Consider the following 283,598-nt stretch of genomic DNA (forward strand, 5'->3'; position numbering starts at 1 on the left):
CCATTTAATGGGGAGAGAAGGCAGAGCTGATCCCAGCTGAAGCCACACACCAAAATGCTGACAGACTGTTTGTCGAGACACAAACATTGGCAAATGGCCCCGCTTGCCGTGTACCGAGAGTCACGGCGGGGAGGGAGGCAGCCCCAGAACAGGGATGTCTCTGGCAGGGACCGGCAGCCCTCGAAGTGCAGCTCAGAGTGTGTTTCTGGGAAGAAGAGAGCCACTTTCTGGGGAGATTTGAAGCAGCCTTCTCCCAAAGGGCAGGACTGGGATGTCCAGCTTCTGTAGATGAGGCCGGGGGTGGCGGGGACAGCAGGGTGTGATTGTTGGCAGCAGTTTGGGAGATGGAGCACCAGGACAGGATCTCTTTGGTGCTCTGGCTGGTGTTCAGGGGAACTTATCCAGAGAAAGCCAGACCATCAGCACTTTGGATGTGTTCGTGTCCAGTCCCAGCAGGAATGGAGCGTGCAGGGTGGTGCTGCCTGTGATCCGTGGATTTTGGTAGGGCTGTGCCTTCCCCACCAACACCTGCCATTAGCTCTTCCCCTCTGGATCCTCTCCTCCAAGAAAGGAGGGGTGGGAGCTGTGGGGAAGGTGGCACTGAGATGAGAACACGAGCCAGAGCTGGGCAGCCTGGAGCAGAGCCAGGGGCCAGCGCTGTGCCCAGGGGGTGGCACAGACCTGCCCACCTCGGGGACAGGCTGACACCTTCCCACACTGGTGCCAGGAATTCACAGCAGTGCTGTGAAGGGAGAGCAGCCCCTAGCACACCCCCTGGGGAGCCCGGGCTTGCATCCTGGGAAAGCCAGGTCCCCTCACCTGAGTGTCCAGCCCAGAAATCCCGCCCTGAGAACTCCTGGGTGGCAAAAGGTGGCTGAGGGCAGGGAGCAGGAAGGCTTTACAGCTTCCCATCAAACCAGGGAGAGCAGGAGCTGCTCCTGTGCTGATCCAGCAGCTCCGCTTTGACAGCAGGAGCCTTTTGTCTCAGATGATCCCCCTGATTGGAAGCAACTTTGGAACCCAAGTGTAAACCCAGCTGGGCCTCAGTTCAAGGTGACTTCTCTGGACAAAGACCCTGTGCTTCCAGAAGCTCTGCTCTGCAAAATGCTGAACACTTCCCAGGGCAAGAGGGCGAGGAGCTCCCAGAGAAAGGAAAACATGGCCCATGTGGGTGGGGCACAGCAGGGTAATGAGGGGAGAAGGAGCTGCCCGCTGGGAAGAATTGCAAATAAAACAAGGTTTTGTCATCTACCAGGACACCAGATGGATGTTAAAGGAGTCCATAGTTTTAAATTACCAATAATACAATAGTACATAAAAAATGCCAAAGTTTGGGGTGAAGGTTCAACAAACTCTGGAAGAGCCCCTGAGTTTTGGTGACAGACAGGGGTCCATCCCTTCACCAGCCACCACCACAGTCCTGCCCAGCTCCAGGCTGAAACCAGCCCTGACTGTGGCACCCACTGTCCCAAGGACTGCTTGGGGAGCCCAGTGGGGATGTGAAGGCCTGGGAGAGCCTGCTTGGAGCAGCCATCCCCTAATTTGCTTTGTCAGTGCAGCCCAGGACTTTAAACTGGATGTTTGCACCTGCCTGGGGTGCTCAGCCAGGGAATGCCAAAGGATGCAGAGCAGCACTGTCAGTCTGTCTTGTTTTGTGCTTCCTTCTGCTCTCTCCTGGGGCCTCCTTCGACTGCCAGCATCACAATCTGTGATGTTTCTAAAATCTTAAACCACGTGATACAAAGGGTGGTCACCTAAGAAGCAAAGGAAGGTTTTAACTTGCATGAATTACTGTGAAAAACATTAAAAGGACTTGCATAGAGGTGAAGAAATGCCTGTTGTGGTACCGAGGGGCAGCAACTCTGCAAAATCACAGCATGTGTCAGACAGCGACACCCCACTGCCCCAGCCCAGGCTCTGGGACAGCTTTCCACCTAACTTGCTCCAGGGAAATATCCTAAAAATCTGTCTGCTATACCAACTCTGACCATTTTTCTCCGTGGCTTTCAGACCCCTCATGAATTCCTTGCCATATCAAAAGAGAGGAGATGAAAGGGGCCAAGCGAGTGTTTCTCAGCCCAGTGTGCTGCACTGCGCTGCCCAGCTCCCAGTGCACCCATCCTCGCCCTCGGTGTCCCCCTGCCCTCCCCTCTGCCAGGTGCCCTCTCAGCCTCCCCTCCTGCAGGTGCCAGCTGCTACCAAAGAGCCTCCGTGGCCCCAGGAAGGGGAACGGGCTGCCGACAGAAATACCTCGCTTTCAGAGTGATCTCCCTGACCTGAAACCCTCCGGAGACCTTTCTCCAGATTATCATCATCCTGCTGATGCTGAGCTCTTCCTCCTCCCGGCCTCGACCCTTTTGTCCCCACTGCAGAGGTTTCCCCGAGAGGCGTGGGGCTTTCTCTCTCACGGTGCCCTGCCGCAGCCTTTTGTGCCATCTCCCACGTCGTCCTCCCCTCATCCAGAGGTTCCGTGTGCCGGGCCCGGCGCTGGCACCGCAGCCTCCCGTGGGATCCCGTCTCTTAGCAACGCCAGGGAAGGTGCTGAGCGCACGTCTGGTCCATCGGTCCGTGGAGGCTCCGAGCCGGGCAGAGGGCAGCAGCCGCCCGGAGGGGATGCGGCTCCCCTGCACACGGGGAAGCGGCGGAGGCGCGGGAGGCCGAGCGCTGCCGTGGGGTCACCTCAGCCTGCGACCCCAGCCCCGCTCCCCGGCCCGGCACCGAGCTGCCCGGAGCTCCTCCCCGCACCAGCGGCCTGCAGCCCTCCCACCACCCCTCCCGCCCGCTGCGGCCGCTCCTCCATCGCTAACAATGCCCTCGGGGGGTGCTCGGGCTGCCCCAAAAAAGACCCTCGGGATGGCGGGGGGGGGGAAGGAGGGGGAGCAGCCCCCGCCGGGCGCGGCCGGGCCGCCAGGGGGCAGCACGGGGCGGGCCGTGCTCGGTGCCGCCCCCGCGCGGCCGCCGCCGGCGCTGCAGCCCAGCCGGGGCCGCGGGCCCGGGGCTCCGCCGGCGCTGCCCCACGGCCGCGCCCCGGGGGCCGCAGCCGCGGGCGGGCACGGCGGGGACCGGCGGGGTGAGTGCGAGCCTCCCTCCCGTCCGGGGAGGCGGCTCGGCCTCGGGGGCAGCCGCGGGCTCGGGAGGGAGCTTCAGCTCCCGGCTTCCGCGTCGGAGGGATGGAGGTGCTGCCGGGTTGACGGTGCGCCGGTGACGGAGAGACGGGGAAAACACCCGGGCTGTGTTGTCCGGAGGGACGGGGGTGCCCCCGGGGTTGTGTTATCCCCCGTGCTGCAGGGATTGAGGTGCCTCCGAGCCGCGTTATCCTGATGCCGGAGGCACAGGGGTGCCCCTGGATTGTGTTATCCCTCGTGCCGGAGGGATGGGGGTGCTCCCGAAATTGTGTTATCCCGCTGCCGGAGGGATGGGGGTGCCCCTGGGCTGTGTTATCCCCGTGTTCGTGGGATTGGGGTGATCCCGGGGCTGTGTTATCCCCGTGTTCGAGGGATTGGGGTGATCCCGAGGCTGTGTTATCCCCGTGTTCGAGGGATTGGGGTGATCCCGGGGCTGTGTTATCCCCGTGTTCGAGGGATTGGGGTGATCCCGGGGCTGTGTTACCCAGTGCCGGAGGGATGGGAGTGCTCCTGGGCTGTGTTACCCCGTGTTCGAGGGATTGGGGTGCTCCTGGGCTGTGTTACCCCGTGCTGGAGGGACTGGGGTGATCCCGGGCTGTGTTACCCCGTTCTGGAGGGATTGGGGTGCTCCCGGACTGTGGCCCCCACGTGCTGTAGGGTTATGGGTGTCTCTCTCGTGTTATCCGCTGTGTTATTCTCTGTGCCAGGGGAGATGGAGATGCCCTCGGGCTGTGTTATCCCCCCTGACGTAGAGAAGGGGGTGCTCCCGGAGCTGTGCTATCCTCGTACCGGAGGGATGGGGCTGTCCCCGAGCTGAGTTGTCCCCGTTCCAGAGAGAACAGGGTGCTCCTGGACTGTGTTATCCCGTTCTGGAGGGATTGGGGTGCTCCCGGGCTGTGTTACCCCGTGCTGGAGGGATTGGGGTGCTCCTGGACTGTGTTATCCCGTGCTGGAGGGATTGGGCTGCTCCTGGGCTGTGTTACTCCATGCTGGAGGGATTGGGGTGCTCCTGGGCTCTGTTACCCCGTGCTGGAGGGATTGGGGTGCTCCTGGGCTGTGTTATCCCGTGCTGGAGGTATGGGGGTGCTCCTGGGTTGTGTTATCCTGTGCTGGAGGGATTGGGGTGCTCCTGGGCTGTGTTACTCCATGCTGGAGGGATTGGGGTGCTCCTGGGTTGTGTTACCCAGTGCTGGAGGTATGGGGGTGCTCCTGGGCTGTGTTATCCTGTGCTAGAGGGATTGGGGTGCTCCCGGGGCTGTGTTACCCCGTGCTAGAGGGATTGGGGTGCTCCTGGGCTGTGTTATCCCGTGCTGGAGGTATGGGGGTGCTCCTGGGTTGTGTTATCCTGTGCTGGAGGGATGGGGGTGCTCCTGGGCTGTGTTATCCCGTGCTGGAGGGACGGGGGTGCTCCTGGGCTGTGTTACCCCGTGCTGGAGGGATTGGGGTGCTCCCGGGGCTGTGTTACTCCATGCTGGAGGTATGGGGGTGCTCCTGGGCTGTGTTACCCCGTACTGGAGGGATTGGGGTGCTCCTGGGCTGTGTTATCCCATGCTGGAGGGATTGGGGTGCTCCTGGGCTGTGTTATCCCGTGCTGGAGGGATTGGGGTGCTCCCGGGGCTGTGTTACCCCGTGCTGGAGGGATTGGGGTGCTCCTGGGCTGTGTTACCCCGTGCTGGAGGTATGGGGGTGCTCCTGGGTTGTGTTATCCTGTGCTAGAGATATGGGGGTGCTCCTGGGCTGTGTTATCCCGTGCTGGAGGGATGAGGGTGCTCCTGGGCTGTGTTATCCCGTGCTGGAGGTATGGGGGTGCTCCTGGGCTGTGTTACCCCGTGCTGGAGGGATTGGGGTGCTCCTGGGCTGTGTTATCCCGTGCTGGAGGTATGGGGGTGCTCCTGGGCTGTGTTACCCCGTGCTGGAGGGATTGGGGTGCTCCTGGGCTGTGTTACCCCGTGCTGGAGGGATGGGGGTGCTCCTGGGCTGTGTTATCCCGTTCTGGAGGTATGGGGGTGCTCCTGGGCTGTGTTACCCCGTGCTGGAGGGATGGGGGTGCTCCTGGGCTGTGTTACCCCGTGCTGGAGGGATTGGGGTGCTCCTGGAATGTGTTATCCCGTGCTGGAGGGATTGGGGTGCTCCGGGGCTGTGTTACTCCATGCTGGAGGGATTGGGGTGCTCCGGGGCTGTGTTACTCCATGCCGGAGGGATTGGGGTGCTCCTGGGCTGTGTTACCCCGTGCCGGAGGAATTGGGGTGCTCCTGGGCTGTGTTACCCCATGCTGGAGGGATTGGGGTGCTCCTGGGCTGTGTTACCCCATGCTGGAGGGATTGGGGTGCTCCCGGGCTGTGTTATCCCGTGCTGGAGGAATTGGGGTGCTCCCGGGGCTGTGTTACCCCGTGCTGGAGGGATTGGGGTGCTCCTGGGCTGTGTTACCCTGTGCTGGAGGGATTGGGGTGCTCCCGGGGCTGTGTTACCCCGTGCCGGAGGGATTGGGGTGCTCCTGGAATGTGTTACCCCGTGCTGGAGGTATGGGGGTGCTCCTGGGCTGTGTTACCCCGTGCTGGAGGGATTGGGGTGCTCCTGGAATGTGTTACCCCGTGCTGGAGGTATGGGGGTGCTCCTGGAATGTGTTACCCCGTGCTGGAGGGATTGGGGTGCTCCTGGGCTATGTTACCCCGTGCTGTAGGGATTGGGGTGCTCCTGGGCTGTGTTACCCCGTGCTGGAGGGATTGGGGTGCTCCCGGGGCTGTGTTACTCCATGCTGGAGGGATTGGGGTGCTCCTGGGCTGTGTTATCCCGTGCTGGAGGAACTGGGGTGCTCCTGGGCTGTGTTACCCCGTGCTGGAGGTATGGGGGTGCTCCTGGGCTGTGCCATCCCGTGCTGGAGGTATGGGGGTGCTCCTGGGCTGTGCCATCCCCCGGATCAGCAGCAGGGTGCAGGACAGGCTGCTCAGGGCACTGCTTGCCCACCTCTGTGCAAGCCCAGCAGTGCCTGAGGCTGGAGCGAGCACCTCTGGGGACAGCATCCTCTTACAAGTGGCGCCGGGAGAAGCGGCAGGAGCTGAGCTGGAAGGCGGCTCTTCTTCCCTGAGAGCTTCCAGGATGGAGTACCGCGGGATTAAGCTCGCGCTCAAGTGGTCTCACGCTATCTCAAAGCTGCAGTTCTGCTCAGGCTGCTCGGGGAAGGACTTGGTGCTGGGGTTTTGCAGGATTCGAGGCCTGACAGAGAATTTGCTGCAGGGATTTTTCTGCATTCAGGTTCCTGGCCAGCTGCTTCCTTGTGCAGTGTGTCTCCAGCTTTCCTCTGTGTGGAAGCCATGAGGCAGAGGAGCAGCATCCCTGTCATGCCCATTCCTTTGCTCAGACACGGGTTTGCTGCAGCTCCCTGGTGTAGAGGGAAGGCAGAAACAGAAAGCTGTGATGTGGACAAGCCCACTGGAGCTGACTTGCAGGTCCTCTTGGTCTGATGGACAGCAACTGCCCTGGGAGGGTGTCAGGCCTTTCTAGGCAAGCAAAGTTAGCAGCACCTTGGCAGATTTGCAGTCAGAGGATGCTGTGTCTGTGGGATGGAGAGCTCTGGCTGTGAGGAGCAGCCTTCTGGTGCCACGAGGTGTCTTCAGCCTCAAGGCCACTGTCAGTTTGATCAGAGTGGAGCTCCTCTGCTCCCACCTTTGCAGGTATACTTTGGGGGAGACAGAGGGCAGGCTGGGAACTGGAATGTTTGATAAATGAGGTTGCTTTCCTGAAATGCCTTTTTTTAAATTAAAAGAAAATGTTGGTCATATCTTCAGAATTAATTTATTCTCTGTGGGTTTGAGATGACTCCCAAGTCAAAATGCCTTTGCATGGGATGAAAGACAATCTGAGTTAAAAAATCATTGTCCCAGAGTGAATACTTTTACTTCTTTCTTCCTGGCAGCAGTTGGCAGCAGTGTGGCAGGAAAGCCTTTGCTGGATTAAGTGTGAGGGAGGTGATGGCTCTGGGTTGCTCCCTGGGCTGGCTGAGGTGGTGAGTGGCTGTGAACAGCCGGGTTGTGCCCCTGCAGAGAGCTCAGAGCCAGCTGTGCCTGCACCCTGCTGCTGGCAAACTGAATGTCACTGCTGGGAGCCCAAAGGCATCACCCCGTCCCCATCCCCATCCCTGACCCCGCAGATGGGAGCCAGGCAGCCCTGGGCTGCAGGTTGTGATCTCTTCTGTTTGTCCCTGTGCTTTCTGTCACCCCTGGGCTTCATCCCGCACCATCACTCCCTGTCCCACACCGCTCTCTCTTCCTGGGGAAGGACTGTGACCTCTGCTCCAGCACAGGGCAAGGCAGACCATCCTCCTGCTTCACTGCTGCCTGACCCCGCTCTGCCTGATCCCTCCTTCTACCCCAAAAGCCTTCTCTTCTCTGAAAGCCGCTGTAACAGCCCTAGCAAAGGCTAGAGGAACCTTTCTTCACCTCTCAGCTTTGTTCCAGCCTGGTGTGCAGACTCCCCTGGCTCAGAGTGAGGGGCTGAACTCCTGAACTCAGGGCAGGGCAGGCAAAAGATCATTGTGGGTGACAGATTAGAAGGGATCAGCCATGGGGATACTGGCAAAGTGATCTCTCTGGCTTTTCCCAGGGTGGGTTCAGGCATCAGGTTAGTCCAGAAACACCCACCTCAACTGAGGGGGTGCTGTGGGTCACTCCTCACCTCAAAAGGCTGCCTCAGCCTGCTTTTGGCAAGTCTGAGTTTACCACACCTGGCAGGGAGACCTTCCTCTGGAGGGCCTTAAAGCTTTCTGGAAAGGGACCTGGATGGTTTCCTACTGCCTCCTTTGAGAGCAGGAACAAGGAGCAGGGCTTTGAATGGTGGCCTGAGACCTGATGCTCCAAGCTTCCGTTCCAGCACGGGGTCCTAAGCCAAGAAAACTGCCTGTCCTGCCAAGGCCGGGTAGGAAACTGGGTCCTGGAGCAGCGACGTGGTGTTAACTCCTCTCTGCAAGGAGCACTGAGGCTCCTTTGATGAGCTCATTATCTGCAGCACTCACTTTCTTGTTTCCTTGCAAATGACCCATCCCTGGCTAATCTGTGGAGCTGGTGGAGATGCTAATACAAGCTGGGTGATGAACGTTAATCACCTCATAGCCATGTCATTTCTGAGCTGTGCTGTGCTGGGGAGCTGTCAGCCTGGCTGGGGGGGGCACTGGGGGTCAGGGTCTCCAGCAGAGGGAAGTGGGCTGGAGCCAGGGCAGGGATGGCCTGGGAGCAGGGAGCGTCAAACGTGTTTTGGCATGTCAGTGGTCTGGCACATGGGGAAGCTCCTTCTGTTTTGTTTTTTTTGGTGATTTCTTGCAAAGCCCCGTGTTTAGCAAGTCAGGTAGAAGGGATCAGCTGTTAGTTTGGGCACACATCCCACAGGCTCCTGGGGCTGGGATTCTGCTCCGGGTAGGACAGGCAGACTGACTGCCAGCAGCAAGTCTGGAAGCCACCTCAGAGAGACTGAGAGCTGCTCTGCTTTGGTGGAGGCCTGCACATCGCAGCTGAGCGCAGCACACATCTGCACTTGGGCTGCCTCCATCAGGCGAGACGTGTGCGTGGACAAGCTGCCTGCTCTGCGTTCGCTCCTCCTGCTGCGGTGACCAGATGTCCTACTCTTCAGCGATGTTGTCCTACTTTCAAGTAGGTTATTCTATTTTTGCCTGGCCCTGTCCTTTCTGTGACTTTGCCTCCCTCCGTGTCCCGTGCCCGGCTTTCCCCTGGCAGAGCAGAAGCTCTGCAGGTTGAGGTCCCAAGCAGCACGAGCCATTTCTCTTTGCTGTGTTTCCTGGGGACCTTGCAGGCCCCCAGCCTGGCACACAGGGCGTGAGCTCAGGGACCCAGTGCCTCCCTGAAGATCATCTGAAGGTGCTCAGGGGAAGGGTCAGGCTTCCAGCCTGCTCTAAGGGTCTGGGTGCCTGGCAGTCAGTGTGGAGATGTTTGTTCTTGTTTGTACATCTTATCTTCTGCCAGGGTCTGGAAGGGAGGTTTGAGCAGAGCAGGAAAGGGCTGAGCTCATTCTCAGGTTGAGAGTGAGCTGGGGAATGGGAATGGAGCCTTGTCCTGTAGCTGCAAACAGGCAGTCTGGGTACTGCCAGCTCACAAGGCTTTCTTGGAAAACACCTTGAGCTGCCAGTTCCTGCTAGCCCTGATCTCTGGCTCTTCCCAACCTCTTCTTCGCTTACCCTTTGACTTCAGTTTGAAAACTGCAGCTTCTTGTTGAGGCCAGCCATGACACACTGAGGTCAGCACGCCAGAGGGCTCTCAGCTACCCCAGGTGGGCTCCAGGTGTCCTGGCATGGCTGTGAGGCCATGGAAAAGGGCAGGGGAGCAGGAGTGCCCCGTTGGAGAGGCTGTGCTGCAGCAGGGCCGGGAGGGAGCACGCGGGGTGGAAGCTGAAGGCTGACCAGCTTTGGACAAGTGCTGCAGTTTATTTATGGCCTGCTTGGCAATCTCAGGCAGGCAGTGTGGGTTAAGGCATCTCCTGTCCTGGATTGACAGTTCAGATCCAATTAGCCATGAAAGCCTCTAATTATTTGTCCTGAATTGCTCCGGTGGTAACCAAGGCTCTGCTATCTCCTCTTTTTGTCTGTGTCCCAGCTGGAAATGCCCCAGTGTCCTTGCATCTAGAGCAGCAAGTGTGATGTGCAAGCAGAGTCAGCACAATCTAATCAAGGGAGACAGGCCCTGTGAGTTAATGAGGGGATGGACCTGCTTCGTTTACTTTGGAGAGTTCTCTGAGCCCCGTCCTGAGAGACAAAGGGCTGAGGTTGCGTGTGGCAGAAATAAGGCTCGCACGTGAGCTGCAGTAGGAGAGGGGCTGCAGGCCACAGGGAGGGAAGGGGGTGGCTGTCAGACAGGGCTTGACAGCAGAGAGTCCCTTGTGTCTCATAGGAGGGAAACAGCTCCCGCATGAGGAAAGGCTGAGAGAACTGGGGTTGTTCAGCCTGGAAAAGAAAAGGCTTCAGCGTGACCTTGTGGTGGCCTTCCAGTACCTGTGGTGGCTCCCAGAGAGCTGGAGAGGGACTTTGGACAAGGGCCCGGAGTGACAGGACAGGGGGGAATGGCTTCAAATTGACTCAGTAGGTTTAGATTAGATATTAGGAAGAAATTCTTCCCTGTGAGGGTGGTGAGGCCCTGGCACAGGGTGCCCAGAGAAGGTGTGGCTACTTCATCCCTGGAAGTGTCCAAGGCCAGGTAGGATGGGTCTTGGAGCAGCCTGGGCTAGTGGAAGGTGTCCCTGCCCATGGAATGGGGTAGAACAAGATGAGCTTTAAGGTCCTTTCCAACCCAAACCCTTCTGTGATCCCTCGATTCTGGTTCTGCAGCTTGGCCAGCTGAGGTTGGCAGCTGGAAGTGCCGGCTGCAGGGAGCACGGGCACGAGGTGGGGTTACACAGGCAGGGCCCGAGGATTTCCCCTTTGCAGACACTCAGGCTAAGTCACAGCTGTGCATTCTCAGCTGCAAAACTATTTCAAGGGGAACAAAGTTTTGCAGGCCACTTATTGCATCCTTCTGCTTCTTCTGGGTCCTCGTTGTGCAGAAGAGGGGCCTTGGCTGTCTGCGACAGAAAATGTGTCATTAACGTTCTTAGCAACCTTAACTCTGACCAGACATGACAGCAAATAGCTCTCAGACGAGACAGGGCAGCCAGCCTTGGCTTGAAAGCAACATTTTGCACAAATATTATTCAGCTCCTGTATGAGGGGCCAGCTGAGTGCTTCCACCATTGTTTCCAGGTCACAGGGTCCCCCAAAGGTGGGGTTTATGTCATTGGCTTGAGACGCTGCCTGAAGGCAAGCCACGGCTTCGCTCACCAAGTGCACATTTTCCTTGTGTGTGGATGGATGAGCAGCAGACCTGCGCAGAGAGGAGAGAAGCATCAGCAAGGATGCCCCACCTGGGGGAAGCTGGGAGCTGTTCCCAGGCATCCTGGTGCAGAACAGGCGGCTGGAGCACCAAACGTGTCTCTCTGACCCCATCCAAGGGACCTTCAGACAGGACCCGTCTCTGCCAGGACCGGTGCTGGCCCTCGGGGTCAGCTGACACCTCCTTCAGGTCTCTTGGTGTCCTTCCCATGCAGTCCAGAGCCTGCCAGGTTCCAGCCAGAGAGCTTCCCCCAGACAAACGGGGACGAGGGGGGCGGGCTGTGACCGTACAAAAACTGTTTCTTTCCTGCCCACTTGGAAAGGGGAGCGATGGAATTTTAAGCAGCAAAGACAAAACTCTGCTGAAGAGGCCTCCTCTGTGCTTGCCTGTTGAAATCTCTGATGGCAGCGGTGGGGGGGTCCAGGGACATGCCAGGCTTGCCCTTATTAATGGCCCTGTTGTTGTCTGCTCCAGTTTGTTGGTCTTTGCTCTGGGAGACGGTTTGCCGAAGCGGCAACTATTTTCCCTGGAGCAGCTTCCATGGGGGCTGTCCCCATGGTGGGAGCTGTCCCCATGGTGGGAGCTGTCCCCATGGTGGGGGCTGTCCCCATGGTGGGAGCTGTCCCCATGGTGGGGGCTGTCCCCATGGTGGGAGCTGTTCTCGTGGTGGGGGCTGTCCCCGTGGTGGGAGCTGTCCCCATGGTGGGAGCTGTTCTCGTGGTGGGGGCTGTCCCCGTGGTGGGAGCTTTCCCCATGGTGGGAGCTGTCCATAGTGGGGGCTGTCCCCATGGTGGGGGCTGTCCCCATGGTGGGGGCTGTTCTCGTGGTGGGAGCTGTCCCCATGGTGGAGGCTGTCCCTGTGGTAGGAGCTGTCCCCATTTTGGGGGCTGTCCCCATGGTGGGAGCTGTCCCCATGGTGGGAGCTGTCCCCATGGTGGGAGCTGTTCTCGTGGTGGGAGCTGTCCCCATGGTGGGGGCTGTCCCCATGGTGGGAGCTGTCCCCATGGTGGGAGCTGTTCTCGTGGTGGGAGCTGTCCCCATGGTGGGAGCTGTCCCCATGGTGGGGGCTGTCCCCATGGTGGGAGCTGTCCCCGTGGTGGGAGCTGTCCCCATGGTGGGAGCTGTTCTCATGGTGGGGGCTGTCCCCATGGTGGGAGCTGTCCCCATGGTGGGAGCTGTCCCCGTGGTGGGAGCTGTTCTCGTGGTGGGGGCTGTCCCCATGGTGGGAGCTGTCCCTGTGCGTCCCAGGCTGCACAATGCCAGTTCTCAGACCTGGCCTGCAGGGCTGAGCCAGAGTGTTCTTGAACTTGCAGGTGGAGGAGGGACCGGTGAGAAGAGGCAGAGGATCTTTGTTCCATCTGGGACTTTTCCCTTCTGGATTTTAAGGGTGTTCAGCCCCTACAAGTAGGGACACCAGCTTCTCCCCCCGTGGTCTCTGCTCTCTCCTGCAGCACCAGTTTGGCTGGGCTGGGGATGCAGTGACAGCCTGACCGGTGCTTTTCATGCATCCCTTTCTCCATCCAGCAAAGCGGCTGTGCAGCTGCTCTGCCCTGCACACCTCCTGTTTCCCACCCCGAGCTCAGAGCGTCGGGCCCTCTTACCTGCGGTTTTCTCCTTGAACCACTTAGTTTTAAATAGAGCAATTATCTTCCTTCAGAAAGGAGCTTACTCGCTCCAATCTAGGGCAGTTTGAGAGTGCAGCAGCCTGCACAGCTCTCCCTGGGTTGTGTTCCCAGCATGGATGCTCCAAGGGCTGGAGCCTCTCTGCTGCTCTGGAGCCAGGCTGGGAGGGCTGGGGGTGTTCACCTGGAGAGGAGAAGGCTCCATGGAGAGCTCAGAGCCCATTCCAGGGCTTTAAGGGCTTCCAGGAGAGCTACAGAGGGACTTTGGACAAGGGATGGGGGGATAAAACAACAGGGGAATGGCCTCCGTCTGCCAGAGATCAGTGTTAGATGGGATATTGGGAAGAAATTCTTCCCTGTGAGGGTGGGCAGGCCCTGGCACAGGGTGCCCAGAGCAGCTGTGGCTGCCCCTGGATCCCTGGAAGTTCCCAAGGCCAGGTTGGACATTGGGGCTTGGAGCACCCTGGGATAGTGGAAGGTATCCCTGCCCATGGCAGGGGTTGGACTGGCTGATCTTTAAGGTCCCTTCCAACATAAAGCCTTCTGTAACTCTGTGATTCCTGTCTGTGACTTAGGATGGTGGTTGACCATTGGTTTGGGGTCTGAGGTGGGCCCAGTTTGGTCCCAGTCTTTTCTCTGTAAGCACTCATGGCTTGGCTTGGCTCCTTGGGAGCAAGGCCAAGACGTTCTGCCAAGGTTCACAGCCCTCCCTCCATCGCCAAGGCCTGAGGGACCTCTGCATGGGGAAATCTGATCCTGAGTCTGTGTGGTAAGAAAATAGAGACCTTCAGACTTCTACCTCCACGACTATCAACAAGTGACAGACCTGCAGGGGGCTGGCAGGAACTTTCAGAGGTGGCCTAGTCTGTGGTTATGCCTGAAGATGGGACCAGTTCTTTTGTAGGTCACTGCCAGCAGAGGCTTCTCCAGCCTGCTCCTAAAATGCCTGCCCGTGACCCCTGTCTGTTCTACAGGATGGAGTATTGGCTGTAAGTCAGAGAATGTAATTGCTTCTGGGTTTAAATACTCAAAATATAAGGTAGCCTTTGCAGAAGCTTGTTGCAGTGAAGAGTTTGGTGACAGAGCAGATTCTGCCAGGCTCAGCTGCCACACTCTCTGTGGTAGGAAGGGTTTACATCCTCACATGTGCAGATCACCTAATCTCCTCTGTCTTGGGATCCCTCTGCTGTCTCACAAGTCCACACCCAGCTGTTGTTTAATTGAAAAATAAACAGACAGGTATTCTCTGGGAAAATTAAACTGTTTTGTTCTATATGTGTCCTCGATGCTCTCCTGGCATCTTATCTGGGGACAACAGCTCTAAGCCTTGAATTTGCATTTATTTTTGTCTTGCGAAGCCGACTGTTTTGATAGGGAGCAAACCCACGGAACAGTGAATGTGCCATGCCACGCAGACTGGCCAGGGTGTCAGACAGGAATGGTGCCTGGTCTCCCCTCTCCCCTGCCTGATGGGCTTCAGGGGATGTGGCTGCAGTTCCTCTCCAGTTCCGTGTCGGGGGTGACTGCTGAGGGCATTTGGCTTCTTCAGCCTGGAGCAGAGGAGGCTGAGGGGAGGCCTCAAGGCAGTCTCCAGTTTCCTGATGAGGGGAAGCAGAGGGGCAGCACCAATGACAGGGACAGGACCCAAGGGAATGGCTGGAGCTGCACTGGAAGTTCAGGTTGGATATCAGGGACAGGTTCTTCCCCCAGAGTGTGCTGGGCACTGCCCAGGCTCCCCAGAGAATGGGCTGCCAGAGCTCCAGGAGCATTTGGACACCACTCCCAGGCACAGGGTGGGATTGCTGAGGTGTCTGTGCAGGGCCAGGAGTTGGACTGGATGATCCTTGTGGGTCCCTTCCAATTCAGCACATTCTGTGATCTCATGGCACAGCTTTGTGTAGCTGTGCTGAGCCAGCCTCAACACCAAACACAGCCCTTGTTGTGCCATGAAATACGGTCAGGAGGGTCAGGAGAACCCGAGGAAGACTCGTGTAGGGCACCCAAGGTCACATGGAAAGGCAACATGATGATTCCCAGTGTAGTAGGGGAGAGCCAGCTGACCAGAAGCTAAAGGGTGGGAGTAAACCCTTCGTGACAGAGGGTGTTTGTCCACGGACACAGAGAGCATGGGTTGACCTTTGGCTGAGCTTTGTGTGCTTTCGGTGAAGATGGAGCTATAATTCACACCCTAGAAGCTGGGGAGCTACAGGTGTGAGCTCTCAGTGTATTTGTCAGGGCCTGACAAACCCGGGGATGCTGAACAGGGGAGCAGGCTGGAGCTGTCTCCAAATTCCCTGAGTCAGCAGAGCTTCTCCATCTGGTGGCTTTAGGTAAGACAAAGACGAGTAAAGTTAAAAGGCTGCTTTTCAAAGGGTGGAAGAGTTGAATCTCCTCGATTAGGGCACTGTAAAACGCTGTGATCATCAAGCCCACCCTAGGAGTTTGTCTTGAGCCAAGCCCAGGAGCTCTTTTGAGTGGGACCTGAGGCTGCTGGGTACGTGAAGCCCAAGCTTCCGTGGACATCCTCCCAGTGGATCAGCTGGGGCAGAGTTTAGAGATGATCCAGCTGAAGAAGGGTTTCCTCCAGGGACAGACAAACCAGGACAGGACTTGTTTTCTTCAAACTTCTCCTGCAGGTGTGCCAAGCTTTTACCCCAGATCACAGATCCCCCAAACACCCTCAGGGTCCAGTCCCCAGCTGTGTACCCTGAATCACTCCACTCCTCCAGAGCAAATGCAGTGGAGCAGATCCAGCCATGGCTCTGCCGATACCTGGAGACACATCAGTGTCACTTTTCCTTGGCATCTGCCTCCTATCGCACCTCTGACCAGGGCAGTGCTCATGGCTTGAGCCCCACTGCACTCCTACAGCAACGCTGAGCAGTTTTCACACTGGAAATTGGGATTTGCAGAGATGAAGTGAGTTGATGAAGGAAGTCAGAGCTGTGGGGAGGGGAGAGAAAAAGAACCCAGGAAAGCTGTTAATCTGCCATTTTAATTTGCTGCGTCGTACCCTGAGAACATCATCGTTGCTGAGCTACCACCCAGGTGCTCATCCAATGGGAACTGCTGGAGATTTGCAAGTTGAAGAGCTTTAAACAAGAGACAACGTGGATTAAGCCTGACACCCCATCAGATTCTCCTTCTCTGGGCCCCTGATCTTCCAAGAGGCACCTTTCCCACTTTGCATATAATGTGAACTATTGTATAAATATTTAGTCACTCTGTTGGGAACATTAATTATAAATGGAGACACAGCTTTTGAAAGCTGCCTGTAGGTCTGGGCACCCAATTTCCATTAATTTTAATGAGAATCAGACATCCAAATCCCATTCGGTGGCTTTGAGCATCTCAGGCAGGAAGCTTCATGTGACACCCCCCGCCTCCATTCTCCCCACTCTGCAATTTCAGAGTGAGATTTGCAAATACCTCACAAATCCTGCAGATGCCTGAGCTGCCCTTGTGCCGTGCCATTGTTGTCTGCTGAGGACGGTTGGGTGGTAGCTTCAGAAGTATTTCTAATAAGTTCATTTAATCCATCCTGTTAGTTCTTTCCCTTTGCACCCCCCTCAGCACTTTGAAGCGGCGATGCCTGAATGAGCCCCCAGCCTGCGTGGTTTTTTTGACAGAGAAGCTTTGATGCTTGCAAATGACAACTGTGCAGAGCAGGTCTGAAATGAATGATTGAATTATCTGACTGATTAAAAACGTGCCGTGGCTTGGAAGATCTGACAGCGAGTATTCACTTAGCTCCCATGAAAGAGAGCACACAGGCACGTAGGGTGTGTGTTTGTGTGTGTGTTGGGAAAAACAGCCGGTGAGATGGGACAGACACAGACAGCAGCTTCTTAAGCTCAGCATCCTTTCCAAAGCTCCAAATCTGCCGTGAGATGCTCAGCAAAGCTAAAACTCAGCGTGGTTGTGGAGATAATGATTATTTAGACAGACGTCAGCAGTGGTTTAGGAAATGGGAATTGAGCTAAAAAGTAGTGCAGGCTGGGGAACTGCTTAACTGCATCTCAGCCCCTCCTGGCCTGTGGCTGAGGAGGGCTGAACTCTGCTGCTGGAAGCAAGCACGGTTCCATCCTCTGTGCTGCAGACACGTGCCATGGTGAGGAGCAGCCCAGGGGCACCAGCTCCATGGGAACCTATCCCGTCATCCCCAGGCTGCAAAAACTTGAGCCCTGGTGAAATTAGCTATAAATGGCTGGAAGGATGGAGAAAGGAAGCTTGGTTACGGCTGTGCCCTTGAGGCCATCAGTGATGGTGACAGCAAATGTGCCCAGGCAGCCTTTCTGGACCTACCTCAGCTTCCTTCCCAGTCCCCATGTAGTAAATTCTCCCTTCCTTCAGAGAAATTCAGCTCAACTAGAAAGGAAGAAAAATATCTGGAAGTGAAATGAATGGAAAAAAAAAATTTAAAAGTGGTGTTTTTTGCAAATGAAACATATTTTGTTGGCTCAAGAAGTTCACAGGTTCCTGCTGGAGTTCCATACAGAGAAAAAAAAAAAAATCATGTCATAAAAGTTGCAGTTGTAGTTCTTCATTGTGAATGGTCTTCTGATAGTTCGCTGAAATTGATTTTTTCCTAAATTGTCAAACTGCTTTTCATCTCCCTGCTTACAGAAGATCACTGTCTGGCCCTGACCCCCAGCTCAAAAGAGGTGAAACACTGGGCTAGAACTAATTGCTTTGTCTGAAATAGTTTTGGTTCGTTCTCCCAGCCCAGCCACTGAATAATTTGCTCTTTGCCCCTTCCAGTGCCATTAGTGCTGTTGGGTGTCTGTAACAGCTTCAGCCCGGCCCGTCGTGCTCCTGTCCCAGTTCCAGTGGTCGTTTCCACAAGACTAAATGCTGCAAAAGTCCTAAGGGCACACAGAGCTAATGGGAACTCGTTGGCATCTGTGTCATCTCTCCATCAACATCCCAAAACGTCCCCCGCATTGAACCCATTCTGGCAACTCAGGAACACTCAGAGCAGAGAAGGTGCTGGGATTCTGCTCATGTGAAACCTCATCGTTGCTAATTGTCCCCCTGCAGCCCAGGTGTGGGGGCCCCGGGGTCTCTGTGTTTCTGTCCCACATTTCTCCCAGGCAGGACCTGACTTGCTGAGCTTAAATGAAACATCAGATCATTTGAATTCCCTTTCCCAACATCTGAAAATGTCTGTTTATTGACATTTTTTTAAAAAAATATTTTATTTTGTAGAGAATAGACAAGTTGTTGACGCTCCATCCCTGGAAGTGTCCAAGGCCAGGTTGGACAGAGCTCTGAGCAGCCTGGTCTGGTGGAAGGTCTGGTCTGGAGCAAGAAAAGCTCTAAGATCCCTACCAACCCAAACCATCCTGTGTTTCTATGAATATAACCGAAATCAGGTATATACCCTCAGAAATTGTTTCTAATCCCCTTTCCCTATCCCAAGCCTTTCAAAAATCAGAGCCAGAGGCCCTGGCCTCTAGGCTGGATTCAGACTGACAAAGAGCCTTAAAGGTGAGCGTAGATGGACCAACACCTCCAGTCAGAGCCTGTGCTCCCCACTGCATGGACAGTGTGGGTTACCTTGGCCTGAGTTTTCTTCTGCCCTTGGTCACTGTGCCTAACCCTGCAGGTTGAGCAGTCCTTGGCCTGGAAGGTCCAGGGCTTCTCTTCCCACAGCTGAAGTGTCCTCGCTTTCTCTGTCTTGGATTGTCTCAGGTGACAGCAAATTTTCCTTCCTTTGCTCTCTGCCCCTTCACATCAGTGCTCCAGAACCTGCTCACAGCCAGCAAAATTAGTCCTCACACCCTCTAAAATCTCTCTCCAGCTCTCCTGGAGATGCTTCAGGGGCTGGAAGGCCACAATGAGGTCATCCCAAAACCTTCTCCAGGCTGAACAAACCCAACTCTCTCAACCTTTCCTCACAGCAGAGGTGCTCCATCCCTTTGATCATCTTGGTGCCTCCTCTGGACTTGCTCCAGCAGCTCCTTCCTGTGCTGGGACCCCGGAGCTGGAGACAGAACACATCCCAATATTCCACCAAAGGCTGCTCTTCACTCAGGCTGGAGCAGATCAACCCCGGCACAGATGGATCCCTGCAGACTGCCGGATCGAACCGGGGGATGGACAAATAGCTTCCCTAAACAGCTTCATAACAAAGTGAAAGAAAATCCATGTTCCCAGAACAGCTTTTCAGCCTCAGGGATAGATGCTGAAGGACTCGTGCTGCTGCCAATGCGCAGCCCCACAGTTTCTAAAAATGACAGATGATAATTTTCTCTTACAGAAAGTATTGCAGTGAATTTGGTGTGATTCTGGATCAGGCCTCAGTTGCACAGATAAAGGTGAATTGATTACTGAACTCAGAATTAATGGTTGCTTAAATGCCCTAATTGCATTTGTTCTGAGCAGAATGCGATCCTAAATTGATAATATGTATGCAAGGCACTTGAAAGTGGTCAATTTTCCTAAGCTGGGAACACTTACAAACAAGGAACGATTGGAGGAAAAAATGAGAAAAAATAATGTGTGTTCTAAATGAGGGTTGCTTAAGAACGCTTTGATAGATGCTGTCTCCTCCACAGCATGCACACAGTTCTGCAGTCATTGAAGATATTCTTAGCTAAGAATCTATCATTGTTAAGGAAGAGAAAATCAGAAATAATAACAATAATAAAAACCCAAACAGGAAAAGAAGGGATTTGGTAACAAAAGCAATGAATTAAGTGTTACCTAATGCAGAGACCTGGAAGGCTAATCTGGGAGAGTGGTCATGAAAATGATGTTTGGTGGGATTAAGGACTATTAGGGAGCGTGCATGTGTGTGTATCTATATGCATTATGTCAGGAAGAAAATAAATGCTGCGTGTTGATTTAGATGAAGCTGGTAAAGGCTCTGCTCTGATGCTGCAAAAAAAAAAAAGTGTCCAGTCAAAGATTCCTAGCTTTGGAGAAAAGCAGCCTGAGGGGTCCATATCCTGCTGAGGGGATGGAGAGATGCTTGCTCCAGCAGTAACCAGGCAGCACATTAAATGGCAACTGGAAAATTGAAATGTTTGTACATGTGTTTCTAAGACTGGGAAAACTACATTGAGTGTTTTCATGTAGGGGTGTTGGGGAAGGGTGTGTCCAAGAGAAGCTGTGACTGCCCCATCCTTGGAAGAGTCCAAGGCCAGGTTGGACACTTGGAGCAACTTGGGATAGTGGAAGCTGTCCCTGCCCATGGCAGGGAGTGGAACTGGATGGGCTTTAAGGTCCTTTCCAACCCAGGCCATCCTATGATTCTGTGAAGTTAGTCCAACAAAATAGGATGACATTTGTTTAGGTGAGATGATGGATGGCAGAGATGGGGACACTCCTAGCACTGGGGTGCGATAAAAGATGGAAGAGATGTTGCAGACCCCTTGTAGCCAGAGGAACACCAGACTCCCAGTGGGACCTCCAAGAACCTGCTCACTCACATCAGTTGCTGAGGATACAGTTTTCATACACTAAATGTTACTGAAATTAGGACAAGTCGATGCTGTGAGTGGTCAGGTCTGCTTGGGGAGCTGATTTTGTGTCAGCAGTGGGCTCTCAGGAAGACAAGTGCAAATTCATACACTCAGAAACCCCCGTGGGCAGAGGAAAGATGATGTTGTGGAGGACAGTGACTCATTTGAAAGTTCCCATGAAGGAAGATGGAGACTGAGCAGAGTGCTCCTCCAGCACCATCAGTCTTGCTTTCTGCCAAAACCTGAAATGCCAGGAATGATGACTCCCATATTCCAGACTGGGATTTCCCAGGCAGAAGTGCCTACACTGGGCAGGGAATCAAAAACCTCCATGGCACATGGAGATCTCTTTAGTGTGAGCAAGAGAGGTGACTAATCCCTGCACAGGAGATTAGTGCACAGTGTCCTCTTGGGACTTCCAGAGGGCTCTGGTGCCTGTGCTGGCCAGGCTGGTGCTCAGCTCGGACTCCTGGCCCAGCAGCCAGAAGGTTATTGAGGAGCTCAGAGAACGAGCTGTGGTGTAGAAAACCAGACCCCTATGGAGCCCTAAACAAGACTCACTCATATGTGTACCCAGGAGGAGGCTGCAAGGGAAACTGGTCACAGCCTGGGGGGAAAGAAAAACTCTCAAGGGAACATTCTTGAAGTGACTGGAAAGAAGAGCCAAGGGTTGCAGGGTGACCCCAGACACAGCATTAAGGTGCAGGCCCTGGGACTGGAGTTGTTTCACCTGTGAGCTAATTTGCTGTTTGTTAATTTGGACAGTTTGTATCAGGGTGAGGTGGTTGGTGTAGCTCTCTGCCTTCTGCCTACACCTGTGACAGCCCAGCTGGATGCAGAAATTCCAGGTGTGCGCTTTCTGACCACACCTTACCTCCAAGGACAGACATCACCCAGGACAAAGAACTGATCTTAAGTGTAAGAGAAACGCAGACAAAGGCTTTCAAGGACTGGCCCTTACTCTTCAGAAGCGCCCTTATCCCCCTCCACATCCCCCTGTCCACCCACCTGAGGCAGCAAGGCCCTTATACAGAGTTCTCCTAATTATGGCTTCCATCAAAGTGGCTTGTACAGAAAGTGAATCCCAGCTGGGAAATCCAAGGGATTTCCTGAGAAGAAACAGCTGTGTGAGCACATGGAAGCGTGCTCGTCCCTGGGTGCAAAAGAACTCATAGTGATGTTTTCATAACAAAAACTGAGAAGGCTGAGCAGCACCCAGAGGTGTCCCTGTGTGTCACACCAAGCATCAGGAGCAGGGCATGGCTGGAAAACTCTTTGTAACGGGGATGCAGCACTTCAAGCAAAGGCATTAAGCTGCAGTTAAGGCACTCTGTTAAATTCTGAGGGAAGTCAGTATAAATCCTGTGGGGCTGCAGGGTGAGTGGTCCTGTCTTCTCCGCTCAGAGCAGAGGGGGAGCAGAGTCAGTGGAGCTGCCAGCCTTGGAGCTGAGGTTTGGTGGATCCCATGGGGCTTCAGGAACGTGGACCCTCTCAGGACCACATGCTCCTATCTTGTTTCCAGGTGTCCCCCTCTGTCCTCAGCCTAGCTGGAGCATTCCCATGGTCTGTTTGGTGCCGGTGCTTGCAGAGTTTACTTGTGATGCGTGCAGTTCCCTGCTGCTGGCAGCTCACAGGGGGTGCTTTCACTTGTTTGGGAGCTTGAGGGGTGGCTCCCCTGATGCTGGTGTGGGGGGAAGGTGTCCTTGCCTCAGGATGCTCCCTCTTCCTCAGAGAGCTCGTGCCACAGGTGGCAAAAAATCCAGACAGTTCAGCAGCACACACAGAATCGCTGTAGTTTAGGAGTTTTCTTAACTGGAAGAAAATATTATGACATATTTGAGGCACCTGACAGAGATGTACCAGGAGAAATCTCTGTACGCTGTTGCTGTTAGGAATGCCCGATCAATGACAGGGACAGGCTCACTACCCTGCCAAAGGGAGGAGAGGAGGTTTCTCCCTGAATCCAGCTGTTGATACGCTCATTCCCAGGAGCACAATGATTGATAACACAGTTATTTGGAACCCACTAGTGGTTATATTCTTAGAAACTAGAACCTCGTTTTCTCATGCTGCAAAATGTCATTTCCTAGGACTGGCTGCGCAGAAATTGGATTTTGTTCCTTGCATTCAGAACTGAACAGCACAACAGACTGATAAATATTGATCGTGCTTTTATATTTTAATTATTTTTTTGTTAAAGCGCCCTAACCTGATAATTGTTTGATTACAAATACATTAGAGTTGATCAGAAGGACCAGCAGGACAGACTTCTATGATGGTGTTAATCGAATTTCTTTGATGAAGGGACCCTGTGGGAGGTTAAAAGCCCCACACCTGGATTTGCCCAGCTTCTTGACTGTGGCCACAAGATCCATTTTTGTGTCTCTCCAGCACGGTAACCTTCATTCACACTTGCATTTGTTGGAAAAGTCCTGAGTGTAGCTGCAGGGTGGCTCATTACGTGGCTCATTACCGATGCTATCCCTGGCAAACAACCCTGTGTGCTGTGCTGGGGGTGTCCCTGCTGGAGGGAGCTCTGGCCGTGTTCTGCTGAGCTGCTCCAGGACATTATTTCACCTGATGGCTGTGCTGCAGTGTTGGGATGGATGGCTGTATGTTGTAATGATGGTTTTTATTTGGGATGTTGGGGATTAGTCTGCTCATTCAGCGTGGTGTGTCCCCTGGAACAAGTTTTCCAGGAAACAGAGGTCTAGGGAGGGCTTTTCTCCTTGGAGTCAGGGACATGCATCTAGGGCAGACACCAAACCCTTCCTCCCCACCCAGAGGTTTGATGGGGTTTGGAGCAACCTGGTCTAGTGGGAGGTGGCCCTGCCCAAGGCCTGGGTTGGAACAAGGTGATCTTTCAGGTGCCTTCCAACCCTTCTGTGATTCTGTGACCCCACATCCCTGTGCAGCACCCAGGGTGCACCTCCCGGCTCCTGCGTGTCACCAGGACATGGGTGATGCCTGTACAGAGGTGTGCCAGCTCTGGGTGAAGGATCCTTGTAGCTGGCCGCTATCCCAGCTGGCCCAGGCTAAGGGACCCCTGGCTTGTGCCCCAGCTGGGCAACCTGACCCAGAGAGCACCCACCACCCTTCACCTGTGCACCCTCAGAACCCCCCATTGTATTACAGCCACCAGAAGGGACAGCTGGCCCTAAACCACTGCTCTGTCAGTCTAAAAAAGGGCCCTAAAGCAGGAAAAGCCCTGTGTCCCTGTGCCTCTGTACCCCACACTGCATCCCCAGCCCTCTTGGTGAGCCAGGAGCTGTCAGGATGGGGAGGTGTCGGTGGTGGTGAGCAGGCAGCAGGTCCAGCCCACGGTGGTGGGGGAGGCTCTGGAGCCAGCTTGGCAGGAACATGGGCAGCGCTGCTGCTGGAGCCAGGGGGCTCGATGGGATGGGATGGGATGGGATGGGATGGGATGGGATGGGATGGGATGGGATGGGATGGGATGGGATGGGATGGGATGGGGTGGGATGGGGTGGGATGGGGTGGGATGGGATGGGATGGGATGGGATGGGATGGGGTGGGATGGGATGGGATGGGATGGGATGGGATGGGATGGGGTGGGATGGGGTGGGATGGGGTGGGATGGGGTGGGATGGGATGGGATGGGATGGGATGGGATGGGATGGGATGGGATGGGATGGGATGGGATGGGATGGGATGGGATGGGATGGGATGGGATGGGATGGGATGGGAGGGAGCTGCAGCAGGTGGGAGAGTCCAGAGGCACGGAGCAACCCAACCTGCAGTGCTGGGGTCTGCACCAAGGTGGGTCCTTGAGGCATTCCCAGTGCTGCACGTCTGCCTTTGGAAGCGCGTCGGTTGTTAAAGACACTGACAGCATTTTGGCAGGATTTCAAGCCAAAACTTCAAGCCAGTGTCAGTTCTCAGGGTGACGATTTGCTGGCAGGAAGCAGAGCGATCCCTGGGCGCTCTGCAGGTGCCCGTGGGGGGACAAGCCCCGGCACTCCGGGGACATCCCCGGCAGCTCCTGCTCCCGCTGCCAGCGGCGGGTCTGCTCCTGCCGGGGGCTCTGCCGGGGGCTTCGCCAGCCGGAGCTTTATTCCATCCTTTCCCGGGTCCATTCACCATGCCTCCTGCCTCCTCCCCCTCTCCCGTCCCTCCCACCCTGGCTGCTGGATCCCCAGCAGTCTCTTGACACCTTGGGGGAAAGCTGGGAGGTGTAACCATCGCCGGCGAGCGAGGGAGAGCAGGGGAGAAGGGAGAGGGAAGCCAATAACAGGGAGGTCTAGGAAGGTGGCGGAGGGGGAGGGACGGGGCCACTCCTCCATCGGTGGGACTGCAGATTATTTTGCATGGATTGTTGAAGAGAAAAGGGAGCTGCATTTGTGAAGGGACCAAAAAACAAACAGCTCATTGCTCGGGTAAGTGCCGACGCGAGCTCCCCGGCTCTCATTGTCATGCCGTACATCGCCCCCCCTCCTCCCGTTTTGCTTAGTTATAGCGGATTTGATTCTTATTGGGATTATTTGATGCATCGGCTGTGTGCTTCGGTGGCTGGAGGCTGAGGCTCCCCGGTACGTGTGTGTGTGAGCGTGTGCATGTGGGAAGATGCCCATTCTCTGGATGTACATGGACACGTTTTTCCAGCTCCCTGTGTGGTGTCTCGGTCCCAGCGTTACCCCAAAGCGTGCCGTACACGCACACGCAAATGGTGTTTGCTGCCCCTGCCTTTAAAATCCACTCGCACGCGCAATTATTGGAGCTGAAAATTAAAGGGGGGGCTCTTAAATGACAGTCTTCAGTGGTCGGGAGCTACTCCTCTTTATCCTGAACCTGACACGTTCGGTATCATGTTTTATAGCAAAGCTACATTTAAAGATCAATTCGGCAGTGGTTATTGCATCCAAATTACATGGTTGTCATGGAGATGGTACAGAGAAGCTGAAGTGATATGACTGCATCTGGACTGGAGTGGGGCTTCACTGCCGAGTGAGATCCTGCCTTGCCTCCTGTGTCTTTTTGTCTCTGCTGGGTTACAATTTCTTTTAATCTTGAATGAAGCGGCGCCGTGTTAGGGGATTTAGAGGTCGAGCTGCTGGGAAGGGTGTGTGTTACCCCCACTCAGCGCTGAGTTATTACCATAATTGTTCTATTAACGTCTGCGTCTCCCTGAATTTCTTCCACAAGTCTGGGAAGGAGGAAGGTGTGAGAAGGACACAGAGTTTTCTGAACACAGCTAGGGCTGGGAGTACTTTCCAAAAGGATACCTGCCATGCCCACACCTCCCTGCTGGCTCCCACACCTTGGGGGACAAAGGGGGAAGGATGCTCTGAATTTGGCCATGTTTATCTTCCATTTTGCTGCCTCAACTTTGAGGATTCAAGGAGCCAGTCACCTGCTCATCACTGTGTCAGGGGAATGGCTTTTTTTTTTTTTTTTTTTTTTTTTTTTTTTTTTTTTTCATTTTATTTTTGTTATTATATTTGTTTGCTTTGCAACTGGTAATATGGATGTGCTGGCAGTTGGGAAAGAAAATCCATAATTTATGAGAATGAAATTCTGCCTAAGGCTAGCTAGAATACAAAGAGTATATCTGTGGGAAGGGCATGTTATATGTTACAGATGTGTATTTCTCTAGCGGCTGGGAGTAAATCACACTATTGTGCTCGTCTTCATTATTTTGGGTGTTAGGCTGGCTTTAGTCAATATTTAATCTAAGCTCATTGTGCGCTCACACAATAAACGTGCAATTTGGAGCCTAACTTTACATCTCTGAAATGCTTTGGGAATGCATGTGGCATTGTCTCCATAAATGCAATTTCACCCTTTTCTGTGAGACCGAGCCTATTGTGGGCATGTAAATATAGTAAAAGGCACTGGTGGAAGCTAGCCCATCAGAATGGCAGTGTTTCTCTAATTGTATCACTAAACATAAGACAGAATTAATTACTAGGATAAACAGAGCTTTGTAGCTCTTGGATCAGGATAATATTTGCATGGAGTTCCAGGCCTGCATTATAGTAGCTGGCATTATGGCTTAAATTCCCCCCATGCCAGTAGATAATGTTTTTAGCCAGGAGTGGAGCATATTATCATTAGATATTTTTGCATTAAAAACATGTTAAATCCCCATGTCCTTGTCAAATTGACCATTGCAACTGTTCTGAAGTCTGTGGTTCAACCAGGATTTTCCTTAATGTGATTTTTCCTGTGCAAGTCCAAGCAAACAATGGATAAAGTCTGAAAGTGGGCGGCCGAGTCCAGAGGGGAAGTCGGAGAGATGGCTGATTCACAAAATGGATGGTTCTCATTTTGTGCCTCTTGTTCCCCTAAAAGTTAGGCACAAGTGGAGTTGAAGTGGGTAGTTTTCCCTGGAGATCCTCTTGGGTGCGTGAGGCTGGAAGCCAAGTACTTCTGCATTAATACCGAGTTCCCTCCTGTCTCAGCGCTCTTCCGCCCACCCTAGGACGTGGCTGGATTGTTCTCTGGGGAAACTGAGGCTTGGCGTGGTTAAGTGACTTTGCCAAGGTGACAGTGGCAGCGTTGGGCAGGGGACACAGGAGCTCTGCCAGGAAGAACCTCTGTGTGACCACCAGGCCTGTTTGGTGTCCTGCCTGCACTGGGGAGGTGGTGATGGGAAGCAGCAGCTCCAGTTCATGGAGATCAGGTGGATGGGGTGAGGGTGTGTTTGCTGAGACCACTCGTGAGAGCTCCACAGAAGGTGCCAAGAGGGGGTCAAGCAGTTTCGGACCAGTTTCTGAGGTGCTCAAGACGAGGACTTGCTTTTGTGACCTCAGCGCATCCTCCTTGCGTGGCCCATCACGTGGCTCTTCACGTGAAGCACTCACAGGGGTCTTTCTGCTCTCCTCACTGGCGCTGCTCACCTCCCATCTCCCTGCTGAAGTACCCTGAATTGCTCTTCTTGACTCCAACCCACAGTACCATGACTTCTCTGCTCTCCATCCCATCACCCAACACCTTTTTGTCCTCTTCCTCTGTGGGTTTTCCCACCAATGAAGTTCCCTCCATCCAGCAGTGCCACAAGCTTCCATGCCAGGGGTTTGTGTGTTCTGTGCCTGTCCTGAGGCACACCCTGCTGGGGATGTCAGGCCACCATGTCAAAGTGACCTAAGTCTCCTTTCAGTCTCCTTTGAAATCTGAAGTTGCCCCATGTGGTGTCCGTGGTTCTGCACAAAGCTGGAGGTGGTTCTTGTTGCCAGAAGGAAGTGGAATTCCCTGTCCTGGTCACACACAGGCAGCTGCCAGCAAGGTGCTGGCTATGGGCAGAGCGATTGCTGCTGAGGGAAAAGCTTCCTCAGAGGTTATGTGTGAGCAGTCCCTGGAGTGGGTGATCTCCTGGTGGAGATGGCCACATCCCTTGTGGGTGCTGCTTGCTCTCCTACCTGACAGTCTCTGCTGTGGACACACCTCTTTGCCAGATTTGCTGGGGCTGAAAACATCCTCCTCACCCTTTTGGCATGAAAATGAATTCCCAGGGATGTGCTGGGACAGGATCCATGGCAGGCTCAGTGCATCCAGGCTCTCGGTGGCTGGATGGAGCCACAGGAGTGGTACAGGGGTAGATTCTGTGCAGGAGGCTCGTGGTACTTCCCTGTGGGTTTATGGTGTGAGAGGGACAGGGTCAGCTCTGGCTCCCTCCCTGTTTCCTGTGGCCCTGGGGAGGTGACTGGCAGGCTGGGCTCACGGGGGAGAGGCACCTGTCCAAGCTGGACAGCACCCACCTCTCCCTTGGCCCTCCCTGCTGTCCCTTTGTGTTCCTGCAGGAGCTCCAGGAGCAGCTGAGGTGCTCAGGGAGATCCTCCCTGCAGTCCACAGCCCAGCCCTCCTGCCCCTGGGCAGCTCCCGGCTCTGCTCAGCTCCCAGGTGGGGACGCTGCTGATTCCTTTAGAGCAAACACTTCCCATCACCGGGTCAGGCCCAGTGCTCCCTCGCTTGCACCAGGCAGGGCCAGAGTAAGGAGCTGCAGGCAGCCTCAGCTGAGATTCTGCAGCTGAGCCCAGGCCCCTTCTTGTGCTCTCCATGCTTTTTCTGGGCTCTGGGCCTCAGCCTGGCACTGGGCACATGGTTTGTCACCTACCTCTTCACCACCACTGCTTACGTTTCCTCCACGCCTTCCTCTGCCTTCTCATCACCTCACGTTCTCCCCTCATGGTTTCTCAGCTCTGTGGATTTGAAGGGCCTGGCTGTGGCTGTGGAAGAGGCAGGGCTGGCAGGTGGCTCAGGCTGTCTGCTGTCAGGTTGTCTGAAGGAACTGTTCCCGTGTTCCCATGTCCCCATGTCCTGGACAGGAGCAGTGCTCACACTGGGTCCCAAAAGAGGAGACCACACCTGAAGGGATCTTCCCAGCATCACTCTGAGGGGTGCCATGGGAGCTGCTCAGAGTGTCACCTCTGTGGTGCCACCAGCCTTACCTCATCTTCTGCTGTGTCCTCTTCTTCTGTGAGACATCCTGGATGGCTCCCAGCCAAGGTGATGCTGGGGATGCCCTGACGTTGGTGGCTGCTGTGACACCTCATCAGGGCAGGGAAGGGGCAAGGCTTCCTCCCAAGCAGGATGAGCCCAGGATTCATCCCAGGATTTTCTGCCTTCCTGTACAGCATGGGACATGGTCGGGTTCCAAGGATAATCTCCCAAAGCCCCAGCCTGGCAAAATCTTTGTGTGCTGGTTTTGTGTCTCCCCTCTCCAGCTCCGACACCTCCAGCTTTCCGTGTCTTGTGATGGTGGCAGGGACCACGCTGGGGCCAGGGCTGCTCTGTGACCTTCTGGATGAAGTGTTTTCTGGGCTGGGGGCTCGCAGCTGGATTTGGTGTCTTGTGCGGTCACTGCCCATCCTTGTCTCCCTCCAGGCTGTACAGCTGAGCTCTCCGTGCCTCTGTGGCCTTTCTGTGGCTCTGGGATGGAGAACTGAATTCCCCCTCAAAAGACAAAACCTAGAAGAGCAAATCCCAGTGATGTCCCCTTTCTGGGGGTTAGAGCATATCCCTCCGAGCTCTCCTGCTCAGCATCAAGCAGGAGAACTGACATCAGACCCCAGTGACTGATACGCTTACGGTTCACCAACCGTACTGAAAAGCCCAGGGAAAAGGATGAGAGCTCAGCCTCCTCTCTGGCTTCTCCTCCCTCCCCCATGTGCAGTTGTCTCTCCATTATTTTCTTTATATGGAAAAACAAATGTGACCCAAATATATATTTTTTTCCTTTTAAATCCTTAAAAAATGGTAAGATAGTAGGGAAATGCTGTGATACCAAAAGAAATTGAAGGGTTGCATTTCTTTGTTTTCTCTATTTGCTTACATGCTCTAAAGTCAAGGCATAAAGCTCAGGTTTTGCAATTTTTTTTTTTTTTTTTAATCCAGCTCTTCAGTGGTTTCAGCACAAGTGCATCACAACTCTAGGTAAGGATTAGCTGACCTATAATCACAATTTTCAGCAAGTGAACAATTTTTCCAAAAAATTTCACACGGTTCTGGGCAAAAGCCTCATCGAGGTGGAGAGAGAGTTCCCTGTGGTGCCTTCCAGCTTTCCTCCAGCACCTGAACCAGAACTGGGTGGTCTGAGGGTGGCTCAGGGAAACATCCAGGTGCTGCCATACACAGAGCAGGACATGCTGACTGCATCCTCCTCCACAGCAGGGCTTGGGCACCCACAGAGATCTCTGCCCACGCTGTGCACGGCCACTCGCTGTTGGCTGCTGCTGGACAGGAGGAGAGGATGGCCCTGGTCTAGTGGAAGATGACCCTGCCCGTGGCAGGGCTTTGGAATGAGGTGATCTTTAAGGTCCTTTCCAATCAAACCATTTGGGGATCCTGTGGCACCTTCTCCGGTTCACCCACAGCCTCCCCCCGTTGCATGTCCTAAAGCAGCACCTCCTCACCACACGTCCTGGCACTTCAAGGGGTGTTTGGACAAAACTCTCAGGCACAGGGTGGGATTGCTGGGCTGTCCTGTGCCAGGGCCAGGAGTGGACTGGATGGTCCGTGTGAGTTCCTTCCAGCTCAGGGTATTCCATGGAAGACGGAGCTGGCAGACTTGGATGAGTCCTGCCCTCAGTGTGGCACGAGGCACCGCTCCCAGCGCTGAGCTCAGCTTGTGTGGGGCTCTGCTCCTTCCCAAATTCCGCATATCTGCTCCTCAAGCAGGCACTGGTACCTAGGCTGTGGCTGTGGATGGAGGTGAACTGGGACCCTGGAGCTTTGGCACTTCCCAGGAATGAAAGCAGGCAGGCTGTGGATGCAGCCTGCCCAAGCAGGACACAGGCACGGGGAGAACAGAAGGGGTTTCTGGCCAGAAGGGAATACACGATGCAGGGAGATTCTGCTAAATTAAAAATATATATTTGTCTTTACTGGTACAACAGAAGCTAGGGGAGCAGGCAAGAGGAAAGTGAGAAAGCTTTATTTAATTAGATTATAAGGCCCCAAAGGCTTCAGGCTCATAAAAAAAAATGAATTGATTTTTGTAATTGAGGATGGGGTTTCTGCCAAGTGCTGCCTTAATGAGTATTTAGGTTTTGCCTCCTAAGTTAGCAGCACCAGGCAAGGGCAGCTATTCAAGCCACTCCTCACCAGAGTCCTGAGCTTGGAAACAGGAGCTGCCTGCCTGCAGTTGGGAGTGTTAACCTGCCTTCCCAGGAAAAGACATCATGTGTCCTTCCAAGGCAGTTTATCTTGTCTCTTGGTATTCTCTCAACATGAAATCCCTCCCTCTTCCCCAGAACCCAGGAGGCAGCTTTCTCCATGCCTGAGGGTGGAAACTGAGGCAGCAGATAATCACAGGGTTGTGTTTCCTCACAGAAGGAGAATTAACTTGCTGCAGCAGCTGAGGCAGTTTCCTTTGGTGGCTCCTTCCCAGGGGCTGGTGGGACAAGTGTGTGGCACTGGAGCCCATCCTGTGCCTCTCCTGCAGGTGATCCTTGAAGCACAGCGCCTGAGCACGGTGAAAGGGTGTTTGGTGTGTCAGGCCTGGGACCTGCCTCTGCAGGAGCCACAGGACACCACGGAGGGCTTTATCCCTCATCCCAAACCATAAGACTGGAAAGAGCAAGAGATTTTTATCCCAGCCTTTTGGCCCTGCCTCCTTTCACCCCTTCAGGCTTCCTCCAGAATGGGGAGAGTTCAGTGTGCAGAGGTGGCTCAGGATTTCCTGTGTGCCCCCGCTGTGAGGGCTGGGATGAGTCCAAGAGGAGGCAATTCCAAAATGCCTGGCAGCAGTGTTGATCCAGAGCTGCTGGGGACCAGGAGCAGAGTAACGAGGCCAGGTGGAAGGCAGGAGGTTTGGCTGTGCAGGATCACAGCAAGATCACAGCTTGATAGCAACACCTAAGCTGCAGATGTGTTACTATTACTGCCACCAGAGCAGGGGAGCAGAAAAGTGGCCACAAAATTCCAGCAGCTCCTGGTAGATGTAGGGAATGGTCCTGTAGCAGAAGCCTGTGCTTTATGAGCTGGATATTTTCTGAAAGCAGAAGAGCAGCAAACCCACTGCTCTCCAGATAACAGCAAACTGCAAGGAGTGCACCTCGGGTCCTCGGGGACCTTGGGGACACTGTCCCTTTAATCCTGCACAGCGTAGCAATGAGAGATTCCCAGTGCCAGGCCCACGAGTGCAGTTTGCACACTTGTCTGGGGCCGCGTCCCCCGCAGCGAACCCGGCTGCCACTCCTCGTGTGCCACTGTGTCATTGGGTCACCGCCTGAGCCAGGCTGAGCAGCGCTCATCTCCTGAGCTCTTCCATCTTTACAGCACACTGATTCCTGGCAGGCCCCTCTGGCCTCTCTGTGCTTCAGTAAAGCCTCAGTCCAGCGCGTAATTCATCAGTTCCCGAAGTCACTGTCTGATGCCCAAATGTAATGATGTCTAAGGAGCAGGAGAAAAGCCCTGAGAACACCTAAAAAGGTCTGCTGAGAGGCAGAATGACCCTGCTGCAGGCTGATGTAGCAGCTCTGCTCTATCCTTGCCACAAAATCTAGCGCAGGGCATCTTGGAGGTCGGGAGAGCCTTTTGGTCCCAGAGCAGCTGTGGTTAAAACAGCCCTGGTGCAATTACATCATCCTGATGTGCTTTTTGCTCTTTTTGTCATGCCCCTGAGGAGAAGCAGCATCCTTGTCCCTATAAAGCAGCTTTACATCACTTTAGGAGCGTGCCTGTTCTGGTCCTTCCTCAGGGAAATCCCGCTCCTCTCACGGTGGTTATCCAGCACATCCATTAAGGGCAGATCCAGCCTCTGCACAGGAACTGCAAAATGGCTCCACCAGGGCTTCACTTGCACTTTCTGGGCAACTTGCTCTGTCTTCAAAACAAGTCAGCTTCAGCATTTCGGGCTGCTCAGAGGCAGCTGTGCCCAGGGAGGGCAGATGTGGCCATGTCACAGCAGATGCTCCAGTGGAAGCGTTTGCAGCCTCAATGTGTTTGGCAGGGCTGGGCAGGAGCCCCGTGTTTTTCATGTGGGTGTTTGCAGAGAAGCGTCAGAGCTGGGGTTGCTGTCCCAGGCTGGGGGACAGAGAGCAGCAGAGTGGATTCTTCAGCCTGTAACACAAACTCCTGATGCAGATCAGGCACAGCTCTTCTGCTGACTCTGAACCCTGGGGGCTCGGCTCAGCTGGAGATGCCTACATTTGGGTCTACTTTGAGTCTCACTCAAAGTGCTTTTCCATGTATTCAAGCAAGTTCTGATATATCCAAGTTCTGAGCAGCATCTCCTGTGCCATCTTAAAGATAATGATAACACATCCTAACAGAGCAGCAAAATCCTGCTTTTCCTTTAGTGATTCCACGCCGGTCTGTAAGTTCTGAGAATAAAAATGCAGTTATATTTTCTGCCATTTCTACGCCCTGCTGACTGTAGCTTGGGAGACTGAGCAGACAGCGCATCACTACACAGGTGTGATGGACCCACCAAAAATGTAGGTGTGCCCTGGACCATTTTTCCTTGAGTGAAAGATGCTGGAGAAAGGAGAGAGTGGCCATGCTACCTGCAAAACAGACACCCTTTCCAGAGAACAGAGTGAGTGTCACTCCTCCGGCATGGAAGAATGATGAACTGTTGGTGCCTCCTTGGTTTTCTACAGCCAGCAGGCAGTTTTCAGAAGGTCAGTGATCATCTGTTTGCCTTTGAAAGATTTACTTAGCCCACACTTCTTTTATAGGAATGTTTTCTACAGCTTTGAAAGCAAAAGTGGAAATTTTGGCCCAAACCACATTAAAGATGGCCTGCTGAAGTGAGCTTATAGGCAGAGTATTCAGTAGAAAAAGGGCTGATGTTCACACCCTAGTCTCAGAGGGGGTGATTTTCCTGCAGCACTGTCCTGTCTGTCCCCCTGTGGTGGCTTCCTCTCTCCACCTTGCCTCTCGAATGTCTTGATTTGATCCTGGTGACGTATTAAAGTCCCTTCATATTAGAGCTCACATTCTCAAGCTCTTCCTTGCAGGTCCTCTGGGCAGACAGCTTTCTGCCCAAGTGGAGCTGCTGACTTCAGTGGAATTGCCACGTTTCTTGCCCTAACACCCTCTAATTTCAGGCAAGGAGGTTTCAGCCCTGTTGGCTGTCAGCAAATCTTGGCTGAGTCTGTGTTTTCAAGCCAAATAAGTGCATCTCTATCTGATTAGGGTGAGGGAAGCTGTTCTTTTTTCCTTCACTGAGATGAAAATAGAAAGGCCCCACTGGTGTGACAGTTATCCAGCTGTTCCCCTCACAGATGGATGACTCGCCTTAGGTCTGAAGTGGACACTGGTTGAGCCCACATTATGCTTCACTTGCTGGAATCAGTCAGAGCAGTCAGTCCTGTCTGGACTCTCCAACAGCCTTTTCTGGACTCAAACATCTTCAGCAGCCAAGGTCTCTGCTACCTCTCCATGGGAGCCCTGCAGCAATGCCCTGGTTTGGGGGCCAGCTGGAATTGCAGGGCTGACATGGTGACACTCAGGAGAACCCAAGAGCCTTGCAGCAGGTGTTTCTCTCGAGTTTTGAGGATGTGGGGACCATCGTGATGTGCACAGAGCTGTGCTGGCAAGCAGAAATTATGCTTAACTGATGGGTGGGGAGAGCCCTTTGGAGAGCAGGGCTGAGCCTCTGCTGGGCAAAGCGAGGACCATTCCTCCCTGCCAGGGGAGCCTGGTCACCTCCTCACAGAGCCTGAAGTTATTCCTTTTTACCTGGAGATGGCTCAGGGCAGAAATGCAGACCTTTTGAGATGTCTGTAGGTGTATATGGTGACATCCACAATGCTTGCTGTTCTCTTTCTCAAAGCAGGATCCCCTCCTTCATCCTCCAGCTTCCAGAGCGGCTGTCTCATTCACACCAATGCCAGCAGGTTGCTCCTGCTGTGGATCCCTGTGGATGAAGGAGGGCTGTGTGGAGAGAATGGGAGGTTTCACACTCCCACTGATGAGTGAGGAGTTATCTGGTGTTGCAGGTTGCTGCATGTCAGCTTTGGATACCATCAGCTGGCTCCAAGCCAGCTTTCTCCGCTGTCAGCACCACAAGAGTCTGTTTGCTGTCATCCTCCTCTCCTGACAGGTTTGGGAGATGCTCAGGAAGACCTTGCTCCCTGCTCTCTGGGTTGCACTGAGCTCCCAAGGAGCCCAAAGCCAGTGCCCAGGCATCTCTGCACATTCTGGGCATCTGCACTCACAGCGCTGCTGGTCCCCACACCCCTTGGGCTGGAGGCCATCTGTCTGCACTCACTGTCTACCAGCTTCTGTGGTCAGAGCATCCCCACAAAAGCCTGATGTATTACTGGGCCTCATCTCCAATGTTTATGGGTGTGTTGGAGTGTGAAGGAAGTTTGCCTCCCTTCCAGAACTCCATTTCATTCTGCAGTAGTGGTCTCCATCCCTCTGGATGTCTGTCCCAGGGGACAAGCAGGATGGGCTCGCCTGCTGCCTCCTGAAATCTTGCAGCGAGGCGTTGCATGGGTTTAGTGCAGACAGACAACATGGCAGGAATTTCCTTTTCTGGGCTCTGAGTCAGCTGCCAGCCCTGTTTTATTATTTTGGGTACTGGGAGAATGTGGGGAAGGAGGATCAAGCAAAGGGAGGGAAAGAGAGGGGAAGAAGCTGTTTCCATTTATGGGTTATGAGAAGCAGTTGCAACTCTTGTGGATTTTTATGGAAGGTAACCCTGGCTGTGGGGAAAGCTGGGTTTTCATGAATTCAATTACAATGCTGCGCAGGGCTCAGTGGAAAGGCCCCATAAACAGCCTGGTTTTATATAAAAAACCCTAACCCTATAGGCAAACATATAAACTCTCCCTCCAGAGAAGGTGAGCACCAGAGCAGACAGGCACAGGTGAGGATGGAGCCAGCTCTGAGCTGAGCCTAAAACCCCTGAAAACTCCTGTCTTGAGCTGGACTCAACCCGGCATGGACTGATTACAAGCTGTTTGTTCTGCACTGAGGCAAGGCTGGAGCCACTGGCACTCACCTGTCACCCAGAGCAGGCATCCTTCTCTCAAGCTCTTCTCTGAGCTCTGGGAGCTGCCCGAAGGTGCCAGGGCACAAGAGGCCTCTGCCCCTTTTCTCCACCTTTTCTCCCATGCCAGGAAAGAGCTGGCTGGGTTCCTTTGGTGTCCCTGTGATCCTTTTACAGCTGCAAGCTTGAGATCTGTGCTGTGAGCTCATGGCCTTGGGCTCCTGCAGCAAACAACCACCTTGGCCAGACCCAAGGGGAGGTCTGTGTTGGGGAGGCAGGAACAACATCCCTTGGGAGCTGCCCTTCTCCCCCTTCCCCCAGGATGCAGTGCAAATTTCCCTTTGTTTGCTGTTCCCTCTCTGGAGGCTCCTGGCTCTCTCTGAGCCACGGGAGGATTCCTGTGAATTGCAGTGGGTTTCTGCAGGAGAAATCCACAGGGAGCCCTGCAAGGTCTCCGAGGGGGTCAGCGTTTGCCTCTGCAGGAGGGAGGATGTAAGGATCAGACAGACCCACTGAGTGCAGCAGGATCTTTGTCCTCCCACAGTCAAGCTGCATGGGGTTTGAAAAGGGCCTGTTCCAGGAGGATTACAGACCTGGCATGCTGTCTGGAACACAAGGACATTCAGGTCCATGTTCAAGAACATCCTGGGCCTTCTGCCTCAAGCTCACACTTCTCCTGGGAGACCCATAGGCTCATTGTGCCTGTGCTTTGGCCCATTCTTTGTGGAGGCTTAAGTGACTCCTACCACATCACCGGGGTGTAGTGAGGGTGCAGTCACAGAAACAGAGAACCACAGAACCCCAGAACCACAGAACCACAGAACTCCAGAACTATAGAACCAGAGAACCACAGAACCACAGAACCACAGAACCCCAGAACTATAGAACCAGAGAACCACAGAACCCCAGAGCCACAGAACCACAGAACCCCAGAACTATAGAACCACAGAACCCCAGAACCACAGAACTACAGAACCACAGAACCCCAGAACCCCATGGTGGGTAAGGTTGGAAGGGCCCACAACAGCTCATCTGGTCCAACCTTCCTGCTCCAGCAGGGCCATCCCAGAGCTCAGGGTGCAGGAATGTGTGCACACAGCTTTGGAATTTCCCCACAGAGGGACACTCCACAGCCTCTCTGGTCTCTGCTCAGGGCTGGGCACTGCCAGGGCAGAAGCTGTGCCTCCTGTGCAGGGCAGTTCCTGGGCTCAGTCCCTGCCCGGGGCTCTGGTGCCATTGCAGAGCCTGGGCCTGCTCTGCCCTCCCTGTACACAGGGACAGATGGGGACACCCAGGGACACTCAGGGACACCCAGGGCTGAGGGCCCCTCTCAGCTGGGGCTCCTCTCCAGCCCCAGGTCCCTCAGCCTCTCCTGGGCACGGAGATGCTCCAGGCCCTTCCCCAGCTGCACAGCCTCCACTGGATCTGCCCCAGGAGCTCCAGGTCCCTCCTGTGCTGAGAATCCCAGAGCTGGACACAGTGCAGGCTTTCACCCCTTTTCACAGGCTTGAGATGATGGTTCTGTTTCCTTTGTGAAGGGAACAGTCAGGTTTGCATGCTGCACACCCAGGGCTGGAGGAAAGCTCAGTGCCCAAAGTGCTGCCCAGCCAAGGTGTCAGTACGATGAAAGGAAAATGCAAAAAATACTAAATGTATTGTTTTATTTTTCCCTGTTTTAATAACTGCAAAAGAGCGCCAACAGGAAAGCTGTTAAGGATTTTAAGACTCAGCTTTATTGTTTTCTATAAGCAAAAATCTGCTGTTGTTTCCCCAGGATGAAGTTTAGCAGGAGTCATTTGGATCTCAATGTGTCCTGATTGCTCTGGGGACTCTAATAAAAATTCAAAATAAGGAGCTGTAGGATTTGGTTTCAAGAAAAAGCATGTTCCATGCACAGTGATTTCTGATTACCCAAAGGCTCTTTTTTTAGCACGTAGCTGGTTTATTTTAGTCTGTGGGATATGTTTTATCCACGGCCTCTTTTCCGCACTGGAAGTGAAGGAGGCAGGACCTGCAGTTCGCACTGGCAGAGGTGGATGGAAACCACTGGCACAGCGTATTGCCCATGAGCAATCACCATCAGTACTCCAGGGGCTCTGCAAAGAGTAATTCTGGCATCAATGTGTGGCTGAGGGCCCAGCCCTGCCCTGCTCCTCACTGCCTGGTCTGCAGCAGAAACGCTGCAGGTGACTTAGAACCTGTTGTCATCAGGGAGGAGCTCCTGTACAGAGCAGGGGGTGATGTGCAGAGCAGCTTGGTGCTGCACAAATCTCTGGTGTGCCCACATCTTGAGCTCATTACGCAGGGCTGCTTTCCCTGTGTTCAGACTGTAACAGAGCGATTGAAGTAAAAGAATTAGAGAAAATCCAGGAAAAAGTTAGCCAAAATACTCGAGGGGGTGGAGAAGCGGTCTTCTGAGAGCAGGCTAAGAAGGCAGGGTTTACAATCTGGAGAGGAGAGGCTGAGAATTATATGATTGAGGTCTCCAAAATCATATAAAAACCAAGCCCATGGGAGAAATAAATGAGGATTTTCACAACGAAAATGGTAGAAGGGTTTTTCTTCAGCCAGGTTGAAAGGGCAGAGGTCAAAGCAGAGACAAGAAGGAAGAAATGTGCTTCAAAAAGGAGAACCATGGCTGTGATCTCTCCATGTCTCTACAGGATTGTCTCCTCAAAGAGCCCTGACCGTGCCCACATGCAGGGTAACGTGTGACACCTGCCTGTTATAAATTCACTGCTAAGTCAGGTCATAAAAGCACATCCATCCCTGTCCTGCAGCCACGCTGTGGATGGGATCTACGGCCTGGACATCAAATGGATGGGATCTACAGCCTGGACATCAAATGGCTGCTGGGCACATTCCATCCTGCTCACAGGGGCCAGGAACTGGGAGCACATGGTCTATCACAGCAAAGGATGTCACTACAGGCATTTTAGCCCAAGAAGTTCAGCACCTCTTCCAACCCAAACCACTCCATGATTCTGTCCTCACTAAGCTGGAGGGAACGGGATGCAGAGCAGCAAGGAAAAGCAAGGCTGCTGCAGGAAGCAGCCCAGCTCAGCATGAACTTGAGGAAAAGCGCATGCTTGACTAAGCAGCAGGATTCTTCTCCAAGCCTTCCTGTGTCCCAGCAGCCAAGTGGTTACACAAAACTGAAGTGGGAGCCTTTCCAGTTCCTAACGCAGGGAAGAAAATTAAAAATAAATCATTTCCCACCAGCCATTCAGCTTCAACAAAAGCTGGGACACTTCCAGAGCCAGTCCCTGAAAGAGCTGCTGTGTGGTTTCCAACCCCTCAGAAAATCAGGGCAAACTTTGCTGCATCTCTGCCCGGCCTCTTCGGGGCCAGTGCTTCCCTGCGGTGGGTGCCAGCTCAGCTTTGCTGGCCCCACTGTGAACCCAGCATCATCCCAAAGGAGGTGATGGGGTATTCCTGCTCTCCTTCCCTCCCAACCAGCCCTGCCTGTCTCCTCCTGGTCCAGGGGCTGTGCAGGACCTGGGGCAGAGCAGGGCTGGAGCAGGGAGTGAGTGAGTGGCTGTCCTGAATTGCTATCCCGTGGCACTGGAAACTCACAGTGACGAGCTGATGCTGCTGGAATGCTGATAAATAAGGTAATAGCTGTTGGCTTGCTGAATCTGGCCTGAATCTCAGTCCCTTCAGCCTCTGTCCCACCTCTCCCACCAGGCCCCAGCTCTGGGAAGGAGATGGAAAGACCACGGTTAGCCATGGATCATGGGTGCCTTGGCTTTCCTTAGCCTCTCCTACAGCAATAATGTGCTTTTTCTGGCATGAATCCGTGTTCTTCTACTTACGTGGGCCTTACAGATCTGGTCTGCTCCAAATCGTGGAGCTGCTGCTTAACAACTGTCTACAACTCAGCAGGGCCACATCATCTGCTGTTGTGACCAGTCCTGGCTGGGACACGTGCCAGGTCATCCCCTTTTCTTGCCAGACCCTTTTTGAATGCTAACCCCAGTTACATTTGCAGGAAGCTGGGAACACTGGACGTGCAAGGGGTGCCCACCCTCTTCCCAGGACCTAGGGAGGAGCAGTCACTTGAGAGGGTGCCTGAGCCTGCAGAAGGGGCAAAACTTGTGAAAATCCACTGATGGGAACCCACGTGCCGCTTTTCAGCCCTTACCTGCTTCAGAGAGCTCTTTGCAAAGCGGGAACAGAAGGAAATGAGGAGGGACTTGGGGAATGTCAGCCTGCAGTCCAAGGCAGCCAGGCTGTGCAGCTCTGGGACAGTCAGAGGAGCCCCAGAGGGACCTCTGAACACCCCCGTGTCCCTTGCCCCGGTGCTGCAGTGTGTCCTCTCCCCACAGTCTGGTTGAAGCTGTGGCAGCTTCAGAGGCTGAGCTGCACTTTGGTGCTTTCCAGAGCAAACAGAGCGGTGTTGAGAGTCTGGATTTGGGCTTTGTCCAGAGCTGCTGACCTCTCAGCTGTCTGCTGGAGACAGATGCGGACAGTTGCAACCAGCTGTTCCACCATCGTTTGTCTTCCAGGTTTTCCAAGCTGTGGCATCACAGCCTGTCTGCTCCTCGCTTTGCTCACTCCCTTCCCCACACAGGTGGGGAGGCAGCAGGTCACGGATGAGCTGTGGGGTGGGAGAGATCCTCTGCAGCTGATGTGGGATCAGCTGGAGTGCGGCAGGAGCTGGCTGCATGACTCCAGTCCAAGGCATCACCATGAAGAGCTGTGACCAGAGCCACGGACTGTCACAATCCAATCCTGCAGTTCCTCTGGAGATTCTGGGAAGACTCAGCCACTCATAACCTGTGTGTGCTTCAAGGAACAGTCACTGCCAGCAAAAATCGAGTAGCTGGTGACTTGTTGGGAGTTTGTCATGGGTTGCTACACCCTCAGCTTGTCTGCAGACTTGGGGCGCACACAGCAGCAGGTGTGTGCAATGAAGCAGGGACCCAATGGGAGACACACAAACCTCAAGGGTCAGGAGGCTGCAGGAGGGCTGGATTTCTCCTCCTGGCTGTGCTCAGCTCCCAGTTTTGTCCCACTGGAAGCTGATGGTCTTCCCAACTGAGCAACAGTCTGTGCACACATCCTGCCAGGGCTTCCCTGGTGCCTCTTCTGCAGCAGCAACTCAGGCCAAGGAGGAACATGACTAAGGCTTTAACTATTGATTCCTCAGCACTCCTTCCAGACCACAAACATTCCAGCAAGACTTCAACGAGGGTGAAACAGTAGTATAATGCTTAACAACTGTAGTAGTTTATATGTAATAAAAATGGTGGTGGTTTATTTTTTTTTTCTTTTAATATAAATAATGTAAGTTACTTAAAATTAGGAGGGATGGCTGGAACACCACACTTACTAAGGCATGCCAACATTTCTTACTCAGGCTCATCTCTAACTGCTTTTAGTTTCCTGTTTTCTGGTTGCATACAGCTGTACCAAGCTTGAACTATTGGACTGGAGTTCAGCTTGGGTGGTTCCTATTGGAGTTTTTGGATGGATGGCAAGGAGATGGAGAATTTCAGCTCAAAGCCTTTTGGCTGTTTTGTAAAAAAATTCACTCAAAATCCCCACAATATTCATCTCATGTTAAGAAAAAGGCCTGCTGGAAAGTTTTGCTTGAAAGATTCCTCCAAAGATTTGAGCAGTGGCATGTCTGTATTACACCTTCAATTTGAGAAAATCCAAATTTGGCCCAGGTTAGGCTTTCAGTATTTTTGGGGATCATAGTGTGGTTATGCTCAGGAGAGTGTTGGTAGTCTCCCAAGTCAGTTCCTTGAAGATGCTGCATTGGCTTGGCCCTGCTGTCAGTGCATGGGAACACCAAGTGCCTGGAATTGATTTTCCCTGCTGGATTTGGTGGGAAAGAGATTTACAGTTTTTCCCCTCTTAATTTGGGATGCAGATGAACGGGCTAGAGGAGACCTAGCCCACATGTGTGAACCTGAGGACTGTCCCAAGGGCTTGTTTTGCCCTCCCTTGCTCAGCTCCTGCAGGTGGGATTCTGGACTGCAGGGGGCTGATGTGCTGGTGACACAGGAAGTCTAGGCCGGCCTTTCTCTTGTCAGGCTAACGGAGAGTGAAGCTGAAGGCCTGCAAGAGCAAGCCCAAGCAGTAATAAGCAGATCCCTCTGCAGGGACTTGACACAGATATCTGCTGCCAAGCTGCTCCATGGGCTCTTTCCAGCCACTGGAAAGCAGGTGGCACATCTGGACCCTGATCCCCCCATCACCTCTAGCAGCACACAGGCAGGGGTGTCCTGGCTTTCTGTCTCCATCAACACTCTGCAAGTCTGGCCTGTGAGCTCAGGCAGCTGTCTGTAGGGGACACACCGTCTGTGGTGACCTGACGTGCTCCCCCAGCCTGGGGTCACCTCAGGGGGACGCATCACTGTCCATCCCTGAGTTGTGCAAAACACTCTGCAGGAGAAATGTTGCTGCATCCATCACTTCGATAGCTCAAAGACCTTTAACATGGCTCTTTGCAGATGAGGCTGAGGATGGGATGGGGGAATCAGTCCAAAACTCAGGTATCTCACTCTATGGATCTGACGGGTGCAATTGGACATTCTGTGGGCTCTCACACTGACAATTTTCTCCTGAAACCTGCAGCCACAGAGTCCCTTTGCTCCACTTTAGCTGGTTGTGGGGGCTTTGTAAGGAAAGATGTCAGAAGCCCTGTGTAAGGAGTACTCTTGCACTGCCGTGTCTGAAAACCCCAGAGAACCAGAGCATGCTGAGGAAAAAGCACTTGCAGTGCTCTGCTGAGGAGTCATGGGATGGGTCTGGGAAACAGCCTGAGGGGGAGCAGCAGCAGGGTGGCAGGAAACCAGCAGGATTCTCCTCTCTGGCCTGGGTCTCACTTTCTCTGATGCCTTGTTGCAGGCGGGGGCCGTGCAGGGATCGGGAGCGCCCGGCTGCGATAGGTGCGGCGGTGCCGCGCGCCGTGACAGCGAGGGATGCGCACGGATGCTCGTGGAGAAGAGGTAACGCTGCCAGCACTGCCTCCAGGAGGGACTCGTCCCATCTCGGGACTGTGGCACGTGCGGTGCTCAGGGAGTGCTTCACCCCATGCAGGGCTCTGGACCCCCCAGCCCATCACACCTCCCAGCTGTGGAGAGCGGGATGCGGAGAGCACGCTGGATCTGCGGCCCAGGATCGCCTGGGCTGTGGGATGGCAGCAAAGGCAGGCAGGAATTGGGGTTCCCCTTGGGATCTGTCCTGCTCAGCAGCAGCTCAGCACGTACCTGTGTGGATCTGCCCTCACGCAGGCCACAGAGGGGTGTTTGGGTTTAAATCCCTCCCGTCCCTTCTCAGGTGCAGAGGAAGCAGCAGCAGGGAGGGGCTGCTGGCATCTCCACAGGGATAAGAGCAGAGGCAGCTGCAGTTCTGCACCCCTCGTTAACAACAACTGGTAGAGCCCTGACCTGGCCAAGCAGTTTGTGATTTTACTGTTGATGAAGGCTTCAGCTCAGCAAGTGAGAGCACCCAGGGTCTGTTGCTGAACCTGGGCACCCTCCTGGCTGCTCAAGGGTGATGGTTCACCGAGAGGGAAATTGAGGCAGAGAATTTGAATGATCTGCTTCAGATGTGAGTTAGGAACCGAGTTAGGGGGAGAACCCTCGAATCCTGTCTGCCTGCTGGCACTGATTAGCCAGGCTTCCTGTGCAGTGGAATCAGAGTCACATCACCAACTGGTTTGGGTTGGAAGGGACCTCAGAGATTATCCTCCAACATCCTGCCATGGGCAGGGACACCTTCCGCTATCCCAGGGTGCTCCAAGCCCCATCCAAGCTGGCCTTGGACACTTCTAGGGATGCCACAGCTTCTCTGGGCACTCTGTGCCAGGGCCTCACCACCCTCACAGGGAAGAATTTCTTCCTAATCTCTGATGCAGCTCTGCCCTCTGTCAGTGTGAAGCCATTTGCCCTTGTCCTGTCACTTCATGCCCTTATCAAAGTCCCTCTCCAGCTCTCTTGGAGTCCCTTTAGGTTCTGGAATGGGCTCTAAGGTCTCCCTGGAGCTTTGTCTTCTTCAGGCTGAACAGCCCTATGAAGACAGATAATATTTTAAAAATATATGTGAAGACACATATTGCTTAAAACCAAAATCAGCTGTTACAACGGCTCAGCCTGGGTGCCATGCAGAATACTCCTGCTTCTAGAAGAGATCATTTCTACTGGCACTTGACTGCAGCTGTGGGAGGGCCATGATGGAGTGAAGCTTGCACAGCACTGTGGGGCTGAGGATGGTGCTTGTAAGACGTTGCAGACTTTCATCAATGGGTCTGTTTGCCAATAAAGTGCCTTTTGGTCAAAAAAAGACTTATATTAGTGCAAACCAGTGTCCTTCCCTTGCCCTACAGAGAGGGAATCCCAGGGAATATTCAATCAGGACACTTCTGCCAGAGTTTTAGCTGGCAGCTTGTGGCACCCTTCAGCAGTACTTGCGTTTTGGGAAAAGAGAAGTGGTGCTCTGGCAGGCAAGATGCTCTGCAGGAATGCTAAGTCAGCAGGGAGAATCACACAGGCTGGCACAGCACAGCTGCTTAGAACAGTTAGAAAAGAATAAATCACGCTTATTGCCTGTTTCACCTATTTCTCCTATTTCTGGAGGGCAGGGAATCCCGGGGAATAGCATCCCAGCAGCCATGCCACGTTCCTGTCCCCAGCCCCGGGCACTAACAGCCCCCGTGGGACACATCCCCTGTTCTGAGGCCCCCTGGGGTTATGGGAGCAGCAGGAAAGGTGGCTGCCTGGGCCCCAGTGGCTCAGCACCACAGCAGCAGCTTTTCCTCTCCCATCCCACTGCCCTGAGTAAAGGGCGCTGGGCCTTCAAAAGCACCAAACCCCAGAAGAGCCCTTCCCTACCTTTGCGCTGAGGCTGCGAGCTGGGGCGGGGGCTTCACCCTGCCTTCGTGACCGCCCTTCCCGGTGCCCACGCCGCGGTTTCTTTTCCCTTGTAGGTAGTCCCGAGCCTGAGCTGAGCGCTGGGACAAGGAGCGGACCATGAGCGAGCACAGCCCCGTGCCACGGCCCGCCGCGGGCGAGGGCGAGCCGCGCTCCCCGGGCTCGCAGCCGTCCCCGCCGGCCCGCGGCGATGGGGACGAGCAGCCTGCGGAGCCTGCCAGCGGGAGAGCCGGCCCCCGGCGCGACGCTCAGCCCTCCCGAGCGGAGGGGGAGCAGCGGGACGAACATCTGGAAGCGGTGACAGAGCCGGGCGAGAGGCTCGGCGAGCGGGGACGAGGGACGGGCGCTGCCAGCGAGGGCGGCCGTGCGGACGGGGCAGCGCTGGCCAACGGCGTGGACGCCGCGCTGGCCGCGGGCCCGGAGCGGCCGCGGGACGGGGACACGCCCGAGCTGGGGGACGGGGGCTCCCCCAGCCTGCAGAGAGCGAGCGGGGCCCTCAGCAAGCGGCGGTGGCACAGCGTCCTGGGGTCCTCGGAAGCTCTGAGCGCTGACGAGGCGGAGGAGCAGTTCGGGTGAGTGCCCTGAGGTGGGCTTGGTCCCGGGTTGTGTGTGTTGTTTTCGAGGCTCCTCGGTTCGAGTTACTCTGCTCCGTGTGTAACTCATCAGTTTAAGGAGCTGCAGCTGCTCTCCTGGTGGCTGGCTGTGGCTTTCCACTCCTGTTTCTCTTTGGGCTTCTCGCACATTTTTTCCCCTATTTGTAACTTTTTACTCTTTTTCCTGTCTGGGCTTCTCACACAGCTTTTTTTTTCCGTTACAAATGCAGAAAGCCGTGATTAGAGCCAGTGTCTGCTCAGGGAGTCGCTAAAGTGAAAGGGAAGCTTTTGGGACCTGGAGAGGAGCTGGGTGTGCTCACTTTGGGGGTGTCTCACTTGGAGATTCAACTGCAGCCCTTAGGGCAGAGTTACCTGAGGTAACTTAGGGCAAGTTCATCACCTGGGGATGCTGGAGAGCCAGGCTTGTTTGGGGGGCTGGTGTGCCCGGGCTAGCGGGTGGCAGCTGTGTGTCTGACAGCGGGCACGGCGCTGAGCTTTGCTCTCCACTGCACCTGTGGCAGGTGTTACCAGCGCCTGGTGACAGGGACAGCAGTGTGAGACAAAAGGTACAACTGTCATCCAATTCTCCAGTGCCTGAGACAAACCTGCACGTGTGCGATGTTCCTCAGTCCTCTCTTCTGGCAGGCTGGCTCACTGGAGAGCTCTCCAGGCTGGGGGACACTCACACTGGCATGGTGTCCACTGCTGATTTTATGCCTCTGCAGGTTTCTAGACCTCCATGGGATTCTGCAGCTGGGGCTTAGCGGGAATGACGGGTCACTGGGATGAGGAGAGGTTCTCCCTCTGCCATTCCTTCAGGAGGGGGATGGATGCTTCCCTTTGCCGCCAGAAATCAGTCAGGGTTCTGTGTTGCAGCCACCCGGGGTTGATGCGTGCTGTGAATTTTACAGCCCTGCCTGTGCACCTACCCCGGGACAGGAGAGGTGCTGCAAAGCAGGAGGGGCCGAAGAAGATCAGCAGAGGTTGTTCCAGAGGAGTGTGGCCTTCTGAAGAGGCACTGTGAAGGGACAGGGTGGCCAAAGTGGCCTGGGAATCACCTCCTAGCTGTAGCCCCGTGCAGGCTCCATGCTGAGCTGCACGTTCCGAGCACTGTCTGGAGCGTGGGCAGCAGAGCTGGGGAGCCACGCAGGGCGTGGGCTGACAGCAGGCATCCCTCCTGCTTTGTTTCTCTGCCGTTCAACAGGCTTCTCTATAAAAAGCTGGTGGTTTGTTTCACTCAAGAGCAAGAAGCAGCAGCACTGCTTCAAAAAGCACAGCTGAGGGTGTTGCAGAGGTCGTGCCCAGGGCAGGCTGCTGCCATCCGGAGAGCTCGGGGAGCCTGTCCCCAGGCAGGTCCCAAGAGCCCCGTGAGCTATGCAGTCAGGTCTTGGATAGCTGCAAGTCTCTCAGGTTTCAGGGGAATCATATTTGCTTGGTAGGTGGCTCCCTGGCAGAGGCTGTGAGTTCAAAAGGAAACTAAGGGTGGTCAGAGAACGCTGCTGCAATCACTGGAAGTGCAATTATTTTAAGGTACTAGGGCATGAATTGGTAAAAGTGACAGGCTGAGGATTTGGACATGATGCAACCTGACTGGGGTCTGCATGCAGAGTCCGTGATCTCGTGCTCTAAACATATTCGCTTGGATAACAAATGAGCCTTTTGGGAGGCCGAATGCACAAGGGACAAGTCACACGCTATATTCAAAGCAGAAGGACAGCTGGAAAACTTCTGGGACACAGCTGAAGTCTGGGAAAACACTTATTGCCTGCAGACTGGGTTAGCTCACTGTGCTGGAGCTCATCACTGCTGTGACCACCTATCTTTGGGGTAAGCGGCAGGAACGTGTGGCTGGGCCAAGCACAGCGTGGAGCTGCTCTGCCCTGACCACATGGACTGCCCAGCTCTCCTGGGTCACTGTGGGTCAGGAAGAAGTGACAGATGGAACAATGCACCAGGAAGTTGCTGTCAACCTGCATCACCTCTGAGTTTCCCCATTTTTTTCTTTACTCCGCTTTTGGGAATTGCTGTAATGACCCCTTCTGGATACAGGAGAACCTGGTCTGACGTTTTACTAGTGAGAAGTCAACTGTTTGTTCCTGCTGACAAATCATTTGTCATCAGATGCATGTTGCTGCTTGTATGATGCATTTTCTCCCTGAATTTTAAAGTACTTTACAAGAAGGTGTTGAGACTTGCTCTTCCCACTGGAATGGAGAATTTACGGAGGAAGTCAACCAAGGTCATCACTCCATGGTAGAGCTGGAGAAAGAACCCATTATTGTCCTCCTGAAGGTAGGTTAGGGCATCTCTGCAGGAAAGGGTTGATAAAAAAATCAGGGAAATAGAGCCAAAGATTGAGTGTTTGTGTTGCAGTTTGCATTAACTGAATCCCTGTCCCCCCTTTCTGGGTTATCCCATGGCATCTATTGTGTGTCAAAGCCCCATTTTCCTTTCATTGTGGCTATGTTGCCTTAGAGGTCTTTTGCCTTCTCAGAAGCCCCCAATATTGGCCCTGATGATCTCAGGAAGGTCACAGCTCTGCAGTCCAACTGCGAGATCCAGGGAATGATACTCTCTGCTTTCAGCCCCATGAACTCATGGAGAAAGAGCAAAGTTTTTAACAGAGAAATCCCCGCTTTTTGCTCGTAGACACACTCAGCACCTGCAGTTTTGGGACTGCAGCTTTTGCCTCCACGTTTCCTCCAATGGCAACATAGAGCTGTCAAAAAAAATCACATTCCATCAAATAAAGTTTAGAAAAACTTTGCAGGAAGACTGCAGTGCAGAGGCAAGAAAGTCCTGGTCTCCATCATGTCCTTCTCTGGCAGGTTCCACACCCCACCAACACAGCAGACTTGTGACGGCAAGTTGAACATGAGTCAGCAGTGCCCTGGAAGGTGGGAGGGACAACCGTGTCCTGGGGGGCATCAGGCCCAGCATCGGCAGATTGGCCAGGAAGGGCATTGTCCCACTCTGCTCTGAGCTCGGGTGGCCTCACCTCGAGCCCTGGGGCAGCTCTGGCACCACAATATGAGGGAGATCTAAAGCTGTTAGGGAGTGTCCAAAGGATGGACGTGGGGTTGGTGAAGGGCCATCAGGGGACAAGTACAGGGCTGGAATATACAAAGGTCTGTGGTGTGAGCTGTTAATAGAAATGGTTCTGTACAGGGTATTGAAAGAACAGAGCCATATTCCTTGGGATTATGGCAATGTGGGACCTGCTAAGTAATAACCACGAGGTTGTTCTGGCACTGGATCTAGTAGCAGGTGTCATATGCAAAAGTCTCCAGTTCACAGGTCTGTTTTTTACTGGAACATGACCAAATTAAGGGCTGGATGGGCCTCTGGGATTGCTCATCACAAAATTTTTTTTCAGCTTTAGAATCTTGTAACAAAATTGGGAATCAATCTTTCTGTTATACCACAGAAAGATCCCAAGGAACATTATCACAGCAGCCGTTTCTGCCTCTTCTCTTGCCTCCCAGCTCCAAGTGGAACGGGGCAAGAATTGCCCTGACAGTATTTTCTGCATTTCTCCTTTTGGTCCAGGTTTGCTTCTGGAGATGCCAAGCTGAGCTGCAGTGATGATGACAGGGAGCATTTCCAGTTCAAAGACATCAGGGATGGCTTCAGCTCGACCTTCGAGAAGATCGTTGAGTCTGACCTTATGAAGGGGACCTACTACAGCAGCCTGGACTCTTTGGACGTGCTCTCCCTCACAGACGAGACAGACAGCTGTGTCAGTTTTGAGGCACCGCTCACCCCATTGATCCAGCAAAGGGCCAAGGAGAGCCCCGAGCTCCTGGAGCAGAAACTGGCAGCCCAGCAGAGAGAAGCCCTTCACCACATGGCTGCAGATAAGCAAGAGCAGGCAGCAGCCAAGCCAGCAGAGGGGGATTTTGGGAGCCCTCTCAGACACTCAATTACCAGCAGCAGGTCAGAGAATGTGCTGAGCCGGCTGTCCTTGAAGAGCATTCCAAATGGGTTCCACGTGGAGGGGTCAGAGGAAGATGCCACCAAGATCATTAACTCCATCAGGTAAGGCAGGGAGTTGCTTGGACTGTGGCTCCTTTTCTTAGGGGATCCCAGTGCAGGAGCAAGGCTCAGTGGGCATGACTGAGTTGGAACTGCTCTTTCACCCCTTGTGCTTCCTCTCATGTGCTGTTGTGGCAGAAAGGCCAAACACCGGCAAGAAAAATTTCACCTGCACCTCCAAAGCCTTTGGCAGGTTGGGGACGGTCAGGTGCCCTCCCAAATGCCTCTGAAGGGCAGGGAAACCTCAGGGTTTCACTTAGGACAGGGTATCCCCAAAGGTTCCTCTGCAGGCAATGAGGAGATGAGCAGAGACTTCATTCATCCTCTGGACCAGCTCAGACCCAAACCATCACCCCTGGGAGGCAGCAGCACACCCATAGGGCACTTCCCTCCGTGGGGAATCCAGGTGAAGAGCAACCAGGTCAGGGGAGAGCTGGAGCGAGGTTCTATGTCCAGCTATCAGGCCAGCAGTGAGTCACACTGCTCAAAAATGCGTGAATTGGTGCTGTAAGTGGCCTTGGGCAGGCAGATATGGGCCGTGTGCCCACCTGGATGGTGCCACAGGGCTGCTCAGAGCGTTGTCTGTGGGCACAGCAGGCACCTACAGGGGAGCAGCTCACCAGTAGAAGCTGGTCTGATGCCAGTCCCATTGACAGGATTTGTACAAGTGTGGTTTTTCATCCTCAGCAGATAACCTCAACTGAAAAGCATGGCATCTATCCCTAAGATTTCCTGCATGTCCATGGCTTGGAAAGAGCTTGGGGCCCCAGTGGGGAGAGAGGAAGCTTGAAAGGTGTTGAGGCTACTTACTTTGACACATCCTCATTTCTCAGGGGGAGGCCGCCCTCTCCCCGGCCTTTTCTACCGATCTGGAATTGCGCTGCACTGTTTGATTTGAGCTGAAATGGAGGGAGGTTTGTCCAACGTCCACCTCACAGCCATAGCGCTGTTTTTGTCATACATCTTTGCGTGAGGGCGAGAAGAAATCGAAACGTGGCGTTTTCTGCGGCTTTCATCGCGTCACGCCGCGGCTCCTTGAATGTTTCTTGTCTCTGCGCAGCGACGCCAGCCTGAAGGACACCCTGTCAGACTCGGACTCCGACATGGGCAGCACGGAGCAGCTGGACCAGGGCAGCACAGACACGCTGGCCAACGGCTGCAGGGCGGACAGCGAGGCTGCCAAGAGGTTGGCCAAGCGCCTCTACAACCTCGAGGGCTTCAAGCGCTGCGACGTGGCCCGACAGCTCGGGAAAAAGTACGTGGGAGCCAGCCCTGGGAGGGGGCGGCAGAGGCACGGGGCTGGGGAGCACTGGTCATGCTGGGAGGGCAGGAAAAGGCAGGAAGGGCCGGGTCTGTGTGCTGGATGGGGTCAGGGATGCTGGAGATCCTTCCAGTTGAAGCCTTAAAATACGAATCCTACAAGCTGCCTGTGGTATTGGGCGGCAAACGTCACGGGCTGCTGCGCACCAGAACCAAGAGCTTCCTGCCTTTAGGAAGAGCCCAGAAAGGCTAAAGCAATCCCCAGGCTGAAGGGTTTGGGAGCCAGACCTGCCTCTGCACTGGGCTCCCTGCCACTCCCCAGGTTTTTCATGTCTGCACCCCAAGATGTTCTTGCTGCAGAGCCTCCCGACCCAGTGTGTACGAGGGTGGGAAGGGTTTTCTGGAGAGCCAGGGACACACAGGGAGGTCCAGGCTCTTTAGCCGGTAGATTTGCCTGGGTAAGGCAGAAGGGAAATCAAAAAATGTTCAAAAGTGGGAGAGCTACAGAGATTTCTAAGAGACAGAGTAACAGTAACAAGTGTAGCAGTAACAGATTATTTTAGGATGCCGGTGGGTGTGAAGGCACCAATCCCCATCATCCTTCGCCTGGATCAGATATAACCTGTGTTGCTGGGATTTCTTTCTTTTTTTTTTCTTTTTGTCCTTGGAACATCTACCCCCTGCCCGGCCAGCAGAACCCACCTGTCCCTCAGCAAATACCTACACTCTCAGTACCAAGGCTTGTCTTGATTCCCAGCTCAGTGCTGGGACAGAAAGAGCCCAGGAATTGTCTCCTAGAGAGGCTCTCTGCAGCACCCTCACTCTCCTCCTTCGCTGAGGTTCTTGCAGCAGGTGCATTGCTGGTTGCTCTTGCCTCAGGTGTGTAACATCCTTCTTTTCTTTCAAATTTGCTATGACAGCTCACTGAGGGGGAAAGTTTCAAGCACTGGGTTTCTGAGTCTGTCCCTTTGCTCTTTGGTGCAGTCCTCACTCACACGCGCAACCCTCACGCCTTGGGAGGCTCTTTGGTGACACACACCTGGCAATTCACACGGCCTTTGAAATAAAAGTTTTGTTTTGATCAGCTGGGTTCTGACACCTGAACCATTTCCTGACATGGGACCTAAATAGAGCTGCAGACTCTTGGGTCACGCTAGTGGATTGGCAGAGCAGGAGAGGAAACAGGGTGAAGGTAGGTATTTATAGGGATTAATATAGGTATTAAATCAGTCTGGCTCACTTAAGACAATGTAAGACCAACCTATACTGCCAGGAGCAGACCAAGTTTAAGTGATGCTTTCAGGCCAGCTCTATGTAGGAAGGCTGTACAAAAAGTGAAATCTCATTTTACCAATTTTTTTTTTTCCTTTGTGATAATTGACAATTTTCTAAAAAAAAAAAAAAAGAAAGTAAACCAAAGCCAAAACTATTCATCACTGTCAAACAGGCAGAAAAGGCTTGACAAAGAAATGCTGCAGGTTGGATATCTCCCCACAGTTTGCTTCCATCTGCCTCAGTTCTGTGAAATTAACCAAAATTACCATTGTCCCACTGAAGGGCAAATGTTTGAAGGGCAAACTGAGCTCTCCGTGGGAGGGTCTTGTTCCAGCGTTGCTCTGCGGCCCTCTCAGCCCCATCAGTGCCCACAGCCGCATCTTGTGCTGGGTGCAGGTTGAGCTGTCCCAGGCTGTGAGGGTGGCAGTGCCAGGCACTTCCTTGTCGGGTTCCCCAGAACTGTGCTCCCCAAATCCCTGCAGGACAGTTCCAGCATGGCAGTGCCTGGGGTCTGGGGTCTGTCAGGGTCCAGCCGTGGGCAGCACCACGTGGGCACAAGGTCTGTTTTATCCCCCAGAGAGGAGCTTTGACTCACACAAGCTTCTTATGGATCTGAAGTGACCCAGGTGATGCCAAAAGGATCCCTGCCCTGCATGGAAATCTTTCCATGTCCAGCCACATGGGAATGGACAGGGAGAAAAGGCTCCTGTGTCCCCCTGGGTGGGTTGTGACCCAGCAGGTCAGAACTCCTGGTGCCTGGACCCCCCAAGCAGGCAGAGGGAGGGAGCATCAAACTGGGGTGTAAGGTGAGAGGAGGTCTGTGGAGGCTGAAAGGGCAGCGGCCAGAGGATGCCAGGCATGTCCCCACAGGAAATGCCTTGCAGGGCCACCAGCCAGAGCATGGCAGGAATGTCCCCGTGGGAAATGCCTTGCTCTCCTTGAAGGAATGTCTCTGTCGTCATGGTGGAAGTGTCACCCATTCCTGCAGGAAGGGCTGGCACTGGCACAGAGACAGAGGATAGTTCCTGAGGGAAGAAACCAATCCCAAAAGCCCATCTTAGAGTTGGACACGGTCTTGCCCTGACCACTGTTGCTATGCCGTGGCCTGGGGCATTTTAACTGGCTCTGGAGCGCAGGGAGAAGAGTCCCATCTATGTCCTGGAGATAAACAAGCAGGAGTTTATTGTTTGCAGGGGTCTGGCTGCCTTCTGGTGTCCTGTGACACTGTCCAGTTCCCTTGGCAGAGCCAGCAGCCCCTGCCTGGAGCTCGCTGAGGCTCCAGCAGCACCCATCTGCCACAGAGCTCTGGTGAGAGGGTGGGTGAGAGCCTGCATGGGTGAGAGCAGGAGTATTCCAGTGGGAGGAGAGGACACATCCAGCAGTGGGAGAGAGCCAGGCGCTGGAGGAGGACAGAATACCCCTATGGCCTCCTGCTGCTGGCTCTGCCTGGCCAGCAGCACAGCGCAGGGCTGCAGCAGAGCAGGTGTCTCTTGTTCTCAGGTGTCTGGGGCTGGCTGTGGGCACATCAGGGAGGTCTTCCAGCATCATTCCAGGCCAGGAGCAAGTCTCCCTGTGTCTGAGATCATGTCTGCAGTGTCTTGCTGGGATTGGGCTGGCCAAGAGGCAGCATTCTGCTGTTCCTCTGGTGGACAGTGTCTTCTTCCCTGATGAAGGGGCTGACCATTCCCTCTTTAATTACAGTAATGAATTTAGCAAGCTGGTAGCAGAGGAGTACCTCAGCTTCTTTGACTTCACTGGCCTGACCCTTGATAAAGCACTCAGGTGAGCTCTGGGATGGAGAGAGTGGTGGGGGTTTGGGGTTTCCTCCAGGCTTCCCAGCACTGTGTGAGCCATCCATGTGGCAGGAGCAGGGGCTGGGGGGAGGTCCAGGCTGTCCTTCAGTCTTTGGTGTCATGTTTGGCACAAAGTGCTGCCTCCGAAAGTGGGCTTTGACAGGAGGGCCCACAGCCTGCTTCCCCAGGGTGGAGAGCAGCTCTCCCAGGAATCCCATCCCATCCAGAATCAGAGCAAGTGGGAGCAATTTTTCTTCCTTGGGATGGGCAACCCGTCCAAGGAAACCGTGGTGCCATCACACCCGAGGTGCGTCAGATCCCAGCTGGCAGCACATTTCCCTGCACAGCTCCATGGATCCCTTTGCTTCCCCTCTGCAGGGTGTGGGGCTGGGGGGAGGCTAAATGACCCCTTTCCACCCCAGCAGCACCTCTCTGAGCATCCCTTTCTCTGTGCAGGACGTTCTTGAAAGCATTCCCGCTGATGGGAGAGACGCAGGAGCGGGAGCGGGTGCTGATCCATTTCTCCCGGCGCTACTGCCAGTGCAACCCCGAGGAGAGCACCTCCGAAGGTACTGCTCCCTTTCCTCTGGCTCCCTGCCCCGCCACAGGGCACAGAGCTGGAGGGCAAAACCAGCCACCCACGGCCGGGCAGACACGGCTGCAGCTTCTCCCTTTCCCAGGGATCCTGCCCTGGTCGTTATCCCTGTCCTGGGAGGGGCTGGGGGCGCTGGGTGCTGACCCCCCCCCAAAACAGAGCCACAGCAGCCTCCGCGAGCCAGCTCACAGCACTGGGCTGCAAACATGGGCTGGTCCTCGAAGGACCTCACAAAAGGCAGGGACTGGAATATTACTTTCACAAGCAGCTGCTTTGGGTTTAGAAGTGGGAAGTTTGGTCTTTTAAAGCAAAACTGCTCTGAAGCCAATTTTATGGTGGTTGTTTTAGGAAAAGGTAAAGTCTGAGGGAAAAGAGGATATCTCTGGGATTGTTTTTTTTTGTGTTGTTTGTTTTGGGCTTTTTGTGTTAAATCCTACACAGCTGAAGGGAGCAGATATTCTTTAAGGACCCCAGACACAGCAACTGGCCTTGGTTTTGCAATAGCTGTGCTGCCAAGACAGCGAACACCAGAAGTGCGTGAGAAGGGGGGTGATCAGCCACAGCTGTGTGACTGTTGTGTGTTTCAGATGGGATTCACACACTCACCTGTGCCCTGATGCTGCTGAACACAGACCTCCACGGCCACGTAAGTAGCCCTTGGAGGAGCTTTATTCCATCCTTTATTCCTTCTCAGGGTACAGCTCTGTCCCCTGATGCTGTGTGTGTTGCTGGACAGTTGAGATGGGTTGGCAGAGGGTTCTCTGACCTGCTCCAGGTGGAATTTTGGGTGCCAGGCCCAGGCCTGGGGCCAGCCCACGCCTGAGTGTGACTGCACGCTCGAGCCAAGGGCGCACGTCCTGCTGACACCAGGGATCCTGTGCAGGGACGGGCAGCGCTGCTTCCTCCCCTATTGCCCAGATCAGCCCTGGCCCCGGAGCTCCCGGTGAGATCTTCCCTGCCAGTCCCTGTGGGACTAGCTGCTCCTTCTTGTGATGCAGACAAGACCCCAAAAACTGCTGCAAGTGGGTTTACGCAGGTCTAGATTTGATCTTTCCTTCCCAAAACATGAAGTGAGTTCCAGCTGTTCCTTTTCCCCGAGATGTAACAGACAGCCACTGGAGAGTTTCACAGCAGAGAGGCCTCTGGACAAAGAGCAGAGTGAGCAGAGCTCAGCGCCCAAAAGAGTGGCTGGAAAATGGCAGAAGCTGTGAGAAGATCTCTCACCACCTTTTCGAGGCTCCCAGTGACCTGCCTCTGCTCACAGTGGGGTAGTGGTGGGATCAGTCTCATGGAGCATCCATCCTCCAACCACAATGGTTGGAGCCAAGGAATCATTTCCATCAAATCACTTCCTGCAGAAGCAAAAGCAGCATTGTGGCAAAAGGCAAACTATGTGACTTCAATCCAAAATAATCTTATTTTGTCTAGTTTATTTTAAGTAAAAAAACTTTTTAAAAAATCCAAAATATGCCTTTGGGAAGACAGACATAATTGAAGAGACAAAAAAAACCAAAAAAACCCCTAAACCTCATAAACCTTATAATTTCTGTTCCTCATTGACAAGCTGGTTCAGAGGCCTGGTAAGAAGAAATGTTCTCATGATATCTAGGCACAGCAAAAAATAGCTTTCTTTTGACCAGGTGTGCAAATGCCTGAGCTTTTCTTTGAAAAAAATCTTCTCTTTATTTTTCTGCACGTGTAACATTAATTTCTTCTTCTCCTTTTCCTCATTTTTTTTTTTTTTTCTTTTTTTTTTTTTTTTTTTCCATTTCCTTCTGCTCCTGGAACCTCTCTTTCTGCTCTTTAACCCTTTACCAGGTGGTAAGTGCAGTCCTTCTAGTGTTTTGCTTTAAAGCACTGGCATTTTACTTTCTTTGATTGTGTTAAAAGCAGTAAGGAATTTTGTTTGTCTGGAATCCTAAGTGATTGTGCAGTGTTCTTCCCTACTCAGCAGGCCATTAGCAGCCGATATCATCCCATGAAATGCTCCTGGTGTAAAGAAACCTCCATGAACTGTGGTGTACCTGGGAATGTGTGACTTGATCTCCCACCCCTCCTTGTCGGAGCTGCTGCCATGATATTCCATGTCACTTTTGATTTTATTTTCCTTTTTTATTGTTGTGCGTGTGTTGCAGTGTTTCCTGTGCGTTGCTGGAGTGGGAGATGCCCTTGGTGAGGAAAGGGGGGTGGATTGTGTCTGTGGAGGGGCAGCTCCTCACAGCAGTGCCTCTGCCATGGGCTGGTTCACCATCCCAGCAAAGACCTGACAGAGGTTTAGAGCAGGAGATTTGCACCTGGCCTTAGCACTGTTGGTTTTCTGCTCAGGTGTACTCAGACTCCGTTTCCAAACCACACAGAAAACTCTAAAAATGAGACATTCCCTATTCGTGGAAGCACCTGGAGTTGGTGTTAAAAGCCAGCAGTCACCAACCAACATTCCAAGTATTCAGACTGATGCTCTGGAATGGACCTAAAACAGAGGTTAGACAAGATTAAGAGAGTAAAAGCAGGTATTTATTGAAGGCCTTCAGTAGGTGCACCTTGGGCAGTCAAAAGCCTCCGAGGGGCTACACCCAAGGTGGATGATGGTTTTCCACATAATTAAAAGTTTGGTTCATTTACATATCAATTAGAGTTTCAGGTAATGAAGTCATTTACTCCAAGTTTTTCCCCCTCCATTCCACATTGTTTACATTTCTCAGGGCCTGAGACAGTGAGGTGTCCTTGAGTTCCAGGCCAGGAGAGGAATTGTTGTGTCTGAATGAAATGGGAGAACAGCAGCTGACAGGCTGTGGAGTTTCAGAGTTACACACTAAAGCAGGATCTGAAAAATATAAAAGCCAAATCCTAAGGCATCGTGACTACACATGTAGGATAATCCAAGTTGTTGCAACTTTCTGTCTTGCTCTGCTGGTGCTGTTTGTGCTCCAGGAGATCTTAGGGCAAAGTAACCCTGCCCTGCTCCATCTCTGCCCCGGGGGGCAAAGCTCAGGGATGTGTCCTTCCACTGTCACTGCTGGCCCTCCTGGCCTTGGGAGAACAGTGACAGATCAGCACCTTTGCATCCCCAGCACTCGTGGGTGCGTTTGGTCCTTCAGGAAAGGCCACCTGCTGGAGTAATGATGGGATTTGTTCAAAAAGCAGAGCGCCAAACAAAGCTTGAGATGGGATCCTGGGCAGGTCCTCGGCCCCTGTTAATCTCACAAAGCCCGTGGCAGTGTCCTTGAGCCAAAGCCGGGGTTCAGTGTGGGCAGCAGTGCAGTGTCAGCAGCACTGGGAGGGCTGGGGAGCTCCGAGGTGTGAGCAGCCCCTGCAGAGCGACACCAGTCTGCCCACAGCAGGTTCGTGTGGCCCAGGCCTCACCGGTACCCAGGGTTTGCAGGCTGGTTCCTTGGCAGGGGCGTGATTTTGTTCCTGCAGCCTAGAACACATCCACCAGCACATCAATTACTCAGCAATTAGCTGCTTTTCCAGTGTGGCTGCTGCCCCAGGTGAGGTCTCCTGCACCGGAGACAGACAGATCACACCACAGAAAGGAAGGCATCCCTTGGGATGGATGAGTCCCAGGCACACACATGGTAAACTCCAAAAAGGGCCTGTGAGACCGGTGATTTGCGTTATCTCGCTGTATCCTCCGAATTCCAAAAATGCCTTGGCCTGTGCATTCAGTGCTGAATCACTCCTTGGGCACGGAGGCCAGGGCTGTGCATTCTGCTTCCCTGCCTCAGGGCAGGGCTGGCAGGAGGCACCTTCTCCGTGCAAAGCAATTCCGGGCCTCAAAGTCTCGGGCAGCTCCTGCCTCACCCCCAGCCCCTTCCTTCTGGAGACTCCTTCCTTTCTCCAGCCGCGCTCTCTTGTGCTGCTGGATTTTTCCTTTATCTTTTGTGCCCGGAATTCGCTGGCCAGCGAGCACGCAAATCCGTTCTCTCTGCTGAAATCCCTGCTGGTTCCTGAGCCCTTCTGCCGCCCGTGTACCCACTGGAGCCCGGCTGGCAGCTGTGGCTGATGCGGCTCTCCGGCTGTGCCACACCACTTCCCCAGGCGCTGCCGATTTGTAACACTGCTTTACTCCTCTTTTTCTCGATCTCCCAAGGGAGCCAGCTCATCTGGAGCTGGCACCAGCAGGAGGCATAATTCAGAGTATCAGGCAGAGCTGCTGGGAGGCAGTGCTTGGCTCCCCGCGCAGCCTGAGAGTGTTTGCACACACCGAAGGCAGCGGGGCTGCAGAGCTCATCCCGAGGCCTCGCTTCTTCCTGATGCTCTCATCTGGGGAGAGGCCCCCGGGTCATCTGCAGTGCACATTTGTGGGCAGGGGTTTCTGGTGTCATCTCTTCCAGGAGGTTATTTCCTTGCACAGGGGATGCATCTCACCCTGCAGGGCATCTCCTGCACCGTCTGCTGCAGCTTCAGCCCCTGCCAGTCCCACTGAGGCCCTTCCTCCTCCTCCCTGAGCCCTGAGCAGGGCTCTGACTGCTGTTCTGGGCCATTCTCCCACATCCTCCTGGATGGTCACCCTGCCCATACCTTGATGTGAAGCCCAACAAGGTCAGGATGCTGTTGGGATCCTCAGGAGCACTGGTGGCAGCTCATGCTGTCCTCACTGGCTCCACTGCCCCCTCCCAGCAGTGCCCAACACACTGAGGGTGTGAAGGACGCAATGGCCCTGGAGACACCCATCTTTCCTTGGTGACATCACATTCCTTTTTCTGAACCCTGTAATTGCCATGCACACCTCTGCTCCACCCCTTTGGAGAGGTGGGATTGCAGGGGAGGCTTGGGAAGGGGCTGCCTGCCTCGACCCTTGCAGGCTGAGGAAGCAAGGGGTAAAGGGTTTGGGAAGACAGGGGCCACAGGTGATGAAGCCATGATATCAGGGATGCCAGGTGACCTGGAAGCATCAGCACCAAATATTGTTGGCGTCAGCTGGTGCTGAGTGTGCTCCAGGCCGTGAGATTCATCCAGTGTTGCCCTCTCCACAGTACCAGTAGCTGGACCATTTCTTTTTGTAATGGCAATCAAAAATAACAGCTTCGATCAAGGACCAGCATTCCCCTGCCCAAGACAGGCTCTTCCAGGTGCTGGCACTGCAAGCTCACACAATTTCACTCACAGCAGGCTTGGAGCCCCATCCAAACATCGTCATTTCACCACACGGAGTGCTTGTCTTGGGCTTTGAGACCCAGAGCCTGTGCCCAGGACCACTCCAGCAAGAGCTGGAGAGGCCATTTTCAGGTGTCTTACTTTCACCATTAAAAAAGAGCTCATTTGAAACATTTGGATGCTGGCATGAGCAACTAAAGCAGAGAGCCCAACAGCAGATCAGATCGGAAGCCCTTTGAGCTCTTGGGATGAGCCCAGGCTTCAGCACTACATGTAAAATTGTTGTTTGAAAGATGCTGATTAAAGTCAAAACTCCCCATGAGTTTAATGAGCTGCTTCTTTGCCTTACAGAACATTGGCAAAAAGATGTCGTGCCAACAGTTCATAGCAAACCTGGATGGGCTGAACGATGGGAAGGACTTTGCGAAGGATTTGCTGAAGGTAATGTGATATAAATAGACAGTGGGACACTGTCATTATTATTGCAGTGCCACCCAGTCCTGCTGGGACACTCTGAGCCCTTCAATCAGCATTTTCCAGTTGTTTCAGGGGAATTGTTACAACAACCCCCACGAATATCTCTGCTAACTTGCTGTGAATACAAAATACATCTGTTCCCCTGGTGGTGTTTTATCCAGATTTGTGGCATATCTGCCCTCAGAGCATACCAGGGGCCCTTTTCCCCCACAGCTCAGATCATGCCCAAAGCAAGGTTCTCCCCACCCCAAAACACGACCATGCAGCACCAAAACCTTTCTCTGCCTCCACTACCACGTGATGAAATGCAGTGTTCCAACACAAGCAGTGCAGTACTGTGGGATGTGGTTAAACGTCCCAAAGGGAATATTTTCTCCTGCCACATGGTTTAGCAGCACCACCACTCTCTGCACCTGCTGCAGGTCCAGCAGCCTGGCCCGAATTTCACTGTGTGGGAGGAGGTTGGAACGAGAGGTGCCGCTTCAGGGGTGTCACAACACGTTTGGGGTTACAGCTCCACCTCCCAGCAGACCTCCCCCTACCCTAGCCCTCGGTATGGTCAGGACCACCTCCACGTTCTACTCTGCTAGCCCATTCCTGATTCTTTCCCAGTGCCCCGGGGAAGCCACTGGAGTTTTGCACAGAAGGAACTGGAAAAGCTGATTCCAAGGTCATTCGTCCCTCCCCTGCTACTCAGTTCAAGCCTCCCCTGTCATTTTGGCCAGTTAAGACATTGAAGGTGTCATGGCATATCCCAGAGTCTTCTATCCCTGTGTGGGCCAGGATTCACTCAGAACTAGATACTGCACCCAGAATGAGTCAAAAATGTCACATTCAGGCTCCTGAGCAGGGCTGGCTGCCAGAGCCCTCTGCTGCTGCTGTGCCTGGTCCCATACCCAGCGTAGCACACAGAAAAAAGGGGTCCATCAGGACAGCAGCCATCCTGCTCACCAGGAAATGCTTCTCCAGGACAGTCCAGCAGAGAAAGTATCTCCAAGAACACGGACAGGGTGTGGAGGAGGAGATATCTCCACAGGCAGACATGACTTCGATGAGAGACAGCTAATTCCATGTTCTTTTTTCAGACACTGTATAACTCCATCAAGAATGAGAAGCTGGAGTGGGCCATGTAAGTATATCCTAAGCATTAAAGGGATAGTGTTCCTTCCCAAGTAGCTGGCAGGTCCTAAATCATGTTTTCAACCCCAGAATATTTCCTGCCAAGCCCTTAAGTGCTGAAGTCCCTCTGTAGACAAATGGAGTTTATTTATGGCTTAGACACAAAGGCACTTGGGAAGGTTGGTGACAGTCTGTGGATCCATGACCTGAAGGAAGGGAATGCCCTCTTTGTTTACTATTACACTTGTAAAATGCTGGTTCCTCTCCAGGTGCTTCAGAAATCTTTGCAGAAACAAAGAGCTGGGGTTATTTTGGTCATTGAGACTTTCCATCTCTCCCATGTTTTGGGGGGTTTTTCTTTTTCTTTTTCTTTTTTTTTTTTTTTTTCTGAAAATAGTATCAGAGAATCACCTGAGAAGGAAGAGACCTTGTGATATCTCTAGTTCAGCTTCCTGTTCAAAGTATGCTCAGCACAAAGTATTGAATTCAGACCAGGATACTCAGATCTGTGTTCAATTTGATCCTGAAACCCTCCAAGGACGGGGAACCCAGAGCCCCTGTGGATCCACAAACCAATACGTTATTATTCTGAGAGTGGCATTTTCTCTTGTCTCTGTTGTTTTGACTTCTGCCCGCTGTCTCTTGTCCTTGTGCCATGCACCACAGTGATGAGCCCGGCTTTGTCCTCTCAATACCCCCCTGACACGAGGCTGCCATGAGGTCTGCCAAGGCCATCTCTTCTGTAGATTGAACGAGTCCAATTCTCTCAGCTGTTTCTTACATTGTAAGTGCTCCAGCCCCCCGGTTTCTTGGCCTCAGCCGGAGCCTCTCACCTTGCTGGTGCCGTTTGCCGGTGTTTGCTGTATCACGATCTGATGCGGGGAGTGCAGGCAGACCATCACTTCTCTTCTCCTCCTCACTGTGCCGCTGTTACACAGCCCAGGGTGCTGCTGCCCTTTGCCTCCGCCAGGACACGCTGGCTGCTCCTGCTCATCCCACTCACCTCCCGGAGCCCCAGCGCAGCGCTGTGCGCTCCGGGCCCTCTCAGCGGTGGCCTTGCACCCCTCTTTTCGTGTCATCCGCAAGTTCGGTCACATCAGCATTTGTTACCCTGAAAGGAGCCTGGCAGCAGCCGGCAGGGTGGGCTCCATCGCAGATTCACACAGCATCTCCTTCCTCGGCCCTTCTCCGCTGCTCCGCCGCTCAGAGCACGGGCCAGGGTCATCGGCGAGGTGCCCCAGCTCCGGTGTGTCTCGAGGGGAAAAGCCCGTGACAGACCCGAGGTCTAAAGCTGACACAGGGCACGTTCCTCTCCTCCTCTCCTCAATCTTAGACCTCTCTTGTCTCCGGACGGAGCAGAACCTTCTGTGCCATCAGCCCCATCTCCTGCTCTCTTACTCCTATCACCCTGGGCAAACAAAGCATCGGGAGAGGGTTCGATCCTGCCTCCGTGACTCCCTGGATGCAGCGGGGCCAGCGGGGCCGGTCGCGCCCGGGCTCTGTCGGGAGAGGGAGCTGCGGGCTGGGTCATGGAAGGGCAGCTCAGCAGGGACGCGTCTGCGCAGCTCCCTGCTCGGGCACATCCCGGGGCTGTCACCGTGCCGGGGCTGTCACCGTGCCGGGGATGCCACCGTGCCGGGGCTGTCACCCTGCCGGGGATGTCACCCTGCTGGCACTGTCACCCTGCCAGGGTTGTCACCCTGCCGGGGATACCACCGTGCCGGGGATGCCACCCTTCCGGGGATGTCACCCTGCCGGGGCTGTCACCCTGCCGGAGCTGTCACCCTCCTGGGGCTGTCACCGTGCCGGGGATGCCACCCTGCCGGGGATGCTACCATGCCGAGGCTATCACACTGCTGGCACTGCCACGGGGAGGCTCCAGCGGGAGCCAGCAGCATTCAGATCCCTCTGGCCTTTCTTCACCCCTCCCGCTGTATCCCCGTATCCCTTCTCTCATCCCAGCCGGCCTGGGGCCTGCCTTGCTGCAGGCTGTCCTGCTGGGCTGCAGGCTCAGAGCCCTCAGCTCCTCTGCAGGGGGACAGATGCTCCCTGACATGAGGGACCCGGGTCAGGAACTCCCTGGCTTTCTTTCAGGGAGCTGGCATTGAGCCATAACTTTGCACAGCCAGGACCCTCTTCCCTCTGCTTGCCTCTACCTTGTGTCCTTGTCCATGCCAGGGAAGGAGATGCCCTTGCCCACAGATGCCACCAGACAGGCAGGTGTGTGACCACAGCAAGGAGCTCAGAGGGGTGCACCCCAAACACCTGAGCCCCACTAATTCCCCACTCAGGAAGAGTATCTGGTCTCTGCCTCAGCCCCAGGACTCCTGTGGGAGCTGAGAGCTAAGAAATCATCCTTCTCTTCCAAGAGGTGTCTGATGCTTTGGCTGTCTGCTTGCTGCAGGTGAGGAATTGTGTTTTACTGCCCACATCCCAGGCAGTGGATTCACTGAGGGTCAGTCCTCAGCTGAGGTTTGGTCCCAATCTGATCTGCAACCTGAGGTGACCACTCATCCCATTTAGACACTGGCATGTACCAGACAGGGCAGAAAAGCCCTGTTTGCTCTTTCTCCTTCATGTCCCGAGGACACTGGGAACTATCACTTCCCATACAGGTTCTGCTTTCTTTGTGCCAGAGTAGGTTCATCTCCCGAATGTCTGCAGATCTTCTGTTCCTCAGAGGTGCAGAGGACATTCCTAAAGGTACTTTACTGTCTAGGAGGTGCCAGACATTGCCTCTCAGCAGCTGAGAAATGCTGGTAATACCTTGGTCTTCAACAAAAACCCTCCTTAAGCTCTGGGAAAGCTTTTAGGGAAAATGAGACTTTTCCTGTGAAATATTTGTAGTGCTCAGCATGGGATGTCTGCAGTTTCCTGGTGTTCAGGCAAGCACCAGTCCCTTACCCATTTTGAGTGACCTCACAGTGGGACCCCGGGACAGTTAGCTGCCACCCACACTGCTCCCAGCTCATACCACCACTATTGTCACTCTCTCAGCTATGGTCCCGACATCTCCTTCCTTTTTCTTTCGCTGACTGGTCCTGTAATAAAAACTCTCAACCCAAAGCAAGTAGGGCTGCTTTGCACTGTGACCAAACCCACATCTCCTCCACTGAACCTCTTCTCTGATTTTGTTCCCAAGCGACGAGGACGAGCTGAGGAAATCACTCTCAGAGCTGGTAGATGACAAATTCGGAGCCAGCTCGAAGAAAGTGACGAGGATTGTGGACAGCAGCAACCCCTTCCTGGACATCCCCCAAGCGCTGAACGCAGTCACCTACAAGCACGGCGTCCTCACCCGAAAAACCCACGCAGACATGGATGGGAAGAGAAGTATGTGATCAGGGACAGGGACAGGGACAGGGACAGGGACAGGAGAGGTGCCCCTGGCAGTCCCTGAGCCTTGCCCTGGCCTCCTGATGAAAGCATTTCATTATCACATGCCAGGCAACACAGGAGAGATCCGATAAGTGCTAGGACAGAGGAAAAGGGGGTGTTTTGAGGCATTTCTGGATATGAGTGTTTTCAGGGAGCTTCAAACTTCTCTTTTCACTGCCAAGGAATCTAACACTGACAGACCTGATCTTCCATCCTGTTCATGGGCCTAATCCCAAGTCCCAGTCTCTGAGCAGTGGGGAAGGCTGGTTCCTCAGCAGCTGTCCATTCCAGCCCTGACCTTGGGGACACTCTGGCCTGCCAAGCGTTGCTCCTGTCCATATCCTGCCATGTGCTGGCTGGGCAACACAACAGCCCATAGCTCTGCCACCAGCGTATGGCATTACAGGAAAGGTAAAGCTGTTTGGGAACTGTTAATGAGCAGCAATTAATTAAACCTTGGGTAATTCCTTTTGCTAATTGATATGATTGGCCCAGTCACTGCAGCTGATTAAAAAGTCTTGAGCAGAGATTACCAGAAAAGGCCTCCCTCGCTTCCAGCACCTCCTTAACAGCCCGTGCTTGGAGGATCAGCTGTCTGGTGGTGATGTGGATGGCTCCCCTCACCTCCCACCCCTCTCCAGCTTCTGACAAGCTCTCTGTCCCCAAGCCCATTGAGATGGTAATGCTCCCTCCTCAGGGGAACTGAAGCTGCCTTACCCAGCTGCTAGGTTCCAAGCAGAGGAGCTCAAGGACTGTCTTTGCTCTCCAAGCATTAGGTCCAAGGAACACAAACCTGGGTTTAGAGGAGCAGAGGCTTCCTGCAGATATCCACTGGTGCCCCTGTACTGGCTCATGTGTGGCTCTGACCTGCCTCTGTTCCTGCTGGGAGGCTGCAGAGCCCAGCCACTGTCCCTCAGACACCTGCCCCTGCTCACAAACCACTGGTGAGCAATAGCCTGGATGTGTGGGAGCTCTGGGCATCAGCGAGTGCCTGTGGTGGCTCAGGAGAAGGGTTGGGTTTGCCTGGAAGGTCAAGCAGCACTGGCAGACATGTACAATTAAATATTCTTGCTTTTTTAGCTCCCAGAGGAAGAAGAGGTTGGAAGAAATTTTATGCTGTGCTGAAAGGGACCGTCCTTTATTTACAAAAGGTAATGGTGTGGGTTTCTCCCCTTTGCTGTCTCATGCTGTCTCCAAAGCAGCCATGCAGAGGTGAATCCCTGTCCTAACTCACTCATGGACATCGACAGAGCTCCTCCAGAGACCAGAGCTGGAGGATGCTCTCATCTTTGGTGGTTCGTGCTAAGGGCATTGTTCACAGCCCTAAAGGGAACCCTGAAGGAAGAAGCGTGAAAAAGGAAACAGATTTCTGCAGAGGGATCCCAGCAAGTAGGAGCTATTGGGGAGGACGAATGGACAGATGATAAGGAGTAGGTGAAATAGGATGTTGGTGAGAAATGAAATAGGAAGGTGAAGAGGTAGAGCATTTGACCAGTCTTATCCTGCCTACAGGTTTATTTGCTGGCATAGATCTGATTGTGCACAGCTTTATGGAGCCTGGCATAGGAAGCCAGCTGATGTAATCTTTTTGGGTTTCACTAAAGCTTTTGACACTGTCCCCCACAGGATCCTTCTGGACAGAATGTCCAGCACACAGCTGGATAAACGCATCATCTGGTGGGTGAGCACCTGGCTCACGGGTTGGGCACAAAGGGTGAGAGTGACTGTCACTGGTGAGGTTACACAGGGCTCCATCCTCTGCCCTGTGCTCTTCAGCATCTTCATTAATGACACAGGACTCAAGGGAATACCGAGTTAGCTTGTAGGCAGTACTAAACTGAGAGGAGCTGTTGACTCTCTCAAAGGCAGAGGCCCTGCAGAGAGACCCTGACAAATGAGAGGCCCAGGCAACCATCAGCTGTATGAAGTTTAACAAAGACAGTGCTGGATTCTGCTCCTGAGACAGGGTAATCCTGGATGCACAGACAGACTGGGGAATGAGAGGCTGGAGAGCAGCTGTGGAAGGGGACCTGGGAGTCCTGGTCGATGGCCAGTTGAATCTGAGTCAGCAGTGCCCTTGCAGCCAGGAGGGACATCTGTGCCCTGGGGACATCAGCCCCAGCATTCGGATAAGGCTCTCAGACACAGGGTGGGATTGTGGGGGTGTCCTGTGCAGCACCAGGAGTTGGAGCTGATGGCCTTTGAGGGTCTCTTCCAGCTCAGAAAATTCTGTGATTCCATGGTTCTATGCTGAAAATTTATATTCTTCAGGACCTTGATGACCTGGGTCCTTTCATGAGCTGCCAAGTGACACTTTGTGCCTCTCCTCATCTCTGTTCATTGTGTAGCCACCTCCAGTCAACTCAAGTGTAATTCCCAGTCCTCGTGGGACACAAAGTCCCATGGAACACCTTCCCTGAATGCTCTAGCATTCAGCTCGCTGGCACCTGGACGCTTGGAGGATTTGCTGGGATGTCTTTTCTGAGGGAAAATCTGAGGAGACTGGATAGGGGCTCACTTGAGTGTCAGTGTAAGCCAGCCCAGGATGCCAAATGTCTGATCATCATCAGCATAACCCACTGAACTACGTCTGAACTACCTGAGCAACGCAGGTGTGCAGTAACCCGTTGAACTCACCTCGCCGGAGCAGCACTCCCCGTGGGTAGTGCTCCTGCCTATTGCAGCATTGTTTCCACAGCAATGAGAGCAAACAAACACTGGATTATATAAGAGAGGCAGAAAGATCCCTGGGGCAGCAGGGAGTTGTGACTCAGAGCTCCTAGCACACCCCAATGACTCTCGTGTTTCACCAGGTCCTGTGGCACACGTCAAAAGCCAGCAGAAATCTGGCAGCAGTGGCTCCTGCCTCCCAGTGTGGGTTGCTCTTAGCCCAGAGGTGTTTTTACAGCTGTGCCACTCTCTCCTGCAGCTTAGGGAAGCTGCAGCACACAGAGGAGCCCAGATCTCCTCCAGGCCTCTGAGTGTGGTGTTCTTCAATCCAGCAGCACTCTTCTCACCCCTCAGTCCTTGTGTCATTACACATCTTCACCTGGAGTCCACCAGAGTCCTCATGCTGACCCATGGGCTATACACGAGGATTTAACTTGTGCAGAATTACCATCAACATTTAATTGTATGACACTTTTTCTGTGGGGGGAAAAAAGAAAAGAAAAAGACATTTCAAATATCACAGAACCATTTGGATCTAAATTAATATTCCACCAAGGACTTCTCTTGGGATGAGTGTGATGAGAGGGTGTATGTTGAGAATGAAACACACTTTCAGGATGGAATTTTCTTCCCTGGCAGCAGAAGGAGCCCTGAAGCCAAGCCCTGAGTGTCATTGCTGCTGCTGGGGCAGGGGGGTCGGGGGTTCTTTGCTGTACAGGGTATTACTGAGACCTGCAAAGCAGTCACATGGAGAGAGAGGTTTCGCAGGGCAGAGGTTCCTCTGTTCCAGCTCAAAGCTGAGTCCAGGCGGAGAGAGAGCCTCTTTGTTTATTTCTTACTTTTTATACATTTGTGGGTCTGGCCAAAGATTGGCTTTTTGGGGTTTCCACCCTTCAGCCTCAGTGGCCAGACCAGTTGTCAGTTACAATTGTTTTCAGGTTAGAAATATGCAAACAAAGGACAGAGAATGAAAAACAAAGGATTTTTTAATGTTACATATGTGGGAAAAAGGTAAAACTGCTTCTAATATTGCACCATAGCTAAAGATCTGACTCTGTTTTATGAAAATTCAAAAGGCTTTAAAAAACTCAGAAAAAATGGTAACAACAGGGCTTGCAGCAGTAACCGCTCATTAACAAAGTTCATTATGTCTGTCTGAGGTGTTTAGGATTTACAAAGAGAGCAAGGATGAGGCTGACGTGGCAGTGAGGAGATCAATGCTCTTATCTCAATGACCTTCAGGATGAAATGGTTCAGAGACTGAGGGCTTTCTTCATGGACAAGGACTGAAGGAGGAAAACACCCAAGATTTGGCTGCGTTATGAAAGTGTCTGATAAATAAGAGCCATGACTGATGTGTAATTAGCAGGAGGGACCAGAACTGCCAAGGATGCCCCAAGGAAGTAGAGTTTGGAACAGCAACAAAAATAAACCGAAGGAATGTTTGGGCAAAGGATTTGGGGAAAGAGGGGTTTCTTACTCGTGAGCTGCTGCCAGACTGGATTATAGTCCTCTCCAGGGAATTCCTTGGGCTTGGCTGTAGACAGTGTCTATCAGGCTTGCAGAGACAGGACAGAAGGATGAGAACGTGAAGACAGAGTCCTTGCCCTGTCACTTGCAAACATTCCCAGCGCCACAACAGAGAGTGGATAAACATCCACCTGCCCTGTGGATCCTTGGTGTCATTTCTTGCCTGTGGGGTGGTTTGCAGAACAAAGGAATTGCACCATACAGGAAGGAAGTGGTGTGCCAGCCTCACGAGCTCTCAGCAGAAGACAACTGCAGATAAACACGAGGCAGAACCTTGGCTGAGCATAAATCACCCGGGAAAGGTTTTCTGATGGGAAGAAAAAAAACTGCTTCCAGAACCACCTGATGTCATGGAGCACAGGCTCAGCCTGTTCCTCTTTTCTGCTCAGACCAAATTAAGGATCTAGGCTTTAATAGTAAATTCACATAAGTTGAGCAGGGAACTTCATTCGGCTTTGAGGAGCAAGCTGAGTATAAACAAGACTGAGAGGTGGAGGGAAGGTGGGAGGAAGGAGGGGCTGGCTAGGTGGATGTATAGAAAGGAGGAATGGCCAGACACACAGAGAGGTGGACATAACACAGGCAGAAGGGTGGGTGGACAGGTAGAAGTCAGTCTGACAGAAGCAATTCAGGCAGCAGCCATAAACCTGCTGCTGAGGAGATGTCACATGTCATTGACTCGCTGGTGTTAATTGCTGGATCAGCATGTTCCAGCACAGTCTGCTTGATCCCCTAAAGGGGTGCAGCAGAGTCTGGAGGAAGAAATGCAGGCTTGGGAGCAGGGCACACCTCTCCTGTGCACTAATCTGCTCTGGGCACTGACTCACTCCATGGCCTTTGGCAACTTACTTCACCTCTGTGAAATGGGGATAATAATCCTTAATCACCGCACAGAGAGGGGGGTTAAGAAAAATGGTGGAGAGCTATAAAGCATGAGCTGTTCTTATACAGAAGTGCTTGAAAGGGTGCAGGTCTTCCCACAGGTTCTGTCCCCAGCCAGGAAGGGGTTCCCAGCCCAGACCTGAGCCACTGGTGCTGTCCCATGCAGGCAGACCCTTGCCAGGTGCTCTGGGGAGGGCCAAGATCTGGCCTAGGCTGAAAAGGGCACAGGGGTTCATTTTCCTAATTAAATGGTTTGTTTAGGATGGTAGATGTGAGGTGAAGAAAAGAAAGAAGAGGAAAAGCCACTCACAAGCCAGAGCATGAGGAATATCTGTCGGTCCATGTCCACATTCCCAGCACTGCCCAGGACTGGTTCTGAGGCCAGAGGAGAGGGCAGCAGAACTGATACTCTGCGCTCTCCCACCACATCCAGGTGTCCTACAAGGGCAGGCACAAGAGCTGGACGCCTTTTGTTGGCAAAACAAGCTTTGAGATTAGTTGTGAGTCTGCTCACAGGGGCAGGCAGCAGGGGACAGGGACCCAAAGGCACCAGGATCTCCCCGCAGTATCAGCCAAACGTGTCATTGTGGCCGCCTGGCATTGGGATGAGCCTCCTGGAAGAGCCACCCCAAGCAGGGAGCCTCCAGCACCGTTCAGAAGGTAGAGAGAACCTGCTTCGTTCAGCCTCATGTTGATTTACTGGGCCCAGCATTAGAAAAAGAAGATTTGATTTTTTCTTGCACCAGCATCGATGCCTGAGAGCCTGAAATCCACGGAGGCAATACTTGATGATTCCATTCGAGATGAGGATCTGCATTAGTCAAAGCACTCAGCAGCTGTGGCAGTTTCCTCTTGTCACAGCCATCAAGCTGGGCTGTTTCGCACTAGATTTTCAGAGAGCTTATTTTGAAATAAGAGATCATGGGCAGCACAGTCCAATTTATCCAAATTCAGAGAGCTCCAGCCTCAGAAAAATATCCCAAATTGAAGTCTCTCTACAATAGATAATGTCCAAGCAGCAATGTCTTCCTCAAGCAAATCTTTCTCTTCTGGTGGGGTAATGCACTAGGTCTCCACAAGGAAAAGTATTTGTTTTCCTTTGCAAAAGATGCTGACAGCCCATCCCTCTGGCTGCAGAAATCACCACGGTGGTAAGGTCACCTGTACTGCCCACCTGAGTCTCTCCCTGCCTGCAGCAGCCAGCCTTCCTCTGCTGGAAAGCCAGGGCTTTTCTTTGGGATTCACCATCCCCAGGAACCTGTGCCAGACATCTGTGGGTGGGCCCATGGCATTTTTTTTGGACAGGCCAAGTTTCATACGACGATGAGCACATTATGGCAACCACTCACCTGGATGGGATGATTGCTTTGAAAAAGGAGGGGAGAAAGGCTTCAGAAGCTTCTTTCCCACCAGGAGCAAGAGTTGGGTGAGCCACATCCATGGGCTGGGGTGTGCTGGTCCTCAGTGCTCTCAAGAGCAGCAGAGGGGAAACCTTTCTGACCCTACCCCAGAGAACAGCCTCACTGAGCAGGGTGATCATCCCAGGGGCTGCAGCACAGCTCTTCCCTGCGCAGCTGCACTTGTACCACTGGGACGTGGGAAACAGAAAAAAATCTTTTTGCAAATCTGCAGAGCAGTTCTGGCTTGGGAGCTGAGGAAGGTTTGGGGTGTATAGACCATCATCACCAGACAGACCTGCCCTGGTGCTGACAGCCGAGGGCAGTCGAGGAAAGCAAAATATAGAGCACGTTAATCCTGTAGCGGTGTAATCAGCAGGGCAAGGCAGGGCCTTCCAGGGACACCCTGTCCTGGCATGGCCTCTAACGTGGCTGGGGTGGTGGTGTGCTTTAGCCAGGGCCAGGATCTTTTCACCAGGTTCTTTTTTCACCTATCCATGCATCCATCTGTCCATCCTTACCACCCCACCATCCGACTGGTTGAGCTGGCAAGGGTGCGTTAAGTCGCTGGCAAAGCAAAAGGGTAAACACAGGATTGACCGAACTTTTTTGCCTAAAAAGTGCTGTGCCAAGATCATAATTTCAGAATCCCATGGTATTTTGGTGTTTTCTAACTTTTTGTAAAATATAAACTCATATAGTTACTGCTACATTCCTTACTTGTGTGAAGTTGTCCTTCAGTGGGGAAAGTAAAGCAGGAATACAGGGAATGCTGCCGCAATTTGCAGGTGCCAGTCTAATGAATTACAGGGGACACCATGCCAATGGAGCATGGGTACTGAGGGGAGACCAAACCTGCTTCAGGGGGCCACACTCAGACTGGAAACTGCCCAGCATGCCCCACAGCTGCACAGAGATGCACTGGTGGCAGGGATGGTGCTGTTCCAGGGCTGCCTTCCTCCACACAAAGCTGTAGTGGTAGGACAAGGAGCAATGGGTTTAAACTGAAAGAGGGGAAATTTCAGTAGACATAAGGGAAAAATTTCCTCCCTCTAAGGAGGATGACACCCTGGTGAAGGTTGCCCAGAGAAGCTGTGGCTGCCTCATCCCTGGAAATATCCAAGGCCAGGTTGGATGGGGCTTAGAGCAACCCGGGATAATGGAAGGTGTCCCTGCCCATGGCAGGGGGTTGGATTGGGATGAGCTTTGAGGTCCTTTCCAGCCCAAACCGTTCTATGAGTCTATGAAGCTGCAGCACCAGAGCAGGGGCTCGCTGATATCCCCTGTTGGTTGGGACTTGCACCCTGGTTTGAGCTCTGCACTGGAAAGCTCTGCAGAAACCCGGCCCTGCCTTGTGCCTCCCCACAAAGCCTCAGGCATGTGCTGTGTTAGAAATAACTATCGATAATTACGCTTAAAACTTTCATCTCCTTCTTTACATCTTCCCAGTGAACTTAATGATGGAAGCAGTTGTCAGATGTTAATTATTATCATTATCAGCTCCTAGCATTTATTGTACAAAGCAGTGCTTTTCCTGGTCTCGGCACTCTGTGATTATAGCGCAGGGAGAAAGGCAGGTTCATTAAAGCAGCCCGCAAATGTTAGTGTTGTCATTATCCAATTAACGTTCCTCTTCACAGGATGAATATAAACCTGACAAAGACCTCTCTGAAGTGGATCTGAAAAACGCCATCCGTGTGCACCACGCCTTAGCCACAAAAGCCTCTGACTACAGCAAGAAGTCCAACGTGCTCAAGCTGAAGACAGCTGACTGGAGAGTCTTCCTCTTCCAGGCCCCGTGAGTGTCACCCTCCCCTCAGTGCCTGGACGGGCAGCTGCCCTCCAACATCTGAGCTGGCACACGTGTTACGGGGCACACCAGGGGAGGAAGGGGCTGAGGGTCATTTCTGCAGCGCTGTGCAAAGGTCATAGGTCACAGTTTCTTGGTGGCTTTGTGCCAGTCCTTGAGGTGCTTCCCGGCTGTCACCAAGGCAGGGTGAGCAGCTGGGATGTGCAGGGCTGAGTGAAAGGGCTCCTCTTGCCCTTCTGCTGGCGTATTCTGGAAGGGAGAACATCTGCATGGTGCAGGTGATGATTCCCCTTGTCAGCTTCTGATGGGGAAACTGTCCAAACCCCCTTAAAGCAGTCTCCTCAGCCAGGCAGATGTTTTATCTCGGTCCATTTCTGAGGGATGTTATGGTGTTAATAAGTGTAAAATGTGATGAAGTCATCTTCTGTCTCACGTTTTTCATGTCTTCTGCTGAGAGAGGTGACATTGTCTGTAGGCTGGGCTGGGGAACCAATGTCAAGGTAAAGCTTGACATCTGAATTTGTGCAGCAAACACCCACTTGGAAGTTTGGAGGAGCAGTGTCTGGACAAGTTTGATGAAGAACCCTGGGCAGTGTCTCACAAATGACATAAATGACATCCTGCTCTGTGGAACCTCTGTTGTGTGGCTCCCACTCTCCTAAGAGCAGGACATCCTTGGCCCTGGCCTCTCCACAGCTCCTCAGGAATACAACCAGAGCTGATGGAGAAGGCAGGACTGCCCAGGGTTTGAGAGGCAGACAGCAGCCCTGAAATCATCAGGGCACTGTAGAGGAGCCAGTTAGGGAGTGTTTCCCTCTGTTCCTGACCTGGCACAGAAGTGGCATCACCCATGGCCTTCCTGAGCAAGGGCGGCTCTAGGGCTGCTCTCAGCTGTTGCCTGGTCCTGTCTCAAGAGCATTTACAGACTCCCTCTCTCTTCTTCCCTCCTCCATAACAGAAGTAAGGAAGAAATGCTCTCCTGGATCCTGCGAATCAACTTGGTTGCTGCCATCTTCTCTGCTCCAGCCTTCCCAGCTGCGATCTGCTCCATGAAGAAGTTCTGCCGCCCGCTCCTGCCTTCATCCATGACCAAGCTGTGCCAGGTAGTGTGTGGGAGAAGGAATGGTGGAGGGGTGCCCAGTGCTGAGCAAGCCCTTCAGCTCAGGGTGGGCCCATCTGCAGGCCCCCTGTTCCTGCCCGATGGACACACTCAGGTGCTCAGTGCAGGAACAGGGGAGTGGAGTGGGCAGCTTGGACGGGCGTGGAGAATCCTGGCATCTGGCCAGTGCTGCTTTTGCATAAACAGCTCTATGCACACACCTGCCCGTTGCTTCTGGCTGCTTTACTGCTCTCTGCCCATCACATCCCAGCACCTTCCTGCTGCCGGAGTGGAAACACCAGAACAGCTCCAGAGGTGGTGCTCAGAGCCCAACAGCCCAGGTTTGGTTTGTTTCTGGAGCTCAAAAACCACAGGCAGAAGGGATGTGTGAGTTCCAGTCAGTAGGGAAGGTTTTCTGGAGACAAGGGGGCACGGTGCACCGGGCTCAGCTAACCAAGAGCAGCTGCCATCCAAAGAGCAGCTTTTGTTTCCTTGTCCAGGGAAGGCCCAACATGCCTTGGCACTTCCAAAGAGCAGGGACACGCTGCCACTGCCCCCCAGCAAAGGGGAGGACAGCCCAAAATGTCAGGGCAGAGACACAGCTCCTGCCTGCTGAGACAGAGGTGGCCAGATGTTCACCTTTGTCAGAGCCCAGATGGGGAGGGTACTTCTATCTCCAAAAAAAACCAGGGTGAGCAGCTCTTGGGACAGTGCTGCTTCTGCCTGGCTGTTAGAGGATCCATGTTACAGGAGCATTTTGTGCTTATGAAGCCAAAGATGCCTTGGTGCCAAACAAATCCACTCCTGGCACTTGAGACACCTGAGTTTTGCTCTTCCTCCAATACCTGTGTTTGAGCTGCTCCTTATCAGATGAATTTGCAAGTGCACCGCGCACCTTTGGCTCTGGCGCAGGAGCTGAGCTCACGCCCTTGCAGAGGGAGCTCCCCCAGCCACAGGCAGGCAGAGCACTTGGGTGCTGCACTCCCACATTTTAATACCTGACACGCTTCTCTCGGCAGGAGGAACAGCTGAGGTCTCATGAAAATAAGATGAAGCAGATTGCAGACGAATTAGCAGAGCATAAATTACATCCTGTAGAGAAGAGCCTCAAGTCAAAAGAGGCTGAGGAATACAGACTCAAAGAACATTACCTAATATTTGAGGTAAAGGAACTTTCATCTTTTTTGTGATAAATGATACCTTGGCTGATTGAGGAGAACAGAACTCCAGAGTGGGTGCTGTGAGGCTGGGAGAGCGTGAAAGGAGAGAGGAGGACAAGGGCTCCCAAGCTGGATGGATGTCTTGGGGCAGCAACAAGCCTCATTGTTTTGCACTGAAACTGAAAAAAGAAATAAGAGCCATTTCCTTCCCTCTGTGATTTCTAACCAGAGGAGGAGGAAACTGACAAGAGAAGGAATGTCCTCCTTTACTGTGCCAAATTCTGACATTTCCTCAGGTCCCAAGTAAGAGAGTGGTTCAGTTCTCAGTGCAGCTCAGTCTTTTTCAGCAACATAAATAAAAAGTGAAGGGAATCCCTGGGAGAATTAATCCTGTTTCACTGCAACCATTTCTGTAAATAAAACCAAACCCAGTGTTGCAGCTGATTACAGACCGTTTGAGGATGCATGTAAATAAGTTTTAAGTCCCTGTAAAGTCTAAGAAGCACTTCACTGTGGGAGAAATGGGTTATTTTGTTCCAGTGAGAGTTGAGCAGAAGGTGTGGTTCCTGCCACAGAGGTGTCAGTGGGAAGGGTCTGTTGGAGACCTCTAGTCTTGCTTCCAGCAGGAACTTGGATTGTTCCTAGTCTTAGCCCAGACTAAATGTGACATTTAGTGGCCAAGCCCCAAAAATCACTAAGGATGGAAATATCCCACTTCCCTCATGGCAGGGCTGCTCCACCCTTTTGTGTAACACCCAGCCTGATTCTCCAGAGCCACAGCTCCCAGCTGCCGGTTCCCTTGTCTTCGTACCAACCTTCCAAATAGTTGCCGCTGCCTCCCTTTTTCCAGCATCTGGTTTCGGATGCCTGCAGAGAAGTGTCTGCCTGAGCTTTTCTCTGGACTGTCTTTTCAGTCCTCAAGGAGAAGTTGGCACTTCCAGGGCATAATTCATCTCATCTGTCTTAGGAGATGTGCTCCAGAAGTGCTTGTTTCTTTGTGCTGACAAAGAAGCCAGCACAGGCTGCCTCTGAGATGTTAAGAGAAAGGATGGGTATTACACAAGTCCCCAGAAAGTTCCCATCTAGCACTGGAACAAAGGATCCAGGCAGAGAGGATGCCTCCCTTTATGCTGTGCTCTGTGAGGAGCATTGGGGGCACGACTCAGCAGCAATAACTAAACCACTGGATGGAAAAAATGACAAGAAGTATTTTAACCAACCAAGGCGTGCTCCCAAATCAGGAAGCAGCAGGTCTGTTGATCTCATTTTACCCCCATTGTCATCCTCATACAGTCACAGTGGCAGCCAAGACCTGTAAAAGCCACTGGAGAGTCCTGCACACACCCACACAGACCTACACACACCTTTCTCCTCAGACCTTGGAACGATCAGTCTTTGCACAGACCAGGCATGGTGCTGGGGTTACATTTGTGGGGTGTGATTAGTGGGGTGCTGCTGGTATCGGATGGGTTTTCCTGCAGCAGCTGGTGGAATTGTTTCTGCATGCTACACACACCATGGTCTGTCCCTGTTCCCAGGCTCTCTGTTCCCTCTTTCCCTGCAGAAGAGCCGCTATGAAACATACATCAACCTGCTGTGCATGAAGATAAAAGTGGGCACAGATGACCTGGAGAGGATTGAGACCAATTTCTTCAAGGTGGAAGCCGACGACATCGCTTTGCGGAAGACGCATTCCAGCCCTTCCTTGAGCCAAGGGCACATGTCCATCAGCTGTAAGGCAGAAAAGGACATTTTAGAGCAGAACACTTAACCAGGAACGTGTGCACGGGGGGATGAACCGGCGATGCTCTGCACTCCTGGACTTAGATCGATGAGCACAATTTTACTTAGGAAATTATATGAGCAAAACTGTAGACATGTATGACATGGGGATTGCTCTAGTGAAAGAAATCAAAGAAGCTTTAGTTGACACTCTCTGACAATGCTCTGGCATTTCAGCATCATCTCTTCTTCATTCCCAACCGCACCAGTGGCTTTTCTTTCCCTCCTGCTGCAGCCTGCACAACAAAGGGATACGCTGGTTCTTCAAGGGCTGGGTTGCTCTTTCCTCCGCCAGCCCTGTCTCCTCCTTCCTTCCCTGGAGTCCCCCGCAGTTCATGGTCACAGTCCCCGGCAGTGCAGGAAACTGAGCCAGGACGATGTCTGTGGCACCACCAGCGCTCCCAGAGAAGGGCCCAGGGTGGGAGGGGCAAGTCCCTGCCCCAGGAGGAGCACGGCGCGACAGGACGGGTGTCGTGAGCTGGTCACCGACCGGGCGAGAGGCGCCTTCAGCACGGCGTTCGACGTGGGAGCGTCACCTGCCCACGGCAGGAGAAGCCTGAAGGGCCCTCTGTCACCTTCTCCTTTTTATATATATATAAATATATATATATGAATATATATAAATAAATATATATATATATATAAGGAAACTTTAACGTGGGTTTTTAACCTCAGTGTGCAAGCGAAGGCAAGCTGCCTGGGGAAGACACTAGGGACGTGGAGGGTCTGACCAGCCCACCAGGGTGTTCTGAAAAAATGGAGTAGCTGTGTATCTTTTTTTTCTTTTTTTTTCCTTTTTCTCCTTTTTTTACTCGAATGGAAATCCCACCTGGCTTTGCTGTGAAACATCGCTCTCCCGTTCCTGCTTTTTCAGACAAACTGCCCACGTGGCTGCTAGTTTGGCAGCCAGGAGATCCACCACTCTGGGTTCGAGGCACGGCTGGAGCCGTGCGCAGGCTCCAGCGGAACCTTGTGCGCAGGAGCGATCCCACCTGCCTCTCCCTGCTGTATTCCTCCATCGTGCGATGCACATGCTGTACTCTTTCAAGTGGGAATTGTGTTTCTGTTCCTTTCTGCTGTCTGTGGTCCGATGATTTACTGTTGTGCTGAAGTGATTCCTCTGCTTTTCAATGCCACGGCTGTCCTCCCACACTTTATTTATTTCACTGTTTTGTTTGATCCTTTATCTCAGATTGCTTTTCTTTCCCCTAGGTGCGTTCACAGTAATCAAGTTCCAGTTTTGAAGGATCTTGTAGCTGCTAATTACAGTCATTTATTGTTTATATTTTGCGGCATTTTTTTAAACAGACAAAATAAGATTTATTTGGACCTTCAATGTTTGAGAGCCTATGGACTACTGTTTTCCATGACGGTTCATGACACTAAAAACCTCTTCCCAACTTTATCGCCTCTTCTTTTATCTCTGTTTCTTTGTACAGTTTGATAGTTTATTTGAAATGATGCACTAAGAATCATGTAAAAAAAGAATAACAATAAAACTGAATCTGTTGGTAAAGAGAATTGGTCTGAAGCATCGTTCCGCCATGTGCTGGATCGATCCCAGATTTCACAGCATCAGAAGGCCAGGCTGATGCAGATACCCACCGGCACCTGATGCAGAAAAGCCAGGATCCTATGGACAGACAGCACCAGAAAACATCAATTCCTTGCCACGAGTGGGTACCATCCCACCCATCCTCTTGGATGGTTCTGGAGCAGGTGTGGATAGGTGAGCTGCTTTGGGAACACATTCAAGTGTGGTGTGTTCCTTCCCTCCGTCTGGTGCATCCCAGATATGTCTGTCCACATACAGCCTAGAGATTTATGGGAGCAGGAAGGTGCCAAGCCCTGCATTAGTGACTGGAGATGTTCTCACAACAGTTCCCAGAAGAGTCTGTGGCTGTTTCTCCACAGCATCATTGCTATTGTGTCAGGTACTGGACAGACCAAAGACATTCCTTGCGCTGAAGACCTCCGAGATGTTCCTACTCACATGAAGTGTCTGGTGCTGAGACTCCCACACTGGAAGTCCAGGGGAAAGCTGGGCCCAACTCCTTGTCTCCACATTCCCAGGTAATATTTTGCACCTCAGTCTTCCCTTTCTGAGCATCCCTTCCAGTGAACAGTGACATCGCCAGTGTGTTTGAGCTGCCACCAGGAGCAGCTCAGCCCCCTGGTTGAAGGTGCCAGTCTGCCATCCTCACCTGGGAGTAACCTGAGAGAAGAGCAAGACCTTGGAAAGTCTCCTGTGGGCAGCAGGAAGGAGACTCAGAGCCATGAGACTGAACACCCAATGGATGTGGGAAGGGGTGGAGCTGATGTCAGACAACACTTGGCCAGACAGCTCGGAGTGTTAAACTTGCTCTTACTGAGTGCCTGCAGTTTGCCTCGTGCACAAGTCCTGATCCAGGTGCACAGGCACATGAAAAAGTGTTGAGAACATCTTACTTACATGATGGCAGAGCCAAAGATGCCTTGTTCGACCAATCCACAGCCTCAGCTTGTGACTTGGAAGAAAATGGGTTTTTTCATCCCTTTTCTCCCTCCCTGGAGGTCAAGGACTCAGCCACCCACTACTAAGAAGGAAGAGCAGCATGTCCGAGGAATTAGGCAGCCACATCCTTTTCTCCTCCTGCAGTTACTCAGATGCACTTTCTGCACATCCTCAGCCTGTGCCAGCCCCTCCAGCAGGCACCACGACTGCTTTGGGTCTCACACAACCTCACCTGGCAGTGGTGGCTCAGCCTGACCTCCCTGCCAGGCCACTTGTCCTGGACGCAACCACATTCCCTTCAGAGGGACTTCTCTGTGGGGGAGACTTTGTGACCCCAACACCAGGATCCAACACTCCTTTCCTGCTTGTGTCACCGACCTGTGTCAGCAGAGCAACTCTTTTCCCTCTGGGAAGGGCATTAAAGGCACCATACGTGCAGGGTAGAGCTGTCAGGAGGCTCTGGTGGCTCCCCTACCTGTGAAAATTGCTGTAAAATATTTACGGCAAAACCCTAGGAACACACACGGCTGGAAATGAGGAGTCTAAAAATAAACCAGCCAGGGAAAAAAGAGAGAGATACACGCTTCCTTCAGAGGCAATTGGAGAGAAAATTGAAGTACCGTAACTGCCTCTAAATATAGAACACAATTATGGGAATCAAGGGGCACGTTCAGCAAAAAAATCACCACGCAGAATCCTGAGGCTGCCATGGCTCAGAGCTCGTGGTGTCGCAGCAGATGCAGAACATCACAGATCCCTGCAAACCATGGAGCAGGGAAATATCACCCTGTGCAGGGCAAACCCACAGCTCCTCTCCAAGGGACCCTGAGAGATTCCTGGTGAGGATCAGCTGCATTGAGCACACCTTGAGATGTGGCCACGTGGTCATTCTGCATGCCAGGGAGACCCAAGAGCTGTACTTTCCTGTAATGCAGATGTGCCAGCCTCGGGGGGACTTCTCCATGGGTGGAGCTCACAGATCCTGAGGAGAGCCAGGCGGGGAGATGAGGCTGCTTTGGGCAGCCAAAGGCACCCTGTCTCTCTCTTCTATGTGTCTGGTTTCCCCATGGATCAACCTCGGTGATTGTCCACACATGTCCCTTCCAAGGTGCCACTGCCCATTTCTGTCCATCTCACCTTGCTCTGGGAGCCACTGGAGGAGCTAAGATGGATCAAAGGCAATGGGGAGCTGGGGCATGTCCCAAGAGTAACGGGAGAGTGGAGAGCTGCGCTGCTGCCTTCATGCAGCGCGTTATGTCCAAAGGCATTTGTCACCCAAACCAGGACTTGACCCTTTATGCCCAGGTCTAGTCACCTCACACCTCCTTTGCACATTGCTGTTGGGTGACATGGGCCCCGTGGCAGGGGGCAGGATCCTTCAGCCTTTAACCTTCTGGGAAATCAGCGTCGAGATGTCTTCATTCAGCGTGGGGTGCTGAGCCCTCTGCTCTGTCTGGAGACCCCACATGGATGTTTGGGGGGGCCTGTGACCCAGCTGGGTCAGCTCCAGAGCAATGGACAGTCCTGGGGGATTGGAGCAGAAGAAGCCCAGGCTGTGGGTGTGCTTAGCCTGGCCTCCAGCACGGGCAGCACTGTGAGGGCTGGGGAGTTCTCTCACAGCTCTGGGCATTCATAGAATCATAGAATAATTTGGGTTGGAAGGGACATTAAAAACCATCTAGTTCCAACTAGATTAAAAGCCAGTTAGTTCCAACCTATCCATTTCAATAGGGTCGACTCGCCATAACAGATCCCTCTCCAGTTAAGTGAGTTCAGCTGGGATTTTTGGATACCTGTTCATGCCACTGAGCAGGAAGAGGGGAGTGAGTTCTGAGCTGGATGGAGCCATGGGTTTGGGTTTTGTGTTTGGGTCAGTGCCACGTGGCAGCACCGCTGGCAGGGTTGGACCCAACACATCTCCACTCTATTGCAGACCCTGAAATAAGTGCCAGGTCATAGCACATGCCAAGCATCCTGACCTCTCTCGGCACAACTGGAAAAGTCCATGGTTCAGGTGAAGGGAATCTCCTGATCTGCAGTTGGAGGAGGAATGGCATGCCCCCAGGAGATGTGTGGATAGCATTCACTCACCTCAATGAGCCTCCACTCCTGAGCCCTGCAGGGAAGGTCAAATGCCCATGCCAAGTACAAAAAACACTCATCTCTGGGTCATTATGGCCATAAAGATCTTTACTGAACCAGAGCATCTCTGGAAAGGATGGGGAGCTGGAACTGTCCAGCCTGGAGAGGAGCAGGCTCAGGGAGGCCTGATCCATGTGTATAAATACCCAGTGAATGGCAGTGAAAAAGAGAGAGCTGACCCCTTCTCAGCAGTGTTCAGAACACCAGGCAATGGGCCTAAAATAGTAAATGAGGCAAAGGGCCCAAATCAAAAATTAGTAAATCCAGTCTGAATACAAGAAGACAAACTTTTGCTTCGAGAGGGACAAAACACTGGCAGAGGTTACCCAAAGTTGTGGTACTGCCATCTGTGAAGATGCTCAAACCCTGGCTGGGCACAGGCCTGGGCAGCTGACTCTGGGTGAGCTGGTGGAGTGGGAAATGCGGAGGAAGTCTCTTTCAGCCTCAACCGGTCTGTGGTTCTGTGTATGGTGCCTGTCACAGCTCCCCATTTTCCCCCCAAAAGGGCCTGAGATTAATGCAGCCCACAGCTTGTTATTTCTTATTTTATTTATAATATAAAAAATGTTCAAGTGTTAAACAGTCAAGAGTTCTGACATTCAGACAATCCAGAGCAAACTTTGACAATCATCTTATGACAAATTAGCAGAGTTTTCTATCTGACCCCATCATGGGTGAGGAATAGAGGGTTTAGTTACTTTATTGCTAAAAGTTAAATGAAATAATACACTGTCAATTGTTGTATTATCTTCTCAGTCACAGCTTCACCATGCATCCAATCTACAGTATCTGAAATGCAAAGGACATGCAGAAGTAAAAATATAAAAAGAAAAAAGTCAGGCTACAATGTAAACAGGTTTGCTGCAGAGAACTGAGGAGAGGGGGGCACTTCCACGGGGGATGCTCTGCCGCCTGGACACGCAGGACTGTCTCTTTGCGCCACAGAGCCGATGGCCAGAGCTGCTCCGAGTTTGGGAACGCGACGTCCGTCATCGATGGCAGGACGTGACGGTAACAACTGTCTTTACAACAGGTGGCACGGCCGTACGGGAGAATCCGCTCGCTGGGCTGCCCCACGCAGGGCCCTGCCCGGCCAAGGCAGGGCCGACAAGAGGAGCCCAAAGCACTCGGGGTCCTGCTCACCCACCCCTGGGCAGCGGGGCCGGCGACCGCCCGGCTCGGTGTCCAGGGTGACACGCGGCCGTCTGCGCCGTGGGACCGCGCTGTGGGTGTCCCTCAGCACCCCGGCCGAGGGTGTCACACGGGCCACCACAGCTCCGGCAGCCCCACGGCACCATGGCCAACTCCGCACCGCTCAGCCGAGGGCACGCCGCGGCCAGCACGGCGGTGGGGCGGCCGTGGGGCCACGGGCACCGCGGCTGAACGGAGCCGCCCGCCGGGACCACCGCGCAGGGCCGGCTGCCAGGGCTGGCCCAGCGACCCGGATTCAAGGGTACGTGACAGGTGTGATCCACCACGGTCGCAGGGGTGTCTGCCTGGCTTCGCTACAAACCTGCGCCAACCCCACTCCAGACCCACCGGTGAGATGGCCGAAGGTTGAGAGCTATATTGTAAGGGCTGCTGCTGCTGCTGCGTGATTTCATTTTCTCTTCCTACCTGTGTGGCAAAAGAAACGTTATTTCTGCATTTCAGCACAGTGCTGTTGGGTTTCTTTTTTCTCCTGATTTAAGCGAAAATACAAGTAGTTTACAGGGCAAGATAGATCCTCATTAGACATGATAATGGAAATGCTCCCACTCATGTCCTTAATGTGTGTTTAAACAATACTTTAAAGAATAAGATCATTAATAGCAGGGTACGGGGCAAAGTGGCAGGGCTGTTTTCTTCCAACAGAAGAGCGCCCTTGTGACAGGTTGTCTCCCAAACAAAAATCTATGACCTTAAAAATGCTACTGAAACAGAATCCTCGGCATGAATCCCAGCACTAGCATACAGCAAAAGGCACCACGATAGTTTTGTTTTCTATTTTTAAGTAGTCAAAAATTGGCCCACTTTTTTTTTAACTTTATTGTTTGTTTTCTTTTCTTCTTCTTCTTTTTTTTTTTTTTTTTTTTTTTTTTTTTTTTTGGTTTTTTTTTGTTTTTTTTTACTTTTTTTTCTCGGAAGCTGTAAATCAAGACATTACATATAAATAGAGATTCCCTATAAAAAAGTCATTGTCGTTAGCTATTATAAGACAACTTTGCTAAAATGAAAATAAAACATTTTTATTTGTTATATTTTTTTGGTTTTTTTTTTCCCCTCTTTTATATAAAATAAAAATATTTATTGTTTTTTTTTCGTTTTGTTCCGTTTTGTTCTGCGGTTTTGCGTGGTTTTTTGTTTTTTTTTCCTTTCCTCGCCGCGCCTCGTCCTCCCTCCTCTCGGCCTCCTCCATGCGGGCCAGGGCTGCGCGCGCAGGGGCGCGGGAGGCGCCTAGAGAGGGTCGGGGTCCGGTTTGGGCGCCACGTGCGCCAGGCTGCCGCGGCCGCCGTCGCCGTGCGCGCCGTGCCCGCGGCACGAGTAGTGAGTCCGGCTGTCGCCCGGCCGGTGCAGCGGCGGCGACTCCGTGTGCGCCGCCTCATTGTTCTGAGTGCTTAGGAACGGCGTGCTCTCGGCCACCAGCTCCTCGTCAGACTCGCTGTAAGAGGCGCTGCTCAAGGAGAAGGAGTCCCGGACGGCTCTGGCTCTGTGAGGGATGTGCCCGTTCAGTTTGGATTTTTTCCACCGCCTGTTGCTGCTGGCTGTTTTCTTTGGCTGCTCTAGCGCTGTGACGTACTCCTGCGTCGTCTCGTACTCGTCGTCCTCTGTGATGCGGAAGGGGCTGGAGGGCAGGCTCCCCATGCTGTCGTTTAGGTAGGTCTTCCTTTGGTAGTAGCTGTCGTACCTCTGCGTGTCCTGGAAGGGGAGCTGGTACCGCCGCAGGAGGGGCTGCTGCTCCTCCACGCGGAAGCTGATGGGGGCCGCCGGCGGCAGGGACACGGCGTGCGCTGAGTTGGGGGAGGTGATCTCGAAGGTGGGCACCTGCGTGGGCATCGAGTAGTGGAAGTCAACGGGCGACAGGCGTGCTGGTGTGGTCAGGGCCGACACGTACCTGGAAAAGCAACACCTCCGTTTGGACACCGAACAACCCCAAAAGAACCGCCAGCTGAGCCCGCGCTGCGCTGAGCACCTGGCCCAGGGGCCCACGAGGCCTCCAGTGAACCTGCTCGCGGAGGTTCTCCTGGGGAATCAGGTGGAGGGACCTTGCACTGCTGTGCCAAGGGAGGGTGAGCCACTGGCTTCATGGGCAGCATGTGGTGAGCATCCCCAAACTGCTTCTCCCAAGGGACTCGGTGCACAGTTCCTGCTCTGCATTGCTGCAAACCCTGCAGCATCTCCCAGCAGGCTGAGTCATGGCTTCACTGCCTCTCATCTGCCTGACAGCTGCTTTCTGTTCCCTTTGGAGCTGCCAGACTTGTCTCTGAGGAAGGTCCCTGGAATTCCCTCTCCCTGCTCAGGCCGCAGACGGGGAAACCCTGGGCATTGCTTTCTCTGACTTACCAAAAATCTTGTGTCTCAAAAAGCCATCTACCACTTTCATTTAGTCTAGTGACAGCATCAGTGGTCACTCAGGTTTGGTCTAGCCCCTCTCCAAACACCCTTCCTTCAGCACCACCTCTCTCTAAGGAGCTGATCTTATTTCCTCTAGATATTCCGAGTGGTGCCTCTGCCAAATTCCACCTGCCCAGGCTCTCTCACTTGTCCAGGGCCTTTTTACCCACGTGTTTTGTGATGTATGAGATCTCCATGGGAGCTGGGTCAGTCTGCCTGAATGGATCAGGGACAGAAAGGAGAGCAGGAGATGCTGCCTTTCTCCTCTGGCCCATGGACAAGTTCCACTGCCTTGAAGGGTAACTGCCCAAGAGAGGCCATGTGGCCACCAAGAGTCACTCATGGCTACCTGCAAAGGGCTGGAGTAAGGGTGGAGATGTGCTTCTGCTCCATGAGGAACCAGACTGGGAGGAGGACAAGTATTGTTGCTGCTGCTGGTGTCTCAGCTCTGCAGCTGTGTCCCTTGAAGGCTGGGTCATACCGAGTCCTGTCCCAGGGCATGCAGCACCCTCTCACCTGGCCATCCAGGACTGTGCTGAGCACAGACACCTTTCCCCCAAAACCTGAGGGCCAGACCCTGCTTGGCAGCCCACCAAGCTCCCCAGGGTGTTCTCCCAGGCAGTTCTTCTCCGCAAGTTGCTGACTGCAGCTGGGAATATTCCGCTCTTGTCATCCCTGTGCTCCAAGCCTACATTGCCACCAGCATGCAGAGCTGGCTGCTGCCCCAACCAGAGTTGGGAATTGGCCTCCTCTGCTAGGACCAGGCTGGAGTTTCTCCAATCCTACCATGGCGCTGATGCTCTAGGGCCAGCAAAGACACACGTTTTTGTGTTTGGCACAGAGGCATGGCTTGCCTCTGCTGCGCTGTGGTGGCACCAAGCAGTGGGGTCTGACCTCTCGCTGTGGGGCGAGTCCCGCAGGGAATCCACCGAGTCGCGGTACTGCGTCGTGGGCCTGCGCTGGTCCTCGATGCAGAAGGTGGCCCCGCGCCGAGCCCGTGCCTCCACGCACGCAGGGCTGTTGCATTTGCTGGTTCCCACTGAGGACAGCATTATCCCAGACTGGGAATCTGAAGTCAGGCTCTCTGTTCGCTCCAAGCTCCAGGTGTGGCTTTCATGTCTGTGGAGCAAAGCACATGGGGACAGTGAGCAAGAGATCCCCACCCAGCTCTTCTCCAAAGACTAGGGCACTGCCCAGCTCAGCTCTGCACCCCTAGCGTCCCCCTTCTCTCTCTCTCTCATTAGGATACATCTGGCCTGGGATGCCCAGATTCCCAGCCCTGCCTTTGATTTGCCTTTCTTTGCTCTTCCTTGGAGATGCCATTAGAGGACAAAGGCAGTAAATCACTGCAATAGCAGGCATTTATCCCACCACGGAATAAATGGCTGGGAGCAGGATGGGACAGCCTCTGGAAGGAGGCCAGGGCAATTCTGCTTTGGGATTGCAAAGTGTTCTGGGTGTGGAACAACACATTGGCTATGCCAAGGCAAGTCAGCCAAGTTCCTTCAAATGTGCCACCTGCACTGCCAAGTGACAGTCCCTCTGGAATTGCTACCAGAGAGGAGCCAGGAGAAGCCACTCAAAATTAGCAGAGCAAAGTCTAGCAAAGATTTTGGCAGCAAAACACTTTCAAGGTGCTAGACAAAGACCATGATGTGCTGAGCAGTTGGAGCCCCACCTCCTTGGTGCAAGGAGGACATCCCACAAGGACTCACGGGGGGTGCACAAGGCCACCTGCACACTGGGGTCCCACCGGTGCCACGGCCACCACGCTGACCCCCAACACTGCAGAAATACGTGATCCATGAGAGCAACCCCTCTGAACTCCCAAACTGCACCAGATGGAGCTGGAGTGTGGGTGGAGGATTTTGGGTGGGGGTTTACAGAGGAGAGCAGCCCTCATTAAGATTTCCCAAGAACTCATTAATTATTGATGGCTCCAGGCACATGCTCATTTTTAACTTCAAACAGCGTCCTCATTAGAGGCACTGATGGAGTAAAATGGAGCCTGATTATGCCAGTAGTTTGCCTCTGGCATGACTTCAAGAAGCACCTGCTTGCTGCACTTGACTCAGGAAAATGAGGTGGCAGGTAGCCAGGACCAGAGGCTACCCAAGGTAGGTTCCTCCCTACAGCTGTCATGAGCTAATGCTGCCCTGCAGACACACCTTTGCGTCTTCAGAAGGTGCCCAGGGATGGCCCAGGCCTTTGAAGTGAGCATGGAAGGCCAGCAAGGTGCAGCTCAGCAGGCACAGGAGCCTCTGTGCACCTGGCTCAAGCTTGCACACACCTACCCAAGGCTGGGCTGAAGAGTATGAATGCAAAAAACCTGAAAAACATATTGTCTAGCTCATGAGGAGTGGGATTTTCCTGGAGAAAAAGAATCATTCCCAGATGATCAAGTCATTCCTGGCTCACTCTCTACTTGCTGGAGGTACAGCCAGAGGAACCTGGGGTGGAATTCACCTGAAAATCCAAGTTCAGCATCTGAAGTTGATCTTGCCCATTGTAACTGAGAGTACTTGCTCAACCCTGAGGAATGCCTGGACCCTAAGGAAACCTGCCTGGAGCCATCTGTGAGCTTTAGCTGAAGGAATTCCTGCATTCCTGGATGAGTGGAGACAGCCCCATCAGGCTAATGAAGGATATGAGACAGTCACATACCAAAGGCAAGGGATCTCCAAGGAAAACCCCTGTCACTTACTGGAAGAAGCACACAAGCTGTCTAAGGGGAGGAACTGGAACATCCAAACTCAAAACAGCACAGGGCTTTCTTTAGAGCATTTGAAGGACTTTTCTGGACATCATAAAAATAGGGAAGTCCATCTGCAATTTAAATGTTCTCGAAAAACCTCGAGAAGGTTCGGGTTCCAAGCCATGGTGTTCCTCCCCCAATGGTTATTTTGAAATGAAAATAAAAAATATGTCTCATCCTTTGTCACAAAGCATTATTGGTACTTTCCTGCCACACCAAGTTTTCCAAAGAGCTTCAGAATCACTTCCAGTGAAAGAGATGCCACTTCCTGAGGTGGAGGTTGATAAATTGCACAGGAGTATTTTCTTTCCGGTCAAAACCTGTGACTTGCAAATCAGACCTTGATTCTGAGGAACTGATCAAAACATTTGGTGATATTTTGTGTACTTTGTCTCCCACAAGGCAAATACATTCCAAATATTAAACACATAACCTTTGTGTGCTTAATGAAGTATTTTGGATGTCCAGTGCGGCTGCGAACACAACCTGCAAAACCTTTCCTACACACATCCTCCTCCCGGCTGGGTCTGTGCGAAGCATGGAAGCACAGGTTCACTTCCTCCTGTTTTCCAGCTACGTCAGTGCTGCAGGATTCTGCTGGCACCTCCCTGCGGGCCAAGGAACACACTTTTCCATACCTCTCACTAACCAGCAGTGCCTGCAATGTCCTGCAGTGCAGACATGGCCTGTGTGCCACTACAGAGTTAAACACCAAGTGAAAACAGAAAGGGAGGTGAAAGGAAAATCCTAGAATCTGACAGCATCCTATGGCAAATAGCAGAGGAAAGGTCCAGAGAAAATGGTATACATCACCTCTGGCTGGAGGTTGGAGTGGCTGTGGAGCAGTGATGAGACGGGGAGCAGGAGTGACTTCCCGAAAAGGTTGTCTCTGTTTCCCTTCGGATCACGTGCTCGGTGGCAGAAACATTCTTAGAAATATACTGCAAAACAGGAACAATCACACAGATCAGCCACCAGCCTGTGAATGCTGCCAAACAAAAACTTAGCTGGCCTGATTATTTCTGGTGAACCTGAAATCAGATGAGTGAACTGAGTGAATCCAGAAGCTCCACACCCCACAGGATGGGACAAGGCATGTGGAGGTTTTTCTCTGCCCCTTCACGTTGAACGCTGGGAAAGGGCTGTGGCACAGGCATTGCAGAAGAGTTTGGAGAGCCAAGGGATTCCCCAGAGGACAGTGGTACCGTGTGTAGCTACTGAGCAGAGACACATCGCTGCCCGCAGCTGGCTACACCCAAATGAGTACCAGCAAAAAGTGAAATCTGTCAGAGGTGTGAGTCCCACAGAAACACCAGATGTGATCCAAATGTTTAGGCTGAGACATTCCTTCATCTGACAGCCAGCCCCGCTTCTCACAGGGGCACTTCTCACAGCTCTCTGAGAGATTCAGTACTATGGTACTCGGGGCTGTGGTTCTTAGAATTCCCTTTCCCCCTTCCTTCATGACTGGGATCCGACTCAGCTAAATTTTAATATCCTAAGGCTGACACAACAGAGCTTGCAACCATTTCATTGGACTCATTTCTAACAGTACTTCTTGTTTGGCTCTGCCTCCCCCTTCCCTTTCTCTGACCCCTTTCAAGGCCTTGGTCCAGCAAGGCACTTAAGGCCATTGATGGCCCTGTTGAGTTATTGGTGTTTGATGGGAATCTTGTGTGACTGAAGTCACGAGAGTGGCTGAACTGGATTTTGTGGATTTTGTCCTAAAGAGACTTAGATCGTTCTCACAGCATGACAGTGGCATCCCACCAGGAGCTGCCACCTTGCCCAGGACAGAAGCCCTGGCATGGGCAGGTGGGCTGATGGACAGCTGACCACATCACCATGACGTGCTTCACCACGGTGGCCACGGTCACCGCCGTGCTGATCCCATTTGCCATCCCAAACAGTGGGGCTTGACAGGATAGCACAATGAACAGGAAACTTTGGGAACATCTCCCCTAGTGGAAATCAGGGTCACACTTGATTAATCAAAACAAGCCTATCCCAAATGCTCAAATCTCATCCTGTACTTCAAAGCAAAATCACATTTCCCTTCAGATGTTGGTTTTGGAAATGTTTCTACGCAGAATCTCTCTTTTTGCTCAAGTTTGCGCTTTGCTCCTCACACACGAGCACACAGGTGTGTAAGGATACACATCCACATCAAACCCCTGGCAGAAAACAGCCCCTCAGCAGCATGCAGGGAGATGGAGGCAAAGGGTCTTACATCAGCCATTTGGATTTCCTCAGGATCCAAACGTGGATGGCTTGGCCCGTTCGCAAGGCTCCGGTTTTGGTGAGCAGGACACATGTTCTGCCGCAAGTGGTTATGCATTTGTTTTCTTTGTTTCCTTTAGAACAGAAAAAATCTATTAGGGACTCTTCTCTCATGGGGGTGTCTGCCCCCAGAGATGAAAGAGAAGGCAAGGCTTGGACGTGTGAATGTTCCAATGGTATTCGCAGAAAGTTGCAAACAACAAGAAACAAGGCGTTCAACACTCAACACCTCCTACTGCTTTTCCAAACAAAAGGTCAACTTTTCCTCTCATGGACAATTTGGGAAGCTGGGCCCAGGGTCCCCTTTCCAAGACAAGGCCCAGCACAAAGTAGCAGAGCCAGCTGGCAGTGGAGGAGAAAGTGAGGAGAAGGAAAAGGGGAAGCGAGTCCTGACTTGGCCTTGGTGACAAAGCACTTGGCCTGTCCTGCGTGAAGGACAAAGTGACAAAGCCTACCCATGCCCATGGTGGGACATCTGCTCCACAAGACCCACTGAGCTGCAGGGGCGCTCTGAACTGAGGTGCAGGCTGAGTAGGGAGAAAAGTGCTGTGCAGGCAGGGAAGGCTGACCATAAAAGAGGCTCCCCACTCTCCTGTTCCGTTAGGATTGCTCTGGAAGCGTCCCTGCAACACACACAGCTGAGCCCACAGCTCCTGCACAACAGCCCAGTGTGCTCCTGCTGGCAGAAGCTGAGCTGCTGGCTTGGGGGCAGCTTTTCACTGCAGCACAGCATCACCTGGCTGGGCAAAATGATGCTGTTGCAGGGGACAAGCAAATGGTGCCTGGAAAACATCCTATTCAGACACAGTCTGGTAGACAGCTTCACCAGGCTCCTGCATGAGACCTTCCTGGGTGCACCACAGCACATCATCTCCTAAAAATAGCATTTGGGTGAAAAGCATGGAAGTGTGGGATGGGAACACTGCCACTCGCTAACCTGTGGCCAGTTCTTTCCTGCCAGCCCCCATACTCACTTGGTTTTACAGTAAGCTACCACACAGACGATGCCCACCACAAGCAAGGCAACACAGATTCCTGTGATGGTTAAAACCCTCTTCTGGTAGAGCTCCTCCGCTTCTGCAAATGGAGAGAAAGGAGGCAGTTAGCGACGGGCTCCAGCAGCAGGGCTGCATCTGGCTGCACAGGAACCAGCTCTGCGTGCGGGTGAGACGGAGCTGGGCTCGGGCAGACCTCCTACCGATCCACTGCTCGTCTAGTGGCTGCCCCGTGCCTGAGCCCAGCTGGCCCAACCTTCCTCACCCCTCAAAAGACTCTTTTTTTTCTCCCTGCACCTTTGCCCTCGCTCACTGGGTAGCTCACCCCTTCTGCACTCACACTTCTCACCTGCCCTTCTTCACCCACGGTGACTAATCTCAAAAAGCCCCACGCCTCTCCTCTCCCTTCCAGCAGATCCCCCCGTTCTGATGCCTTGCTCAGCTAGCACGGAAGCCCTGGAGCATGCCCCACTCCCCACGAGCACACAGGCCCTGTGATCCCTGATCCCAGGCTCTGCTCTGCCCGCCTCGGGATGCCTCTGCCCCTGCATGCCCTGGAGCAGGGTGGTGCGGGAGGACCACCGAGCAACGGGCCCCAGAGCATGCAGGTGCCGAAAGGGACATCCTGGAACAGTCAAAAAGCAGCATGAGGATGGAAAAGTGATAGTGTGCCAGGCAAAGAAAAGGGAGTGGAGTGATTCAAATACAGGAACCAGTCATGGATTTTTAATGGAACCCTAGGAGGCGATTCACACCATTGCATCAGGTAACCCAGAGGCACACAAAAAATGCAATCAGCTCACTGCTGCCTCTCTCAAATATCACCAAGTGTCAGGGGCTGCCTTTCAAACCAGAAGAGCCAGTCACTTGCACCAAAACCCAGACCACGCTGGGAGTGAGGTGATTCATTCCCATCAACCAAAGCTCGCAGGAAATGCTTGGATCTCGCCTGCACTGCACCCAGGCAGCGACACCATGGCAAGGACACCTCTTCCTCTGTGGCTGCACCAGGACAGATGTGACATCCAGCAGCCTCTGCCGAGAGCAGCTGAGTCAATTTGGTTCTCCAGCTGGGTGACTGAGAGAAGGATCCAGTGCAGAGCTGTCATGAGTGTTTCAGTTCAGCAGCCAGGAACAAAGTCCTCACGCCCCCATGCTATGTGTTAGTGTTAAAGTTATTGGGGTTTCTGCCTTCTTTAATAATCATTGATTTTTTTTTTTTTTTTTTTCCATCTAGTTTAGGCAATAAAAGTCATGCCATGGTTGAAGTGCTCAGTGTGCTTCACCACACCACTCAAAATACCTTGAAGAGACCATGTGATATCCCCTGTGCCACCAAACACTCCAATACAAAACCAGAAGAGAAACAGGTCTGGTCCCAGAAACCCCTGGGACTAGACTTTAGCTGAAAAAAGTGAGTGGGAAGCAATGAAACATTCCAGACAACTGGATATTTAGAACAATTTCAGCTTGAGATTTGAGGTAGAAAAAAGCATTTCTGGACAAAAAAAAAAAAAAAAAAAAAAAAAAAAAGTGCTAGGAAAAATTGTTACCTCTTCCTAACTCTCAAAATGGAGAAAGGTTTGGTAAGCAAGGGCTGGCAGGAAAAACAACCTTGGCATGAAGATACAAAATATAATAAACAAAGCCTTCTTGTGGGTATTTTTTCTGTCTACAAGGAACCAGGTGGAGCTGGAATGGGGGAAGAGCCCACTCTGGGGTGAAACTCCTCCTTTAGTGACGTTTTTTTTGTATGGGTGTCTTATTCCAGGCATCGGCGACCATGGCAGACACGTCTTCTTGCTCTTGCACATCTTTGGGACCTGGATTACAATTGTACAGCTCTCTCCTTCAGACAGGAGTTTCAGAGATTTTATACAAATTCGGAAAACCAGCTGGGATCCCATCCTGGTTGTAGATGGCACTAGGCAAGAATTTTGCTACTACCCAGCAAAAACTATTTTACCAAAAAAAAAAAAAAAAAAGCAAGAGGGAGGTCAGTTTTCAGCATGGACTCATCCATCAAGCCAATTTTCCCAAAAATTCTTCAATAGCAATGCTTTTTGCTACCAAGGTGTTTTTCCCTAAGCATAAATCATTCCCATTGAATCATGGAGGAGGAAGAAAGAGCAAAGACATTAAAATGATGGGGGTGGGGTTTGTTTGCTTTTTTTGTTGTTTGCTTGGGGGGTTTTGATTGTTTATTTGGCTGGGTTTTTTTACCTATAACAGGACAAAATTCTTTGGCCAAGACTCAAATCCCAGCCTTTGTTCTGGTGATCATCAGTCTGGGACCCTGACTCTGGCGTGTCTGGCTGTCCTGTACCCTCACCTGAATTGCGAAAGGAATGTTTCAGTTCATCAGAAATGCAGATTTGGCCTCTCTGTCTGGAGCTGACAGCTCTGCTACATGAAGCAGTGAAGTGTGAGCCTGTGCATCACTGCCGTAGATTAAAAACCGAATGATCTGCTGATAGCAATTTAGCTTGGCCTCATTAAAGCTGATGCTCAGTAACAGTATCTTCACGTTGCACGAAACCATCTCAACCACAACAGGAAGGAAATAAAGAGAGAGCACACTGCAGCTTTGTGTTTGAGCAGGTAAGATCCCGGAGCAGGACCGGTCCATTTGTGTCTCTACGCTCTACAAACACCACGTCTTCATCAGCAGCATGGTCACTGTTACAGCAGCAAACACTATGAACAAACCATGTGGTGCCACACAATGCCGACAGAGCCACAGAACAGCCACGGTGTCACAGCAACGCATGACAGTGACAGACGGATGGCAGAGGAGAGACGGCTGCAGACGGGGAACAGGATGTGTGCGGTTCTGTGATGACATCGAGAATGGATGAGGAAAAGGACAAAAGGTCAACAAAAAAGGGATGTCAAAAATCCTCGATTTCAAAGTTTGTTCAAGTGTATTAGCATTAGCAGCACCACTTTCTCTGAAGCGCCCTGACTATAAAGTTCACGCATTTTCTGCCCCAGGGGGTTGCACACCAGTCCTGGGGGATCAGGCATGCGAAAACTAGAGGAGATGCACTTCTCCAGCTTCAGTTAGTGAATGTCCCTCCACCTCAGGGACCTCAGAAGGCAATTTAGGATCCACAACTGGAACACTGGTGTCCCCATACCTCTAGCAAAGGGAACTGAAGCGTCTTCATGAAAAGTTCTGCTCTGGTTGACTCTGCCAGGCCAATGTTTTTAAGTGATCAATCACAGAATCATCACAGAATCACAGAACGGTTTGGGTTGGAAGGGACCTTAAAGCTCAACTTGTTCCAACCCCGCTGCCATGGGCAGGAACACTTCCACCATCCCAGGCTGCCCAATCTCTCTGCTCCCTCCTGACCTGCCTTCCCTGCTCTTGGCTTGTACACTCCAGGGAAAACTTGCCTCAAGGATTTGATTTCCCAACGGCTTATTCAAGGGATAACTCGATATATATCTAAAACCAGACTGAGGAGAATGGAAAGAAAATAATACGATTATGGGCAACTCAGCAGGAGCAGGTAAATGCCCAAAGGCGATATTTTGAAAAACATTTAAAAATGTTTTTAAGGAAAAACTTAGTGCAGTGTTTTCCCAAGCTTGCACTGAGGTGCTCAGCATTACACCCTCCACTCTCATGGGCAACTCCTGACTTCCCTGGGACACTTTTCTAGACTAACTTGTCCCATGCCATCTGTCTTGGAACAACTTCATCCCCCTCAAGAACCAAAACAAGCTGCCGAATTTTGGGAGGAGGAATGGCGAAGCTCATCCTGACCCTTGGCAGGATGTGGTGGAGGTTAGTGTGTCTGGGATGGCAATTTCTCTAACAGCCCTGATATTTCTAGAACTTGTCTTCCCATCCCTGGAATGCCTGCCCGTTCCCAAGCGGTGCCTGCTGGCAACCTTCTGGATGGACACAAGACTCCAGGTTTTCAGTTCAATGCACAAAAGCATGTTGAATGGAGATGTATGGCAACTGTAACATCCCAGTCAGGCCACGCACACCACGCTGCTGCTTGGAACAAAGAAAAAAGTGCTGCTAAAAATACACGTGCATTTTTATAGGTTCACATTCAGAATTTGTGATTTGCTTTGTTTTAGTTTTGGTTGTTGTTTTGTTTTTGGTTTTGTTTTTCTTTTTATTTCAATCCAAACATCTATCTTGGTGCCAGGGAAGAGAACAGAACAGCTGATTTTTTAATCATCCCATTAAAGCCATAAATATAATGTTGGAAGCTCTTAATGGCTTCTGATTAATAAATGAATGGTTGTTCCATACCCTTTAATTCAAATCCAAGATGCTCTGCCAATGCAGAAAGAAGACAAGGAAGAGAAAGAGAAAAAGAAAAACAGGTCTGTCAGAGAACTCTAAAATACAAACACACACACTGTGCAGTTACAGCAGGTTAGCTTTTGGTAGGCTCAGCAGCACTCACACAGAGACACTGTAAGCTTCAGAGCATTTCAAACCCCCACCACAGCTCACATGTTATGCAAAGAAAGACCCAAACAAATTGCAGTGGAAGTTAATTATGAATTCTTTCAGTTAATTATGAATTCTTTTGAGATGAGCCATGTTTGTTAGTACCTGATATGAAAGTCATTGTTTAGGCAGGAAAAAAAAAAAATTAAAAAAAAAAGAAAAAAAGAAAGGTACACTTGTTCTGAAACAACTCCTGACAGGTCAAAACACATAGAGACTGCATGAGCCTGGTAAAAACCATTCATTCCCTCTCCAGGGGGCAAATCTGCCCTGGCTGGTCTCCGGTGTGCCCAGGTGTGCCCAGGGGTGTGCTCCGGAGAGGAGCGCTGGGCACAGGGCTGCGAGGGCTCCTGCTGGGGCCTGGGGCTCGCCAGCACCGTGCTGCTGCCCACACCCTCAGCCCTGGCCCAGGGGCACAGCAGCCCTGGCAGCACAGCCCCTCCGTGCCCTGCCCTGCCAGCCCTGCCCCGGATGCTGCGAGGGCAAGGCAACGCGTCTGAAAGTGCAAACTGCACTGAAAAGTTTCCCTCAAGCCCCTGACCTTCCCAACTGCGCTCCCACCCTGGTTCTGCATTGTTTTAGCGTGCTGCAAAAGGCCCAAATCAGAGCCTGTGCTTTCAGATTCATATTCAGCACAAGTAAGATTGCAGTTCGCCTTGCAGAGACAGTGCTCAGCACGGGAGTTTATCCAATGAATCAACACTGCAAAACAGGCACCCCGAATTTCAGTAATTTTCCTGGTGCAGATCTCACCTAAAGGCAGCTTTTCTTACATGAACATGAAAGTTCTCCATACTTACCACCACACACAAAAGTGAGCTCTGCTGCTCCCAATCACCATACACACAAGACTATTTGCAGCTTGGAGTTGTCCAGATTTATTTACTATATTTTCCATGGGAACTGCTTTTTGCTGCACAGAAATATTGGCTTTCTTTTGCAGTGCTGTTCAAAATTTAGGCGGGGGGGGGGAGGAATTGGCACTAATTGTTACGGAACATGTAAACACGTGTACTAAAGCAGGTTCTTCTTTTCAAACCAATGCTGACATTTCAGGGGGGTTTGTAGGGGGAAGCTGGGGTTCTTTATGATTTTGTATAACTTAAAGGCCACAAAACCTGGCTGCTCTCTGCTTCACATCTCACATTTGTGTAAAAGGAATGGCAAACTCTACAGAGCATTTCACAGTCATTTTGTACACGTGGCAGTGACAAGGACATAATGTGGTGGGCAGCAGAGAACTGGACAGAATATATCCATCCTAAACCACTTGGTTACCACATCCATCCCTGAGCTACTCCTAAATCGTCCTGCCGTTGCACACACCTGTTTCCCTAGACACTGACAAATGCATGTAGAGAAACCTCAAATTTCATCCATAAATCTAAGCTCTTGGTCCATCTGCATACACACATTTCTCCCTGTCCCAGGATTTTCTGCAACATCTGCAGCTACAAATGGATGCAATTCCAAACATTTTCATGATTTTTTGCAAACTCAGAAACACCTGTGAGAACGGAGGTGGTGGGCAGGTCCTGAGGAGCTTGAGCCTTCCCACTGTCCCTCCCATGTCAGACCTGCTGCTTCTTTTTGGCTCCCCAGCCTCAGGGAGCAGATACAGCCAGCTGGCTGGGAAACCTGTGCCAGTGTCTCGTTACCATCACGGGGAAGAGCTCCTTGCTAATATCCAATCTAAACCTGCTCTCTGTCAGTTTGAAGCCATTCCCCCCGTTCTGTCACTCCAAGCCTTATAAATCTCTCCACGTGTCTTGTTGTCCTCTCTGGCTTCAACAGGACAAGCTCCATTGGAAGCAATTTATCCAGAGGCTACCACGCAAATCAACTAGAGTGAGACAGCCCTGAGATGGCAGCTGTAGGCTGAGGAAAAGGGCACAGCATTTTTCTCATAACCTTCACCACCATCATCCTTCTGCCTGCACTCCACACATCCTCCCTGGTCAGGGCAAGGGGCGACAGCTGAGCACCCGGAACTGCTGTGGTCCTCCCCAGGCTACCTGAACTGGGGACATGAGGCTTTTTTTTAGGAAAATCGCATTCCAAATGTGCCTCCTGAATCTTTCTGAAAGTGCTTTGTCTCAGCATCAGACAAAAAAGACAAAGTTCTGCATTTACTTCATCTGCAGTGACTTTGTGACTATGATGGATTGCAGTTATTTTAAAAGAAGAACAGACAAAAACATTTAATGTAAAGTATTCCTGTAGGAGCAACACCTCAAGCAAGACGACTCTCACTGAACAGTAGATTTATAGCATGATTAAAAAGGAAAAAAAAGCTTAGCAAACAGCTGTGGAAAATGTGGCTGTGCTCACTCGGTCTTCAGATTGCCCAAGAACATCAGTAAGATGTTTAGTTACTGCACATTATTCCCTCAAAATACCCTCTCTGGGACACAGAGCATGCTCCAAGGCAAGAAACAAAGCGGAGAATTGACATCTGAGGACTAGCAAGATAATAAATTGATGATAATTTTGTCATTAATTAATTGTATTGACAAGAGTAGCACTTGCAGGACTCTGATCCAGGTTCTTCCCAGGGCGTACAGGGAGCAATGCAAGACAGGGGGTCACGATGGGGACAGAGGACACTGTGCCTGTTTTAAGAGCTGGGTGACACGTGGGATCTCCAGGAACAGAAAGTCTGAAAACGTTCCACGGACTCCGCAGCCATTCACCTTCTCCAGCACTGCAGCAATAAAACGAATTTGGTCGGCCTCAAGTGTCCAAACACATGACAACAGATTTTGTGGATGAGTGTTCAATCAACTTTAGGAGATCCCAAGGGTAACCTGTGCTGTGTCCTGGGGAGAGGGATAACCCTGCCACGCTGAACCACAAACACCCTGTAATTACCCAGCCACACCAAAGCACAGCCACCAGCCTGTAATTCAGTGGGCAGCAGTTACCCTGTCGCTGAATGGAAGCTGCAGAATGTCTGTGGAATTCAAAATGCTGCCAAATATTGGTTTGGGGAGCAGATGAGTGAGAGGTGGAGGAGGAAGCAGGAATTTAGGTAAAATAAAGAAGTAAGTTTACAATTATTTTTTTATGCTGCAGTCACAGCAGTATAAGTGAGGTGAACAGAGAAGGTAAAATTCAGATCGAGACCTTCCCAGAAGAGCTTGAAGTGGTACATTCATCCCTCTGCTGACCAGGACACTTCACCTCAGCGTGAGGAGACAGGTTCCAGAGGCCACCCATCATAAGCTGACCCATCAGAAGGGTCACTTCTACCTCACCCGATAAACCCACACTGCTCCACGACAGCTTGGCCAGCAGCCCTGGAGCCAGTTCGTGTGCTGCTGTGGGAAGAGGCTGAAGACAAAGCTGCTCTCCCAAGGGATACCTGGAAATCCTGCTCTGTGTGCCTGAGCAGACCTGTAGGAAGGCTCCAGCTGCGAATTAAAATCCAATTTGTAAAGAAACCAAGGATTAAATGTGGGGTAAAAATGGAGGATATGCTAGATGGCGTTGCATATGAATGTCAGCTCTGTTTGAGGGTGTTTACAGGCAGGCTACAGCCTGCAATTTTAATTGGATCACAAAGTAGAAGATGAAAATATTTCACTAAGCAAGATGGATGGTATGACATTTGTCCTCCAGATTGGTGATGATTATTTGTGGAGATGAATAAACAGCAAAGTTAAGATGAAGTTTCAGTTTCAACAGGCAAGAGGGAAGCATAAATATAAAACTTTATCCCAATTTGCTAAATTGTTCCATAAATCACAAGTGGAAAGAATCCAAATGTGCAGACTTAGGAAACGCATAAATGTTCCTGCTGACCACGTTTAACTTTCAGGATCTCAGCTGCACCAGGACTGAAGTAGCTGCCAACATGTTTTACAAAACCTTTACAACCGGCCAGCCCAAAGCTTGACAAGTTATTAGTAAACCTCCAGGAGGATTTAACAAAGACCTTAAAAGTTGCTTGTAGAAGAGAGAAAATAGAGGTAGATCTTGATCTGATGTAGAATTGGCAGCTGTGAGATATAGGTGCCAGCACAGCTTTGAAAAAAAGAGTTTCTTAGAAGGAAGGATGATTTTGGACATGGTTCTGTTTCCTGGGAAGAGCTGCAAGCCACAGATGTGTCTGTGGAGCTGGGCTCAGGAGGCAGCTCTACACTGGGTGAGCTTCCAGCACCCAGCAGCTCTCAGAAAGAATCCCTGACCTTTTTGGATATTGCTGCACTCTTCACCCAGGTGCACCAGCAGAGGGGAAAATGTGGCTCTGTGGCTCTGCAGGTACCTGTGCCACAGGAGCCACCTGACAGCTCCTCCCACCAGTTTGTCTGTGGAGACACAGAGTCATGAGGACCTTGATGTCAAAAAATGCTTTAGTAAGAGGATTTAATGACTCATCAGCCACGAAAATAACTCTCTGTTCTCATCTGCCAGGGCATTCCTCAGTTTCATACAGAATTGCAGACGATCACTGTCCCCTCTGTTCGCTGCCATTAATTCTCTGCGGTTTCATTTCAGCCAATTTAAATGTTGTTTTAATGTCCCTCTGTAAGGCTTTCTTCTCACAGGTTAGTTAAAGCCTAAAGAAAATGATCTCCTAAGCTCGATCCATCAGCCTTATTTGTGGCCAGAGTCGGGACAGACTGGGGGTTCTCTGAGCTGCCCCACTAATGCAATTCCCAGTGAGTTTCTCTGCACCAATCTGGTAGAAAATAGCAACAGTGTGAGTGTGATGTGGAAAAAACCCATCTTTAACATTTTCTCTTCCTTTTGAAGCCATGGTGTATATATCCAGAAGGGCTGGCAGTAGGCACCTGCTCATATGGTTGGAACAGCAACATAAAGGAACATCACAATGCATAGGAGAAAACCTGTCTAAATACACCTGATTTTCGTCTTAATGACTGCAGTGGTCTAGCAGGTGTTTTGGGCAATCAGAGAAAAATAAATATCCAGAGCTACCTGCCAAAGAGATAAATACAGCCTGAACTCCTGGAGAACATGGGGAGTTTTACCAGAGCGAAATGTGAATAAGGGTTTAAACCAGACAGGTAGGGAGCTGCTCCCAAAAGGAGGACACACATCTGGCACGATGCTGGGATGTTGCACCATGTCCATCTGTGACCCAAATTCAGCAAAATATCTGCCATATCTTTTCAGAACAGCACCTTTAATTTAGCTCAGTCTGCAGAGACTCTGCCTCAGCCCTGGGATATACCTACTAAAAGTCATTTTCAGATTTAATATGCGTATTAAAGAATCAGGAGGATCCAGCCTAGGCCTAAAAACTTGAAATACCCCAAATACATTTAAAACAACACCAATATAGGTGTCCTTATTTAAGTGTCTGTCAAATGTTGGCAGTGTTCTCAAAATATGAATCAGGACAGAGCTATTTTATTTCCAGTGGAAATGCCTGAACCTCATTTAATCTGTTTCAGCTTTTGACCTGTCAGAACCCATATGGGATGAAGCTTTGAGTGAATTAATGAACATCAGCAACTTCTACTGTGCCCTAATTATTGATCAAAGGAGAAGGTAAGCATTTGCAGGGTCCACACTTGAGTGAAATGCTTTTCCTACTCAGAAAAACAGCAAGTTCAGTGCAAGCTTTCCCTCCGTGCTGCTGCTATCTATATTACCCAACTGTGACCTGAAAGTGAAAACAGCTATAAACACGTATGAATCATCTTCTTATATGAATTTTATCCAAGTTCAGACAGGTAGCCTGGATTGTTAATCTGTTTTTACCTTACTATGCTGTGGTTAAAGCAGACTTGAGGTAAGGAAATGTACACGTGTCAGTTTTAAAGCTGGCATTGTTTTTCTAACATGGGAACAAAATCGAAACAAATCTCAGTCCCATAAAAAGCTGGATTCTGCAAGTTGGGGGAAAAAAAACACACGCTGTTTATTCCTGCCATTAATGCTCTCAAAAGGCATTTTCCGGACATAAAACTCATTTTCACCCCTGTTTTGGTTTTGCAACACGGCAGCAATAATGTTTAAGCCTGTTGGACACCACCTCATGAAACATGCTACAAATCAGCTCCATGGGGTGAGCATCCCACTGCCGGCTGCAGCCAGGGCCCTGACACCCAGGGCTTCCAACAGGGAAGGAAACCCTTCAGCATCAGGTGAAAGACCAAAATAGAACCTTTGGGGCTGTCATTTTGCTTGGATGTTGGAGTCTGGGAGGATAAATCAATGGAGGTTTCAGCTTCGGCAGCCAATTTGGAACAAAAGGCAATGTAAAAACATTGAGCCGTCCCAAGGGCCCCACAAAGTCCATTTGCATCTTGTCTGTATGCTCCATGCAAGGGAGTCTAATTCCAGCACTTGCCAGCTATTAGCACGTGCTAATGAGGCTCCTGTAATTGCCAGTTCAGGGTGAGGACGGCAGGATTCCTCACAGAGCAGTGGGAGAGGGGTTCTGGCAATCAAGGAGCCACGGTGAAGAGGCGTTTCTCCTCTGGTTACCACTAATTAAAGCCTCTTTCTTGGCTCTTGATAAGAAGCCCCTTTTTAAACCCACCATTTGTGGTGGGTCCAAGCAGCCAGCGTGGAGGCAGGATGGGCTTCAGGGACAGCCACAGAAGGGAGGTCAGAGGTTTCCTGTGCTGTAACTGCATCTCCTTCCAGGTCAGTCCTTACCCACACCAGGATTCCACCGATGCTGGGACACTGACTGAATAGGGACCCAGAAAAATTATCGACCTTGACCACAAGGAGCTAGTTATGTCTACAAGTGAGACCTGTAGGAACTGGAAGCCAGAAGCTGGGAAGCACTAAGTGCAAAGGCTTTAGGGTGTTTACACCCTCTGCATGTATTAAAGGATGGGTCACTGTAGTTAGGCTCAATCCCATGTGCAAACTGTCCACCCACCTAGGAGAGACAGGAACACCTCTGTGACCAGGAGGGACACAGTCTGATGCCCATTTGGCAGGTTTATCCTGCATGGCAGTGAGGCTGGGAAGCCCTGGGGCAGTGGCAGCCCCCAGTGTGACCTCTGTGCCACAGACCGTGAGGTGATTTCATTACAATCACACCCTCGCTGTGATTTCCTCCTTTGGTCCACAGAGACTCACACTGCCCTCACAGGAGTGGTGGGAAGATGCACATCTCCTGTCCTGCACAGCACAGGGGGAATGCCTAAATCCTGCCCTGCACAGCACAGGAAAATGTACATCTGTCCTGCACAGCACAGGGGAAATGCCCAAATCCTGCCCTGCACAGCACAGTCCATGTCAGACCAGCAGTGCTGGCAGGCCCAGCTCCACACACAGCACAGGCTCATCTCACACAGCACACCCACCACATAAACTCGTGCCTCGTTTGCGTTTTGCCTGAAAAGAGCAAGCAGCATTCAGTTCAATCAGAAATGAAAGCAGAGCCCGTTGTAACAAACGGGGAGATGACGAGCCCCGGTTCTCCTCTTGGACACGATCACAGCTCCTCTTAGCACCAAGCAGAGCTGGGAGCGCACAAGACAGGAAGAGGGCTCTTGGAGAACAGAAGAACCTGCTTTAAGGACATGACACAGAGCTACAACAACAAGGAGAGAGAGAAGTAGAAAGAGACATACTGGAGAAGCTGACCATTGCGAAATGCTGACACCGGTCTCCTGTGAATTCGATCGGACACCTACCGGAAGAGAGAAAACCAGAAAGAGAGAAACAAGATAGCAAAATGACACCCAAACAGGCTGAACTGAGGCCCCTTCTGATCCCTTCCAGGGGTCCTATCTGTCTGCTTTCAGCCTTCACCCTTACCTGCAGCCCTAAGCCCTACCCAAAGCTGACACCAAGAGCCGTCCCTGACTAGACCACTCTACATCCACCGCTGTGCCCGGGAGGTTTTAAGTAGTGTGGTGCATTTTTTGTCTTCAAACATACTTTGCTTAGGATCTGGCATGTACAATCGCAAAGGCAGTTTCTCCAAACATCTCTGTCCGAAGAATCCATTTGGACATCTGGAGGGGAAAAGGGGAGAAATCACAGAACATGTCTGGCACAGTTCTTGAGGCTAAGGTCAGAAATAAAAAGTGCATTGTGATGAATGGAAAAAATAAAGGCTTTACATGCGTATTCACTCTTTGCTTTAACCAGGCACCGGCAACATCAGTGTTCCAGCTCTGATTTAGGCCTGGGTCTTCAAACAGGCAGCCAAACCCCTCCTGCTATGTCCTGCTCTGCCTGCCTCCTTCTTTCTCACCTGCTAGAAGCACCAGCTGGCAGGAAGACTGAGATGGGCTGGATGCTACTTTCAGAGACTCCGTGGAGCTGCTCTGTAGACTGGCAAGAGGCACCAAAAGCAGTGAGCAGCTGCTCAGGCGACAGCGAGCACTGGGTGTGGAAAGCATCTCCCCGTGATGACCCCAGAAGTACCCACGGGGCGTTCACAGGGTGGTTAGAGAGAAAGCACGTGCAGAGTCTCTGTGTTAACAGAGAGGAAGGGACAGAGGAGGAAGCTGAAGAGGGTCTCACATGCTGTCCAAACCGAGGCTCTCTCAGGCTGTCCTGGCTTAGGTCACCTGGTGGGCTGAGATGTGCCAGCTCATGGGCACCAGCTACACACCCATGTGATGCTCAGGTGGCAGGGAAGGTGCCCTGCAGCCAAGGGCCACCAGGCATTGGCACCAGCCCAGGAGCAGCTCCCCAGAGCAGTCCCCGGCTGAGCCAGGTTTGGGGAGCACAGGGCTGTGGGCAGGGGTGCAGCAGGAGCTGCAGAACTACCCAGGGTGAGCAGCACCTGCACCCTCTGCACTGTCACCCAGTGCAGCTGCAGGTGAGCCTGGGAAGCGATGGGAGCCCAGCCTGGCATGGTCAAACACTTCTCCCCCAGGCACTTGCCTACCTCCTTCACTTCACCTTTTTCCTTCTGGATATTCCTTGGGTAGTCCTGCACGGTATCCCTAGTTTCTTGAAGTCCCAGCTCTTACCTCCCAGTCCCACAACTCCCTCCCTTCTCAAGAGATCTCTCTTTCCTCTGAGCTTAAGTGGCCTTTATAGCACTGTATCTGTTTTCCAACATTTTGTGAGCAGAGCTGCGGGCTCTACACCTGGTACACGCCAGACCTTCCTCACCCTCAGATGTCACCCACGAGATCTAAATGTCCCACAATGACCTGCAAGTGGTCAACAAAGAAGGGACTGAAAGACACCTCAGATGAATCAGAGGCCAAGTCTGATGTCAGTGGCTCAGCTCCTGGCCAGGCTACTGCAAAGGACAGCGAGAGGCTGGAGCAGCCACAGCACAGTGACAGGCAACTGCTCCCAACCTCTGCATCTGGTGGGGTGGGTTGGGGTGGGGCAGGTCCAGGTCCAGGTCCAGGTCCAGGTCCAGGTCCAGGTCCAGGTCCAGGTCCAGGTCCAGGTCCAGGTTCCATGCAGAAAACCTTGATATTTAGTAGTTGCACTTCATCATGGACATACACTGACCTGGCTTTGGCACTTTATTTCTTGCTGGATTTCACTGCGGTTCAGGTAGGCCTGGGCTGTGCAGGAAAAACCTGCTGCGCCCTCACTGCCCATGACCAAATGTGGGTCAGCATCTGTGTTTTTGGGACCTGTGCTCACACCTCTAAGTGGGAGTAGGTTGGGCTATTTGTGCACCCCAAACTGCTCATGGAGAATTTAGGACACGGCTCTGCATGAGGCTGCACTCAGCTCTCCAGTCATGCACTTCAGATTCTCAGTATCCAAGTCCCTTCTGAAACTGAAAATTGCCTGATCAGGCAAATATCTTTGAAAAATTGGTGCTTTTTTCTCATTCTTGGACATTCGTCTTGGGGCACAGGAAAGGGAGATGTACCAGCCGTACCGAGCCAGCCCCCAAGGAAAGCTCAGCCCAAGGGGTGACCACCAGACATGGGGCCTGGTGACCTTCCCTGCAATGAAGCAGAGGAGCTGGTGCTGGGAAGTGAAGAAAATGCCCTGTTGTCAGTCAAAAAACAGAAACCTGAGGCACTGGTGGCAGAGACTCACAAGGACAGCCCCAGGGAAGCAGGACTGGAGAAACATTTCAGAGATTGCACTGGGGTTTGAGCAAGGAATACAAAAGAGAAGGTGTCTTCCCAATCTTTTTTTGAAGTTTATTCATCACCTCTGACAGAGTCAGGAACTTAGTCACAGAGTCTTCAAGGGAATCCAGTTTAGCTTGCGACGTGCTTCCCGTCTGTCTGGGACCTGAGATTCCCTGGACCTTGGGAGAACACCAAAGGGCCTCAAGGGTGCTGCTGAATGAAGCAATTGTCCCACCCACCCCAAAAAGGGGTGTTTTGTCAGAAAGGAGCTAAAACTATCTCAGATGCGTATCTTCAAGAAGTCAGCCAAGGCTGGAACTCCAGTGTGACCAAGGCTGCATGCCATTAAGGAAAGACCAAAAAATTATGGGAAAACTGGCGGAAGGAAATAAAAGCCCAGAGAAAGAAATTGGTAAGAAGTGAAAAAGTAAAACAAAAAGGTGTCAAAGAAGCTTTGATGCCATGACAGCTACCATATAGCCCATCTTCAGATCTCTGCAGTCAGCCAAGCGTGGGTGGGGAGAAGAGCTCTCAAGACAGAAGGCAGTAGACAACTGCCTTCTCTGTGTCTAGGACAGCTCAGGTTTTTCATCTTTAGTTACTCAGTAATTCAGCACTGGGAGAAGTGACAGAAAGAAAGCCCTGCTGCACAACAGCACCTTCTGTCACCTCTCAAGCTTGTGTACAAGCTGTCAAGACACAATGTGCCACCCCTGCATACCTGGGTTCCGGCTCATAAGCAAGGCTGCAGGCAGAAGCAGTGACCAGAAGACCTTTCAGAGCATGCAGTGCTTTTGGTTCCTTTTTTTAAAAAATTTGTCTCTAACTTCTAAATTGCCAAAGATAATTTCTTATTTATTACTGTGGCCCCAAATGTGACTTCAAGGAAAGAAATTCTTAGAGTGCTTGGCACATGGGTCCCAGTCTGGACAGGAAGAGCAGCGGAGATCATCCCTTCCGCATTAAAATCTGCTGCCTGTGGTGAGGGAAGCTCTTCTGCTGTGAGGGATGTACCTGAAAGTCAAGGCTCATTGAAGCTGAGAGCTGTGAGCTGGATGATCATGGCATCCTTCTTCCTGCACATTTGACTCAAGAGGTTCTGGCTGGCTGTCCCAGCAAAACCAAATCCCTCCTTCTTCAGAAAACTCTTGCAGGGCCTTCACAGACGGTGGACTTTCCTGCAAATATCACCTTTGGACTTTATGGTGCGCTCACAGAGGCACAATGGATTTCTCCCCAAAGGCCAAGGGAAGTGGACAAGGGTGTGTCTGTAGGAATGGTCCTGGGGAAGGACAAGGCTGCACCAACCTCTGGTAGACAGCGCTTTGTTCCCTCTCTAGCCCAAGTGGAGACTCCCAAAACTGCCCTTGGTTAAACTCCATCTCTCTGTGTCTAATTGCTGCCTCTGGAAATTACTTGCAAATTGATAAAACTGGTCAGCGATTTTTCTGTCCAGACTCTGTTTTCTATTATTGCTGGAAAACATCCCATTCTTTTAGTTTTGACCTCAAGATTTTATTTTTTTTTTTAATAACCCCATTTTGAAAACATCTGCAATATTCTGCTCTTGGGTTCAGGATGAATTGCAGTGAGGTATTTACATGGTAACAAAAATGCAGTAAGATGATCACTCAAATAAAGCACCTCAAAAAGTAGAAACCAAAATAGTTTGAATGACTCATTTCTATGATGTCTGCTGGGCACTTATTTCTGAAAATTGAGGATCTTCGACATTTTTCCCTGCATCAGGGCAGGGCAATAGTTATTGTTAATTATTATTTGTTACTTTTAGTTGATTATCATAGTCTTCCTGCTGGAAGCAAAACTTTTTCTGACCAGCTGTTGCTCTAAATATTGCAAGGGTAGGCACATCTCCTTTGCACCCCCAGATCTTAATAAGAATATGCCAAATTCGTAGCTCTCATAAATCAATCCATGCTACAGAAAAATGTGAATGAGCAGGTGCTTCAAAATAACGTGATAAAGACAAGCCATAGCAGAAGGACACAATGCACTGAAGTAAGCAAATGGAAAAAAAATGTTTCAAGCATGTCGCTTTTTTTGTGGGAAGGCTGAAAAAGAAGACAGTTCTGTCATTGTCCCCTGACCAGTCCCAGATGATCGGGCTCTGGAGAGCCGCAAAAGGCTGGACTGCACAAAATCACTGATGGGAAGAAGAGAAAGCAACCAGGATAAATGCCAAGGCCTTCTCCAGAGCAGCTAATCAAGGCATGTTTGCTGCAGAGTGGAGCCCAGGCCTCAGGGACATCCACTGCTGGGCTCAGTGACGACAGCGGCGCGGCTGCGGCCGCAGGATCCGCGTCACTGCCTTCACTGAGCCTTTGCTGTTGCAGGAGCAGCTTCCACACTCTGATGGGCCTCGAGGGTCTGATACAGTCACAGTGCACTGAGCAGGAGGCACAGACGGGCCACTTGAACCTGAAAAGGTACCTGATCTCACCACCCAAGATAAACAGCATGCAAACCCCAAGGAGCGAGTCCTGGCTGGTTCGGGGGATTTGGAACAGGATGTGGAGATTTTCACCCCTAGCTCTTCGTTTCCAAGGACGTTGCAACACCTCCCCACAGGACTGCTCGTGCACCCGTGGCACAGTGACGTCCCTGCGGCTGTGCGACGAGCAGCTGGCGCTGACCAAACGCCACTGGGAGGGGTGGAACAGCTCCGGATGCCGCAGGGCAGCTGAGCAAACAGTGCTGCCAGGAGCACCACGGCCATCCAGGATCCCCGTGACATCCACACCTTTGGATGGTGCTCTGGGAAAGCACGGGAGCTGGCAGTGCGGCCAACCCTTCAGAATGATCTTTCTCTTTCCTGGCAAAATCTGCAGGAAACAATACGCTTGGAGGAGGTGAACATGAGATTTTAAAAATTGGTGACTTGGATTCATCAATTAATTTTAAAACGATCTGATCTTTTCTCCTTTTGCTTTGTTTTGCTTTGTTTTGCTTTTTATTCTCTCCTTGACTTCCACTTTTTGCCTGAGGTGCTCCAGGCCTCAGACCTGCCCCCCTCACATAAGGCAGAGCTGTCACCCCAAACCAGGAGAGTCTGTTTGTCTGTCAGCATTTATAAATCCTCCAGCCCGATTCTCGTGAGCACCAGTGGTCCAACATGATGTGGGGGTTTCTCTCTGTAATATTCTTTAAGTCTTCTGATCCCACGCAAGATCCTGGCCCAGGGCAGATCACTTTGATTCCACTGACCACACAAAAAGAGATGTGAAGAGTGTTTCAGTGAACAGAGAAGGCTCTGCAGTGATGAGACCTGATTTGCTTGCTTTGTTTGGCTGGGAAGACCCCAACTGTTCCTAATGCATGCCAAGACCTAACTGGGAAGAAAAGCATTTCTGCTCTCTGGATAGCACAGCCCTGTGGGGCACCCAGCAATAAAAGAATGGAGCAGCCTCCAAGTGCTCTGAGTGGTGCCAAGGACTCACCAGGCTCCAGGATGGAGGCAGATCCAAGAGCAGAGGCTGCCAGTCATCCCAACACTCTGTTTGACTGGACACAACAGGCCAGGCACCACTGCTGTGTGTCCCAGCCCAGATCAAGGCCTGGAGACTTGCTTGTGTGCATCCCCTTTGTGGCACCTCGATGTGCTCTCCTCAAACCTGTCACTGCCCTGGAGTCCAGCTCCTAAGGCCTCTCTGAGCAAAATGATCTGGAGAAAGGTCGAGAAATTCTTCCTGTCCAGAGCCTGGGGCTTTTCAATTGACAAGGGCTGCTGAGTCAGTTCTGTCTGTGTGTGGCTCTGTCATTTCCCAGGTTTATGCAGAAAATTTTCGGAATATTTGAGGTAGGTCCCGCTTCTCCCATCTAACTTCCAGGTGGTTTTTTGCAGGGTCAGGATAACAGCACAGATTGCTTTACGTTCAGGCTTCCTTTGACACTAGCATGTGCAGAATTTACTTGAAATTAAGGACAAAATTATGGAAGGACGCAATCCAGAAAGACACAATTTCTGGAACAGATCCAAGCCCATTCTGGGCTCTTCCTCAGTGAAGAAAATGTTTTGTCCAAGGTCTGTCTGAAGTGTATTAAAAAGGGAGGGAGGAAGTGGGGTTACAAGCAAATACTTTGTTCCTCAGGATTTAAAAGACCAGGAGGAACATGTTTCTGGGAAGACTGTTATAAAATAATAATAAAAAGCCAGCTGCCAATTTAGGCAATATTTGTTGCAAATCGAGCGTGAACCACATCAGCAGAAGAAATTATTTGAGAACTCATCTGCTGTTTTTGGTCCAGACTGCCAGGGGGAACATCTACAGGAAGGATTTCCTGTGCTTCTGGAGAGCCGCAGGAACAGAACCCACTCCAAGAAGCTGATCTCAGGATGGCGGCAGGCAGTGCACGGGAACACTCTGGTGCTGGAAAAGCTGGTAACATCACATGGGTGCTGGGGCAGGTAGAATCCCCTGAGCATTCAGTGAGGGAGGGCTGCAAGCTGGCACAGGGGGGCAGATGATCCCCCCAAGGCCCTGCTGACTCTGACTGGAAGAGTGACATGGAAACAGCACATGGACACGTGTTGCTCCTGGCTGGAGCTGCTCACGAGGCTCTTGTTGACCTCCAAAGCATTTGAAGAGGTTGTGAGCAGAACCTGCTGATCTCTTCCATGCTCCTGGCCCGGTGAGGCTGGAGGGCCAAGGCTGCTGTTGCAGAGATCAGAAATGAACTTTGAAGCCTGTATCTCTGCCTCCTCTCCTTTGTCCTCCTGTGTCTTTCACAAACCACAACAGCAGATCTCCTGCCTTGGTGCAACGAGGAAGGTGTGGAACATATCAGTTCTTTGTTTGCAGGCAAAAGGTGAAGGCTCTTTATTCATCAGCATCTTCCCCAAAAATCACCCTTGTCATTGGGAGAGCCATTTTATGGGCAACACTCCTCAGTTCAAATGTGTCTGCATTCCTCAATAACTATTATCCTCTAGAATCCAGAAACCCTAAATTTACACCTCTTCAAAAGCCAGGTTTTCTTATCTTCAGTCTGAGATTTAATGACAAGAACACCCAAGGAGGATGAACATCCAGAGATCTGCTCAAGCAGTAAGATCAGAGGTGACTGTGCTGTGTGGAGGACACTCGGGTCCCCTGGGCTTCTGTGAACATGGAGCCACCTTTCCTGGCAGATGAGCAGTGACAGTGCAGACCCTGCCAGCACCTCCTTCTGGGTAACACTTTCCTGCCCTTCCACACTCGCCTGCTCAGCTCCCATCTGGTTTTCGCAGTTGGTACCTTGGAGCTCATCAGAAAAGGATATCCTTTTACTGTCTGCAAAGTGAGGAATCCAGGCTTTCAAATGATATGAAATAATTAGGTCTGCTCGGTGTGGCACATAAAATCTTAATGGAATCCATCACTGAGCGTTCCCTCTGTTCATCAGCTGTCAGAGCAGCCTGGTTGGAAGGTAGGGTGGAATTACTTTGGTTAAAACAATCTATCTTCTGAAGATGTTTGACAACTACCACAGTATTCTTCGTTAGGAAAATTGATTCTTATGTATGCTGGGAGTTTAGGTAACCCTTGTTGTAATTCGAAATTGATGCCATTTGCATCTTGATCTGGTTTTAAGTTCTTCCCAAAAGAAACAGCCTTGAAATCAATGCTTCTGCCATGACCACATTGCTTACAGACAGAAATGTTGTTCCAGACACTCCTCCACACTTCAAGGGTTCAGCCCTTCCCAGAATGGAAAGACTGGAATTCCCGGTGCTTCCTGGGCTACAGCTACCCCAGAATGGTGGCTGTGACTTTAACCATCATATGGGGCTTCCTCACGTTTCCTGTGGGGAGCACTGACAGGGTGAGCCCACGGTGCCACCAAGAAGCCAAGGGCAGTGACAACTACACTAAAGCACTGGGCTGTGCTGGACAAGGGCTGCTCCCACTCCATGCACATGGGAAACGTGGAAGCCACAGCCCCTGCTTTGTGTCCTACCCAGGTCTTTCTGTGTCCAAGGGGAAAGTCTGGGAGAACTGGGAGATGCTCCTTCCACCACAGCTGGAAGCGAGGGCACAAGAGCTCAGCAGGGTACATTTCCACGTGGCCTTTTCTGCTGCTCCCTGCCAAAACAAAGGAGTGCTGGGAGAAGGGAGGAGCTGTGCTCAGTGTGATCCAGCCCGCAGGCTTTTCACGAGGGGCGAGGGTTGAGTTCAGGGGGATCCTCTGAGGCCTGAGGTACCTGATGAGCATCACATCCTGCACGGCTGCTGGGCTGGCATCCACAGATGTAAACACCTTTGTAAATACCAGTGTGTCTCCACTGAGAGGTCTCTGGGTTCTGAAGGGAGAAAATTGTCAGCTCTGGGCTTCTCCAAGCTGGGCAGCAATGCCTGGTGAGCTCAGAGGAGGGTTCCACCTGCTCAGTGAATGCACGCCCAGGGCACCACCTCCTGCTCACTGTGCAGGAGCCCAGGGCAGCTACAGGTGAGCTCTGGGTGCCTGCATCTCCAGCAATCAGACTGCACAACTTATCCACGGGCACTGTCAGGCTTGGGGGGTGAGGTGTGAGCTGCTGTTGGGCTTTCTGGCTCTGAACCAGGGGTGAAAAAGTCTCACATCCCATTCCACATCCCTCAGGCTGTGCAGCCCCACTTCAAACTCTTCAAAGCTCATTTTAAGGATAAACTTAGTACACATCTCTGGTTTTCCTTTCAGGTTTGAAGGGGGGAAACAAACATCCCACAGTGGCCACAAAGCTGCACAGAGAGGGGAACAGCTGGGAGTTAACCCTGGGCCAGGAGATACAGGAGAGCAAGGTCGCAGCAAGGGACCCCTCCGGTCACAGGGGAGGGAGGAGGCTGTGCCCTGGCAAGGTCCCCCTGACGGGAGGATGGGATGTGTCAGCTCAGGGAGAGCAAAAGGGACCCAAATTCCCCCGAAGCTGCAGAGGAGAAAGGGGAGAAAGGGAAAAGAAACAGCCAGGACAAACATATTCTTAGAGGGAGAAAAGCCAGGAAAAGTGAACACTGACACGCACACAAAAAAGGAAAACACGAATCCTTGCCTCCCCACCCCTGCCCCTCTAGTGCCCCTTTCTGAACCTGCACAGCTCAAACTGCAATTGCCAGGAGAATTTCAGAGCTCCCCCCACTCTGGCAGTTGCACAAAGGTCTCCTCTCCCTCAGCCAAGAAATTTCCATATTGACACAAGAACTCCACTCACTTACTTGCACGACAGCTGATTAATCCCCTCGATGTAGTAGCACACCCCTCCATTGACACAATAGGACTTGGCTGTTTCGTTGCATTTTCTGGCATGCCCGGACCAGGAGGAGAGAGTTGTGGTTACTGCAGGGAAAACAAAAACACACACAAAAAAGGATATATTGTTATTTCCTCTGTTGGGCAATTCTGCTTTCCTTAGATGATTTCCTACGAGTTCATTTGCCAAAGTAAAATCCCCAGAGCTACAAACCTTAGCCTGTGCCTTCAGACCCACCTTCAGGTCCCAGGGCTGCAGCTTGACCCTTCCTTTCCCAGCAGAAGGGGCCAAGTGAGTGAGCAGTTGAAGACTCATCTTCCTCTCAGCAGCCAGCATGTAGTACAAGATCACTTTTTTGGCAAACTGTAGGGAAGTGCCCCTTTCCCCCTGTCCTTGTGCCTCCCTCGTGCTGGGAATGCTGTGCCAGCAGGCAAGCAGGGGGTCAGGAAGAAGGGGAGCTGCAGAGTCACAGAGTCACAGCAACGTGCTGCTGAGGCCTGAGCACATCAGGACACGGGACCCAGACCCAGAGGTGCTGCAGGGGGCTCTGCAGTGCTCCATACCTCTGCCAGTTGGGTTTCCTGAGCCAGGAGCAGGTCTGGCACAAGCAAGGACAGCTCCAGCTGTCCCTCCCCTTTCCTGAGCACTCCCCTGTCCTGCCCCACCGGACCCAGCAGAGTCATCCGGACCCAGCTCGTGCTCTGAGGGAGGCAGCAGGACTCAAGTTTCCTGGGATACAGGTGCTCTTCCAAATCTAAACTTCTTTCCAGAGAAAAGCTTTACAGTCCTGTAAGCTACGAGAAAACCTGAAGGCAGTCTGCAGAATTCCGCTGTAGTCCCTGTCTCTGAGAGACTCTGATAAGCTTACAGCCCAAAGCAGAGGCTCCAAAGGTAAAACAAAGGCTTCCAGGGAGGAAAAAAATCAGTTTCTAGGGCACTGATACAGGTGACAGAAGGTGAGCAGCTCTGAGGAACACAGACCCATCCCCAGATAAGTCTAAGCAGCGCTGGGCACTAAAAAGCATGGATTTTTTACAGCTGAATACTTAAACTCATTAAAAATATTTCCCTTTCCTGGACTACCCACCTTGCTCAGACCCTATCACAGTTACACCTCCAGCAGTGTGGCCACGTTGCAGCACATTTTATGCTGCAGTCAAGGCTTCTGAGGAGATGCTCTCTTCCATCCTGTTTTCCAAAGCATGAAGGAGCCTCGTGGAGAGGTTAGTGACAGCGGCACTGAAGCTGAACTCCTCACTGACACGGGATTGGAGGAGGAAATCTTGAACCAGAGCCAGGCAGGAGCCAGGCAGAGCCACAGGAGGAGCAGCAGGGCAAGCCACAGCCTGTCCTGGAGGGAGCTAGGTCTGCTCCCCACTCCTCTGTGCCCATCCCACCTCTGCAGCCAGAGCCCAGGGCTGCATTCCCAGCTGCAGCCCAGCACCTGCTGGGAACCTCTGTGCTCCCAGCACCTTGTGCAGCCCCTCACATGTGGGTGGTGCTTGGCACACGAGCAGCCAACTCAAGTTTGTTCTGGCTCTCACGCTTTTGGGGTCCGTGCCTCTCTGAAGGAGGAGATTCCCCAGGCTGTGCCCAGCTGGAGCAGCCCACGCTGTTACCTGTGCTGGGCTCAGGGCAGGGCCAAGCTCCCTGCTCACTTTGCTTGAGCCCATGTGCTGTCCCATCCATTGTCTTCCATTCCCAGAAGGAAGTGGATGCCTCCCACTGCCCGACAGGCCGGGGCTGTGCACGGAGCAGAGCTGTTTCCACACTTTGCCTTGAATAACCATTGCCTCCGGCTCCGTCTTTTCACACTTATCCAGGGCACAGCAAGTTGTCCCAAAGTGCTCTGCTAACGAGACGTGGAAAACACTCCAGCAGAGACCCAAAATGCTCACAGCCCTGGGACAGCAGCTGCTCCCCGGGGCCACGTCCTGCCAGCCAGCTGGGAGCCAAATGTGGACAGCAGTGTGCACACACTGGAGTGTTGGAGAGCAGGATGGCTTGACCAAGCCTCCAGTGAAGCTCTTCCAAAAATCTGAATCCCACACTTCTGCAGGAAATTCAACACTCCCTCCCAGTTAAGATTAATGGTAACTAAAAGCCAAAGCCATTGTGAGTCTGTGTAATTTATCTGGGGAATGCAGACTCATTATACAGACAAGACTTTATAATTTATACCTTTCCAAGATAGTAGCACATTTCTGCTCAGCAGAGGAGAGCTGTGGGTCTCTGATAAGTGTGGGTGTCTGCAAGCTGGATCAGGGAGCACCGAAACTTCATCAACCGAAGGGCTGGTGCAAATCGAAAGGCATGTGGATGAAGAACAAGCACAGGCTGCGGGGAGCTGTCACTCCTGCAACCATGCAATGCACCACTTGGTAGCAAGCAAAATGATCCATCTGGCAAAGTCTCACATCATAAACCCGACAGGGAATGATTCTGGAGCAAGCCTTGCCTCAGCAAGAGAGGGGCAGAGGGGGAGAACTGAAATCAGAGCCCAGAAACCTCCCCATAGGAAACACCCCAGAGAAGAAGATACCCAACCCATCCAGAAAGGTGGATGGGAAGATGCAGTGCTGCGTGAGGTGACACCAGGGAGGATTACAGTGCTCATCAGCCAGAGATTGCATGGGAACCTCATCCCAGAGGAACAGTTTTGTCCCTTTTAAACAGGTAAAGGAGAGCTTGAGGTGATTGAGGCTTGGGCATGTTGGGCACTTCTCGGGGAGAGCTGTCAGTGGAGCTGTGCCTGTCCGGAGAACACATGGCTGATCACCTCTACTAGAAGCATCTTGCTAATACCACTATCCTTTAAACACTGTTTCCTGCAAGTACCTTGCCTTTTATGCCAAAGAAGCACCAAGTGTTTTAAACCTGAATCATAGAATCATATTACTACAGTCCATTTGTCAGCACAGAGATGTGGCAAAGGCCACAGAATGAGGCAGTTCCCTGTTGGGAAGAGAGCATCAGGAAATGAGGCCATTTTACCCTGGTCAAGCCAAAGCCCTGCCTTGCCCCCAACAGCGGCAAAGCTTAAAAAAGATCAGCACAAGCAAGCAGCGATAATCTTCCTCAGGCCATCCAGGATGGGCAGCTCTGGGAAAACCCATGGCAGCCACAGCGATGTCACCTTTAGTGGCCTTTGTTGGATTCTTCTGCAACATGTTTAGTTGCTGTTTGAATAATTTGATCTTGTAGCACCCACAATATTTGTGACAAGAGCTCCAGTGCTATGCACACAGCATGCAAGGCCACATCTCCATTTAATTATTTTAATTTGCCCTTCCCTGGTTCTCGTATTAGAAAAAAACCTAGCCATTATCCCCCCTTGTTTCCCCTGTGCGACCTGTGGCATTACAGACACAGCCAGCATCTCCTTCCCTAGCTGAGAAGCAATCTTCCTTTTTTATTCTTCTTTGGGTCATCCCTGGTTCTGTTTTTCTCTTTGGAAATAGTGAGACCATATTGCACACATGGTATTTATGGGATATTTATTCCACTCATAGGCATTCCTAATGTTTCTTGTGAGGTTTGAGGTACTGAATACAGATCTTTCTCTCTTATAACCCTGAAATCTCACTGCTGTGTGGTAACACGCAGTCTAGAACTTTCCAAGGTGCCTGATCACCCTGGGATGTTGCTGCAGCTGGGGCTTCACGTTCCTGAAAGCAACTATTTAGGGAGCAAGGATGGAGAGACCAGCCAAGCTCTAGTGGGAGGACAAAGGGAAGCAAAATGTCTCACTTTGACAATGTTGAGTGTGCCTGGGCCGAAGCGTGGCCCTCTGACCCCCTGTGGCTGCAGAACACACACAAGCTCCTCAAAGCAGGATGCCAAAAGAGATTTCAGTGGGTTTCCACCAGACTAGTGGGATAATTCCCAGCTTCACAAGTTACTTTGTGTTTAGCTCTATTCTTCATCAGCCTGGGCCACTGCAAACTCTTTAACAACCACATGCCTGGTCCAGATTCATCTGGGATGTTGGGTGTTGGTAAATGAACCTCACACACAGTTTATTTACAGCCATGCAGGTACTTTCACCTCTGTGCCAAGCGCTACACAGCTGTGCCTGGTGATCCCGAAATTACTTCCCACAGCTAATTTCACATTAACTGCAGTACAACACCAGGCAAACTTTACCCCCCGTGGGCCGGTGTGGCAGAACAAGTCCTCCATTCAGCCTCCAACACAACTCCATCTATCCCAAATGACTCGGAAAGTGAAAAAATTGCTGAGATGAGCGGAGAACTGAATAAGCAAGGGAGCAGTTTTGGGTGGCAGCAGGGTGGAACAGGACTCATGAAGGCAGTGGGACGTGATGAGGGGGTGGTGCAGTAACACCGGTCATGCACCAAGAACCTCCCCAGGTACTTCAGCAAGTTAAAGCAGAAAACCTCATGCAGGGGTGTGCATGAGGCAAACAAGTGGTGACATCTTGTCTAGACCAGTGGTAATAAGCGAGGTGCCCCCGAGACGCACAGTGGCACACTGGTCAGAAAGCCCCTGCAGGGTGAGAGGAGGGCTGGGTCAGCTCACCCATCAGCAGGTCAGACCTCCAGCTGGTCTTCAGCCCCAGGACTGAGAACAAAGCAAGACGGAGGGAGGAGGAGGTGAGGACAAGGAAGAGAGGGGAATAAGGAGGTGAGGAAAAGAGTGAAGTAAGGCGGTGAGGACAGGGAAAGGAGAGCTGCCTCTTGATGATGTGTCTGTGAATGATCTGCAGCCACGTTTTATTGTTGCGGCCCCAGCCAGTGAGGACAGAGCAGCATAAACACGAGGGATTCAGAGCACTGGAGTCATTCAGAGAATCTGTTTTCCACCACACGCCTCAGTAATTCTGGACTATCATCAATGACAGGGCAGCAGAGAAGAGAGCCAGGGGCAGTGACTCTGCCAGGTGGACTTCCCTTCACACAACCCAGCTACGCAGAAAGGCCATTAATGATTGTGCAGGGATTCTTACGCAACTCCTGCCATGCGCGTCATTTAACCTTTGCAGGCAGCTCACCAGCCCCTTCTCAGAAGTCTGGTGAAATACTCCCCCTGCAAAGAGTTAATTAATGCAGCCTGGACTATAAATTATAGTTAATTTTTCACGAACTACAGCTACTGTCGAGGAGGGCAGGGAGACGGCGATGGTTTCGCCACTCCTTTCCTTCTTTATAAATAACTTTGGCTGGTGGGTTCATAGAGTACAGACACTTTATTCTCTCAATATTTAGACATTCAGTTAGACAGATGAACTCAGCTGGTTGGGGAGTGTATACAGATTGCCTGCTCTGTATATGCCTCATGTACTTACTGATAAAACACAGAATGGCTGAGGTTCCTCTCAAAAGAGTTCATCCAACTGCTTGTTAGAAGAACACGGAGAAGGTGTCTGGCCAAGATATTCCTTGGTCGCAGCGCTGCAATCCTGGTGCGAGCCACACTAAATCCATGATTTACACAGATTAATACACCGAGGGGCTGGCGATCCTCTGCATTCCCTCTGTGGCAGATTTCTGTATGTGTGATACGACACCTCCCCTCGCAGTAAACCTGAGCAGAGTCTGGATGCTCCCTGTTGTTATCTGTACATAAAATCAGAAGGGCCTGTGCACACTGGGGCTTGCCTGACAGCAGACTGGGGACTCTAGAGTTCATAAAAATTCTGCTGCTGTGTGTTTATTCATTTGGAAATGACCAAATATTTACCCCCCGCATTTTATTGAAATACATCCTGCTGGAATCATGTTTCCAGTTCCCGAGGGGATCGTTAGGATCAATAGCTGCAGACTAGGAGTTCATCCCAAGTCACAAATACCAGACTGCAAGGCACTCATCTTGGAGCATCCGATGCTGCTGGTCAAAACAGCGCAGGTTGCATCCCCCACCTCTCCCATCTGCACTGTTCAGGGGTTTCACTAAGAAACAAGTTTAAAGGTTTCTGAGCACTCAGGGGCTGCCTGTTTTCCATGGGACAGGCACTTATTGCAGGGGCAAAGTCCTGTGTTCTTGTCAAGCTTCTAGCTGCTCCTCTGGAATGATCTCTGCAGCTTTTATGAGGGAGCCCTTCCTATGCTCTTCTCTACCACCGGGGTCTGAAAATGCACATGACAGCAGCGCAGCGTTTCGTTTTCCCAAATCCCCATCATCAATTGTAATAGCAGCAACATGATACTTCAATGAGGGGATTTGTTCAGCAACCTAAAAATCCTTTCACAGAGCCAATGCCAGCGTGAAAGCTTCACAGGCAGGGCAGCTGAAGCCCAAGAAGTGAAGCAACACACCAGGATCCCAGGATGGAGCCAGAAGAGCAGATCCCCTGGTCCAGAGCCCAGTTCTGAAGTCTGGGCTCAGCCTCAGTGCTCCCAGGGGACATCAGCTCCCACCCCGCGCTTCATCCTGCCCCTCTTTGCCTTTAGAGTCACTGCCTGTCCTTACACCACACCTCCAGCGGCAGATGTGTGACTACTTAAAAAATACAGAGAGTGCAAAATGGGCAATGAGCAGGGTCTGGCAGCTGCCAGGCACCGCACAGCTCTCTGCAGGCTGGCAGTGAGATCACCACACTCACCTCAAGGTTCCGTGCCTGCGTGCGTGCAGGTTCCGCTCAGTTACAACCACACCTCCAGCAGCGGGGTTTAAATTCGTCTGAGCAAAGACCACGCCAGGACTTATATTATAGTCTAATATTGAAAAGTGCCCTGTTCACATGTCAGGACTTGTCTGCTCTGCCCATGCTCTGGGCTGGCTGGACACCCTTCAGCTCAAACCCCGAGCGCCCTGCAGCACTGGTGGCTCCAGGAGAGCTCAGGGGGCTCAGGCTGGAGGGGTGCCCTGGGGTGACTTTGTGATGCTTGTATCCCCAGCTGTCTGCTCTGTTTGTGCTGGATAGTGTGTTCTGCACCTTTCAGACGGCTTCCAACAGCGAGGTGGGGAGAGAAGTGTGCAGTTTGTTTTCAGAAACTGCTCTCACTCCTCCACATTCTGCCCCTGGACTGTGCTGTCTGCAGCACGGACAGACAGCGGGACAGAGATCTCCTGTGCTTTTAGTTAGTCTTAGCTAGCTGAGGCAGAGAAGTTCCTTGGACTGTTTTTCTATTTTCTTGGGACTGTTTAAACCTGCTCTGGGCTGAAAACCCAGAAGAGCACCAGTATCTCATGCCTGCACCCAACGGGGCCTGGACCTTGGCATTTTCCAGTACTGGAGGTACTGACAAGAGTCTGAGCGAGCTGAGCTACCCACAGCAAGGACTCTCTCAGTTTTGCCATCTCTCTTCAGAACAGCGAGAGGTTTTGTTGTTTCCTGCTATTCATTTTTTGTACTTGTGGGCACTTTGCTTCTTGAATAAACATTTTTTTCCACTTTTCTCTAAGGAGATTTCCCCCCCCAGTTGGGGGAATGGCCATTTGGGTTTGCTTTTCCAGACGGATCCCATTCAGAAGTTTCCTCCCAAATTTGCCCTAAACCAGGACAAGGGACCCAGGGACTGACAAGCCAACCCACAAGCAGGTCACCCAGTCAAGGCCAGGCCAGACTGGATGGGAGAGCAGGTTTGGAGGGGTTGGATGAGCCATAACCACGTGGCACGTGTTCCTGTGGGCTGTGTAACTCACAACCACGGCCACTGCAATCAGCAAGTCCATCAGGCCGAGCTCACCTGGCAGAGATGAAGTGAGGAGAACATTTCCAACAGCCAGCCACACTAGGCATCAGGGAAGGGATTGAACTGGAGAGGGATTGCCTCAATGAGTCTACACCAATGAGGCTAAAAACAGTGCAATGATATCACCAGGATGACAGCCATGAAATCTGTGTACCCACACTGGTGTGTGGAGAGTTAGACTCAACTGGAGAAAAAAGGACTCTTTCAGCTACCTTCCCACAAGGGTCTCTAGAGGGACTCCAGGGAGGGTTTGTTATCCCCAACAGATGAAATAAAGGCCCCAAAACTAAACCCAGAGAGCCCAGCTTTCATTCAGGTGCTTCGTACTACCCCCCAGTCCTCTTGCTCCCAGCTCAACTCAGCACTGCCTGTTCCATTTCACCTTCTCCTGTGACCCCGAGGCTCTCTCTGCTGCAGAGCACCCTCAGCCAAGGGCACTGACAGCCCACAGAGGCTGATAAAGCCCTCACCCTGCTACAGAGTGAGCAAGGAGCATGAGCAGGGTGCAGGTGAGCAGCTGCAGTGATCCACACGCTGGTTTGGAGCACCTGCCCACCACTGGCACATCCTCCTGTACCCTGACAGTATCCAAACCACGCTTCCTCCACCTGGCCTGCATTCTCTCCTTACCCTCAGGGCTTCACCAGCTGGTTGAAGTCAAGGGAAGGAACTAGAGAACTCAACAGCAGAAAACAAACACAAGGGATTACCTGACCTTCTCAGAGATTTCAAACATTATCTTACCTTTTTAAAATTAAACTTTGAGAGGGTTTTACTATTTCTGTCCTGCATAAACATTCCATCTCAGAATGCTCTCCAGATTTCTCTGGCCCTTCTTCCATTTCTGCTTCCCTCAGAATGCTCCCAAATGTCAGCACTGGTTTGCCCATCCTGTTTGCCCAACATGTCCATAGCCACAGACTCCTGATCCTTGTTCAGCTGCCTCACTCTGCACTGTGACAGGATCACGTTACCATTCTGAGCTCTCTGGATGTTGAAATGAGCATAAAGGACCTTTCTCTCTCCATCGGGGCACACAATCAAGTTACCACATCCCTGCAAGTTCCTGCCTGTGAGCTGAGCCACTGTGGCCACCCGATGGCACAACCTGAGCCCGTGACAAGCACAAAACAAAGGGTCCTTTCTAACACGTTTTCACCATGAATGAGGCTACTGCACCACCAATGAAGCTGAGTGGAACCTCATGCTATTCACATACCGGGTACCGGGGGCATCAGTATTTAAAATCCAGCAAGTGATTTACAAGATTTCAGTGGAACAACAAGAGTAGGAACAACCTTCAGGTGATTCTGAATACAGATACTGAAAAGAAATGCAAGATTTTTACAAGAATGAGATACTTGTCTGCTCTCCAGATCATCCCACCTCATATCTCCATCACCTCCCCATATGCTGTATGCACGTGCAATTCTGTGATACAACATCTATCACCATAAAAACCAGAGAGACTCTTGAGTTATTCCGATTCAGCCCTTGGGAGATATTGCAAAAAAAGGGATGTGAAGGAAAAAGCGAGTTACAACTTTAACTCTGGGGTCCTTGCCATCTCTTCCCATCATTAGGAAAAAAAACCAACCAAACAAACAAAAAAACAACAACAGGGGAAAACAACAACAACAACAACAACAACAAAAAACCTAACAGTGATGATGCCCCCACAGAGGAAGGAAGTTTTCCAAGAGGGGAAAATTCTGTGTTTCCTTTCTGAGATTTGGCTGTTAAGAAAATAGTAGTTATCTAATATGATGCTAATAAGGAGCATGGATTTCTTCTGGTGGAAACAAAGGAAAAATCCTGGGGAAAGGTGGTGTGGCCATGGCATTAACGATGCTGTATCTCAGCTTGGTGTCTCCAGTGCGCTGCAAGGCTAAGCACTAAACAAGAGCACATTTTAAGTGCAGTTTACTAATCAGAAAAGCTTTTAAAGAATACCTGGCCAGTGCCTGCTGTGGCTACAATCAGATTTCTTTTAAAATCATGAAAGGCTGAACTTTCAAAGGAGGAAACATCCTCATAAAATCTGCAGAGCAGAATTGCCAACAGCGAGGCACAGCCAGCTGTGCTCCCAGCTCTGGGCATCTGCAGCTGGGATGGAAACACAGCACGGATCCCCAAATCCCTGCCTGGTCCTGGCTCCCCAAGGTTTTTGCCAGGATCTTGGTGGGCCCTCACTGGGGAGAGACTCTCTGACACAGACATAACACCCTCCACCAGAAATTGCTGAGCCAACGTCCAGGCACCGGGATTCTAATGTACACTTGTATCCCTGCCTTGATTTTTATTGCTCTGTGCCCATTTTCTACTGCTTTTGGGACAACTGAATGGGAGGGAATGCTGAAAAGAATTTCAGCCACATTAAATCAAATTAAGCATTTGGGGAAATCTGTTCTTGCTTTCTGCAGACTCAGAAAAAAATGGGATGGCAGGGCACGGATGGATTTTCTGCAGTTTTCTTATTATTTTTGCTTAGAAGACTCATATCTTTTTTTTCTTGTACTTCCTACAGCCTGTTTTGCTTTTATAAACTATCCTCAAAAAAAAAAAAAAAAAAAAACCACACCAACAAACCCCCCCCAAACAAATCCAAATACATAAACAAAACAATAACAAACAAAATAATAAACAAAGGTCGTAACAAGAACGCCTTGCAAGTGTCAATAACTCCACGTACTGAAAGAGCTGGGAATGCTTAAACTTCAGTTGCAATTTTAAGTAGCATGTTCTTCAAGCTGCCATTGCAATAGTTATCAAATTCTCCCTCTCCAAGATAGACAACAGCAATATAAATCAGATTTTTTAAAAAGATCTAGGGAAAGAAAGATCAGTGGCTTTGGGAAAAATCAGACAGAAGGAGCGATTAAAGAAGATTCCAGGAGGCAATAAAGCATTTATGCAAAATGACTCATAATAGCAAACAAATTAGGGGAAAGCAGCTGTATGGGGGAGTGGGGGAGAGGTACTTACACTCTTCTTCCATAACAACTATTTTAGTTTCTGAGGCTGGTAAGACTTGTGGTGCTTTCGTTGTTCCTGGGGAAATTAAGGTAAGAAAGTAGTGAACAAAATATCTCTTTTGAGCCGGGCAGGGTGGGCTTAGCTACTGTGGGGAGGAGCAGAGGGGCAGGTGCTGCTGGGGGGCACAGGCTGGGGCTGCCAAGGTGTTAGTGCTGGTTTAGGGCAGGGGATTGGGGTGACAGAGGCAGGACAAGGAGTGTCCCTGCAGGGGATGGCACAGGGCACGGTCTCCCCTCGCTGTGAAGGGCCTCGTGTCACCAGAAAGAGGCTCAGAAAGGGCTCAGGGTTCACCTGGCAGGAGATGAGCCAAACCGTGGGAGGTTTTCTTAGCCCTGATGGCCACAAGAGTGCAAAGGTGGGATGGCAGGAGGTGACAGTGGGGAAAAGAGGGGCTTAAGGAAAGGTGGGATTTTCTGAAGAGCCTCCATCCCAGGGGTGGGTGAAGTTCTGCAGCACAAAATAATGCTCGTACAAGAGGTGGAGGAACATGAAACAGATGAAGTCAGGGCCATGGGCAATAGGGGAGACAAGCACAGGTAGGGATTTCCTCTTTTTAACCAGGATTCTGGGAACCCAAATGCCCACAGACACTGGGAACCCCAGTGCCACAGAAGTCCCTCACACCCTCTGGACGCACAAAGGAGAAAGCCCCAGGAGCCTGGGCTGGGGGTGCACTGCCTGCCAGAGACAGCGGTGGGACCACTACAAATATCTAGAAGCAGAAGGATTTTTTTTGTATAACTTGATTTTTTTCTGCAGAGTTTGATAAGGGGCAGGGCAGTGGAGGAGATGCCTGGAAGTTTTCTGAGGAAAAAAAAGAATCAGAAACAGTCACATCTCACCTGTGCCCTCGTGGCCATGTGATATCAACATTAGACTATTCAATAAAGAGAACTGGGAAATTGGACATTTTTCCGAGAAAGCATCTCATTTACTTCAAAGTCATAAAAATCTGCAATACGGAAGCACAGTATATTTTGACTAAGTCCAGAGGCATTTCCTCAGAAATTAACACCCTCACAAAGTTTCTCAATGCAAAAGCATTTATTTCTGAGCTGGGGGTTTTGTGGAAATACTAGAGTAGAGGAATTGTAGAGGAGGGATGAGGTGAGGGTTTGGCTGATGGGCATTTTCTAAGTACCAAGGGGTCCCTGCCCTGCAGCCACTCTCCTTCTAAAGATGTGGTGGTTTTGGGGACTTGCAGCAGATCTCTATGGCTGAAAAGGTGCTTTTATAAAACTGAAAAGTGGTATTGAAATAGAGCAAAGAGCACTTTGCAATGGAAGCCACAGCAGGATCCGTTCTAAGGAGCCTGTGGAAGAGGGACCAGGGGACAGCACACATGTGGATTCAGATGCCCTGGGGAGTTTTCTACTGAAAGATATCTCAGAAGAAAGGAGCTTGCAGAATTGAGGAAAGCTTGCAAGACCCCAGGAAGGCCCAGCAGTAAGGGGAGAGGAATACTCCAGGAAGGCTCGTGCCTGCATAGTGGGGAAGGCTGCTTAACTCTGGGTAGCTCCAGGGGAAAGAGGGAAAAAGAGAGCATGGGGGTAACAGGGCCAAAAAAGCCTCCAGTGATGACCATCCCCTGGGCTGCCCTTGCAGGGGGCTGCAGTGGCCCTGCTGTCCTGGCAGGTGGTCGGCAAACAGCAGCAAGGTGTGCGTGCAGCTCAGCAGCAAGCCAAGGGCAGAGTGCCAGCTGAGGGCACGGATTCACCCAGGCAGGGAATCCACCGGATTCACAGAGAGAGCTTCGTGTGCCTTTCATGTTTTTCAGATCTCGACACATTTCTGGGCAGCCCAGCTGCGAGCCCACGGCCGCTGTGAGTGGTCCTGGCCCCACAGTGTGACCCTGCAGAGGGAGAACCGACCCCTGGCATGTGCCAGACGTGCATTTACCCGGGGTGCAGGTCAGAGCCCGGCAGCAGGCACGGCTCAACCACACTCCTCCGCTTGTGAGAGAGGTGCTGCTGGTGGGGAAGGGGCAGCAGAGGGGCAGACGGGGCTCTGGTGGCTGCACACGGGGGAGGGAGGTTGCACAAGCAGCTCCCATGGAACAGGAGCGGTTTATGTGGCGTGGGACAGCCAGAGCGTGAGCCAGGGGAAAGGAAAGGAGAACACTGCCTCGGTTTCTGACTTGGGTCGCCTTTCCTATGGCAATCAGAATTAAACCCAGCAGAGCAGCAGGGCTGAGTTCGCAGACACGGAGGATGAAGGCAGGGAGCACGGGAAGCCTTCCTCCGGACTCTGCCAGCGCCGGGATTGAAGAGGCAGGAGAACCGAGGGGAGCCTGTGTGACGCTGCAGCCTCACGGAACAAAAGATTCAGGATGGCAAACACGCTGAGGTTGAGAGAGAAAATACTGCCAGGAAGCAGCAGGAGAGAGCTACCTTCCCTCACGCTGGGATAAGGCCGGTGAGAGAACAAAAACCTGGATCCCAGCGAAGGGCTGCAGAGCCCAGAGCCAGCGGCCAGCGCTCCGAGCCCAGGCTGCCGCGGTGCCCGTCGTGAATGGCAGGAGGAAGAGCTTAGGAAATAGGCACCCCCTCCCTAGCTGTGCCCTCCCGGCTTCTGGCAGCCACTGTAGGGACTTTCTGAGCCCGAGGGTGCATCCAAACCATCGTGTTAAGCAATATAATTATTATGACCGAGATAATAATAAAACCACCTAACCTCAGACTCCATCCGCTGAGCTCTAAGAGATGGAGCACACATTCTAGGATGAAAACCAGAAGCAACTTCACTCATCACAAAGCTATGGTCTAATTACTTGTCTTCTGGTGAGTATTGCTTCTCAGAAATTCTTTAAAAAACGAAACCATGGAGCCCACCAGCTTTCTTTCCTCCTTACCCCTTTTTAAAAAAATGCATAGACTGTAAGTTTATTTAAAATGTAAATTAACCACATTGCCAGTGACAGATAACAAAGATAAACATTTATGCTAAGCTGCATTTTTCTTATCTCCCAAGATTGTTCTACTCGATATCCTGAAAGCATGAAACAAAATACAAGACAGACCATGTGCAGAACCTTTCTGTGGAATGGCAGACAGCTCGAGACATTTGCTGGCTTCTTCACTTACCACTTTTCACATTCAGGCTGCCTTTTGCGGTGTCTTTCCCTAAAACGTTCTCCGCTTCGCAGCTGTACTCCCCAGCATCTTCAAGCTTCACCTTGTTGAACTGCAGTCTGGAAATCTTTCTGTTGAAAAGTACAGCAGACATTTCTTACTCGATTGCTGACCAACCTCATGAAGTGACAACCATTCCTGGCCCAGGGATGCTGCCTGGAGGATCACCCCCGCTTAACAGGATGGGCTGCCTGACCTTGCAGACTGAACAGCCTGGACAGGATTTGGACAAGTCCCTTCCCAGGGTTTGCAAGGTGAACATCTCCCTCTGAACCCCCTGCTCTGAGCGTGTCGAGTGCTTTGGTCTGACAGCTGCTCTCATTCATACAGAAAGTCTCGTGAGAGGTTGAGGGCAGGAGTCCCAGCACCCCAGCACAGGCTTTCCACGCTGGAAAAAAGCCACTTTACTGATGGACAGGGGGATCTGCCTGCCAGACGGAGATGTGGAGAGGAGACGCCCGTTCTGCACCTTCCTCAGCAGGGATGCTGAGCAGCCAGTGCTCAGCACAAACACCCACGGTGCCCAGGGGACTCATCCCTCTCCAGCCTGCACACCCAATCCCTGGGGATTGCCCTGGACTGATCACTGGCAGCTCCATCTGGACCTAAAAAAAGAGCAAGCACCTCGTGTTCCCCAGACACATGCTCCAATGGACCACAGACGTGTGTGGCTGAGCTGCATACACTCATTTCACCAGCCAGACGTGCCTCCAAGGAGCAGGAGAGGGTGGGTGTGACAACTGCCCGTGCCACCTCACTGCCCGTGCCACCTCACTGCCCGTGCCACCTCCCAGCCTGTGCTGCTCGTCCGTGGCAGTGGGAGCAGCTCTGCGGCAGAGCTCTGCGGCACTGCGGGAAGGAGCATCGCATTTCCCACTGGCTATGACTCATTCTCTGGGATGGCTCTGACTAACAGGCAAAACCTTTTGTTGCCCATTTTAGCAGGGATCCATAGGAGCCTTCAACACACACTGAGTGCCACTCATGAGACCGCAGCGGGGCTCCCACATGAGACCCTCTGGTTTGCTACATTTTCTTCCATTTCAGCCATCTTATCAAAACCCACCCTGTCTGCTCTTCTCATGAGAACATCTCCGCCTGCTTCCTACCCGAAGCTTTCACCTCAGGTCTGTGTCACTTTATTTAGAGCCTTGGAAGCGCTGCCAGCTTTAGAAAGAGGTCCCAGTGGCCGATGTTGCTGAAGGCAAATATAATTCCATTTATGTGGAAAATAATCATTAGCCTTGGACATAGTTGCAATGTTACACGTGTCATCCGAGAAGGACTTTTCTTTGGGCTGTGCAGATCATTGTCCATAGGAAGCCCTTCACAGAAGCACACTGGCATCTTTTTAACACCCTGACAAGCTGTTCTCCTGGGAGGCAAGGCGCAAGGACGCAGCAGGAACATCTCACTAGTTATATTAGTAAATTAAAAGCACTTGGAAACGACTTGGTAGAGCTCCCAGGAAACAGGCGCTGCCCTGTTTTACAGGATGCGGTCAAGTGTTCAATTGCATGAGCTGAGGCCACATGTGGAGCAATTTTTAAATGAATGTTGACAGTATGCAAAGACCTCTTGATTCCCTCTAACTGTAGGTCTCCCCCAATCCATTTGTGCAGTGACTTGGGCGAACACATTCCAACATGGGGGCCTCAATAAGAGGGCTGATGCTGCCTTGACTCCCAGCTCAACACCATCCTCTGAAAGTTCTCATCTCTCAGCAGGGCCTGTGGCAGCCTTGGGCATCATGGCCCTCACTGCTGTGCTGCCTCGAGTCAGGTAACACACAAGAGAGAGGTATTTAAGGACATTGAAGGACATTGAAGGACATTGAAGGACATTGAAGGACATTGAAGGGCATCCAGGGCCTGTTGCTGCCCTGTGGCTGTTGGTTCCTGCACCTCCCTGGGAGGGACAATGGGTGCCTGATGGGGGGTGGGCTCTGCAGGGCTGCAGCACCTTGTTGAGGAGCATGATCCCCACTCCCTCCATAGAGGAAGGGGTGGAAATGTTCATCAAAAGGGCGAGATGGCTCCAGAATGCAACTCCAAGACAGCTCCCAGCCCAGCCATTACTTTCTCCCAGCTGTCTCAACCCTCTCTGCCAGAATACACCATTTGTTTTACAAACCAGCTCTCGGACAGGCTGCATTGCAGGCAGCACATGCTGAAAGCAGCTTGGAAGAGCGAGGCTCTAACTCAGAGTCCATAGAAAACATCACCCTGGCACTTCAGCACGCTGGGGCTCTCTGCCAGGGCAGAGCTGAGAGCATCAATGGACACGCTGCCTTCAGCTGCCAGAGCACAGATGTTCTAATGATAATTGGCTGCATGGCAATGTCAATCCACAGCACATTTCACCAGGTGGAGCAACTGGAAAAATCCACTGCTGCACTAGAGTATCACCTAGGTATGTGATCTTTTACAGATAAGGGGGTGTAAGTCCCGAAGACAGGAATTAGGGAGTTGCTAGTGCCACAAAAGGGGCCACACTTGACAGACTCAGCTCCAACAACAGGGGGAGAGACTTTTGGTCTTTTACCTGGAACTGGAGAGGAATGTGAGCAGAATAAAGAGTGATGTTGGCATTTGGAGCAGAACAACATCAAGGTGAAACCAGAGGGGATTACTGTGTTTTAATGCACAAGACTTGTACTGTCAAAAGAGCTTATTTTTGCCATCACAACTTGTTTAAATTACCCTGGGCTGTTAAGATCCCCTTGAAAAACCAAGAGCTTTTTCTTGCTTTTCATAGCCCAGGCCAATGGTGTGGCCCCTCTTGGTCTCCACACTGTGCTGTATAACGTCTGGTGACAGACTCAGGGGAAAGGAGATGAAGGTTGGAGATATGGATCGGCTTTCATGTGGAGCATAAATGTAAAGAGAATTTCCCTATTCCAAGAAACAGCCAGAGAGATACTTGCTTCACAGCGTTAACCACAGGCCTTTCAATGAACATGGATAATGCCTGTGCTCTGGAAGAACTGAGCTGAAGGACAGCAAAGGGACAAGTCCTCTCCTGATCTGTGTGTGCCAAAGGTGACCATTTTACTATTCTATACTACTATCTCCCAGCGCTCCTGAAGTATCACAAACCTGCTTTGGAAATCAGCTTTTCAAAGTTGCGTTCTTCCCGCTGCTGTCCCCAAGGGCAGGTACTTTGCCCTGCTGAGGGCTGGTTTTACAGACACACCGAGGAGTGGCCTCCAAGGAGTCGCACTGGTCACAGGAGGTTGGGATGGAGGCTCCTGGGCAGTGTCTCCTGGGGACAGCAGGCCCTGGGAGAGCCCTACGTGTGCGCTCACAAGGGTGCCTGGCTGCCAGACGATGCCATTCTTCTGGGGGAAGGCGCTGCCCCGGGCTGTTTGCTCAGTGAAAGGGCCAGGGTCACTGACAGCTCCCATCATTTCGCTGCAGTGCAACTCTGTTGACATCTCTTTACTCCGGGGGAAAATCTGCCTCATTGTCTTCCCTGACCCTCAGCACATATGACTTAGCCACGCACTAATTATCTCCTGTAGTGCCAGTGGAGGGATAAGCCACGGGGAATATGCTGTCTGCAAGCTCTGAGGGATAGGATTCACAAGGAGACCTTCAGCCTGGCCAAAAGAAGATCCCCCAAAATACCTTTCTGGCCAAGAGAAAAGAGTCCCCCAGAGGGCAGTTTGGAGGGATGAGTAAATCACCCTCTTCAGTGCCAATCTCCAGACTACAATGGGAAACAGGGAGATCAGCCCTTGGCCAGGACCTACACAAAGATCCTGGCAAATTCTGGCTGGGGAGGGTGTCCTCATCGGCTGTAATTTAGACATCTAAATGTGAGCTCAGGCCCTGAGGCCTCCAGTGCAGTGAGAGGAGAAGAAACAGGCCCTGCATCCGAGCCAAGGAGGAACTTCTCATGACAGCAGTCATGTTCCCACCAGCACTTTGGTCAAGCTTGAATCGTTTTTCCCCTCTTACCTAGTGCCAAGTGGAAATGGGGCCATCTTCCCAGGTCATCTCCTCAGCAAGCCATTCATGTCAGAGCATGGGATCGGGAGAGCAGCTGCCACGAGCTGCCCCCGAGACACCTACACTGAGGACTCTGTGTTCCCTGGGTGAGTTCAGCCACTTCTGCATCATTCTGGACTAGAATAGCTCTAGGATTACTACTGTTGTAGTATTTTACTAGTCTTCTAAAAATAGGGTAACTAACACGTAAGTAACAAAGAAGTCAAGGAATAAGCTGATGGAGAGAACTTGGAGACTACTCCATGTACGGCCCCGAAATTGTCAGTGAAGAGCACTGCACATAGTAAACACACCTGAAACTCCAGGGAAAGGAAATTCCAAAACATGACCCTTGCAAAGGACACGCTGGATGCCCTGCTGTGGTCACCCATTAACTCCATTCCCCCCTGCCTGCACGGAGAGCCGGAGGCAGGAGGCACACTGGCATTGCCGAGAGCAGCAATGCCAGCGATTGCTGTAACGTGCACTGCTTGCATCCTGCCAGGGATTTAATTGGTGCCTACGTGCTGCCCTGGCACTCTCACCGAGCTGCATTTGCCCTGAAAGAGCAGGTTAATGATTGGCAAGAAGATTCAGGGTGTATCCAGCTTACAAACCACGAGGGTTGTCCAGCAGCCATCGAACACCGGGCAGCCACACCGGCTGGGGCAGGGGCTCTGGGGGGGCACGTTCATCGTCCCCAGCACTCAGTGGGATAAATTCAGGCAGAGGGAATCCCTGCAATGCAAGGGCAGTGTGGGGATGGCCATGGCAAAGCCCCTTTGTCTGGCAGGGCAGGAGCAGCCAGGAGCATCCTGTTCCTTGCACAGCCCCCTGATCTCTTCCCTGCCTTCCAGCTGTGCTCAGCAGAGCACAGCAGGGCTGGGCAGGACGGCTGCGCTCACAGTGCTTGAGGAAAACAAGTGTCCTGTGCTGGCTGCTCTGCGCTCCAGAGCATCATCTGGCCAGCTCAGTATCAGCTACAGAAAGAACAAACGGGAAAGGGGACAGAAATGCCCTCAAGCAAAGCAGTCAAATAAGAGGGGTAGGGACAGGCAGGTTCGGAGTTTTCAGCTTGGCCATCATCCCTTCTCTATCTCCCTTCCTCCCCTCACACCATCATCTGACCCACCCTGTGCCTAACCTGCTGGGATTGAGGGAGACACATAATGTCCTTGCAGTGCCCAGGACAGGACCAGCCATCCCCTGACCCACTCTACCTGCTCTCTCCTACCCCTCTTCCCCAACATCAAAGCGCTGTTCTAACCTGAAAAGCAGATTTGCCCCTTCTCTGCTCAGCAGTGCTGTGGTCTCTCTGTGCCCAGGCTTGGGACAGGCTGATTTTAAGAGGAAGACTCTCCCAGTCCTCACTCTGCAGAGCTGACACTGACACTGCTCTCAGAGCGAGGGCGAGTTACTTCTGGGCAGTGTCAACAAGAGGGGAGAAGATCGATAAGTACACTCCAAAGAGCAGGGTCACTTGTGCAACCCCTCCAGGCTCAAATGCAGCCAGGGCTGTTCTGGCAATGGGGAGAGGTGTGGGGCAGCAGAGGCAGTGACACACAGCCACACCAGTGCCTGCAGTGGACTTTGTGGCTGCTGTGTGGAGAGGCAAATCCCTGTGTGCTGCTGCTGCTGCTCTCTGTGCCAGGCCAGGCTGTGGCACCTGCCAGGGTGTGACGTCAGTAAATGAGTAAAAGCTGAGTTTGGGCTCTGGCTGAGGCACAGACCCAATGTCATTGCAGGGTCCTTTGTATTACTTCTCCTGGAACTGAAGGCAATTGATCCATCCTGTGAATGTTCCTCCAACCCCAATGCCAGGATTTTAATTTCTTTGAGAAAATGTAGGTCCTGGGGCAGTACTCTGAGGCCAGCTCCCAGCAGGTTCTTTCCCTCTTTCCTGTGAACTCATACAGGAGCAGTGTCCCAAGAGCCAGGGACTTCCCAGCACCGAATGTGGAACAGGCACCTCGCTATCCCAGAGTGTGTGACCTCAGTACAGAGACAAGGCCCCTGCGGTGCCCAGGTCTCACCACCTCAGCAACCAAACCATGAGCTGGGTCTGTGCAGGGAGGGAAAAGAGGGCCAGTGCTGCTGAGGAGAGGGCACAGAGATCCTGGTTTAAAGTGGATGACACATTAGGTGAAGGTTGATGTGCTGGGCAAATCAGAGGCAGGACCAAAACTTCGGGGACTGCCAAAAGTGGGGAGGAAGGCCTGAGAGGACCTTTAAAGCAGAGCACATCAGTTATAAAGAATCAACGAGGAGAGGGAGGTGCTGTACTAAGAGCAGCTGTCATGGGGACAGCCCTGGGCAGAGCCCAGGAATGGAGATGGGCAGAGCCAGACTGCAAATACTGATACCAGGAAAAAGCATTTTGGGGAACAGAGATCATGGGAAGGGGGGTGGCACCTCCACATGGGCAGGGAGCTGTTCCTCAAAACTTCTGTGAAAGACCACTGTGGTCCTACACTGGGTGTGCAAGAGATCTAGGTAAAGTTTTGGGTCTCCTCATGTCATTCTCTTCTCCCCAGGCCATTTTTCTGCAGCTGGTACATGTCACAGATCCTCAGCGGTGTCTGCTCCGTGGCAAATTCATGCCTGCAGGTCTGTGATGTGCTGTGTGAACTGCCAGCAGCCTCAGCCCTCACCGCAGCCCTCCTTCCCAAAGGTAAAACGTTTTAACTTAAACAGGATGAATGGGGTTTCAGCTCTTGTCTCAGTGAGGGCCTCGACCTAATCTGTGACATTTTGCAACCGCAGTGGGCGAAGGTCTGTAGAGAGAGATTTTTTTTGTTTTGTTTTTGTAGGCAGCCAACATGGCTGGAAAAACCACACAAAATTCCAGGCACATAAAGCTCCTTGCACCTCTAAGTTTGCAGAGCTCATCAGCTGAAGCAGCCCAGCAACCGACCGTGACTTGATAGCAGCTATAATGCAGTCAGGTTTGATTAAATGTCCATTCCTTGACTCTCTCAGGAGCCCCAACTTGCAAAGCTTGTGGATTGTTCAAGCTCAAGACCCAACTGCTTCTCCTTTCAGTTCTCAAATTCCCTGGTTCAGTCCCAGGTGCATTGGCCAAGATGATGTCCATCATCTCCTCTAAAACAACAAGCAAACAAACAAAGGAGATGCTCTCCTTCACACCCCCCTCCAATAAAGTGCCTTCAGCAGCTAAAACCAGATCCCAAATATCGGAGACTTATAATGACATCGTGAGAGTTAGCAAGGCAGCAGCTCCCCTGGTGATTATAACAACACCGGTGCTTGAGAAGAGTCTTCGCTTCAAGGCATCTGGAATTGCTCTTGCAAGATCCATTGTCAAATGAGCTTTTTCCTTTGTTTAAAAATGTCAGCCCGAAGACCCCTGCCAGAGTGGTGGTATAGCCTGCTTGGGTTCACTCTGGCTCCCACAAGGCTTCAACAGTCCTCTTTGCCCCTCCTTGTCTCCAGGCTTAATTAGGAAATCATTTATCTTTATTGGCACTCTCTTTCCCCTGCTGCTTTGGCATTATTATTATTTTATTTTATTTTTTTAATTTTTTTTTTGCCTTCATTCCAGCGCAGTGAGCTGTACAGGGAAGACCACAGCCCCATTCATTGTGGGTGGGGAATAATCTACAACTGGGAGCCCTACAAGGAAGACCCCAGCAATGAATCTGCTCAAGTGGCATGGCCTGAGGGACTACTGTACAGAAACAGGAGAGGAGGGTATCCCTTGGCTCCACTTACAGGCTAACAATAGGGATTCCTGGTGATACTGAAAGTAGGACACCACTCCCAAGGGATGTCATATGGTCAGCCTGTCCCAAACTGAACTGCCAACCCTCTCCAATCTAATGATACGCCTACTTCATCACCCCAGCAGTGTCCCTCGGTAGAAGAGCACACAAAAGGAAAGGGCTGTAAGGACAGGCACAGCTCGGGGACTACCAGGCTCCTGGGCTCCAGCTGAACATCTGCACGTCCCAGGCTGAGCCTTGAGCTTGACATCCAAAGGGGAAGGTTCTCTACACCTCCACAAGCAAAAACTCCCTGGGCTTCCTCCACAGCTGGCATTTGACCATTTGCCAGGATCGTCAGAAAGTCAAAGCCCAACCTGAATTTCGTGGGAGCCAGCAGCCTCCATCAGACCTCAGACAGCCAAAAACGGCATCGCTTTGGCAGCCTGGGGGGAAAGCCATTCACTAGGCTGTACTTCCACTACCACGGACTATTCTTTGTGGGTAATTTCTCCGGGTTCCCCATCAACTGTGTTTGATTTAAATGGAGATGGAGATAAAATTCCAGCCAATAATTTCTTCCACCTTAAAGATCTTTCCCCTTCGTGCAAGCCAGGCTTGCCCCAGCCTGCCACTAATTGCAGATGGAACATGAAGTTCAGAAAGGAGGAATCAGAATTGTTCCCCTCCCTCCAGCAAAAATCCATTGAAAAAAATTTGACTCCTTTGCCTGATGGCACCAGAAGTTTTGCCAGTAAGTTTTAAAAGAAAAGGGAAAATGATTGATGGAAAAGCTGAAGGGCTGACATGCAGTTAAGTGCTCCTCCCCTCTTTACAAGATATACATCCCTTATTTTGAAAGAGATCCCCTATTCTAGAGATCAGACGAAAGCCTGATCACGAAAAATAAGTGCTTCAGTCATACTTTCTAGTCAAAAACCTCAAGCCTCTTTGAACACATGGGGAGGAAAGCCAGGAATGAATCACAGAGGGCAACCATGTTCTTGTCTCCCATCCTAACCCTACGCATGCTAAAGAGCTGGAGACAGATTTCAGCTGTGCCCATCTCTGCCAGGACCTCACAGGGCCAAGGGAAACACCATGGACACCACTTTGCTGGAAGGGTTCCTTTTGTCTGGCTCCAGCAGAAAACTCTATTAGGTCTTTGGATTACACTTCTAAAAAAATGATCCCGTGCACCTGGCAGGTCCTGCACAGCCTGAGAAGTTTTTGCCATGTGTCCTTTCCCTGTGAAGGTCTCTCCCCAGTGCTCCATCTCTGGCCCTACGAAATCCCCACTCTGAACCGAAAGGAAGCGCAGAGGATTATCTGGAGACCAGTGTTTACTCTAAGTGGAGCCAGATGTATAAATCCCATTATTGTTAAAATAATCGTTATAGAGTAAGATCTCCTTTCAGAGATTTACAGTTTGGGATGCTTGTTCTTCCCTGGAGACCCCTCCCAACATGCTGGAAGTAATGATCTACACTCATATCACATGTCCCTCCAGTAAACTTGTCCCCACCAGCTGCATAATGAAGACATCAAAGTCATGAGGGCTCCCTCAACCCTCAGCCTGCTCTGAGCAGTTTTAGTGTTTGTTCCATGCAGTCAAGACCAGAGGGAGGCAGGTCCAATGCCAGTGGACACTCTGCCTCGAGGTTTTCAGCTCTGGGTCCCGGTGCAGGGGACGGAGGTGGGAATGCCAGAGTGCCCAGACCCATCCAGATCCTCTCAGAGAAGCGTTCCTGCGCTGCCAAACAAGGGGAAAATGCCCACTGAGGGGTGATTATCTCACAGCTGTCCCACAAAATGACAGAATCATTTAGGTTGGAAAAGCCTTGTGAGATCACCGAGTCCAGCCATTCCCCCAGCACGGCCAAGGCAATAAACCATGTCCCCAAATAACACATCTATGCATTTTTGAACACTCCCACCGCTTCCCTGGGTAGCCCATTCCAAAGCCTGACCACCATTTCAGTGAAGGTGTTCTCCCTAATATCCAAATCCCCCTTAGCACAGCTTGAGGCCATTTCCCGTTGTTCCTGCTCGATCCAGTCTCCATAGCCTGGTCCCAGCACAAGACAGGCACATTTTAATGGCAGCAGGGAGGAGAAGCCGGGATGGGCAGCAATTCTGGGGAAGCTTTGGGCTCACATCTTTGCTGCTGAGGGAATTTCAGACACTGGAGGAGGCAGGTGCTCAGCTTTCCTTAAAATGTTTATCCTTGGGCTTATTTTGCCAGCAGGAAGCCCTTCCAGCACCACACATCTTTGGCTTCTCACTGGAGAGCCAACACGTTGCCACGGAAACCGGTAAATGCAAAATTATTACTTGACAGCAGTGTCCTGAGGAAAGGGGACCAACTCCCTTCCATTTGTCTCCGACCCTGGCCCAGGGAGCGCCCAGTGTCTCTGACCCTGGTCCCCCTGCAGGGCTGCGGGTGGGATGCCGTCCTGTCACAGCTTCGTGCTGGACACGGGGGTGCCAGGAGGCGAGGAAGGACTGGGATAACTGGGAGCACGGCAGGGCAGCGCCGTGGGAGGATCCCTCCGCCCAGCTGGGTGTCTGGTCTGGGGCTGGTTGCTCTGTAGCTCAGAGGGAAATTGCCCCCCAACACCCCTGCCAGCCGCCAGGGCTGGACAGGCAGAGTTCCCTAGCTCCAGAGTGTGCTGCAGACATTTCCCCAGGACAGCTCAGCCCCAGCACTCACTGCTAAACTACCCAGGCCCGGGACTGACAAGGGCCACAAAGAAACAGTGAGGGCAGCAGAAGAGTGAGACAGGCACAGCTCTGCCCTGCCTCTGCTGCCTGCACGCCCAGAGCCCTCCCCAGGCAGACAGCACCCGCTTATCCTCCATCCACTGACCACCTCACTGCCGCATCCCCAAACTGCCACCAGTCCTAGGACGATTACAAAGGAGGTCAACCATCTTGGGTGTGACTCTGAAACCAAACTCAGCGGGACTGAAATTAAATTGGAGCAATTGGCAACGCCCCGTTCAAGCAGCGACTGATTTTTCTGATTAGTAGTGGCTTTTAAAATTAAAAATTGCTACTCTATCAAATCCATAATGAGCTTTATTCACACACCCACAATTGTATGTTAGCAAAGAAATAGTATCAAATTTTCCAAGGGGTCAGGCAGTGGCCAGCTGACTGTTGCTGGGTAGGTCGGGACGTCTGAATGCATCGTCATGATTACAGAAAAAATTTAAGAGACGTCATCTGTAAATATTGGGCCTCGAGAAATATCAACATGGATTCATTTCAATCCCTTCCCCGTGAGAACCCCTCAGCTTGGACACTGGGGCCTCTTTCTGCAGGTGTTTTAGCAGTGTCTGAGCGAGGCGGCCCTGAGGGTGACGGTCACTGAGAGCCGCTGAGAGCTTTGCTGGGTGGGGCAGACGTGAGGGGACTCGCCCTGGGTGGACAGATGAAAGGGTTTGCACAAGACAAGGTCTCTGCAGGTGGCAGTGACCCCTGGTCGCTGTTGTGAGGTTCTCTGGCATCTCAGCCCTGCTCAGTGGAGGAGAGACAAGATGGAGAAGGAATCCCATTCGTGCATATCAGTATCTCCAAGGGATGTCAAAGGATGGTGCCAGACTCTTTTCAGTGGTGCCCAGTGAGAGGACAAGGAGTAATGGCCATAAACAAAACCATGAAAAGTTCCATCTCAACATGAGGAAGAACTTCTTTACGCTGAGGGTGGCAGCAGAAGACTGCAACGCCTGCCCAGGGACGTGTGGAGTCTCCCTCTCTGGAGATATTCCAGCCCCACCTGGACACATTCCTGTGTCACCTGCTCCGGGTGACCCTGCCTTGGCAGGGGGATTGGACTGGATGATCTCCAGAGGTCCCTTCCAACCCTAATTTGTCACTCCGTGATTTTTCACTGGCCTTAGATGCTTCTGTGTCCACCCAAATTCAGAAGGGAACAAACCAATTCCTCCCACAGCCCTGCTGCTGAGTGATGGGGCAACAGCTGGGCTTGGGAACCTTCTGCATCCAACCCCCAAATCACAGAGCAGGAGTCACCCCAGGCTACCCGAGCTGCCCACAGCCACCAGGGAAAGCCTTGTCTCCCCACATCACAGGACACCAGTCTCAGGTATCCACGGCCTCCAGGACAGCCCATCAAAAACCCAACATCTTCCCTGTGCATGCCCTGCTCCTCTCCCCACTTCTCCCTGAGGACACTGGGGATGTTGCACGGTAACTGGGCAGAGCATGGGCCTGTGGCTCTGAGGGAGCTCAGCAGGGACTTGGGGAGCACAGCAGCACCTCCGGCCAGATGGCCCCAACACTGGGAGAGCAGCCCCGTGTCGTACTTACTTCCCATTCCCATACTTGATCCGGATGTCTTTGCTCTTCTTCAGCTCTTTCCCGTCTTTAAACCATTTGTAGGATGGCTGAGGGTTTCCAGCAGTCGCCTCACATTTCAGGGAGATCTTCTCACCCACATGAACGTTTGGGCTTTTCAGCTTCTTCAGTTTGGGAGGGACAGCTATGGAAAGAGAGAGGGGACACTGTGAAACCTCTGTCAGAGCTGTACAGGCACATCTGGAGCCCCCCAATCCCCCTCCTCTGGGCAGAGCTCCTGCTGCCCCCCTGCCAGGAGATGATGGAGAGGGGCTGCCCAGGAAAACCGCACACAGGGAAGTCAGAAACTCCATCCACATGGGGGACAGAGGGAGCCCCTGGCTCTGGAGGCTCCACATGACCAGATTTGATGGTTCCACAGCAGCCCTGCCCATGCATGCAGGACCTCTGGGTCTCCTGTTCCTGCACAGGTTTGCTGAGCTCCCAGCACACACCAGCTCAAGCTCTCCAGAGAATATTTTCCCCCTGCTCCTTGCCATTGCTGCTGCAGATTACCAGCACCTACATGACCTCTGTGGCTGCCACGGGTGTGTTGCTGACCCCACAGCCCTAGCAGCCCCAGCCAGAATGTTTTTACTGCGGGTGGAGCAGAGACAGATCACAGGGAGCAGGGCCCTGTGCCCCAAATGCTCCATCTCTGCTGCAAAGACCTTGTGTAGCACAGCATCAGCATCAGCAGAGCACTGAGAGGGGCTGCAAGGAAAACCTGCATGTGCAAGGGGTGAGAAGGGGAGGGACAGCTGCTCTTCAGGCTGCAAGAAGAAAAGTGAAAGAATAGGTATTTTTAATGGTTTTATGCCTTTCCAGCCTGGAGCCTGGCTCTGCACGTGGGTGTTTCAGAGAGGTGATTTTTACCATGCACCTGGAACATCAGAGAGAGAGGGAGACACTTCTTATCAATCTCTGCCAGGCTTTATATTAAACCTGACAAGAAAGGATTAGCAGGCTTGCAATTTTTCTTTCAACTGACAGCTCTGCACTCTCCTAGCTCCCTTTTTCTGTCTCAGTGCTAACTTTAAAAAAGGAAATGGCAACTTGCTGGTTTTGCCTTAAGAATATTGGTACCAATGATTTCCCCCTGTCTGATAAAGAATTTCCTCTTTCTAATATGCACAAACCACCTTCTAATTGCTTTGTGCATTCTGATCCTGCGAAATGGCAGAGCACTCAAAGGTGGAGGGACTGGATGGGTTTCATCAGAGCAATCACTGTTTTACTGATCTCTGTATGTCTCCTCTAGTTCTTCATGCCAAGCTAAGTTAGTGTAGGTTGACAGTATTTAAATACTGTTCTCATCAAAAGGGATCTTACATGAAATAATAAAAAGCACAGAGATCGTCAGGAATATGCTCCTGTGGCAGGAAGCTTTCATTTTCCTCATGAGAAGATAAATTGTCCTTAATCAAAAGGATGCGAAGATGGATAGAAATGGAATGGTTTGGGGTATCAGGAATTAGCCAAGCAAAGCTCACAGTGACTGAAAGGCAAGCCCAGGGCTGTGGGTGGCCAGCGTGGCAGGGCTGGTCCAGGCACATCTGACCTTGCAGCTGCTGCTCAGAGCAGCTGTGGCTGCCCCATCCCTGGAGGTGTCCAAGGCCAGGCTGGATGGGGCTTGGAGCAACCTGGAATAGTGGAAGGTGTCCCTGCCCATGGCAGGGGGTTGGAATGAGATGAGCTTTAAGGTTTTTTTTAAAGCTGATTCTACCCAAACCATTCCGTGATTCCAATGGGAAAAGAACAGCACGAACACATTGGAGCAGTCATTGCAGGTTGTGCACTGATATCTTTCACTGCTCCCCAGGTCACTGTGCTTTGGCACAAACAGAGAGTTCTGACCAGAAATGATCTCAGCTTTCACCAGATTTCAGGAATTCTGTGAAAATCCAGGGTGTCAGGGGTTTTGTGAAGCCCAGATCCCTGATCCTTGCCTGGAAATGGGCTGCCCAGAAGAGCTGGAAGGCAGTGGAGGGAGAAGAGAGCTGGGCTCTTCTCAGAACCCTGCACGGAGAGCCAGGAAGGTAAACAGGACCTTGCTTTTATAGGGGTCATTTTGGGGAATAGAGGAATAGACTCTCAAATATTTATTCTGTCTGATTGTGTGTGTCAGTTAGCTCCTATTGTACCCCGAGGTCACCCTGTCCCATGCCAACATTATCCATACACCTTAATTACAGGGGAGGTCCTGACCTTGGCATGCCTGCTTCCACTTCATTTTATTTCCAGCCTGGTGGGCTGTGGAGTTAGGAAGCAGGCAGCATATGGACATAATGTGGGCTAGTTTGGACCGAGATACCAGTCACTGAAGGGACAACTCTTGTTTCATTTCAGAGGAGCCACAGGTGTGAAGAATTCTGATATTTTATAAGCTAGAACCAGTGGTGAGATGTAAAGAAGTTCAACCGCTGTTAAAACTGGTGTAACAACTGAGTCCTGGGGGGTGAAAGAATATTCTCTTCTTGTCTCCCTTCCTTAGATCTATGTACCACCATCACCCTGAGTGAAAGAGGAACTGCAAACTGCTGGGAGAAAGGGGTGTCAGCCCTGCCCCTCTCCACCGAAATGCTGGGAGCAGAACAAAGCCCAGAAACCTGAAGCCTGTGGAAGAACAGGGCCAAGAACAAGCAAGGAACTTTCCATGATCTCCCTACCAACATGTCTCACCTAAAACTCTGCACATGCCACCAGTGATGATTACAGGACGTTCCTAAGCAGGCAGATCCAAAAAACCCCAAAGAGCTGACACACACACACAGCATCCCACCCCTTCAGCTGAGAGTCCTGCCCAGAAACAGGGAGGAGAACATCCTTCCACCCCAGTCTACGTGGTTTTGGTGTCTCACTACAGGAGGGAAAGAGACAGTGTATTCAGCTCCAGGCCACACTTCATGGAGTCCATGGACTGCAATTCCCCAGCTGAATCAGAGCAGTGAAAGGGGAATCCAATCCCAAAATATTCTGGACTGTGTCTGGGAAAAGGGCTGTGCACAAAGAGGCAGAGCTGTGCTCCCTGACACATCTGTGCCCTTTCTGCCGCACTGCAGCAGGGCTTGTGCTTGGACAGCACCGTGGGAAGAGCAGGCAGAGCCCCAAGCCTGGGAAACAGCATCCAGAGCCTTGCTCTGGGCAAAAGGGAAGGCTGGCCTTGGTCTCTGGGAAGAGCTGCTCTGGGCTGGAAAGCCTCACTTCATAATTCCTGCAGCTTTCAGAAAAACGCAGAAATCTTCATTTAGAGCCATTCACTGCCGATGACTCTGCTTAATTCCAGACAAAGACTTTCCTCTGGTTTTTACTCGTAAAAAGTTTAAGCTGCAGCTCTTATTCATAGTCTGAACTTCTCTAACTTTGGCTTCCAGCCAAGAGATCTCTGCCTTTCTCTGGTAAATTTTAATCCCATCTAGCAACCAGAAACCCCTTCCCTTTTTAGGTACTTGTAAACTATGACTGAATCACCTTTCAACCTTCTCCAGCAGTAAACTAAAGTAGCTTGAGAGACCAGAGCAGCACACAGAGTGCTAATACTGGAGTATGTCAAAGTTTTGCATTCAGGTACATTTTCAGCTTTTGAACCATTTCCCATCTCTGCCCTGTCCAAATCACAGAGTTGCAGCTCAGAAAACCATGACTTTAGTTCAAAAACATCAGAGGATTGATTTTAAGTGCCCCTTTTCTTGGTGCTCTGAGCATTTGGGGTCATTTTAATCCCCTCCTTGTTTGATACTTTTGCCAGCATGCTGGAAAAACAAAGTCACTGGCTTCACAAATACCAAAATAGCACAATATCCTGGGCAAACAGCTTTAGATGTGTACTAAGCAGGGTCCAGGTCTAATTCTGGTGAAGTATCACCATCCTCACAATGCCTGAGGTGTTGGGCAGAAGAGCCAGATGTATTTCCAGGCAATTTTTCTAAGTGACAACCACATCAAGGGTATGTCGTCCTGCAAAAAGGAAGTTTAATCCCAGCAGAGCTGAGACCAACAATAAATACAAAAGTTCTACAGATTTTTGCTCTCTCCAAGGTCAGATGAAACCCAAGCAGCCATTAGATCCCATCCTACACTAGTGTGAGCTGTGAAAATTTACCTTGAAACTTGCCGGAACCTGGATCAACAAAGGCACAGAATTTCCTAACTTGTTTTAGGAGCCACGTTTGACAAAAAGACCTTTGTAAGAGAGGTTTGTCCTCTGATGAGAAGCCATCTGCTGCCTTCTCATGGAGAGGAGAGGGTTACAAAAGTCTGAAACGCTGAGCTCTAAACTACACGGTATGAGCTGTTTGAACATCCGCCATAAAAGGACTTAGATGTACACACTGCTTTAATTAATTCACTTCTGATTACACTTGATACAACACTGAAGTACCTTGATGATAACAACACCTCTTTTACTTCTGGTACCTGCAGTACGCCTGCAAGCACCTCAGAGCTTCAACTCAAAACATCATTAATCATCCACGGGCAGAGTGCCCAAACAGCGTCCAACAATGGAGCGGTGACAAAACCACATCCCACCCACAGAGCATCCTACATAAACAACCCCTCGCAGCAAAAAGCAGGAGCAGCCATCCTGGGAAAGGTGCTCCATGAGCTCTGCCAACAGTCAGCAACTGCAGCCACAGACGCTACTTCCCGAGCTGTGGGGATGCTCCACACACATCAGGGATCTCCGGACAGCTGATGCCGTGAGGAGATGGGACTTCTCGTCCTGGCCTCCTCCAAGGGCTGCGCTGAGAGCTGCTGGAGGCTCCCACACTGCCTGGCACACGGAGCCTGGCACAGTGCTTAGGCAGGCTCTGGAGACCTGGGAGGACAGGACCCTTCTCTGTCACTCTGAGCAGCTGAGGAAGAAGGCAACAGAGCTTGAGTTCCCTTGGGCACGGAAAAGGGAGGCTGAAAAATGTTTTCTCACGGGAAGGGAAGAGATGCAAGGAGAGTTAAGACCTACAAACTCACAGGTGATCCTTGACATGCCTGGATCCGAGCGATGGCTTGGCACACCAGGCCCCCACCCGAATGTCCTCGGGTCAGGACACACCTCCCGTGCCAGTGGGGGAGGGAAGGAAGTGCACAGGTGGCCTCTTGGAAAGGAGCTGTGCTTCTCAGCCTGCCCAAGCCATTGGGCTCAGGACAGCCCTTCCACCCCGGTGCCACAGCTTCCACTGGGATGTTGTGGAGAAGCTGCAGATCCAGTGGTGTCCCCGTGGGTCTGAGCTCCCAGCACTCCCCAGAGGAACCCAGACACCCAAAGGATGCTCCAGGCACAGTCCTTGAGGCTTCCAGGCTTCACTGAAGGACAAGATCTGGAGGCATCATATCTGCCTGAGCCAGATCTCAAAGGCTGCTGTTCCCTAAGCCCCTTCTGGAGAGTTCTCAGCACTTTGCTGTCCAAAACCCCACTGCCTGCACAGACCATTCCTTTGACATAGGGTGCCTCAGATGGGGGTATTTCAACATTCTTTAACATGGAAAACGACAGAATTAATCTTTCCATAGGAATTGTTTTGCACTTGCTCTGAATTCAATCACAAACATTTGCCAAGAAGGCAACTCCCGAGGAAAGGAATTTTTCCCATTTCTGTCATGTCTACTGCAAACAACATGTGTTCCTGGCACATCACCATGCAGGCTGGGACACCAGACACATCCTGGGGTCAGCACGCTCCCCACTGTGATACATCTCACTTCTTGCCTGATGCAGTCCCGCAGGCTCCACTGTTTTAATCAGAGGCGATGCTCCTCTGCCTTGGGTTTAATTTGGCCTTTACTTGACAAGGAGACAAACCTGAAGCTCAGCAGCAGCAGCAGCATCACCTCCTGATCCTCTGGACTTTGTTTCAACACTGGCTGCAAATGCCAACCTGTCCAAGAAGGGACCTACTCCGAGGAAAGCTCCCTCCTGCCAAAGGAAACACGGGATCTGCTTGGAAAAAGCCTCACAACACACCCGGTGTTTGTCCTCCTTTTTTCTAGGTTTTTATGGAGAGGGCAAAAGGCAGTCCCCGCTGTGCTCCCAGGCAGGCTGTGGTGTCTGCAGCCGGAGCTCTGAGGGGAGTCAGCTCTTTGGTGGCAGTGTCAGAAGGACTCCTCGGAGCCTGTGACCCTCCAACGCCCCTGGAGGTAACAGGGCTGGATTTGAGTGAAGCTGCAGAACAACCCTGGCTTTATTGCCTGGGTGGACACAACGTCCAGAGACCACACACAGCGCAGAGCCTGCGGGAGAGAACCTTGGTGTGACAGACACATCGCCCCACACCAGCCTCTGCCCCCAGTGGGTAACTGCAGGCTCCAAACACAGTGTTAAACATAATATAATATCTTAATATGCTTTATACTTCAGGCAACTCGTGTTTCAGTTTACGCCAAAGGATGTTCAGACATTCTCATGGCAGTCTCTGTAACCACTCTCTCAGATCTTGGTGTGCTGAGCAGGGGTACATGACAGGTAAACAACAATGACAAGTTTAAATTTCCAAGGGGCAGCATTTTGCTGTAACCACTCTTTGACCTTTTAATTAACAAATAGCCACGTTTCTCCATGAGAAGTGATCATGGAGTCATGGAACCATAGGATGGTTTGGGTTGGGAGGGACCTTAAAGCTCATCTCATTCTGTGCCCTGCCATGGGCAGGGACAACTTCCACTGTCCCAGGCTGCTCCAAGCCTCATCCAGCCTGGCCTTGGGCACTGCCAGGGATCCAGGGGCAGCCACAGCTGCTCTGGGCACCCTGTGTCAGGGCCTGCCCTCCCTCAGAGGGCAGGGACTCCAATGCAGGAGCCAGCACTAGGGCATGTCACTCACTTGGGACGTTGGCAGCTCACCTCCACTGTCGGAGGGTCTCCCTGTGCAGTAGCAGCAGAGAACAGCAAGGGTTAGTAACCCAAAGCTCTCCCAGCACATGAGGCCTGTCCTTGCCTCTCCCAGAGTCATGCCAGCAGGAGGCAGAGGCTCATCTCCGTGTTCCTGGGACAGGTCCCACTCGGTGACAGGTGGGACAGCAGGAGCCAAGCCCCCAGCTCCCGGGGTCTACTGAGGACACCCACCCAGCTGACCCACACAGAACAGACACTGATGGAAAGGACACAGATGGCTGCGAGTGTGAAGATGCTGAAAAGTCTGAGATCTGTGGATTTGGGGTTGGAGTGAAGCGTGGAAAGCACTTTGCTGAAGCCACAACAGACGCATTATGCCTCCCTACATGTCCCATACCTTCCCTAACACAGAAATTTCTTTTTGTGTAACTAACTTCCTGTAGCCTTCTGTCTCAGGGAGGAGTGACTACAACACCAATCTACAGCACTATTAATTAAAAAAAAAAAAAAAAAAAAAAAAAAAAAAAAAATCCATTTAAATTGTGAGTTACAACAATCTCTATTTTTATGGCCATTCCCATCACCAAAGGAAATTGACTGGAAAGTTATAAGTGGGTTTGTTGGTTTAGATGTGCTCTCTATAGGATCCCTCTGGCAACTCAAATCATGGCACCTTAGAGGTCTTTTCCAACCTTAATGATTCTATGATTCTGTGACAAAGTGCCACAAAGCCAGAAATTCCACCCTCCTCTTACAAATCCTGGCTCCACTTATATTTAAGAGCAACTGATAAATTCCTCCTCCTCTGTCTTTCCCACACTTAAAAATCCAGTTATTCTTATTTCCAGTGAAAGTTTTGAAATTGGTGTATGATTTGGTCCAGAGCCCGAGGCTGAAATCTCAGCTTCATTGAAATCAATCTGACCACTGGGCAAGGATGTCTTCCCAGTACCCAAATTGTTGAGACAACTGGGCTGCGCTTTTGCCACGATGCTGGAGGTGCCCATGCACGTGGCCACACAAAGGCTCACCTGAAGGGCTCAACAGCATGCATATGCAAATATCCAATATTAAAATCCAGGGGCTGAAGTGCTTGGATTTGCCAAACCTAGTACTCTATGAACACTAGCTGGTTTGCAAACAATGTAATTGGAGTAGAATTGCTATTGTGTTTGTTTGTTTTGAATATTTTTGGCCAGGAAGTTGTCCTGGAGGTATAGTTGAGCATAAGTGGTCTGGTGGAAAAATGTCATTCATTCTGTTCCTATTAAGACCAAAAACAATAGCCACACAAAGACAGCAGCGACAATTTCTGCTCTTCATGCCTCTAACAATGTGTTTTCAACCCTAAAGGCAACATCTTGTTTGTACCCAATTGATTCTGGGATCATATTTTATATAATCAAATATATCTTTGAACAAAGATATGTTTTATGAACTGCTCAATTTCCAGATGACCTTGGAAACAGCAATTCATAAAATATAGCTTTATCTCTATCTTCACAAACAGCTAGAAAAATTGCCCACCCAAGCTCTGTAGACTGCCAGTCCAGACCCAGCCAACAAAGAAATTACCCCAGGCATCCAAAATTTTAAAATACATTAATCCTTTGTACCAGTCACTGAGCACTAAGCACAAATTACTTGCCCTAGAACCCTGGTAAAGACCCGGGTGGCATCCATCATCTTTCAATCACCAAAGGAAAGTGATTGAAAAACTCACCCCAGGAGACAAAACAATCTAGGTTAGCAGAAAAACCCTCATTTCATTGAATGTTTATTATGAAATCTGTACATGCAGCCATATATAGATCCCTTACGTCATGGCAAAGCTAAAGGCTAAAAGCTTTCAGATTACAAGGAAGAATTTGCAGATGCAAATGACAATTAGTGGAACATCATTGGTTCTAGAAAGGGATGAAATAAGCCCTGCTAGATGTTTTACAGCTTTATGAATCACAGGACTTGCTTTAAAACACAGCAGAGAACAGCTCAGTTAGAGGGGAGCTGAAATTCCTCTAGCAGGGACTGGCTGCACCACCTGGGCTCTCCCAAGGGTGGGAGAACAGCAGACAGAGCATCATGGACTGGTGGGAGCATTGCAGAGAGAAATTCTTCCCTGGGAGGGTGGTGAGGCCCTGGCTCAGGGTGCCCAGAGCAGCTGTGGCTGCCCATGGATCCCTGGAATTGTCCAAGGCCAGGCTGGACATTGAGGCTTGGAGCAGCCAGGGACAGTGGAAGGTGTCCCTGTCCATGGCAGGGGGTTGGAATGAGATGGTTTCCAAGGTCCCTCCCAACCCAAACCATTCTGGGACCCTGTGATGATTCTCTGTCTCAGGAAAACCTGCAAAACCAGGACCCACTGCAATGTGTGCGTACAGCACAGCCCCAAACACACCCAGTCCTTCAGCAAAACCAGGACTTGGGCCACTGCAAACAGGGGAATGTGACCGAATCCCTGAGTGGGGCGCCGGGTTTGCCGCACAAACGTGTCCCTGGCTGCCCAGCCCTGTGCCCATCACAGCTGGGTGTGCCAGGGAAGGAGCAGGACAGCACTCAGGCAGCACAGCCCCTCTGGAGATCTCCCTCCTCCTCTCCCAGTACATCGTACTCAGACAGGAGGGGGGTTAACTGAGGAGATGTGAGATCTGAGGTCAGGAGGAGCAGGAACCATGGAACTCCTCACTGCAGAGATGGGTCACCCCAGCCCTCAGCAGCCCCGTCCCAGCAGGGAATCCCTGCCCCAGCAGACTTGGCTGTGAGAGGCACCTGAACGAGTGTTCCCAAACCTGCTTAACTGCAGCAGGCAGGGAAAAACGAGAGACATTTGGGATCAGTTACAAGATGTTAATCCAGGGCAGGCAGAGGTCAAGTGAAGGTCAGATGCGACAGCCCAGCTGGCAAATTCTTTTTTGCTATTTCAACTTCCCAGGAAGTTCTGGGCCAGAGAACATCCTGGTGTTTCACACACAACCAGGTGAAACACCATGCAAAGCAGGGATTCACAGAAGAAAGCACTTTAATATCTGGATAAATAAATTCAGTGAGAAGCCTCTAATATTGAGATGGAGATGCTTAATTTTTAACCTATAAAATAATATTCTCTAGCATTCCGTGACAAAAGCCAACCACTTGCAGTCTTAATTACAATATTTTTTTTTTCCCATGTCTCTGCCTACTTTGAAAGTTCACCATTGTCTCTGGTGAGAGACAAATCCACCAGAGGGTATTTCCAAAACAGAAAGCCCTGTTTTTATCGGGATCTCCCCACAAGAGACCCAGGGCTTGCATTAGAGACTTGTTTGTTCTCTGTAATGTTATATTAGAAAGATTAAAAGTTTTGCTGTTGGTTGAAGAAAGGCTTTAAAGCACTGGTACCAGAAGAGACCGCAGGTCTGGTTTTCATCCAAACACAGGGAAGAAACTAAAGCTCATCCCTGAGACAGCTTTTCCACGGGCCCAAATCCCACCGAGCGCGGATGGCATTGCCACCCCGCGCTACAGCGCTGTCCCAGTGCCCCGTCCACCCTGGGTCTGTGCCACTGCTGGGGCGCTGGGATCAGCATCTGATCCCTCCCCTGAGCCCGCCGTGGAGCCCAGCAGGGACCAGGACAGGCAGGGATCCCCCAGCCCGGCCCGGGGAGAGAGGGAGAAGGGCCACCCTCGTCCCTGGGCTGCAGGGAAGCAGCAAACGGAGCCGTAAATTCCGACTGGGACTCTGGGCACTGCCCAGTGGAGACACTAACACAGCGTGTCTCCTGCCTTGTCCAGAGTGCGGCTTCCCAGCATTGTTCTGAGCAGCTCCGGACCCCCACTGGAGCACAGCGATGGGTGGCTTCCACTGAAATGTCCCCCAACCAAGCTGATTTACAGCTGCCAGGAGTCTCCAGGATGTCAGCTCTTCCTGATTAATTTTTTTATCCTTATTTTCCCTCGTTTTATATTTGAATATTGCTTATTGCGATATTCTTCAGAACTATTCTCTGGAAAGCCATCCTGGCTAATTTTTGGCTTGTAAATTGCTCATGAGCAGTTTGTGGCTTGTGTTTAAAAAAAAAAAAATAATCAAGAAACTCTGGCTCATTTTGGTTGGATGAAGAGATTTTGTGGCCTGCATCAATTCTAGTCCCTGACAGCAATGACAGAGCTCTTATTATCACAAACATACAGTTGCAATTTTAAAATTTGCTTCCTGTGACTCTTCGTTAAAATTTAATCAACAGTTTCTGTTTCCACAACCATTTCTCTGGCAGAAAGATCACTTTATAGAATATTCATAGGCAACAAACGAGAAGGAAGGTAAAGCAAATTGGACCTTGTGATGAGAGCCAACCCTTGCTGGCTGTCCAGCTACTTCAGGGAGGGATTTAGGGAAGAGCAGCAGAGGTGTAATTTTCTAGGAGCTATTGCAGAACACAAGTGACGGAAAACAAAGACCAACCATGCATCAGCGAAATGTGGGCAAGGAAGAGACATTTGGCAACGTGGTGATGGCCCAAGCAGGGAAAATATTCTGAGTTCAAACTGGACATGGGTTTATTGACCTGCTCCCTGTCTAGCTTTCGGTCACAAAACGGGAAATTTCACCCAACCGGGCAGCAGATCCTGCACAACACAAACAACTTAAGGTGAAAACCAGAGTTCTGAACAAAAGATGGTTGTTGAGCAAAAGGCTATTAATAGTGCTGGGTTTTATCCCAGAAATGTTGCGTAAAGTGGGACAATTCACATCCCTTCTCTGTGCTTCCATTTCCTCTCTCAAAGATCCCACTTAATATATTTGGGGCAGGGACTGGCTCTTGTTATGACTCTGTGCTGTGAATAGCACAAGGGGAACAATGCTGCAGCCGGGACCTCTGGATGCCACCACAAATGCCAATTTTAAGCAGCAGTGACAACAAGCGGAAGGAGTTTGGGATCCAAGGAAGACCTGGGAAAAGACAGGGCACAATGCTGTGTTGTAAGCATGGGTGGTTTTCACCTCCATGCGGGAGTGACTAAGGAAAAGCACGGAGGCAGTGGAGCTGGACAGGTAAGAGGGGTCTGCACTCAGACCCTTTGCTAAAGCAGGATCTCCACAGAGCTGCTCCTTCACTTCTGCACTCCCACTGCCCCCCCTTCACCATCTCCCCAAGCCACCCTTGAGCGGCTCCATGCAGGGGAAATGCAACCACCTAGAGCCCGAAAGGGATTTACAGGGCCTGAGGACACTATGAAAACCTGATGGAAAGAGTGGGATCTCCTCTTGTGGAGAACATTTTCATAGGAAATGCTCAGTCTAAATACCCCATGCACGTGACTTTGTTTCTGATGAATCTGTAGAAGGTACAGTGGTGCTGCCCTGGAAAAGCTTGGATAGACCTTTGGGTCTACAAAATTAACCCAGAAAGTCACAAAGACAGGGTTCAGGGGGACAACAACTCACAGGATTTCAAGAATAAACTTGGAAGAACCGCTCAGAAATTGAACAGATCACATCCCTGCCCCGAGGGGGGATCCAGAACATCCATCCAACTCACCAGGATCCAGTCACACAACTCAGCTGTTCTACACATCCACACTGCATCCCACAGGGTGCCCCAGGCCCTGGATGGCTGCTGGATACAGCTGATCCCGACCTCACAATGTCACCAACGGGCAGCAGTGGATTCCCTCTGGAGACAGGCCCTGGCAGAAAGTCTGTCAGTGGGGAACCCAGTCACATTGGCAGCTGCTGAGACCTGTGAGGCTCCTCTGGTCCCCAGGTGCAAAAGAGACGTTCCATCATTCCAAAGATGCAATCCATCTCTCTTTTTGTCCTGTCCTTCACACTACCCCTTCTTTCTGCTCCCTTCTCCTTGCCCATGCCAGCTGCCACCAACCACAGACAACCAAAATCACTCCTCTTTGTCATTCCTGTCTCAATCTTGGTTGTGAGGTTGATGGGTTTTTTGTTTGGTTTTGGTTTGTTTGTTTGTTTGTTTGTTTGTTTTTTCCTAATCCATTATCTTGAAAACCTTGACTATCACTCTTGAGCCCCAGTCTCATCCTCCTTTCATTTCTGGAGATGCTGGCTACCTCCCACATCTCACTGAAGAGCTCCCAGCAGCCTTGTCCCCATGAAATCCAGAGGGCTTGAATCACTCTCTCAGGCAGACAGCTGAATGCTGGTGCTGCTTTTCTGATTTTCTGCCTGTTTGGGATGGAGCATCGGGAGCTCCAGCATCACACACGGCTCAGAGACACTCCAGTGCTGCTTTGAGGCCGTGGGGTCACACTTTCCCCCTGGCTGCAGGATGGAGAAGCTGGGCTTCCACTCGCACCCCATGAAAGGTGACTGCTGGTCACCCTCGATTCCTGCCCGTCCCTGCAGCGGCAGCCCTCTGCCTGATGGTCAAACCTGAAACACCAGGAGAAGAAAACCTTTCTGCTCACCTGGACGATGCTGTCTGTAGTTGCAGCACCCCCATACACGTACAGAGGAAGGATTCATCCCAGATCCTGTAGTTACTGGACCCCTGCACACGCAGAGGAAGGACCCATCCCAATCTGCTTTTCCAATGGTGCTTTTCAGCAAGGACCCACACCAGGAGTTACCCAGCCCTCACCCTGCGCCAGGGGATCGCGGAGATGGAACATCACAGTCGAGCACGGCCTACCCTATTATGCTTCTCACCTCATTTTTCAACTCGTGCCCCTCCCTTTGTAATTTGGTGGTAAATAAATGCCTGGACGAAATATCACCCTAATTAGCTGGGAGCGTCTTTGTGAGCACGAACAAAAGCTGAACGGACACCTCAGACAGGATCACACGCCAGCCCTGCCCCACCAAGGATATTCTGAAAAAACATTCCCAGGTAACTGACGACGAACAGATCCCACTTCACAAGAGCCCTCAGGGACTCCCCTGGTTTGCTGCAGGGTCCTGAGGAGACCTTTCAGAGGTTAACTCTGTGCAGTCACCACGGAGGGCAGCGCTGGCACGGCTTGAGCTCCCGAGGCTGCGCTCCCCTTCGCTCCCCTGACAATTCGACACACTGCTGTTTATCCTAATCCATTGTTCATGGTCCTCCCCACCCAGTTCTCAGCCCATGTGATGCTCTCCTGTCCTCACCAACTGGAATTAATTTGGGGTGCTAGGGCTCTATCAAGACATTTCACTGAATTCTAAACGTTGGCGGAGAATTACCTGCTGCCATAAGATATTTTGGGATTTCATCAGGCACTCGGAGTAAACACGCAAGTCATCACATTTTTCTGGGGCAGCTGGCTTGTAATCCCTCAGTGATCCTCTGAATAACCACGCAACTTTGAGAGGGAGATCCTGGTCATCAAGGATTGTTTATCAACATAAACTTTATTCCCCCACAATTCCCCTCTGCTGGCGTGTTATGTAAAGCTGATGCTGCTAAAACATTCAGCTGAACTTAGGTCAAGAGAAGACGGCTTTTGAAAACCTTCCAATGGTTCATTTGCAATAAATAGCTGAGAAATAAATCATTTCAGCCCTGATGAGTCCTCAAGCAGCCAACTCTGTTAGCAGGGCAGCTCCAGCAGTGAGGAACGGGGGGAGGATTCAGTGACACATGGGGACTCGTGACAGGCACAGAAAGCAGCCAGGGAGGACCACCAGGCAGAGGGAGGCTGAGATGTTGGGTCTGACCATGCTCCTTGCTGGACAAGAGCCCCACTTAATGCAGCAAGGATCACTGACTGCTTCTGAATGCTTCCCAGTGGGGAAGGCTTCTGCATTCTCTCATGGACGGGGCTGCTTTCCTGCCCTGGTGCCCACAGGCACAAAACCCCTGCGTGCACTTTTCCCGAGTTTATCCAGATGACAGCGTGCCTGTGCCTCCTGTAAATGTCTGCCTTTCTGCCAGCCCTGCTACGCTCTTGCCTTCAGCGACTGCTGTGACAGCAGCTTCCAGGGGATGCGAATGAAACCGGCCAGGAGCAGCCAGGGATGTTTTGGCCTCAGAGAGACACAGGGAATTTACATTGACTTGACTTTTTGTATTGTCACTGTGTCCCTTCTCCTTTCAGAGACCTCAGGTTTTGATCCTGTGGGGTGCAAGGTATTTCAGGGTCCCTTCCTGCTCTCCCAAAGGCGACGGACTTTAATTGACAGCCAGGAGTTGGGATGTGAGACCTTAGCTCAGTTTACCCACAGATCACCTTCAGCTGCCCAAGGCATCATTTCCCAGCTGTGTCTCAGGTTTGGCATGGTGGGACTGAGACATGGCTGGAGGTCTGGATTTGAGGAGAGAGCTTCAGGAAGCTTCATGCTCCAGCATTGGTGGGACGCAGATGACAGCTGGGTGACAGTCCAACAGCTCAGTGAGGACTGAAGCAGAACACCCTCCTGGGGGCACCTCCAGCACTCGGCCAGCCCCAAAGGGCTGCTGATCCAGGACAGCTCATCGAGCTGAGCCCCAGGCTGCTCTGACAGGTTTGGACTCGAGCAGCTAGCCCTAGCCCAGTGCTGAGGAAGGGGGGCTGCCAGCTCAGGCTCTGTTCAGCGTGGTTCTCCAGAGGGTACCAGAAGCCCTGAGGCATGCCCTGCTCTGAGGTGCTGCCCCTTTTCTGGGTACACAGAGAGCAGCCTCCACTGCCGAGCCCTCGCCTCCTACGCAGCGCTAACCCAAGGCCAGCTCAGAACAGAGCTGCCACAAGAGCCCTTGGCTGCCCAGGCTGACTGCAAGCCCAGACAGTCAAAAACACCAGCGTTCTTCTGCAGGAGAAGAGAGTTTAAGGCAGGACTCTGCTGCAGAACCAGTCCTTTCCCTTTAAATTCACACCCTAGGCCAAGCATGTTTTGCAAGAGCCTCCCTGTGCAGACAAGCCCCGAGGCTCCAGTGCAGAAAAACGCTGCTGCTGGGGGAAGCACCCAAAGCCTTCTGAGGCAGGGCCCCAGGGTTGCAGCGAGGCGGCTGCTGCGCCTGCACGTGGCAAAAGAGATGGGACAGCCCCAGAGAAACGGCTCTCCATCACCAGAGAACACACTCAGTGTCTCCTCTGACCTGCGAAAAAGCCCAGGAAACAAAAGAAGGGGAAGGGAGGAGAGGAGGGAGCAGATAGACACCACACACACAGCTCTGCTCATTTAGAAATCATGAACTGGGCCTCTGCTCCTTCCTGAAAATTGTGATATTGAGCTAAACAGAAGGAGATTTCCACCTGGAGATGTGTTTGGGGCTTGCTATAATCTTCGATGCTGTGAATGCGGAGGGCCCAGACAGGACACGCTGTCTGGCTCTGTCCTGCGATGATGAAGGGTAAGAGAAATTGGAGAGCCCCAGAAAATAAAGCAAGTACAGCACCCGGGGCTTTACGGGAAATACCAGATTATCACAGCTCTGGCAATAAAACCAAAGCTGCCAGCAGTGCTTCAGATTACAACTGCTTCTTTCTTCCCTTCTGACCCCCCAAAGTGAACAAGACACCTACCTAACCCCACAAGAAAACCAGAGCTGTGACTCACAGAATCTCCCTCAAACAGCGACTCAAAACATTACCAGCACAAAAATGTTACAACACACGAAATGAGCAATGGCCCTGCCAACACAAGGCTGCTTCCTAAAATTGTATGGCCTGCCCACACTTTCTAAATATAGGATGGACAAGGAAACCTCTCCAGAAGACTTAATAATCAAAAAAACCCTAACAATATACACGCTACATGGACAGAGGGGGTTTTGAAAGCTGTTATCAACGGATTTCCATTGCACTACAATTTTTGCCACTCCTGCTTTCTCTTCTGCCCAGCAGCTGCAGGTAGGATGGATAAGCTTGACCACAAAAGGAGTAATTCCCTGAATTGCAGCTCAGGAAAGTCCCAAGCAACAAGAGCAGCATCACAACGTCTTGTCTGCAGATTCAGGAGGGCAGTCTGGGAGTGTGCCAGGAGAAGAGCTGGAAGGATTACTGAAAAGAATCAAAGCTTGGGAGGTCTGTGGACGCCAAAGTCGCTTGGCACGGGCAGGGTCTGCAGCACCTGCACCATCAGCTGCTGGGCAGATCAGAATCTGAACAGATCACAGATCACAGATCACTGTCCTCAGCAACTGAGCTGAGAGAGGAGCACTGAAGAGCCACAGGGGCTCAGTGCTGGGTTAGACAGCCCCAAGCTGTACTGTGCCTTTGCTGCTGCTTTGCAGTGCCGGTATCCAACAGCAAAACCCGCTCAGGACACGTTCCTGTAGCGCTGCCCCTTCCCCTGCTTCCCACAACAGAGAGCCAGCATCATTGTCCGCCCACAACATTTTTCACTTGACAGCTTTTCTCTGGTTACCAACAAACCTTTTCACCCTGGTGCCTGAAAGTGCACAGGGAGGGCTGAGCCAGGCCCCAGCCTCGCTGCTCAGGACCTGCTGCTGCCCGAGGGTCACCACAGCACGGGGGTGGGCGCTGCCCGTCCCCCCAGCCTCCCACAGGAAACACAATGCCCATTTAACCATCAGCTGCAACCATTCCTCCAGATTGTTAGCATTTTCTCCCCCAGCTGCCACCATATTTGCCAAGAGATTTGATAGGATAAGGGAAAATGGATTTAAACTGAAAGAAAGTAGGTTTAGATTGGATGTTAGGAAGAAAATCATCCCTGTGAAGGTGGGCAGGCCCTGGCACAGGGTGCCCAGAGAAGCTGTGGCTGCCCCTGGATCAAGTGTCCAAGGCCAGGTTAGACAGGGCTGGGAGCACCCTGGGATAGTGGAAGCTGTCTCTGCCCATGGCAGGGGGTGGGAACAACATGAATTTTAAGGTCTCTTCTGACCCAAATCAGCCTGTGATTCTAAGATTCTGTGATTCAAAGTGACCTTCCTGAAATCCATCCATGTTTCTACATGGATCTTAACCCTTGAGACCCAAAACTCTCCCTTGATCCACATGTGTCTGCTTCTGACATCAGAGAGGTTTCCTCATTCCTGCAGGATCTCACTGGCCCTGCTGGACAGAAAGGGGAGTCAGGACCCATCAGAGTGGCAGTGGCGAGGACACCCAGAAAGAGGCAATTTATGCTGCCTCCCATCTTTCTGAGATTATCTTTTTAAGATAAAATTTCAGATTCTGGACAGAGAGGATTCATACCTGGAAGAACTGGGAGAGGTAACCCAGGACTGAGTTGGAAATGTTCTTTCAAGCAGAGAAGCAGCACGGTGATTATCATACACACACTGCTTTTGGTACCGAGTCATCATTTCATGAAAGACCCAGGGTAATTTTAGGTTTGGGCTGACTCGTTTTTGCTTGGTCATATTCTTGGCATCTCTGCAATGTCAGGATCTCTCCTGAGATGCAAGTTTTAGCTGTGTTTGTTACCCCACAGCTATCCGGAGAGTTTATTTTAGCATTCATTAAACGTGCCTCTCACGCAGCCTCTCAGCACAACTACAGAAACCTAATCTCATTTATTGACAAATGTGAAGCAAAATACACTTCCATGCCAAGGAGAAGTTCATTGCATTCTTTGTCCTTGCCCTTCAGGCAGAAGCCTGAACGAGCAGATGAAGCACGAAAGAACTCTGCAAGGGAAATGAACTGTGCCTGGGGCAGTGATCAGGGAGACTCCTGCCTCTGAAGGACATCCTGCCCTGCTCCTGCACCTCCACCCCTGGACCTGTGGGCACAGGACCTGTTAGCGAGGCTCTCTGCATCCAAACCGCATCCAGCTCACAGCACAAGCCCGGCAGCTCGTTCTGCTGCTGGCAGAAGCCAGAGCCCAGCGCTGGGGTCTGGTGGGATCTGGAGCTGCTGTGCCCACCCACGATGGCATCACGGAGCAGGCACAGAGCACAGAGCAGGGCAGGCTCAGGAAGCACTGCCAGCTGCCTCCCCAAAAGGGAGCAACGTTCCCCCAGCTCTGGGCACTGGGGTGTCTCCCGAGCCTCTTCCCCACCAATATTCCTCTTGCCTCCAAGCTCTGCAATGGAAGTCAGGCAGGTGGGATTTTTTGGTTTGTTTTGTTTTGCAGTGCAGATGAGGTTTCTCTCCTGCAGAGAGCAGCAGGTTTGCATGGGCACAGCTGAAGCTGGTGATCCTGTGTGCACGCTGAAAGATCCTCCTTCTCTCCCTCCACCAGGCCCAAAATCCACATTTCTCTCTGCCAGCCCTGCACCACCCCCCTGAGCTGGGAACTGGGCACAGGAGACAGGCACCAGAGCAGCCATGCAGTGCAGGCAGGGGGCCATGGCCAGGTTCAGGGGAGCACCTTTGCCTCCGTGCCCATGCCTGCTCTCTCCCAGCAGCATCCATGCCCCGTTCCCTGCTGGCACCTGAGCCCCTCGGCTGATCCTTCTCACATCAGGAACGTGGCCAACCCCAGGTGCTCTGAGGAGACTCCACAAACCCATGTCTGCACTACTGCTGGAATGAGACCAGCCTGCCCCCAGACCAAGAGGATTTCTCTCCAGGAGCTCTCAGGTCAAGCCAGGGGGTGGGAAGGAGCTGGGACACCCAGAGCTCTCTTGGCGGGCTTTGGACCGGAGATGGAGATGCTGAGCACGGGAGTTTTGTCAGTGGAGGACTGGAGGAAGAGATGTACAAGAGACACAGAAGGAGCATCAGGGTCAGCACAGGCTCTGCCAGAGGAGTGTGCCAGCCAAAATTGCATCTCCACACCCCCAGAGGGCTGGAGCACATCAGCAACCAGGGGATTCCTGCAAAGCCCTATGGACTTCAAAGTGGAAGAAAAAGCTCATGTGAGCACAAACATATGTACACATGCACACACACGGAGTTTTGGAGAGGAATAAAGTCCCAGCCTTCAAATCAAAAACTGTTGAAAGCCAGAGGGTTGGAGAATCAGCTGGTACACATCACACATCCACAAGCAAAGCCAGAGGAGACAGGTCAGAGAAACATCTGCTGAGAACCTGCTGGATGGATTTCAATCTGATTTTACCCTCAAATTAAGCAAATGTGCAAATTCTGACACCAAAAAGAAGTTTCTCTGAAGGGCTTCCAAGCATCGGTCAATGATGCAGGAGATCTGGTTCAAATTTTTGGGGTGTCTTTTTTTAAAAATAAGCCAACTAAACACTAAACCACCTGCCTTTAGTTTTAAGGTAAATTAAAGTTTCACAGCTTGCCTAAAGAATACTTTTTCTGTCAGTGTCACACATTTGTGGCTGTCTTTCTGATGTGCCAGCCAGCAGATATCAGACTTGGAGAGTAAATGTGGTTCCCTTCTCTTCCTCATCCTCACCATGGATGAAAATTTAGCAATAAAAACTGGGCTCTGACTTCTGTTTGTAGTCAAAAATCCAAGGGGATAGTAGGGATGAAGCACATTGTAGGAGAGCTCCAGGCCCACTGGACTCCTCAGGAGTTTGATCTCACCACTGCTGCACGGAGCCTGGTGTGGCTTACTGATCTCCTCTCCAAAGTTCCTCTCCCTCGTATTGAGGAGCTCTTGCCTTCCAGACATGCCTGAACTAAAATCCACCATAAGAACTGATGACTGAGTCTGCCAAGCCTAATTGCCAGAGTTATTAATTACCTAAAATGTTTAATTTTTACCATTATCTCTTGCATTTGTTGTTACAGTTTGAAACCTCTCAAAAATGCCACAACGGAGCTCTGCCCTTGTTGGACAGGAGACCATCCCAGGTCACACTGGTTCAAACACCGTTTGTTGCCTGGGCACAGCACCAGAGCCAGGACCAGGACTCAGCCTGGAGGCCATGCCCGTCTCTCCCTGCCCTGGACGCTGCCATGGGACGTGGAGGGAACACTTTTGCCCCAGTCAGTCCCCAGTGCGAGCTTCCCCCTTGGGCAGAGTCCCCTTCCCCAGCCATGTGACTTTGCTGTCCTGCCCCAGACAGGAGGTCAGCACAGCAGGTGATGCATGTCTGAGCTCCAGCCCTGCTGGAGAGGCCTTCGCCCTCCCAAAGTGCCTTCCCTGCCAGCACGGCCCTGACCCGCCCCAGGACAGCAGAGGCTGCCAGGAGCCAGGGCAAGGAGCTCCACGCAGCACCCAGCGAGTCTGGGTGAGCCAGGAGTGCTGGCAGGTTCCTACCCGGCTTTCCACGGCCTCCGGCCTCATCCTCAGTGACACAGGTGTGGCTTTCCCAAAGGAAAGCTCCAGGTTATCTCACAGCCTCTGCTCTCAGCACTGTTTCCAGCACAGACATCCAGCCTTTACTGGGTTTTCACAGCCTTGTGACATCTCAGCCAAAGGAAAGAGCCTGGATTTAGGATCCTAGGCACGAGTTGCATCTCTCAAGCTCCTCTTGAACTTGATTTTTTCAAGTTCTCTTCAAGAGACACTCTGGTTTTTCATGGAGCTTTGCTGCCAGAAGAAAACAAGCACACCCAAGCAGGAGGTGTGTTACCCAAAGCTCCACTCATTGCATATTCCAAGAGCTGTAGCAGAGCTCCCAGGCACTGGAAAGGCGCAGGGTCACACAGCCCCTATGCTGAACATCCCCCCTCGCACACCTGAGAGCACTCATTGGAACCTGAGGGAAAACGAGAGGGGGTCAGAGGAACAGCAGGCTCATCCCCGCCCCATTCCTCTGCCTCAGGAGTTATCCCCCAGGACCACCTGCCCTAGTCTCATCCCACCTTCTCCGAGCAGTTTTCGGCTGCAGTCCCATTGGAGCTCAGCCCTGAGCCAAGCCCAGGGCCCAGGGCAGCACTCTGAGCAGGACCCTGGCAGTCCCGAGGCAGGGAAGGATGTCAGAGCCAGGCTGCCCGTGGCAGCACAGCTTTCCTTCAGCCGGGTTGCAGCTGGAGCCCATCACATTAATGAGGCAGGAGAATGAGCTGAGCACATGACCTCCAAGGTCAGCAGCCAGGCTGCGCTCAGCCCCTCGCCAGATGTTCCTCCTCTTTCCAGAGACTGCCTTTCCCAGGTTGCTTACACCTCCAAAAAGGGATTGAAGATGGAATGCCCAGGGCTCTGACTCACCAGCTTTTGGATCCATAGTGGGATTACTTACTAATGTACTGTTCTGCTGCATCCTGCCCCTGCCAGGCATTCCTAGCCCTGTAGTCTGGGTGGAGAGATGGGCAATTCCTCCACCCTGCTGGGTCCCTCTCCCATAACTCCTGTTCGTACTAACGCCTGAGACTATGAGCCATGGACAGTGGAGGAACAGAGCTGCATGTCCTGTTCAATCCCTCCTTCAGCAGGGCTCCAGGGGAGACCAGAAAGGAGCTGGGATTTACCTCTCCCTTTACCCCAGCATGAATCACTGGAGCTTGTGAGTCAGACCCCCTCCATTCCCAAAGCTGAGCGAGTCCCTGCACGTTCCCCAGCGCGTGGTAACTGTCCCCATGTGTGCTCCGAGCCACACGGAACGCCAGCCCGTGGATTGAGCCAGGGGAAACATGCATGTGGACAGATCCTGGAGCACAGCTGACATCTGGTACCTTGTGTGCCTGGGTGTTTATAGAAAACAGAACTGCTACTGTAGGATATCCGCTGTGGGTTATTCTTCTTGTAAACAAACCTTTTCGGCTAATATTTCTACGAACTCCTTAGAACTGGAGACTTTCCTGTGGACAGAAGACCGAGAACAAATCGGGAGCGTGTTCACCGTGCAGCGTGGACACGGCCCACACAGAGGTGCTGTGGCTGGCAGGGAAGGAGCTGTCGTGGTTGTGCTGGTGTTGAGTGTCTCTGAGGCCACCACACAGCCTGCACTCAGCACCTGCGAGGGGCTTCCACGCGTCTCCCCAAACTCTGTGGTAACCTGGCAGCACTCTGAAGCGCCCCGGGCTCATGGACCTGGGCAATGTGCACCTGCCTCTGCTACAGTCCCACTGCTGGCTCGTGCTCAGGGTCACCTTCCCCTTCAAGCTTTGGGAATTTCAATTGCAATGCCTTTCTGCACAACCTTTCTAACAGTTCCTGACTCATCTGGGAGCTGAGGTCAAGCCAGTTCCTACTGAAACATGAGCTACTCTCTGCAGAGGCTCTTCACCTGCTCTCTGGGTAGTTTTCCAGCATTAGCAATTGCCATGGGCAGTTCAAGAGAAAGCACAGTGCCTGTGCTGCCAGCTTATTAGCACTGACAAACAACAAAAAGATGAAGCACACGCAATGTTTTCCTCAACACCAAATAAAAATAAGAGAGAATGCCTGGAATTGCTGGGGAATTTAACCGACCAAATGCTTTACATTTCTCTGGTCATTTCTCCCCAAGTGACCCCACGAAAGCACAGATGAAATGCAGACCCCTTTCAACTTGCTCCTTGCCTACCTCGCTGACAAGGCTCCCTCCAGCCCTTTTTTCTTCTCATCCCAATCCCCTGCCACAGCTCTGGCTCCGCTCAGCTCTGCTGTGAACGTGGGCATCGGTCTTGGTCCGTTTGTCCCACTTCCCCAAAGTCTACCCCAAATCTTTCAGAATGTGCCAGGACAGCTGCTTTTACACTCACGGTCTTGTCTCAATGGCCTGACTTTGATTGCCCCATGCCAGGCACAGTACACGATAAAATACATCTTCTCTTGCAGCGAGGAAGTTCTCTCCCAGACCTGAGCTTTGTGAGAGCATTTCACATTATTTGTGGGTCTGATCCTACATCCTGCAGCTCACGTAGTCCCTGCAGGGTGTGCCTTCCACGTGTGCTGGGTGGGACAGGGGATTTTTCAATGCATGTCACAAACGTCTAAAAGAGGGATCCTGATGGTTTGTGTTCATAGGTGGACACCATCTCCCTCTGGAGGCCTTCACAGGCTCTTCCACTGGCTAAAGCTGCAGCCAAGGCACTCACTTCAGGACAGCTGCATCGCTAGAGGCATGAAAATGTGAGTTTAGGTTAAAGACAGTCCTTGTCCTCAGAGCAAAGCTAGCGCTTCACACGAGATCGCAATCCTCTTTTACACATTCACGGAAGCCAAAACAATTGGGTTTAAAAGCCGCAGTGGAGGACAAATCCTCTCCTCCCCTGAGTTTTAGAGACCTCAGGGGGAATCTAGCACACCCTGTGGCACACGGATGCTCTTTCCTGAAACTACAGTTTCAACCCTCTCTTCCTTCCAGGGGTTATTCTGCTGCTCTGGTTCACTGGCAGTGAAGAGCTTTACCTGGAGCAATTCCCCCGGAGCAGCTGCAGGGCTGGGACATCACCTCTGAGGTCCAGGTGAGTCTTGGCCATGCCAGAGCTGTCCTGGGGCTCTACAGAGCACACCCCCAAGGGGTGTCTGAGTGTAATTTTCCATGCAGACACCTAAGAGCACAAGGGCAGATCAAGACTGTCAGGATGTCACAGGGATCAAAGTTTGTCCCTCAGCAGAGGCTGCTCAGGGATGCAGTGTGAAGGATGAAGGCTTTGCACACTGCCATCATTCCCTTACTTTCCCCAGCACAGACAATCAGATGAGTAGTCCTGTCCTGGTATCTGTAGAGACTGGATGAGATTCTTGCGGATTCCTCTTCTGCCTCCTGGTTTCAGGGGGATCAGCACATCCCATTTGCTGGGAAATTCTACAGCCTGGGAAAACAGAACACAAATGCCCCTGACAGTGCCCAGCCAGCGGCTGGTGTGTGCCACGGCTGGACTTTTGCAGCAGCCTGCTGGAGAGAAGTCTGAGGTCCAGCCTCAAGCTGAAGAAATGGCCCACAGGATGATCTGCTGACCAGAGTGAGGGTCTGTGTGCCTGGACAGGGGAATCCGCTCAGAAGTGGTTGGAGGAGGAATTCCTCATTTCTAAAGGTTCCTTTTGGGAGCCATTGCTATGGTGTCCCTTCGATCACATAGCAAAGGTGACCCATGATATGAAAAGGTGTTCCCAGGTTCCACTGGACCCAACCAGCCCAACCCAAAAGGAGGCTGAATTCAGGGACACCACAGACTAAAAAGTGTCTTCTTCTAATGGACGCACAGAGCAAAGAGAGGGCAACCTCTGTAGCCATACAGGGCAAACGAGCAACCTGGATCTAAACTATCCAACTAACAAGGAATGCAAATAAAAGGAGGATGTGCGAGCCAAATACAGAACCTTTCAGTTCTCTGATACAAACAGGATGATAGAATCATAGACTCATAGACTCATTTAGGTTGGAAAAGACCTCTAAGATCAACAAGTCCAACCTTTGACCAGTCACCATCTTTCCAACCAGACCAGAGCACTGAGTGCCACATCCAGTAACCTCTTGAACACCCCCAGGGATGGCGACTCCACCACCTGATCAATGCAGTTATCCCCAATGATCAATGCAGTCATCCCCAATGATCAATGCAGTCATCCCCAATGATCAATGCAATCATCCCCAGTGATCAATACAGTTATCCCCAATGATCAATGCTGTCATCCCCAATGATCAGTGCAATCATCCCCAGTGATCAATGCAGTTATCCCCAGTGATCAATGCAGTTATCCCCAATTCTACTCTGAACTTATTAGCAGGGGGAGAGGGGGTTTGCACTCCAGCCAAGGTGCCAGTTGTGGGATTTAAGTGTGGTAAAACAGCCTGATGATGCATCTCAGCGGAATCCTTGGTTGTCAGTGGGAGTATAGACAGCTAAAGGGTCTTTCCATTTTCTCTCCAGAGCAGTGAACTCCAGGGCAAGGTTTTGATGTGGCACTACAAAACTGAGCCTTAGCTCACACCTGGCCCTTCTCAAAGCAGGTGGCTGCTCCCTGGGCAGTCCCAGTGTGCCTCATGCCCCGCTGTGCCCAAGCTGGTGCCTCCCAGTGCACCAGCCACTCCTGCTCCCAGCAGAGGAGATGCCCACGATGCAGGCACTGCCCTGCGCCCTCTGTGCATTTTGGAGGCAGGGGCAGGGTGATGCTGGCGATGGCTTGAGACAGACCCCAGCACCTGCACCCTCCTGAGCCCCCAGGGCAGAGCCCGTCATCTTCAGGCAGCGGTTGCTCCTGCCTGGTGATTCCAGGCTCGCTGTCTTGAAGCTTTCCCAAAAGCCTTATCCCAGATCCCACAGCACCATCAGATCTGTTCTGATGCCACCAGTCTGCCAGGGTATCAGCACCCACTGCCACCACAGCAGCTCGAGGCAGAGCCGGTAAGGAGCCCCTGCTCTGGGCACAGCCGAGCCCCCATGCTCTGGGTCAAGGGATGAAAGGGGAAGGGGCAAATCCTGCCACCAGTGATGCCAGTGCGAAGCCAGAACAAGCCTGCTCAGGTCAAGAGCTGTCATTCTTGTCACTACAGCAGGACCAAGAGCAGAACTGCAGCCAGGCAGATGAGGAGCTGAACTGACGGGCTCGGGACAGGACCCGGTCCAGCTCGTAGCCTCTTTTAACACTGATAAAACACAAAGCCTGACACAGTTGCTGCTCTCTCCAAATGCATTGCCAGATAAACCACAGATAAGAAACAGCCCAGGATAATCCCTCCCTGATACCATGAGAGAGAAAGGAATTACACCGGGCTGCATTACCACCAAATCTCCTGTATCTTTCCGAGACAGTTCTTGTGCTACCCGTGTAGTCAGGAGTCGAACTGGATCCGCTAAAACGTTTAATCCTGGCAATATCATAAATATTGCCTTACTCGGTCAGCAAGGAGCAGTCAGATCTCTGAGGAACAGCCTGATTTCAGGAATATCAGCATATCAGCAGAGAGCCCACGTGTCTTTCACTACAGGTGATTGCAGTTACTTCAAAAACCGAGGCTATAACTAAATTCTGATCTCTGAGAGTTGGTCTGTCTCAAGGAACAGTAGCTGTGATCCTCCAAAATTATGGCTTTTGATATTTACCTCAGGAAGAAGCCAGAAAACAACCAACTAAGCAGCAAATCACCACACAGCAGAACCCCCAGAGAATCAGCACAAACCCCCTCAATTCCCCTATCACCATGACAGGAGCTGAGTACTGCTGTTCATGAAAGAGCATATTGCCCTGAAGTCTTGGGGCTTTGGGTATGTAAACCAAAAAACAACAACAAAACAAAACAAAAGAACCCAAACAAACAAACAAACAAAAATAAAAAGGAAAGAAAAGAAAAAAAGAGAGAAGGAAAGAAAAAAAAGAGAGAAGATGAAGAAGAAATCAGACCTGTAACAAAAGCAGATCTATAACAGCATGAAATATGAATGAGATGCAGAGATTTGCACACTCGCCTGGCAAAGTCCCTGGCATTTGCACCCTCATGCAGCCCACAAGTACTTTCCTGCTGGCTTGTCTCTTCTTCCTTTAAGTAAAATTTGTTAAAAATGGGAAGTACCTTTTCCTGGGTCAGGTTCTCTTTCCCCTTTTTTCCCTTCTTTGTTCTTTTTGCTCTTTCCTTTCACTTTTTTCTTGCTCTCGGACATTCTGCACAAGTGTTTACAGTCTCAGGAAAAGACAGTCCACACCAGATCTATATGCCCCACGACTGCTACTCCAAATGTTACTTGCCAGCTGCAACTTCCGACTGTTCTTATATTGTTTCTGACACAGACAACACCCACCACTGGGTGGAGAAGCAAAACTTTAACCGTTTGCTCACTGCTCCCAATTGGCTGAAGAGATGCCCTGGGTTGCAGTGGGAGGGTGAGGGAAGCAGGGCTGCGGGACAGGAGAAGCTCAGCCGGGAGTGCCCAGGACACATGAAGCCCAGAGGTGGTTTTCCACTTGCTGATTCTGTCTCTGACTGAAAGTTCTGAACAGCTTCTGGAGCATCACCGAAATGAGTGGTTTGGGGGGATTGCTGAGGTTCAAACCGTGATAGGAGAGAGGCAGTGGGGTCTAAAGAAAAGGGCAGAGGTTTGCCAACCATTTTCATTTTGCTTTGATCCTGCAGAGGGGTTAAGTTGGCCTTTCTTTTCCTATTGTTTCTCCCACCCTAAATCAGAGCGACTTCACCTGCCCTTGCACCCAGCTGGTTGCTGTCCCAGGAAGTCTTTCCAAGAGTAAGGAATAGCTGGAGAGCCCTTACCTGCACTTCTTGTCTCTGTCCTCCATCTCTGGGAGCTCTAGGTGGTTGGTTAAGCCCACATCTCACCTGCTTGGGGGTTAATCAGGCCCTTTCCACGGTCCAGCACGTGATGAGTGAGTCAGCCCGGTCCCCTTCTGCAGGGCTGCCCATGCAGACATCGCCTCAAAAGTCCACCAGGATCCCCAGCTGGAAAGCCCCAGAGAACTGCCAAATCATTCCCAGAAGCAGCTAAGGGCTGAAAAGGCCCAAAGGGGCCAGAAGCTGTAGGGCACTGGGTAGCACATTTGATCCAGTTATCCATGAATCAAACCCAGCTCCGCACTGGTGAGCAAAGCGTGTCCTCCAGAGACGCACTCCTGCCTGGTGTGTGGACATCAAGAAATGAACGAGGTATCAGCCCCCTTGGGATCCTCTCCCAGTGGTTAATCACCCTCATTGTTAACAATGTCTGCCTGCTCTGAAGTGAAATATCTGGCTTCACTGTCCAGCCATTGTTTCTTACTCTTGTTTTCTCCTCTAGATTAAAAAGCCCTTCAGCAACTGGTATTTTCTCCCATGGAAGTACTTATACTCTGCAATTAAGTTATCCCTCAATTTTCTTTTCTGATAAGCTAAACAGATCAAGGTTGGGTTTGTTTTTTTCCCATTCCTTGCTGTATGGCATTTTCCCCAGCTCAGGATCGTATCTGTGGCTATCCCATTTTGCAATATCCTACTTAAGCTAAGAACACAAAAACCAGGCGCTATTCCATTGTCTCTTGTGGACAGAGGAAAACACAGAGGCAAAATCCCTACTGCCACCCATTCCCAGCCTTTTAACTCCCAAGTATTACATTCAGGCACTGGGCTTCACATGGAAAATCTGTCCCTCTGTGTTTCTACTGCGGGTCCTATCAAGTCCCTGCTCTGCCAGACGGAGTCACCAAGAGGAATTATTGTGCTCTTTCACAGCCCCAGTCTCTGTGGTGAAGCTTCATTTTGTTTTCAAGGGGCCAGCATGCCAAGCCACACGGAGTACCCTCTCTGGCTTCTTTCTCCCCGCTAACCCTTGAAACCCCACCAGTCTCGGTCTCTCTGGCTGATTTTATGAGCATTTTCACCTCCAGGTTGCTGGTGGTGATGATCTCACAGAAACACCTCATGGAGCAGTGACCTCCTGCCAGCAGTGGCTTTCTGGAACGTGTTAGTCAAACACTCCTTCACCTGTATGTGAGGGGCAAAGGAGACCTTCCAACACTGCCCTTGCAGTTAGAGCACCGGACATCATCACACTGAGCACTGGGGCACAGCATAACGAGAAGCTGAGATGTGAACAGACAGCACCTGAGCAAACCTGCTCTGATCCACGATATGAAAGCTCCCAAGTTGGCTGATTTGGAGTTGAAGCCTAATATACATTGTTTTTACCCAGAACCATAGAATGATTGCGGTTGGAAAGGACCTTAAAGCTCATGTCATTCCACCCCTGCCATGGGCAGGGACACCTTCCACTCGAGCAGGTTGCTTCAAGCCCTTTCCAAAAGACCTTGGACACTTCCAGGGATGGGGCAGCCACAGCTTCTCTGGGAAACCTGTGCCAGGGTCCCCTCACCCTCACAGGGAAGAATTCCCTCCTAATATCTAATCTAAACCTACCCTGTTTCAGTATAAGGCCATTCCCCTTATTCTCTCACCCTGTGCCCCGTGAAAAGTCCCTCTCCAGCTCTCCTGTAAGCACCTTTAGGTACCTGAAGGCTGCTATAAGGTCCCCCTGAAGCCTTCTTCTCTCCAGACCCTCTGTGTTTCCTTGTCACAGGACAGCAGTAGTCCGTGATGCTGTTTCTTTTCCGAAAGCAAGGTAATAACGGTTACTGACCAGTTAGTGTCCTCTGGGTCATTATGAATGATGATTCCCACATGGTTATTCCACTCTTTGGCTCATTACCATATTTCTCTTAGCTAATATGTTTGTAAAGTCCTGTAATTTTGTACTTGAGCTCTACTCGATAGGCAATTTCCCTCCAGATGTGTTTAAGCTTGTTGTCTGCACTTCATAATTCCAGATGTGCATGGATTGCTACCTGTTTTTCTCTTTACTAAATTTGTCGATCTTCTTACTGCTTCCAGTTGTGGCACTCAGTGCTACCACGGTAGGACATCTATGGGCTAAATCTTGTCCACACTCGTGACTCTGAAACCTCAGCTCTCTTGGACTCTGCTCAAAGAGCTCCCAGTTCTACTCATTTTCTTGAGAATGTTTTAACACCCAACCAATTTCACCCAGTTTTCCTCAGCCTTGGGAGAAGAGTTCCTTGGAATCCTCAGGAGTGTTTTGTACCTGTATGATTAGAGCTCCCATCTCGTATCTTGTGTGAATGGAAACCCACCATGGGCACTGTCCCCAGGCCAACCATGATGGATTAACACAGACACCTAAATTCAGACAGCATTTACTGGGAATAATGAGGACCAAACCCAGTACTCTTGGTTTTGGTGTGAAATCTGCTGAGTTTTGAGGGACTTGGATGTTTTACTCCTAGGGATAGCTGCCCTGCCAGCACATGTGTCCTCAATGGATGTGTGTCATAAAAAACACATTTTCCTCCCTCTATTTTCTTTTGCAATTATATTTTCATCCTGAAATAGCTTTTCCCACAAATTTCTTCACATGAGGACTGTATTTTTAAGCTCCTCCCCACCATTTCCGAAGATAAACTACAGCCCTTCCTCCACTCCAGCAAATTTCCCTTCATTCCTGTTAAAGACACAAAGTTTGTGTGTTCTTGGGATCACCTTTCTAAAGTCCTCATTGGACTCCAAAGCAGAGGTTTCTAAAGGTAACAAGTGCAGATAAGATGGTGCCCTACCTTTTCTTCCCCCACTTTTCCCAAATGAATGGATAATTAAAGATTCCCTGCTGCTGAACGGTGCTCAGAGGGTGGAGCTCTGCACAGCTCAGCTTTGCCATCAGAAAATGAAAATCTAAGTCTAAGAAGTGGCAGTGTGTGGCTTGGCCCCACCATCCTGAGCAGCCTGGGGTTTGTGATGGGAGGAAACAGCACCAGCAACACCCAGCGTGGGTATTTTTGTACGTTGGTGCAGTCCCAGTCTCACCTGTGACAGGTGAGGAATGTTACATGCAGATTAATTTTTACCTTGGCAGGTTTACATCTTGTACATCTCGATACCTTATCCAACGGGCTGGCCCCTGTCCCAGGGCAGGGACCCGCCCCTCCAGATCCAGCTTTTTCATGGATCCCATGGAATACGCTCTCTCCTGAACAATCCCAGCACCCACACACGGGAGCTACACCCAGCACGCGACTTCAGCCCTCCCGTGGCTGCACTGACACCATCAAACCCTCCAATGGCACTGGATTGCAGCTTGGTGTCCCAGGTGCCTCATCTGGTGGTCAGCGCTATCTTAACGGCTCTGCTCTCACAAGTCACTTAATATTTCATCTGAAAACAGCTTTTAATGTTTATGGCTTTAAACAGCCTCGTGGAGAGTTATAACCTAAACCACCATCAACACATGGGTTTTTCAGTCTTTACAATTCCTGTACAGCTTTAAGCTTGAAGGAGAGGAGGGATGTAGTTATATAAGAGGCTGAGCCATACCTTAAGCACAGATAATTCTTGCACGAAATCCAGCATTCTGAGCAGCAGGGCGAGTTTACCAGGCAGAGAATCCTTACCCCAGTTAGGATTTGCCTATATGCAAACCCAGCAAGTCGGGATCCTTTATAATCCCGTGGAAATCAGAACAGAGATCAGGCAAAAGAGAACCTCCCTACCTCATCCCCTACATAGTATCCATTGCCATCAGGTGCTGTGGAATTGCTTCTTCAAGAAAAGATCCTGGATCAGCTCAGTGGAGAACGGAGTCCGTGGAGAAGAGCAACGCTGCTGCTCTGCACTCTGGCTTCTTTTCTGGGAGGACAGAAGGCGCTGCTCCCGTGCGGAACAGCAGTGTGCTCTCCAGGGAAAAACAGCGAGCTTTGCATCTGGAAAGAAATTAATACACCACCTCCCGGCCCGATGGGGATTAATAAAAAAGCTCTGAGCCATCATGCTCCTCAATATTAGCTGAAACCCAGACAGCAAGCCCGTTCCAGCTCCTGCAGACTCCAAATTTCAGGAGCGAAGTCAGGCGCGCACGCTCCACACACGTCTGTAGCTGCATTTACAGTGGCAATCTTGGGAGCACAATGACCCATTTTAAATCGTGGCGTTCTCACAGTGCTCCACTGTTGGCTTAACTCTGCCTTCACTGGCATCACCAGGAGGTGGCCATCAGCTTCTGGGGAACCTCTGTGCACATTCCATGGACTGTCCTGGAACTGCCAGCTCCTGCGTAACGGTGGAGTCAACCAAAAACTGGCGGTAGCCATAAAATACTTGCGCGTTATTTCTGGAGATGTGGAATAAAGGAAGGCACAGTAGGACTGTACCTGTCAGCATCCTTTTGGCTTACCACGGCAATCTGCTGGACACCATTTCTCTATGACCCTGTTCCTACAAGGCACAGCAGACTTGGCAAAAAGGCTGCGGAATCGTGAAAGCAGCAAAGCTGAGGCTCCTGACAAGCAGAGTCCCACCTGCCATTCTCTGAAGCAAACCCGCTGCAAAGTCCTTGTGCCCCTCCTTGAGACCCTGGGGGTTTATCCCCTCACAAGCATCTCCTGCCAGAAGACAAGGTACTGGCACTTGCTGGGCCACCAGCTCAACACAAGCTGTGCAGCAGGTTTGTCTGCTGGTACTGGCAAGCTGGGAAAGGTGTTTTTAAGCTAAAAATACCATCCTTCTTTGTGCAGCTCTTGCTGCCATGAAGGAAAAGAGAAAAACCATTCACCAAGAACAGCTATGTATCTGTCCAATAAGGGCAACTAGGCTCCAGTCAAGCATTGCCTGATACCCCCGCATTGCACAAATGGCATTTTTGCCATTCTCAGCTCCCCATCTGCTTTTTCCCAAATCCAGCCTCACACACATTGCACGTGTGCACGCAGCTCTGAAAGGGGACAAGTCTTGTGGATGCTTGGTAGAGACCTGACACAGCCAGCCCAGGTAGGATATTTCACATGGCATCTCCCTTTCCTTTTCATCCTTAAGGAATCAAATCCTCATCCTGACAGGATTTATCACATAGCAGTTGTCTTACAACCATTCACGCTTTTGCTCACAAAAGTGAACGTGTTTTACCAAATCTTATTGAAGTCCAGCAGAATTTTATTCTGAAAGGAGGCAGAAAGACAGGGAAGCACCTCCTGAAGGTGTCCTCAACCCACACCTGACACATTCAGCAAGCTCATCCCTTGGACTCTGATGTCAATGGAGTCACCACCAGCTTAGAGAAATCCCAGCCCTTGTTTGCAGCTGCTCCATGTGGATGAGAAGTGGGGCCACACCAGGCTCCACTGCTGGAGAAGACGGGCACTGTGGGTGCTCTTTTGGTGTCTCTGTGGGTGTCCTTTTGTCACACAGGTGCCCTCAGATGTCGGGGTGCCCTCCCACAGCTGCCAGCTCAGTCACTCCTCGTGGCCGTGGGTGCTCCTGGCCCATCACAGCCGTGACACACAGTCCACGCTGAGCCTGGGCTCAGGCTCCATCCTTGCGCCGAGGGCTGGTGTGTGAGCAGGCTCAGCCGACGGGCTTCAGTGATGGGCTTTAAATCACAGATCTGCCCTTTCCATCTCACAAACTGAGCTTCTGAGGCTGCTCAGACCTGCCCTGCTGTGAAGTGTCACAAAGTCACTCATCACTCTGGGACAGCTCCAGTTAAGTTATTGTGTCTGTGCCCATGAGCCAGCCCAGGCACCTTAAAAGCAGAATTTAGCTCCATGCTGACCCCTCCACCCCAGCCCTCAGCACCTCTGAAATCGTCCTGGATGTTTATGATCGCAGCAAGAGACATCTGTAATTTCCTTCAACAATTCCTCTCTATTTCCTCCTCCTGCCCCTGCAAACAACAGCAATTTCCACATGAAATCAATGAACACGGCATCCTCCATTCACACCTCCATCCTAAGCATCTCAATTAGGTCTGGCCAGAAAAGGCTAGGAAGTTTTGTGGAAAATTCCATGAATTCTTAAGGTCTCTTTTCCTCCAGAGGCAACTCTGCTAAAGTGCTGAAGGCCCCAGCAGGTTATAGCCTCCCACAAAGAAATGGGAAAGTTGCTTTTAGGAATGTTTATATTTAAGGGATAGCATGAAGCCTCTCCAGCTCAGCCCTTTGCCGGCTCGCAGGGTCAGTCTGGAGCTGGAGGAGTGGAAGTGGAGGCAGAGCCTGTGCGAGGGGCACTCTGACACCTCAGCTGCTTATCTGAGTGGATCAAAGAGTGATCCTTGGTGGAGCACCGTGCCAGACCCGTGCACAGCCTGGAGAGCCCTGTAGGAGGTTCTGCTCCCCTGCCACCACTCTGAGCCAGCACCACCCCTCCTGTCCCACACGTCCATCGGTTCCTCACACCTACACCCACAGGCTGCTGCCCAGACCCACGGGATGTCTGCAAGACAAAGTGCATCCAAAACCGCAGCCACACGGCTGAGGACAGAAAAAGCACATCTTTAGTGTTAGATCCCCATTCAGGAAAGAACTTGGAGAGGATAAAGATTGGACAGGAGGAGCTGAGACCACAAGGAGCAAAAAATGATCAGAAGCTGCTCTTGGAGTTTCCAGAGATCTGAACCTGGGCAAGAGGCTGCATGTAGGGAATCCCAGAGGTGTAAGAGCTCATGAGGGTCCATAAAGGGCTCACCTCATTATGGGTCCAGCTTGCTTCTGGTTCTGTGCAAGCCCCAGAGAGTGCAGCTGCAAGGTCCTGCCAGCGACACACCGGCACCTTGGAAAGCCTCTGCAAGGATATCGACCAGAACACCTGAGCTCTGCCTTAGAGAAATGCTTGAAAAAACAATTAGAGATTGTATCTCTACCCCAATGAAGGTTCTTTCCCAGAAACCTCTTCCAGGACCTTAGAAGACCAAGAAAAGCAGATACATCATCACTCACTGCAATGCTGTGGGTGGAGAGCACGATCAGATGGACAAGTGCATTGTGCAGGGCATGTGTTGTTCTGTGTTGAATTTGCCTGATGAAAATGTGCCTGAAGCAGCAGAGTAATTGGATGTACTGCATTTGAATCCATGGAGGAGATGCTGTGGGTTAACCCCGGTGGGCAGCTAAGCACCACAGAGATGCTGGCTCACTTCTTCCCACCCCCAGTGGGATGAGGTAAGAGAAAGGAAGAATAAAGGCAAGAAAAATGGGAGTCAGGATAAAAATAACAATAATAACAACAGTTTTATAAGTGAGGAATGAGTAGAAGAGAAGAAAACAAAACAAAAAATGATGCAAAGGCAATCACTCATCCCCTTCCATGAGTGCACGATGCCCAGCCAGCTCCCAAGCAGATGGTTAACCCATTTACTGCCAAGCACGATGTTGAGTGGTGTGCAGTACCTCTGTGGTCAGGTCTTCTGCCTGCCTGTGCCCCTCCCAAACCATTGCATGGCCCCAAATCTGCTCCAACAGAAGTTAGAGCCTTAGTGTGTTATTGGCGTTGTTTTGAACAAAAAGCTAAAACATGTCAATTGGGAGCCACTGTGAAGAAAATTAACTTTATACTATCCAGGGCCAGACCACGAGACCTCCAAGGCCCTGTTCAGGGAAGGTGCTGTTGCTCCCATCCAGCACTGAGAACTGTGCTCCCTCTGGGCATCTCTGCTGGCACTGACACCCCGGCTGTCTGTGACACTCCGTGCTTTGGGCGGCCAGGGGACACAGCTGCCAGCCCTGCTCCTCGTGCTCCAGGGAGAGCGATGGGCAGGGAAAAGCATCTGCTGTTGTCTCTGCCCGTGGGAGAAGGGGAAGGGAGAGCTCAGGCAGCCGTGAGAACAGAGACATTCTCTCCCTGGGTAGGAACCGGGGCAGCCAGGTGATGTCAGCACGGAAAACAAGCTGCAGAAGGGGATTCCTCCAGGATGTGTGAGGAGGGAGGTAGAGAGGGGAGTCCCTGGTGATTCCCAGAAATAATTCAGTACAAAAAAAGCCTGAATTGGCTGCACCAGCTACTCAGGCAGGTGAGATCAGCCCGCATGGATTCCAGGCAGCCTCTGTCCCACCAGGAGTGAGAGGGGCAAATCTGTGCCTTGCTCCGGGCTGCCTTAGGATCAGGGCAAAGAAGAGAGCACTTTCTTTGCATTACTCCTTTAATCCAGAGACAGAAGAGCCCGGGGGAACGATTTGGACCTTGCAGCAGGGAAGAAGCAGCAGCAAATCTGCGTTATTATTTTTGTCCTCCCCAACGTGCTGTCTCTTGTGCAGGTGTGAGGGCATGGAGCACAAAAGGAGCCGTCTCCACACCACACTTCGATTCCCTCCCTCTTCTCACATCCACTCCATGCATTTGGCTCCTCCAGGCTGAAGGAAGGCTTCCCACCCTACTCCATTGCCTTTTTGGGTCACTGCCAGTTCACCTCTGCCTTGTTCACCGTGGCACAGCCGAGGCTGCAGCTGGCCCAGGGAGATGCCACCGACTGCCACCTCTGCAGCGGACAGAGCACCGCTGAGCTCTTGTGATCTGCTCACGCAGCCAGGGCTCTCTCCCAATTACTGCTTCCCAAACAGCGCCTTCGCATTACATAATTCCGCCTGTAATTGCTGTTGCCCAAAGGTATGAGCTGTGTTTCTCGCAGACTATTACCAAAACCATCCTTTTCTGCTCACTGTCAAAACCCTCCCTCGCCGACATTTATTCCCGGCTCTCTCCTCTCGTTTGCACCGTGCCTTTCGAGAGCCCAGTGTGAGGGTTTTCCACGGCTGTCCCCCTGTATCACCAGCACGTTACACAGTCAGGGAGTGACCATTCGCCCTCAGCGCGGCCGCTCCTCCCTCATCCAGCCTTTCCACGTTCCGTGAGCCATCCCAGCTAATTGGTGCTCCAGTCTCCAGCACGGTCTGCGCCGCACCACAGCACACTGCGAAGGGTTATCCGCTGTCTTCCCCAGTCCACTAATTGTGTAATTATGCAGAAATGGCCTGTCTGGTACAATCTATTTCTCATACTCCCCTGTGGTGCTTGTTGCTTACAATGCTCATTATTCCTCTAAGTATTTGCAGACCTTCACCCTCCATCATATTTCCACAAATTGCAGTTCTATTAACAAGGGAACAATTCCTGAAGTCCTTGCAAATACTGTATTCATTTTCTCAACTGCTCCCTCCTTTGTGGCCGGGAGCAGATCGGGCTCTGTCTGCAGGCTGGCTCAGGTCAGGGAAGGTGCCTTTGCACCGGAGCCTGCCGCCGCGCCGTGCCCATCCCCGGGCCCGGGGGGCTCTGGGGACCCCGGGAGCGGAGCAGAGGGCAGGGAGCTGTCCCAGGCTGGGTCACACACCTCAGCCTCTGCCACGGGGACGCGCCGCTGGCTCTGCGCTGCTCAGCCCATCCCGCAAGGAGACGGGCGGGCTCTGTGCTCATCCCGGAGCTCTGCCGGGTGCCAGGCTCAGCTGTCTGAGCAATTACACACCAGCTAAAGCCTGTGCTTCAGGCTCAGCTTCCTGCCACAGGCACGCCACGGGTCTGGGCTCAGAGCAGCCCCCTCCGGAGAGAAGGAGCCTGCGCCGTGGGTGCCCACCACGGTGCGGGTAGCGACATCCACAGAACCACAGAGCCGTGGGATATCCAGGGCTGGAAGGGACCCACAAGCATCAATAAATCCAACTCCTGGCCCCGCACAGGACTCCTCAACAATCCCAGCCCGTGCCCGAGAGCGCTGTCTGGCAGGCTTGGGGCTGTGACCACGGCCCTGGGCAGCCTGTTCAGTGCCCAGCCACCCTCTGGGGAAGAACCTCTGCCTGATATCCAACATAAAACTCTCCTGACACAGCTCCAGCCTCAGGTCCTGTCACTGGTCACCAGAGAAAAGAGGTCAGTGTCTGTTTCTCCTCTTCCCCTCACAAGGAAATCATAGGCTGCAATGAGGTGTCCCCTCAGCCCCCTCCTTTCCAGGCTGAACAGTGCCTTCCTCAGCCACCTCTCAAACACCTCCAAACCCTTCACCATCTTCACCGCCCTCCCTTGGACACTTTCTAAGAGTTTAATATCTTCCTTACGTTGCAGCAACCAGGGTCAGCACCAGACCTCCCCAGTCTGGACCTTCTGAGCCACAGAAAGCCTGATGGGCCACAGACGTGGCTGGACATCCTGCTGGCCCGAGGATTCAAGGTGGCACAGGTGACATGAGCCACTGCTGAGTGGGGACACGGCGTTTGGGGCAGGCTGGGGATGCTCTGGACACACCACAAAGGTCCCTGGCATGGGGGCTCCTCGGGGACTGTGCTGGAGGTTGGGGATGGCTGTGGAAGGCCAGGGCAGTCCGTGTGAGTCAGCAAGGGCCTGGAGGGAGCTTTGCCCAAGGCACATGTCAGATCTCCTTTAGAAGTGGTGTTTCAGGGAATTTCCCTCTCTGCAGACACAAGCAATTAGAGGGACACCAGGGCAGCCACCATATAACTTCTTAAAAATTCAGAGCCTTGCTTTGTGTCAGTACCACCATGGGAAGGGGGAGAGCCCCAGACCCAGCAGCTGTTTTCTGCATGGGACCAGACACAGCACTGCTCATCAGCAGCATTTTGTGCCAGCGTATCCCAAAAATACCTCATCCCTCAAAGGAAACCCTGAGATCCCCAAAGGCCTGCAAGAGTACATTGGAGTTTACTACAAAGCTGGATGCTGCAGGCAGCCTGACAAATGGTGATATCCAGAGGAAGCTTATGTCAGGCCTCCTTTCCATTTTGAATGTCCAGTACAGCTTTTAGCTGGTTTGACTTGGGCCACAGACACAGTGCGATAAGGACTGCTACAACTGTTGATCACGGTAATAGAGCAAATGTGTTATTTAGCTTCACATGGGTTTATCTCTGGCGTGGTATTCCACAAGAGAATTCAAATGTCCCCATAAAATTTAATTCTAGCCATCTTTCTCTAGATATTTCTGAAGGGGGTTCTCCCATGAGAGGCCTGGTGCTCTCTGCTTTCATTAAGTCTAGACATTTCATAAAGCAGTCTCTTCTTTTAGTATTCTGTCTTCTTCATCGGAAGCCAAGAGTTGATAAGACTTTACAAAAAGGGAAGAGGAGAATATACCCAAAAACACCCCACTCTGACACCATTTGGTCAGCTCAGCTGTAGATCTCAGCAGAGAGTTAGTGGAGGAGAATGAATATGCTGCTCAGTCAGACAGGACTCCTTCATCCTCCTTTAATGACAGAACAGCTGCTTTTGTAACTACCCCCTGCAGATATTAAAGCTGAGAAAAATCCTCCTCATAGCAAACCACAAAAAGAAAGGAGCTTTCTTCTGGAATGCTGTGTCAATTAACTTCTTAGGACTCATCTGAAGGCAGACGTATCTTGGGGTTCTCAGGCCAGGAGACCATTCACCTGGACAAATTATGCAGTGCAAATATATCCACTGAAGAACCAGATATTCCATCCTGTTTGCAAAATTTTTCTTAGCTGATCTTACCAGCTAAAGATCACAAACACATTTATAAACATCTGCTGGATAGTTTACAGGAGGAAAGGTCAGGCTCTGACGCAGGCCATGCGTTATGGTCTGCGCTCTGTCCACACGGCAATCCCAGATGTGATGGCCACGGTCACGCACATGTGGCCGTGGGCTTGGGCCTGCCCAGCACAGGTGAGGACACTGGTGGAGAGAGAGGAACCTGAGCGCTCACAGCTTGTCGGCTTTTGCACTCCCACCAGGAGACTGGCGCTGCCTCCCCGCAGCTATCGTTTTTATATAGATATAAACTCGCATTATATAACGGAGCGCCTTGGCATCCCTCCTGCTCCAGATGCCCGAGTGCTGGGCAAGGCAAGGTCGCAAGTCCCAGCAGTTCCCTAACCACCAAACAGCCCCGTTAATGATGGCCTACAAATCTGGCAAAGGCGAAATTTGAAATTGTAGGAGGCACCAAAAAGCCTGGCCAACCTTGCTCAGCCCTTGCTGAGAAGCTGGCTTTGATAGCACTGACGAAAAAATAAGCTGGTTGACGTGTCTGTCCCATCTCCAGTGGCCTCAGTCAGCCCCAAGGGAAGCTTCATGATGCAGCCCTTTGCAGGACACCTCCTTGAGCACAAATAAAATGGGAGGAAGCAGGAGGGAGACCTAGGAAGAGGACCAGGATCTCAAGTGAGAGCCTATGATACACCAAATACATGATTCAAGTGCTCATGTCCCTGAAAAATGTTGTGAAAGGACTAGTGATGAAATAGACTGGCACACTAGGGATTCAGAGGGTGGTATTTGCACCTTTCTATGGTGTTAAATACCCACCATCCTGATGAAAGAGGCTCTGCTTCATCTCAGATGTTTCTATTAACTCAGGTGAGTGGACACAGAAATTAGTACTTTCCTCCATAAAGCACACAAGCACAAATGGCAGAATTTCTGGCAAAACGACAGATTTGATCCCATACCCTTCACCATTTGTGGAGAGAAAGTTCTTTGCTTTCCCCTTTCCACCATTCCCAATCAGAATCTCTGTTTTAGGACTCTGTCTGCAATTCTTTGGTCTAACACAGTGGAGTGGTTTTTCTGCCTCTTGTGCCATAACAAAACAGGAATGACCCCGAACAACTTGGTCCATGAGCAGTGGAGATGCCTGTCCCACCTGCCTCTGTTTAGAGCATGGCCAGGATGTTTTGCTTCTCTTCTTGGTGAAGGCATGAGTGATCCCACCACCCAGCCCTGTCCTCTGAGCTCCCCAAAGGTACACTGGCAGTCTTAAAGGCAAATTCAGTGCAAGTGACTAAGTTGGCAACGTAAATAACCCAAGGGCCCATCCTGCTCTGAGACATCACACGTAGCACAGAGAAACAGAGGCTCCCATGTGTCCCCTCAGTGTCTCAATCCATGAGCGAGATTCCCGCAGCCCAGAGGCATGGGGAGACAGGACACCTGACATGAGGTGACAGCTCAGAGCAGTCTCTGTCCCTCTTGGCTCTTTCAGTCAAATGGAAGGGGGCAGAGAGATGGAGCCAGACAGACCATTCCCTGCTCCCTGCACCTCCAAGCCCTTTGGTGTTCCTCCAATCCCTCTCCCTCTGCTCACCAGCCCTCCCTGCCTCTCATGTCCTTGTCCCAGCATCGGGACAGAGTAGCCAGGCCATTGAGTGCCGACCTCAGAGCCCCCTCACAACACCTGCCACATCCAGGACTTGCTGACTGAATCCTCCTCAGGGGATGTCTTGTGTAGCAGTCACTCCCCACCTTGAGTCCCGACAGCCAATGCCACATAAAGCCACCGGACACAGCCTGGCAGCTGGGAACCACCGGGGAAGTCAGAGGATGGTGGGTGTCCTCAGGAGACACGAGCTCCCAGTCATCCCAGACAGCCAAGGGGATGCAAAGTCCACACTGGACACTCCAAAGGGCAGGCGAATCCACTCCAGATTCACATCAGCCTCCAGACACACTTGTCCCTTCGTGTAGGAAGGGGCGAGGACACAGCCTGCTTGGATGGCACAGTGAAATGAAGTGCCCAGCCACGGTCTCTGTGACACAAGGAGGGTTAGAGACAGAATTCTCTGCTCGTGACATACTGCAGGCAGCGCTTGCCCAGCTTTTTACCAAAGCAATCCATTTCACAGTCCAGGGAAAGGGAAACAAGGAGAAAAATCACAAAGATTATGTTGTCCCACACAAAGTTCAGCAGGGGAAGGACAGGAGAACTCCTTGGAAGGCACAAGGAACACAAGCCACCTAGCACTTACGATTCCTGGCCCAAGCAGAATAACTGGAAGGGACAGAAGGAACAACGGGGAATTTTAGGCTGGGAAAAAATCGGGTCGTGGGGGGAAGACAGTGGGGAAGAAATTAAAATCACACACATTAGCCTAGATGGAAGATTTATGCATTGCACAGATCTGAATTTGCGCACAGCCCAGTTTCAGTATTTTCAAAAACTGAAACAGAAGCCAGTTCTGAGTGCCCACACCCAGACAACTGGTGCCCTTCCAGCACTGCTGTGTGTGACCACTTGCCCCAGTAAAGATCCCGTCTGGGGCTGTTCAGGGTAACTGTGCAGGATAAAGGCTTTGGGTTTAAAAACATCTCTGCCTGTTGCCCTTCTCCAGCTCCCAGGAAGAAAAGCCCTTTGAAGAAAGGAGCAAGGATATTTTTTTCACTCTTTAATTGCATGCCCTGCCCTTCTCTGGGAACTGGCAGACCCTCACCCATCTAGAAACACCAGCTGCTTGCCAGCCCTCAGGGCGCTGCTTGTTAGTTCCTTTTTGTGGAGTAAGGCTGGATAGTGCAACATACAGTGGGATTTGTTTGTTGGGGTTTTTTTGTGCCTCCTAGCTGACGTTCTTGCCTTCCTGGACAAAGGCAGTAACAGGTCAACCACATGATGAGGAGACACATTTGTCAGTGGCTCACCTCTGCTGAAGACCTGGTAATGACTTCCGCACCTTCCCCGGCTCCAAAGGTTAGACATAAATCAGTGACTAAATCCCAGAATGCATTATTCCTCTAGCCGCTTGCTGGGGAATTGTCCATGTTTGATTCCTATTGCAGATAGCCCAGAAAGCCAGAATTCATCAATGAGCAGCTGAGCTGCTCAGGAGTCCACTGGGAAAACATTTCTAGAGCTCCACAAATGAAAACCACTTCTCCCGGGCTCCTATTCTGCTCACTGCACTTTCTACCCCCTGTGTCAAGTTGTCGCAGTTCTCACTTGCCAGCAGTTGCCTGACCCTGCTTGGGTGGTGGCAGGAGTAAAGCAGAAGAAACACAGAGCCAAGAGTTTAAGTGAGCAGAGATGTTCTTGGCAGACACGGGCAGAGAGCACAAGAGAGCTGTGCACTACACCAGGGTCCCAGCTGTGCTCCGTGGACCGTCCCAGAACAACCAGTAAATCCGTGCCCTGGAGGAACTCTGGCAGGCTGCACGAACTACAGAGTCACCAGTACGGAGTGGCTCAGCTTTACCTGGGCAACCAGTGCCACGCCAGCTGTGGTGCCCGCTGACTGCAGCCTCGTCGTGCCAGCCGTCATCCCCTGCTCCAGGACATCCCCACGGGGAGCACAGACCTCCAGCGCTGCTCGCACCAGCTGTGCGTGCAGGGCTGGTCTGGGCTGTGCGTGTGTGTCCCACCCCAGCCCAGGCACTGCAGCATGGGAAGGAGCCTCGGCTGTAGCCCAGAGACATCTGAGCTCAGTAGCAGCATCTGACGACAGATGTGTGTCTTGCAACATCGCTACTGAAGTGTCTTTTCCTTTCAAAGCAGGAATCATTTTCCTTCACGTAACAGTGCAGGCAAATATAATCCTATTAACAGGGCTATTAAATTAAACAATACTTGGCACGCCATGACCTAAAGAAACAATCCACCGGCACCGGCAGCTTGTAAACAGCCCCATCCCTGAGGCAAAATGGGCATTTCCTATGCCTGAGTGCCCTCCTGGCCAGCACCCTCCCACCCTGCTGCTGCACCAAGCTCTGCAGGACACCCAGTCCTTACATGTGTGGGAGGGCGCTGAAGTAAAAAGCTGGAGTCTGCATAAAAACTGTCTTTCCTGAGACAAGTGGGCCCCTTTCCATCCCACTATCCCAGCCTCTAAATCAAATTTACTCCCTAACCCAATTAGCATTCACTCAAGTTTACACCAAGACAAGGCTTGGATCTTTGTTGGCATCTCTGCAATGGTTCTCATCTCTTGGGTTTAGAGCTCTTTTGCTCCTCCACATATCTGAATTCCCAATTCAGCCATGCCTGAATTGAAAGACTGGGCTCGCATCTCTTTTCAGTAGGCCTGTCAATTAAAGTTCTGCCTTCTGCTCTCCTCTCTCGACTGAAGCAGTTCTAATTCCTGCCCCACTCCTCCACAAACGCACCTGGCCCTTCTCTGCCATTCTCTGCAGCTGTGGCAGAGTATGACAGCATGGCCTTGGGAAGAGGTGAATACTGGGATGCACAGGTACTTCACGTGCAGCCCTGGGCACTGGCTTCCCCTCTGTAACCCTGAAAACAGCTGTCATTTCCATGGTGCTGCAGCAGCAGAAGGGCAAGGAGAAGAGTTTGGGCTGGGGAGCCACTTGTGGTGGCAGAGAGTCTTTTAGTAGCACGAAATGATGCGTTTACCCCATGGGGCACTAAAGCGTGATCAGCAAAGGAGGAACCCATGGAGACCAAACACAATGTTGATGACCAAATACTGCCTCCTGATTGCTCCTCAGAGCTACCCACACAACAGGAGCTCTACAGATCATTGTGCTTTGTAAAGCACTTGTCTCCGGCCTCCCAGCCCTGCTGGGCTCCCCAGTGGCTCCATGGAGAGCAGACTCCCTTGCCTGTCTAAGCACTGCCGCTTCCCTTCGCCTGCAGTGAGCTCAGAACAAGACCAGAGCCATCACCTCTCTCTGCCTCTCTGCCCACACTTTATCCCTGCCTTTGTAGCTGCCGGTGAGCCCAGAGCGCTGCTGCCCTGGGTGTGCAGAGGCATCCTCTCATCTGTCCTTTCCACACTGCACCCTCAGCCCCTTGCTGAGCAGCTGTTCTCTCTGTGGGATGAGATCCACTGCAGGAGATGCTTTGGCACAGATCGTCCACCAGACGGGTGAGGGATGTTTTCTCATCATCCCAAGCACTTCTGCCAGTTCCAAGATGAGAAGCAGAGGTGTTTGTCCAAGTGACATCCTTGGCTACAGTCTGTGGTGGAGCTGGCGTTTCCAAAGAGATACATCATCCTACCACTCTGCTCTGGGAGGAGATCTGCTCCAGCCCCACCAACACATGGAAATTGGATTCCTCTTGAAGCAGGAGAAAGAAAACCCAAACCCCATTAGTCACTTTTCAATACCTCTGTTATTGTGTATTACCTCAGAAGCCTTTGCAAAACCTGTAAAGGCCACCAAGCCAAAGCCATTTCCAGTGAACAGCGTGAATCCCGAAAGGCTCCTCATAAAAAAACCTGGACTGGAGAAAATGCCATATTAAATGGCACAGTGAAAATTGCTCGTTGTGTCTTGACTCTTGCACAGCCCAGCTACTTCATATTTTCTCCCAGCCAATTTGGCTTTCCTTGTTGTTTCATTTTATGGGGGAGATTTTGATCATTGCTGGTTTATATCTCCCTCATCTTCTTTTATGAGGAAAATGTATTGGAAATTCCCCCTCACACAAAGGGAAGCGCTGACAAATGCACCTCAAAGGATGAGCTGATCAGCTGTTTTCTTAAGGCTTTCATCTGGCCAAAGGCTGAGATAAGGCTGAGATGAGCAGCCCAGCACTAAAACACTCCACAGGATCTGATAGGATGAAGACCTACAAATCTACCCCTATCAGAACGTACAATCAAATTACAGGAATTCACTCAGGTAAACAAATAATCCCAAATGTGTCCAGATATGCACAGGGTGATTCAACCCAACAATAAATAGACCAGACACAGCTCCAGCCACTTAAACTGACCGCAGCACTTTTCACTGCCCACCCCCCCACCCCCGAATTCTTGGAATAACAGACATTCTGCGTTGTTCAAACAAACAATATTTATTTTATTCTTACGTAAAATTGTATGGGTTCTGCAGCTATAAACATGGGTAAACATTGCCTCCTGTCCCCAGTGCTGCAGCGCACAGCAGAGTCTCAGGGAGAGGAGAGCCACGGGGCCTGCACTCACCTCCCACTTCTGCCAGACCTTCCCAAACAACTTGGCAGTGGTCAAACATCTTGGGTTTTGTTCTCCATCACACCAAGCACCCAAAGCCAGTCACTTTAACACATGTCAACACAACCCAGTTTTCAAAGGTGTTGAGCTATAGTAGCTGTAACCAGCATTCCCAGCCTTCAGCAGCCAGGCCACTTCAATTTAAGCAGATAAATATTTTAAAATATTGACAACAAACATTCTGTGTTTAGTCACCAGGAAAGAGAACAAGAGAGTTTTCCAAGCTGAAAGGTTGAGTTAGACTCTTGGTGACAGCAAACAGGGGACAGAAAGAAGCACAGAGACCAAGACAGCAAGTGCATATGCTGGCTTCAAGAGGGTGATTTATTTGTATTTTAGCAAAAGCATTCAGAAACTTGCATCTTTGCCTCTTCACAGATGGTGCTGAGCCAGATTGTCCTGCTGGAACCATTACTGAGAGTATCCCTGAATCATCTCCATTAATCCCTATGAGGAGGCAGAGGTAATTCTGGAAGACTGGTGCAGGGCAGAGCCCAGTGGGACTCATTTTGTACTTTATAAACACTTTTGGAAAGTTGAATTCCTGCTTTGAGCCTACAAAGCCAAAGATCAGCTTTGACCAAGGTTAGGAGCAAACTCTACCCAGGTTTCTGCCAGGAAAATTCATGCAACTTGGTTTCACCTTTCAACCAACATTCTGGGAATTCACTGGGGATGAGGATCTAAGCTCAATCTTTCCACAAACTCATCAACCCCAGGAGCAGGGAAAAACCATGAGAAAAAGTGCTACTTTCCAGTCACACCACAATTCTTTGCTGCAACAGCAGCTGGAGGATGCAAAAAGAACAAGACTGAAGAACCAGTCACCAGGGGAGGTTATGAAATAAAGACCAATAAAGAGTACATCTAATTGCTCCCCAATGCAGGCCAACCCTACAGGAGAGGGAAGTCTTCCAAAGCATCTTCCTACAGGTTATGCACTTACACGTTTGTTCTCTGAGTATGAACTCACTTGGGCAAAGGGTGGGAAACCCACTTCAGCTTATGACATTGGTCCCAACTAAAAAGGGAGAGACTTTCTGCCACCCTCTGTGAAGCCAAGGGCTGCAGAGCCCCTGGATTGCTCAGCACTGGCAGACAAAGAGCAGAGGGAATGTTTGAACAGCTGATTTTTGAGTGGCACTGGGAATGTGCCAGTTCCTTCCTTTGTCCTGCAGGGTTTGCAGCTCTCTGAAAATCCTGGGAATGAAGGACTCTATGATGCTCAGAAGTCTTAAGGATTTTGTCTCCTCTGAAGCCCTTTGCTATCAAAGTTACTTCATTACCCAAAAAAGTGAGACTTCCTAATGAATCTCAGATCCTACAAGTCATTGCAAAGCTCCCCCTTGTCAAACCCTGTGTTATGACAATGGGCAAACCAATTGCCAGGGGTAATATTGATAATGTATTCTGGAAGAGGACATAGCAGAGGGGGGAAGATTTTGAGAGCTGCATCCACCAAGAGCACAATAGTCAAAACCCTTTTATCTGCCCTAGGTCTGTTCACACACTAGTGTGAATAGTGTTCATCACGCTAGGTTCATCACCTGTGTAGGTCTCAGAGCCGCACACACCCCAAAGCATCACAGGAACGAGTGATGCACTCTCCTGGACTTCAGCACGAGATGACTCCAGAACCTGGACTTAAGAAAAAGCTTTAAATCAGTCAGTCACTGGGGTTAGAGATGCACCTGCTGGAAAGAGCTTGGAGAAACAGCAACAATTTCTCTGGAGAACTGTGCTGTTACCAGGGTACTGGTTTATTCTGGGAATATCTAAGAGCTCCAAGGGAGCTCTGATTCCAAGTGGGGCTGTGCAGATCCAGTGTGTTTCCAGCACACACAGATAAGGCAGGTAAAAGAAGGATTTCTAGATTGGCTGTTCTTCCCTGTGAGGGTGGGGAGGCTCTGGCAGCTGCTGCCCAGAGGAGCTGTGGCTGCCCCTGGATCCCTGGAAGGGTCCAAGGCCAGGTTGGATGGGACTTGGAGCAGCCTGGGACAGTGGAAGGTGTCCCTGCCCGTGGCAGCGGGGTGGAATGAGATGAGCTCTAAATTCCATTGCAATCTGAACCATTCTGGGATTCTCTGAAGAGCTCAGCCTGTGCTCTGGAGGGCAGGAAGGGAAGCAGGGTGTGCTGGCCTGACAGCGCAAGGGCTCTGCAGACCTGCTGGGAGTTGAGTCCGTGTCCCACACTGAGAACACACAGGGCACTACTGAGTGGTGGCGGCAGACAGAGTCCAAGGGCAGCCAAAGGAAGAACTAGAAAGTCTGGCTGAGAGACGCTAAGTTTAGCACAGAAGAACAATCTGTTTTCAATACTCATCAACTACAGATCCAACATGGATCCAGCTTTTTGCAAATCATCTCAAGCTTGACTTATGGTGCTGCCAGCATCTTCTCTCTTTGTAGGGCAGCCCATAAACACCAAAAAGAAGCCCAGCCACCACAGAGGAGGAATTACTAATGAACAGGAGAGTCACTGAGAGCAGCCAGCTGCTCAAACTCTAACAAGCGAGCGCAGCACTAGATGGATGCTCACACCAGGAGCCCCAGGACGTTTTCAGCCTCAGCTCAATGCCAAAAGCACATTACCCAGGCAGCTGGGGCACGACCAAAGCCTTTCTCTAGCAGAAGTTCATGTTTCCACAGCTAAGTATGGGCTGAGTTGGCAGTGCTGGCTGGAGTGGCTCTGCAGGCTGATTTCCCCAGAGCCTGAAAGGACCTGGGTGCCTTGTTCCAAACACTCATTTTCATGTTGTGAGCTGAGGGTGTGACCATCACAAGTCTGGGGCACGTGGGGGTGGGTTGGTTGTCTAAGGGTTGCTCTAAATTGCTTCCCTGCACCCGTGTCTCTTCCCCAGGCACACGGAGGGGAAGCAGTGTGTGAGTGACCCCGAGCGAGGAGTGGCTGTGGGCAGTTTGGTGACCAGACATCTCCCAGAACCCTCGCTCCATCTCTCTGCTGGTTACAAGCTCTCAACTGTTTCAACAGCTGAGAGTGAAACCCCAGCCCAGGGAAGCAGGGCACAGCTGAAGTGGCAGAGGAATTGCTGAATACCACGAGAGGCCCAAGGGATTTCACAGACACGAGGGTGGGCAGGCTGCGTGGCCCAGACAGGAACGTGGCTTACAAGCAGTGAACAGATCCTGAGAACAGCCCCTTTCTGAGGACATTCCTCACGCCAGTGAGGACTTCCCACAGCTAGCAAGGGTCCCATCTGTCCTCCCATGGGGTTTGGAAACTCCCACTCAGTTCAGCAGACAACCAGGAGAGCATTCCTTCTCCCTTCTGCAGGGAATCATAACTCGGCTGTCCTCTCTCACCTGGGCTGCCCAAACCCTCCTGGTCCTACGTCTTCTCCAGCCAGATGACCTTCACTTAATGCAAAGTACAAAGCCAGGCCCAAGTTCACTCAAATTCGTCTCATTTTCCTTTCCGCCATTTGCATGGCCAAATCCTCTCAAACACGTACTTTGCAGAGCCAGAGCTGAGCCACCCCCAAGCCCTCAGTGCACGCTGACCCTCTAGGCTTAAGAGCAAAGCTACATTTTGGGCTTATAAAACCTGTTCTGCACCAGGTGAGCAGAGAGATGGAGAGCTGATGCAGGACTCTGTCTTAAGCTCAATAAGAAAAGTCCAACTGTAAATCCCTTAATTAAACAGCTGTCTTAATAAGGTAGAATTAAAGAGAAATATTGATAACTAGTAAATCTGACATCCCTTCAGATTCTGGGAGCCCTGAATTTCTGCATCATCCAACAGAGCCCAGATGGATGCTCCCAAAAGGCTGCACAGATCCTGTCCCTGGAGGAAATCTCCTTTTTGGTCATCTGAGCTGCATTTTCTTACAAGAAAACCATTCACCATGAGTATTGCCAAACAGCAGGGATGCTCACTGCCACACAGGCAGTGTGATCACAGGCTCCCCATGGGAGCTGCCCACGGGCACAGGAGCTGGCTGTGCCTGTCCTGCAGGCACGGGATCTGCATGGCACAGCCCAGCCTGGGCCACGCTGGCCACCCCACACAGCCCAGGATGGGCCATGCTGGCCACCCCACACAGCCCAGCACAGGCCATGCTGGCCACCCCACACAGCCCAGGATGGGCCATGCTGGCCACCCCACACAGCCCAGGATGGGGCCATGCTGGCCACCCCACACAGCCCAGCACAGGCCATGCTGGCCACCCCACACAGCCCAGCCTGGGCCATGCTGGCCACCCCACACAGCCCAGCCTGGGCCACGCTGGCCACCCCACACAGCCCAGGATGGGACCATGCTGGCCACCCCACACAGCCCAGGATGGGGCCATGCTGGCCACCCCACACAGCCCAGCCTGGGCCACGCTGGCCACCCCACACAGCCCAGGATGGGGCCATGCTGGCCACCCCACACTGCCCAGATTGGGGTGATGCTGGCCACCCCACACAGCCCAGGATGGGGCCACGCTGGCCACCCCACACAGCCCAGCCTGAGCCATGCTGGCCACCCCACACAGCCCAGCCTGAGCCATGCTGACCACCCCACATAGCCCAGCCTGGGCCACGCTGGCCACCCCACACAGCCCAGGATGGGCCATGCTGACCACCCCACACAGCCCAGCAGAGGCCATGCTGGCCACCCCACACAGCCCAGCCTGGGCCACACTGGCCACCCCACACAGCCCAGGATGGGCCATGCTGGCCACAACACAGCCCAGGATGGGCCATGCTGGCCACCCCACACAGCCCAGCCTGAGCCATGCTGACCACCCCACATAGCCCAGGATGGGGCCATGCTGGCCACCCCACACAGCCCAGGATGGGCCATGCTGGCCACCCCACACAGCCCAGGATGGGGCCATGCTGGCCACCCCACACAGCCCAGAATGGGGCCATGCTGGCCACCCCACACAACCCAGAATGGGGCCATGCTGGCCACCCCACACAGCCCAGGATGGGGCCATGCTGGCCACCCCACACAGCCCAGCCTGAGCCATGCTGGCCACCCCACACAGCCCAGCACGGGTCACTCTGTCACGGATCACTGACTCTCCACGCACAGTGGCTCCCGATCAGGATCACTGCATTCACCCCTTGTTCCACATGCAGTTTTCCTGTCCAAAGGAATGATAAGTTACAGATTATGTTAATAACATACAGGTTTCCCAAGCCCAAGGGATGAGGCGCAGTAGAGCATAGATGGCACGTTCAAAATCACTGGCTCCTCCAAGACAATGTCCTCTGTAATGCTCCCGACACAAAACCCAAACGTAACCAACCCTGTGCAGCTGGGCTCGGGACATTTCTGACAAGGTCTGCTGAGCTCATTTTATGAGGATCCTGCTCCAATTTACATGTTCTTTTGGAATTTCATTTGTCTTTGGTTGAATTTTCCATCTGCCTAAACATGCCCAGCGGGATGTGAGGATGCCCACACAATCCTTGCAACGTTACACCTGAGTGACAATACCCACAGCTCTGCTCAGCCACCTCCCATCCTGCTCCCACTTGGCTGGCAGTGGATGATGGACCATTGCCTCTGCTCCCGGGTTTCTGTGGGCAGGGGTGACCGGGGCAAGCAGCTCAGAGCACCCAGCCCTGCTCCAGTCCAGTGGGCAACGCTCCTCCAGCTCCCCCCAGCACAGCCCAGCACTGCAGAGCTCAGCTGGATCATTCCAGCTGGATGAACAAGGGCATCTGCATTAAATATCGAGAAGAAATTCTTCCCTGTGAGTGTGCAGAGGCTCTGGCACAGGTCGCCCAGAAAAGCTGCCCCATCCCTGGAAATGTTCAGAGCCAGTCAGGACTAGTGGAAGGTTTCCCTGCCCATGGCAGGGGGATTGCAATGAGATGAGCTTTAAGGTCCCTCCCAACCCAAGCAGTGTGTGATTATATGGCTCCATGATTCTGTGGTTCTCTCTCTCTTCCACTGTCCAAAGCAGACACCCTCTCTGAGGGTATTTGCTTTACTCGACAGTGCTAAGTTCCAGTGAGAAAGAAGGATGCATACCCAGGTTTTGATCTCATTCATCCAGGCCTAACAATGACAAGAGCAGTTTCACAGTCCAGGATGCCCAGAAGAGCTGCTGGACAGCCTCTCCACACTGGGAGTTGTCTCTCCAAACCAGGAGGCTCAGAAGCCTTTACAAAGCCTTTTTCTCCTGGAGAAAGCCAATATCAGTCTCAGACCTGGATTCTTTCGAGTTCTAACAACCCTGGGTCCTAGGAACATGTAAACTCAGAGGTTTTTCCAGTGAGGACAAAAAACTGTAGTATGGGTTGCATACTTGTACAGCTCACAAAGGACTGACAGCATTTTTTAACACCAGTACTTGATAAGGAAGAAAAAAACAATTTTTAACTGATCATTCAAATATATCTGAGTCATCCCCTCCTTTGCGTAAAAGTCACTTCTAATCCCCTCCTTTGCGTAAAAGTCACATCCGGGGCAGAGCTCTCTGATTCACCCACAGCCCCTTTGCACTCGCCGACTCTCCAAGCGCTGCGATCCCTCTGCTCCAGTCTTGCTGGAGGGGCCAAGCCACACTTTGCTCACATTTCACCTCCTTGCAAGAATCCACCCGGAAGGGAAGCTGAGCTGCTCCGCACCAAGAGGCAGAGATCACCTTGGGTAACCTGGGTTGGGGTCAGCCAGCGAGACACAGCTGTTTTCACTTGCCTGTGCATCCTCAAGGCACACAAGACACGTTCGGCTGTGGAACACGACTAACGCGCAGTGCTTTGAAGCCTTGGTGCTCACCTCAGCTCCTGCTCCTTCATAACAGGGTGAACCATTCGAAGGGCACACAGATGCACAAACACATCAGGGACTGGGTCTCAGATCAGCCTCCCTTGAATCGATGGGACTTCCCAGAACATCTGCTTCCTATTGGAGCAGGCCCCTTTGCTTTCACTGACAGAAGGCTAACAGCCCTCCGGTCACACCTTACCTGGAAAATGTGCAATTGGGAAAGCATGGAGGATTTTGTGCTGCCTTTTTAGGCAACTAAAGCAACTGGAAGCAAGAGGCAGCCAGCAGTGGTGAGCACACGAGCATCTGAGAACCATTTGAAGCAAAATTGCAAGCAGAGTCTGTGATGTTATCCCCCATGTTCCAGCCAAATGGAGAATCTAAAGGCTTCTGAGTACAATGAACACGGAGGCACCACAGGCCCCAAACCCCACCATCCCAGAGACCACGGGCTTGTGGCAGGGCATGAGAGGATGGGTCTTGGCAGACAGACACATTTAGGAGTTAATGTGGTTTTCTTGGTGCCACCACCAGAAAAGGCAGCAAGTTCACAACCAGCACAGAACACTGTGGCCACTGTAGGTTTGCCGTGGAGGCAGCTATTATGGAAAAAGCCCTCCACCCCCAGCAGGGTAGCAAAGCAAGCAGGCCTTCCCCAGACCCAAGGGGGACACAGTCACAGACTCTGCCACCACACAGTGGGGCAGGCTGCAAGGGACCACAGTGGGACATCATGTCCAACCTCCCTGCTCAAGCAAGATTTCAGCAATGGCCATCTGGGCAGAAAGTACCTCGGCTCAAAGCCTCTCTGCTGCCTTGGGTGGATGCCCTTGTTGCATCCAGGGATGTCATGGACACCAGCAGGGACCACATCTGCTGGAGAAGGGGAATGCTCCCACCTGGCCACTGAGCCCCAGGCTGCAGCCATCAGTCACTCGTTGTGACTAACAGCTATTGGTGTCCAACCGATCTCTGGGAGCCAGTTCAGCCCTGAAAGGCAAGGATCTGCTCCTGTGAGTCACACTGGGGCAGAGCAGGACCAGCTGCTCCACAAGTGAAACTGCTCACAAGTGCAAGCTGAAGGCACTTTGTGATTTACACTGACAGACTTCTGCTGAGGTACAGACATGGGAAACAAGCCAGGTACAAGGGACAAATTCCATTGGAGACCATTTCCCCTCTTTGGTTACAACCACTGGAAACAGCTGTACTTTTATAGAGATGCTGAGCCAGCTGAGGGAAGCTGCAAGGCTCTTTGTTGATACTCAGACACTGTACAGGTAAAGTCTTCCTTGCACACAGCCAGGGCACACATGGATCTAGAGCCGTTTAGTGCTGAGCCTTTCCAGAGGTGCACAGTGCCATCCGTACAGGGCTGACGTGCTGCTGCCGTCCTGCCCAGGGCTGCCATGCGAGGCTCACCCTGACATGCAGCAGCACCAGCCCAGCTGCCCTCCCCAGCCCCTGGTGCCAGCCCAACCCATCCCTGCCCTGCACCCCCTGTCCCGTGTCCCCAGCCTGCATCTCCTGCCCTGTGCAGCGAGCACAGCTGTGTGTGTTTAGCTCACCCAGAGTGGCACTGCGGGTGGAACGGTGACCTTTCCCATGAAACCGTATGGGAAACGAAATTCCCTCTTTCAAAACTTTGTCGTGTCTCAACTAGCCGCCCTGCAAGTAATTTTTACAAAAGGAGGAGGGAGCTGTCAGCTGAGACCTGTCAGTGACCGAGAGCACAAATCACACCACCTCCCCAAGCCGTGGAGACAAAAGCGCTTGGCGCAGCGAGTGCCAGCCCCGCTGCCGCCGTGCCAGGCTGCCCGGGCTGCCTCCTCCGAGCAGCCCTGCCGGGAGGAGCTGGCAACCAGCGTGACGGCGGCAGGGGAGGGCTAGGAAATCAAAGAAGGGCCATTTCCACGAAGAGCAACATTCCCGTGCCTTGAAGCAAGCAGGAGCTTGTGCCTGGAAGCGCGTGTCCCGTCCGGCCTTGCCTTGCGAGCCGAGCGCGCCTGGGGCTCCCACGCACTCGAGCAGAGCCCCAGCCATGGGTGAACATCAGCTCCTGCCCTGGGAGGAGAAGCCTCCCAAAAGCTGCACCTCGGGGAGGTCTGGCTCTTTGCCACCCCTGGCTGAAGCAGCGAGGCTAAAAATCTCTTTGTCTCCCTTAGCAAGGACCCCCAAGCACAGAATTTGTAACCTTGGAGTAGCAGAGCTGTGTGTTCATTACTGCGAGCAGCACTGCTAGGAGACACTGGAATAAAAACACCTCTGTCACGGGAGATTTAAAAACAAAGGGGAAGAGAATATTACCTGCATAGGAGAGGTCTGTGAGGGGATTTCCCATCACATCCTGCTCGGCTTCTTGTTTGAAAAGTATGTGTTGAACGGGGTAAGAAACGTTTCTCTGCAGTGAGATAAATCCATGCTGAGAAAAATCACCACCCACAGCTTCATCTGAGCTCTGGGCTGCTGCTCGTGGCATGCTGACACTTCCATATCTTGGAGAGATCTGTCACTTCAAAGTCACACCGACACATGAGGAGTGAAAGGCAGGAACAGCCTCACGTTTGCACACTGCAGCTTTATTTATAAAGCAAGTTGCCAGGATACATTTTCTGCTCTCCAAATACGCTGCTGAACATGGTCCAGGTGTGCAGAGACATTAGACACAATCATTAGCACTGTGATGCATCAACTGGTCATTGACACTCTGAGACCTCTTTTTCCTCTGCCAGGGTCCCACTGGATTTTGTCCCACTACTTCCATCCCAGGGATTCACACACAGACCATAGAAGCAAGATCCCTTCCTAGCCCTCAGATGGCTTAAGACTGGATTTTCCCAATAATCCAATAAAAATACCTCGATGCATTCCTGTGAACTTATCCATTAAGATGTTCCTGCAGAAGTTTGGGGGTCTTGTACTAGACTTTTAGAGGTTGGTGGCACAAAATTCGGTTATGGTAAGGAGAGAACATGCCCTTCAGCTTAGACTTTCCCTTGTTGTACAACTGTCTCCTCAGCACTTAGTACTTGTTTGTAGTTTTTCCCTTTCTTTAATTTTTTTTTTTTTTTTTTGGGGGGGGGGGAGAGATTTATGAACTAAAGGAATTCATAAAGCATTAGGGAGCCTGTTTAACAGGTGCCTTAAAAAACCTTTTCAGCGCTGACTGGAGGCACCAGCGAATCCTTTTCCTTCAGGTCAGCAGCTGTAGGGATGAGGCCCTCTTCCTGCAGCCAGTATGGCAGGATGACACCTCATGGCACTGTAACCTCATGTGATACCCCAGACAGGGAAGGAGTCAGTTCTGCATCAGATCTCAGCTCTGCTTGGTACAACAGCATCCTCAAACATGGGCCCAAAACCCACCCTCAGCATCTTAGCTGAGGTCCCAGAGTCCCAAGATGAGGGTCTGCTCTGAAGAGAGCCATGGTTACACATTTAGACTCTTTGGAGGTGTTCTAGACTCGATTGAGAATCTCCAGCAAGGGATTTGGGAAGAAAAGTTTCCGGGTGGTAGCCTGAAAGGGAGATTTGATGAAAATAACACAGGCCTTGGTGCTCGCAGACACTAAGGGAAGAGATTATCCAAGGCTTGGATCCTTAAACGTGGACAATTTAAAATTTTAAATTTGGAAAAAAGTATTTTGAATTATCAGATGGGAAATGAGTTAAACATCTCCTCAAAACCTTGGCTCTCATCCAGTACACAACTCACTGTGGAAAGTTTCTCCCCCTCCTCCTGGAAGGCTTTTTCCCAGGCCCCTTCTCCACCGAGGACTTTGATTTCTCTTCACACTGTGCAGTCAAGCTCTAAGCTTGCCCCCTTCAGTTCACTCCATTTACTGTCCAGAAACCCGAGAAAAGTGCAGTCACATCCCTTTCTACACATCACGATCTTCCCTCTGTGCCAGCCAATTTACTCCAGAATCTCTTCTGGCGCCTCTCCTGTCTTTTCCACTCCTGCCTTCCCCTTCTCAGAGCCCTCAGAGGTCACCCACAGGGGTGTCTAACAAGCCAGTCCCATTCAGAGGAGCAGCCTGTGGTCCCACCACCCACTGCAGCTCCTCACAGTCTCTCCACATGGTCCCTGAGCTGTGGGGTGGGGATCTGGCATGCCACCAGCCCGTATGGGTTAGGACATCTTGCGTGATCCCACCCAGTCAGAAACCTGGGCAAGTGCCTTCCTGCCAGCTTTTTCCTCCTAAGCTGGTGTAGGAAGCCAAGGAGTGCTGTTCTCTTCCCTCTGTGCCTCCCACAGGTGAGAACTCCCAGAGGGGATCAGACACCTTTTATCAGAAAAAAACCATTACAGGAGAGCCAGTGGTGAACGTCCTCCTCCCATGTCTAGGGGGTTGCATAGGCTCGTAGCTAACACCTGAACTGGACTGAGAAAAAACGATCAGAGGAGATTTTCCAGCTCATCCAGTGGCACAGTATTTACTGCAGGGTGTGAAGGCAAAGGCTGCGTGTGCCAGACCAGCAGGGTCTGCTGTCAGTGATGAGCTTTCCCCAGAGATGACACACCCTCACCCATTCTCATCTCTGGGCTTCTGACCCCAGTTCTGCCAAAAACCTGCGCCCAGTCCACGGAATCATTCACTAACAGGAGAAGGAGCTTATAGAGAGCATTCTGGAGAGGACCAAGGGGGAGCAGAGAGAGAGAAGGTGCTGCAGCTGTTCACCGAGACACCACTGTCCAGTAAAGCCAATAACAACTCTCTACCTAATGGGGAAACTTTCTTGAGGACCAATGGCAGTGCTCATCCCAGATGAGACCTTCCTCCAGCAAGCCAGGCTCCACTGGCCCCAGTGCCCTTTAACAGTTTCTTCTAGGACAAATTTCTAGGTAACTTTCTTCTCACACCCACCACCCACAGAACACACAGAAGCCAACAGAGCCACGGAAAGAGGGACTTGTGCCCAACCCTACAGAACAATTTTTCAGTCTCTCAGCTGCTGGTGCACCCGTTGCAGCTCTGTGCAGCCATCTGGGATGTCACAGAACCCCAGAATGGTTTAGATTGAAGGAGATCTCAAAATTCATCCAGTCCCACCCCCTGCCATGGGCAGGGACAACTTCCACTATCCCAGGCTGCTCCAAGCCCTGTCCAACCTGGCCTTGGACACTGCCAGGGATCCAGGGGCAGCCACAGCTGCTCTGGGCACCCTGTGCCAGGGCCTCAACACCCTCACAGGGAAGAATTTCCTCCCAACCTCTAATCCAAACCAGCCCTCTGTCATTGCCAAGCCATTCCCCTTGTCCTGTCACTCCAAGCCCTTGTGAAAAGTCTCTCTCCCATGAGCCAGACCTGCAGACATGGGGAGAGGGATGCTGAGGCCAGGAACAGAGAGAATGCCATGAATGCGTTGGATTGGACTCACAGCTGAATGACAGAGATACTAAATTGTTGACAACCCTGTCAGCCCAGAAGTGCAACAAAATGAGATTGTCCACTGTGCCTCAGGACAGCTCCCAGCTGTGTTGTTTGCTTCAGGACTGGCCTCTGCAGAGTCCCCACATGCTTCATTACCCTCTCCAGCCAAGCTGGTGGCTGGGGAATGGGTTTCCTCACCTGCATCCTGACACCTACAGAATAACAGCATCTCTGTACAAACTACATCTGTCTGCCAGAGCCTTTGCAGTGCTGCCAGACAGGTACCAGCCTCTCCTGGATCTCAAGAGACCTGCAGTCTCCAGAGCAAACCATCTCCTCCCCCATGGTGTCTTCTGCTTCTTTCTGGTTCCGTTCTCGATGGGAGCATCTCTTCTGACACCTGCATCTTCCCCCCGGTTAGGGAAGCGCTTTCCAGAGCCAGGCACTTGTATCGTGCCAGGTTCCTGCAGAATGGAGCTCTTTGGTGTGATCTCCCCCGGTGGAACTTCTGCCTGGGACAGTGGGACTGTTCAAATCCACTCGATCTCTTCCACCTCTGATTATAAAGTACTTTACGCTAATTGCATACAAGCAAGTTATAAAAAAAAAAAATTTAAAAAAAAAATTTAAAAAAAGTAAAATGTTCTCTATAACACAATTCAGTGTTTTCTACTTTTATAATGTATCTGATGACACCCCCCGGGGAAAACACTCCTGCATGAACAAGTAACGATGCAAGAGGAGAGCTTAAGTAGGGCAATCTGAGTATAGATGATAATTACCAGCGCATAAAAATATATCATAAGATACGCTTAAATAACTTCACATGAGGCAGCAGTTCTGGTCTGGCAATTCCTTTACCATGACGTAATTTTTGTGCTCACAGGCCAACTGAATGTAGCTAAAAATCTCAGGATCACATGGACCGAGGAGTCAACGGGGAAGAGTTTGTGTCCTCTGTGCTGTCACACTGTCACCCCATTTAATTTGGCCTTGGAAAGCTGGGGCTAATTTTCCCTGGGCTGCTTCTTCCTGGCTAGCCAGGCCTCAGTGGTCCATGCCATACTGAACTCCAAATCACCAGCTATTCCCTCTTCACAGCTGACTCCTGCTTTGCCTTGAAATAAGAGATCGGTCAAGGCCTGCTTGCATAGGACACGACATCTTCTTCTGCTCTGAGCAAAAGGCTCCTGGGCTGAGCTAAAGCAGAAATCATTTATCCAGCCCTCAGGAGTACAGATTCCCCCCACTGTAATGCCCTGGGAGCTTCTGGAACTCTTTGTGCCCTTTGGAGTGGCCTGAAGGGACGCATCCTGCAGTAAAACTTAGCACTGTCTCCCTTGCACTGTACCCAACGAGCAGACACAGCTCAGCATCTGAGGCAACAGACAGAGCCCTGAGACATCTCCCAGCTCGGCAGGACATGCACAAGGCCTTCTTTATATCTCTGAGAACGCACTGAGACTCATCCTCTGCACAGGTGTCTGCAGAATGCCCAGGAAACCTGATGGGAAGAGGCGACCTGAGCACTGTGGTCTGCCAGCAATGGCCCCACGAGATGCCACCAGGGGCTCAGGACGTCCTGGGCAGGAGAACAAGGCCAAAGAGGCATTGCAAGAAGAGGGTGGCTGGGGATGTGAATGTTGCAGGAGGCCCAAGGATCAGGCAGGAGCCTGAGCTCTCCTGGAGGCAGCGCACTGGGCAAGCAGATATGTGTTCTGCTGTAAGCTGCTGCACCTGGGGTATGGGGAGAAGCCAGGAGCAGCAGTCAGGCCTGGAAATGGGGACTAAGGACAATCAAAGTATTTTTCACCATTGTAGGTGCATGTGTCTTGCATAAGGGTGAGCTGGTAGGGGTGAAACACAGGTGTCACCCCAGGTGCCTGAGCACCAGGGCTGTGTCCTTCCAAGCAGAGCACATATAAAGATGTTCTTCAGGGCTTCGACTCTGTTTCTGGTATGTAATTTAATGGCTGAGCTATGTTTTAGCTTGAGAAAAATCCAGGCTTCCTTGTAGGAGGACTATAAAGTGCTTAATGCAGGTCCTGCCATTTTCTGTTCAGACAACCAGACCTTCCTTTGCTCCACACGGTCAAGGTTCTTCCCTAATGAGAGACACGGGACCCCAAATCCTTCCTCACACCCACAGTGCCGGTCCCCGACCGTGTTGGGGAGGAGGAGCTCATGGGAAGGGACTAAAGCAAGCACTGAGAGCACCTTGACAACCAGCTGGGGACATCTCACTCTGTTCTACCAGATGGGGAGGGGATGTCTAGCAAACAAAAAAGAAACCAGATCTCGAGTACTTCAAACAACTCAAGCTGGAGTTGTTCACCTCCTGGAATAAACAGCACCAGCAAAGTGTCAGTCTTGGGAGGAAAGGATGAAGCCCCTACCCACGTCAGCAGCTCCAGTCAGCCCCTTGTTGGGCTCAAACCAGTCTGGATCTCCGAGCAGTTCTGTCCGAGTATTCTGCTGCCCAAGGCCAGGCTGAAAAGTGTTTTCTACCAGAGTCCCTGTGACACTCTTATCTCCCTTCTGTGCAGAACATACACAGCAAAAATTGTGGTGGTTTAATCTGTACTTTCCACTCCTATTGTTCTCTAACGATCTGGTGCAATTATCCCAACTGAACTCTTCTGGCAGAGCACAGAGTCGTTTCTGAACTGGCTCTGTCAGTTCCCAGTGGGCTACTGGCCCTGTTTGGGAGCATTTTCTCCTGGTGGGGTGTCCTAGGAGCCACTGATCCTCTCAGCTGAGCACATTCAGCAGCTCTGGGCTGAGATGGGAACCACCACTGCTGCCTTGGCAGCGAGGGGAGAGCTCTCCCAGGCATTCCTAGAGCTTCACACCCTGAGATGGAGAGAAACAAGAACATCATCTTCCTTGACAGCTGATAGAAGGGAAAACAAAGAAAATCCTTTCCAGGTTACCACAGACAAGCACAGTCGCGTTCAGACAGGAAGCTGCTCTGGCGACCTGTTAGCCTTGGTGGGGTTCTGTGACTGTTTGGGTTTTAAGAAGTCACCTTGCCACTCTCCAGACTGGTTTGTTTTGCCTTCTCATGCCAGTAAGGCAGGGGGAAAAAAAACCCCAAACCCAAATAACAAAACCTTATCAAAAATATGATCTTCTCCCCCCACCCCCGGTTTCCTTTTCTAAAGCTGCTGAAATGAGGGGGACCAAGTGAGGGGAAACAGCAACCACTGCACGGTCCCGGCCCTGGTTTGGAGATGAGAAGTGAAGCTGCATTCCCAGGGAGCACACAGGTAAATGAACTGCCTGAGCCGGGTGCTGCTCAGCACCTCAGAGCCAGGAGGTCAGAAGGAGGTTGATCCTTCATTTTCTATCCCGTTGTTAAAACTCCTGTTGTTATCCACAAGCACATGGTGATTCAGGGCCCAGAGAGGATTCTACAACTGCTCATTGAATTTCAGATTCCTCACGTTGCAGCAGCCTTGTTGCACCTCCTGCACCCCAGTGATGGAGATCCCCCATTCCCCTGCCCCCCCCGACCCCCATCCCACCCTGCTGGGGAAGGAGCCTTCAGGCTGGAAGGACACAACTCCACAGGTCTCTGCCACCAGCACTGAGGCAGCACAGGGGTGAAACAGCACCACATTCATTTCTGGGCTGCCATTCACCCTGAGAGCACAGCCCCCACTGCTCCCCAGAACAGCCCCTCACTCTCTGCTGCCATGTGAGCCCCCAGCTCGGGCACCCTGCAGTGATGGGGGCACCAAGCACACTGCAGTGTTTACAGAGATGGAGAGAGGATTAAAGCCCTTTGCGAGCAGCAGTAACCCAAAGCAGAGGTGCAGGGCACAGATTGTGTGTCATGGCACCCAGAGTACAGGCTGGGATATTAAAGGCAGATTAGGATAATTTCACGTGCCAGACACCAGGAGAGACCTTGCAGTCCAAACATGCTTGAACTTGCTGATAAACCTGTTGCCTTCAGTGGATAACCTCCTAAGCAGGCAAAAAAGCTGGAGCCACAAAGCGAATGCCAGGCCTGATAACAGGCATTTAATATTTATTAGTGCTGGGTTATGAGCCCCTCTCTCTACACTTCTAGCTTCACTAAGAGCATCAGCCCTTCTGCAATCCCACCAGGAGAGAGGCCTTTCCCTGGTCAAATGGTTTGTGTCAGGCTGACACCAGACGCCTCCGTGTCTCACGGGAAGGAGCAGTTTTATGGCCAACTGCCAGAATTAGTTTATAACCTGTGGCTGGTACCAGCAATCCCTAGGTCTGACTGAGGGGAAGGTGCCCTGATCTCAGGTCTATGGTTAAGGATGTCAGGGGAGCTGCATTATCACTCACTCCGCTCAGGGTGTCGTGTTAACCCCTCCAGCTCACACTGCCAAGAGCATCAGCCCTGCAGTGTGCAGTGAGCAGCTGTGCAGACGCTGGGAAGGACCTCTTCTACCCCTGGTTCTATCCCTAGTTCTATCCCTATCCCAGGCTGGGAGGTACAGCCCAGGGGTCTCTTTTCATCACAGAATCTCCACCACAGCTTCATCCTCCTGCCTGCCCTGGGCAGGGGTTTCTCCAGACTTCCCTGGCTGGTGGTGGAACACAAGCCACATCTCCCAGTGCCTTTGGAGCCAAACAAAAGCTCATCACTTACACCTACACTAAAATGCCAGCCCTTTTTTACACATTTATTGTCATTATTAGATGATCTCATACCCCGGAACTTAGTGATGTAAGTAGCCAAAGTGGCGCTGAAAGTAACTGGGTCCCTTAGAGGGAGAGCAACCAACGAAAGGGCAGAAATTCTCTTTATGTGGAGTCAGATCAGGGTTAGATTCGCCAGCCTGGAGTCTTTGGACCTGAGGGATGGCATTCCTAGTGCTTAGCACCTTCACAGAGAACAGGATGTCCCACAGAGACAAAGAAAGTGATGGACTGAAATCTGCACGGAAGGTTCAGAAGCTTTCAATCAAGGAAAAGGAAAAGGGCAGGGGGCAAAATGTTCTAATGGAATAAGAGAAAATCTATTGGATCGAGTCATCCTAGCAAGCTAAGTGGGCATACTTTAAATTTCCTTGGCATCCTGGAAGGAGAATGTATTAAGTGCTCATGAAATAAGAGGAAACTCAAAGCGAGGAGACAAGTTCTGCTTCAGGGGATGAATTACTCCAAAGGAAGGAAATCCTTCTGGCAAAAGCAAGGCAGTGGCATGAAGATGGACATCCCTGGGACAGACAGCTCCATCTCCTGTGAGTCATTTGCTATGGTGACACAGATTGGACTCCTAAATCCAGTTGCTGGCACACAAGAATTGCACATAGAAGCATCCTGGTAGCACAAGGGTCCCCACCAACATTCCAGACTCCGCTGTATCCAAGATGCAAATTATGAGATGCCCTGTAATCAGCCCTCTCTAGGACACTGCTCTGGATGTCCTTTCACAGTGTATCCCAGCCTGGCCCGGCAAAAGTACTGACAGGAAAAAGAGGAGGATTTTTATTATCTCCACTCCCTCCACATACAGTGGAGCAGCCTTTCTGATCCCCTAACACCAGCACAGCAGTTCCTGTCTCTGTTAATCCCACAGAGCTGAACATCCCTTCACTCCAGCCTCACATCCACGGCATTGAATTAAAAACAGGAGCACCAATGCAAGAAAACCCCGCCTCCAGTTGTCTTTGTACTGATTTCTTGGATAAAGCCTTTGACCACAGCCCCCCAGGGTCCCTGATTGTGCCACATGATCTAGACATCTTCATGTCAAGTGTCCTGCAATCCCCCAGCTCGGTTAGAGGGCCCTTGAGCAGTTTGCAGGGCCACAAGCCAGATGTCAGCATCCTCTTGAGCACTGAGAAGATTCATACAAGGAGCCTGAATATCCTGCAGGTCCCCTGGCCAGCACAGTGGAAGGACCACGGTTTGGTGGAGTGATGTGTGTCAGCTCTACAGCAGCCACTGCATTCCACAGGGTAAACCAGGAAGGGGGGAACTTTTCAGTAGTCCTCATACAAAGGATAACAGGATTTAAAAAAAAAAAAAAAAAAAAAAAAAAAAAAAAAAAAAAAAAAAAAAAAAAAAAAAAAAGTTGAAGCATTTTCTTTCTAAAAAACAGCCCAGGAATTTTGCATGGGTGGCTGTAGCAGTAGTACAACAGGTCCAGACAACAGGAAAAGGCTGATGGAGGAGTCCCACATGCCACAGAAGGAGCAGAAGGAACCTCGCATCACTTCGCCAAAATGCCCTGGAGATGCCAGCTAAAAATAAACAGGAGAGCTTTATAATTGATCAGAAATATGATTTACTAGGGGCAACAGATTGTCTGGGAGAACTCAAACTGAACCCAGAAAAGTATCAGCCTGTTCTGGAAGAACAAGGGATGCTGTTTGTGTGCTGTGAGGACACAGGCATGGGCTGCAGACCCACAGAAAGTCCCAGCAGAGCAAAGAAGCAGCTCTGGGGACAAAAGGACAATCTGGAATGCACTGAGGAGGATGTGCCGGGACAGGGACACTGCAGACCCACACTCAGCAGTGACTCAGTGTGGAGGGCTGGGGAGAAGACAAACATGAAAGGCAACGTGGTTGACTGAGCCAAAAGGATTGGGGAGCCTTCAGAGGGGCAGCAGAAATGCTAAAATGCTGATTTCAGAAAGGCAAACAACCATAAGCCCTGAGCTTTGTTATGAATGTCTTGGAAGGCTGAACTACAGGAGCAAAGAGCAGCAACAGATCTGCTCGACTGGTGAAGAACAGGGCCTTGAACAAACTCTCTGGCTGCCAGGGCAAGGCAGGAGGAGAAGGAAGGGGCCAATAAGCTGAAGCATGAGATCCTAGTGGAGTGCAGAAGGAGGAATCAACAGCAGGCTGGATTACAACCACCAGCAGCTAAAAGCAATCTCACAGCACAAAAAGACAAAACTGAAAGGGCAAGACGCTGTGAAGGAGCAGTGAGGGTGGAAAGTTGTTCTCAGTCCATCAGCTGAGAGAGAGAGAGAGACACGACATGTCCACCTCTCAGAGCTGGAAACCTCAGATCAGCTGTCTTGGATACATGAAGAAGGTCACAAAGACCACTGTGAGACAACAGCAGCAGCTGGTGCAGCACAGCTATTTATCAGTGATTACAAGACAGGGGTTTCCAATGAGACGGGCATGACAAGCCTATCTCAGGGCACTGATGCAGGATTCTAGGGTTTGGGCTCCAGAGACAACCAAGTAGGCTTAGAAGGTCACTGAGAGGGCAAATGAAGTGGAAAATGGGAAGAAAATGGAAGGAAATAAAATCTGGGCCTGTACAGACCCATTAGATTAGCTTTTGTTACCATAAGCATGAGATGCAAGCAAGGAAGGGTGCAGGAACAAAGAACTCCTTCAGACAACCCAGCTCTCTGGACAGCAGGCAGAGGGTCTTTGTAGAGGAAGAAAAAACAACGGTTATCACTTCTTGATGTTAGTAAGACTTGTGACATCTGTTTGGTGACAGTCTTCTCGGGTGTTTAAGGGAGCTTCAATGTCCATATGATGAGAAAACATCTAGAAAAGACATGTTCAAGGAGCAGACATAAATGGCTGGCTGTCTGATGGAAGGTGAATCAAGAGAGAGATCACAGGATGAAGTTTGGGTCAATCCTAACTGGCCTTTCTCCTCACAGCCAGATAACAGACAAGGAGGCAGGTTGATTCACCACACAGATTCATGCCAGCACAGAAGAAGCTGCCAGAATATCACAGGACAGGTGCTGGATTCGGACCAATGTCAAGGACTTGGGAGATGCAGTCAGGAAAAAAATAAGAAATGAGGAACAAGTGAGTCAGGGCAGTCATGGGCAGAGAAGGGACAAAGAAGGGTCCAGAAGGAATTGTGGGTCACAGCCTGCACAGGATCCATGTCCACTGATGGACGCAGGGGAGGAGGAGCAGGAGTCCCCGTGGGTTTTAAATAACTCCACAGATGGAGAGCCCACATCCTCTCCAGGGAAGCTGTGCCAGAATTTGATCACTCTCACAACAGAAAAGGCTTTCACTCTGTTCAGATGGAACCTCCTGCGTGCCCAGTGCCTCTGCTCCTGTCACTGGACACTGCTGAGAGGACTCCAGCTCCTTCCTCTTTGTTGCCTCCCATCAGGTATTTATAACACGCAAAAGGTGCCCCTGAGCCTTCTCTCCTCCAAGCAGAACAGTCCCAGCTTCCCAGTTTGTGCCCATAAGAGAGGTGCCTCAACCTAAACTCTTTGGAGTCCAGCTTGCTGAAGTGGCCCAAGCCTGAGGGTTAGTCCTCCTTGCTCCAGACATTTCCCCTGGACTCAGGGGTTTGTGATTGCTGAAGTCTGATCTTAACAAAAGCAAAGAAGGCACCAAGTACCTCAGTTTTTCCACGTCTGTTGTCACCAGGTCCCTGGCATTAACACCAACAAGCCCAAACTGAGCCTACTCTGCCCTTTGCTGTTTAGGTACTTGCAGAATCATTTCTGTCACATTCACACTCCTTACCAGATTCAACTCCAGCTCATCTTATCCCTGCAAAGTCAGACAGCAGCTCTGTCCTGCTCCTACATCATCTGCCTCCGCTTCCACCTCTTGTCTGCTTCCTTTGTATGTCTAGTTCAGCTACAAACTGCTCATCCATGCAGGCCTCTGATTAATCTCCGTTCTGTGCTTTGATTTTGCACATTTGCTGCTTCTTCACGTCCTCGCCTAGGTGAGGCCTCTTGGTGGAGAGCAGCTGCATTTACATAAATCATGGAATCATAAGTCAGAGAATATCCTGCATTGGAAGGGACCCACAAGGATCATCGAGGATCATCGACCGCTCCTGGTCCTGCACAGGACAACCCCAACAATCACAGCACGCGTCTGAGAGCGTCACTGCCCCAAACGGTGTTGTCTAAACCAAACCTCCAGCCCACCAGCTGGATTTTCCTGATGTCATGTGGATATTCAGCTCCTCGCTACTCTCCTTACACCAGGCAGTGGGGGCATTTGCCTGTGTGAGCGGAGCAGATGGAAAAACCACAAAGGAAGTCATGGTAGCTGAGTCTCTCCCTTACCCTACGCACCCATTTAAAGCCCTGCTGCACAACATGACATGTTTCAACACCTGCAGTGATAAATAGTAGCACAAACCAGGAACAACCGCTCGGTCATGTTTATCCTCAAGTGTTCCTTGGTCTCATTGCAACCCACAATAGCATTCGTTAACAAGTGTTAGAACATGGTTACAAATTGCAGCAAACACAAACGCTCCCTCAGTGTTATTGCAGACTTCATTAACGATGATCCTTCGCATTTCAGCAACAGCCATTCAAGGATCTGAAAACATTTATATGCCTCTGCGAGCCAAGTGTCACGCTCCATGTGTGAGCCAGATGTTCACAACATCATTCTACAAATGAGGGAATGAAGTCCACAGGACTGACTCCAGACCCCTTTCCACCCACTGAGTAATCCACTGCCCACCAACTAGTCATAGGGGAATTGTCCAATTCGAGGCAAGGCAGGATACCATTATGGGCTCTTTGTTTCCTTGCTTTGTCTCTTAATCCCTTGCTCCTCATCCTGTATTTAGACCCTGGGCCTGAGGGGTACCTCTGATGGGCACAGAGACACAGCTCAGCCCTGCTCAGCCGCGCAGTGGCACCAGGATCTGGGAACTGAGGGCTCATGAAGGAGATCTCCAGCAGCTGCTTGCGTCACACCAGGCCCCTCACAGACACAGCAAACCCAGTTAATTCACAGTGGCAGCAAAGCCAACTAAATCCCACATCCCTGCCGCTCCAGCCCTCTCCCCTGCAGGGCACACAGTGCCTGCAATTGGCAGGGCCCTGTCCACCTTCAAGACTTGGCACTTCCAGGAGCCAAAAGGAGAGTCAAGAAGTCGTTCCCACTTAGCAAACTGCCTTTTTTGAAGGGCTTTGCTCCTGCCTCTCCCCCCGGACCCCGCTGGCTGAGTGGCACAGGAGATCCCTTTGCATTACAGAAACACTTATGTCTATTAAGCCAAAGGTACTGCAGCATCTCTCCTACATTCCTCCTGCCAAACCTCCACCAGCTGAGTCTCAGCATCCCGTCATTTTTTTCAAGATTTATTGGGGGAAAAAAAAAAAAAAAAAAAGAAAGAAAAAAGAAAAAAAAATAATAATCACATGCTGCTCCCTCTAGTGACAACCTGAGCAGGTTTAAATAGCCTGGCTGTGACTTGCAACATCCAAGAGCTGGTTTGAGGCACAAAAGGCGACGTTTTTACAGAGGACCCCCTCTCTCTCACCTTAGTCTTCCCTCTCGTGCCTCGGGCTCATCAGAACCTACCTGAGCTGCTCTCTCAGAGGCGGCTGCTCTGCACGCACGGGTCTCTCCAAACTCAAGAAGCTGCTAATAGGATCTGCAGAGCTTCACCAGTCACCACTGAAAATCTAGTCTGAGCTGAGAGTGACCTCAAGGTGAAAGCACCAGGCAGCTGCGGTCACCTGAGCGGGGTCATCACGTGTGCACTCTGCAACTGGTGCTCGTTTAGCAAATAAAAGCACATTGGAGAATTGAAAACAGCTATGCAACAGAAAACTGAGCTCCAGCCAGCATTCCAGCTCCTGCACTCATTCCAGGGATGGCAGGAGATTGTTACACTCAGGTCTAGTCAGCGTAAGCTAGAAACAGAAAGGGACAGTACAGCTCCATTGGAAAAAAGGCAAATTAACTGGGTGAACAACAAAAGGGACGCTGAAGTTAGCATAACCATCACTTTTCTATTCAGTCTAGACCATCAGGTGGAACAGGTTACCCAGGGCTCCAGCTGAACAGAGAGACTCCAACCACCTCACATCTTACAGACCCTGGTGCATAACAGTTCTGCACAGGGCTCCATGAGTGTTTGCCAGTGAAGAAGAAACATAAGAAGATAGCTGAGGAGGAGGGAGGTCATTTATTTCTTGATATTCCCCAGTTTGGGCTGGGATAGCGTTAATTTTCTTCCCAGTAGCTGTTAGAGGGCTGTGCTTTGGATTTGTGCTGGGAACAGTTCTGTGCTGGGCTGTTTCAGATCCTGCTGAGCAGTGCTGGCACAGTGCTGGGGCGTTTCTCGTCCAGTGAGCAGGCTGAGGGTGCACAGGAGTTTGGCAGAGGACAGAGCCGGGACAGGCGATCCCAGCTGGCACAAGGGATATCCCAGACCATGGAGCACCATGCTCAGCATGTGAAGCAGGGCAAAGAAGAGGGAAGAGGGTGATGTTCACAGTTACAACATTCGTTTCCCTAAGCCACCATTAGGTGTGATGGAGCCCTGCTCTCCTGGGGACGGCTGAGCACCTGCCAGCAATGGGGAGCAGGGAATGAACTCCTTACTTTGCTCACTTGTGTGGCTTTTGCTTTGATTACCACAGCCTTTACCTCAGCCCTCAAGTTATCCCACTTTTACCTTCAATTCTCCCTCCATTGCACCGTGGGGAGTCATCCAGGAGCTGTCAGTACTGAGGACCCAGATCCCTGCTTCCCCTGTCTATCCCAGTGCAAACAAATAACCTGCCAAAGCACCAGCCTCCCCTGGCCCAGGAGCTCAGCCATGTGTGGAAGAGCAACGCCTGGCAGCCCTTTCCAGAGCTGTCTGGAGCACACACGCACCTCACTGAGCTGCTGCACATCCTGCCAGCCCCGCTCATCAGCCCCAGGTCACGTCTTTGCAAACACCAACATGAAGCACTCAGCCTTCCCTGTGTGAGCAACAGTGACACGCTCACCGTCCCTTCCCCCTCACACTGCGGGGAGTGCTGGACCCAGAGAGGGACAAAGAGGATCCCCTGAGGCTGGGGAAGCCCCAGCCACAGCGGGATGCAGCCGCAGCGCCGAGCCAGCACAGCTGTCAGGGCAGGATCCAGAGACAGGAGGTGCTGGGTGGGTGGGAGAGAGGCAGGCACCGGCACAGGCATGGAGACACCTGTAATCCTGGTGCTGCTCCTGGGAGCTGCGGCAGAGGGTGGTGGGGATGCGGGATGTGCTCATTTAACGCCATTTCATTCTCAGCACTACAGATATTCAAAATAAATTAATTCAAATAATCACAGTGCCAGGACATCCTGTTGCCCTCTGCCGACAGGGACCTTGAGCAGAGCAAGCTGTGGCCAGGTGTCCCTGATCCTCGTCGTGGGAGCAGGAGATCTGCTGGGCTGGGTGGGGAATGGGCTGTGTGACAGCCTGGCAGAGAGAGGAGGGGATAATGTGACATGGCCAGCATGTGACATGCTGACTTCCAGCCAGGCAGGGCTGATGTGGCATGGACCAGCCCCCAGCTGATGCCCTGACTGCCAAGGGAATGATGTGATGAACCGACCCCAGCACGCAGTGGGGCTGAGCTCCATAACATGCACCTGAGCCCCAAAACACAGGGGATCAACTGACTCCCAGCAGGATACAGCAGTGCCAAGGCTCTCAGAGACAGCCCAGGACACAGGCAACACAACAACTCCTAGCAGGGCAGAACCAGCGTGTGAGGTCCCACATGCCAGCAGAATGTCTGCAAAGGGCGCTGACCCCAGCAAGGCAGAGCAGAGGCTGTGTGGTGTCCCAGCAGAACACACCTGCCAGTGTGACCCAAGACCTGCCAGTGACACCCCAGCTCCCGGCAGGACACTGAGACACCCGGCAGGAGATGAGCAGCGCAGGGATCCCCGTGCGGCACCCCCGGTGATGCCCTGGCTCTCGCACATGCCAGCTCTGACTCCCACCAGGTTCTTGAGAGCACCAATTCCACGGGAGACACGCCCCGCAGTGACTCCCGGAGTGGCCAGGTCAGCATGTGAAGCACAGGACGCGTGGGAATCGCTCGTTCCTGGGATGACGGGCACTGCGCCACCCCAGCTCCCGGGTGACACTCAGCTCCTGGAGCGGGGCAGGGGCAGGCCGGGCTCCGCTGGGGCACAGGGACACCATCGCAGGGCTCCCAGTGCCACCTAGTGGGGGACAACAAGCGCTCGGGGGCCGCTCGTCCCCCAGACCTCCCCAGCCAGGCCAGCGTCCCCCGGCACCGCCCTGCCCCCGGCTGCCCCCATCCCCACCGAGCCCTGCAGCAGCCCGGCGCGTCCTGCCAGCTCCCCTCCCACGCTCGCTCGTCCTTGGAGATTGTGTAAAGCACCACCGAGGCAGGGACAGAGGAATTTACTCCAGGTACAGCTCGTTAATCACATCAAGTCCAGTCCTGCCGAGTCACAGGGTGTTCATCCTGAACAGGGCGAGCGCAGAGCTGGTCAGGGAGCCGCGGCTCTGCCGTGAGCTGCAGCCTCCAGGAACCGCTGAAGCCGCTCTTGTAAGAAAGTCAAAAGTGTTGCATCTGCTGGGGCACACGCCGATGCTCGGTGCATTTTTCACCTGCACCTTTCCCTGCTCTGTGCACATTAGCTGACGCAGGCAGCCATGCACATACCATCGCGCTCCCATCAGCCAAAGAAAACACCGGCACAGCAAACAGCTTGTGTGGCTGCACCAGGTTTATTTTATAGGCTTTTCCCCCAGAACAGACCAGAGAGTCTGGGAGGTGGAAACAGCAGATGTGGCCATAAAGGTGTGGTTCAGAGCCGTGTGGAAGTTTACCCAGGGGAAGGCTGAAAACCAGGAACAAATGCAATTTGACATGGGGTGGGGGACAGATTTGCAATCCTGCTGCACGTGAATGCAATCTTTCCTTCCATCTCTCCACCCAGCGGGTGGCCATCAATCTCTTAAGCCATATCTCCACTCATCTACAGCCGTTTAATCACTTAGATTTTCTTCCATTCCATCTGCATCCTCAGGCTCTTCCTTCCACACACACGTCCCCAGCTTGAAAACAATCCCGAGGATATTAAAGAGAAAACCATGACACCTTGTGGAGTAGATGGAGCCTTCTGCAGATCGAAGCACCCTCATGAACTCCGGGATTTCCAGCAGGTCTCCCAGCGCAGGACAGCCCAGGTTACGAAAGCAGACCAAGTAAGGCCCCCAAACGCCATCAGTTTCCAGCAGATGCCCCAGGTTCAGCTATTGATCAAGCACAGCCTCTCTTTCCTCAGAGGATCAGCCACCAGATTCTTGTTGGCCTTAATCATGATTAAGCTGAGCATCTCTCCAGGGAGTTTTCCCAGGGAACTCAAATCCCTGCAAAAATTAAATCAGATGCTGGATGCTCTATTATCCACCCTGAAATCACGGCAAAGGCCCATCACGGTGGTGATCTCAGCTAGGCAACCTTACATGAGACAAGTCTAGAAACGGGGAGAGGAAATAAATGCACAAAGTGATAGGCACCGAGTTTAGAGAAACGGGGAGGAGGGGGCTACCAAAAACTCCTGTCATTAAAGCTATTGGTACAGTCCAGGGTCTGGACAAATGAACAGGCTGGGTGCATCTCTCCAAACATGAACCCAGTATGATGCTGAGACACCAGATGAGCAGCTCAGGTATAGTCCAGAAAGGTGAATGACAATCCCACAGATTTATGGGGTCACAGTCTCCTGAGCCCCTGCTCCCTGGGGCAGCTTCTCCTTACCTACAGCAAAACCCCACAGGGATCCAAGGAAACACCAGCTGGTTCCCAGGTCCTTGGGCTGCTGGCTGTCCTCCTCCCATGAGCTCACCTCCTCCCTCTCACACACCCAGCTGCCAGCCCACTGTCTGTTTTGAAAACAGGAGGGTTTGGGATTGGGGTTGTCCAATAAGAGCTGCCCTCTCCTCCCAGAGCAGCACAATCTGAAAGAAAGAGCTGGGGGCAGATATCAATCTCACAGCTGAACTCCTCCAGCTGCTCAGGACCAGGTCATTTTTGTAAGAGCACTTACACGAGAGAACGAACAGCTTGGGAACTGCCAAGGAGACACTTGGCTAGGTCCCCTCCAGGTCACTGAGCACACGCAGGGCAGCACAAGCAGCTCCAGGCGCTTGGCTCTGTCAAAATTTGGTGGCAAAACGGAAAAATGTGGTAGAAGATATTTTCATTCTGCAGATTTTTGCCGATCTGTCGGGACATGCTGGCACTGACGAGCTGCAGAGAGATTTGGGCAGGCAGCAAGGGCAGGAAGGCTCGGTGCAGGCAGGGATGGTCATGATGTGTGGGGCAGAACAGAGGAGACTGGGAAGATGTGACCATAACAGGACTTACACTGATAGAAAGGTGTGTTTGGGGTGGGATTATCAGGTCCTAGAAACACCCGGGGATAGCGAGACCCATCAGGTTCTGAGCAGCCCAAATGGTCACGGCAGTCAAGCCCTGCTGGTGCACAGCCTGTCTCCAGGGCACGGGGAATCAAGAGGAGTGTGCGAGGCTGGAATGGCTTGGCAGTGCCTCCAGGCCAGGCAGCCCAGCTGGCCTCCAGTGCTGCAAGCTCAGCAAGGGCTGCACTCCTTGGCAAACGCCCAGAGGGCTGGGCCACCGTGCCTGAACGTGACAGCCGGCACCTGCATGGAATGCAGGGTCCCTCGGCACGACACGCCATCATCTAAATCCCAAAAAAGGGATCAGAATTGTCCATCTGGCTCTAGGGAGGCTTCAAGGGTTTTGGGGAATGAAGCAGGTGAGCCCAACACAACTCAAAAGGAGGAAGGCGCTTCCCCCCTGCCAGACAGCAGATCCTTGTCCCTGCATCAAAATAAGTTTGGGATCTCAAACCAGACCTCTCCATGGACACTGGGGGCTCCTCAGACCCACGTGCCCAAGCAGTCCAGGGCAATGCTCCTCAGGGAGGCAAGAGTATAAGCCAAGAGGGGCTAAAAGAACCCCCTCTTACACATCCTGAGGCGTTGCTGCACTCCCTCTGGATGTGCCTGCGCTACCCAACAGCTTCTCCCTCGCTTGTTCTACTTGCAATTGACAATGTTTTGTTCTTGCCTGTTGAATACTGAAGACCTGCTGCCAAGGTAGGTCCTGGCTCACTGCTTTCTGAGTATCGAGTCAAAGGAATCGTGAAGAAAACTGCAGCTCAGCTTGAAGTGTATTTTTTTTTCTGAGCATCAATCAGTCCCTATAATTAATTAGATTCCTAAAATACACAAGAAACTAAGAAAAACAACAGCCACAAGCTAAGATGACTGCACTCCCATCAAAAAAAGCTTTTATCTCTATGCAATGAATAAATAACTCTGACGTAACTACACACAGCAGTTTTTCATCAGATGTCTCAGTATCAAACTCTTCCCAGACCTGCTCTGACACAGCTCCCCGGCAAATGTGTCGATGGAAAACCACCGGCCACATTCACAAGTGGGTCTAAAATCTAGCACAAGAATCCAGGAGGAACTGTTCCCAAGACCTATGAACACCACCTCCTCTTCCTACAGCCGTGCCACCCTGCAAGGCCCAGCACCCCCTGTGCCCCGCAGATGTTTTGGTCGATGGCCTCACCGTGCAAAGCCACACGCTTGCTTTTTCAAGGACAAACAAAAGGTCAGAAGCTCCGTGGATATTCCCCAAATCCCTCAGACATCTTGAGGTTGACAACAAAACCCTGAGTGTCCAAATGCAGCTTCCCCAGGTGAACGGCCCACGGGGTCGCTGTGTACCCAAAACTATCCATCTCGGCATTCCCGCTCAGCGAAGGCAGGACCCGGTGGTTTCATGCGCCTCCGACTGCAGGGCCCTGCGGACAATTAAACAGGCTATTTCTGCCCACACAATCGGCCCTTTTCAGGGAAGGCTCTTTCAGATCAGGCCCATATTGCCGTTCCTTAATCAGGCCGAGGTTTAAGGGAGCCCGCTGCGAGATGACACAGATTGCTCCTTCCCTCGGGAGCTGGCGAGCGCCGCGGTCAGTGTGTGACCGGCAACCCCTGCAAAGAGAGCCCCTGCTGAGCACAACCACCGAGTCCTCCGCTCCCTGCTCCTGCCTCCACGGGCCCGGACTGCGCCCAAGGGGCTCTGTTTCCTCAGCCATCCCCCAGCTTTCACCCTCGCCTCATCCCTCCCAAGCCCGGGGCGGCCGCAGCACGGCGGTGGGGAGGTGGGCAGGGCAGAGGGAGTGCGGAGCTGTTCGCACATCCCTCCTGCCTCCCGTGTCAGCCCCGGAGAAGGAGCCTTGTCTGGGTGCGGATGGAACCATCTGCTCCGTGTCTGGCAGCTCCAGGCAGGCGAAGGGCAGGGCTGGCTGCCACGTCCAGCCTGAGCACGGCCTGGGCAGCCAGAGCAGGGGAGCTGGCCCAGGGCACTGCCAGCACCGAGGGGAGAAGAGGGGGCATGGAGCCCATCCACCAGGACAGGGCTGGACACGGCATCAGGATCAGCGCAAGCAGCTTCGGAGAGCTGAGACCTTTTGATCCAACTTCTTCAAGACCTATGAAAGGCTTGGTAGATGCCCTACGAGAGGCACTGGTGAGGGATTGTGCCTCCAAAGGGTGTTAGTCTGCTAAGGCTCTGGATTTACATCCTGTCAGGGTGCTGGAGCTAAGTAGTCTGCCTTCCCACGTGGGGTCCTGCAGCCTTGCCCAGGCTTGGGTATTAAAGCTGCTGTGATGTGCAGAAATGAGGCATGTGGGCCCCAGACAACCCTGTCTCCAAACCTGCTTCCACCCCAGCATGGAAGAGATGGGTCTCTGAGGCAGCAGCACCATCATCACCCCACAACTCAGGACATTTCCAGCCCACCTGGCAGCTTCCAGCTGATCCCAGAGCCCAGGAAAACGCTTCACCCAGGTCAGAACTTGCTGTTGCTCCATGCCCAAAGCCTCCCCTGACTTATCAGACCAAATCCTCAGGCTTTGCACAAACCTTAGAACTGTGGCTGGCAATGTGAATATTTTCACATTAATTTCTCCTGAGATACAGCTGATGCTGCACCTTGCACCAGGCACCTATGGATGGGAGGCTGGGTTGGAGCCCTTCAGATCCCCTTTCACACCTATTTTGCAGATTATTTCCTCACTGAACTTGAATTTAGGAGGAGCGACTTGCCTGCTGGGAGATAGAATCCTAACATCATTAAGGTTGAAAATGACCTCTAAGATCATCAAGTCCAGCTGCTAACCCAGCACCACTCTGTTCACCACTAAACCATGTCTCCAGGTGGCACATCCACATGCCTTTTTGACTCTTCCACGCATGCTGTTCTTGAATTCCACCCAAAATTTCCCGGCACATCTCACAGGACTGCATCCAGGGAGGTCCCGTGCAACAGACGCCACCTTTCCAGGTCCCTGCACATCCCTGTCCCAGCTCATTGCTTCCCTCAGTCGGCCACTCTCAATCCTCCATGATCCCTTGCAATTCCCAGCACTGGCGTTTGTGTAAGAGGATACAGCTGGCTTTGAGCTGGGTTCCTCATCTTGCAGCAGCTTAAAGCCTAAGGAGCGTCCATGTATCCGGGTGAAAGTGGGATCAGGAGGGCTGCAGCACTGCTCTGCTGGGGCAGGGCCTGCCAGGCCTCCAGACCCTCTGTGGTCACAACTCATTGGAGCACCATCTTTTACCAGGACACTCATCAGCATCCCTGCCTGGGATATCTCTGAAGATCAAGTCAAGCAAAGGCGGCAGAGGAACGGGAAATCAGCTGGACATTGCAGCAAGCTCTTGACAACACTTCAGCTGCCCATCACTGGCTTTTCCTGCCCTGGAAAGCAATCCCATGGGAAATTCCTCAGAACCACACAAAGAGCAGAAAATGTAGTTATTGGAGGAAAAGTGTCAGCAGCGTTCCCTGAAGGCATTGTTTATGATAACTAAAATATATGGATTTATGGGGTCTGCACAGACGTGACCACAAGCAGGCAGCTGTGTGTCCTGTGTCCAGCCCTTTCCTGTGGCAAACCAAGAAGCCAGCACTGGATTCTTGGTGTCAGCACTGCCAAAGCAGATTTGGGGTAGAAGTGATGGAATGAAGAGCACTGTGCACCAACTCCCATCAAAGTAGCAGAAGGGCTGCTTCAATTTCCCACACATTCGTAAAACTCCAACAGCCTTTAATGATAAAAAGTGTTCAGGATTTACAGTTTTACCCCAACTGAGAGGCTTCACGGTGGTTTTGGTTTGCAGAAGGTTTGTAGGAGGAGAGCAAGCCAGGGAGATTTGTTCCCGAGGGACTCCTGAGGAAGTAGGGAGTACCACGGGGTGGGATAAGAGCAAGGACAAGCACCCCCGTTCTCACTGCAACCCCTGGGCTGCTCAAACCAGGTGCAAAACAATGTGTCATCACTGCCAGGTATGGTTTTAATCCAAGAGTCTCTTCCCACACCAAGTGGCAGTTGTGTGATAGCTGAACATCCCACCTCAGATTAGTCCTCCACAGCACGGTGGCTCCACCCCAAGCAGGTTAGAGATGATACAGGTCGCTTTAGAAGACCCTCATGGCCCACCATGAGCAATAGCCACAGCCTATTTAACAATAATTAAGACACAGTGACACTAATCACTTGATTGGTCCTTAATTAGGACCTGAAAAAATTTTAAGCATAGGAAAATAAACCATTTGGCTGAGCTTGAGAGCCTGGCCTCCATTCTCTCTACCTTGGTTTCCCCTCCACGTGTTTTACCGAGTCCATGAGGAAAACCCACGTCAGCCTGAGCGCAGCAAGCAAACAGGAGCTGGCAGACCCATCATTTCCTCCCAGCCGAGCTGGCACCACGTCAGAGCTGTCACCAGGTCTCTCCTGTCCCAGTTTACTGTGACTGGATGTCACTACACGGGAGTGAAGCCTTGGAGACTCTGGGACTAACGTGCGCCGTTTTCTAGGACACCGTGTTCCAGCTGTGAGCTCCTCAGAGCGTGTTGAATGTGATGGAGATCCAGCTCCTCCTTGGGTGCAGCTGTAGCACCCCCAAAGCCAGCTGCAGGCTCCTGCTCTGGCCACAGCAAACCACTCCTCTGGAGCCTGTTGGCAGAATTTAGTCCCTCCCAGGGATGCCTTTCCTCCATCAGACCCTGTGGAAAGGAAGGACTCTGAAGTCCTCACCATAGAGCAGACATTTCATAAAAACCCTTCCATGCACCTTGAGCTGCCACAGCTTCCCACCCTCCTGCACCTCTGTGGCACGAGGGCAGGGAGGAGACCCAGCCTGGGGTTTCCACATCCTTCCCACAGAAGGGAAGCCCAGAAGACTGTGCTGGGAGAGGCTGTTGGTCCTTCCCAGTGCCCATCATCCTGGTGCTGCTCTTAGCTGTGATCTCCTGAAAGCCAGACACCAAGACACAGCAACACCAGTAAACTAAACTGCATGGGAATAAGGGCATCTGCACTCTCACAGTGCTGCAGATGCCTTAACATTGTTTTATCGGGGCTGAAAAAACTCCTGGTCATGTTCAAGAGCCGACAGAGCTAAGAACCCTTCTCTGCAGGTAGCCCTGTTTCAGTGGTTCTGTTCCACAGCTGTGTGTTGGTGTCTGTGCCAGAGAGGAATCCCATGGCAATGCAGCTGAGGGATTTTGAGATAAGCCACAGCAAGACATGCCCAGCACCCAGTGGGACAGGAGAGCCTAGTTTTTCCCATAATCCCGAAGCATGGGGAAGCCCAGCAGTTATTTAACGGCAATAAAAATGAGAAGTGTCTCTCTGAGCAGCCCAATTCCTGCCCCAGTTTGTTTTCTTTCCAGCAAATAAATCATTAAAAAAAAAAAAAAAAATTAGGTAGATCCAATAAAACACAGGTCAGTCCATCCCTCACCCTATTCTCCAACAGCAGGAAAACAACAGCCTGCTGGAGCTGGCAGCTAAGTGGGCATCTGAGCGCATTTGCAGCCTAAAATCCTTTCTCAGTGGAACAAGGCCTCAGCATCTGACAGGGCCACTGACAAATCACTCTGTCACCTTGGAGCTCTGTCAGAGGCTGCCTGTGCTGGACACGAGTGTTTGGAGGAGGCTGCACAGGGAAGCAGAGGCCCCCCTGCATTAGGCTCAGCCAGATATTATGCCCAGCAGCATCCCAGGACTGCACTTCCTCCAAATGATCCTTGGCTTCGTGACCTTGAGGAGAGCCACACTGGGATTCTGACTGCCTGGCTGACCCTTCTGCAGAAACAGGGGAAATCATTTTCATGACCACAATAATCATTGGGTTCCCGTGTCTTGCCCCAGCACATCTCCACCAGCTTTCCTGCACCCCTCTCTCTGCTGCTTCCTCACACGTGCCATCCCTTATCCTCTTCCCTCCTGCCCTGCCATCTCTCCCCAAAGGTGCTGCCTGAGGAGCAGCAGGAAGCAGAGCAGGGACATTCCCCGTGCTCAGAGCAGAGCACAGGGCTGCCTCCGAGCACCTTGGCAGAGCTTTCACTGCAGACCCCCCTGGGGAGAGCAGATCCTGCCCCTGATGGCAGGTTCCTGCCCTTCCCCTGCATCCCTTACAGTGCACGAGGAAAACCGTGCAGTGCAGCCCTGTGCAGCAGCTGGGACACGGGGCACCCCCCGGCTCTGCCCCGCACCACAGAACTGGGGGGCAAGCCCCGAGGAGAGCCCAGCTTCATCCCAAATGCCGGCCTGCCAGGACCAGCAACGCCCGCGATGTCTGAGCGAGCGAGCCCTGCCAGACACCACGGGGAGCTCAGACACGTCTCACTGACGGGCTGGGAGTTCTCTGCCCTGGAAGGCAGCAGCGGTCTCTGCAGCAGCCCCAGGGCAGCGGAGATGCTGTCAGCCTCCCGCCCACCCGCCAGGTCCTGCATCCTTCGGAGGAGCCTGCCTGTGTTTTTCCAGACGCCGCCGCGTCCTGGCGTTCTCGGAGCCGTGAAGCGAAACTGCTCCAACAACTCGGCCCAGCTGCCGGTGCAGAGACACAGCTGGGGATGACAGCCAGGACCTGCCGGGCCAGCGGGATGTTTTCCATAACCATTAGCAACCGGAGCGGTCGGGATCAGCACCACCTCTGCCTCCTGTCCAGGCAAGTCAAGAGGAACAGGCGATGTCTGTGAGCCCCTGGAGGCTCCCGGAACGGTGGATTGCAGCCTGTCCGTCGCACATCCCGCCTCGTCACATGCAGCAGAGGCAGCTGCCAGCCAGGAGGGACACCGCTGCACGGGGGAGCCTTGGGACAGCAGACTGTGAGCCGCCAGTGGCAGGTGCTGGTACCCAAAGCAACCATTCCATGGTCTAACTGGACCCAAGCTTTAACTGGGAGAAGCCTTCAGTGAGACCTGCAAACAGGCATTTTTGGGTTCTTCTTGAAGCTAGCTCAAAACAGTGCAGAATTGAGAGATGGACAAGCTCAAGCTGGGAGGTGAATTTCAAGCACGCAGAAAAGGTACGAAATAAATGCTGGTACATTTTCACTCATCTCCAGATGGGATGAGCTTTGCTTGTTCTTTCTTTCAGGCTTCTTCCATTCACCATAAAACTTCTACAAGATAATTAAGATCCATGTGCAGTCGTGCACCTCTGGGAACAGCGGCTTTTAGGAAAACTCTGGTAGCAGCCCCCTTGCCATCACAGCAACTCCTCAGGGAGGCCAGCCCCCTGCACAGCCCAGTGCCCTGACCCAGGCCAGGCCAGGCCAGCCACACTTACTGTGTTTTCTTCCACCAACATAAATCCCTTCTAATTCCCTCTAAACCGCTCCTTGTCTCCATCAAAGCGCGGCTCCCTCCCTGCTTTTCCTGGCGGGGATTAGTGCAGCCCCACGGAGCAGGGACAGCGACAGGGCGAAGGCAGAGCAGGACTGGCTGGCCCTGCCTGTGCACAGGCGCCTCCCCACATCCCCTGCCCTGATTCCAGGGCTAATCCAAACCCACCACAAGCTGGGAGTGGGGCTGCCACAGAGGCTGCTCTCTCCTGATGTTGTCAGCTGTTTTCCCATCCTTTGCTTCTGTTCCACCTCCTCCCAATTGCAACTCCCCTTTGTCCTGTCACTCCATGCCCCTGTCCAAGGTTCCTCTCCAGCATTTGTCAGAAGGCATCCCACATTTCAGGAGCGCTTCAGCACTGGAGTGTATTGATCCTGAGCAGGAGACCGCAGTGCCTTGAGGAGTTATGATGCACCTGCAAGCTGAGCACACCATGCCCGGGCTGTGCTGGGCTGTGCTGGATGTACTGAGCACATTCCAGACTGGGCTGTGCTACACACGTTCCTTGCCCATGGGAAAAGCTCAGCAGGATACTGCAGCCCTTGGCAGCTCCCACTCCTGCACAGCAGAGGAACCACCTGTGTGGCCTTGCCTGTTTCCAACAGTGCAGCAAGGAGTCCTCGTGAGAACATCCTTGAGAGGCATTTTCTCGGAAGGAAATTAAATTATATAATGAATGACCAGAAGGGAGAGCTTTCCTCCCTGGCTTGGACCTGCTCTAAGAACAGGAGAAATCTGCCCGGAGTCTGTCTGACGCTGCACAAATGCGGGTGCCCAGCATCTGGAGGGGTGTTTGGTTTTCTCACTAGATCCTCTCTGTTCCGCCTTATTCAAGTGCTGGGTCATTGACAGAGTTGTTGTTGGGCTTTTCCAGGTGAGAACCACCTTGCTGTCAGCTCTCTCTGGGGCAGAACAGAGAGGCAGGGAGGTCACTCACCTTCCCAAGGGCTCGGCATGCACGGGGCAGTGATGGAGGGATTTGGGATAAAAGGAGACAGAAGGGCAGCAGAGAGGGGAGTGCAAGGAACCAAGGCACAAAACCCCGCAGCTCTGCTCAGCCTGGACTCACTCCTCATGCCAAATGCTCCCTCCTGTGCATTGCTGTCCCTTGCCACGGTTTGTCCTCTCGGGACACAGGGCCAGTCCCGGCCAGGATGTCCCGGCCCTGCCTGGACCACTCTGCACTCATTGGCCGGCCCTCTGCCTAGCAACGGCCAATCCCAAGAGTCTATTTGCTGGCTACTGGGTAGGAAGATGCTGGGATTCCTCCCTCCCGCCCCCCCAGCCTCCAGCATTGATCATTCCTGGCTCCAAAGGAAGCCTCTGGCACAAGCACAGGGACACACAAACACACACTCTTACTTCCCTGAGGCCCCTGCTCCAAGATAGGAGCATCCCAGGGCCGCCCCCGCATCATCTCATGCTGCAGCTTTTACTGCAGCGTGATGCATCCCCAGGGCAGGTCCCAGATGGAAACAGATGTGGGAGGGGAAGGGAGAGGAGAGGAGAGGAGAGGAGAGGAGAGGAGAGGAGAGGAGAGGAGAGGAGAGGAGAGGAGAGGAGAGGAGAGGAGAGGAGAGGAGAGGAGAGGAGAGGAGAGGAGAGGAGAGGAGAGGAGAGGAGAAGCTGCATCCACCTACAGCTCTGCACAGAGCCTCCCGGTTGTTACACCTTGCCCAGAGGCCGTAGCTGGGACTTCACCCCCTCACGCTGTGAATCAGGGGTGACCACCAGTCCCACCAGCCAGGGCTTTCCCAACTGCAGCACACAGGCTTTGAGATGAGCCCTACCTCCCCTGCACCAAAGATACGGGAAAACAACGTGGCTGCACACCCTTGTCCACAAAAACAAAACAACTGGGGTTTCCCCTGTCACTCCTTCAGATGGAAACTGCAGATGAAAGAAGCAGGGTGAGACAGAAATCCACAGGAAGGAATATGGGGAAAGGAATTCCCTCAGACTCTCCCAAGTTTATGAGGCCAATGCTGGAACATCACTTCTGTCTGCAACTGAAACTTGAAGCTCCCCAGGCCTGAGGCTTGAAAATTTCTTTAAACTCTTTCCTTCCTTACAAGGGGTTAAAGTGTTGAGCCATGTAGAGGCTGGCCTCATGCACAAGGTGGGACAGGAGAGACTGGGATGAACTGTTGTCCTAAACCCTGGATAACCTCCCTTTTCAGCTCTGGTAGGAGTTGAAATTCATGAAAACACAATGAGGACCCTGTCAGGAGCTGGCAAGCCACCCCTTAGCCATGGGGTTTGTGGCCCAGTCACCTGGACACCTGCCCTTACACCCTGCACCCCAGCTCCGAGGGAAGGGACAGGGCAGGAGGGGCTGGAGTGGGACAGGCTGGGGGGCAGACCATCAGTGCTGCACCCCCTGGAAAGGTTCCTGGAAAGCTGCTTCTGCACAGGGACACTTCTCAAAAAGCATCCAACACATTCCGGATTTCATCTCACAGCAGTCAGATAAGGGTGGGGAGGAGCTCAGGAGGCAGCTGGAGACGGGAGCAAGCACATCCCTCTTGGCCTGTCAGTCTGGAACACGGGCACAGAACAGCTCCAGCATGGTCATGTGAAGGACATGAGGAGGGGTTTCCTCCCCTGCTGGGCTGCAGTGCCACCAGCAGCCCCCTGTGTAGGTGTGGGGGCAGCACAAGGGAGAGCAGGGCTCCAAGTGCTGTTGCTGCTGAGCGGGGCCTGCTGGGGCAGGGACACGAGTCAGCTCCAACCTCGACCCTCAAAACCATGGTGGGCATGGTGAATTCAGGCTTGGGACCCTCCATTCTGCCACACTCAGCCCCACGGCAGAGCCCTGCCATGGGGAGCACAATGCCACAAAACCCTGGGACAGCCTGCTGGGATCTCCAGACCCTCCTTCAGGTGCCAGCACCAAGCCAAGGAGCAGAGGCCAAGGTCAGAGCTCCGAGCTCCCACACTCTGCGTGGCTTGGCCATGGTTTTCCCTGCCAGGTCCTCACAGGGATGTAGGACTCTGGAAGGACACAGCCTTTGGGCTGCAGCCCTCAACACACCCAGGTGCGGGGTGAAGGTCCCCTGGGATGCACCAGGGCGTGGGGAAGCCTGGGAGGTCTGACAGGGGGTCAGCAAGAGTGAAGCAGAGCAGAGGACCTCAGGCCAGGTCTGCCTGTCAGGACACTGCCAGACACAAGGGCGTTCTGGGCGGTCAGACCTAAGCTGAGGCTGTGACTCCCTTTCCTCCACATGCCAGCTGGGACTGGGGATCTCACCGGGGCATTTGCTGTAATGAGTTCAGCTCCAGCAGTTAAAGCTCGAGCTCACCTCAGCCACCTGCCTAATCCCTCTGTAATTCAGGCGGACAACTCGTGGTAACTTCTCAGGACCTGGAGCCCGTGCGTGCTGCTGCTCTCGGCAGCCACGACCGCTCCTGACAGGCGTCCCAGGCTCCCCGAAGCGTCTGTCGTCTTATTAGCCGAGCCTCCGCTTGGGATTTATTCTCCATCCAAAATTTAAGCTGAATTTATGTATTAACTAAAGACTATTAATGCCAAAAATAAGCGGAACGCCACTCGCTCGGCAACACGGGCCTTACGAGGAGCCACGTGGCCCAGCCAACCCACCCAATCGCAACCCCAGGGAGGCTTTTTATAGACACCCACGTCTGATGGAGCGCAAGCGGTGCCTGGCTTGCCGCAAGCTCTGCCCTGCCAGCGTCGGATTGTGGGAGGAGGGGAGGGAAACATCCCCGCACCCTCGGGCAGGAGGCACGGTTCCCTCGCCTCTGCCGGCTGGGTAAGCGGCCAGGTGGAACTAGAAAGGGTTTGGGAACAGGCTGTGGCAAAGCTGCCTCATTTCCCTGCCGTGAGCACCCGCGCACGCTGCAGGCGGCTCCTGGCGCACGGAACGCGCTGCTGGGTGTCTCAGCGCAGCATCTCAGCATCAAGGGCCCTCCACTTCCCTCGGAGCAAGATTGCTCAAGGGAGAAAAAAAAAGGTCACCAGACACTGCACAGCTCCAGCTGATGGCGGCTTCTGTTCCCCAGGTTGCCCCAGGGTGTTTTTTACTTTGTGTGCGTCTCAGCCCGAAGCACAGAGCTGTCTCAGCTACCAGGAGAGCGACACTGATGAGACCCCGAAGGCTTCTCCAAGGACTCTGATCTCCACTGAGAGGGATGCAAAGCCAAAGCAGCAGCCCCAGGAAGCTCACGCTGCTCCAGCCCAGGCACAGAGGGGTCAGTGGCTGGGGCAGGGCAGCCCTCATGTGCTGAGACAGCACAGCCACCTGCCCGGCACGGCCTCTCCCCTCCCGCTCCTCTCCAAACCACCCTGCGCCTTCTGCCAAGCCAGACTCAGCTGCTGAGTGCAGCACGGCCGTGGCCAGCGTGGGTTTGCTGCTCTGGCAGCTCTCCAAAGCACATCCAGTATGTTTGGGCTGGGGAGGGCTGCGTTGGGCACAGCGCAGCGTGGGGCACACACAGCCCGTGACCCAGGGCTTGGGCCAGAGGAACGTCTGGGGAGCAGCTCACAGGCTGGCAGCAGTGGTCAGCAGGGCGCAGCCCCTCTGCACAAACCTCCTTGGTCCTGCAGCTGCTCACAGTCGGAGCAGCAGCTCCAGGCTGGGCCAGGAGCCCCAGGCAGGGCTGCTGGGCTCCGCTGTCCTGCCTGTGCCGGGACACGGTGCGTGGGCAGAGGCATCGCTGTGCGCACAGTCCCACCGTGAGCAGAATCACAGAATTGCCAAGGTTGGAAAAGAGCTCTAAGGTCATCAGGTTCAACCCTTGACCCTGCACCAAAGTGATCACCACTGAACCACGTCCCCAGGCACCACACCTACACATCTTTTAAAGGGTGCCACTGTCCTGAGCAGCCTGTTTCAATGCCCGACCATCCTTTCAGTGAAGAGACTTTCCCCAATATCCAATTTAAACCTCCTATGGCACACCTTGAGGCTGCTTGTTACCTGGGTGAAGAGACCACACCATCTCCCTCCCTCAGCTCTACCCTCCTGTCAGGGATTTGCAGAGAGCAAAAAGTTCCTCCCTGAGCCTTCTTTTCTCCTGGCTGAGCCCCCACAGCTCACTCAGCTGCTTTTGGAAAAGGAAAGAGGGAGCTTTCCAGGAACTTGCAGGAAATTTCCTCAAAAAATAGGTCTAAATGGAAAAAAAAAAAAAAAAGAAAAGGTCATTGAAACACCCTCACATTTTCAAACAGGGTGCAGGCTCAGCGAACACTGCAGAAAAAGGCACTGAAGCCATCCTTCAAAACATGTTAGGGTTTTCTTCACTCAGCTGCAATTATCATTCTGAAAGCTGAGGATGTACGATGGAAAAGAGTGTGCGTGGGCGGGAGAGAAGAGGGAAAAGAGAAAGACAACAGCAGCATGGAAGGAAATTCAACACTGCCAAATGAAAGCCACCGTGACAGGCTGAATTTACTTCCTTGCAGAAGGGTTTCCCATGTCATCCGTTACAGAAAGAAGGAGAAAAAAAACCCACATTATTTTGAAGAATACCGTCCATGAAAATAAGAATTCAAGGAGGAGGGTTCCCCTCAGGTGCAGCAGCCAGCAGATGACCCCCCCCCTTTTCTGCTGTTCCCCCACTCTCCAACAGAAGGTGAGTTCAGCCCAGCATAAAACTGCTCCAGATGAAATCCTGTTCCCAGCCTCGCTTGCTGGCAGGTGTGCATCTGCTACAGCAAGCATCTCCAAAGCTCCAAGCCCCACTGCTGGGCAGGTCTGTGCCCCAGGGACAGGGATGTGTGCTCCACAGGCTCCACACTGATCTGATAACTCTCCTGGGAGCACCGTGTGCGTGGTACAACTCTGTTTTTAGCGGGAGATGCCCGGTGCGGGGTCCTCCCTCGCAGGCACTGCCCACCCCCGTGACCTCTCGTCCCTCCTCCAGCCTGGCTGCAGGTGTGCCGTGCCTGGAGCCGTGCCCTGGCACCAGGTTTTGTCTCTGGTGACAGCAGGGAGCAGAGCTGGCAGGGTGGGACATCACCGAGCCTGCTCCTCACACCCTCAGCCCAAAGGACACACAGGCAGCAGCTCCACTATCAGCTCTGACCACGCTGCTGGGATCTCTGCAAAGGCCCCTGGACTGACCCACGATACTGGAATGAGACACCCTGGGCTCTGCAGCCTCCTTGGGCCAGGAGCAGAGCCTTGGCAGAGCTCAGCTCAGCTCTAATTTGCACCCCCCAAGCCCAGGAGGTGAAGCACCAAGGACTGCATTGCCTGCCCAGCGGAGGAAGGGGCTGGTTCTGCTCTCCTGGCTCAGGGACACAGCCTGAGGAGTGGGAAATTCCCTGACAGCCAAATGACGGGAAAGGACACTCAATTACAGAAGAGATGATGGGAAAAGGAACTCATCAACGCACCCCCTCCCGGCAGGTTCACACGAGGCTTGCAGTAAATCTTGTGCAGCATGAGGAAACATCCCAGCTGGAGAACAGCTCTACCCACAGGGCCTCAGCATCCCTCTTCCCAGACACAAGGCCTGCAGATACCTGTGCAGGGGCTGAGTGACCTCTCTCAGAGGTGCCACCCTACACCAGAGCACGCACAGCACACTCAGCACACCCCTCCCCGGCATCCAGAGCGGAGCAGAGCACCGTCCTCCTCTCCCCAGCTCAGAGCTGGCTGGCACCATGGCTTGAGGAGCCACCTCCAGCCCCAGGAGCTCCTGCTGGCAGCAGCAAACTTGCAGCCCATGCAGCCGGCCAGCGTCCAACCTGGACAACTGTGGGAACTGACAGTGGTCAGAAAATAGCTTTTTAGGCTCCAGGCAGTAGCTTGAAGGCTGTGGGAAAAGCCAAGTATGCAACTCGCTCACCTGGGCCTAGGAAATCATAAGGAGGGACCCAAAGCAGTCCTTGTAGTTATCCTCCTCCTGACACCGGTGTTTTTCCAAGTTGTTTACTAGCTAAGATGTTTACTAAGTCGTTGGTCTACAACAACTAATAATATTCATTGTACAGAAACACTAGATAAAAGAACTTATCTTTCAATAAACCTTTGCTATAACACCCTCCAAAAAAACCAGAGTTCTACATATGGTTATTTGAGCTGTCCCGAATAGTAATGATGGACAACAGGCAACATCAGCACCGGCCTGCGAGGGAAAACCACAGCCATCATCCCAGCAGGAAGGTTTCCAAAGGTCACAGCTTCCCCGTGCACCTTCCAGTGTGCCCTTCTGAAGCCAGAACCCTCTTCATGTATTTATGGTTTGGGAGCTACCAGCTCCTCTCCTGGGTGCTTTAACATCTCAATATGATGTTTGCTGGTCTCATCACCCGTCAGCCAGCATCAAACTTCACCACAGGAAGGCATTTCCTCTCCTTGCTCAAGGAAACATCCCGAGAGCTTTCCTGCAGGAGCGGTGATTTCATCCCCGGTTACCTGTGTGGTTACAGTGACGTCATGTGCGTTCTTGGCCAATTCAGCTGTTTTCTCTGCAGGTTTATCACACCGCAGGCAGGATTCCCTCCGCTCCCCTGCACCTGCTGTGCCAGCTCTGGACTCCCTGCCCCTGCCCTGATGCCAGGGAGCAGAAGGTGATCCAGCCTGCAGTGCCTGGGAAGGAAGGAGAGGCCTGGAGCCGTCTGTGACCCAAGGCAGGAGGGCTCCTGGATTCGCTGGCTCAGCTCGGGCAGACAGTGCAGCTGTCTGGGAAGAGCCTGCTGAGGAAAACCCCCGCCTGGATGGGTTTGGGTCACCTGCCAGTGACACTTACTGACACGTGGCACCCCAGAGGACTGGGGGAATGGGTCCTGCTGGCATATCTAAGGGTCATTTCCAGCCACAAAACACCGCTCTGATCTCCCAGCTCTTTGCAGCAGCTACGCAAGTTCTCAGGCATCAGCAGAGCAGCCGCTCCGCCTGCCTCACCCGAGCATCCCTCATCACAGCCAGCACCACAGAGCTGCTCAGCCCTCCAGCAGCTGGGGAAATCCTCTCTCCTCACCATCATACGGCATCAAGTGCCCTCGGGGTTCCGTGCTTGCCGCCAGTACTCCCAGCGAGTGCTGAGCACCAGGAAAACAGCCTGGATGCCAGAAGCCTGCGTGTCACCAGGAAGGGGCTGACAGAAATCGTCTCCTCACACGTCACAGCTCCCCCACGCAGATGGAGTGTGCTGCTGCGGACCACAGGCAGGGCTGGCCACCACAAGTTTCTGTCCTTGTGGATCTAACACCTCTGCTGGGAGCTGAGCTTGGCTGGGAAACATTCCCAACGCCGTGGCCACTCAAGGAGAGACAACACTGCTGGCTGAGGTTTTGCAGGTCTCTTGCAGACCCTTTTCAGAAGCAAGGCAGGTGGCTCCCACCCTGAACACCAACTCAGGTGCCCCAAACTGCTCAGAGAACCCCTGCAGGGTCTGTTCCTTTACAGCCGGGCGTGCCAGCCCCACAGAGGAGCAGCGGCAGAGGGACAGCCCCGCACCCCGGGCCATGGACTGTGCTGAAGTGCATCAATGAGGGGAGGGGGTTGTTTCCATTTCTGGTGATTTCCGGCGCTGACACGGTGTTGGGAACCCAGCACACCGCCAGTGTCTGCCTGCTCCCTAGAGGAGAGTGCAAAGCAGCATCCTTCCTGCTTGTCAGGCAGGGAATCACAGCGTGGGGATGTGAGAAGCGTTCCTGTGGTCAGTGGCACAGGTGGGACCCGAACCAAGTCTCCGAGCACAGCCCCCTTGCCTGCATTGGTTCCCTCCCGAGCGGGAAGCCACACAAACACCCCTGACTGCAGTGAGTGTGCCCAGCAGCCCTGCACTGGGAGCAGCCCCCACCCAGAGCACCCCTCTGCTGGAACGTGCCACAAAGCTCCTTCTCTGGAGCATGGTCCAGGTGATGGAGAGCAGAGGAATTACTGATCACAGCACGCCCCTCCTGGGGATAACGCCCAGCACTGCCTCAGCTCGTGCAGTGCCTCACCCAGTGCAGCCCATCCCTTCTGGCATCGAGGCATCTGGGGAGCTGCAGAATCAGCAGCTGCACCCCAACCCTGCTGTACATGCAGACATGGCCTCAGGGACCCCCTGATCCTTCCCTCAGTGCCCCACAGCACCCTGCAGTGAGGCTTTGTGTGCAAGAAGGACCTTTGGGTGACCCCCTGCCTCCTGCCTCCCATCATCACCCCAGTTCTTGTAGGTATAGAATAATTCCTAATTCCCATCCAAACAATCCTACATCTACTGGTATATCCTACCCAATGTTCAAAACCCTCAAGGCCTTTTCCAGAATCTCTGCTGCATCTGAGCCTCACAAATCCACCAGAATACCTGACCCCTGCTAGGTTTTACCTTCCTTCCCTGTAATCCTACCTGGGCATCACCTGGCCTGTGGGTTCTGCAGCATTTGCCAGAACTTGCAGTTGCTGTTGTGCCTGAATGTCCAAGAAAGAATGACACCCATCCTACAGACTAACAGCCATCCCCCTTCTTGTGTCCCCCACAGCAGGAGGACCAGCTTAAACCACCAGCCTAGGCAGAAAGTGCCGGAGAAAAGCAACCCTGGTGTACCCCAGACCTCCACCCCCACTGCAGCCCCATTTACTGACACCAAGGCATCTTCTGGGAACGCTCAAGGTCAGGGCATCATTGGGTGATGGAACACTGGTTTGATGTCTGGCCCATCCACAGGGCTGAGTGTGCTGCTGTTGGAATGGGCCTCCTCCTTCTGCACACGGAGACTGCCAGGACAAGCCTGGGGATGTATCTGTGGGATTCAGCCTCTCTCTCTGTAAGAAAGGGTCTCCAGGTGTTGTCAAAGCTGTCCATGCCAGGTCTCCCAAGGACGGAACTTGCTGCTTCATTCCCACCCAGGCAGGCAGTGAGTGTCCCGTCAGCCCAGGAGAGGAGTCCCTGGTGCTCCCCAGACCCCACCAGCCTCAGCAGGCAGCTCCCCATGGAGTTCAGGGCTGGGGCTGAGCCAGCCTGGAAGCCAGGATGGGAAGACAGATCCTTCTCCCAGCAGAGATACAGGGAGAAGGTGGCTGAGACCCCACATGGCAGAGGATCTCCCCAGGGATGCTGGTGACTTCAGCTGGACTCCCAGCATGTGCCAGCCTGGCTGGAGGCTGACAGCAGCCACAGGGAGATCCAAACATGTCCACACTCCTTTTCTCTGCACCAACACACACAGAAGGGCAGCTGAGGAAGACTGGAGGGGTGGGAGGGGAGCACCTGGGGCAGCAGGTCCAGAAAAGGGCCAGGAGCATTTGCCCCTACCCTTGCTGTTGCTGCCATCCCATGGAACCCTGCAAAAGATCTGACCCTCGAGCAAGGCATCCTGACCTATGGATCACAGTCCCTGTCACACTCCCAGGGCTAATGAGTGTTTTGCTAATCACACACTTCTGCACGATGGGAGAGGCCACATCCCACCGGCCCAGGCTGGCACCAAAGGCTGTGCCTGATGCTGGCCTCCCCTTGGCTCGTCCCAAGGCTGCCCAGCGCGGGCAGCAGAGCCGGGGTCTGGTGGGGACAGGCTCCGGCCAGGGCAGCAGCCAGGCCTCATGCATCGCTGCCAACTTTGAGGCAGCCCAGAAAGCAGACCTGGTTCCAGTCCCTAGCCTCCTGCCAAGCCATCTGCCTGCCCTGAGACCACCGAGAGGCTCCTGAGCAGCGTTTCGTCATTACCGAGCCATTAGAGAAAGTGGATGAGCGGTGATTGATTATAATGAATGCAAATACCTGCCTTCCGACCCCAAATTGGCAGGACCTGACTAGCTCTCCCACTAAGTAGTACATCGTGTCCTTCCACAGGCTCTGCAAAGCACTCCCATCCTCCCCAGCCTTTCCACAAGCCATCAGGCACAGCACTGCCCATCTAGACCTGCCCTAGAAAACCATCGCAGCCAAGACCTGCTTTCCATCAGCCCTGGGGCCCTGCTCTCACCTGCAGATCCTACAGGCTCGTTTCCAGCACCAGAGCCAGCTGGGAAGGCTTTCCCAGAGTTCTCACCTTCCTCAAGAGGGCAAAGGACAGTCCCCTCATGTCAGGACAGGGAGAGAGACGGGGGCAGCGGGGTGGGAGCTGAGAGCTCTGTAACAAGTGTGACACCTCCCTACTCGTCAGGCATGTGTGTCCCATCCCAGGGAGGTGCTGTGCCCAGAGACAACAGCAGCCAGCTCTGCTCCAGGGGGTCACCAGAGATGAAGTATTATTCCTGCAAAACCAGAACCCATGCGACAGCCTGCAAGGATGAACCCAGTTGCCCTCCAGGAGCCAGCAAACAGCAAGTTACAAGGAATACAGGAAAGGAAGGCACTGTCCTGCTGCAGGCAATGGGTGTGGGACAGGCAGGGGGACCAGAGAGAACCACTGTGGCCACCAAGTGCAACAAAGAGAATTGAAGGACTGTCCAGGCCAGGAAGAGATGCTGTGGGCAGAAGAACCTTGTCCCTGAGATACAACATTCCAGATGCTGACCATGTGCTCCCCCTCTAGGACCAATCTTCTGGGGTACCTGTCATTTTCCATCCCCCAGACTGGTCAGGGCCTTATCCAGGATGAAGCTGGGGATTCAACCAGAGCAGTTTTTACTGGCCCTTCAGCCCAGCCTTAGTAGCACACAGCCCAGCCCCAGGCTGCAGCAGCCAAGCTCTGGGAGCACCGTCATTCAGCAGAGAAGGAACAGCACGGTGATTCATCTTCCTTTTGATCTCTAGCCTACCGTCGCAGGCTCAGCACTCTGTCCCCAAAACTTGGCCCGTTGGCAGACCTGTCCACCTCCCCCCGGAGCAGAGACGTTAAATGCCGAGAGGTGCCGGTGCCTTCAGGGTTCGAGTGCCGCACACCCAATTCAGTAAGCAAGCAGGCTTCTGGCTGCCAAAGTTTCCAGGGAGATGAGCATCCTCCAGAGCCTCCCCTCGCCGCACGCATCCGCCGAGCCCCCGCCGGGGACAGGCGTCCTGTGCCATCTGCACCGGACAGAGCAGCTCAGGGCGCCGAGAACACCTCACCGGGGAGCGGGGCAGAGCCTTCGCCTTCCAGCGGCACCGCTCGGGCACGACAGGGCGGTCCGGCCCGCGGGGAGGGCTGAGTTCGCATCCTGGCAGCCTCCTCCGAGAGCAGAGAGGGGTGGGATGGACTGACAGCTCAGCTGCGCCCAGCAGCACCGGCAGCACTGACCAGGCAGCGCACGGGGCACGGAGCGGGCACGGACGGAGCTGCCAGACAGCCCCGGCGCCTCCCGGCTCAGCGGAGGCACTTCCTCACCTCCCAGCGCTCTGTCGCTCAGGCTCCTCTGCAGTGAGAATTCCTCAGACGACCAGAGTCGCCCACGGGCTCGCAGCCTCCCAAACCCGCTGTCCCCCACGGATGAGTCTTGTGGAGCTCCTCCCGGCCGAGTGCATCCCCCAGCTCCGTGTTTCTCCCTGCATCCGCACCTTCACCTGCCCCGGGCCAGCACGGCTGACCTGAGGCAGCCCAGCTGCCAGGCCAGGGCCAGCACAGATCTCATTTACACTCAGCAGCGTCACGCATCGACTCAGGAGGGGAACGGGGATGAGGCGACTTCGGCAGCAGCAGCCAGTGCCCCAAACCTGGCAAAGCGGCAGCCGCTCCGCGCAGGAGCCGTGTCACACGCGCAGGGGACCCGGCCACCCCTCCAGTGTGCTGGGAGAGGCACCTCGGCCCGGCAGCACGGCACCAAAGCCCATCCCTTGCGGCACTTTGCAGCAGGCTTTGGGGTGTGCCAGGCGCTTGAAGGCTGCGGGCCCTGGTGCCCACGGTGCGTCTTACAGAGCCCAGGCGAAGCGGGGAGCCCGGCTGCGGCAGAGCACGGCTCCCTGTTTGCCTGGTGATGCAGTCTATTGCCTCTGTGCTCCCAAGCATGCACCAGTTCCTGATCCAGATCCAAGCCCAAGTCAAGGTGTCGCCTGTGATTTAGAAAGGGCGTTCTGCCTCGGGGCCCATATCTAAGGGCTGTCAGCTGGCGGAGCACAAAGAGCGACCAAGCACCAGCTGGGGCCAGGGGCTGGGTGTGGAGCGGCCCTAGATAGAGAAATCAGCACTGCTGGGATCACTCAGGAGCTGTTTTAGTCTCGTCTTACTCATGGAGATCCTTGGGGAGGTGCTTTATTTAGTCAAACATTTCTGAAAGGGGGACTGAGAAATTAGCCAGGCTTTGATCCAGGTATGGCACACGCCTGGGAGGGGAAAAACTCTGTTGTGTCAGGCACCACTGAAGTCACTTGGACCTGCAGCTTTGGCTGAGTGAAGCTCCAGTTGCCAGTTCTTGGATGGCTCGTTTGGGAGACAAGGAGCTGACCTGGCCATGAGGACCCAGCCACCCCAGGTCCACTCCAGACCAAATCCTGTGTGAGAGGATTGAAGGGAGCAGCCAGAATTGTGCCGCCCTTGCGAGAGGTCAAAGCTGTCTGCAGCACAGTGACCATTCCCCATCTGCAGAGAGTCAAGGCAAGAAGGAAGCAAGTTTTTGGTCTTCTGCAAACCCAAGGAAGTGTGATTTTCTGAGGGTGGTGAGAAATAGTTTCAGACAGCTCTAATTAGCAAGGTGGTGTGTGAAAAAATCCAGCTTCACTGCTCCGTGCTCCACAGCTGTCCTGGATGGAGGGAGAGTGCTGTCACCCGTGGCTGGAGCCCACCCACACCCCTCCCCTGTGCCTGCCTGGCTTGGAGTGACTCCCATGATCTGCAGGACAGTGAGGAGGGATATTTTTGCGTGAGCTGCTGGTCCAAAGTTGCCAGAGCTATTTCAGGCAGCAACACCTACACTGTAATCCAGAGGGCTGTATTTTCCAGCGGGCACTTCAAAATCCAGCCTCCCTCCTCCCCTCACAGGCCAGCTCTAGCCAACCTGGCCCCAGGGTAAACAGCTCCCAGCACCATGTGGCCACCAAGGCCAGTGCCCCCGCCCCAGAATGCTCCTGATTCCAGCTGGGAACACGACACCTTCGGACTGGAAATAAAATAAATACCTGATCTCACAAGAAGTACCAGCTACAACAACAGGTCCTCTGCCTGCAAATCCTCCCAGGGATCTGCCACCACCAGATTACCTGCCCAGGCTAAGCTAGCTAATCCTACAGGCGAGTGGCAGACCTCGTCCTGGAGCTCAGCGGCGTTTTCGGTGAGGTGCTTCAGGAGATGTACAAGCTCTAATTAAAGCCACTTTGCAACTCGCTGCATATGGAGGCAGGAAGATGTTTGTTCCTCTGTGAAAGCAGGAATAAGAGCCTGGACAGGTTAAATCTCTGCTCTCCTGTGTAAAACATATCCACACACAAATCTCTCGCACAGAAAGAGGGGACTCGTACAGATGCTGACACAAGCTACTCCTAAAGACCAGGAAGATGAGGACCACAACCCCCTTTCTGGATTCAGATCAGGAGTTGTTCCAGTGGGGATAATGCCACCAGCTCCTTCACCAGTGAGAGCCAGTGCCATGTCTTACACCTATTTCCTCCTCCTTGATCTGTGCGTGTAGGCACAAAGGAGATGTGAGACCATCCAAAATTAAAGAGCTAGAAGATACAAAGAAAATAGACAGGAGGAGAAGCAATAACAGGAATCGTTATATAACAGTATGAAAAAAACCAATAATACTCCCAGTGCAGAAGAGGTTTTAAGATGGACAAGTGGGTGGTGAGACCTGCAGGATGCCAGGCACCAGGACCAGCTGCTCCCTGTGTGCCAGGGGGATGAAAACCACGGCTGGGCCGAGCTGCAGAGGCTGCAGCCCTCTGGGATTTGCAGGTGGGGAAGTTCCAGCCTTCAGAGCCTGCCCAGCAGTGAGAATCCCCCTCCCTGGATCTCTGCTCAGGGGGCACACACGAAGCAGCCCAGCTCAGACCCCACACACACCAGGCACACAGGCTGGCATTCCTGTTCTGTCCCACAGCCTAGGCCATCCTTCTCTCACCTGAGCTCTGCTCAGAGATGGTCTGGGTCCCATGCAGAGTCTCAGCACCCACTTTCTCTCCTCTGAGTGAGATGTGCAAACAGCAGAGAGAGACGTGGATGCTCCCATCACAGGTCTACTCCTGCGTCGCATCCCGGACCTCGGCAAACAGCAAGAGCAGGAGACACACAGCATCTTAGCCAGTGAGAAGGGGATGAATCACTGGAAAACAGACCCAGGCACAGAGCCAGAGCAGGGAGAAGATGGTCCTGTGAGGCCTCCATCTTTGGGAGTGGGGGGATTGGAGTGATCAGAGCCGCAAGGTCCTCCCTTCCCGCTCAGAAGTGACCCCAGCATCTGTCCCCCAGCTCTGTAACATCCCTCGCACAGCTGCAGCCCATCTGTCCCTCTGAGTGCCCCTTGTGCCTGGACAGTCACCCCCTGCCAGCTCTGGAGCTCGCATGCTGCCCCCGTGAGCAGCAAGAAAGGGAAATACCCCTGCACCCCTTCGGATCTTCCCTCCCAGCACAAACCACAGAGCAGGAAGGCAAACAGCGGCCTGGTTTCCCAGTTCACACACCTTTCCAGCAGTTCAGGTGCTACAAACCAGATCCTGCCAGGAAAGTCACCTTCAGAAGTAACCTCCCAGCTGGAGCATGAAGTGCTCAGGGAACCACCAGTTCAGCAAGCTGAGGCTCCCGCTTCATCTTCATCACCAAACCAAACCACAGCTATGACATTTCCCAACCACCAGATTTTATTTTCCCTTTGGAATCTGCCATCAGGCTCTGCTGAGATAAGGCTCCCACCAACCTGCAGCGTCCCTCAGCCAGGGAGCCGAATCAGCCCGTCAGAGCCACACAGAAACAAAAGCATCAGCTCCAAGAAGGTGTCACGACAGAATGACAACCCTTAACTTGTTGTTACATCAGCCCACACATTAACGCTTTGGGCCTGAGCCAGGATGCCACGGAGCAGCCTGAGCAGAATGGAGCAGCCTCCATTCCCCTTAAAGTCAAACGCTGCTGCTCAGAGATGCACAAGTTCAGAATCCTTTTTGATTAAAAAAAAAGAGAACAAATAAAAAAAACAACAAAAGCCACGTACCTTTTGCTGTGTTTTCCCCTGACAATGGGACCACAGTCCTGAGAAATTCCCCCATTTACTTTCCTCTTGTCTCTACCACAGCTCTTTCACTAAATCCTCTTTGTCCACCATGGCCCACATACAGATGCACATGAAATTAGTGTCTCCCAAATTAGTTTTCTCGCACGCAGTCCTAGCCCATTTTCCTCAACAACATAATATGATATGCAAGGTTCCACCTTTCTCCCAGGAAACACAAGTTTCTAAATTTATCTTTTGGCTAACTATAAAAAGGAGACAGGTCTGGCTTTCACAATGCGGGGTCAGCGGTCCCGAATGGCAGAGTGTTTGCCCCCGGTTAATTCCACGACAACACCACCACGGAGCAGCACACGCACGGTCATTACAGAGCTCAGTATAACTTGACAACGTACCTTGCTTTTAATGAGGCAAAAGGCCAATTAACCTGATGAGGATGCGCTGTACTGACATTGAGTGGGGAGCCTGGATTCCCTGGAGATACACCCGGTGTATCCTCGTAACACACCGAACATGAGGGGCTCAAACCGGTTCCGAGGGCACGGCAAGGCGCTCAGAGCTCTCCGGGTTAACGCCAGCCTTCCCCAGATTTTGTGACACAGTATCCAGCATTCAGGCTGGATGAAGGGCCAGCCGTGCATTTTTGTCAGCTCGGATCCAAACCCTGGGAAAATACAGGCATTGTCCTCGCCCGGTCCCCACCGCCCAGCCCTTCGCAGGTGTTCACCTGCCAGAGGACAGCAAGGAAAATCCAGGAAAAAAAGCAGGGACGCTCGTGCGGGCGCTTCCCGTGGAAGTCATTTCATAACCGCGTTTCCAGAGGTGCTGGGAGAACAGCACAAGCCACGGCACGAGAGCCGCGAGCGGCGACACCGAAATGAGCGGAACGAACAAAAGAAAAACCAACTTCCCCCCCCGCGAGGGCCGTTATCTCGGAAGAAGCAAAACTTCCCGGCTCTTAGGGCACACCTGGAGCGCTGCCCCTGTCCCAGCCCCGCATCCTGGGCCCGGCCCCCTCCGCAGAAGGGAACGCGCCCCGGGGCGGGGGTCCCGGCCGGAGTCACCGGAGCCCCCGCAGGCCTGCAGCTCTCCCGGCCAGGGCTGCCACGGCCGAGGCCCCCGAAGGAAGCGGCACCGGGACGCCGGGACCGCGCCGAGACCGGGGGGTTCCCGCGGGCTCCGGGCGGCCGCGGGCTGCGGGCACTCCCCGCACCGGGCTCGGGGCTGCGCCGCTGGCGCTGCGCCGGGCCCGGGCTGCGGGACCTTGAGCCGGGCGAGCGAGGAGCCCCGGGGCCGGGGGATGGGGGGAGCGCGGCTGCGGCGGCCGGGCCGCGCGGAGCGCATCGCATCGCATCGCACCGCACCGCATCTCACGGCATCGCATCGCATCGCATCTCCCCCGGTGCAGGCGCGGCTCCCGGGGCCCGCCGGGTGTGAAGTGGGGAGGCGATCGCCGGACGCCCGTCCCCCGCGGGTCCCGGCGGTACGGACCTGTCGCCCCGAGGCCGCCCGGGACGCGGGCCAGCCGCTCCCCGCCGCCGCTCCGCCATCGCCCCCCGCCGCCCCCCGCCGCCGCGGCGCGGCCCGTACCGCAGTCGGCGCAGAGGATCCGCGCCACGTCCCGCTTGAGGTTCTTGCCGCTGGTGTCGAGCGGAGCGAAGGCGGTGCGGAAGACGAGCGGCTCCTCGGTGGGCTCGAGGAAGAAGATGTAGCGGTGGTTGCGCTTCACTTTGAAGCAGGGCGCCTTGGAGCCCACGCTGATGAGCTGCTCCCGCTGCAGCCCCCCGCTGTTGAGGGGCCACAGGTCGAGCACCTTGACGAGGACCCCCCCGGCGGGCCCGGCGCCGCGGCTGTCATTGCCGCCGGCGGGGGGGCCCACGGACTGCACCTTGCCCTCCAGCACCACCGCCGCCGTGTACGCCTGGTCCTGCACCGACTTGAGGCTGGGCGAGTAGCAGGCGAGGGAGACGCCGAAGAGCAGCATGGAGAAGCCGGGCGCCGGGTCGCGCCTCATGCCGCCGGCTGCCGCTCGCTGCCCGCCGGCCCTGCGGCGGCGGCCGGGCTGCGGGGCCGGGCTGCGGGGCTGCGGCGCGGCGGGCGCGGCGGGGCGGAGCGGAGCGGAGCGGCGCGACGCGGGGCGGCACGGCACGGCACGGCGCGGGGCGGCACGGCACCGGCACGGCACGGCACGGCACGGCACGGCACGGCACGGCACGGCACGGCACGGCACGGCACGGCACGGCACGGCACGGCACGGCACGGCAGAGCACGCCACCGGCACGGCCTGGCGCGGCGCGGCCGCAGCACGGTACCGGCACGGGCACAGGCACGGCGCGGCGGAGGAGGAGGAGGAGGAGGAGGAGGGATGCTCCCTCAGCTGCTCCTGCCCCCGGGATGCCGACCCCCGCAACCCCCCGGAAAGGTGATTCCCGGCCCGGGGACTCCCCACCCCGGGGATGCCCGCTGCGGCGGGGATCCCCGCGTCCCTGGGGGTCCTCGGGGATGGAGGCAGACCGCGTTGCCTCCATCCGGCCTTGGAGCCAGCCCCTCGGCAGACCCCCAGGCGTTGGCAGACCCCCCCTTTTCCCCGCAGAGCCAACCAAGGTTGCGCTCATTTGGGGGCGGCTGCAGGTGACAGGGGGGTTCCGCGATGCGCAGGGCGCGGGAGCCGGGGATTCCTCTTTGCCCGATGGTTTTATGGAGCTGGGAGATTTGTGCCCGAGATTCCCCGCGCACCTGAAGGAAAGGCATTAACACAGAGACAAACGGAGCACGCAGCGGCCGGGAGACAAAGCCGCCTTTCATGCCCTGTTCCTGCTGCCTCTGATTAATAAACAAATGCTTTTCCCTGCAGTGACTTCCAGGAGGAGTCGCTTTAAGCTCCAAAAAGGTGCTTGTTCGCGTTTATTTTCGAGGCTCATCCTGAAGCGTCTGCACTCCCAAAGCCTCGCTGCCCAGACAGTGCGGAAGGGAGCGGAGATGTTCAATTAGCAGCAGCAGGGGATTTTGTGGCTGTTGTTGCACCGGATTCTGCGTGGAAGGGGAGCGGCCATAGTCCCATCCCACGGAGGTGACCTGGAGAAGGGAGGGCTGGGCTCAGCCGGCTGCCAGGCGAGGGCTCTGGGCACGGGCTGCAATAGCCCCAGGGCCTCCAGAGCCCCAGGGAAACCTCAGCAAACCTCAAGAGCTGGGTGTTTGAGCCCATCAGTGAGCGCTAAGGAGCAGGATCGGGATTTGCTGTCCGTTTAACACAGCACGGCCAGAACCATCAGCAAAAACGGGAAGGGAGCAGAGCCCAGCCCAGCCCAGGCACGGGGCGTAGCCTCTCCTCGTGTTTCCCGGGCTCGGGAGCCGGCGCAGTCCCACGGCTGGCACACGAGGGCACAGCCCCAGCACACGCACCCAGGGCCCTGCAGCATGGGCGGCCGTGGCTCCTGCTGCCAGCCGGGACCGCTGCTCTTCCCCTGTCTGGGAATGCTGGCAGCTCTCAGAGCGGCGTTGCCGTTGCAGGGCCGCGGTGCCCCGGGAGCCCCGCAGCGTGCGCACAGCGGGGCTCAGGGAACGTTTACCTCTTGTACACGTTTCCTCTTGCTAAGCGTGATTTGCGGTGGCTTTTTGGTCCCAGATGTTTCTGGAGGCTTGCTCTTTTCCCCCGATTGGTGCCCATGCTGAACTGCAGAGGAATGCAGGCGGAGGTAGAAGGGAGCAGAAGTGTTTCCCACAGCAGAGGGAAGAACGGTATTTTAGATTAAGGAAGCTGCTCGGAGGAGCAGGGAAGCCACCTGACTTCTCCCTTCTTTTGCCATAAATCTCTGTGGAATTTCCCCTTTCCCTATCATTTTGCTCAGACAGAAACTGATGTTCTGCCTGAGAAGGAGGGAGATACCCGATAGCATAACTTGATCTGGAGCTTGCCTGCTCTACCCTGCCCCTCACCAGAAAGGGCAGATTCATGCCCAGGCAGCTGAGTTGCTAATCCTTGTCTGGTTTTGCAGGCTGAAATCCCAGCGGGACCGCACTGGTTCTCCTGACGAGAAATTCAGTGCAAGATACCTGTGAGGCCTCTGGGGCAATTTTGGAAAACGAGGGTTTTCTTTGTCTCTGGGGCATTTTGAAGTCCAGAACACTTAGCCTCAAAAAAGGGCATCGGTCACATCTCCCTTTAGCAGTATTTTTCCTGTTGTTCAGCCTAACTCTTGTGAAGTCGACTGGTTTTCATCACTTGAGACACTTGCTTTTCTCATATCATTTCAGAAATTGTTTAGTACTAAATCCCTCTCCCCCTTTTACACTGTTCTTCCCATATAAATGGAAAATCATTATTTTCTATAGGTCCTTGGGCATTTTGACATATGAAATAAATTAAGCAGGGCCCTTGGTGCAGTTACCAGACCAACCTGAACACTGGCTTTGACAGAAGGAAGCCTAAATAACTTATTTTAAAAATACGTTCCTTCAGTTGAGGGTAACTGTTGGCAGGGAACCCAGGAGGTCGGTGGTCTGCTTTAATTTATCCAAAGCCCGTTTCCCCTCTAACTCCTTGCTGTGAAAACCCATCATATTTGCCATCCTGGAAGAGAAGTGGAGAATCTGAGCTCAGCCTGGATTCCGCTCTGTCTGGAGGACCCCAGAGTTCAGCAGCACCATCAGAGGTTTTCATCCCTCAGGCAAACGCCGTGGGGGCTGGTTTTTCTTTCACCTCCTTGAATTTTGTTCCTGCAATTTCCCAGAGATGCCTGAAAACAAAGCACCTCTCAGGTCTCTCTTCCCCTCTGCCAAGGGAGCTCCTGGCACAGAGCCCTGCCTGGTGCAGAAGCTACACAGGGCAGTGTCCCAGTGTCCCTCCCTTCTTCAGGGAGCCCTGCAGCTCTTCTGCAAGGACACCTGTTGACCTCCTGATGCCTTGGGAAAGCTGACCTGGAACAGAGACTGGACAGAGCTGGAGAATAAAGGAGATATTTATTGAAAGGCCTTTAGGGTACGCCTTGGGCAGGACAGGGCCTGGCCAGGGACACACCCAAGGTGAACTTAGACTGGTCACAAAATGGACAAAGGGTCACGAGGTCTCACACTTTGATAAGTTCTGGTCCATTTGCACATTGGGGTTTAATTGTCCAATTCTAGCTCCAGGTTGTGAGGTCCCATCCTTGTTCCTCCCTCCAGCCACCCTTGTTTGTGCTTTGGGGCTGGAAGCTGTCCTTGGTGTGCAGCAGGAACAGGATTTGTTTTGTGTCCCTGCTGTGTGCAGAGAGCTGAGTGACCCTGAGTGTGAGCTCAGAGCTGCGCCCTGGGCAGCACAGAACATGAAATACATGGAAGCTCAAACTCAAGGAATCACTCCAACAGCACAAGCAGGTGAACTGTCCTTCTTCAGCATCCTCCACAGGCTGCAGATGCTCAGCTTCCTCTGTGCCAGGTGAAGATGAGCTCCTGCAAATCCCGTGTGGAGCTTTTGGTGTAAGGAGGAACACAGCACAGAGACACAGAACACGCTGGGCTGGGAAGGACCCGCAAGGATCATCGAGTTCAACACCCAGCTCTGCACAGGACCCCCCAACAATCCCACCCTGTGCCTCAGAGCACTGTCCCCATCCTCCTGGAGCTCTGGCAGCCTTGGGGCCATGACCATTTCCTGAGGAACCAGTTCAGTGCCCAGCACCCTCTGGGAGAAGAACCTTTTCCTGATATCCAACCTAACACAGGTCCAGCCATTCCCTGGTGTTATCCAGCAAGGGGCTGTGCTAAGCTCTTGCCCATTTCAGGCAAGCCTCAGAACCATGCATGCATTGCAAGGGTGTCCCCCCACCTCCCACAGCCCTTCCCAGCACCAGCTCCATCCTGGTTCCCTGCAGGGAGCCTGAATCCCTGCTGATGTGAGGATGGCAAATACAGGAGACACCGACCCATACCCCAGCCAAGGGAACATTGCTTTCCCTCCCAACGGGACATTCCTTCCCTGCAACAATCAGGTGTTTCACAAAAGCCCCACAAATGCCAACAAATCCACTGCAGCCATGTTTTTCCCCCCTCCACATCTTCTCTGCTTGTTCAGTTTGGGAATGCCCTTGGAGAGCATCAGTTCCTGCCATGTGGGGCAGGAGCCAGCCCTTCACCAGGACACACCAGACTCCTGGCACAGGGGGACACCACCACAGCCTCAGGTGAAATGAGGAAAGCAGGTGATAAATTGTGAACACAGGGATTATACGGAAAAAGCAAAGCCCAGCACTCAATCTGAGAGTCCAGTCTGGACATTGACTAACCACAGAATCAGAGAATGCCTCAGGTTTGAAGAAACCCTAAAGATCATCTGCTTCTACATATCTCCTGCCTGTTAATGTCAACTTCCACACCAGGGGGAGGCAGAACTGAGGGCTGTAGCTGTAGGCACCAGTGCTGCCTCTCCCAGAAATGGACCATCCTGGCACAGAGGTCTGATCCAGCCACCCCTCCTTCCCTCAGCTGGGAGAGCATCGACCCACTGTAATCCCATGAGATGCTCAACAGTCCAAAGAAAAGCTGAGAACAGTCACTGTAGGGAGAAAAAGCAGGACTTTATTACGATGAAACCCACCCCAAAAAAACCTTTTATCTCTTGGCACATGGTGATCAAAGGGAAAAATATCAAGAGCAAGCGGTTTCCTCCACTGGGAGAGAAGTTGTTAGGGTTCCCTCCAGCCCCTTTGTGACATATTCACCTAGGGAGTAGGAAGGAAAAGAATCTACTCATCCTTCAAGGAAATGTGTGCCTCTTTTATTTGCTACCCTCCCCGAGAAACTCATTCACTCCTTGTCCACCCACACGAGCAAGAATGATGAATGAAAAACAAACCATAAACAATTCAGCCTTCCCTTTTTCCTCCCAGCCTTCCAATCAGATGTTCCAGCCCGTGCCTCAGCACCCAGATTTTGCCCGTTGATCATTCCGATCGCGTGCCTTGGCTCGCTCGCACGCTCCGTTCCTTGGATACAGACAGCTGCATCCAACACATTTGTCAGCAGCTCCAGCTCCAGGAGGGCTTCACTCAGGGCAAAGTGGAGCCTCTGCAGGGCACCACTGCCCGGAGCCAGAGGATTCCTGTGGTGGGACTGGCGGAGGTGGACACTGGCAGGGAGCTGACGATCAGCAAGGCAGCTCTTCTTGTCCTTCAGAAGGACAGTGGTGCCCAGGCCCCGAGATGTGTCACCAGAAAGAGGGCACAGGGTGCAATGCTCCCCACAGGATGGTGTATCGCAGTCTCCAGCCCTCCAGTGAGAGACTCCTCCATCCCAGGGATTCTCTCTGGACTGGATTTCGCTGCCAGCCACTCTGATGTTTCTCCCTCTCTCTCTCCCTTCTCTCCACACAACCTCCTTACACCCCCCTGTGTATTAAATAACAATTGCAGTCGTACCAGGGCAGCAGGTATGTCTGTGCACCTCTCAATTCCCTTCACAGGTGAAGTCCTCTCCCGCTTTTGCCAGTTTTGTGTGTTTTCATGTACAAATATGCTGAGTGGGTGTATGCCTTATTACATGTGTAGGAAACACGGAGAATGAGGACTTGAGGTGCCACCACAATAATAGAGAGGGACAAGGCTCTTTGGCTGGCTTTGCCCTTGACTCCCTTTTAAATATAATTTGCCATTGTTAGACAAGATGACTCTCCAAATGACTTCTGAGATCCAGGGGACCATTTCTGCAGCAACAAGTTACTGCTTGCAGGCAGCCTGGGGCAGGAAAATGCCCTCGATATTACAGAAATGGTAACTTGTTTAATAGATCCAAATAAACAGGAAAGCCCAGGAGCTCAGGTGACAGCATCTGAGCCCTGTACTGAGAGGTGCACAGACCTTACGGCAGGGCTAAATACATTCCTCACAAACCAGAACAACAGAGCTTTTACTGAGAAGATAATCAAGCCTTGGAAGAAACTACACAATATAAAGCTCAGATTTAAAATAAATGTGAAATGAGTTGGTGGATTCGGGACGAGTTCCTTATGGAAAAGTTCTCACATCAGAAGAAAATCGCTTGATGAAATGGGCTCTTTAATTAGCGGTTTCAGCAAGAAGCCAGGAGGATTGCAGGGGGTCTGTCATCCCTCACCTTTCCATCTGGGCCTTTGCAAGAAGAGCTGGGATCAGGGGAGGAGTGGACCATCCCAAGCTGCTGCATGTAAGGGGCTGAAGAGGAGCCCTGTTTGTTCTCCTTGCGCATTCCCAAGAACATCCTGCACCCTCCAAACCCTGCACCCAGGACAGCAGGGGCTGAATCCAGGAAATCCACAGCCTGGGGCTGGGCACAGGACAGGTGTCTGTGGCTCCCTGCACCCACCAGTGGCCAGGCTGCAGCCACCTGGGACTGTCCGAACCAGCTTCCACAGATCCTGAATGCAACATCCCAGCTAGGGAGCCTGGATCCCAGGGCACACTGCCATGAACTCACCCAGCTCTCCTTCAGCCAGCTAAAGGGATGCAAATCAAAAAATAAGACCAAGTTGGTTTTCCTTTTCCTCCCTCATTCATTCCTCGCTTCGTCTCACACTGTAATCTTGTGGTTTTGCAATTAAATTGTGTCTTTATGTCTCCTTTCCTCAGCATGTTAATGAAAATGACTTTTGCTCCGAGGTGGAGCATGAATGTCTCACTCTGTGCTGAACATGAGAGCAAGACACAGGGCCCAGGAGGAAGAGAAGCTCCTGCTTCCCTGGGGAATGATGGGTTGAGTCGGGCTCCTGAGCCCTTCCAGGCATCCGAGCCTCAAGTTTCAATTTTCAGCTCCATTTTCAGCTCCTTCTCCTCCTTGCAAAGCCTGTGCAACAGCAGTGGGAGGTTACAAATAGAGCAAGGCAGCTCATCTGCTGCATCTCGCTGGTGTGATCCGTGGGCACGCACGTGCGTGTGCCGGATCCTCCCTCCTCGGGCACCTCAAGGCTCTCCCAACAGATCCAAGGCCACGCATCTTTCCCGGTCTGTAGCTCCCTCCTCAGCCCTCTGCTGTGCACGTCCTGGCTGGAGCTGAGGACACAGGCAGCACCACACGCATCTGCACTGGGATTAACCCTGCAGGGCCAGGGACAGCAGCTGGTATTTCCTCATCCAGGATTCACTGCCTGGGAAGGATGCCAGGCCAGCTCTGACAAGACAGAGCCTTCAGCGGGAGTCTCTGCTGGCTGCAGGAGGGATGGGGCACTGACATCACCAAGGCTGATCTGCCCCAGGGGATGCTGCTCCTGCCTCTCTCTGCTCTCCTGAAGGCTGGATCGCACACACAGACACAGGGGCAGGGACACGGGCACTGAAAGGACGGATGATGGGAGGTGGTCTCATTTAGTCTGTCTGAGAGGAAGTTTAGGGCTGAGTTAATGGCTAAAAACGACCTGGAGGGCAGGTACAGAGGCAACAGAGCCAAAATCCCCTCGCTGGGGCATGTCACACAGGGCAGTGGCCCTGCAGTGCAGCTTGGGAGGCTGAGGGGGGATATCCAGGGGATCTTTCTTTCCCAGGAGGTGGTGTATCCCCAGGAGAGCCCACAGCATGGGGGCAGGGGTCCTTCATTGTTTGGGGTTGATGAGGCTGAGCCCAGTGAGGCCGTGGTCATCCTGACAACAGCCATGGTGCACCAGGAGCATCCCAGGGCTCCCACCCCACTGCCCCCTCCAGGACCCTGAGACTCTGGGCTCTATGAGCTCTAACCAGCCTGGCATGGCTGTTTCTGAGCCCCCAGCTAGTGGGAAAATGCTGGCTGCCCACGACACAACACACAGCACTGTCTGTTCCCCTTCCAGCGTCCCTGCTTCTCCATGCAGGGAAGAAATGGGGACCTGAGTGAGGCATTCAGAGCAGAGGGGTCTGGCACAACCCTCTTGTTTCCCCAGGCCAGGGAGGCAGCAGACCTTTGGCTCTGATCTGAGGGGAGCAGTCTAGTGCCCCAACAAGCCCTGTGCACACCCATTTCCCCCGGGGACACTCCCTGGACTGGCTGGGGGAGGAGGTGGTGTGGGGGTCTCTCCAGTCTCAGTGAGAAATGCCCAGCAGCGAAAGGCTTGATAAAATATCTGTTTTAACAAGGCAGAGTAAAAAGAACTGTCAAAGTCAGGTAACCCTTATGCCCCTTCTGCTGCAGAGCACCCTGCACTCGTGCAGCGTTGGATGGGCCCAGGATGGATTTTCCCCAGTGCTGCACATATCCCTTCCCTGGAGGGAAGTTCTCCATTTTTGGTTCCTCAAGCTATTATATATCCTTCCCTTTAATCTGCCTCATTAATTAAGGCAGCTGTTTTATTATGCCATTTGCTGTCAGGCCTTTCACACTGAGGTGCAGAAATAACCCCCTCTCACAGGTGCCAGAGCCCCTTTCCTTCCCAGCCCCCTGCACTGCTCTCTCCAGAACAAGGGTCTGTGGCTGCTGTGCTGGCTGTGACTGTCCCACCAGTCTCCAGCAAAGCCAGTTTGCTAATGCCTCTGGTTTGTAAATGCTTTTTCTCTCCAGCACAAACCAGGTGCTGCACACACCACCGTCTCCTACCTGCTCCATCCAGACCTTGTGGAATCCCAGCACTGCAGCTCCCCACCTGAACCTCATGGTATTTGCTGAGCAGCTGTAAAACAATTAATTGAATTTAATTATTGAGAGGATGTTCATGTTTTCCTGCACACTTACACACCACATTATCTCAATCACACCGGGGCTGGTCTATAATTCTCTTTTTAATGAGTTCTCAAAATATTCCCATAAGCAATATCCTCAAACGAGCTCCTCTATCCAGACACTGTGAGGGGCTGAAACCCCCCTAATGGTCCCTGGGGAGGGAGAAGGACTCTGTGCTGTGCTGGGTGCATTCTGTACTGGCACCAGGCAATTCCTGCTCTCCACAGCAGCAGGGTTTAGGGGAGCTGAGGTTTTCTCCTCCTCCTGGTGTGATTCAGTCTGTTGTGCTCCCTCAGTCCTTCAGCCTGCTGCAGGGCTATTGCACAGCCCCAGCTGGGACTTGTGGGTCTAAAAGTAGACCAAGGAATTGCCTCATAAAAGTGAAGCTGTTTCCCCTCTGACACCAGGCCAGAGTGGACTCTGCAGCCAATTTGCTCTGTGAGAAAGCAGAGCACGGAAAAATTCAGTACCTTCATCACTTTACTCATGGCTTCTTTGAGGGAAAAGTAAAAAGATATTACCTCCGTGGTAAGGGTCCAGCTTATGGACTAAGAGGTTTTCAATTAAACACCTCTTCAGCAAAATCCAAAACACTGAGATGAGTTATAGGACAAATTTTTTTGAGCTGGTAGTCTCCAGATAAACCACAGGGAGCAGGAATCCCAGGTTTCAAAATCCCAGACAGGTCTCAACAGGACAGAAAGGAGTCCCACTCAGGGTCACAATGATGGCCCAGAAAATACCCCCCAAGAGCAGTTCTGACAGAGAAATAGGTAAATATTAAATAATTATTAAATAAACTTTGATGCTTTGAGACATTCCTCTGCTACAGTACAACATTTCTTAATGCTGCCCACGGGAAGTCACTCACAGAAAATGAATAGTGCCTGACTCTTGCCTGTCACAGCACCCAGGTGAGGCCCACAGAACTCTGCAGTTGTGAGCTGGGCCTCTCATCACCTCCGGGCTGGAATCAACCCCAACACCTCGTGAATGACAAATAACTCTGCTGCCTCAGATAACCCCCTCACCACACTTCCTTTTCTTCTTGGTAAAGCTTAAAATGAGAAGCCAAGTTGGGTTTTCTTCTCCTCGAGGTCCAGAAAATGATGGACTTTTAAAGGGAGGTATCCCACCTACCTCCCACCCGTGGCAGCCCCCCTCTCACCTCCCCCAGGAGGATTGCAAAGCTGGCCATAACTCCATGGATCAGCACAGCTGAGACCTTTGTCTCCTTGAAGGACAGCTGTGACTTCCTACCAAGGAATTCACTGGAGTATGGTGTAAAGAACAGTTTTATCCTCCTGGAAAAGACAGGGAATGGGGTCTTGGGTGGATGCTTCCTTCCAAGTGTGGGGCAACAGAAGGACAGGGCAACAGGCAGCGCTGCAGTACTGGAAGAACAGCTTCAAACACTCATCCTGTTATCCCTCGCTCCACGAAATCGTACTCAGAGATCATCTTGTATCTCCTCCAAACAGGCTTTGTTTGCCACCACAGCCAGTTGCTGTGCTGAGATGAGATGCCTTGGTTGTTCTCATGTTTGCATAATGAGGAGTTTAGAAGTTACAAGCTATAAATTCTTCCGGACCAAAGCTCCCACATTCTCCAGGCCAGGCCGAGAAGTATCTGTGTAAATAGATTTGTTTACAGTCAACCAAGTGTTTTCATCCCAGGGACCAAACCAGATTCCTGTCCTGATGCTGCCAAGCAGCCCCAGCTCCACCAGCACCAGGCAGGGCAGCGGGTGCCGTGTGTGGATCTGTGCCCATCCCACAGGGCTCTGGGATCCGTGTCCCACCTGAGGGCCCGGCCTCTGGACAAGGATCAGCCTCATGGGACACTCTGAGAGCGAGACCAAGCACAGGGCCAGCGTGAAAACTCAGACCCACCGCCAGGAACAGCTTTGAAGGGGGCAATTCCTGTCTCCTGGATCTGCACAGCAGCTCCCATCCTCGCTGGAGAGCATGGAGCTGCTCCCAGGGCAAATCCCCGCTCAGCCTCAGCACCGAGGCAGCTCTGCAAAGCACGGGGGATGAAAGGCTGCAAAACAAGCTTGGACCGGGGCCGTGGCTGGCCATGAGCCAGAGAGGGGCCAAGAGCACTGTGAGCAGAAAAGGTGTTTATAAACACCTCTCCAAGCCTCCTGCACAGCAAGAGGAGCTGTGGAAATGCCTTTGGCTCCTTCCTGCTCATCTCTGGCCGGGCTCCACAAGAGCTTCCACGGCATGTTTTTGTCCGTTTAGCTTAGAAGTGGGAGGGGAGTTGGAAGAGTTTAAATGAAGCTCCAGTGCCTCTGCTCTCCTCCAGGTAGGTATGACTCTATTCCTGGGTTTATGAAGCATCCTTGAAATTACTGCTTTAGGTATCAGCTGCACCTGCAGGGCTGCATTCACTCACACACACACACACTTGCCCCCATGAGCCAAAAGGAAGGGCCTGAGCTTCTCCAATGAGCTTAACACTGCTAGAACAAGCTTTGAATACACCCATTAACCTTGTGGCTGCATTTTACCACCACAGGAAAAAAGGATTCAAAACCAGGGGCACTAAAATCCCTAGGTGGGTGCAGGCTCCAGGTGGACAATTATCTGGATGCAGCAAGAGTTCCACCATAGGAACATCAGCCACTTGTGATCCAGCAATGGATCTGAGCACTTGTCTCAGCTCCATCTGCACAGCTGGAGTTTGCTTTGGTTGTGTGAGTTTTGGGAGAGTTTTCCTTTCAGACCCAAGTAAACCAAACCCCACAGAGGATGGGGAGCTGGGATTCCGTGTGCTGGTTGTGGCTGGGATAGAGTTAATTTTCTTCCCAGTAGCTGCTATGGGGCTGTGCTTGGGATTTGTGCTGAAAACATGGGTGATAACATAGAGATGTTTTTGTTTTTGCTGAGCAGGGCTTACACAGAGCCAAGGCCTTTTCTGCTTCTCGTATTGCCCCACCAGCGGGCAGGCTGGGGTGCACAAGGAGCTGGGAGGGGACACAGCCGGGACAGCTGACCCCCACTGACCCGAGGGATACCCCAGACCATCCAGCTCTGCCGTCCTGGGGGTGCCTGAACACCTGCCTGCAACGGCAGGTGGGGAGCAGATTCCTTGCTTTGCTGGTGCACGTGGTCTTTTCTTTCCCTGTTAAACTGTCTTTATCTCAGCTGCCAGTTTTTCTCACTTTTATCCTTCTGATTCTCTCTCCCATCCCATCAGAGGGGGAGTGAGTGAGTGAGTGGATGATGATGTTTGAGCTGGGGTCCAACCAGAGCACTGTGTCATGCTGGCAGCCACCAGCCCACCTGAGAGCTGAGGACTTGCTGCCTCCTCTCAGGATGGCAACAGTCAGGCTAGCACCTTCAGAGGAAAGCTTCTGGGGAAAAGAAAAAGTCAAAGCATCCTTTTCTTGGATGCAAAACCGGTAAACTGTGATTTGCTCTAAATCTCATTTCAAATCTGTGATTTGTTCTGTATCTTCCGGCTTGTCCTCGCAGATGTTTGGGGTTTCTTTTGGCCCCTCATGGAAGTAGTCAGCCCATTTCACCCTAGCTCTATGAGCATTGCTCCCCAGGAACAGATGTAAGAGGTCTGGTCATGAGTTGGGAATTGCCAATATCCTCACATACTTTTTAAGGAAAGGGGGTTTAAAGTTATCTGAGAAAGAATCCCAGCCTGCAGAAAGCTGCATTGGGGAGTGTCTCAAGTATTGACCTCAAAACCAGAAGTTACAAATGGCCAGAAAGCTCCCCTGGCTGCAGGAGGAGGTGTGGAGGTCCGAGGCACACTCATACCTGGGAGTCTCTAGTGCCAAGACTTCTCTCTGCCTCCTCCCACCCTTTTCTCCCCTGGGAGCCTGCACCAGCTGGACTGCTCTTGGACACACCAGAGACCCCACCTGGTGTGATCCAACAGCTTTAGGGGCTGCCAATCAGTGGCAGGACAAAGCAGGCACTGTGGCACAGGAGGGGGATGCACCTCTGTCAGGCAGAGCTGGGAAACCCAGAACGCTGCAGACAATGCCAGCAGTGCTTTCTAAAGCACAAACCTTCCTTCACGCTTCCCAAAAATGTGCCTTGATGGGATGGATTCACAGCCCACCATCCACAGTATGTCCAGAAGCCCAGGAGGAAAAGCAAGACCAGAGGAGGTGTCAGCTGCCTTGCTGCATGGCTGTGCAAGTCCAGGACCAGGAGTCATGGCTGGAGGAACAACAGGACCATCTGGGCACAGCTCTGGAGACAGCAGCAAGGCAGCATGAAACAAGAGGAATCAAACAGCAAAAACACAGCAGGAGCTGTCATCTTAACAAAAGGACAAACCAACTGGTCACCAGGAGCCAGAGCATCTGTGCCTGTGAGCCAGCTATGCCCACCTTCCTGGGTGTCCCTGCAGACAGGGCACCTTCCCAGCCAAGGCCACAGGCATGAGAAGAGGGAAGGGAAGGAGGAGACCCAACCAGGCATCACACCAGTTCAACTGGAAGCAAAGAAGCTAGTTGGATACTGAGAAACAGGCAGTCACATACAGGGGTGACACAGCCTTTGCTAACTGCTGCACATGATGCCAGGCTCTAGTCCTTACTCCTCCTTAAGAGACAAGGAGCAGAGAGCCCTGGGTTTATAAATCACTCTCACTGAAAACCAGCAAGATTGGAATTTGGTGGCCATTTGTTGCTAGCTTTCAACAGAAAAGCAGCCAGCACTTCCAGAATTATTCGGGAAGCTGGAGAACCGTGCTTCCCTCTTAATATCTCTGAGAACCAAGAACCAGGGAAGGTCCTCGCTCTCTGCAGGTGATGACACTGCAGAGTCCTCCAAGGTCAGAAAGAATAAATAAGGGGGAAGCCAGCTGAGAAAAGGGCAGTGTGGGACTTGCAGGCCAGTGAAAGGAGAAGAGAAAGCACACTGGAGTTGGAACAAGACATCATGAAAACAATCCCCAACTTAATTCACTTGGATAGGACATCACATAGTGCTTAGAAGAATTAGCACTTTATCTTCGGCGACACAAGAAGCAAGAACTTGTTCTGCCATTGTGCAGTCACTGATTCTTTATTTCTTTCTTTCTTCTTTGTTTGTTGTTTGGTTTTTGTTCCTAAAGAGTGAGCAAAAGAGGCGTCGTTGCAGCTCACCGTGGAAACTGCCACCGTGGACAAGGAATGGCTGATATGTCCTCGGGATGTCACCCTCTAGCAGGTGGCCAAAACAGACACAAACCATGTACCCAGGGCCAGTCTGGATCCAGCCATGCCCCACTCTGGAACACCTGGAAGCCAGGCTCCCTGGCAGGGTTACCCCTCGGGCAGTGATCCTCCAGTACCCCGTGGAGGAATCCTTGCCTTGGTGCTCCCCCAAAAGAGATCAAAGGAAGGAGAGTTGCTTTCTTGGAGAGAAACGGTTCCAAATGGAGGGCTGTAGCTGTCCATGGCCAAGCCTTCCCATTGTTATTTTACAGTTGCTTGAAGTTCTGAAAGATATTTAGAAAAATGACTTTAACTGTCCTGTGCCAAACTGGGTGAGGGTGAAAAAAAAATGAAATTTGGCAGGGATGTTATTCATTCAGCATGTAGCTTGGATGACGTCCAGTGACTAACACAGGAGTTTTAACTGATGCGGGAGACTAAAAACCATTCACAAATAATTTGATTTAGGGTCACTGTGATTTCTTTTTATAAATAATTTTCATTGAGAAGTATTTTTTTAATTAGGATCGACAGATCCTAATAGCAACGCTATTGTGTGCGCCGCTCATCGTTCCCGTCTTCCTAAATGACTTTCATATGTTGTGCGCTGGTTTCTTGTTTGCTGCACACGATGGGGCTTGTTCACAGGGTAACCAACGCCTCACGACAGGGACGAGCCACGCTGAACTCCTCTCTCCAAAGGCACGCTCCGAGGAGGACCCGGATGGAAGGCAAAGGGAGCTTTCCCCATCCTGTTTCACGTTCCTGCTCAGGGCTGCTCTGAGCCTTCACCCAGCCTCGAACATGCCCCCACAGCTGTAAAAGCCTTCCGAGTGCTCTGCAGCTGAGGGACGGCAACAGCAACTTGGCTTTGATTGCTTCAGTGCTCCAACTCCCATCACGGCACAGGAAGCTGTCTGAACCAGAATATGCTCCCTTCTCCATGGTGGGGGTGCTGGACAAGAACAGGACCAAGGGAAATATCTGACACAACCTGGGAAAAAAAGTCTAAACTCAGTCACCTCCTGAGCCAGCAGATCACCCGACTCAGCCCGAGTAGATCTGGGAAGACTGCAGGAGAATTCGGACAGCGGATGAGAGAAGAATGACTCGGCGACTCAAATGAATCTTGCTTGGCAACATCCTCCGCGTGTGACAGCCTTTTCTTTGACTTGCACAATAACAATTGCAGCCCAGCCACTCCAGTTACTAATCTTATCTGTTGTTTGAATGGCTCTTAGCTTCCCTCCTGTTGATTATAAATGTTTGTACAAGTTCTTGGAGTCAGTGGAGTTGTTGTTTCATAGCTAAATAACAGGCTGGGGCTTCAAACTTTGAGATGCTCACAGTAATGACCAGATATGTTCTTAAAAGCCCACTGAACTGGATTTCAAAACAAAAGGCCCATTGATCTTAAGCCTGAAATCCCAGCCACAACTGTGAAAACCTTTTCCCTTGTTTTTCCAACGAACTGAAACTGGTGTGGAAAATGACTATAACAGTCAAAGAAAGGAGGATTATCTCATGAGAGGAAGCTACCTAAATTTGGTCTCATTCAGGCTATCAGAACAGGGCTGAAGGGGGTATAATTGCTACTGAGAGACACAGGAAAGTGGAGAAACTGTTAGAAAATCTTGTGAATTCTCCAAACTGAGATTTGTGGGGCTGGAGATGGAAAGATTTCTGATTGTCATAGCAAAGAGGTCTGGGATGGGTTTTAGCAGAAGCCACAGAGGCGGCGCAGCGTGCAGCCCGATAACCATATGGGAGACACTGATAGGACTGCAGCAGCCAGGACGGGCAGCAAGTGACCAGGAGTTCCCTGCAAGATCCCAATCCAGTCTCTGGCCTGTACAAAGCCAAACCTGGAGAGTGTATGAAGACACTCCGCTGGCTTCTGCACTTATTCGTCACCCTGGTCCATCCTGTTTTGCACCTTGCCTCATTCAGCAGCCATCCCAAGCTTGCCTTGGCCACATAATCTTGTTTTAGCACTGGGCAGACCAGTTTAAGTTCCTGTAGGTGCCCAGGATGGGCTGCTGTGGTAGAGCTTCCATTGAAAAGATTATCTTTTGGGAAAAAAAAACCTTTTTTTTTTCCTTTGTTGTGTTTACTTCAACAAGCAAATGCCTTATTCAAGCCAAATTCAGGCACAAAATCAGAGCATTAGGTAGTGGCTGTGACACTGAATGGTGCTGGGCAGGTAGAATCCTGCAAAAAATCATCCCACCGAAGCACCAACATTGGCAGGTTGTTCCCAGGATTGCTGGTATCCACTTGGAGCACATCCACTCCTGAAACAACACCACTGGGGAGGAAAAATAACCTCTGCTGCTGGCCAGCATCCTCAGCACCAGCAATTTTCACTGCATCCCAGCCAGAGACAGACCGGCACCGCCAGGGCACAACCGCAATTCCTTATGCATTTCCCAGTTCTCCCACATGGATAATTCACGGTTCATCCACAAGGATACCTGGTGGTGACAGCAACAGGCTGCATGGATAGGCCTCGGTTAGGTTGTTTAATGTCATTCGACTTGAGGATAAAAAGAGCAAATCAAGAGAGAGGGGCTCCCAAAGCAGCAGCCCGCAGCCTGCCGTGGGGACAGCGTGGCAATGCCAACCCGGACACGCAGTTCCCACGCCGGAAACACCCAGGACAGTTCAGGTAGGCTGAAAATCAAACACAGCATCCACGGAGAGCACCGCACATCACCAGCACGCAGGGCTTTCCTGCAGCGACAGCTGGCATGCTGCAGCTCAGCCAGTGCTGAAATATGATTTCTGTGGTAAAAGGAAACTCTTTCTCTCTGTATTGTTTTCATTACTCGTGGTTTTGCCATCACCCCGGCTTTAACCACAGCCATGGGGCAGGCTGGGGGCTCCTCCTATGATATCTGAGCATCCTCTAATGCAGCAAGATGTCTCAGCAGTTCACTCTCTGTCTCCTCGAGAAGGTCATTTGTGTGCCAAGCACATTCCGCAGGCCACCCCAAAATTCACCTCACAGCACCACTCCTTGTGCAACGTTTGCAGTGGTTTTGGGATGCTGGAGGCACATCCGTGCCTTCCACAGAAGTCAGCAGTCTTGGAAGCAGCAGGCAGGGGAGGCGACTTCTACCCAGAGCAATCCTGCCAGATTGCTTTCTGACCTGCAGCATCAGGAGAAAACATCCTTACTAGGACTGGAGCTGGCTTAAAATTGACGGTTTGGAAACAGGCAATGGAAGCTAAAACATCTCCTCCAAAACCCACCCCCAAACTTCCGAAACCCACCCCCAAGCCTCCAAAATCCCACCTCCAAGCCCCACCTCCAAACCCCCGCTGCGGGGGGACGGCCGATCCCCCCGGTCCCCATCCCCGCTGCGCTCCCGAGCCTCCCAGCCCCGCGCCACGCCGTAGGCCTATTAATTAACTTCATTATCAACCCCGAATAAACACATATCCCACCCGGGCAGAGGGCCCGCTGCTGAGCGTTCTCCCGTGCGGTTCCCTGCGGGGAGCACGAACCCGGCGGCTCTCCCCGGCCCCGCCAGCTGCCCCCGGGGTGCAGGAGCGCGGTTGCAGCGGGTCCGGCGGCGGGGTTGCAGCGGGGTTGCAGCGGGGCTGCAGCGGGGTTGCAGCGGGGTTGCAGCGGGGTTGCAGCGGGGCTGCAGCGGGGTTGCAGCGGGGCTGCAGCGGGTTTGCAGCGGGGTTGCAGCGGGGTTGCAGCGGGGCTGCAGCGGGGTTGCAGCGGGGTTGCAGCGGGGTTGCAGCGGGGCTGCAGCGGGGCTCGGACGCGGCGCCGGTGCGCGGGGGGTGCGCGGCTGCAGTACCCGCGGCGGCCGCTCGGCGGCGCGGCGCTGCCGCCGTGCTCGCCGGGGCGGCCGGCGGCGGGGGCCGCTCTCTGCCGCCTTCCCGCGCCCTCTCCTCGCTCCGGCAGATCTCGCGAGAGCGCGGCCGGCTGGTGGCCGCGGGGGCTGTTGCAGCAGCGGCGGCGGCGGCGGCGGCGGCGGGAGGAGGAGGCGGCGGCGGCGGCGGCGGCCGGGGGCGGCCGAGGAGGCGGCGGCGGCGGCGGAGGAGGCGGCGGCGGCGCGGGGGCGGCCGCGCCGGGGCGAGCAGCGGCGGGCGAGGCCCGAGCGGCGGCGGCGGCGGAGCGGCGGCGGCATCATGGCGGACAGAGACAGCGGCAGCGAGCAGGGCGGCGGCGGCGGGGGCGCGGCGGGCGCCGGGGGGGCCGGGCGCGGGCGGCGGCGGCCCGGGCGGCGGCGGCGGCGGCGGCGGGGGCCCGGGCGGCGGGCTGCAGCACGAGACGCAGGAGCTGGCCTCCAAGCGGGTGGACATCCAGAACAAGCGCTTCTACCTGGACGTGAAGCAGAACGCCAAGGGCCGCTTCCTCAAGATCGCCGAGGTGGGCGCGGGCGGCAACAAGAGCCGCTTGACCCTCTCCATGTCGGTGGCCGTCGAGTTCCGCGACTACCTGGGCGACTTCATCGAGCACTACGCGCAGCTGGGGCCCAGCCAGCCCCCCGAGCTGGCGCAGGCGGCCGACGAGCCCCGGCGGGCGCTGAAGAGCGAGTTCCTGGTGCGGGAGAACCGCAAGTACTACATGGATCTGAAGGAGAACCAGCGCGGGCGCTTCCTGCGCGTCCGCCAGACCGTGAACCGCGGCCCGGGGCTGGGCTCCACGCAGGGCCAGACCATCGCGCTGCCCGCACAGGGCCTCATCGAGTTCCGCGACGCCCTGGCCAAGCTCATCGACGACTACGGCGTGGAGGAGGAGCCGGCCGAGCTGCCCGAGGGCACCTCCTTGACTGTGGACAACAAGCGTTTCTTCTTCGACGTGGGTTCCAACAAGTACGGCGTGTTCATGCGGGTGAGCGAGGTGAAGCCCACCTACCGCAACTCCATCACCGTCCCTTACAAGGTCTGGGCCAAGTTCGGCCACACCTTCTGCAAGTACTCGGACGAGATGAAGAAGATCCAGGAGAAGCAGCGGGACAAGCGCGCCGCCGCCGCCGCCGCCCCCGCCGTGGGCGCCGAGCCGCCCCCCGAGGCCGAGGCGGCCGCCGCCGGGCCGCCCGGCGCGCTGCTGCAGGCCGAGGAGCCCGAGGAGGACTGACCGCCCGCCCCCCGGGACGCGGACTGGCCCCGCCGCCGGCGGGAGGGAGGGCGGGCGGCGGGGCGCGGCGGCGGCGGCGGCGGCCCGGAGCCCCCCCTCCGCCCGGAGCCCCCCCGGCCGCGCCGCCCGCCCGGCGCCCCCCCCCGCCGCCCGGCAGCAGCAGCGCCTCAGACCCGCCACCCATCGCTGGATGTTCCTCCACTTTACCCACCGTATCAAACAGTAAGCAGCTGCTAAAACAAACAAACAAACAAAACAAAACAAAAAAAAAAAAAAAAAAAAAAAAAGAAAACCAAAGCAAAAAAAAAAAAAAACCAAACAAAAAAAAAAAAAATGAAAAAAAAAAAAAAGTAATAACATTATATATGAACTGTGTTTCCTACTTGATTAAAAATATAAAGAACTGAGTGTTTATTTCCCTAATTAACCGAGAACTTTTGTACACGTTTAAGCTATTATTATTAAAAGTGTTTGCAAAAATGGTCAAGATTATAATATTGCTGAATTATATAAAAAAAAGTCCTTTTCATGTTGAGCTAACATTTGACTTTAGCACAAAAAAAAAAAGAGATATTTTAGAACACGTAAAATAATATTTTTAGTTTTTTCTTCTCATTTTGTTACCAAATTTCGAACCTTACATGGAGGTTACTATAGTATATTTGACACCCTATATACCTGTGATTAGAGATGTGTATATATATATGAGGGCTAGGCATGCTGTGTGTCTGAGCTTTGTCTAAATGTTATGCAGAAGTTTGTAGAGTTAAAAGGTACGTAGGTTTAATTCATGCAAGGTAAACAATAAGTGCTCTCTTTTATACAATATGCATTGCATCTGGACCTTAAACATATAAAAATGGTCAGTGAAACTTCTGTGAACATGAAGAAAAATTATTAAAAAAGGCATTTAAATGAAATTTGCTAACTTGTGATTTTTACGTTTGAACCAAAGTTATTCAAATAGTAAAAAAAAAAAAAAAAAAAAAAAAAAAAAAAGAGGAAAAGAAAAAAAAAGAGAGAGAGAGAGAGAAAAAAAAAATGAAAAGTAAAGAATTTTCTCCCATAATATTTTTTTTTCTGCACCTGTTTGGTTTACAACTGAGTAGGCGTATTGTCATTATTGTGTATATGAGATGTACTTGTATTGTTCATAATATATTTTTTTTATTCTGTGTACTTAAAGTACTTAACCTGACGTGCAGCGGTTTCCAGTCCACCTGTTTTTGGACAGCAGGTAGCGAGTCTTTCCGTGTCGCCACTGGCACTAGCACTATCTCCTGAACTCGTGAGAGGTCCGGACCGATGCTTTGATCCCTGTTAACTTCCGTAGGCCTGTTAGGAGCCAGTGCAGCGCCAGGGCAGCGTGATCCCACTGAGCCATGGGGGTCGGAGTTTGGTTGGACAGTGAAAGCCAAGCCGGTGTGTGTGTCCGTAACGGATTTCCATGTAGCTGTGGTGCTAGTTATTATTACTGGCTACATACCTGGCAAGCCTGGCCGTGCCCTGCCCTCCCCGTCCCAGCTCCCGCCGGGCGCGGGCTCTGCTCGAAGCTTAGGCTAGGGAAACGCAGATTTGTCAGAACACTAATCTGTCCAGGTGTGTTCTCCAAATTGAAATTGTTTGTAATAATAAGAAAAATAATAATAGACTTTTACAGGTTGTCTTCGTTGTTTTTCGGTTATGTTTTTGTTTTTGTTTTTTTTTTTCCTTTTAAAAAAAAAGAAAAGTTGGTGTGCTTTTAATTGACTAACTTCTTGCTGCTGTATAGTAAAATATTAATATATTTTTATCATTAAACTGCTGCATGACTATCATCATTGCGAGTGAAGAGAAAATGTTATAAAAAAAAGATGCCTTAAACAGTGAAAACAAAACTTTAGTTTTTGGTTTTTTCTTTTCTTTTCTTTTCTTTTCTTGGCTGGAATTCAGTAGAGAGCGTTTCAGAGAAACTAGAATCTTGTTCCACTCGGAAGTTTTTCGGGAATGCAATCATTTTGCTGAATGGTCTTGGCTGAGTTAGGGGTCAGGTAGACCTGAGCTGCTCCTGTGCGAGCAGGAGCTGCCAGCGCTTCTTTACCGAGGGGCGAGGATGGAGTGTTCGGAAGGGTGGGGAGAAAAACAAAAACAAAAAAAGAAAAAAGCTTGTTTTAAAGAATTTGATTTTCTGCTGTCGTTTTATTCCCAGTTGAAATGATAATTCCCTTTTTCTTCTTGGTTTTGTTTTGGTTTTTTTTTAATTTTTGAGATGTACTGTAAGTGTCAAAACAAGCTGTTTCCATTGTACCATGCATTATTGCCCTTGAAAGAAGTTTGCTGTTAGTGTTCACAGAAAGTTAAACACGAGCCGCTGGTAGCGAGGTGTTTCTGTTTCTTTTTAAACAATCACTGGAAATGTTTAAAATTGCTTTAATGTGCACTTTTCCTATTTCCCAGTAGTGAAATAAGCTTTTCAGAGTGCGTAATGTGACATTTGAAATGGTTCTCAATTGCATGTAAACATGTGTCTGATAACCTGCTTCTGAATCGGAGGCTCTGGATGGGCAGTTCCAGCGATTATTGTACTTCAACTGTGATGTGTCGGGACTGCACTCTCCATGCTGCTAGACGTAGTTAGGAATTTAATTGCTTTGGTTTTGCTACTTGATTGATTGATTGTCTCGGTCCTGCTGTTCACTGCCCTCCCCAAAGTTGTCGCGCTGCCGACGGATGCGCTCCGGCGCCCGTAGTTCCACGCCGCCGCGGTGCGTTCCCAGCAATAAGTAGCGGGAGGAGGCGAGGAGAGCACGGCGGAGTGTCCTTCCGTCCCTCCCGGCTCCTGGGAGCATCGCTAACGAGGCAGGCTCCTCCCGTGGTCTTCCTCGCCCGCGCCGCCCGGATCCTGCCCAGGATCCGGCTGACTCGAGGAGCGCACGGGCCGCGCGGTTCCAGTCGAACCAGGACAGCCTGGGACAGCCCGCGGGCAGTTCTGTGAACAGTGGCCGAGAACTTGTGGTCAGTTTTTGTCTCGTTTTGGGTTTCTTCTGCGTGTTTCCTTGGTTTTGTTTTGTTTTGTTTTGTTTTGTTTTGTTTTGTTTCTTCTTTTAACGCACGTTCTGTATGTTCAAGGACTTGATGAATGATGATAATGAAAGACTAAAATGACTGTAAAGATTCGTGGGATTTTGCTCCTGGTTGTTTTAGTTTTCTTTTGATTTAGTTTTTTGCTTTTTTTGTTTTAATTTTTTGTTTTCCCGGAGGTGCTCGGTACTTTACCAAGGCTCTAATATCTCAGTATTTAAAACAAAGTACAGAAAACCCTGTTTAATGTTAGAAGAAGAAAGGTATATTTGACCATATGTGTTGTTTTAAAAAAAGACAGTATGCTCAAATGTGCCAAGATTCCTAATTCCTGAGAAGTATGCCTTATATTTTCCTTGATGATATGCTTTTAAATGTCTTGTAGAATAGGTCCAAGAGCATGATAAAAGCTACTTTATAATGACTACGTGCAAGAAAACTTGAAATTCATTGCAATACTGACATTATTTTATTTTTACGTTAAAGGGACACTGTCAAGTAATTTACCATTGAAATACAACCACCTTTTAAGTGGTTTTATGCTAACGGGGAAATGTCCTCCGAATTCAAATTCTATTTTTTTGTTAAAAGGAAAAAAAAAAAAAAAAAAGTTAAATCGTTCTGTCTTTGAGAATTTAAATTTAAAAATAAAAATAAAAAGAAACAGCATGAGCCGCCGTTGATTCCTGCCTCTTCTTTGCGGTCCCGTTTACGATGCTGCGGCGGGAGGCAGCCAGCAGCTTCCCGGGAGCCGGGGGGCCTGGGCGGACCCTCCGTGGCTCCCCCCGAGCGAGCCCCGGTACCGGGAGCCCCGGGTCGGGCCGGGATCGGCGGGCGGGCAGGAGCCCGGCCGCGGCTGCCGGGAGCGCCCGCAGGCGGAGGGCTTTTCGGGTTTTTTGAAAATTCGATTGGGAAAAATAATAAAAAAAATAATAATAAATAAAAATAAAAGAAGGAAATAAATACTCGACAGTGTCACTTTGTGCGTATCCCTCGCAGGGGTTGAAATGCGCTGGGCGTAGCGCTGCCGGGAGAGCGGCTCCCGACCTGTCCCGGGACTGTGGGAAGCGCAGAGGGGGCAGCGGGCGGGTGCAGAGCCCACCCCGGGCGCCAGGCAGAGCTGCTGCCGGGGATTTAACCCCTGCTCAGAGCCGACCGGTAACTTCTTTTTGTCGTTGTTGGTTTGGGTTTGGGTTTTGGTTTTGGTTTTGGGTTTTGTTTTTTTTTTTTTTGGGAGCAATTACTTTGTTGCCTTTAAAAATAGCACTGTAACCACCTTTTTTTATGATTAGCTATAGTGTAACCTTTGTCCCTTCAAACTATGCAAGCTATGAAATGTAAATTAGGGATCAGTTAAAGATAGTTGATTATATTCAATCAGATGACATTCATGCACTAACTGGAGTATATACAGATAAAGCTATTAGAGTGACTTGTATTCTAACAGCAAGATATAACATACCTACCTATTCTAAAAAAAAATGACTATTAATATTGTATAACAGGACTGTGGGGGTTGGGAGGGAATGTTATCTCTTATCTTCTTAAAAGGGGATTTAAGATTTTTATAACTGTTTTTTTCCATCAAACTTTAATATTTTTGTCAAATTTTTAGGTATTTAATTTGTAAAATAGATTTTACTTTGTACTGGCGTACAGAAAATAGGGGTTGATTTAAACTTTTTTGAAGCCAAGTGATCAAGTACATTTGTAATAAAAAGTCAATGGATCTATATCAGTCGTACTCACTGTTTTCATTTCTTGTACGTTCTAATGCAGTGGCGCTGTATGTCTCCCAAGGAAAAAAAAAAAAAATTGGGGAGGGGGGTGGAAGGAGAAAGCAAAAATGTCAGCATTGATGCTGCCAATTGATGCAACTTCGCGTGCACAAGTGGCCCCTGGTCAGTGGAGATTTGGTAGATATGCATTTTTCCTAAAAACACAGTGCACTTTTTCCAGAAGGGTTTATGCAAACCTGACGTTTTTGGCATGTCTTCACGCTTCCACCTTGGCGCCCGTAAACTCCAAAGTGGCCCTTTGGGAAGCGCCTTTCCCTGGCACTTCAGAAAAAGCAAAACCAACCAAAGCAAAACTCTGATTTCTTCTCAAGTGGTGAACTACAGCACACGATATTTTTGCACCCTCACACGCTGTCTCCCTTCCTCCAAGGTCTGCCACTTGCTTTTCTCTAAGTTCAACAGGTCAAAGTTATTTTTGCTTCATTTTTTTTTAAGTAAAATTGCCAAGTGTTTTGGGTCGAAGACTTCAGCAGATCCACGGAGCTTGGATCCAACACCTTGCAGAGCGCTGACGTAATTATTTTTTGGTTGCTTGTTTGCTTTAAACCCAGCCCTCCCCTTCACTGTCCCAGAGCATATACCAAATCTGATTGACTTGTCTGTGGCAGAAGCTGTGGGAGTCAGCAGGGAGAACGATGACATTAATGTACAAGAATGCTAAAACAGGTTTACATTTTAGGGGCTCTCGTCAAGCATGAAAACTCAAAAGTATAACTAGAACCAACCAATTTCCTCGGTTTTGGTAGTCCTCCAGGCAGACAGTGAGTCTCTCTTAGGTGAGCTGGAAAGAAGGCAGTAAAGGCAAATTCTTCCACAGCTGTGCAATTTGCTCCTTCAGAAACCTGGTGCTTCCTATTGGATTGGGTGGCTTTTGGAGAGGTAGGGCTCTGCTTGAAGCACTGTGAGTTTCTCTTTTAAAAAGACACTGTCAAGAATTTTTCTTTTTTAGAAACCCAGTTTGCAGCTTTTTTTTTTTTCTGTTTTTTGGGGGGTTTTTTAACTTCTTTTTTTTTTCTTTTGTTTTTTGTCAGGCTTACCCAAACTTTCCCTTTATTGTCTTACTCTCTTCCTTCGTTGGCTGCCTGCTTCTTGTTAACTCAGCTTGTGCAGCTGGAGGGTCACTGTTCCTGGTGGTGTTCAGACTACCTGGAAGGAGGAGCTCAGTGGTTTGAAATTCTCATGCTGGGCTTTTTTATATCTTTTGCACACTCATTTCTCTCCCTAAAAGTTTTACTCTCCTTGGCTTTCTCCTGTAATGTGTGAAGAAAGGTGAAGGGCTCTGAATTTTTGGTGCCAGAACAGAAACGGGCTGCGTGCAAAGCGTTGTCACAATGTTTTGACAAAACCGACAAGGTAAACAAGCGAGTTCCATTTTTATTCCTGATTCCTTCTGCTGTTGCCATCTCCTTTGCCGCTTGCAACAATGAAAGAGAGTTTCTGCCCAGAGATTTTTTTTTTTTTTTTTTTTTTTGTGTGGTTCCTTTTACTCTGCTCATTGCACATGATTTAGCTCGCTGGCACCGCAAAATGTGCGTGGGTTGTGAGCGTGGCAAGGAGATACGTAAATAGAGTTTAAAGCTAGTTAAGGTTAATTTAAATGGACTTCCAAAACTATAACCTTTTTTAAAAGCTCGTATTCTCAGAGCCTTATCTTTGGGCCCGAAGTTCATGACTTTTTTTTTTTTTTTTCCTTCTCTGAAGTGCTGTGTGCTGTGTTGGGATGGCTGGGGGTGATGGCACAGGAAGGATGCTCCTCTCGTGTGGCAGCTCTCCGGAAGCTCCGCAGCTGGAGCCGGGCTGCCTGCTCTGCTCGGCTCCCAGCAGAGGCTGCCTTCCCGCTCCTGGTCGTGCCAGATGGTCCTGGGTCTGCTCTGGGAGCTTCTCTTAGCCTGCCTGTCCTTCTTTGCTCGTTATCTTTCCAAAGCATTTCAATTCGTGATGGGACTGTGTGTTAGCAGCACTGCAGTCTGGGAGAGAGGCAGCTCACATCAGGGTCCACAACCATCCCGCTTCTTGTGAATTACGAGTGGGCCACGAGGCTTTACTGGGCTGTGTGCTGCTTGTTGTTCGTGCAGAACAGCTGCAGATGGCAGAGAGAAGTAAAGGCCAAATCACCCGTTTGCAGGGGTTTCACAGTGTTACTTCCCCAGTGGCATTTTGGATATTTTACTGCGATTTGGTTGGCAGAGAAGTTGCTGCTGGAGGAGTACATTGGAAGGGAAAGGATGAGCGGGCAGGCGTGGTGCTGTCACTAACAAAGGCGTTTCCTGAGCCGGCAGACTCAGGCTGGCTGAGAAGAGTTTGTCCAGGGGAGGAGCTCCCAGCAGTCACAGCAGAGCTATTGTCTGACTGGAGGGTGGGAAAAGGCTTTTGGAGCAAGGTGGGAGATGGGATGTGGCAGAGATGGATGGCCAAGGTACACCTGGGCTGCCGGGCAAGTGCTTCAACATCAGCACCGGTTTGGCACTTAGAGAAGCCCATGAGAGCCTGCTGACTTTGACTCTTTGCCACAAGCAGCTGGGGGCTGTCAGGCAGCTGGTCCCAAGGGATCCTGGAGCAGTGGGCACTGAGCTCCCCAGCTGGGGTAGCTCTGCTGGTCCCCATCATTGCAGTTTGGTGGCTGAAGTCAGATGAGTGTTTTGTGTTTTGGAAGAGTGTCGAAGCACATCGCTCTGTAAGAATAGTAACCGTTTGTGTAGCCTGTTTGAGGCAAAACATCACAGGAGAGGGACAGCTGAAGTCATACAGCAAGGAGCGAGGTGTGTTTTCACAGAACAATGTCAGCTGGAGATTAAGTGAAAAAAGATAAAGATAGAGGACTTTTGGCCCCACTATTTGTCTTTTGAGTGTTGACTGATTAAAACAAGACAGAGTGAATGGCTGGATATCCCCGAACAATGCTTCACTGTCCCTCTGCAGATCGATACTGCTGGCACTCCTTCACCCGCAGAGGGGAGCTGGTCCTGAGCTTTTTGCTCTGGAAGGCAGCGTGGCCAGCCAGGATGGAGCCTGCTCAGGCTGCCTCTAGATTTTGCCTGCCTGTGGGTGTTGTCTTATTCTGGGTGACCAGACATCACCTGGGCTGTGGCAGTATCTCTGCAGCTCGAGCTGAGCGTGTGGTTTGGTAGGGAAGTTCTGCTGTCCCTGTGTAATGTACCTTGGAGCAGTCTAAGAGCACAAGACCTGATATAGTTTGGGTTTAACTAAGACAAGTTTTACCAGCCATTAGGTTTATCAGGCCAAGCTAGAGCTTGCAGGAGAGAGAAGTATCCACAACACAGGTAACGTGGCTGTCAGGTCCTGAGCAGGGACTACTTTGCTGTTGAAATTGGTGACCCTGGCCAGTTCCACATCTCCTCCTGCTGAGGCTTGAGTTCATGACGTGGTGAACCTCTGCTGCTTTCTGGATCAGCCATCAGCTGGGAGTGTGTTTGCTTTGAACCGGAATCTGCTGGATCTCCCTAGCAGGAACTCAGTCTTAACTCAGACAATTCCTTGGCTTTGCTGGTGATCACTTGGTTTGCTGTCCATCCTGACATTAGCTGTGCAAAAATACACACCTTGGCCCTTTCTGAGTCTTGGGCCACGTAGCAGACTGAAGTACAAAGAGGATTGGCTGCAACACTGGCGGTGGGAGTTTCTGCTGAGTCTCCCTGGCTGTGGCATTGATGCATTTTTTTCTTGAAACACTATCTTGAAATATGCAGGAAGCAAGAAAAACCAGCTTCATTCTTTCTGTTCAGGCTTGGAGAGGTGAGAGGTGTGGATTTACATCGGCAGCAGGGAAGGATGTGCCCCTCTTGGCTGGGGAGACCTTGGAGGGAGGTGGCTGTTGTGGGAGCGGGAAGGGCAAGGGCATGACTTAGATTTAGACAGCTTTTTGGGAAAAACTTCCTTGTGTTGAAATGTCATCCCGGCCACGATGTTGATTTCAACGGAGAATTGCTTGTGCAAGTGGCTTGCAAGCTGCCTCTGAAGCCCCGTGACCGCGCTGACCCCGGTGGCTTTGGCTGTGCTGTGGACACGGTGCAGACGCCGTGCAGCAGCCCCGTGGGTGCAGCCTCGGTGCAAGAGATCGTGTCTGACAGACACACGTCACGGTTCGGGCTGGGAGGTGGTTCTGTCATGCTTGCAGGAAGGTCTGGGAGCTGAGCCTGGGCTCTCAGGCATCATCACCACCTGCTCTGGATTGATGCACGGGGCAGCATTGGCACGGGGTGTTTCGGGGTGGCTGCGGGGGCTGACCCCCCCGGCGTGGTTTGTGCTGCTGTGGCCCGTGTTGAGATGAGGCTGGAGGAGGCTGTGTCCATGTCTTACAGGCCTGGAGAGTTTCTGTTGCTGCGAGTTGAGAGTCAGTACATGAGCAGAGTTTGTTTTTTATGTTACTGGTGAATGTCTTGATGTGTGACTCGGGCTCGAATTGCTGTGTGCCCATCGAGGCTGGGACGTTAGAGGTTGGGGGGTTTGTCCTCACTCTGGGTAGAAGGGCGGCTGTCAGAGGGCAGGACAGTTGTTGTGCATCAGGCAGGACCTGTCTGTTGGGATGTCTGGGAGCAGCACTGTCATTTGAAAGGCAGCCACTCTGGTTTGGGTGTCTCTGTCCCCCAGCTTGCGTGTGCTCTAGTGTCTCCCTAGGGAATGCATTTTATTTCTCAGTACTCTGTCCTGGTTGCACAATAGTGAGCACTGTGTAGGCTGCTGGCTTTATTGCCCGCAGTCTCCTGAGGTTTGGAACTTGCCTGGGCTCACCTTTTGCCCAGGCATCTCATGTGGGCAGGGGAGCTCAGAGCAGCAGCTCCTGGGGAGTGAGTCTGCATCGGCACATCGGTGTCAGCCGGTCCAGGCTCCTCACACCTCACACAGGGGCCGGGAGGTGAGCGCTGGGATTTCAGGGACCAGCTCTTCTCTCTGCATCAGTCCAGCAGAAGCACGTCCAGCTGGCTCACTTTTGGGCGAGCTGGGAGGGCTTGCCGATCTGTCAATACCTCAAGAAATGCCAGGGCTAGGAATCATGGAGAAAGGTTTTTGTGAAATCTGGTATTTAAACCTCCCACTCGAGTGATGCTGAGGAGAGCTGGCAATGTAGCATTGGCTTATCAGGAGCTGTGTGGGCAGGTCAGCTTAAAAAAAAAAAAAGTTGTGTGAGCAGCACCAGAGGTGAAGGAAAGAAGCTGGTGTCTTGTCAGGTACAGAGTTTAAATGGGGTCAGAATTTCTTTTTATTAAAAAGATTGTTTTATTTAAATAATAAATGACAGTACGTTCACCGTTGCCAGGGGCTGCTGAAGGGCAACCAGGCAGGTCTGAGCAAAGCAGAGACTAAAGGCTTTGAATTATTTTCTGTCATTAATAACTCTGAACTGAGCACTGCAAATTCATGTAAAAGCCATCTCTGCTTTCATGCATGCGAACAGTTTGCTTTGTGCATAGATCTGCTATGATCTGAGGCTAATTCTATCTTAAAAACAAAAAAGTTGGCTTCTGAGCTCCACCTGTCAATAAAAGTCCTGGAAAATGGGTCCTTGCAGGCTTCTGCAAGGCCATATGTAACTTATCTTGTCCAATGCAAGTCTCTAATTGTCGGTTTAAAGTAATTAAAAAAAAAAAAAAAAAACCCGAATCTGTTAACGGTCAGTCTATTTTTAGTTTAAAGATGGACTTTATATCGTCATAAAGTAAAATTCCTAGCTTAATTATGGGAATCAAAGTACATTGGCTTAATTGCACAAAGAACTGCATACAAGAGTGCAGAAGAGAGGACACGCTTTACGAGTGCTGATCTGCTGATGAAATACTATATGGAGCAACAAGTGGGGGCATTCCAGGCTCCAGAAAGCATCCTGAGGCCAGAACTGCTGAGCTGCTGGAGGAGAGATGGCATCAAATCCTCTGCAGAACATTAGGGTTCATTCCCACCACAGCACTGGCTGCCTTGCTTTGTGTTTGTGGAGACTTCAAACTGGGATTGAAGGAGTGATTTATAACCAAAGCCTTGGTTGAGGAGTTGATTTGTGTTCTGGAATTGCCTCCGGGAGCTGGAGAAGCAGCTGGGGGAGGTTTGAATGGCAGAGGATTTGGTGATGGGAAATACAAGCTCCCAATGATTAGGAGATCCATCAGACTATTTCCCTGTTGATTGGACACATAAACCTTGAAAGGTCTCAGAGTGCTTGGGGCAAGCCTGAAGCTGTCATTCTTGAAGCTGAGATACCTGGGAAGCTAAATTAGGTGTCCAGGAAAGAGACAGAATTTAGGATGTGGCAGTACCTGTTCCTAAAGGCAGTGTGTGTGCCTGGGAAAAGGCTGTGACAGGGAAGTGACATGAGGAGCTGTGACTTCACAGCATTTCCACTTCAGCCCAGGCGTCCCCAGACTGGTGGCACGGGAAGTGGGCAGGGTTTGGGGAGGACAGACTGAGCACGGCTGGTGGGAGGCTGGGAAAGAGGTTGGGAGCAGAGCTGTGTGCACGGGAGGGACTGGGCCAGAGTAAGGAATGGGCACATCTGCACAGCAGGGTGGAAACAGGAGACAAAAATAGTTGTTGTAGACTGCTCGGTGATGAAAAAAGACCTTGGCACAGCTGGTCTGATTGAAACGTGGTGGGGGTGATGGAAATCAATAAGATTCTGCATTACCTGCCATTGTAGCAGGTGTGTTAGGTCGTAAATGAGGAACACTACATCTAAAAGGTTGCTGTAAAATCTGAGGAAATTGGAGTACTGACAACCAAACAGCCACATTTATGTTGGATATAAATTCTGTATTTTAATAACATGGAGGTATTAGGAAGTTTTCTATTCCAGACAAAAGGAAAGTTGGGGATTTCATGAGCCTGGGGGAAGAAACAGGCACATGAATCTTCATAAACCTGTTAGAAAAAGTAAGTTCCATTATGACCATGCTATCTGGCCAGATTGGTTGGGAAGGAACTGACTAACATTTGGTGAGCAAACATCTTGATTTACTTAAAGGATCGTTTCTTGTAACAGCCTGGTCTAGAGTTAGCTTTTGTTTAGGACTAAAATAAAAGAACTGATTCAAGATACAATTATTGTTGAGTTGTTAAGTGCAGTGACCGCCTGGGGACCACTGAATGTAGGTTCAGCATTCTCAGGGGTAGAAGGTGCTGGGCTAAAAGCCTAAAAGTCTCGTGTTCCAAAATATTGCAGGGGAGAAGATGAGAAAAATGAAGTCCTTAGACTTACCATAGATACCTGGGAAGGTTACTGGCATCCAGGTGAGGCAGAACTGTCATGAAAGAGCAAACAACCCTAAAACTGTTGTTAAAAATAGTTATAAAGGAAGGGACTTCTGGACTTCAGGAAGATTCCACCAAAGGACAGAAGTCCAGTTCTTGAGGAGCAGACTGGAAGAACCATGTGGTAGGGCAGGTAACCATGATCTGAAAATGAAGCAGTTTAGGCGGGCCCTTGCAGAGCTGGGGGCTTTGGAGAACCAATGCTGTCTGAGGGACATCAGAGACAAGGTTGGGGAAAGAATCTGGGCATGTGGGACTGAAGACAGAATTAATTTCCTGCACTACTTTTTGCCACCAAAGTGATCTTCCATGTCATTCTGGAGCACAAGGCGTGTTTGAGAGCCTGCTGTCCATCACCTCAGCCTTTTGGGTGAGACAGGGAGCCTTCCTCCTGAGAAACTCAAGTGAGGCAGAGATGCTGGAGCAAAGTGGGAAATCAAAGTGGAAGAGCAACAGGTGTATCAAGGGGTTTAATAAAAGCTTGGGACTGGAACACTTAAAGGTACTAACAAAAACAGGGCTGTCAAAAAAAACAGCGTAGTATTCTCCATGACTAGATAAGGTCCTAATGTCAGGTTATTCTCTTTTTTTTTTTTTAATTAAAATTTAAATTTAAAAATTAAAATTAAAATCAAAATGAAATAAAAATTAATATTTTTAATTGATCGGAGCATTGGGAATTGCAGATCGGCAACCATGGACTCCAGTTTGAGAGGAGAGGCTGAAGTGCTGTAGCTCTTCAGTGTGTGAGAGGTGGAAAGCAACATACTTTCTGCAGAGAAAGGGGGTTGGACCAGGTGATCTCTTCCAACCCATTCCATTCTTTGATTCTGTGATCAGTCTGGTTTGCTGGGGCACCTACCAGACTGTCTGAACACATTGACAAACAGCAGGATAAAAAATAGGCTTGTAATGAGAGGGGATATATCACAGAGCCCTGCTTTCATTGCAGTTGATATTTGCCACTTGGGGAGCAAAAGGTAGACTCAAGTTTAGTTGGAGGAGGTGATTAAAGGCTTCCAAGTCTGCATCTTCAGCCTTTGAGCAAATGAGTTCCATTCAACGGTTTTGTTAAACCCAAAATTGCTGGGTAGAGAAGAGTTGATTTTCATGAAACTTTTGTGGTGGACACCGCTAGGTCCAGGTTGCAAAATCTGGTCTGAGGGGAGAAACAAGCCCAGAATACTGGGTAACATGGCATCTAGATTTCTCCTGTAAAGCAACACCCCCAGTTCAAATTCCCGCCTTGAGCTGGACTTGCAGGTCCGCCAGATCCCAGAGTGTGCCTCAGCAGCTGATATTGTGGGTATGTTCTATTTTCTTTTCCTTTTACTAAGAAAAAACTCAAAGGTCTTGATTTTTAGAATGGGCAGAAAGGGAAGGAGCAGGGACAGAGGTCTGGGCAGCATCTTCCAGCTCTTGCCTATGTCTGTCCTTGAGGGAGGATTGTTGGTGTGTGCACATGCAGACCTGTGCTAGCTCTCTTCCCAAGAGACCCAGGAGAACCCACAGGTAACTGGTGTCACCCAGAGCAACCTTTTGCTGCCCTGGCTTAATTTTAGGCTTCTTAAAAGTCTAGGAGTCATGGCTAATACTCTGGTGTCCCACACCTTCCCTGCCTCCAGTAGATGATGGTACCAAAGAGTGAGTGCTTTGATGAGTCGTTGGAGTTTGCAATAGAAGCAGGATAACTGCAGGCACCGTGAGGCTTTCAGTCAGAGTTTATGTTTAAAGACAAGGAGCACAGTGGTAGGGTTATACTGGAGAAGTGGCCCCAGCCTGGCTGTGGCTGGAAAATTGAGAAGAGCATAAGGTTTGGTGCAGTGAGCATGGGGCTGACCTTGGGACATGTGAGGCAACAGGGAGGGAAAAAACAAGCAATTTTCAATGCTCCATCAGTATGCCAGGCTGTAAATTGTTCATTCAGGAAGAAGAACTCAGATTGTGGTGGCAGAGCCAATGAAGTGAAGGTGTGTAGCCTGCCACAGGAACCCTGCCCATTCCAGGTGTGAGGCTGCTGAGCAGGAGCTCCTCTGTACCACAGCTCCTTACACCCCCACGCTGTCCCTGTGCTGCTCTCCCTGGAAATCGGGTGGTTGTCACTGGCACAACCTTTGTCCCTACCCCTAGAAATCCATTAGATTGCTCACTTCTAGTTAAATTATACCAGCTGACTTTGAAGTACTCGATATAAAACCGTCGTGGTATGCTTGCATGATAGTTATTTGATGTAAGACAACAATTTCTTGTGCTCTCTCTTTAGGAACTTGGGCTTTGAGTTTCACTGGGGTGTGTTGTACGTACCCAACTGCACAGGATCAGGCCCATCTCTGTTTTAAAGTGTATTTCACATCTGCGATTAGAAATGTTCTAGGAAACAAATTAGAAGATCGAGTGGCCTGTCACAGGCTCAGATGATCATAGCGACTTGTGCTAAAGGCTCCGTCCTCGTAGAGACCTGCACGGCTGCTTTGTGTAACTGCTGTCAGAGCTCTGGCGTTCTGGTAATAGTGTTTTTAAATAAATGTACCGAGTATACTCACCTTTAAATCCTGTTAGGTACCAATAACTATCGCTGGTATTCTGTACATTAGCTCTGTACTAGCATTCACATTGGACTAGGCTTGCTAGCGTGAGTGTCAAAGATGACTTGAAAAAGGAAAATTAATTTATACCCTTTTCATGTGGTTCTACCCCGTGTAGTCAGTGGTTTGTAGAAGTACCAGAAGTGCTACAGCTGTCTTCCCCCTTCTACTTGCTGTGATACTCTGCAGCAGAACAAACAGATTTAAGTCTTTTTCCATGCTTTGGAGACACTGAGATATCATGGTGAGGTGCGTGGAAATACCCAGATAAACTGGGCCCTCACACAGAGATAAGGCATCTTTTCTGTTTGTTGTTTTTTTGTTTTTTCTTTTTTTCCTTCTGCTCCATCCTCCAAGTTTTGGTGGGTTTTTTGATTTTTTTTTGTGTTTTAATGTTAAAAAGTTATTCCCTCATCTGTCGGTGCAACATCCTCTAGGATATTTGTGGTCTTCCAGGAAAGGTAGACAGGACTGGAATAACTAATGCCAAAAATTGCCCTTGGCAAGGGAGGGAAATCCTTGTTGTCAAGGCAAACCCCATCCAGACTTTTTTCAGCACACCATAAGGGTATAAATCCCGACTTTTTCTTTTCCAGGTGATCATTAAGGCCAAGTAGCAGAGGGCAGGGTTTTGCCCTCCGGTGGGGTCCCGGTGCCGTGTGGCATCCGCGCTGTCCCGCAGGTCTGAGTCCCCGGCGCCCCGGCATTTAGGGAGCTCGGTGGGGTTGGCTTTCACCGTGTCCTCAATTTGGATCCCCAGGGCAGAAAAATTAGGACTTTCTCAGTTAAAGAAAAAACCAAAAGCGTAGCGAAATCTCTGGAGAGTTGTGTTTCCCCACAGCAGTGACAGCCCCTCAGCACCCACTTCTGTTCAGCCAGGACCCCCAGGGTCACTCCTGCTGGGTTTTTAGCCATCTTGACCTCATGTTTGCAAATATTATTGGTAATATAATGCTCTATGTACAAATGTCTGTGTGGCTCATGTGTATGTTTCTGTGGTTCAAGTCAGCCGCAGACTTCTGGAATTTCATTGTACTTTGGTTAAATGTTGGACTTTTAACTCTTCTACTGTATGGCTTCTTGATTTCTCTTGTCCAATGTGGACCAACTCTATTTTTGGAAATAAATAAGCATGTAAATAAAATGAATGGGTTTATGCCACTTACAAGAAAATGCTTTATTTAAAATATACACTCAGTCTTGTATATTTTATGGTGTCTCAGGGAGCAGCCGAGGCTCAGGCCCCAGCAGCCTTGTGCTGAGATACCATATTATGTACAAATTCACTTCCAAGTGCTTTTGGAAGCAGACTTCCCATCTCCTGAGCCAAACCCCCGTAGGACCAGCCTTGCGGAGGAGGGAGGGGGGAATCCAGAAACACGTCATTTAAGGGGAGTAAAGGAAACGAACACGACTTTCCTCTCAACACAAGGCTTCTGGTTTGAGGTATCCAGGTGCCAGAGACACTGCCAGGTGCAGGGATGCCGTGGGTCGGTTCTCGGCTCCTGCCTGGGAGCACATGGAGATCAGGAGCACAATGACATCTTTTTTTGATTTTTTTCTTTTTTTTTTTTTTAATTCTCCATATAAACCAATATTTACCAGTAATCCTGTGTTTCTGTTTTTGTTTTTTGGCAGACTTTTACCAGTAAATATCGGTTTATTCCTGAAACCAGAAGCCCTAAACATACCTTTGTTTATAAGGTCAGTTGGCATTTTGTCTCTCTCATTCCCCACTCCCCCCCAGTACAACCCAGCAGGTGGTTGAAAGGTACCGAGTTCTCTTTCTAGTTTTCCTGCTCTGCATCTCTGGGAACTGGAGCCCGCAGGACCTAGAGCCTTCTGTTGGTAATGTAGATCCGAGTTTACAAATTATTCTTTTACCATATTAAATCCTGCTTTTAAGGACAGAGGTGTTCCCGCCTGCCCACCACGGGAACTGGTAGAAACCCCTAAATTGCTCCTCCTCTCCGAAGCCTGCGGGTAGGTCTCTCACCGACATCTTCAGGCTTGGGGCTGAGAAAATAATTTATCCCAAAATATACACTAAAAACTGCCATTTCTGGTTTCCTGTGAGCAGGACTGGGGGAGGGAAGGGCGGGAAAGGAGTTTGAAACTTATTTTCTCCCCCGTTTTTTCTACAAAGCAAATGTGTCACGGGGAGGAGGGAGAGAATGTGAACGGGGCCCTTCCTAAACTCATTATAAACTCCTCCTCCGAGGCTGGGAGAAAGGGCAAGTGAAAGATCTGATCCTTAAAAGGACATCACCGGGTGTCTGAGACCCCAAAAGCAGCTGGCGATTTTTAAGGACTCAAATTGCTTTTGGTCTATCCCAAGACAAGTTGACTTGGGAGTGTTGAAGCCTCCTTTTTCCCCACAACTATTTGCCACCCAAACACTGAACGTTTTGTTAATACCCCAGAAAAAGAGAACCTGATGAGGGATAGAAAAAGTTGGCTGCATGGTCCCGGCCCATTTTTTTCTCCCAAGCAAACAAAATGCAAAAAAAAAAAAAAAAAAAAACCAAAACCAAACCAAAGCCCATCCCTGACCCTCCCCCAAAAAACCCTCCTGAAAAAGCAAGTCAAAGAGGATCTCACATGCCCGGTCTGGTTTTGTCCTACTTGGTTGACAAGAGTGTTTTTGGCATAGCTGCAGCCCCACTATGTCCCTTTAAGGAGCACCGTGGCTCGTTTCCTCCTCACCAAGCCCGAGCTGAGGGTTTTGCCGTTCCTGAGAGCAGACCGAAGCTCCTGCAGCCTTAGTTGGAGTCCAGAATGAGAGGAGCCCTTCCAGCTGTGCACTTTGAGCTGAAAACTACCTTTCCTCCCCTTTTGCAGCCTGGGTGGTTCTGATTGCTGGCAGTTCTGTAGTACAACCTTAATCTGAGCAGTTGAGGCTGGTCCTACCTTATCTTCAGACGTCTTGCGGAGGACTCCTGTTACCAGTTTGGTACTCAAAAGCTACACCCCACCATCAGAAGTCACTTTTTGGTTTTTTTTTTTTTTTTCCAAAGGCAGTGATAGCTCACCCTCTCTAGCTCTAATGGAAAACCTGATAATTGCAATGCAACTTTCTAATAAATTGTTCATATATTCATAATTCCGTTGCAATCCCAAATTGGAGAAGAGATCTGTTAAAGGTATATATTAGTCTAGATTTTTCTTATTGTAAATACTGTAATTTTATAATACTGTCAATATTTTATTAACTTAGAAATATTTAACAGAGTTTAATCTATGGTAGTTGATTTATTTATGGGTTTATGTTGCAGCCAATTACATTCTAATGTAAGATTAACTTTCAGCATGTAAACTTTGAGTGAATATATCTTTGGAAAGATTAAGAGAGAAAACTCTCGCTCTTAATCTATAGTGTTTATCCCCGGTTTCCAGCTGGGAATTATTTAACTAAATATTACGAGGTTTTGAGAGCTCATGAATCTAATAACTGCAGTTGGACTTGAAAACTTGAATTTCGAGATGTACCTGGCTCTTTGACCCTGTGAAAAAGTTCATTTCAGTACCTGACCTCTCTAGCACAGAAGTCTTTATTTTGAGCAAAGGGACACTGTCAGATCAATTTTAGTTTCTCGCTTCGGGGGGGGAAAAAAGAAACCGCAAAATGCAGCCCTGTGGCATGCGTGTTAATTCCTTTTGTATCGCAAGGGGAGCAGCTCCTCTCCTAAAGCTTCGGGTCCCTGGCCAGAGCACCTCCATCCCTGCAGCCGGGCAGGGCCGGAGGGGTCCGGGCAGCCCCGGCTGCGGTCGGAGCTCGGGGACGTGGGCAAAAGTGCACAAAAGTCTCAAACTTGACGATTTTTGACCAAAGCATTTGCTTTTTAAGAATTGAAATCTCTCTCTCTCTTTTCACCTGATGGTGTCCCTTTAGCCTCATAAAGATGTTCATGTTCTCTGAAAACCATGAGAAGTGATATTTTCAAGGCAGGGGAGAATTGGTCTGTCATGTGTATGCAACGCAACTTGCATAAAAGTACCAAAAATATCTTGAGGGTTTTCACAGGCGTTGGTTTTTTTTGAGTGTAAAAGTTAATCTTGATTAGAGATGTGCCAATCTTTACTGCTTTCCTGTAGTGTTGTTACACTTAGGCATTTCAGTTCACTTACAAATATATACTGTAACAGTATACTTTGTACAGATTTATTTAAAATTTATTTGAAAACTGAAATAAAGTAGGCAGATAATAAAGATATTTATTTTTCATTTGACTATGTAAGAAGGTATCATTCTTTTGGTTTTAGTGCACTGGTGTACCAAGCCTCAGAACCACTGCTTTCTCCAGCTCATAGGATGCTTTTCCAGACTGTGGATACGTGTATGTGTACTGCTGTGTTGATAAGTAAATGCCAACGATGGAGTTCGTTGCTTTTATACATCCCAAAGAGAAGTTCTCCACCGTTCACTGTCTGTTTTCTGACCGAAAAGGCGTGTGTTTGTGAACAGTGTTCACGCCAGCTCTGCCATCCCACCCTCACATCAGCTCACACCAATGCCAGGATGGGAGGAGTTGCCTGCGTACCTTCCCCAAAACACCCCGGGCATCGTCAGGGAGCAGTTCAGACCTGTGTCCTTTGGGCTTTGTGTAAAGCAAATGCAGAACAAGAAAAATCGAGATGTTAAATCCATTAGAAAACCAATTCCTTATTGTACAGTAGTATGGAGATCTCTAGTCAACCTGCCATTAATAATAGATTCTTATTTTTTTGAATGATCTATTTAAAAGAACAGCAAGCATTGTATTTGCTAGTAAATCTGAAGTGTTTACATGGAATTACTAAATAAATTATTTGATCTAAGATGGCTCTTATCAGTGCTGATTTTTAATAATGGAAATTCGGTTTGGCAGCTGCTTTTTTAGTTCGTGCTGTTCTTTAAAATCTTCCAAAGCAGGCGCTTTTTTTTTTTTTTTTTTTTTTTTTTTTTTTTTTTTTTTTTTTTTTTTTTTTTTTTTTTTTTTTCTTTCCCCACTGCATCCTTGTGGTTCAAATTAGGTTCCGAGGAAGAGGCAAACCACGCCTCTCCCTGCAAGGCCTGACAGGCGTGCTAGCTCACGTTTTCCAACCTCTTTTTCCCTTCACATCCCAAACAGCTGAGACGAGCAGGATGCTCGGAGCCCAAAGCCCCGCGGCACTCGCCGCTGCTCACCGGGCTGAGGCCCGGGGCCTGGAGACACAGGATTGGGCGTTTTTTAGCAGAAAGCTTTGGGATAGAAGTAGAACATCCTCCTGTGAGGTAATGAGTTGTCACACTCAGTTCCAGCGAGGCTTGGTCCTGCTTCCTGCCGTTCCAAGGCTGCTGGAACACCCCGTGCTCCCGGTCCTGTCCCCTGCTCAGGGCCGTGGGTCCGCGGGCAGCCAGAGGCTGAAGCAGATGAGGGCTTTGGATCATCAGCAAGGCAAAAGGCAAATTCAGGGGCTCGCTGACGTGGGGGAGCCCCACAAAGCTGCGCAGTGCCCAAAACTCCCTGGAGCTCCGGGGCCAGAGGATGGGGCAGGTGCTGCCCCGCCTTGGGGCTGCAGGTGGAGAGCGGCAGGAGGGAGAGGCTGGGTGCAGAAATGGCTGTACCAGGAGCAGAGGAAGGACAGGCAGAGGCTGGGTGCAGAAATGCCTGTACCAGGAGCAGCAGCAGGACAGGCAGAGGCTGGGTGCAGAAATGCCTGTACCAGGAGCAGAGGAAGGACAGGCAGAGGCTGGGTGCAGAAATGCCTGTACCAGGAGCAGCAGCAGGACAGGCAGAGGCTGGGTGCAGAAATGCCTGTACCAGGAGCAGCAGCAGGACAGGCAGAGGCTGGGTGCAGAAATGCCTGTACCAGGAGCAGCAGCAGGACAGGCAGAGGCTGGGTGCAGAAATGCCTGTACCAGGAGCAGCAGGAGAAGGACAGGCAGAGGCTGGGTGCAGAAATGCCTGTACCAGGAGCAGCAGCAGGACAGGCAGAGGCTGGGTGCAGAAATGCCTGTACCAGGAGCAGCAGCAGGACAGGCAGAGGCTGGGTGCAGAAATGCCTGTACCAGGAGCAGCAGCAGGACAGGCAGAGGCTGAGTGCAGAAATGGCTGTACCAGGAGCAGAGGAAGGACAGGCAGAGGCTGGGTGCAGAAATGCCTGTACCAGGAGCAGCAGGAAAAGGACAGGCAGAGGCTGGGTGCAGAAATGCCTGTACCAGGAACAGAGGAAGGACAGGCAGAGGCTGGGTGCAGAAATGCCTGTACCAGGAGCAGCAGAGGAAGGACAGGCAGAGGCTGGGTGCAGAAATGCCTGTACCAGGAGCAGCAGCAGGACAGGCAGAGGCTGGGTGCAGAAATGCCTGTACCAGGAACAGAGGAAGGACAGGCAGAGGCTGGGTGCAGAAATGCCTGTACCAGGAGCAGCAGAGGAAGGACAGGCAGAGGCTGAGAGGCTGGGTGCAGAAATGGCTGTACCAGGAGCAGAGGAAGGACAGGCAGAGGCTGGGTGCAGAAATGGCTGTACCAGGAGCAGAGGAAGGACAGGCAGAGGCTGGGTGCAGAAATGCCTGTACCAGGAGCAGCAGCAGGACAGGCAGAGGCTGGGTGCAGAAATGCCTGTACCAGGAGCAGAGGAAGGACAGGCAGAGGCTGGGTGCAGAAATGCCTGTACCAGGAGCAGAGGAAGGACAGGCAGAGGCTGGGTGCAGAAATGCCTGTACCAGGAGCAGCAGCAGGACAGGCAGAGGCTGGGTGCAGAAATGCCTGTACCAGGAGCAGCAGCAGGACAGGCAGAGGCTGGGTGCAGAAATGCCTGTACCAGGAGCAGCAGCAGGACAGGCAGAGGCTGGATGCAGAAATGCCTGTACCAGGAGCAGCAGCAGGACAGGCAGAGGCTGGGTGCAGAAATGCCTGTACCAGGAGCAGCAGGAGGGAGAGGCTGGGTGCAGAAATGCCTGTACCAGGAGCAGAGGAAGGACAGGCAGAGGCTGGGTGCAGAAATGCCTGTACCAGGAGCAGCAGCAGGACAGGCAGAGGCTGGGTGCAGAAATGCCTGTACCAGGAGCAGCAGCAGGACAGGCGGGCATTGCAAATGCCGGCTCCGGCCACACCGTGTCCCCCTCTAAGCGCCGCAGACGCTGCTTTTCTGCCGGGCTCTGGAACCTGGGGAAAATGAACCTATCAATAATGCACCTGTCCCCGCATTCCCCGCTCCCGGGCTGTGGCGGACGAGCGCTGAGTCACCCCATGTTTAATTCAACGCTCTCAGCGCCAGAGCCCTGGCTCCAAACCCGTCCAGTGCTTACATTATGCACTAGCTGAAATTTTTGTTGGACATGGATTTCACGCTTCGTGTTCAGGGCAGGATTCCCGTCCCACCCCGCACCCGGCTCCGCTGGCTGGGGAGGGGTGAGCCCGGACCCTGCTCCACGTACACGGACAGTGTCTCCCCAAGCCTTCCCCTGCCCCCTCCCTCTCCTCTTTCCCTCAAAAGGTTTGAGATATCCATCCCTGGGCCCTGCAGCACCACCCCAGCTCTCCCTGGGCCTTTCACTACACCACGCTGTTTCCACTGGAAATCATTCAGCTCTGGCTTACTCCTCTGAATAGCATATTTACACACATCTCTATCTCCTTTGTGAGCTAGCCCATGGTTATGAGCAGTATGTTCCTAGAAATTTGCTTTCTGGTTTGGGGGGAATTGAGCACACTGATGAATTGGCTCCATTTGTCTGAGTAACATCAGCAAACTTCTCTGGGCCAGATGCTTCTCCAAGCTGATACCCACTGGCCAACTGCTGGTGCTTGAGAAGAAGCAGGAAACAGCCGCCCTACACCTTGCCAAGCCATGAAAGGCCCTTATTTTGGAAGAAAATACTTCCTCTATAGCTTGATTTCCCACTCCAAACACAACACTCTCTTTACAGCACATGGGAAAGACCCTCAGCATTGATCCCACTGCCTCTCATGTCTCCACTCCTCATTAATGCTCAAAGCAAAAACCAAACAGAAACGTTAGACAAGATCTCTGGTCACAAAGATTTTGGGGTTAGTAATTGCTCATGTTTGTTTGCAGTGGATGGGGCAATGCTCCAGTAACTCAGATATGGAGTATCCTGAGCTGGCCTTGCCTCACAGGGTGACTCCCAACCAAAGCAGTTCCTTCCATGCTGGTTTGGTTGGCATTGCAGAGAAGCAGTGACTTTTCTGGGAATTGGCCGAAGTAGGTTATTCAGGATAAAAAGAAATGCCCCAGGGTGGCATTCCTGACCTAGGGAAACAGAGAAGGTATTTTTGCTGCTTCCACCGCTGCTGCTCACATGGAAAAGTGACTCAGGAGCCAACTGGTAGCTGCCCAATCCTTCCCAGTCCTGCCATGCAGGTGTTGGGAGTAGAGACTGCTCTGCATTTCCAGGAATGCATATTTGCAATGAAGAGACATAGAAGTGAACTTGATCCATCTCCTAAGAGCTTCCCTTTCAACCCAGCAGAGCATGGGAACTGTGAAAGGAATACTCGAATTATTTTGTCCTGGATTTGTTTCTCCAAGTCTAAAATCTGGAGCTGCTGAAAGTGGGGAATTTTATAACATACCCAACGCTCAAGTTAGCCTGGGAATCCAAAGCTGAGGCAAGGACAGAGGGTGATTTCTGCTGCCAGGCAAGGAGGAAGGAAGGCAGCGTGACTCTTGGGGAGCCACTGCTCTCACCCCTGGGCGAGCAGGGACGCAGATGGGGCCGGCTGCTCCGGAGCCCTCGGGGACAGCTGCCCGTCCCCAGGCTGGGGAACTGTCTCCATGGGGCAGCCAAAGCTCGGTGCCAAGGGATGCCTGGAAGAGCTTGACCCTGGCAAGGGTGCCCTGGGAGAGCCGCAAACACAGCGGGAAAGAGGAGGGGATCGGTTTTGAGCAGCAGAGCCCAGCTCAGCCCCACTGACCCTACAACTGGCACTGGCTGCCCTGCACCTCCCTTCGCTCTTCCCCACAGAAGTGTCTCCCTGTGCCAGCCTGCATCCATCACAGCCAGAGCAAACATTTCCAGGACTGAACTGACTAAAACTGGAAGCAGGAGGTGCCCAAAGTGCCTCTCCCTGCCCTGCCATGTGAGATGGAGAGTAACAACGGCTGTATCGTCCAGCACAGCTCGCAGCCCGCAAGGATTCCCAGCTGAGGCTGTTCATCTTGGTCATGGAATGAACCTGCAGTGTATCTCCCAGGAATGGTCATGGAAAAGCACCTTGCCACGCTCTGCCCGCTGCGCTGGCTGAGGGCTGCAATGACATCCTGACCATCACAAGGGCAGCCCAGTGCAGTGCTGGGCTCCTGTAAGCACAGGAGAAGCTGTTCCAGCCCAGTGCAGTGCTGGGCCCCCATAAGCACAGGAGAAGCTGTTCCAGCCCAGTGCAGTGCTGGGCTCCCGTAAGCACAGGAGAAGCTGTTCCAGCCCAGTGCCGTGCTGGGCCCCCATAAGCACAGGAGAAGCTGTTCCAGCCCAGTACAGTGCTGGGCTCCCGTAAGCACAGGAGAAGCTGTTCCAGCCCAGTGCCGTGCTGGGCCCCCATAAGCACAGGAGGAACTGCTCCAGCCCAGAGCAAGCAATTCCTGCTCTTAGAGGGTCCCCAAAGCTTTTCTGAGTGAAGGAAGTCAGATCTGCCCCCACCAGCTGGTGATGCTCCCCCTCACTTTGCCAATCAGTGAATCTATCCCAAGATGATCCTGTGCAGCTGAAAGATCCTGTTACTCCTCAAAAAAAGTAACCTCTAGCAGCAACAGAGCACTTATAGCTGCCCCATACCTGGGAGTGTTCCAGGCCGGGCTGGATGGGGCTTGAGGCAGCCAGGTCTAGAGGAAGATGTCCCTGCCCATGGCAAGCAAGATGAGTTTAAGGTCCCTTCCAAACCCAGAGCAGTCCATGGTTCCATGAACAGCAACAGCTTTCTCCCCAGTTGGTGGTTGCCCCTGACCTGTGAGGGTTTGCCCTGGCTCACAGCAAACACTGATGTCCCCACAGACTTTGTGACCAGCCCAGTGCTTTGCCCCGAGGCTGCCAGCAAGGAGTGTGCACCCAAAACCCCAGAGCCCAGGTCTGTGCTGCAGGCACCTCCTCGCTGTGCTGAGCACTCTGAAAGTAACATCGTGTGCAGGATGAGCTGAGCCCCATGTGAGGAGCAGCAGGGATGAAGGGAATCCCTGTGCCCAGCTTTGATGTCCCCAGCCCTGCTTCTCCTTTCCCACAGCCCCTGGCACTCAGTGCTCCTGACCTTGCCTTTTCTGTGGTGAATGTCCCTTCATTTTCAGGCTGCAGCTCGAGGAATTCTCAGCAAGCTGCTGCTTCTCCGTGATGGAATTAGCGACAGTGGAGACAGCAGTAGTAATTATTCAGTGACCTAGGAATGACCTTTTGATTTTAAAAATCCATCGCTCTACTGAGGGCTAAACATTCACGAACCTAAAGAAGCTCCTGAGGCACCAACATTTGGGCAACAGCAAAACACCTGGGAAAGGTGATCAAGGAGGGAGAAGGTCCAGGCAGTGTCTGAGTGAGTGAAGGATCCTGTTTGGAACCAGGACTCGTACCCCTGAGCCCTGCTGGTGTCACAGCCTGGGTGCCTCCAGGGGCTGTGGTGACCCTGTCCAGGTGCTGGGACACAAGGATCCCCGGCTGCAAGAGCAGCCCTTCCACGGCTTTTTGGGAAATCCATCCCCCAAACCAGCTGTGGGTGCATGTCCACTAGATGTGGAACTGCTGGTGGCACCAGCACTGCCCCATTTGTCACCCTCACGGCCACCAGACCTTCCTGCCTGTGTGTTGGCACAAAGCTGGCACCACCCTTGGCCCCGGCAGGAGGTGCCACGAGGAGCAGGCGGGAAAGAGACCTCCTCAATTCCCATGGTCTCTTGGTTTGCTTCCAGACCTCCAGCTCCCAGTGCCTCTGAGCTGGGAACCTGCTGGGCAGGGTGTCCTGAGCTCTGCTGGCCTTCACACAGACTCACTCCCCACGACATGGCCTCTGCCCTGCTTTTGGTCGTGATGGGTACTGGGATTCCTGAGGAGCTCCTTAGGAGATCCCACCTGCTACCCAAGCCCCTCTGGGGAGGAGGAGATGAACCTCACACTGGGGAACTGTGACCTGTGTGTGTCCCAGTTGTTCAGCCCCTACTGAAAGGGAAATCTCAGTCTCCCAGGGATGGGTCAGGAAGGCAGATGAAGGATAAATTTCTAGTGCTCTTTTTTGCTTCATACCACAAATGTGCCCAGTGAGGCTTCTCGTGGAGTCCTGGGCCAGCACCCCAGCTCACCTCTGAGCCAGTCCTGCCAGGAGCATGTGCAGGTCAGGTCCCTGCCAAATGAGCAGAGTGGGTGGCTCCCAAAGTCCCTTGGTAGGAAAAGTGCAGCCTGAGCGCTGGCGATGGGCAAACGCACACAGACACTGCCTGGGAGCTGGGACCGCTGCACCTGAGTGAGGGGACCCAGACCACCACTGCTGGGAAAAGCTGCATGCACCTCTCAGCCTCCTCAGAAAGTTGTGCCTGAGGAAGAGGAGGATGAGGAAGGCAGTGGAGTGCTGGGCCCCTCTGGTGTAAAGCTGGGTCGGGGCCCCATTTCAGTCAGAACAGAACTGGCTCTTTGCCTTTTTCACCTTTCAGTTGTGCCCCCTGAGGTCTTTCTGCCCAGACAGATCCTTGACACAAGATTGGAATCAGTGGTTCAGAAAAATCCAAACCATCTGTGGAGCAACGTCACAGCAGAGACCGCTTCACATGTGTGAGCCCTCAAAAGACCTGCTCCTCGGGGAAAAAGCAGAGTTAGCTGCAATTCTTTTTTAATGACACTGCTATTTTGAAAGGACTAACTCATATAATAATAATAGTAATAATTGCTTCCTGTGCATGCCCAGCACGTGGGCTTTGAGCTCAAGTAGAATATTAATAGTAATTAATTACAGCCCCTCTGACAGCAGCCCGTGCCAGGAGAGGACACCCACCAAGGAGCAGGCTCTGCCCTGTCTCTCCACATCTGTATTTCACCAGCCAAGCCTTTGCTCAGCACCTTTCCTTCCTTAGAGGTCTCCAGGGCCATCCTGGGGCTCAGGGACCGTCCCTCCACGAGGCTGCAGGAAGCCCATTTTCCCAAGGTGGAGCCATGTCCCAGCATCTGACAAAGAAGCTTGGCTACAAAACGCTTCTCTATCTACTCTGGAAAAGCTGATTTCCTCCTCAAAACAATGTGGTGATTCTCACCTAATGTCCCCGCAGGAATATTTGGTTCAAACAGCTTTGAAATCAGTTTAAAAAGCTGGTTTTCCGCTCGCTTCAGCGGGTGATCCTGGGCAAGGCATCTGCAAAGCCAGCACTCCGAACCTCAGCTGGGGCGGCCCAGGAAGGTGTGGAGAGGACAGGAAAGGTTTGGGTTGGGCTGGGGGGTAAGAGGAGCTGGAGGCCACCCGGGGCTTAGGCTCTCCCAGACTTTGGAGAAGGGAGGAGATGACCAGCAGGTGCTGCCCTCCAACCCCTGACAACCTGCAGGGTTCCCTGCCCTCACCTCCTGGCCTTTGGCAGCTGGATCTGGCTCTCCTAAGGTGTCTGTCTTTTCTGACTGCCTCCTTTCAGCTTTTCTTTAATCCTTTTCTTTTTTTGCTTTTTAAATCTTTTTCTCCGATTTCAGCGTCTCTAAAGGATGAGCGAAGCCAACTGCTGTGAGTTCTGCTGTCAAACAGCTATTTACTAAACACCAAACCACACCGTTGTGAGTATTGAAAAAATACATATCAGAGCTTTTCAGGTCTCCAACCCAGCCAAGCACGAAGGATTTGGGGATTTCAGCAGTTCCTGGGCACTCATGAGCTCTTCTTCCAACCAGACATACGAAACCAGGAGCGCAAAAATCCACCGAAGCTGTGTCCAAACCCAACAACATCCAAACAAAATCATCACCACGCCTTCCCTCGCCTGCTTTCCCAACACCTCCTGCCAGGAACGGGGCCTTCCTTTTGCTCCCCAGCTGATTTTGGCTGGCACAGGTTTTTTCTCATCGGTGCATGAAGACCACACGTGCTGCGAAGGCTTCAGCCCATCAAAATCACCCCAGCCCAAGTGCAAAGCTCTTTATTTCTGCCCAGAGCTTCCACCTCTCCCTGACACATTAAATAAAATGCTCGTTTTTTAAAACAAATCCCAGAGAAAAGTACAAATCCATTTACAAGAGTCATGTTTGATGCAGTCAGGCTCCAGGCCTCGGTACGTGGAGGTGGTAACACTTTCCTGTGCAGCCTGTTAGATTAATCAGCTGTAAAACGCTGTGGGTTTAGTGGACAACTCTCATGGGGTTGCATTAGCATCCACAAAACTCAGGTTCTTCTCCCAGAGGGTGGTGGGGCGCTGAACAAGCTCAAGGAGCTCTGGGACAACGTTCTCAGGCACAGGGTTGCATTGTTGCTGTGTCCTGTGCAAGGCCAGGAATTGGATCTGATGATCCTTGTGGGTCCTTTCTAACTCAGCATGTTCTGTGATTCTGTGATTATTATTTTCACGTTGTTTTTTTTTTTTACTTCCTCCCTGGCTGAGGGCTCCTCTCTGTCTCTCCTGGGCTTGCCTCCAGGGAAGCAGGGCATCTCTCCCAGGAGCACCCTGTCCCTCTCACTGCCCCCCCAGCTCACTCTTCCAGAGGGTAGGACAGCTTTAAACGTTTCTGTCTGCTGAGACCTCTCTTGTACAAATTCCCAGCAGGATTTAACACCTGCAGAGCCAGGAGCAAGGGCAGGCAGTGCCAGCCACTCTGTGCCCACCAGCCTGACGTCTTCAGCCCCCTGACAGGGCTTGGGATGGCTCCAGGGGACTGGGAAAGGGCAGGGCTGCCCAGCAGTGCCCCCACGGTCCTGTTCTGCCAGCAGTGGTCAAACAGACCCCATAATATCACT

The 283,598-nt window shown here is 52.0% G+C and overlaps 3 protein-coding genes and 2 long non-coding RNA genes across 8 annotated transcripts; 4 read left to right on the top strand and 1 right to left on the bottom strand.

The window, feature by feature from the left end:
* The first annotated feature begins 24,320 nt into the window (after positions 1–24,320).
* PSD2 (pleckstrin and Sec7 domain containing 2) lies at positions 24,321–77,840 on the top strand. Of its 4 annotated transcripts, XM_040078367.2 has the most exons (16): positions 24,321–24,475; positions 42,346–42,446; positions 44,426–44,941; positions 48,512–49,000; positions 50,058–50,252; positions 53,234–53,314; positions 53,782–53,894; positions 54,508–54,566; positions 59,372–59,461; positions 60,583–60,626; positions 63,759–63,949; positions 65,075–65,145; positions 72,114–72,271; positions 73,242–73,386; positions 74,402–74,545; positions 76,107–77,840. In XM_040078367.2, exons 3-16 carry the CDS (start codon positions 44,469–44,471, stop codon positions 76,311–76,313), a joined length of 2,460 nt encoding a protein of 819 aa, XP_039934301.1. In that variant the 5' UTR covers positions 24,321–24,475; positions 42,346–42,446; positions 44,426–44,468; the 3' UTR covers positions 76,314–77,840. The 4 variants fall into 4 exon arrangements, with proteins under 4 accessions (XP_039934301.1, XP_058278474.1, XP_058278476.1 ...); XM_058422491.1 differs by lacking the exons at positions 24,321–24,475; positions 42,346–42,446 and having other exon boundaries at positions 44,809–44,941; positions 54,508–54,568; positions 59,371–59,461; XM_058422492.1 differs by lacking the exons at positions 24,321–24,475; positions 42,346–42,446; positions 44,426–44,941 and adding an exon at positions 47,178–47,254 and having other exon boundaries at positions 54,508–54,568; positions 59,371–59,461.
* Positions 77,841–83,396: 5,556 nt separating this feature from the next.
* NRG2 (neuregulin 2) lies at positions 83,397–236,143 on the bottom strand. Its single transcript, XM_040078567.1, has 12 exons — positions 235,705–236,143; positions 138,174–138,345; positions 126,077–126,195; positions 122,943–123,008; positions 112,265–112,385; positions 102,636–102,694; positions 94,864–94,887; positions 90,564–90,666; positions 89,540–89,663; positions 88,123–88,250; positions 85,449–85,673; positions 83,397–84,054 (listed from the first exon to the last, which is right to left on the bottom strand). Exons 1-12 carry the CDS (start codon positions 236,126–236,128, stop codon positions 83,397–83,399), a joined length of 2,223 nt encoding a protein of 740 aa, XP_039934501.1. The 5' UTR covers positions 236,129–236,143.
* Positions 236,144–236,401: 258 nt separating this feature from the next.
* On the top strand, positions 236,402–242,686 carry LOC131378658 (uncharacterized). Its single transcript, XR_009208333.1, has 2 exons — positions 236,402–236,536; positions 240,981–242,686. It is a non-coding gene; the product is annotated as an uncharacterized LOC131378658 (long non-coding RNA).
* Positions 242,687–254,065: 11,379 nt separating this feature from the next.
* On the top strand, positions 254,066–255,017 carry PURA (purine rich element binding protein A). Its single transcript, XM_040078104.2, is given in 2 exon segments — positions 254,066–254,128; positions 254,130–255,017. Coding segments are annotated over 2 exon segments (951 nt in total).
* A 113-nt stretch (positions 255,018–255,130) lies between these two features.
* LOC120759137 (uncharacterized) lies at positions 255,131–274,536 on the top strand. Its single transcript, XR_005703125.1, has 2 exons — positions 255,131–255,239; positions 271,357–274,536. It is a non-coding gene; the product is annotated as an uncharacterized LOC120759137 (long non-coding RNA).
* The last annotated feature ends 9,062 nt before the right edge of the window (positions 274,537–283,598 follow it).

This window comes from Hirundo rustica, chromosome 14 (genome assembly GCF_015227805.2).
Source record: "Hirundo rustica isolate bHirRus1 chromosome 14, bHirRus1.pri.v3, whole genome shotgun sequence".
Classification (NCBI taxonomy): domain Eukaryota; kingdom Metazoa; phylum Chordata; class Aves; order Passeriformes; family Hirundinidae; genus Hirundo; species Hirundo rustica.

Bases quoted from the DNA above. Each gene is read 5' to 3' on its own strand.
- PSD2 (XM_040078367.2), top strand. From the start codon at position 44,469: ATGAGCGAGCACAGCCCCGTGCCACGGCCCGCCGCGGGCGAGGGCGAG. The intron at 59,462-60,582 runs GTAATGTGATAT...TTCTTTTTTCAG, and splicing joins TTGCGAAGGATTTGCTGAAG to ACACTGTATAACTCCATCAA. The intron at 63,950-65,074 runs GTATGTGATCAG...TTGCTTTTTTAG, and splicing joins AGACATGGATGGGAAGAGAA to CTCCCAGAGGAAGAAGAGGT.
- NRG2 (XM_040078567.1), bottom strand. From the start codon at position 236,128: ATGAGGCGCGACCCGGCGCCCGGCTTCTCCATGCTGCTCTTCGGCGTC. The intron at 123,009-126,076 runs GTAAGTGAAGAA...TAATTTCCCCAG, and splicing joins CAGCCTGAATGTGAAAAGTG to GAACAACGAAAGCACCACAA. The intron at 85,674-88,122 runs GTGATGTATACC...TTTGCTCCACAG, and splicing joins ACTCCAACCTCCAGCCAGAG to ACATGAAAGCCACACCTGGA.